Genomic DNA, 275,143 nt, shown 5'->3' with positions numbered 1-275,143 from the left:
CTATCTCTCTCACACTCTGCCTTTCTCTCGATCTGCCTCTCTCTTTCACTGTTTGCCCTCTCTTTCACTCTCTGTCTCTTTCACTCTCTGCCTCCCTTGCTCATATTCGGCCTCTCTCTGTCTCCCTCTCTGCCCTCCCTCTTTCTCTTTCGCTCCCTGCCTCTGTCTTCCACACTCTCTCTTTCCCTTCCTGCCTTCTCTCGGTCTCTTTCAATCTCCACCTTTCCCATTTTCTCTCTGACTTGTCATCCTTTGATACTTCAAAAACATTGCAATGTTTATGAAAGATTTCTGCCTGTTGGAATGATGGAAGGAGATTTACGGCTTTGATCTATACTCATAAATCCTTTTGCAATTGCTTTGATTGCTGCTGTGTGTGTGTGCTTTGGATGATAGCTCCACTGTATAAGACAGACTTTAATTATGGCTCCCATAACACTATTGAGTCAAAATTACAATCTGATGTCATAGTGTTTCTGGGAAAAGAAAGTTATTGATGCTGTCATTCACGTGTTTAAATTCGTCATGAGTTTCCAATCCACTGCTTTTCCCGGTCATCAGTTAGAATAAGAAAGAAATGAACCGTGAGATCCTCAGATTTAAGGCTTTTAACATCCAGTTAGAAAATAGCATCTCTGTCAGTGCTGCACTCTCTTGGCTTTTCATTGAAGTTTCAGCCTAGATTTTGTGCTTAAGTATCAGATATGGGACTTGAACCCATAATCCCCTGGATCAGTGTGAAAAGAAGGACTGAGCTACGATGAGGAAAGAAGGGAACATTAAATAATATAAACAGAATATCACCACTTGGGTTCATCTGAGCTACTCCTTGGCGTGCAGGTTTTTAAGATAGACTCAGCTGACACTGTCTGAGTTTCTGTCTTCAGCTACGTACACAGCACTGTGACTTCCCTTGTGAGTTTACAATATGACTAAGTGATGGAAACGCAGATTGACCTTGTGTTAGCTGTGGAGGTTATATCGTGGCCCTCAGCAATGTATTTCAGAGGGACTTTCTCATGGGGTAGAAGCGGAATTTGTTCCTCATTTTCACAGGACATAAAGAGTGGCCAAATCAATGGAGCTCTGCATTCTGACAGGTACCACCAATCTCTGCTGCAAGTGCAGGTGAACGAGAATCACTGTACAAAAATAAGGACTGTTGTGATGCAGTGGTAGAGTTCCTAGATCAGGGCCAATAAGTTCAAATCCCTCCTGCCCCAGATGTGTGTTATAACATATTTGAACAGATGAATTTAGAAGTATTTATTGAGCAATTCACTGTTGTGGAATTGAGAGACTTATAAAAAAAAGCCTAACATTAAAAGAAAAAATACTGACAGATCAGCAATGCAATGAGAGGTGACATGGAGAAATCGAGGGAGGGAATCGGACAAGCAGAGAGTGAGCAACATACATTAGACCCATAGAGAGGCAACAAGACATAGCCATGGAGGACAGAGAGGTACACACTCAAAATAGCAGAGCTTTGTCAAAAAAGGAAAGGAGAATGTAAAATGGATTCAGTCACTTTGCTGACTATTGCTTGTTATCAAGTTTCACAGAAACCCTACAGTGAAGAAGCAGGCCATTCAGCCCATTGAATCCATACTGATCCTCCAAAGAGCAACCCACCTAGTCCGCCCCACCCCCCACCTACACCAACCCTATCACCCCCATGTTTCCCATGGCTAACCCACCGAGCCTGCAAACCTCTTGTCTCTGTGGGCAATTTAGCATGGCAATCCACCTGACCTGCACATCTTTGGAATGTGGGAGGAAACCGGAGCAGCCGGAGGAAACTCACGCAGACACGGGGGGAGAATGTGCAAACTCCACACAGACAGTTGCCCGAGGCTGGAATCACCCAGTCACTGGCTTAACAAAATGGTCTGCCACTAAAATATTCTGATTTAATCTCCCTCCTGCCACCTACAGGCTGGTGACCAGGGATTAACTGTTTCTAGAAAAAACTCCTGATGAAGGGCTTTTGCCCAAAACGTCCTGCTCCTCGGATGCTGCCTGACATGCTGTACTTTTCCAGCACCACTCTAATCTAGACTCTGTTGCTCGAAAGCAAATCCACAAGATTCTAATGTGACATGAATTTTTCACCAGAACAACATTCCTATACAAGTGAGGCTGAAATAAGAAGGAAATTGATTTTTTTAATGGGAGAGTACTAGAGACTTGTTCTTGAATTCATTTAATGTGGGCAATTTCAACCGTTTGCTTTTGAGACCAAATCCAGATGGCAAATGGCAGCTGCTTTTATCTGGAAGCTATGAACCACTTTTGAAAATCAGTTTTTTTTTGTGGCTAAAATTGTATTTGAGAAATGCCAGGCCCTCTCTAATAGATTAAAATCGGGCAGGCACTGCTGTCAGCAATGGCGTGCTGGAACAGAAAATAAAACAAATCACAAATCCTCTACAACGTTTCAGGGGATTAGTAAACCAATCAAAAATATTAAACTTCCAGCAGATCTATTAAGGGATTTGCTGATACAGTCGTGAAGAACAAGGAGAGGATGTTGTCAGGCAGAAATCGACAGTCAGCATAAAATGTTAACTTGTGTGCAGCAGAGAGACTGAACTGCACGACGGATTTGCCATTACCGAATCTGAATTGGGAGAGTGAACACCCACAGTTAGGAGATATTGTTTGCTCCTGCCCACTAAAGCCTCTGTGTCTGATCACCAGCCAAGGGAAATAGTAGGAGTGGAAGAAATGTACTGAATTCCCTGAACTTCTTGTTAAACCCGTTGATGACGTGTTGACTTTTCATCCATCAGGAAGTATTCAAGGTCTGTGCTTCTGGTAAGTGACCAGCCAACATGTTGTAGTTTGCTCATCCATCGTGACATGTGAAATCTCTGGAAGTTGTGCTCTGTTTCTCTTTATTGCGGTGCCTGGATTACCTTACTGCCAGACCTAACCTCGGAGGACATGCTCTAATTTTATACACGCCATGAATGGTTTGGGCTGGAAGTATTTCTTGGGTTATGGTCATCTCACCAGTGGATTTGAGAGCCTTGAGAATTTGCCTGTACAATATGTTAAAATGGCTTTAATCTTCAAGTGAGCAGTTCATGAGAATGATGTTGTTATACAGTTCTGGTCCAGGTGATCTCTGTACTGGGTGATTGACTAAGCAAGAGTATTGTCCCCAATCTTTAGTAACTCTACTCATTTCATTGATGCTTATCTGATTCAGGAGGACAGAGGATGATTATTTGGATGGACCATAGAAGTGGTCTACAGGAATATGGGATAGAAATGGCATGCAGGGATATGGACAAAAGGCTGGAGATTGGTACTGAGTAATAGAATTGGTGCAGGCATGATGGACTGAATGGCCTCCTTCAGCACTGTAACAATTCCCTGATTCTGGGAAATGAGGAAAGCGGAAGGAGAGAGAGAGAGAGAGAGAGAACCCAACCCTGACCCATAAAGCCCCCTCCCTCGGAGCAGCTGGCCTATCTGCCCAGACTCTGTGACTCCAGGATAAGATTACCGAGTCAGCTGAGGACAAACAAATCGTGAAGCCAGCTCAATGTTTCATCTCACCATTACAGAATCTACATCCATACACCTTACATGGATTAACCAACCATTTGGAATGCTTAGGATCTGAAGACTAATTTAATTTCTCCCATACAAATGATAATCTGCTTTTTTGTTATTGGCTTCATCACCTTTTGTATATGATAGAGTATCACCCTTCCCACTTGTACGGTTTATAAACTTGATTCAAAGTTGACACAATTGGTTCAACGTGGGCACCTTGGTCAAGAACTACACAGTTACTTGCGAAAAATCCTTCAAGTCAAGATGAGACTCTTTGTGACTCCTCTTCTCATGCGGTTTCAGTATGTTTTTTTGTTCTTCTTTAGAATCAGACTTTACACTCCCAACAAGGCATTGACCTTGTTCAGCCTTTAACTCCAGCTTTTAATGTCCAGATTAGTAACAAAAGTCCCAGCCAGCTCAATAACCAAAATGCCCTCCTCTAGATTATATGTTCTCTTTCGCCGTTTTAAATATTGTCTTAAGGCCAGTTCTGAAGGAGGTCACTAAAGCCGAAACATTAACTCTGATTTCTCTCCACAGATCCTGGCAGGCCTGCTGAGATTTTCCAGCAATTTCATTTTTTTGTTTCTGATTTCCAGCACATCCGCCATTATTTTAGGTATTTACTTTGCCTTAAGGTCCCCTGGATCAATCAATGAATTTTGATACTCTCTTCTTGCCAATTCACAAATCATTTCACATTCTTTTCCCACAGAATGCACATTGGTACTTAATGAGAGCAATGGCTTCACCAATCTATTCATAGAATCCCTACAGGGCGGAAAGTGGCCATTCGGCCCATCAGGTCCGCACCTACCTTCTGAAGAGCATCCCACCCAGACCCACCCCCTTACCCTAACCCCACAACCCTTTCCCATTGCTAATCCACCGAACCTGCACACCTCTTGACACTATGAGTCAATTTAGCATGGCCAGTCCACCTAACCTGCACATTCTGAAGCTTTAATTTATATTCCAGCACCCAATTTCTTCCTCAGAATTCCACTGTATCACCATCAATTACAGGGCGAAAGTGGGTACTGCAGCTGCTGGAGGTTAGAGTCAAGTTTAGAGTGGTGCTGGAAAAGCACAGCAGGTCAGGCAGCATCCGAGGAGCAGGAAAATCGACGTTTCGGGCAAAAGCCCTTAATCAGGAATTACAGTCACCATCAATTACAGTCAAACCCTTTTGCTTTAAGGCTCTGTCTTCCTTTGTTTCTCCATCAGTCTGGAGTGTCTGTGCTTTCTTCTGCTTTCACACTTTCTGCTCAGGTTCTGTCAGCAAGCTTAATTTGGACATCTTCAATTAATTCCCAGTTGTTTTTAACTCTTTGTTGCGATTCTGAGGTTTCAGACTTCTAAAATTCTGACTCTTTTTTTGACCTCTCTTGAGTCAAACCATTGCTTTTCACAACAGATTCAGAGAGACAGACTTAGATTTTCTCACCTCCGTGGATGTGGCTGACACACCTTAATCTTTAGTGGAATCTGTGGGAATGCCAGAAAGCAGAGTATAAGCCTCCAACTGGACTGTTTCAGAAAATAAGGGGAACATCACCAATAGGTAATTTTGACAACACTCTCACAATAACAAAACCAGTGACATAAGAACAGCTTCAATTCACTCTGTGCAATGGAAGAGGCAAACACTTGCTCACAATATGCTGTGTCAATATGCCCATACGTGGAAAACATTCTGTGGAGAAATTCACATCTTTTGCTAACTCCAGGGAGTGATCAATTCTGTTATCTCTCTTGGAATCTTTTTGTCCCTTTTATTGTGTTAATTTCACCCTTAGACATAATCTGGTACGTTTCAATTTACACTCACTGAAATACATTAGGTGGTTTTGGTTTATTACTTAATTGTACAGCATTATCTGGAGAAAGACCAGATGCACCAGGAATGCCAGCAGCTTAGATGTTAATGTTTGGCACTCTGCATTTACATGCCCTTTCCATAATCAAGGCGAACCTCTTTCTAATTCAAAATTTCTGGCTGCTCCTTCTCTTTGCAATCAAGAGTTTCTTTTTCAAATTTTTCCTTTTCCCTTTCTCCTCCTGTTTGAAAACGTAAGGCTTTCCTGATCTCTTGCTAGTTGGAATTCTGATTCAAGTTTTTTGCAATTCCTTTTTCACTCAATTTGCTTCACTTGCAGTTGCATCTTGGCTAATTCAATCAGAGTGCTGTCCAGATTAGTCCGTTCTCCATTAAGTTCAGGTGTTGAACCAATACTTCAACAATGTTTGCAATGAAAATCCCCTATTTATAAATCTATCTCCAACTTCTCTGCTCTTACCTTCAAATTAATGTTGATTTACTATAGCAAGGATCTTTCAGATAGGTTCACTCTTCTGAGGAAGACTATAGATATAGTTATTATAATGTTCCAACAAAGGCAGCAAAACCACTGCAAAATCTTACTTGAAGGATATTGTTAAGCTGGAGAAAGTTCAGAAGAGATTGCTGGGACTGGAAGGGTTGAGTTATAAAGAAAGGCTGAACAGGTTGGGACTTCTTTAACTGGAGTGTAGGAGGTTGAGAGATGACCTTATAGAGGTTCATAAAATCGTGAAGGGTATAGATAAGTTTATTGGTAGGTGTCTGTTTGCTAGGATAGGGGATGCCAAGACTATGGTGGTGGGGGCAGGGGGCATACTTTAAAAGTGAGAGGAGAGAGATTTTAAAAAGTTCCGAAGAGCAAATGTTTTACACAGTGGATGGTTCACATGTGGAATAAACTTCCTGACCAAGTGGTGGATGCGGATACAGTCACAACATTTAAAAGACATTTAGATAAATACATGATTGGGAAAGGTTCGCAGGGTTATGGGCCAGGAGCAGGCAGTTGGGACTAGTTTAGTTTGGGATTATGGTCAGCATGGACTGGTTGGACCAAAGAGTCTGTTTCCGTGCTGTACGACCCTATGACTCCGGTTAACTTTAGAAAATCACAGTACTCTGGTCCAGATCGATGGATTTGAAATCCCGAATGAGACCCTAATTTGTTATTATCCCCATGGAGACTGGTTAACTTTTAAAATGAAATTTGAATTTCAAGGGACTGATGGAAAAAAATAACGTGACAGCATTTCATGTATTAAAACTTGAACTGTAACAAATGAATTAAGTGCAACATTCAGTCAACACGCACTTTATACTTTGAACTAGCGAAATTAAATTCTCCATAAAATTAAAAAGTCCCTTCGTATAGTTATACTTAACAGTGTCTTATGAATGCACTTCATTCTCCAGGAACCCATTCAAAGTAATTCTGAGATCTGAAGGACTATTTCCTTTTTTTCTTTTCCAGCCAGGTGACTTTGTCCCTGAACTAACTTTCACAGTGAGGATTACTTTGGAGATTCCTCCCTCTAGCCAAAGTGAAGAAATCTTCCAACTTCCTTGAAATCCTCACAAATTCAGTCCATTCAATCTGAGCACAAGCTTCTACCTGCATTTTGCCTGCTGAACCAATAATCAGTAGCTATCTCTATCTCTTTCTATCTCTCTCTGTCTCTCTCTCTCTCTGTCAATCAGATTCTTACAGACATTCTTACATTCAATCACAGAAACCCACAACCAGAAACTACAACAGACTGCGGACACCCCTCTCAAAGCCCATCTCCATGATAATTTAATCAAATGAGCCATTTATCCAGGTAGAGATTAGTGAGCTATTCTGCAGAATCTCAACTCCATGAAGTTCAGGTGTTGAGCCAATACTTCAACAATGTTTGCAATGAAAAACCCCTATTTATAAATCTATCTCAACACCTGAACTGTATTTAAATAGACAGGTTAATGTATAATGACTTCTAAAGGCTGGAATTCCTATCTCCCCTCTTTGAGACTTGGAAACCAGCGGTCAACTTGGAGTCATTATAGGTGCCCCTGGCATTGTCAACAAGAGTGAACATCTTTTATATTCTTACCAGTAAAATAACCTGGACATCATTGTCCCTGTAGCAACCAATCCACCCAGGTTTGTTGTCAGGCAGGATTCAGAATAGGTCACATTATGCCTGTAATCCTCCACTTTACCCTTCATTAAAGAGAGAGTCCTAAAACATAACAATCCTTCAGACTTCATATTTGCAACAGTCTCATCCAGCATCAAAATATCTTTGTAGGAGCAAATGACTGCAGATGCTGAAATCTGTACTGAAAACAGACACTAGCTTGGTCTGGGGCCATATATGGTGCCTGATCTACTATGATCTCCAGCACTTGTTGTCATCAACATATCGTTGTTGGGTTTTATTTAATCCAAGTGTCACTCTACTGAATTAAAAGGTCCGCACACCCCTCATCCACTTGGATTTCTCATACTGCACCTTGATGTTTATCCATTGGGTACAGGAGTTGGGAGGTCATGTTGCGGCTGTACAGGATATTGATTAGGCCACTTTTGGAATTTTGCGTGCAGTTCTGGTCTGCTTCCTATCGGAAGGATGTTGTGAAACTTAAAAGGGTTCAGGAAAGATTAACAAGGATGTTGCCAGGGTTGGAGGATTTGAGATATCTGCAGGGGCTGAACAGGCTGGGGCTGTTTTCCTTGGAGCGTCAAAGGCTGAGGGGTGACCTCATAGAGATTTATAAAATCATGAGGGCCATGGATAGGATAAATAGGCAAAGTCTTTTCCCCAGGGTGGGGGAGTCCACATTATTTTTGCACATTATTTTTAAAGCATGAATATTGTTGTGATGTGGACGCAGGTTCTCCTCCATGGGAACTCTTAAGCTGCGCATAATTATTTCGTAGCTATGGAGGTGAAACCAATGCACAAATTCCTCACCTGCCATTGACATGACACCCCTCCCATTGTGAGCCAATAGCAACTGATGGAATTGAGGTGAAGTTTGCAGGATGCACCGTTGGTTATTTCAAGGTAAGTTACTATCAACACTCAAGGCTAAAGAGAATCAGTTTTGAGGACAAAATCTACTGGTGAATGCACAGACTGATGCACAGATTGCAAGTTTCAACTTCAAGCTGCCTACAAGCAGGTTAGCAGTTATGTATACAAGCCATCTATTATGAAATCGGGAATTACATTGCGACAGAGTTACGGTGGCGGATAATATCTACCATGAAGTAGAAACCAAAACAAAAATGGGGATACCCAGCAGGTCAGACAGCATCTATGGGGAGAGCAAACATAATTTTTTTTAAGTTTATGATCTTCAGAGCTGCTGTGCATTTCCTGGATTTTCTCTTCTTATTTAAGATTTCCAATACCTGTTTGCAATTTAGAACAAAGCAAATGGAATTTCTTATTTTATAATACATTGGTGCAAGTGATTCTGAATATTTTTGATGCCTTACAAGATAAAACTCTCTCTGTTTTGATAACTATCCACAATAAGAATTTCTGACAGACTTTGTTTCATGCTGTTTGTGAACAATTCTGTTAGTCGTCCTTTGCAGTAATTTCCTTCCTTAAAAGCTTTCTGATGGTGGCAGATATAGCCTCCTGAACCATAATGACATGTTAGTCAATCATTTGCAAGTGTGAACCTCGTTTAAGCAATTTGATTAAAACTGAACGACCTGAACCATTATTCCAACCATCACTCAGCTTTCAGGGCACAATGAGACCTGAAGTGGTTTCATTGTGAAAAAGCTGCAATGTTTGTGGCAATGTTAATGGTCTAGTCTTTGAGTCTGCTAAGTGCTGCAAAGAGGTGTCAAATGATAGGGCGAAATATCAGGTCACTTGTGCATTTTCCCTGTCCGTGACCTGCTTTTCCAATAGGATGAATGTCCGGTGCGGGAAACACACACACACCCCAGAAATAGATGGGAAAGTGTCTAGAAAATTTGACGGACTTCACTCTATGCAGGATAGTTTTGACTCTGGAGTACTCTGTGACAGGACTGCTAACCTGGATCAGAATGTGGAGGTGCCTGTGTTGTACTGGAGTGTACAAAGTTAAAAATCACACAACACCAGGTTATACTCCAACAGGTTTCTTTGGAAGTACTAGCTTTCGAAGCACTGCTCCTTCATCAGGTAGCTATGGATCAGGATCATAAGACACAGAATTTATAGCAAAAGATCGTGGTGTCATACAAATGATGCGATATATTGAACAAACCTAGATTGCTGTTAGGTCTTTCATCTTTTAGAATGGGTTGCAGGTTTTGGTTCATTAATATTGCGGAGCGATTCAGAGAGCACCTCTGGGTCACCCGGACGAACCAACCCAACCACCCTGTAGCACAGCATTTCAACTCCCCCTCCCACTCCACCGAGGATATGCAGGTCATTGGACTCATCCACCGCCAAACCACAACAACGCGACGGTCGGAGGAGGAGCGTCTTATCTTCCGACTGGGAACCCTCCAACCACAGGGGATGAACTTGGACTTCACCAGTTTCTTCATCCCCCCTCCCCCCACCTTGTCTCAGCCGAATCCCTCCAGCCCGGCACCGCCTTCCTGACCTGCAGTCTTCTTCTTGACCTCTCCGCCTCCATCCTACTCCGACCTATCACCCTCACCTTGACCTCTTTCCACCTATCACATTTCCAATGCCCCTCCTCCAAGTCCCTCCTCCCTACCTTTTATCTTCTCCTGCTGAACACTCTCTGCTCATTCCTGAAGAAGGGCCTGTGCCCGAAACGTCGAATCTCCTGTTCCCTGGATGCTGCCTGACCTGCTGTGCTGTTCCAGCAATAAAGTTTCAACTTTGATCTCCAGCATCTGCAGACCTCACTTTCTCCTTGGTTCATTAATATGTAAATCCCAGAATTTTTTTCAAGTCACATTCCCAAGATAACTTAAGGTTTTATAAAAAAAAGTAACAGCTCAGCTCAGACAATGCATAAGATGTGTGAGGTTAGAGTCTGTCTGTATCCCAATCTTGAGTCAGACTCATTCTATTTCCAAAGTATTAATTTATAAAATGTCACATGGATTGACTCCCTGCAAATTGTGTGCTTTTTGAATAGAATAGAATGCAAATACAAATTCACCCCATAGACGTATGTGTGTGTGTGTGTATATGTGAGAGAGGGAGAGAGTGTGAATGTGGGTGCGTGTCTGATAGAGTGTGATGGAGTATATGTCTGTGAGAGGATATGCGCATAGGTAAGTGTGGGGTGTGTGTGTGCCTGAGAGAGACCATGTGTATGAGAGAGGGTCTGCGTGAGTGTGATTGTGAAAGTGTATAGTGTATTAAGATCACCTTTAGTGTGACATGGACCCAAGGTCCAAGCTGAGGCCATGCTCATGGATACCGAACTTGGCTATCAGCCTGTGCTTGGCCATTCTGCGTTGTTGCAAATCTCGAAGTCCGCCTTGGAGGATGGTCACCTGAAGATCCGAGGCCAAATGTCCCTGACCGCTGAAGTGTTCCCCGATTGGGAGGGAACACCCCTGTCTGGGGACTGTTGTCTGGTGTCCTTTCATCCATAGTCACAGCATCTGCTTTGTCTCACCAATGTACCACGCCTCAGGGTATCCTTGCATCTGAGAACCTGAATCAGAGGGTTGTTATGGTACAGAAAAGGCTATTCAGCCCATTGTTTCTGCAGTGGCTCTCTCAACTGAACCCGCCTCCACACTCCCAGGCTGTGCATTCCACACCTTAAATGCTCGCTGGGTGGGAAGGTTTTTCTCAACTTGCGTTTGCCTCATTTGCAAAATACGGCAAACACTTTAATAACCAGCGCCTGTTGGACCTTCAGCAGGCTGGGGGATGGATCAAATATTCCAGATGATCAAGAGGCATGCATAACTGCAGTAAACTGACCAAGCAAGGCTTTGAGACATCAACATCACTATCCTATCGACCTGTGACTCCACTTTCAAGAAACTATGAACCTGTACTCCAAGTATCTATGCTCAGCAACACTCACAAGGACCTTACCATTGAGTGTTAAAGTCCTGACCTGATTTGCCTTTCCAAAATGCAGCACCTCACATTTATCTAAATTAAACTCCATCTGCCACTTCTCAGCCCATTGGCCCATCTGGTTGTACTCTGAGATAACCTCCTTCGCTGTCCATTACACCTTCAGTTTTGGTGTCATCTGCAAACTTACTAACTATACCTTCTATGTTCACACTCAAATCATTTATATAAATGATGAAAAGCACCCAAACCTTGTGGCACTCCACTGGTCACAGGCCTCCAGACTGAAAAGCAACCCTCCACCACCATCCTCTGTCTTCTACCTTCGAGCCAGTTCTGTATCCAAATGCTTAGTTCTCCCTGTATTCCATGCAATCTAAACTTGCTAAGTAGTGCACTGTGCAGAACCTTGTCAAACGCCTCCCTAGATCACGTCCATTGCTCTGCCCTCATTAATCCTCTTTGTTTCTTCTTCAAAAAACTTAAGTTTGTGCGACATGATTTCCCACGCACAAAGCCATGTTGACTATCCCTAATCAGTCTTTGTCTTTCCAAATACATGTACATCCTGTCCCTCACGATCCCCTCCAACAAATTGCCCACCGCTGATTTCAGGGTCACCAGTCTACAGTTCACTGGCTTTTCCTTAATACCTTCCTTATATAGTGGCACCACGTTAGCCAACCTCCAGTCTTCTGGCACCTCACCTGTGACTATCGATGATACAAATATCTCAGCAAGGGGCCCAGCAATCACTTCCCTAGCTTCCCACAGAGTTCTAGGATACACCTGATTAGGTCCTGGGGATTTATCCACCTTTATGCATTTTTTTTTTCAGCACAGTACAGACCATTTGGTCCTACTCTAAGATCAAACTAATCTACATACCCTTCATTTTACTATCATCCATGTGCCTATCCAAGAGTCGCTTAAATGTCCCTAATATCTCTGACTCTACTACACTGCTGGCAGTACATTCCACAAACTCACCACTCTGTGTGTAAAGAACCTGCCTCTGACATCTCCCCTAAACTTTCCTCCAATCACCTTAAAATTATGCCCCCTCATGATAGCCATTTCCGCCCTGGGAAAACTCTCTGGCCATCCACTCTATCTGTGCTTCTTATCATCTTGTACACCTCTGTCAAGTCACCCCTCATCCTTCTTCACTCCAATGAGAAAAGCCCTGGCTCCCTCAACCTTCCTTCATAAGACCTGCCCTCCAGACCAGGTAGCATCCTGGTAAATCTCCTCTGCACCCTCTCTAAAGCTTCCACATCCTTCCTAAAATGAGGCGATTAGAACTGAACACAATATTCCAACTGTGGTCTAACCAGGGCTTTACAGAACTGCAGCATAACCTCGCGGCTCTTAAACTCAATCCCCCTGCTCATGAAAGCCAACACACCATACACCTTCTTAACAGCTCCACCAACTTGATTGATTAATTTTAAAGTGTCCAACACCACCTCCTCTGTAACACGGACATTTTTTAAGATGTCACTATCTATTTCCCCAAATTCTCTAGCTTCTACGCTAAACACTAATGCAAAATACTCACTTAGTATCGTCCCCTTCTCCTGCAGTTCCTCATATGTGTGGCCTTGGTGATCTTTAAGAGTCCTTATTCTCTCCGTAATCACCCTTTTATCCTTACTGTATTCATAAAATCCCTTCGGATTCTCCTTAACCCTATTTGCCAATGCTATCGCATGTCCTCTTTCTGCCCTCCTGATTTCCCTCTTAACTTCTGCTGCCCTTATATTCTTCTCGCAATTCATTCAATCCTTGCTGTCCATACCTAACATATGCTCCCTTCTTAATCTTAACCAAAATCTTAATTTCTCAAGTCATCCAGCATTCCCTACACCTGCCAGCTTTGTCTTTCACCCTAACAGGAATATACTGTCTCTGGACTCTCGTTATCTCATTTCTGATGGCTTCCCATTTTCCAACCATCCCCTCACCTGCGAATATCCACCCCCAATAAACTTTTGAAAGATCTTGCCCAATATCATCAAAATTGGCCTTTCTCCAATTTATAATTTTAATGGATATTCTTTAAAGGATAGATCTGGTCCATCCTTTTCTATCATTGTTTTAAAATGAATAGAATTATGGTCGCTGGCCTCAAAGTGCTCCCCCACTGACACCTCAGTCACCTGCCCTGCCTTATTTCCCAAGAATAGATCAAGCTTTGCACCTTCTCTGGTAGGTACATCCACATACTGAATCAGAAAATTGTCTTGTACACACTTAACAAATTCCTCTCCATCCAAGCTCTTAACATTATGGCAGTCCCAGTCTATATTCGGAAAGTTTAAAAATCCCCTGTCATAACCATCTTATTATTCTCATAGATAACTGAGATGTCCTTACAAATTTGCTTCTCAATTTCTGGCTGATTATTTGGGGGGTGGGAGCGGTCCATCGTGCAATCCCAAGAAGGTGGTAATCCCTTTCTTATTTGTCAGTTCCATCCAATTAGCTTCCTTGGACATACTCCCTGGAATATCCTCCCTAAGTACAGACATAATTTATCCCTATTCAAAAGAGCTATTCCCTCTTCTCTCTTGCCCCTCTTTCTATCCTTCTTATAGCATCTATACCGTGGAATATTAAGCTGCCAGGCCAGTCCATCCCTGAGCTACATCTCTGTAATAGAATATTCTTTATTGTCATGTGTACTCCATTGTAGAATTACAATGAAAAGCTTTAACAATGTCTGCCTCTATGGCACCATCTTAGATACAAGTACCCAGGTCTTAGGGTGTGTTGTGTGTTTCCTTGCGGTAATGCATCGTAGGTTGTGATTGTATCTGTGTGTCATTGTCTCTCTGAAATGTGGATTTGAATGTTGGTACGGTGGAGTGATTGTTTGTGGTGTCTGTGTAGTTTCTGCGTGATTCTGTGTTGGACTTTGTATGCGCAGGCTTTGAATGTTTGTGGCTATTTATCATTGTTTGTGTGGTTCAGATATTCGTGTGGTTTTATGTGTGTGTGTGGTGTTGGGTACATGTGGTTGTTTGTAAAAAGCAACGAAACAAGGTCAATTGCAAGTATCAGTTAAAGTAGATCATGCGAATAGATGTGACACTACTTTCAGGAGCAGCAAATAGGGAGTGATATTTGTAGTTTTATTTTGTAGAGTACATTAATATTCAGTTAGTTTGTTTGGCCTTAGCTGAGAACTCATTCAATGATGGCACAGTGTCTCAGTGATTAGCACTGCTGCCTCACAGTGACCTGGACCCAGGTTCAATTCCACCCTCAGGCGACTGTCTGCTTGGAGTTTGCACGTTCTCCCCGTGTCTGTGTGGGTTTCCTCCGGGTGCTCCGGTTTCCTCCCACACACCAAAGATATGCAGGTCAGGTGGATTGGCCGTGCTAAAGTGTTTATAGTGTCCAGGGATGTGCAGGCTAGCTAGATTAGCCACAGTAATTATAAGGCAGGGAGCTGAGTCTGGGTGGATTGCTCTTCAGAGGATCAGTGTGGACCCAATGGGCCAAATGGCCTCTTTCTGCACTGTAGAGAATCTGTGATCTGTGACACTATAATATCCAATCAACATTTACAGTGATGAATCTGTTGTTGATGGGATGAGTTTGATTTCTGTAATGTTGAATCTATCAATGTCACAGCATAGTGCTTAGAAGATGACTCAAAATGCCTCTTTTTACCCAAAATAGCAGCATTGCCTATGCTACTGGAGAGAGAGAGAGACCAGCTTTGAAACTAATTGATTAATTGCAGGAATCTAACCTTCTGGACCAAGTGATCAGCAGTTGCTCGGTCAGAGCCGACTGAAAATAGCTTTCCATCTGTAACCATTCACACGTGAAAGACCTCAGAAGAGATTAGGAATTCCTGTCTGCCCGGGGGACAAGCGGTAAAGGGCCCCATGACTGCAGAGTAACTGCATTGAAATTCCTGAGAGCTTTGCAATGTTGTGTCGCAAGGAACTGTGCAGTGAACCAAATCCATGGCAATGTCGGCATCACTGGAGTTGCGAAGCTGAGGTGTAAAAATAGCAAAATTGTAAAATGGGGAAAGCGTTGCATGGTCCCTTTAAAAGATGGTGTTCTTTTCGGTGCTTAGAGTTAAAATGGAGATCTGAGCAACGGTTAAAGTACAGTGCACAGATTGAAACATTTTGTGTCGAACAGCCAAGCAGCATTTTACCATAACTGGTCTTTTCAAATTTAGCCAATTAATTTAAACCAAGTACTGAGAGATTGAAAGGCAATTAAATTTAAATCTGATTGTGTTGACAACCTTGGGCCAATCCGGTTGTAAAGAAATTAATATGTCAGCATGGGTGTAAAAACGGGGCAATTGGACATAGGGGAGAGACTATCTGAAGTGACAAGAACTTTCCCGCTCTCTGGGGCAGCACGGTGGCTCAGTAGTTAGCTCTGCTGCCTCACAGTGCTAGGGACCTGGGTTCAATTCCACCCTTGCACATTCTCCCTGTGTCTGTGTGGGTTTCCTCCCACAATCCAAAGATGTGCAGGTTAGGTGGATTGTCCATAGCGTTAGGCTATTCCAGATGGACGGCTTTTGCCCAAAACGTCGATTTTCCTGCTCCTCGGATGCTGCCTGAACTGCTGTGCTTTTCCAGCACCACTCTGGTTTCCAGCATCTGCAGTCCTTGTTTTTACATAGTGTTAGGTGAATTAGTTCGGGGTAAATGTAGGATAGGGGAATGGGTCCAGTATATGTTTAGAAAGTTAAAATCCCCTAACATAACCATCCTATTATTCTTACAGATAACTGAAATCTTCTTATAAATTTATTTCCAATTTCCCTTTGAGTACTGGGGTGGGGGTGGGGGTCTATAATACAATACAATCCACTCTGGTGATAATCCTTTTCTTACTTCTCAGTTCCACCCAAATAACGTCTCTTGACGAATTCCCAGGAATTTCCTCCCTAAGTACAGCTGTAATGTTATCCCTTATCAAAAGGTGCATTAGTCAGGGGAAATGTAAAGTAACAGGGTAGGGGAATGGGTCAGGGTGGGTTACTCTTCAGAGGGTCGGTGTGGACTTGTTGGGCCGAAGGGCCTGTTTCCATACTGTAGGGATTCTAATTCTAAAAAAAAAGCAACATCTGTTCGTAAACATACACGGCATTCTTAGATAATGTTCTTGACACCAGAAAATGACTTAGAAGGCATTTCAGACAGAGGAAGATGACAGAAGAAGTTACAGAAAGTTCAGGAAGACACATTCTGTGTGAACTTTGAGAGATTGTCTTAATTTATTTACTTATTTCTTGGATTCATATAAGTGGGAACAGCGTTATTGGAACAGCATATTATTAGAATGTTGTTTTATCCAGAAATAGGTGGTTAGAGAAGGATTGTTCAGTTTATAAGTAATCCTGCTAATTTGTTCAGTGTTGGAGTTAGATGTATAAATTGTTACTGTTAATTATAAAGTGAGTGAAAGGATTCCATTTCATTTGGAATATTGTGTGCAATTCTGGTCTCCCTCCTATCAGAAATGAAACTTAAAACGGTTCAGAAAAGATTTACAAGGATGTTGCCAGGGTTGGAGGATTTGAGCTATAGGGAGAGGCTGAACAGGCTGGGGCTGTTTTCCCTGGAGCATCGGAGGCTGAGGGGTGACCTTATAGAGGTTTATAAAATCATGAGGGGCATGGATAAGGTAAATACAGATGGTCTTTTCCCTGGGGTTGGGGAGTCCAGAACTAGATGGTAGGGTAAGAGGGGCAAGATTTAAAAGGGACCTAAGGGGCCACTTTATCACACAGAGGGTGGTGCGTGTATGGAATGAGCTGCCAGAGGAAGTGGTGGAGGCTGGTACAATTACACCATTTAAGAGGCACCAGATGGATTCATGAATAGGAAGGGTTTAGAGGGATGTGGGCCAAGTGCTAGCAAATGGGACTAATTAATTTAGGATCCTGGTCGGCAGGGACAAGTTGGACCGAAGGGTCTGTTTCTGTGCTGTAAACCTGTATTTAACTACTCCTTTATTATAGACTGGGGGTAAGAGGAAGATTATACCACTTTTCACACTTCTTTTATCAAATTATGAGGTGAGGTAATCTTTCTCAGGGTGTTTTGGTTTTAATTATCAGAGGGGTGTTGACCTCCCCTTTGTAACACTGGCAAGGCGCGAACATATTGCCCAATTTCATGTGTACCGGACTGCCCTGCTTCAGGAGATAGTGAAAAGCTGCCATATCAATGCAGGATTGAAGTTGCTGAAACGATCAGTTAGATTTGTCTTCATTGTAGATCTGAGTCCTCAGGCTTTCTGGTGCTTACATGTAAGACATTGGACTCATTTCAGTATTAGGCAAGTTGCCTAAATAGCAGTATATGGCCAGACACCAAAAACATCCAGCAGGTTAACTTAAGATTTGACTATTTTTGGGGAGAGAAAATTGTAAAGTTTTCCATCTTGCACTTCTCAGGACAAAATACAACAATAACGGTCCAAAGAGGAACAAAATTTTTATACTATAAAAAGAAGTGAGCTGATTGGTTGACAAGTGAACTCAGAGTGGCAGAGGCATTGAGATGGAGAATGTACCAGTTAGACAGTTAACTGCCAAGCTTTGTTTAAATTTAAACCAGGCAGACTAACTTGGAGTGAAGCAATGCGTGTACATGGGTCTTTCCATCTGCAAAGAACAGGGCTCTAAGTATAATATCGGGATGTAAATGCAAGTATGAGGGGACACAAGTTTAAGGTCTTGGGCAAAAGAAATATGGACATTGTGAGGAAGCACCTTTTGATGTATGATAGTGAAATAGAATCCACTGACCACCAGGGTGATTTCAAAAGGAAATAGGTTTTCATGGCCAATGGGGAGAAAGCAGACTAACTAAATTACTCAACAGAAAGGCAGTGTGGACTTGGTTAGCTGAATGACCTCTGTCTGTGTGTAATGACTGAGTTCATCTCAAAGAAATAAATGTGCTCATTCGCGTGAGGCTGTGGCCTTAGTTTGGTTGGAATGCAGTTGACATTTTGGAGAACAGAAATCACTCAGCAGCACATGGTATATTCCAATTATCAGAGTGCAGAGTAAAGTCTCTCTTTTATGACAACTGGATTGCCCAACGCTTTGTGTAGAAATCTGTCAGCAAAGATGTAACCTGGATCAGAGACCACAAAGGGTCTATTTGTAGGAGAGGCTGGCTGATCTAATGCAAACAAATATTTTACTTGGATAAAGAATGACAACTGTAATCCAAAGTGCCACTGATCCCAAGTGGCAGCACTAACTCTTTAGGATCCATGCCCTGGAAGCGCAGTGATTATGTGACTGAACCTGTAATGAAAACACTCAAATCAATGGCCTACAGACACTAATTTGTTCATGGGGACTGGATTTTGCTGGTGAGGACTGCATCGCTCATTCAGACTTGCCCATGAGAAGGTGACGGTCAGCATTCCAGTCACACAGCACGGAAACAGACCTTTCAGTCCAACCCGTCCATACCGACTCTAATCTCAAACTAAACTAGTGCCATCTTGGCTGTGTTTTGGCCCACATCCCTCCAAATATTTCTTATGGGTCATGGACTTATCCAAATGTCTGTTAAACGTTGTAACTGTACCCGCATCCACCACTTCCTCTGGAAGCTCATTCCACACACGAACCACTCTCTGTGTTTAAGAAAAAAATTGCTCTTCCTCATGTCTTTTTAAAATCTTTCTCCTCTCATCTTACAAATATGCCCCCCCTCATCTTGATATCCCTCACCCTAGGTAAAAGCTACCTGTCATTCACCTTATCTGTACCCCTCATGATTTTATAAACCTCTATAAGATCACCTCTTAACCTCCAGTGAAAGAAGTCCCAGCCTATCCAGCCTCTCCTTATGCTTCAAACCCTCCATTTATGGCAACATCCTAGTTTTTTTTTCTGAACCCTCTCTAGCTTAATAATATCCTTCCTACAACATGGAGTGTTACGTGTGACTAAAATTGCTGCACTCCTTTATTTGCAAGAAATTACACCAGAGGTCATAGGAGTATGGCAAGTTACTGTGTACAAAGGCTTCCGTCCAAGCAATGCCCATGGATTTTTTTTATTTCAAAAATATACTTTATTCATAAAATATTTTGATGATCTGTACAATTGGTCATGCCATACATACGTAAACATTCCATTTCTTTGCATACAGAGACAGAGTAATCATTCATATATACAGGTCTGTACGATTTCTATCCACATATTTAGCTGTGGGATCAGCAGAGCCCAAATGACTGCGTCGGCCCCCTGTGCTTAGGCAGGCAGATGTTACACGGTGGTCTTTCCCCACCGCGCCTTGGGGGCAGCTGCCCCAAGCTTCAGCGCGTCCCTCAACACGTAGTCCTGGACCATGGAATGTGCCAGTCTGCAACACTCAGTCGGGGTCAACTCCTTCAGCTGGAAGATCAACAGGTTTCGGACCACCCAGAGAGCGTCCTTCACCGAGTCGATGATCCTCCAGGCACAGTTGATGTTCGTCTCGGTGTGCGTCCCGGGGAACAGGCCGTAGAGCACGGAGTCCCGCGTCACGGCGCTGCTCAGGACAAACCTCGACAAACACCACTGCATTCCTCTCCAGACTTCCTCTGCATAGGCACATTCCAGAAGGAGGTGTGTGACAGTCTCGTCCCCCCCCCGCAGCGTGCGGTGCGGCTGAGAGTCCGGGCGTGCATAAAGGATCTCACAGGCAGAGCCCTTCTCACCACCAGCCAAGCCATGTCTTGGTGCTTGTTGGAAAGTTCTGGCGATGAGGCATTCTGCCAAATGGCTTTGACAGTCTGCTCAGGGAACCGCTCGATAGGATCCGCCCTCTCCTTTTCCCGAAGGGTCTCAAGGACACTACGTGCTGACCACTTCCTGATGGACTTGTGGTCAAAGGTGTTTCTCCTCGTAAACTTCTCCACGAAGGACAGGTGATACGGAACGGTCCAACTACTCGGAGCGTTCCGCGGCAGCGAGGCCAGGCCCATCCTTCGCAACACCGGGGACAGGTAGAACCTCAGTACGTAGTGACACTTGGTGTTTGCGTACCAGGAATCCACGCAGCCACACACAAAGGTGGCCATCAGGGTGAGGGTGGCATTGGGTGTATTATTTCCCCCGTTGCCCAGATCTTTGTACAGCGAGTCCCTTCGGACCCAGTCCATCTTTGACCTCCATATAAACTGGAAGATGGCCCGGGTGACTGCAGCGGCACAGGTTCTGGGAATAGGCCAGACCTATGCCATGTATAATAGCAATGACAGTGCCTCACACCTGATGACCAGGTTTTTTCCCGCGATGGAGAGCGACCGTAGCGTCCATCTGCCCAGTTTCTGCCTCACTTTGCTGATACGCACCTCCCAAGACTTGGCGCATGCCCCAGCCCCCCCGAACCAAACACCCTTCAGGTGGTCGGTCCTGACGATGAAGGGGATCGAGGATTGGTCGGCCCAGTTCCCGAAGAGCATGGCTTCGCTCTTGCCTCGGTTTACTTTGGCCCCCGAGGCCCTTTCGAACTGGTCACATATGCACAAGAGTCTGCGCACGGACAGCGGATCCGAGCAGAAAACGTTGACGTCATCCATGTACAGGGAGGCCTTAACCTGCAGACCTCTGCTGCCAGGAATAGTCACCCCTCTCAGGCTCGCATCCTTCCTGATGGACTCGGCAAATGGCTCTATGCAGCACACAAACAAGGCAGGAGAGAGGGGGCAGCCCTGCCTGACTCCAGATCTGATTGGGAAGCTATCTGATTCCCACCCATTGATTGAGACTGCACTGACAATGTTGGTGTAGAGCAGTCTGATCCAATTGCAGATTCCCTCCCCAAAGCCCATTTTGGAGGGAACATCTCTCATATACGTGTGTGATATCCTGTCAAAGGCTTTCTTCTGATCCAGGCTGATCAGGCAGGTGTCCAACCCTCTGACCTGCACATAGGCGATCATATCCCTGAGGAGTGCGAGACTGTCAGCGATCTTCCTGCCCGGCACAGCACAGGTTTGATCAGGGTGAATCACTGACCCCAGAGCAGACCTGACCCGGTTGGCGATTACCTTTGACAGAATTTTGTAATCCGCATTCAATAGTGAGATTGGTCTCCAATTTTTGAGTTCTTCCCTCTCCCCCTTCCGCTTGTAGACGAGGGTGATGATGCCTTTCCTCATGGATTCACTCATGGTACCTGCCCGAAGCATACTGACATACACCTCCAGCAGGTCCCGGCCAATCAAGTCCCACAGAGCGGAATAGAGCTCGACCGATCACCTCCGGGAGTTTTATGCTTTTCGAAGGACTCGAGGGCCTTGGTCAGCTCGTCCAGAGATAGCGGCTGGTCCAGCCTCTCCCGTGTTCTGTCGTCTAAGACCTCCGTGATAGAGGACAGGAACGACTGGGAGGCCGCGCTGTCGGTCGGCTTCACGTCATACAGACTGGCATAGAAGGATTTACTGATCCTCATGACATCAGCCTGAGATGACGTTATCGAGCCATCTTCTTCCTTCAGGCTGCTGAGCACGGAGCTCTCTTTGTGCACCTTCTGGAAGAAGAAACGTGAGCACGTCTCGTCCTGCTCCACCGAGCGGACCCTGGACCGGAAGATTATCTTGGAGGCCTCCGAAGCAAAGAGCGAGGCTTGCTGGCCCTTCACCTCCTTGAGGTCCTCCATGACATCCACCCCCATCGTCTGCAGCAGGAGCAGGTTCTGCATACTTTCCTGGAGCTGGGACAGTTTTCCCCGTCTCTCTCTCACCTCCTGAACACCTTTGAGGATGAAGAACCTCTTGATGTTCCCTTTTACTGTTTCCCACCAGTCCGCTGGGGACTCAAAGAGGGGCTTCACGGTTCTCCAACCTGCGTAGTCCCTCTTGAGCTCCTCAATGTTTCCCGGGGTCAACAGCTTTGTGTTCAGCTTCCACGTTCCCTTACCAGCCCGCTGCTCATCCTGTAGGTGACAGTTGGCCAGCAGGAGGCAGTGGTCAGAGAAGAACACCGGCTTGACGTCGGTGGATCTGACCGAGAGCGTTCGGGACACAACAGGTAATGTATCCTTGAGTGGATAGACCCGTCTGCCCGTGACCAGGTGTATCTACGCTGCGCTCCGTCTGCAGGGGTGCTGAAGATGTCGTGCAGCTTGGCGTCTTTGACCGTGTCCATCAGGGCTCTGGACGTGGCGTCCAGTTTACTGTCCCCCCCGCCGGATCGTCCATCTGCATCAATGATACAGTTGAAGTCTCCGGCCAGAATGACCGGCCTGGACGTAGCCAGCAACAGTGGAAGCTGTTGCAGGACGGCCAACCGTTCACTCTTACCCACTGGGGCATACACATTAATCAGTCTCAGGGGACCATTCCTGTACATGATGTCGGTGACGAGGAGGCGCCCACCCACCACCTCCTTAACCTCGGAGATGGTGAAGTTGCCTCCTCGCAACAGGATACCGAGGCCTGAGGAGCGGCTATCGTTGCCCCCCAACCAAACAGACGGCCCATGGGCCCACAAGCTCGACCATCTCCTGTAGCTGCTGAGGTGCGGTATCCCACACTCCTGCAGGAACAGGACATCGGCTTTCACGTTGGCCAGGAAGGCCATCGTAGAAACACATCGCGTAGCTGATTTGATGCTATGCACATTGATGCTGGCAATTCTTATCACCATTTTAACAGTTTACGAGGTTGACACTGTCCATTTGCTGCTGGTCTTGCCCCTCTGGGGTAGCTGTGTGCACCCCCGTGGTGACGGCAAACTGCTGGACCCTCCCAGGGCTGAGGTAGCTGTCCGGCTCCACGCTGGAGCCATTTCCCCGCTCTGGTGTCTTCGGGTCGGGCCCAGGGTCCGCACCGTCCAGTTCTCCATCTGACAGCGGGGCTGTCACAGGACCACTGCTCCCAGTTACCTGGGTGGATGGACTGGATTAGTGTGAAACCCATCTGTTTCACTACTATTCTGTAGTGAAGGAAATCTACTATCCTTTTTCATTCTGAGTGTCACCTCGCATTTATCTAAATTAAACTCCATCTGCCACCCCTCAGCCCATTGGCCCATCTGATCAAAATCCCGTTGGACTCGAGGGTAATTTTCTTCGCTGTCCACTACACCTCCAATTTTGGTGTCATCTGCAAATTTACTAACCATATCTCCTATGTTCACATTCAAATCATTTATGTAAGTAACAAAAAGCAGTGGACCCAGCACCGATCCTTGTGGCTGGTCAAAGGTCTAAGGCCGGAGAAGCAACCCTCCACCACTACCCTGTTTTCTACCTTCAAGCCAATTTTGTATCCAAATGGCTAGTTCTCCATGTATTTCATGTAATCTAACCTTGCTAATGAATCTACCATGAGGAACCTTGTCAAACGCCTCACTGAAGTCCATTTGGGTCATGTCCACTGCTCTGCCCTCAATCAATCCTTGTTTATTAGATTACATTCCCTACAGTGTGGAAACAGGCCCTTTGGCCCAACAAGTCCACACCGACCCTCCGAAGAGCAACCCACCCAGACCCATTCACCTACATTTACCCCTAACTAATGTACCTAACACTACGGGCAATTTAGCACGGCCAATTCATTTGACCTGCACATCTTTGGACTGTGGGGAGGAAACCTGATCACCCAGAGGAAACCCACGCAGACATGGGGAGAATGTGCAAACTCCACACAGACAGTTGCTCGAGGCGGGAATTGAACCCGGCTCCCTGGTGCGGTGAGGTAGCAGTGCTACCCCTGAACCACTGTGCCGCCTGATCCTCTTTGTTACTTCTTCAAAAAACTCAGTCAAGTTAGTGAGACACTATTTCCCATGCACAAAGTGACTGCCATAATGTTAAGGGCCTGGATGGAGAGGAATTCGTTGAGTGTGTACCAGAAAACCTTCTGATTCAGTATGTCGATGTACCTATGAGGGAAGGTGCAAAACTTTCCCTAATCTTGGGAAATAAGGTAGCGTAAGTAACTGAGGTGTCAGTGGGCGACTGTTTGGGGTAAGTGATCATAATTCTATTGGTTTTAAAATAGTGATAGAAAAAGATAGATCAGATATAAAAGTTAAAATTCTAAATTGGAGGAAGACCAATTTTGACAGTATTAGGCAAGAAATTTCAAAAGTTCCGAGGTAAAGGGTGGAATGGTTGGAAAATGGGAAGCCTTCGGAAATGAAATGAGAGTCCAGAAGCAGTATGTTCCTGTTAGAGTGAAGGGCAAGGCTGGTAGGTGTAGGGAATGCTGCATGAGTAGAGAATTCGAATAAGAAGGAAACTTATGACAGGTATGGATAATAGTTGGCTCTTCACAACCAATGTGGAACAAAGGATGTGGAAAGACTCCTCGATGGCATCCAGCTATTTTTTTTTTCTTTTTTGGAAAAGTGCAGCTGAGGATTTAGGAAAAGAAGGACACAGAAAGGAGAGAGATGTTCCACTGTCAGTGGGGTGATATTGATCAGATATAAACCTGTGAAAGAAGGGGCAGAGTTAAAATGGAGGAGTGTAGTATTCAACAGATGAGAGAGACAGAGGCAGTGATTGAGAACGAGTGTAGGGGATAGACAGGAAACCATGAGACAAGCCACTTGAATGCAATTATTGTCCATAAGGGCAACTTTGAACACACATCATGTAGCTGCTAAATTTGAGATGGCTTCTTGTGTGATGGGTTATTCAATGCAGTCAGCAAAATACATTCATCACTATATGTCATAAAAGCTTATCTCACTTCCCTCCAATACACTGTTTACCCTCTGGCACAACAGAAATTATCCATCAAATGTTTCCTTTCATTCCACTGGGCTGTCTCTTAACTTTTGATATAGAACAACTTCGATGGGGAGCTTTCTTTAAAAAAAACATTTACAACAAACTGAAAGAAAGAATGGCCCTTCCTTGTTGTCAAGCCATTTAAAAGTACTTTACACTTGAAATATTTTGGAATTGCTGTCACTGTTCAGTGTAGGGGGACAGCATGATGTCATGCACTGCAACGTGGTAATATCTGGGACAGTTTTTGCCATCATGGCGTTGATTGCCAGCAAGACAGGAAAACCTACTTTTCTCTTCATGGATGAACCCCCACCCCCCCCCACCCCCCACTCCCCCCTCCCCAATCCTGGTTTGACAGATCCATTTCCTGCACAAGTCCTCTCATCCCTTCCCCTAGTCTCCCATAATGCTGCACTCTTTATTCCCATCATACTGAATGGCTCACTCTCCATTATTTCCACCACCAACAACTAAGACATCTTACACTTCCCACCCCATCAGCATTCTGATAGGCCCATTCCTTCTGTGATGCCATCAATAATATCCCCTTCCCCTTCTTCACAGGAAATGCAGCCCTTTTACCTCTTTCTCTTGCACTGTCGAAGGCTTCAAACACTCCCTCTGGGTGAGGAATCAATTGCAATCTACCGTATCCTCCACTTACTTCTGTGGGAACGAGAGAGACTCACGGTTGGTGTGTTGCCTCCCAGGTGCCAGGGTTCGTGATGTCTCAGAATGTGTTTATGGGATCCTTGAGGGGGGGAGGGGGAGCAGCCCCAAGTTGTGGTCCACATTGGCACCAATGACTTAGAGGAAAAGGGGATGGGGATGTAAAGCAGCAATTCAAAGAGCTAGGGTGGAAGCTTAGAGCTAGAACAAACAAAGTTGTTGTCTCTGGTTTGTTACCTGTGCTGTGTCCTAGTGAGGCGAGGGGTAGGGAGAGAGAGAAGTTGAACCCGTGGCTACAGGAATGGCGCAGGAGGGAGGGATTCAGATACCCGGATAATTGAGGCTCATTCTGGGGTAGGTGGAACCTCTACAAATGGGATGGAAGGAATCCTAATGGACAGGATTTACATGCATTTGGAAAGGAAAGGACAGATTAGAGCTGCATTTTGAAAAGACAAATCAGGGCAGGACTTATACACTTAAGTACTTAAGTTTAGATGGGTCAGTTTTTGTCCAATGTGTGCAGAAGGGTTTTCTGACGCAGAAAGTAGACAGGCCAACAAGGGACGAGGCCACATTGGATTCGGTACTGGGTAATGAACCTGGCCTGGTGTTAGATTTGGAGGTAGGTGAGCACTTTGGTGATAGTGACCACAATTTGGTTCTGTTTACTTTAGTGATGGAAAGGGATAGGTATATACCGCAGGGCAAGAGTTATAGCCGGGGAAAGGCAATTGTGATGTGATAAGGCAAGATTTAGGATGCATAGGATGGGGAAGGAAACTGCAGGGGACAGACACAATTCAAATGTGGAGCTTATTCAAGGAACAGCTACTGGGTGTGCTTGCTAAGAATGTACCTGTCAAGCAGACAAGAAGTGGTCGAGCGAGGGAGCCGTGGTTTACTAAAGAAGTTGGATCTCTCGCCAAGAGAAAAAAGAAGGCTTATGTTCAGATGAGATGTAAAGTCTCAGTTAGGGGGCTTGAGTGTTACAAGTTAGCCAGGAAGGACCTAAAGAGAGAGCTAAGAAGAGCCAGGAATGGACTTGAGAAGTCTTCGGCAGGTAGGATAATCCTATAGCTTTCTATAGGTATGTCGAATAAAAGAATGATTAGAGTAACATTAGGACCAGTTAAGGATAGTAGTGGGAAATTATGCGTGGAGTCTGAGGAGATAGGAGAGGTGCTAAATGAATATTTTTCATCAGTATTCACCCTGGAAAAAGACAATATTGTCAAGGAGAATACTGAGATAAAGGCGATTAGACTAGATGGGATTAAGGTTCATAAGCAGAAGATGTTAACAAATCTGGAAAGTGTGAAAATAGATAAGTCCCCTGGGCTAGACGGGATTTAGCCCAGGATTCTCTGGGAAGCTAGAGAGGAGATTGCAGAGCTTTTGGCTTTGATCTTTATGTCATCGTTGTCTACAGGAATAGTGCCAGAAGATTGGGAGGATAGCAAATGTTGTCCCCTTTTCAAGAAGGGGAGTAGAGACAATCCTGGTAATTATAGACCAGTGAGCCTGACTTCATTGTGAGTAATGTGTGAGCAGGGGCTATAAGAGATTGTATTTATAATCATCTAGAAAGGAATAAGTTGACTGGGGATAGTCAACACAGTTTTGTGGAGGGTATGTCGTGCCTCACGAATCTTATTGAGTTCTTTGAGAAGGTGATCGAACAGATGGATGAGGGTAAAGCGGTTGATGTGGTGTATATGGATTTCAGTAAGGTATTCAATAAGGTTCCCCACGGTAGGCTATTGCACAAAATACAGAGGTATGGGATTGAGGGTGATTTAGCAGTTTGGATCAGAAATTGGCTAGCTGAAAGAAGACAGAGGGTGGTGGTTGATGGAAAATGTTCATCCTGGAGTTCAGTTAATAGTGGTGTTACCACAAGGGTCTGTTTTCGGGGCCACTGCTGTTTGCCACTTTTATAAATGATCTGGATGAGGGTGTAGAAGGAGGGGTTTGTAAATTTACAGATGACACGAAAGTTGGTGGAGTTGTAGACAGTGCTGAAGGATGTTGCAGGTTACAGAGGGACAGATTTAAGCTGCAGAGCTGGGCTGAGAGGTGGCAAATGGAGTTTAATGTGGAAAAGTGTGAGGTGATTCACTTTGGAAGGAGTAACAGGAATAAAGAGTACTAGGCTAATGGTAAGATCCTTTGTAGTGTAGATGAGCAGAGACATCTCAGTGTAAATACACAGATCCCTGAAAGTTGTCACCCAGGATTATAGGGTTGTTATGAAGGCGTATGGTGTTTTAACTTTTATTGGTAGAGGGATTAAGTTTCGGAGCCATGAGGTCATGCTGCAGCTGTACAAAACTCTGGTGCGGCTGCACTTGGAGTATTGTGTACAGTTCTGGTCGCCGCATTACAGGAAGTTTGTGGAAGCATTGGAAAGAGGGGCAGAGGAGATTTACCAGGATGTTGCCTGGTCTGGAAGGAAGGTCTTATGAGGAAAGGCTGAGGGACATGAGGCTGTTTTCGTTAGAAAGAAGATGGTTGAGAGGTGACTTAATAGACACATATATGATAATCAGAGGGTTAGATTGGGTGGACAGGGAGAGCCTTTTTCCTTGGATGGTGATAGCTAGCACGAGGGGACATAGTTTTAAATTGAGGGGTGATAGAAATAGGACAGATGGCAGAGGTAGTTTCTTTACTCAGGGAATAGTAAGGGGCCTACCTTCCACTGGAAGTAGACGCGCCAACTTTAAGGGCATTTAAGTAGTCATTGGATAAACATATGGATGAAAATGGAATGGTGTAGGTTGGATGGGCTTCAGATTGGTTTCACAGGTCGGCGCAACATCGAGGGCCGAAGGGCCTGGACTGTGCTGTAATGTTCCATGTTCTATGCAAGCTGAGTGACAGCTTTGTGGAACATCTCTGTTCAGTTGGTAAACGTGACCCCAAGCACCTGGCTGTCATTTTAGTTCTCAGCCCCACTCTGCCTCTGAGCTCTCTGTCCTTGTCCTCCTGCACTATTCCAATGAAGCTCAATGAATAGCACCTCATCTTTCAATGCAGCATCCTTGTGGATGTTCAGCATTCTCTGATCAGAACCACTAAGCCCACTTCTATTCAGTTGCGTTTTGTTCCTCTTGTTGGTGAGAATTTGGCTTTTCACATTTACACCTCCTCTGGACACACCTCTTATTTCCCTATTCATCCTGCTAAGACCCTCTTTTTCCTTAACCATCGCTGCTGCCTTCCATCCGATCACAGGTTGAGCAAGCAGGAACTGGGAATCCAGTTCAATCCCATGTGATCCCAAATGAAACCACTCCCAGTGCGATGCAAATCACAGGCCTACTCTGTCCAAGTCAGGGAGTTAATTGGCTCAGGGACAAGTATGCCATCCAATGAGCTGGCAAGGCCAGTGTGATGGAGGCCTTGCCCATTAAATAGTTGCACCAAAATGGCAACAAGCTGCAGGGAGGGTGCAGTACCTCCAGCTTCCTGTTACGCAGATGAGGCCCCAGCTCGGTCAATGATCTAATGCTCATTAGATACTAAGAGGGTGATTGATCCCTGCTATGACAAAGGTCCTTCCCAGTCCCTTGCCTCAGTGACAATTAGGGGAGTGAGTCCTTTCACCCAATGGATGTCATGACACTTTGGTTTTCTGACTTCCTGGCTTGGTGTAGGCCTGCTCTCTTGGACAGAGAGCTCTAGAACCCTGCCCACCTCCCAGGTTCCAAAGCCCTTGCCTTCCTGCTCACAGAGACCCCAGGAGTGGAGGAGGAGCGTACAGCCACACCTTGGTGCTGCCAGTTTATTTGCTGCCCTTCTGTGACATTGCCATCTCTCCCCAGTTCTGATTCAACCTCATCAAGCTGTACACGAGTCAATACATTGAGTTTAAGATGTTCCCAAAATATACATTTCTACTTCTGAAGTGTTCACATCACAGATTAGTTTCTGAATTCTCATTTCTTAACAAAAAGTTATGAATGTGGTTTGTGAAGAGTGTAAAGACTTTATCTTGTTGTTTTTCAGTATTTTTTTATTGTGGAACTGAAATGGAAAAAAGGGCCGGTTTATAAAAACCGAGGATTGCTGCCCTGTTTAACACGAGGTTAGCAACACTCACTGTAAGTGCCCTTTAAGTTTGTTCAAGCAGTGTGGGAGGTTACTACAAACCAGCTGGAGACAGGGGCTGTGTGCAAATAGAGAATCATCTGGTAACAAGTAGTTGATTGGTCTGTGGAATGGTGACCAATTGTTGACAAAGGTTTTCTGCCTGGCAACAACAATGTTATTGGCTGCCAGGTGGCTGAACAGTTTGTGGATGTGAATGTTAATGTCAGACGCTATCGGGCCACTGGAAATCAAAGGGTTGCATTTCTCCTCTGTTGTATAAAGTATCTGTAGCCTGAAGAAACTCAGTTTATTTCCCCTCGTCAACTGCTGTCAGCTGTGGCTTTTAAACAATAAACCAATGAGTTCATAAGAATGATCTGGTGGCTCTCTACCTCCCGCTAGCATGTGAAAGCACCTGAAGAAGAAACACTGGGAAGTAGTAGGTACTGACAGGTCAAAAAAGATCAACTCAGTGAAATCTGTGACAGGGATCACTGGATTCCCTTCCCAGTCTTTCCCTCCACCCACAACACCCATGCATTTTTTTCCCCTCCATCCCCTGCATATGTGTGTAGAGGGTGAGTTTTATAAGTGGATGTGAGTCCTGAAAAAGGGTTACACCTAAAACGTCGACTTTTCCCCCTCCTGACGCTGCCTGGCTTGCTGTGTCCGCCCAGCCTCCTGCCTGTTTACTTTGGATTCCAGCATCAGCAGTTTTTTTTTTGTCTCTGGGAGTTATTATCAGCAATGGCTTGATAGTTCAATACTGTTTATCTGCAACTAGAATTGATTTAATTGTAGTAGTAATTCTTGTTAATTACATAAACCTGGTCTGTGCATTCTGTCAACCTGGATCGACAAAGCAGGAATATGGGGAACTTTGCATACTTTTAAAAATTTTTTAAAGTTTTCTGACAAACCCAGGAACAGTGGAGCGTGATTTCCAGTGTACAACCTCAGTGAAGCTTAACAATGTTGGTTGTGAATTTGATACTGCCAAAATGGCATGTTCCTCCTTAAGCCTTGGAAGCTCATAGATCCACCTGAACAGGTTTTTCCTCAATTTAGCATCTCATCTGAAACGCAGTGCCGCCAACAGTGATGTACTCCCTCAGTACTGCACTGGAGAGTCAGCCTTGGTGTGTTATGCACACAAGCTGGAGTGGAACTTGAACCTAGGGCCTTATGGATTAGAGGTGGGAGTGTTGCCAAATGAGCGACAACGAGCAGATTCACATCCCACTGAGGTGACACTCCTAGTGGATGGAGTTAAAAAAATCACACCACACCAGGATACAGTCCGACGGGTTTATTTGGAGACACTAGAAGGAGCTGTTGGACTATAACCTGGTGTTGTGTGATTTTTAACTCTTGCATCTCAACAATTTTTCTTTCTTTTCCGCACACCCAGGAGTGCTATCACACACACCACTGAGTGATTTTGACACCACCAAATCACCATGACGATATTTTGTCTTGTTTTACTACCATCACCAGGAATCACTCACGTAATCAATTAACTACTTACAAGCGTTTCAATATTAAATATTTGGGAACTTGAAACATTGTTGTTGGCAGATTCCTCACAACGTTATTTGTGAGATCAAAGTGGTAACCAGTTTGTCCAGACGAAGAGTCTGCCAACAGCAGTGTTTCAAGTTCCCAGGTCAGAAAGCCCAGTCCTAAGGGGTGTGACTGCTGTCTGGAATCAAGTAAAAAAACTGAAATAACTGCAGATGCTGGAAATCCGAAACAAAATCCAAAATTGCTGGAAGAGTTCAGCAAGTCCAGCAGCGTCTGTGGAGAGAAATCAGAGTTCATGTTTAGGGTCTCCAGTGACCCTTTCACAGAACTTGGAATCAAGTGTCCAGGGATTTGCTGACGGGTGGCCTTCCAGCTCAGAAACGCACAGCCAAAACTGTTTGAGTCGCAAACACTTAATGTTGACATGTTTGCCCTGGATCACACCAGCCACGAGGAATTCCTGCATTTTGCAGTGGTGCCATTCTTATTGTGCTGTAAAGACTTTATTTATCATTGTTTTTTTTTAGCTATTTTACTATATATTGCCACCAGCTCTTCTACTATTTTAAACCTTATAAATAGAATTGACCTGAACCACTTTGTTCAAAGTCCCGCTCCATGGCTGGATGCTTAAGGGTTGTAAACCTAGAGTCATACAGCACGGAAACAGACCCTTTGATCCAACACGTTACGTTTTCTCTAAATACCAGAACTTTGATACTTAACATACTTTATCAGCAGTCATAAAGGGTGCTCAAAAAAGATAATACTCACCTGTTCTTATTGTAACTATTTGATATTTTAATAATTACTGTAATTTAGATAAGAGTGAAACAGAAAGTAGCCATTAGCCAGTTACTGACCTGCCTCTCTCTGACGTTACACCTCAATGTTGCTTCCCAATGGCGCACTCTGCTGTAGGAGATTTGGGAATGTCCTGGTGATTCCTGGGCTCTTTTCAAACTAACCTCTCTAACCTTGCTATTCCTGATGAAGGTCTTTTGCCCGAGACGTCGATTTTCCTGCTCCTCGGATACTGTCTGAACTGTTGTGCTTTTCCAGCACCACTCTAATCTAGACTCTGCTTTCCAGCATCTGCACTCCTTGTTTTTTACCTAACCTCTCCAAATGTGCTGTGCTGCTATGTCTCCCCTAGGCCTGTCCACCATCTACAAGGCACAAATCTACAAGGAGTGTGAGGGAATACGCCCCACTTGCCTGGATGGGTGCAGCCCCAAGAACACTCAAGAAGTTTGACATTATCCCAGGACAAAGCAACCTGCTGGTTTGGCACCACATTCACAAGCATCCACTCCCTCCACCACCGACGCTCAGTAGCAGCCGTGTGCACTATCTGCAAGATGCAGTATAGCAACTCACTGACCCCCCCCCCTTTCAAAAGCACCCCCCCAAATCTGTCACTGATGCTGGATTGTACATCTGGAATTCCCTCCGTCCCAGTATTGTGGATGTCCCCACATCACAGAGTGGCACCGCAGCAGATAAGTAGGCAGCTCAACACCACCTTCTCAAGGGCAACTAGGGACGGGCAATAATTGGTGGCCCATCCTCTGAATGAATAAAAGGAAGCTGCTCACAGTGGAACATTACTCGAGAAGACAAAAACGAGTGATTTCTTCATGATGAAGACCACCCTCCCTGCTCAACAGGACCCCACACAAACGGAAGAGTCTGCCCTCATTGGGTGGACAATACTATTTTGGATTTGCAGATGGAGGAGGGTAAGTAGTTAGGCAGAGATGGTGGTGAACCCAACATCTCTACTGATGGGAATGCCTACAGTCAACCTCCCACTCCACCAGCAATTGAGCAGCCAATTCATAACCACTTCAGGGCCTCAGAGCTTCGACCATGCCCTAGTCCACCAGTCCTGGAGGACATATAGGAGGTTTTGTGGGAACGAGAGAGACTCACGGTTGGTGTGTTGCCTTCCAGGTGTCAGAGTTCGTGATGTCTCTGATCGTGTTTTTGGGATCCTTGAGGGGGAGGGAGAGCAGCCCCAAGACATGGTCCACACAGGCACCAACGACATAGGTAGGAAGAAACGTGGGAATTTAAGACAGAAATTCAGAGAGCTAGGATGGAAGCTTAGAGCTCGAACAAACAGAGTTGTTATCTCTGGTTTGTTGTCCGTGCTAAATGCTAGTGAAATGAGGAACAGGGAGGGAGCAGAGCTGAACACGTGGCTGCAGGAATGGTGCAGGAGGGAGAGTTCTTGGATAATTGGTGCTCTTTCTGGCGGAGGTGGGACCTCTACAAGCAGGATGGTCTTCATCTGAACCAGAGGGGTACCAATATCCTGGAGCGGGGGGGGGGGGGGGGGGGGAGTTTGCTATCGCTCTTCGCGGGAGAGTTTAAACTAATGCTGCAGGGGGATGGGAACCTGAATTGTAGTTCCAGTGTACAGGAGGTTGAGGGTAGTGAGGTCAGGGATAGGTTTACAAGGTCGCAAGTGGGTACCAGCAATCAGGGTGTTGGTTTGAAATGTGTGTACTTCAATGCTAGGAGCATCCGGAATAAGGTGGGTGAACTTGTAGCATGGGTTGGTATCTGGGATTTCGATGTTGTGGCCATTTCAGAGATATGGTTAGAGGACTTTGTTGCAGGTTCCGGGATTGAGATGTTTCGGCAAGAACAGAGAAGATGGTAACAGAGGGAGGGGTGTGGCATTGTTAATTAAGGGTAGTATTACAGCAGCTGAGAAAACATGTGAGGACACATCCACTGAGGTAGTTTGGGCTGAGATTAGAAACAGGAAAGGAGAGGTCACCCTGCTTGGAACTTTCTGTAGGCCTCCGAATTGATCCAGGGATATAGAGGAAAGGATGGCAAAGATGATTCTCGATAGGAGTGAGTGTAACACGGTAGTTGTTATGGGGGACTTTGACTTCCCCAATATTGACTGGGAGTACTACAGTTCAAGTAGTTTAGATGGGTCAGTTTTTGTTCAATGTGTGGAGGAGGGTTTCCTGACACAGTATGTAGACAGGCCAACAAGGGGCAATGCCATATTGGCCAGGTGTTAGATTTGGAGGTAGGTGAACATTTTGGCAATAGTGTCCACAATTTGGTTATGTTTACAATAGCATTGGGCAGGGATAGATATATACTGCAGGGAGAGATGTATAACTGGGGGAAAGGCAATTATGATGTGATTAGGCAAGATTTAGGATGCAACAGATGGGGAAGGAAACTGCAGGGGGTGGACACACTTGAAATGTGGAGTTTATTCAAGGAACAGCTACTGTGGGTCCTTGATAAGTATATACTTATCAGGCAGGGAGGTAGTTGTTGAGAGAGGGAGCCATGGTTTTCTAAAGTTGAAGCTCTTGGCAAGAGGAAGAAGGCGGTTTATGTGAGGATGAGGCATGAAGGCTCAGTTAGGGGGCTTGAGAGTTATAGGTTAGCCAGAAAAGATTGAAAGAGAGGGCTAAGACGAGCCAGGAGGGGACATGAGAAGTTGTTGACGGATAGGGTCAAGGAAAACCCTAAGGCCTTCTATAGGTATATCAGGAATAAAGGAATGACGAGAATAAGATTAGAGCCAATCAAAAATAGTAGTGGGAAGTTGTGTGAGGAATCTGAGAACATAGGGGAAGCGCTTAATGAATACTTTTCATCAGTATTCCCATTGCAAAAGGGCAATGTTCGTGAGAATACGGAATTACAGGCTATTGGATTAGACGGGATTGTGATTGACAACGAGATGGTTTTAGCAATGTTGGAAGATCTGAAAACAGATAAGACCCCGGGGCCTGATGGGATTTATCCTTGGATTCTCTGGGAAGTCAGGAGGAGATTGCAGAGCCTTTGTCTGTGATCTTTATGTCATCATTGTCGAAAGGAGTAGTGCCAGAAGACTGGTGGATAGCAAATGTGGTTCCCTTGTTTAAGAAGGGGAGTCGAGACAACTCTGGAATTATAGGCCAGTGAACCTTACTTTGGTTGTAGGTAAGGTGTTGGAAAAGGTTAGAAGAGATAGGACTTATAATCATCTGGAAAGGAGTAATTTGATTAGAGATAGTCAACACGGTTTTGTGAAGGGTAGGTCGTGCCTCACTGATCTTATTGAGCTCTTCGACAAGGTGACAAAAATGGTGGATGAAGGTAAAGTGATTAATATGGTGTATATGGACTTCAGTAAGGCATTTGATAAGGTTCCACACAGTAGGCTATTGCACAAAATACGGAACTTCGGGATTGTAGGTGATTTACCGGTTTGGATCAGAAATTTGAAAGAAGACAGAGGGTGGTAGTTAATGGGGAGTGTTCATTCTGGAGCTCAGTTACCAGTGGTATGCCGCAAGGATCTGTTTTGGGGCCATTGCTGTTTGCCATTTTTATAAATGATCTGAATATGGGCGTAGAAGGATGGGTTAGTAAATTTGCTAATGACACTAAGGGAGGCAGAGTTGTAGGTAGTGCCAAAGGATGTTGTGGATTACAAAGGGGCATTGTTACAGAGCTGGGCTGAGAAGTGGCAAATGGAGGTTAATGCGAAAAAGTGTGATGTAGTTCACTTCTGAAGAAGTAACAGGAATGCAGAGCACTGGGCTAATGGGAAAATTCTTGGCAGTGTATATAAACAGAGAGATCTCAATGTCCAGGTGTACAAATCCCACAAGGTTGCCACCCAGGTTGGTAGGGTTGTTAAGGAGGCATGTGGTGTGTTGGTGTTTATTGGTAGGGGGATTGAATTTTGGAGCCACGAGGTCATGCTTCAGCTGTCCAAGACACTGGTAAGGCTTCACCTGGAGTATTGTGTACAGTTCTGGTCATCGCATCATAGGAAGGTTGTGGAAGGATTGGAAAGGGTTCAGAGGAGATTCACTAGGATGTTGCCTGGTATGGAGGGAAGGTCTTATGAGGGAACCAAAGCTGTTTTCATTGGAGAGAAGCATGTTGAGAGGTCATAAAGTCATGGAGTCATAGAGGTGTACAGCACAGGAACAGACCCTTCGGTCCAACATGTTCATGCCGACCAGATATCCCAACCCAATCTAGTCCCACCTGCCAGTGCCCGGCCCATATCCCTCCAAACCCTTCCTATTCACATACCCATCCAGATGCCTTTTAAATGTTGTAATTGTACCAGCCTCCACCACTTCCTCTGGCAGCCCATTCCACACACGCACCAACTTCTGTGTGAAAAGGTTGCCCCTTAGGTCTCTTTTATATCTTTCCCCTCTCACCCTAAACTATGCCCTCTAGTTCTGGACTCCCCCACCCCAGGAAAAAGACTTTGTCTAATTATCCTATCCATGCCCCTCCATGATTTTATAAACCTCTATCAGGTCACCCCTCAGCCTCCAACACTCATGGGAAAACAGCCCCAGCCTATTCAGCCTCTTCCTGTAGCTCAAATCCTCCAACCCTGGCAACATCCTTGTAATTCTTTTCTGAACCCTTTCAAGTTTCACAACGTCTTTCCGGAAATTTTATCAAGACATATAAGATAATAAGAGGGTTAGATAGGGTGGACAGTTCGAGCCTTTTTCTTCAGATGGTGAAGACTAACACGAGGGAACATAGCTTTAAATTGAAGGGTGACAGATATTGGGGTAGTTTCTTTACTCAGAGGGTAGTAGGGGCGTGGAATGGCCTGCCTGCAACAGTATAGACTCGCTGACGTTAAGGGCATTTAAATGGGCATTGGACATACACATGGATAATAATGGAATGGTGTAGGTTAGATAGCATCAGATTAATTTCGCGGGTCAGCACAACATTGAGGGCCGAAGGGCCTGCACTGCGCTGTAACATTCTATTTTCAACTTGCCACGTGGTGTGCAGGACAGCTGAAACCACTTCAGGGGGAAGGGTATTGGCAAAGGGTGGAATATCTTTCCCAAAAAGAGACAACTCAGATCTCTGGGTGACAGGACAGACCCAGCTTTGCCAGATAGGAGTGAATTGATCATGCCCTAGTCCACTCGTCATGGGGCAATAAACATCCCTCTTTTGGACTCTTTCAATTTATTAATTTATCTGGCTGGGGTTCTGATCTGCAGCAAAAGAATAAAATAATATTGAATCAGAGAATCCCTGCGCTGTAGTCTACACTGACCCTCCGGGAAAGCGTCCCACCCAGACCCTTCCCCTATCCCTGCAACTTTGCCTTTCCCATGGCCAATCCACCCAGCCTGCACACCTTGGGATTGTAGGAGGACACTAGAGCACTGGGAGGAGACCCCATGCAGACACGGGGAGAATGTGCACAGAACACATCAAGTCTGACTGAGGTCCAAAGCAATGAAAGTAGGAAAGTTGTGCAATGGACGTCTGAATACACAGTCCAAAGATGTGCTGCCAGGTAAATTGGCCATGCTAAATTGCCCATCGTGTTAGGTGCATTAGTCAGAGGGAAATGGGTCTGGGTGGCTTACTCTTCGGAGGGTCGGTGTGGACTGGTTGGGCTGAAGGGCCTGTTTCCACACTGTAGGGAATCTAATCTAATCTAATCTGGAATCAAAATCTATTGCATTTGCTGTGGTCACCAGTGCTGGGGATCCTTGCCACATCACCACCTCTTGTTCACTACCTCAGATTTGTGGGCATTGTTCATCTGCTCCTCCTTCCCCCTCTCTCTCCCCTTATTCTGCACTGAATCAAGTTGCAATCACCAGCTGTATCTTCCTCTAACAGTCCAAACCTAAAGCATTACCTCACAGGTCAAATATCTCTGCCGGGGATTGATCTTGTTTCAGACTTTCACCTCAGGACGTCACAAAGTGTCTTACATTTTAGAGTGATGAGTTGCTGTCGTACAGTCATGTTGTGTAGGAAATCAGAGCAGCCAAGTCTTGCACAGCAAGATCCCAGAAACAGAAATGAGACATATAACGAGATCAAAATAGTGAATCTACAGACTTCTGTATGACACAAGGGTAGAATCTTTGTTAATAATTTAGAATAGAATTTCATGACAGTTTTTTTTAATAGTGTACAAACAGGAGATGCAACTCAGTCAAGGACCAACAGTGCCCCACACAGAGCAACATAGGTATGGCAGTACTGCCATACAATTCATTTGAATCATGATTTGGCAATACCAGTATCAGACTGAGGTGGTCAAGAATGGAATCACGAAACACCAAGGTTATAGTCCAACAGGTTCATTTAAAATCACAAGCTTTCGGAGCATTTCACCGGACGAAGGAGCAGTGCTCTGAAAGTTAAATAAACCTGTTAGACTATGACATTTGCACCATAGAACCCCTACAGTGAGGAAAGAGGCCATTCAGCCCATCAAACATGCACTGACCACCTTGAAGAGCATCCCAGCCAGACCCCTCCCTAACTCTGGCTAATCCATCTAGCCTGCATATCCCTGGACACTATGGCCAATTTGGTATAGCTGATCCACCGAACCTGCACATCTTTATGATGTGGAGGTGCCGGTGTTAGACTGGGGTGGACAAAGTTAAAAAATCACACAATACCAGGTTGTATCCACTAGCCTTGAGTGCCTCCAAATAAACCTGTCGGGCTATAACGTGGGTGTTGTGCGATTTTTAACTCTGCACACCTTTGCGAGACAAAACCCACACAGACACGGGGGAATGTGCAAACTCCACACAGTCAGTCACCCGAGGCTGGAATGAAACCTAGGTCCCTAACGCTGTGAGGCAGAGTGCTAACCAACTGAGCCATCGTGCCACCTTCAACATTTCTTCAACATTTAAGATGCGAGCATTATGTGGCAAGGCCACAGCATTCACTATGCATCACGAGGTGCCCTTGAGGTGGTGTTACTGGGTCTGCTTGAACCCAGTAAAGGGGATTTATAGGCCCTTTCAAAGGCTAGTTACCTTGTTGCTGGTGGAAGCAGTCGCCATCAGGGTCAGAAGAGGATGGCAAATTCCCTTACCCCTAAAAAACTCTCATTGTTTTCTTTTGAAACAATGACCTGATGGTTTCCCTGTCAACAGATTTCACCTGCTAGTGTAGAGTCATAGAGTCATAGAGATATACAGCACGGAAACAGACCCTTCGGTCCAACCTGTCCATGCCGACCAGATATCCCAACCCAATCTAGTCCCACCTACCATGCCCATATCCCTCCACACCCTTCCTATTCATATACCCATCCAGATGCCTTTTAAATGTTGCAATTGTACCAGCCTCCACCATTTCCTCTGGCAGCTCATTCCATATACGTACCATCCTCTGTGTGAAAACTTTGCTCCTTTGGTCTCTTTTAATTGAATTAAAGTTCATAAACAGGCAATGCTGGGTTTTAGAGTCATAGAGTCATAGAGATGTACAGCATGGAAACAGATCCTTCGGTCCAACCCATCCATGCCGACCAGATATCCCAACCCAATTTAGCCCCACCTGCCAGCACCCGGCCCATATCCCTCCACACCCTTCCTATTCATATACCCATCCAGATGCCTTTTAAAAGTTGTAATTGTACCAGACTCCCCCACTTCCTCTGGCAGCTCAATCCATACACGCACCACTCTCTGCGTGAAAAAGTTGCCCTTTAGGTCTCTTTTATATCTTTCCCCTCTCACCCTAAACCTATGCCCTCTAGTTCTGGACTCCCCCACCCCAAGGAAAAGACTTTGTCTATTTATCCTATTCATGCCCCTCATGATTTTATGAACCTCTATCAGGTCACCCTTCAGCCTCCAACGCTCCAGGGAAAACAGCCCTAGCCTATTCGACCTCTCCCTGCAGCTCAAATCCTCCAACCCTGGCAACATCCTTGTAAATCTTTTCTGAACCCTTTCAAGTTTCACATCATCTTTCCGATAGGAAGGAGACCAGAATTGGAACTCAGATTGGCTGGATTACTGGTTGAAGGACATAACTACATTGTCATTCCTTGCTAGTGATGATAATTTCAGTAAACCACAGAGACAGTAATGTCTCTTGATTCAGCTGTTTACATTAGATAAACATCCAAGATAATAAACCTGGCCTTGCCTTGGTATTCAGGGTCACTAGCTGCAGCTCAGGGAGACAAGCAGCGTCGATGGAGTCTTCTGATTTTCCTTATTTCCCTCTCTCTCTCTCTGTCCCCAAGTTAGCTCCTATTTGCTGAAGAGGAGGGAGAGGAGGGACCAAAGTGTGCCGTTCACCTGCCTTCAGATCTCTGCAAATGTTTCTTATCACATTTAGTAATTGCACAAGGGCAGTTCCTAGAAAAGGCAATCTGCCCCCTTTTTGGACATCTCGTTGAGGTGATGTGGTGAAGACTATGACTCTCTGTGTGGGCCATTTTTTGGCACATTGTTTGCTGGCTACATCCAGAGGTTTTAAGACAGATTTATCAAAGAGAAGATAAGGTCAAGAACTGTCTTCAAGCTTGGCTTCTTTCTAATATTCTTTATTACATCTTAAAACTAAATATTACAACACATGGTATTCAGAGATATAACAGATTCGGACCTTACACTTAAATTGTTGAGAGGTTATTTCATGAGCTATGCCTCCCAATGCTTGTCAGTCTGCTTCACATATTTCTCTTTATCCCTCTCTTAACCCCACCCACAATGTACTATTTACACTCAGTGAGAAGCAGCTCCATAATGTCATTGCAAGGTTGTTGCAAGGTCCCAAGGCCCTTACTTCGCAGGAACCTGTGTAGGAATCTTAACAGCTCAGTATATTAGTGCTTGTTCAGAATTGCTTGCAAAGCGGGCTATTAATATTATCATCATCATCATCATTGTCAAGGCAGCATAACATTCTCAGAGGAACTTAATACAGCAGCAAAGGAGTTGATATGATTGTATGTCTTCCTGAAATTCCCTTCTCCCCTTACCGATCAACTGTTATCTAATGGTGGAGCCACCATACTGACAGACTAGCCAAGCCTGAAAGCAGAGCACACACCCACACATCGGTCATGGAAGCTCATTGGCAGTTAACTGTCAATCATTATTAATTGCTGCTTCCCCCATGGAAACAGATCTACCAATCAGAGTCCAGTTGCCAACCCATCAGTATTCTTCCCTCATGCAGTATAAATTTTAGGTTGCCCCTTGAATTGGTCTTCATGTAAACTGTCCTGACTGCAAATTGAGTCCAAGATGTATAGCTTTGACAAAATGTGTCTTTCTTCAACAATATTCAAGTTCTATATCACTAAACGATTATATTATTTAAATTATACACACTGATAAACACGTGTGACCCACCTTTTATCTTATCTAGCGGCCTCCTGTATGGCACCTTGTTGAAGATCTTCTGGAAATCCAAATAGATTACATCTAGTGGCTCTGTTTTGTTTAACATGTTCATTACCTCCCCAAAAGAATTTGAACAGATTTGTCAGGCTAGTAATGGTGTACAGCTAATGTTACTGGGTGAATAACCCAGAGGCCCAGGCTAATGCTCTAGAGATGTGGGTTCAAATCCCACCATAACAGCCGGTAGAATTTAAATTCCATCAGTAAAATCTGGAATTATGCAGCTCCATTTTGATTAAGCTCCCTTCCTCTCTCTAACTTTTGATGCATTGCACCTAATGGGCTTTGCATGCATATTAATCAATAGGAGAACAAAGGTAATGTTAATAGATGAAAAAGAAATACCACAGATAATTCAGTAATAGAAAACAACATTGTTCAACTGTGTGTAAGAGCACTTTTGGATATTGTTAAAAAAAAACTTAAATTAAAAGCTAGTCTCAGTAAATGTAACCATGACACCACTATCATGGTGGTCTGCTTCATTAACATCCTTTAGGGAAGGAAATCTGTTGTCCTTACCTTGTCTGGCCCACAACATTGTGTTTATAGGAAGGATGTTGTTAAGCTGGAGAGGCTTCAGAAAAGGTTTACTAGGATGTTTAGATTAGATTCCCCTACACTGTGCAAACAGGTCCTTCAGCCCAACAAGTCCACACTGGCCCTCTGAAGAGGAGCTCACCCATTCCCCTCTGACTAATGCACCTAACACTATGGGCAATTTAGCACGGCCAATTCACCTAGCCTGCACGAGGAAACTGGAGCACCCGGAGGAAACTCATGCAGACACGGGGAGAATGTGCAAACTCCACACAGGCAGTGGCCTGAGGCTTGGAATTGAACCTGGGTCCAAGATGCTGTGAGGCAGCAGTGCTAACCACTGAGCCACCGTGCCACCCTGGATGTTGCTAGGAATGGAGAGGTTTGAGTTGTAAGGAGAAGCTGGGTTTTTTTTTACTGCAGCATCGGAGGTTGAACGGTGACCTTATAGGGGTTTATAAAATCATGAGGGGTATAGGTAAGGTGAATGGCAAGTGTCTTATCCCTATGTGGGGAATTTTGGAACTAGAGGACATATTGTTAAGGTGAGAGGAGAAAGATTTTACAAAGACCTGAGGGGCAACTTTTTACACAGAGAGTGCCTGTACCTTTTTTTCGTTTTTGCAGCTGTTTACCCATTATTTACTTATCTATGCAACTTAACTCTGTGATCTGCCTGTATTGCTCGCAAGACAAAGCTTTTCACTGTGCCTCAGGACACGTGACAATAAATTCAATTCAAATTAATTTAATTCAATGTGTGAAATGAACTTCCAGAGGAAGTGGTGGATGCAGGTATAGTTAAAATATTTAAAAGACATTTGGATAAGTATGTGAATAAGGAAAGTTTGGCAGAGTATGGGCAGATGAGACTAGTTTAGTTTATGTTCAGCAAGGACTGGTTGGAGTGGTGGGCCTGTTTCTGTGCTATATGACCCTATAACTGTCCCCTAAAATGGCAGAGAGAGCTCTGCGTGCAATAGCTGTTCAGACAATATTCATTGGAGTTTAGAAAAATGGGGGGGGTGGGGAATCTCACAGAAACCTATAAAATTCTAACAGGACTAGACAACGTAAACACAGGAAGGCTGTTCCTAATGACTGAGGAGTCTGGAACCAGGGGTCGCAGTCTAAGGCCATATGGGTGTTTCAGGACTGAGATGAGGAGAAAGAGGCTTCACCCAGAGAGTGGGGAGTCTGTGGAGTTCTTTGCCGCAGAGACAGTCAAAGCTTGAATGTTTTCAAGAAGGAGTTAGATATAGATCTTGTGGCTAAAGGGATCAAAGGGAGAGGGAGCTTCTGAGGTTATGACCTTATAGACGTTTGTAAAATCATGAGGGGCATGGATCGGATAAATAGACAAAGTCTTTTCCCTGGAGTGTGGGAGTCCAGAACTAGAGGGCATAGGTTTAGGGTGAGAGGGGAAAGATATAAAAGAGACCTATCGGGCAGTTTTTTCACTCAGAGGGTGGTACGGGTATGGAATGAGCTGCCAGGGGAAGTGGTGGAGGCTGGTACAATTGCAACATTGAAAAGGGCATCTGAATGGGTATATGAATAGGAAGGGTTTGGAGGGATATGAGCCAGGTGCTGGCAGGTGGGACTAGATTAGGTTGGGATATCTAGTTGGCATGGATGAGTTGGACTGAAAGGTCTGTTTCTGTGCTATACATCTCGGTGGATGATGGTGTTGAATGGTGAGATAGGCTCGTTGGGCTGAATGGCCTACTCGAGCTCTTAGTTTTGATGTATCTACGTTAATTAAGAATGGGCAACAAATGCTGGAGCATCCAGGAAAGAAGAAATAAATGGTATTTCTAAAGATGAACTATTTTCTACTGTTTTTTTTGGAAGAGATATGTATTGACAAGAAGCCTACTGGGGAATTTCAAAACAGAAACACTTCCCCATTCTCCACGTCCCAACGTGTTTTCCTCCTGTGTCTTTTTTTTTTGCTCTTGCCTACAGCAGTGTCTGGGAGATTAATTTTGGGGCTGCAGATTAATCCTGGGGTTGCATTAACAGGGGAGGATTGCAATGATGGAAAGGGAGTGGAGGTTTAACAGACCCTCAAACTCCAAAAGCCGGCGAGGCCAAGCAATGCTGGGGCTGGGGCTGGGCTTGCAGGATTTGCCAAAGTGGGAGGGAAGGAGGGAGCCCTGATTTCTGGAGGTCCTCAACCAGTTAGGGAGCTGAGCTTCAGGCGCGGTTTAGAATTACAAGCCCAGCTCCTGAAACTGCCACTAAGTTTGAGCAGCAACTTCAGGCTGAACTCTGGTCTGCCGCCAGCTGTCTGCTCCACTCCGTTTTGCCCGTCGTCATAGAGACCAGTTAGATTTACACACTTTTTTTTTTGCCTTTTATAGTGTTTTTGTTCCCTTTGGGTATTAGTTGGGTGCACTGGAATGCAGTTTAAACTGACACAGCCACTCTCTCTCTCTCTCCAGCAGTCGTGCACAGACACACACACACACACACACACAGGCGCTGGAAGGAGAGTTGTTTTTCTTTGTTTTTTTTTAAAAAAAGGGACGTCGGCTAAATATTCGGTGATGGTGATTGAAAGAGGCCCGCTAACAGAAGCTGGAGGTGGGACAGCATTTTACTGTGCTCCCTGGAGGAGGAAACTGGCAGAGACAATCCGGGGGGCCTCAGACTGAGGGAGGCGATCCCACTATTAGAGTCTGTTAGTGAGACCTGACACTCGCTAACGAGTCTCACCCCATCATCAGGGTGCTCAGGTAATAAAACACTGCTCTGAGTTGTTTTGTTTTATATAAACAAAAGTACAGTCAGACCTGGCATATCTCTGATTATGGCAATATCTTTAGGACTGTTTATGTAATCCCTCTCTAACATAGGAGCATCTGCAGGGGTTGATAAAAGTTCGACTTAGGTCTTACTGACTTGCAAAGAGAGGGGGCTGTGGGGAGTCCTGAAAGGATCAGAGGGATTTGGGACTGAGTTCAGGCTGGGCACAAGGTAACTAGCCATAATTATAAGATGGAAAGGTTTGAGGTTCTGCTATACAGTCACAGAAATAGAGAACGGCATAGACCATGCTGGGGAGGATTGGTGAAGGAGTGGCAAATCAAAATATCTGAGTTGTAAATGTGGAGGGCGACGGTTTGTTGTCAAGTCGAAGCTAGGGCCTGGTTGTGTGTATTGTGTTGGGTGGAGATGTTAAAATCCTCTCGCGTGTGTAAATGTGCAGCCTAACTCCTGATCACTGGCCTGCTCCAATATCACAGGAGCTGGGCCTGCTCGGCTTGGCATTGGCAAATGGTCGCACCATCAGAAACCCTGTGTAAATCTCATCTGTGGAGCCTGGAGGGTCGTTACCATGGCCCTAACACCCTGAGAGAGGCAGGTAGCCAGAGGACGATAGAAGAGGAGTCAAGTCAAGCTTGTGTCCTTCATTTTACTGAGGCCTGAAGCTCAAATGTCAGGCCTACTGGTAAACGTAGGCCATTGTACACAGGTCTGCAGTGCTACAATGGCTAGTCTACCCAGTACACCCACTGTTGTGGTGACCTTTGACCTGCAATGCAGAAAGCAAGATTTGTAATTTCTATGAAATGTCCAAAATTTTCTTTGCAAAGTATTTGTGTAGAAGTAACAACTACAAAAAAGTGATCATTTCTTCACTTGGAGGAGGGACATTCAGTAAACCTACAGAATGGTAAAGAGCCGTCAAACCGCTCATGTACAACGCTGATATTTCAATTCCCCACTCCTTCATCAACCCTCCGCAGCTCTGGTGCAGAGTCAGCTAGAATCGAAACGTTAGCTTGCTCTCTCTCCATGGATGCTGCCTGACCCCAGAGGCTGAATAGCCTGGGTCTGTTTTCCCTGGAGCGTGAGAAGGCTGAGGGGTGACCTTATAGAGGTTTATAAAATCATAAGCATCATGGATAAGGGCGAACAGCCAAGGGAAGTTCAAAACTCAAGGGCATAGATTTAAGATGAGAGGGGAAAGGCACTTAGCATCTCTTCTGTAAGTGTGTTCCAGACACCTACCATCTCTCCTGTGATCTCCAGCATTTGTAGTTTTCAGTACAGATTCCAGCATCTGCAGTACTTTGCTCCTATATTCGATAAGTCTAGTTATTTTGGTTTAGTTTATTTTAGTTCTGAGGAAGGGTCACTCTACCCGAAACGTTAACCTGGGTTTCTCTCCGCAGATGCTGCCAGACCTGCTAAGCTTTTCAAGCAATTTCTTAGTTATTTTAGCTTATAGATTCCCTGTGGAGGCTGAACGCTGGGGGAAACCATCTCCTGTGTAACACTTTAATCGTTTACACTCGTGGAGTAAAGCACTGGAGCAAATTACAATTTCAAGACTTTGGGAGATTTTAACAGGAATGATTGTGAAGCAGTCAAATTGTTTTCAGAGATGCAAAAAATTAGATTGCAGGAGGAAAAATGGAAAGAATGGCCAGAAACGAGATCGAAACTTTCGCAGTAAATTTACAGATTCCGAAGTCCAGGTGATTTGTGTGCGCAGCATGATTTTTCTGGGGTGGTGTTCAATGAGTTTCGGACGCAGAGAGAGATTCCACAGAATCCAGCTCATTTTGAGTGCAGTGCGACAACACAAATGTCACTAGCACTGGCACGGTGGCTCAGTGGTTAGAACTGCTGCCTCATAGCGCCCGAGACCTGGGATCAATTCCCGCCTCAGGCAACATTCTGTGTGGAGTTTGCACATTCTCCCCGTGTCTGTGTGGGTTTCCTCTGGGTTTCCTCCGGTTTCCTCCCACAGTCCAAAAATGTGCAGGTCAGGTGAATTGGCCATGATAGATTGCCCGTAGTGTTAGGTGAAGAGGTAAAGATAGGGGAATGGGTCTGGGTGGGTTGCTCTTCGGAAGTTCGGTATGGACTTGTTGGGCCTAAGGGCCTGTTTCCACACTGTACGTAATCTAATCTAATCTCTCCTGTCCTCATGTTCTAGACACCTACCATCTCTCCTGTACGCGTGTTCTAGACACCTACCATCTCTCCTGTCAGTGTGTTCTAGACGCCTACCATCTCTCCTGTCAGCATGTTCTAGACACCTACCATCTCTCCTGTCAGCGTGTTCTAGACACCTACCATCTCTCCTGTCAGCGTGTTCCAGACACCTACCATCGCTCCTGTCAGCGTGTTCTAGTCACCTCCCATCTCTCCTGCAAGCGTGTCCCAGGCACCTCCCATCTCTCCTGTCAGTGTGTTCCAGACACCTCCCATCTCTCCTGCCAGCGTGTTCCAGGCACCTCCCATCTCTCCTGCCAACATGTTCCAGACACTCCCAACTCTCCTGCAAGTGTGTTCCAGACACCTACCATTTCTCCTGTAATCGTGTTCTAGACACATACCATCTCTACTGTAAGCGTGTTCCAGACACCTACCAGCTCTCCAGTAAGCGTGTTCCAGACACCCAGCATCTTTCCGGTACCCGTGTTCCAGACAACTACCATCTCTCCTGTCAGCGTGTTCCAGACACCTACCATCTCTCCTGCCAGCATGTTCCAGACACCTACCATCTCACTTGCCAGCATGTTCCAGACAGCCCCATCTCTCCTGTAAGCCTGTTCTAGACACCTCCCACCTCTCTTGTAAGCGTGTTCTAGACACATAACATCTCTCCTGCCAGTGTATTCCAGACACCTACCATCTCTCCTGTAAGTGTCTTCCGGTCCCCCCATCTCTCTTGTAAGCGTGTTCCAGACACCTACCATCTCTCCTGTAAGTGTGTTCAGGCCCCCCCATCTCTCTTGTAAGCGTGTTCCAGACACCTACCATCTTTCTTGTAAGTGTGTTCTATACATCTATCATCTCTCCTGTAAGCGAGTTCCCGACACCCCTCATCACTGCTGTTAGCGTGTTCCAGACAACTACCATCTCTCCTGTAAGCAGGTTGCAGACGCCTAACATCTCTCCCGCCAGCGTATTCCAGACACTTACCATCTCTCCTGCCAGCGTGTTCCAGACACCTACCATCTCTCTTGTAAGCGAGTTCCCGACACCCCCCATCACTGCTGTTAGCATGTTCCAGACAACTACCATCTCTCCTGCCAGCGTATTCCAGACACCTACCATCTCTGCTGTTAGCATGTTCCAGACAACTACCATCTCTCCTGCCAGCGTATTCCAGACACCTACCATCTCTGCTGTTAGCATGTTCCAGACACCTACCATCTCTCCTGCCAGCATGGTTCAGACACCTACCATCTTTCCTGTAAGTGTGTTCCAGACACCTACCATCTTTCCTGTAATCGTGTTCCAGGCACCTACCATCTCTCATGTCAGCGTATTCCAGACACCCCCATCTCTCCTGTAAGCCTGTTCTAGACACCTCCCACCTCTGTTGTAAGCGTATTCCAGACACCTACCATCTCTCCTGCCAGTGTATTCCAGACACCGACCATCTCTCCTGTAAGTGTCTTCCGGTCCCCCCATCTCTCCTGTCAGCATGTTCTAGACACCTACCATCTCTCTTGTAAGTGTGTTCTAGATACCTATCATCTCTCCTGCCAGCGTGTTCCTGATACCTACCATCTCTCCTGCCAGTGTATTCCAGACACCTACCATTTCTCCTGTAAGTGTGTTCCGGTCCCTCCATCTTTCCTGTCAGCATGTTCTAGACACCCACCATCTCTCCTGTAAGCATATTCCAGACACCTAACATCTCTCCTGCCAGCATGGTTCAGACACCTACCATCTCTCCTGTAAGCGTGTTCCAGACACCTACCATCTCTCCTGTAAGCGTGTTCCAGACACCTACCATCTCTCCTGTAAGCGTGTTCCAGACATCTACCATCTCTCCTGTAAACGTGTTCCAGACATCTACCATCTCTCCTGTAAACGTGTTCCAGACATCTACCACCTCTCCTGTCAGTGTGTTTGAGAGACCTAACATCTCTCCTTCCATCGTGTTCTACACACCTACCATCTGTCCTGTCAGTGTGTTTGAGAGACCTAACATCTCTCCTTCTATCGTGTTCTAGACACCTACCATCTCTCCAGCCAGCGTATTCCAGACACCTACCATCTCCCTTGTAAGCGTGTTCCAGACAACCCCATCACTCCTGTAAGCGTGTTCCAGACACCTACCATCTCTCCTGCCAGCGTGTTCCTGACACCTTCCATCTTTCCGGTAAGTGTGTTCTGGACACGTCCCATCTCTCCTGTCAGCGTATTCAAGACACCTACCATCTCTCCTGTAAGTGTGTTCCAGACACCTACCATCTCTCCTGTCAGCGTATTCAAGACACCTACCATCTCTCCTGTAAGTGTGTTCCAGACACCTACCATCTCTCCTGCCAGCGTGTTCCAGACAACCCCATCCCGCCTTTAAGTGTGTTCTAGACACCTCCCACCTCTCCTGTAAGCGTGTTCCAGGGACCTACCATCTCTCCTGCCAGCGTGTTCCTGATACCTACCATCTCTCCGGTAAGTGTGTTCTGGACACCTCCCGTCTCTCCTGTCAGCATATTCTAGACACCTCCCACCTCTCCTGTAAACCTGTTCCAAAGAACTACCATCTCTCCTGTAAGCGTGTTCTAGACACCTACCATCTCTCCAGCCAGCGTATTCCAAACACCTAACGTCTCTCCTGTCAACGTGTTCCAGACACCTACCATCTCTCCTGTAAGCGAGTTCCTGACACCCCCCATCACTGCTGTTAGCATGTTCCAGATACCTACCATCTCTCCTGTAAGTGTGTTCCAGACACCTACCATCTCTCCTGTAAGTGTGTTCCAGACACCTACCATCTCTCCTGCCAGCGTGTTCCAGACAACCCCATCCCGCCTTTAAGTGTGTTCTAGACACCTCCCACCTCTCCTGTAAGCGTGTTCCAGGGACCTACCATCTCTCCTGCCAGCGTGTTCCTGATACCTACCATCTCTCCGGTAAGTGTGTTCTGGACACCTCCCGTCTCTCCTGTCAGCATATTCTAGACACCTCCCACCTCTCCTGTAAACCTGTTCCAAAGAACTACCATCTCTCCTGTAAGCGTGTTCTAGACACCTACCATCTCTCCAGCCAGCGTATTCCAAACACCTAACGTCTCTCCTGTCAACGTGTTCCAGACACCTACCATCTCTCCTGTAAGCGAGTTCCTGACACCCCCCATCACTGCTGTTAGCATGTTCCAGATACCTACCATCTCTCCTATAAGCGTGTTCCAGACATCTACCATCTCTCTTGTAAGCATGTTCCAGACAACCCCATCCCTCCTGTAAGTGTGTTCGAGACACCTCCCCACCTCTCCTGTAAGCGTGTTCCAGAGACCTACCATCTCTCCTGTAAGCGTGTTCCAGACACCTACCATCCCTCCTGTATGTGTGTTCCAGACACCTACCATCTCTCCTGCCAGTGTGTTTGAGAGACCGATCATCTCTCCTTCCAGCATGTTCTAGACACATACCATCTCCTGTAAGCATGTTCTAGACACCTCCCACCTCTCCTGTAAGCGTATTCCAAACATCTACCATCTCTCCAGCCAGCGTATTCCAGACACCTACCATTTCTCCTATAAACGTGTTCCAGACACCTACCATCTCTCTTGTAAGCGTATTCCAGACATCTACCATCTCTCCTGTAAACGTGTTCCAGACATCAACCATCTCTCCTGTCAGTGTGTTTGAGAGACCAAACATCTCTCCTTCCATCGTGTTCTAGACACATACCATCACTCCTGCCAGTGTATTCTAGACACCTGCCATCTCTCCTGTAAGTGTGTTCAGGCCTCCCATCTCTCCTGTCAGCATGTTCTAGACACCCACCATCTCTCCTGTAAGCATGTTCCAGACACCCACCATCTCTCCTGTAAGCGTGTTCCAGACACCTACCATCTCTCTTGTAAGTGTGTTCCAGAGACGTACCATCTCTCCTGCCGGCGTGTTCCAGACAACTACCATCTCTCCTGTAAGCAGGTTGCAGACGCCTAACATCTCTCCCGCCAGCATATTCCAGACACTTACCATCTCTCTTGTAAGTGTGTTCTAGACACTTAACATTTCTCCTGGCAACATGTTCCAGACACCTACCATCTCTCCTGTAAGCGAGTTCCTGACACCCCCCATCACTGCTGTTAGCATGTTCCAGACAACTACCATCTCTCCTGCCAGCGTATTCCAGACACTTACCATCTCTCCTGCTAGTGTGGTTCAGACACCTACCATCTCTCTTGTAAGTGTGTTCCAGACAACCCCATCCGTCCTGTAAGTGCGTTCGAGACACCTCCCCACCTCTCCTGTAAGCGTGTTCCAGAGATGTACCATCTCCCCTGCCAGCGTGTTCCAGACAACTACCATCCCTCCTTTAAGTGTGTTCTAGACAACTACCATCTCTCCTGTCAGTGTGTTTGAGAGACCTCACATCTCTCCTTCCAGCGTGTTCTAGACACCTAGCATCTCTCCTGTCAGTGTATTCTAGACACCTGCCATCTCCCTTGTAAGCGTGTTCTAGACACCCCCACTTCTCCTGTAAGTGTGTTCTAGACACCTCCCACCTCTCCTGTAAGCGTGTTCCAGACATCTACCATCTCTCCAGCCAGCGTATTCCAGACATCTACCATCTCTCCAACCAGCGTATTCCCGACACCTACCATCTCTCCTATAAACGTGTTCCAGACACCTATCATCTCCCTTGTAAGCGTGTTCCAGGCACTTACCATCTCCCCTGCCAGCGTGTTCCAGACATCTACCATCTCTCCTGCCAGTGTATTCAAGACACCTCCCATCTCTCCTGTAAGCGTGTTCCAGACACCCCCATCTCTCCTGTAAGCGTGCTCCAGACACCTACATCTCTCTTGTAAGCATCATGTTCCACACACCTACCATCTCTCCTGTAAGCGTGTTCTAGTCACCCCCATCTCTGCTGTTAGCATGTTCTAGACACCTACCATCTCTCCTGTATGTCTGTTCCAGACAACCCCCATCTCTGCTGTTAGCATGTTCCAGACACCCCCCATCTCTCCTGTAAGCGTGCACCAGACACCCGCCATCTCTGCTGTTAGCATGTTTCAGACACCTACCATCTCTCCTGTATGTCTGTTCCAGATACTCACCATCTCTGCTGTTAGCATGTTCCAGACACCTACCATCTCTCCTGTACGCGTGTTCCAGATACCCACCATCTCTGCTGTTAGCATGTTCCACACACCTACCATCTCTGCTGTTAGCATGTTCCAGACACCTAACATCTCTCCTGCCAGCGTGTTCCAGACACCTAACATCTCTCCTGCCAGCGTGTTCCAGGCACCTACCATCTCTCCTGTAAGCGTGTTCCAGATACCCCCCATCTCTGCTATGAGTATGTTCCAGACACCTACCATCTCTCCTGTAAGCATGTTCTAACATCCCCCATCTCTGCTGTTAGCATGTTCCTGACACCTACCATCTCTCCTGTAAGCGTGTTCTAGACACCCCCCATCTCTGCTGTTAGCATGTTCCTGACACCCACCTTCTCTCCTGTAAGTGTGTTCCAGGCACCTACTTTCTCTCCTGTAAGCGTGTTCCAGACACCTACCATCTCTCCTGTAAACATGTTCCAGACACCTACCATCTCTCTTGTAAGCGTGTTCCAGACACCTACCATCTCTCCTGCCAGCATGTTCCAGACACCTACCATCTCTCCTGCCAGCATGTTCCAGGCACCTACCATCTCACCTGTAAGCATGTTTTAGACACCTACCATCTCTCCTGTAAACATGTTCCAGACACCTACCATCTCTCTTGTAAGCGTGTTCCAGACACCTACCATCTCTCCTGTCAGCATGTTTTAGACACCTACCATCTCTCCTGCCAGCATGTTCCAGGCACCTACCATCTCTCCTGCCAGCATGTTCCAGGCACCTACCATCTCTGCTGTAAGCATGTTTTAGACACCTACCATCCTCTGCCCAAAAAAAGCTTTCTTCACACATCTCCTTTCAACATTTCCCTTCTCACTTGAAACCTGTGCCCTCTGGTATTTGATATTTCTGCTCTGGAAATGAAAATGCTTCAACTATCCACCCTAGGAATCTTCTCCAATAATTTCCCAATAACTAACATAAAATTCATCAGCCTCTAATTTCCTGGATTATCCTGATTGTCCTCCTTAAACAAAGGAACAACATTTGCTATTCCCCAGTTTTGTGGGCCTTGCGTGTGGCTAAAGAGGATATAAAGATCTCCCAGCAATCTCCTCCCTGCCTCCTTCAGTATCCTGGGATAGATTCCCATCTGGCCCTGGGGTTTTAACTACCTTAATGATCTTCAATACATCCAACACCATCACCTCCTCAATATCGATATGAGAACTCCAAGTGAGTAGTTCAATCGGAAGAAAATAAGCCTGCATTTATATTGCACCTTTCCTATGTGATTTATAGACAATTAGTTTGAAGCACAGATGTTATTGTAACATGTCTCAAAGTCCTGCCTAAATGAGCAGCTAATCTGTTTTAGTGATGCAGCCTGGAGTCACTATGACACTGAGCCACTGAATTGACACTAGCTCACAATTGTACACTGCAGTCTGACTCGATCCCCACCCAATGCCCATAGGCTTGCAGGCTATCTCCCACAGATCCCCATCCACTATCCTTAGGACATCATTGAGTTTCTCTGCTTCCACCTCCCTCATAGACATCCTGTACCAGATCAGTAATACTCACTGTGGAAAAAAGGTCTTTCCTAGGACATGTCCTGACCAAAGCCATACAGCTGTGTCCCCTCGTCTCTGTAACTTCACCAAGTGGATCAGTTCTTGCTTGTGTACTGTTGCCCCTCTTGAGTGTATTGTGCTGGAAATCAAGACCCACTATTTTTGGATTTGTTATGAAAGATAAAGGATTTATGATGTTCCCTAATTCAGACCCATGTTGATAAACAATATGGACTGGGTTTCTATACTGAATAAGAATCACTGTTTGTTAGAAGTAACTTGACTCTAGCTAAACAATTATGAATAGTTGGAAATAACACTAAAACTCTAATCTCCCTAAAAACTCTCCTTATATGCATACCCACCCACGTGCACGCACACACATTCTCTCTCACTCACACATATATTCTCACTTTTTCTCAGACACACTCATACTCACTCTCACACACATCCACACTCTCATTCTCTCACACACACAACACCACACTCTCACTCTCTCGGACACAACTCCACTCTCAAACACATACACCTCCTCTCACTCTCTCTCTCTCTCTCTGTCTCTCTCGCACACACACCCACACTCTCAGACGCGCACACCTTCACACTCTCATTCTCTCAGACACAACCCTCCCAACACTCCCAGACACTCACTCACAGACCACCCCACACTTACACACACACACACACACACACTTACACACACACACACACACACAACCCCCACAGTGGCCACAAATCCTTTGCTAATGCAAAGGTTCCTTCCTGGCATCCCTTTTCAGAACGCTTCCACTGATTCTCAAACATCACAGGGTGACTACTTCTCATGAATGTCACAGCTTGTAGCAACCGCTGATGGAAAGATTAATTGGTTTTTCTTAATGTTTAAAGTCAGTCTTGATGACAAGTGAAAGAGAGACGGCTGCTGGGATGGGGGTGTGGGGGGAGGAACGTCAGAGCCCTCCCTCTAACATGTCCCCAGCTCCAAGTTGTTCACTTACCTGACAACCGACCGCACTGCTGTTGGCCAGCAAAAGACAATCGCTATCAACAACTGTTCACTCGTCCATAGACCAATCAACTTTTTTGCCATCAGCCAGCTGTATGCACTACCTTCTCCAAACCAATGTGCCTCTGTCAAACCTCCCCTTGATCTCAGCTTCAGGAAGAAACTTCCCTGACATAACGGGCGGCACGGTGGCACAGTGGTCAGCACTGCTGCCTCACAGCGCCAGGGACCCAGGTTCAATTCCTGCCTCAGGTGATTCTCTGTGTGGAGTTTGCACATTCTCCCCGTGCCTGCGTGGGTTTCCTCTGGGTGCTCCGGTTTCCTCCCACAGTCCAAAGATGTGCAGGTCAGGTGAATTGGCCATGCTAAATTGCCTGTAGTGTTAAGTGAAGGGGTAAATGTAGGGGAATGGGTCTGGGTGGGTTGCAGGTCGGTGTGGACTTGTTGGGCCGAAGGGCCTGTTTCCACACTGTAAGTAATCTAATAACCTTGTGGGTAAATCTCCCCTGTTCTATATTTATTTCATAAACAGCATTATAAAGTTAAATTAGACTCACTAAGGGACCTTATAATGTGCAAGTGACAATAGAGTCTACATATGATTTGATTTATTATTGTCATGTCCCTAGGTACAGTGAAAAGTTTGTTTTTTTTTGCATGCAGCACAGATCCTACCGTACAAAGTGCATTAGGGTAATAGAACAGAGCAAGGAATGCAATGTTACAGCTGCAGAAAACAGTGAGACTTCAGCAGTACTTGAATGTAAGGTGCTTTGGGACCCTCTGCAATTCTGGAAGGCACTCCCTGATTTTTAACCAGTGAGTCCAATTTCTAAACCTTCGGATAAGACAAAACATCTTCTTCATATCTGCCCTGTCAAATCCCATCAGGATCTTATGTGGTTCAACCAAGTTACCTTTTATCATAGTTTCTGTCAAGCAGCGGCAATTAGTGCACGGTGGCTCAGTGGTTAGCTCAGTGTCTCACAACACCAGGGACCTGGGTTCAATTCCAGCCTCGGGCGACTGTCTGTGTGGAGCTTGCACATTCTCCCCGTGTCTGCGTGGGTTTTCTCCAGGTGCTCTGGTTTCCTCCCACAGTCCAAAGATGTGCAGGTTCGGTGAATTGGCCCATAGTGTTAGGTGCATTAGTCAGAGGGAAATGGGTCTGTGTGGGTTACTCTTCGGAGGGTCGGTGTGGACTGGTTGGGCCGAAGGGTCTGTTTCCACACTCTAGGGGAATCTAATGTAAAAATCTAGTGATTTTGAAGGGACATTTAAAGGAAATAAACCTGGAGGGCTAAGGGGACAGAGCAGGGAAATGGCTCTGACTGGATTCCTTGATCCAACAGTTTTGATGGGCTGTGTTGGAAATAGGCAGACGTGGGTACTGTAGATGCTGGAGATTAGAGTCAAGATTAGAGTGGTGCTGGAAAAGCACAGCAGGTCAGGCAGCATCTGAGGAGCAGGAAAAAATGACTTTTTGGGCAAAAGCCCTTAATCAGGAATCTGTGTTGGAAATAGTCTCTGACTCTCTATCTGTCCTTTAAACCAATGCATGGGATGTTTCCAGCTGAAAGCAGAAAGGGTCTTAGTTTCAATTACTATTGATACCTCTGACACTGTTGCACTCCTTCAACGCTGCGATGTCAACTTTCGGTTGCATGAACGGAGCAGAAGTTAGACTCATCACTTTGGGATTCTGAGCGCTAACCATTGAGGTACAATGATTGGAGTAAAGGAAATTCTTCCCCAGTGTTCCATATCTGACAGACCCCCAAATATGTGTGGTCAAGTTGGGGATTATGATACGCAGTAGAGAATATGGCAAAAATCTCCATTTGATTTTTTTTTAGATTAGATTCTTTACAGTGTGGAAATAGGCCCTTCGGCCCAACAAGTCCATACTGACCCTCCACAGAGTCACCTACCCAGACCCATTTCCCTCTGACTAATGCACCTAACACTGTGGGCAATTTAGCACGGCCAATTCACCCGATTGGACTGCGGGGAGGAAACCGGAGCACCTGGAGGAAACCCACGCGGACACGAGGAGAATGTGCAAACTCCACACAGACAGTCGCCTGAGGCTGGAATCGAACCTGGGACCCTGGTGCTGTGAGGCAGCAGCGCTAACCACTGTGCCACCCAAATTCAAGAGGTGGCCTGCTGATACCAATAATATGCATTCTGTCAGCATAACAATGATGATACAATTAGAAACCCCACTCTTTACTGCTTACATAACAGTAGAAGACCAACCTTTATCTAGCTCATCCATTGCAACAATAATGGAGCCATTTATTGATCAGTTTGGCAATCCCGTGACCACAGCTAAATGTCCCTTCGCATAACTCACTAGATACCCGCCCAGTGTCAAATCACACCACATCCAAAATATTCATTGAGGACTGAGGTTTACCCTGAGGGAGGAAAGGTTGAGAGATTTTCTAGACATGGTTAGAATGAGGAGAGTCTGAGCAGAGTGGACAGGGAGAAACTGGTCCTATTGGGGGAGGGATTGAGAATGAGAGGGAGACCGGTTTAGACAAATTGACACAGGGGGGCATTGGCAACGTGTCGAGAAACCATTTTCCGAGGGAGTGGTCAGGGTCTGTAATGTACTGTCTGACAGTGTAGGGGAGGCAAATTCACTCCAGTGGTTAATGTCTGGAAGGTACTGTCTGACAGTGTGGGGGGAGCAGGTTCACTCGAGTGGTTAGGGTCGAGAATGTATTTTCTGAGAGTGTAGGTGAGGCAGGTCTTTGAGGCTTTCTAAAGGGAATTGGATAATGATCTGGTAGGTAAGAACATGCAGGATTCCAGGGAGATTGCAGGGAACAGCACTGAATGAACTGCTCCTTCAGAGGGCCAGTACAGACATCAACAGGCTGAATGGACTCCTGTTCTGGAAGCAGTTTATTATCATGTGGGATGTCTCAGATTGATTTTTTGATTTTTGAAAACAACCTGATCAGATGTCTATTGAGCTCATTCTGGGGGGGCTGCAAGTTGACCTTGGGTCACTACCGCTGCACTATAGAGTCCGTACAAGTTGGCATTTAAGGTATTGTTGGCCAACCTGTTCAGAAATGTTATGACGCATCTCTGGAGTATGCAGGACCTGAACCCAGGCCTCCTGGCCTAGAGGTGGGACACTCCCACTGTGCCACAAAAGCCCTCTGTAAGTTGGTATTTGAGTGAATCATTGCTAACTGCCTCCGCTTGGGGTCTGTGTTACCTGGTCACAGAAGTAACGCTTCCACACGCAAAAGCAGCATTCTGGAAATGCCGAAAATGTTAAATACAGAGAGAAAATTCTGGAAATATTCAGCATTGCTTGTGGAGAATAAGATACTGAGGATTAATGGCCTTTCATGAGAAATGTTCTGATGAATGGTTACTGAATTGAATACTCTCTGTCTATCTTTATGTCTCTCTCTCTCTGTCTCTCCCTCGCTCTCTCTCTCTCTCTCCTTCTATGTCCTTCAAAGTTACTCCCTGACTATTACCAAAATTCCTTCATTTTCTGATTGTTTCTGCTGATTGGTATTGAATTTGCCTCTCTTTATTACAGAGAGCGTACTCTGGCTCTGCTTTTCTGAGTGTTTAATAAATACAGGAATATATCTGCAGACTAGATGAGCTGAATGGTCTTGCTTTGCACTGAGCTGAGTCTCTCTGACTCGATAATAAGTTAGGATTCATGAAATTGGGTAGGGAATACCTTCCTTATTGGCTGTCTGACGTTCCCTCTCTCCCTTCTTTGCAGGTTGGTTGTAGACATTACAAATTGCCCTTGTGTCAGAGACCCTGGGGTATATCAAGATGGCAGAGAGTGAAGTGGTGCCTGGCGGGCAGAGACCACGGTTACGTGAGCGAAGGGATACCACAGGCCCCAGTGCAGCTCGCAAAGGGAGGAGGGGCACAGGCTCAGCCAGTCTGTGGGAGGACAGTGCCAACTGGGCCTCCCCCAAAAACCGCCCTCATCCTGGCGCCCCAGCCCTCCCGACCAATCAGCAGCTCCGGACAGGTGTGAGGTCATCAGGCAGAGCTGCTATCCCACAGGTGGAGGGCCGAGACTGCCCAGACCTGGGGGAAGGCCGGGAACGTGGACGGTCCCAGAAGGACAGAGAGCCGAGACGCACCTACTTAACGGAGAGCGTCCTGGCCTGCCAAGAGCCTTCGGTTGTCGGAGAGGGGGAGGCCCTCAGCCAGGGCACCGATCCAGGCCTGGCGAGGAGGGAATGGCCTGGAACAGGCAGCCGGGGAGATCCGCCTAGGCCAACCGGGGATATTCCTCCTCCGAAACCTGCCGCTAAGAACTGGAGGCCTCCGAGGGGGTTCTGGAAAGTCCTCGGAAGGGAAAACGCGCCGCCAGGCGACAGGCCGGGGGCTCCTCATGACGTGATTGCCCGGGAGGAGACCGAGAACACCAGCTCCTCGGAGCAGGCGAGCAGCCATCCTGGTGGCGGCCCGAGGGCTGTGTCGGAGGGGGCCGACATTTCAGGGCGCTCCGCCATCAGGCCGGAGAAATGGAGCGCACGCAGACTCGGCCAGCTGGAGGCTCTGTGGAGGACGGACAGCTGGGAGAGCATGGGCTGTAACGCCAGCCTGGTGTCCCTGAGCGAACGGGTGGAGATGAACCGCTCCTTCCTCAAGAGGATGCTGAGGCCGCCTCCCTGGCAGCCGGGGCCTGGGCTCGAAGATCAGCTGCAGGAGGTCCCCGCAGCCCATGTCTGCCATCGCCAACCCTGGCTGCCGGGAGACCATACCCTCCCTGGAAACAAACGCGTCAAGCAAGGTAAACCCTTCCCTATAAGTGTCTCAGTTGTTGAATCTCAACTCAAAGGTCAATATGGAACCTTTTAGCCTTACACCTGTTTCCCCTTGTTGTGGTCATGCATTTGAGTCAGAGTTGGCCGGGATTCTTCCCCTGATATCCGTCCCCACAAGGTTCGGCCTACTACTTCTGCCTTGGACCTTGGGACCTTAACAAAAATACCACAGCATCCGCGGTGGCAATTGCAATCATTCAGTTTCGACACAAACAATGGTGTCTTTTAAAAAATTCATTTACGGGAGATAGGCGTCTCTGGTTAGGCCAGTGTTTATTGCCCATCCCTAATTGCCCAGGGGGTAAGTTAAGGGCCCAGAGGGCAGTTAAAAGTCAGATACATTGCTGTGGGGTCTGGAGTCACATGGAGGCCAGACCAGGTAAGGACGGTTGTTTTCTGCCCTGAAGGACATTAGTTGAGCCAGTGTCCAGTGGGCAGTGTTGCTTGAATGCAGGGTGAAAATCTAGAGTCGAGCTTTGCCCCAAAATCTCCGTGAGTCCCTCATCTCTCCAAAGGTTTAAAGGGAAGGTTTGCATTTACGTAGCACTTTTCACCCCCCCACCCGCCCTCCTCACCTCCCAACCCCCACCGACTCTCCTGCTTCTCGGATGCTGCCTGACCTGCTGTGCTTTTTCCAGCGCCCACACTCTTGACCCTAATCTCCAGCATCTGCTGTCCTCACTTTCTTCTAGTTGATGGTAACTTGAGAGGTAAGACTAGGCCTCAGTTTAACAGCTTAGCTGAAAGGTGACACTTGGACCATGTAACACTCCCTCTTCAGTACTCATGCAGTGTCATATAACATGGAAGCAGACCATTCAGTCCAACCAGTCCATGCTGACCATCATCCCAAACGAAACGAGTCCCACCTGCCTGCGCTTGGCCCATATCCTTCCAAACATTTCTTATTCATATACTTATCTAAATATCTTTCAAATGTAACTATATCCCCAAGCATCGTTTCCTCTGGAAGTTCACTCCATGCACAGACCACTCTGCACATAAAAAAGTGCCTCTTATGTCTTTTAAAAATCTTTCTCCTCAGACCTTAAACATATGCCCCCTCGCCTTGAAGTCCCCCACCCTAGGCAAAAGTCCCTTTCCACTCACCTTATCTATACCCCTCATGAGTTTATAAATCTCTATAAGGCAGGGTGAAAATCTAAACTTCTTTGTCAAATCTAGAGTCGAGCTTTGCTCCGAAATCTCTCAACCTCAACCCTCCAGTGAAAAAAAAGTCGCAGCCTTCCTTTATAACTCAAACCCTCCATTCCCGGCAACATCCTGGAAAATCTCTTCTGAACCCTTTTCCAGTTTAATAATATCCTTCTTATAACAGCGAGACCAGACCTGCACACGGTGCTCCAGAAGAGGCCTCACCAATATCTTGTACAATCTAAATATGATGTCCCCACTCCTACACTCTGAGCAATGAAGGGTCAGCCAGGATTGTGGGGACCTGAGCCCATTGACCATCCGTCCAGAGGCAGGAACACTACCCCAGAGTCACTGATGTCACACTCTGGGTTATTCGCCATTGCACAGCTCTCCCACCTGCTGTCAAGGCTCACTTGAGCAAGCATTGTATCCTTTTGTGATTCCTGTTTGTGGGGAAATTGTGGGTGACTCTCTTTATAGATCGAAGTGTGAAACTGCATCTGTGGGATAAACAGGAAATGTAAAAAGCAAGGTGTAATGTAGTTTGATAAACAACGAGGTGTAGTGTAATTGGGTAGAGTCAGAGACCTGGGCAGGTCTAAAGGATTAAAGTGAATATGTAAATATTTAGTCCCAGCAGATTGGTGGTTGGGAAATGTAACCCCACTGTTTAAAAAGGGGTGCTGGAAGAAACAGGGAGATTACAGACCAGCTAGCCTAACATCAGCAGTAGGGAAAATGCTGGAATTATAAAGGATATGATTATGAGCCACACACAAAGTCAACATGGATTTATGAAAGGGAAACCATGTTTGACAAACCCAGTAGAGTTTTTTTGAGGATATAACTAGTGGAATAGATCAGGGAGAACCAGTGGATATGGCACATGTAGAGTTTCAGAAAGTTTCTGATAAAATCCCATGTAGGAGGTTAGTGTGCAAAACTAAAACACAAGGGCCTGACATTAATGTATTAGCATGGATCAAAAATGATTAGCAGACAGGAAACAGTAGGAATAAGTGGAGTGGAGAGTGGAATTAACACAGCATGGGTCAGTGTCAAATTGTCCACTCTGGTGGGAAAACAAAACAGTGTTGTTTAAATGGTAACATGCAAAAAGGGACATGTCAGTTTTTGTTCATGGTCTGCAGGTGCAGAAAGCTGTTAGGAAGGTGTCTAGGATGTTGGCTTTCATTGCAAGAGGGTTTGAATATAGGAGCAAGGAGGTCTTAGTAGAATGCGCAAGGCCCTGCTGAGACTACACCTGGAGTCTTGCGTGCAGTTTTGGTCTCTTTACCTAAGACACACTAAATTTGCCAAAGAGAGAGTGTGGCAAAGATTCACCAGACTGATTCCTGGTCTGACAAACCTGTCAACTGGCTCTATATTCATTGGAGTTTAGAAGCATTAGTGGAGATCTTATTGAAATGTGTACATTTCCTGTCAGAGCTGGGCAGACTGGATACAGGAATGCGATGTCTCTTGGTCAGGGGGATTACAGAGCAAACGATTACAGTCTTATGATATATAATTTTAAACTGAGATTGTTGAAGCTGTACAAGACCCAGTGAGATCACATGTTGGAGTACTGTGTGCAGTTCTGGTCACCCTACTATAGGAAGATTATCATTAAACTAAAGAGCTTGCAGAAAAGATCAACTGAGGTGCTATCTGGACTTGGAAGGTTTGAGTTATAAGGGGAGGCTGGGACTTTTTCCCTGAAGTATGGGGGACTTAGGGGTGACCTTATTAAGGTGTATCAAATCATGAGAGGCATAGATAAGATCGATAGTCAACAGCTTTTCCCCACAGTAGGGGAGTCTAAAAGTAGAGGGCATAGGTTTAAGGTGAGAGAGGAGAGATACATAAAGGTCTCGGGGGCAATTTCTTCACACGGAGGGTGGTGAGTGTCAGAGGTCGTGGTGGAGGTGAGTACAATTTGTCATTGAAGAAACATTTGGACAGGTACATGGGTGGGACAGGTATGGAGGAATATGGACTAAATGGGCCTAGTTTAATTGTGAAAACTGGACAGCATGGACAAGTTGGGCTGAAGGGTCTGTTTCCTTGCTGTAAACCCCTATGACACTATGAGGGGATTTTTCTTCATGCAGCGGTTGGTGAACATGTGGAATTCTCTATCACAGAACAAATAGCAGAGTCTTCTGGGTGAGACATTTAGTTAAAACCTTGCAAATTCTTCCCCCTCAATATTGAATCTTCTGCCCCCATCCTTCCCAGCACTACTCGTGGATCGTGGCACCATGCTACGTAAAATGAAAGCCCACATTCCCTTTGAGCCCCTTCTGGCAAAGAGTGAACCTCCTCCACTGTCTGACCCTCTTAATTAGTCTATCAAAGCACTGCTATTGAATCTCCTCTTAGCTTTCTCTACCATAATGAGAACAGTCCCATTTCTCCAGTCACTCCACATTGACAGATGTTCTGCCCCCCAGGTGCAGTTTGTTAAGGCCTTGAGAGCTTTCTTAGCATGCAGTGCTCAGAAGTGGATGTGGTACTGTTGTGGTTCTGTTCACCGAGCTGGGAATTTGTGTTGCAGACATTTCGTCCCCTGTCTAGGTGACATCCTCAGTGCTTGGGAGCCTCTTGTGAAGCGCTTCTGAGATGTTTCCTCCGGCATTTGTAGTGGTTTGAATCTGCCACTTCCGGTTGTCAGTTCCAGCTGTCCCCTGCAGTCATCAGTATATTGGGTCCAGGTCGATGTGCTTATTGATTGAATCTGTGGATGAGTGCCATGCCTCTAGGAATTCTCTGGCTGTTCTCTGTTTGGCTTGCCCTATAATAGTAGTGTTGTCCCAGTCGAATTCATGTTGCTTGTCATCTGCGTGTGTAGCTACGAAGGTTAGCTGGTCGTGTCGTTTCGTGGCTAGTTGGTGTTCATGGATGCGGATCATTAGCTGTCTTCCTGTTTGTCCTATGTAATGTTTTGTGCAGTCCTTGCATGGGATTTTGTACAATACATTGGTTTTGCTCATGCTGGGTATTGGGTCCTTCGTTCTGGTGAGTTGTTGTCTGAGAGTGGCTGTTGGTTTATGTGCTGTTATGAGTCCTAGTGGTCGCAGTAGTCTGGCTGTCAGTTCGGAAATGCTCCTGATGTACGGTAGTGTGGCTAGTCCTTTGGGTTGCGGCATGTCCTCATTCCGTTGTCTTTCCCTTAGGCATCTGTTGATGAAATTGAGCGGGTATCCGTTTTTGGCGAATACATTGTATAGGTGTTCTTCTTCCTCTTTTTGCAGTTCTGGTGTACTGCAGTGTGTTGTGGCCCTTTTGAACAGTGTCTTGATGCAACCTCTTGTGTGTGTGTTGGGGTGGTTGCTTTCGTAGTTCAGGACTTGGCCTGTCCGTGTGGCTTTCCTGTGTACCTTTGTGGTGAATTCTCCGTTCGGTGTTCCCTGTACCATCACGTCTAGGAATGGGAGTTGGTTGGCCTTTTCTTCCTCTCTAGTAAATCGGATTCCTGTGAGTGTGGCGTTAATGATCCAGTGTGTGTTCTCTATTTCTGTGTTTTTAATGATTACAAAGGTGTCATCCACATATCTGACCCAGAGTTTGGGGTGAATTTGCGGTAAGACTGTTTGTTCTAATCTTTGCATTACCGCTTCTGCTACGAGTCCAGAGATGGGTGAGCCCATGGGTGTGCCGTTGATTTGTTCATATATTTGGTTGTTGAATGTGAAGTATGTTGTGAGGCACAGGTCCAGTAGTTTGAGTATGCCGTCTTTGTTGATAGGTTCAACGTCCTGTTGTCTGTTCTGTATGTCCAGCAGGTTGGCTATTGTTTCTCTGGCTAGGGTTTTGTCGATAGAGGTGAACAGTGCCGTTACATCGAATGAGACCATGGTTTCTTCCTTGTCTATGTGTATATTTCTGATGATGTCCAAGAATTCCTGTGTTGACTGTATAGAGTGTCGGGATCCGCTGATCAGGTGTTTCAGTTTCTGCTGTAGTTCTTTGGCCAGTTTGTGTGATGGTGTCCCTGGTAGTGATATTATGGGTCTGAGTGGGATGTCTGGTTTGTGCACTTTATAAACGAACTGTCAACCTATAATAAAGGAAGAATGGTGGATGTTGAAGGTCTGAAAGAAGGTCAGCTCTGAAGAAAAGTTGGAATGTTAACTCATGGAGTCACAGAGGTGGACAGCACAGAAACGGATTCTTCAGTCCAATTCCTCCAGATCCTGATCTAGTCCCATTTGCCAGACTTGGCCCATATCCCTCCAAACCCTTCCTATTCATATACCCATCCAGATGCCTTTTGAATGTTGTAATTGTACCAGCCTCCACCACTTCCTCTGGCAGCTCATTCCACACGCGCACCACCCTCTGTGTGAAAAAGTTGTCCCTTTAGGTCCCTTTCCTCTCTCACCCTAAACCTATGCCCTCTAAGTTCTGGACTCCCCCAACCCAGGGAAAAGACCTTGTCCATTCACCCTATCCATGCCCCTCATGACAGAAACTCGGTTTCCCTTTCCACAGATGTTGCCCAGACCTGCTGAGTTTCTCCAGCAATTTCTGTTTCTGTGTCGACCTATAGTGTGTTTGTTATGGGGAGGGACAATAGCTGTATGATTTTGATACCAAATCTTTTTAAGAGTTTATTTCATGGCTTATGTGATGAAGGGATGGCGCATTTATCTTTAGACGAAATTTAGCTGAAAAGTTTTGAAGTCTTTCCTCTCTGAGATTTAGGTGTTGCTGGCAACTTGTCCCCATCCCTAATTGGCCTTCAACTTACAGCTTTGCAGAGAAGATTTACGAGGATGTTGCCTGATATGGAAGGTGCTAGCTATGAAGAGAGGTTGAGTAGGTTAGGATTGTTTTCATTAGAAAAATGAGGGGGGACCTGATTGAGGGGGGACCTGATTGAGGTTTACAAAATCATGAAGGATATAGACAGGGTGGATAGAGATAAGCTTTTCCCAGGGGTGAAGGATTCAATAACCAGAGGTCATGTGTTCAAGGTGAGAGGTGAAAAGTTTAAGGGGGATATACATGGCAAGTACTTTACACAGAGGATGGTGGGCGTCTGGAATGTGTTGCCAGCAGAGCTAGTGGAGGCAGACACGGTAGATTCATTTAAGGTGCATCTGGACAGAAGCACGAGTAGGTGGGGAGCAGAGGGATACAGATGTTTCGGAATTAGGCGATAGGTTTAGACAGCGGATTTGGATCGGCTCAGGCTTGGAGGGCCGAAGGGCCTGTTCCTGGGCTGTAAATTTTCTTTGCTCCACTCTTTGCTCAACCATTTCAGAGCTTATTTAAGGGTCAGCAGATTGCTGTGGGTCTGGACTCGCCTGTAGGTCAGACCACGTAAGGACAGCAGATTTCCTTCCCAGACTGGGGCTTTCTCCGTTGTTTAATGGTCCCCATCGCTGAGACCAGCTTTACTAATTGCATCGAATTTCCACCAGCCGCCAAGGTGGGGTTTAAATCCGCAATGTGAACCGAGGTTTACTGGTCTAGAGATATCACCACTGTCACCATCTGCTGGACAGGGGAGGACTGACTTGGAACTGCAACCTCCCCAGGATGGGGACAGAGAGAGGAGGTGGTTCAGGAAGGGTATTCTAGAATTCTGGGCCGAGGTGGGTGCACACATAGAACGGGACCACGAAACGTCCAGCCTGACAGATTCAGCCTGTGTTGCCCTTTCCTGCGTGTCCCTCCACTGACTCACACACCTACTTCCAAACCCTCGATATCCCTCTCAAACTATGTGACTTTGCACTTTTCCTCGTCTGTATGTGGTCAGCGTGTTGCTGAACATGTTCGGCTAGGTTGGTAATATTTTGAGAGGTATCTGGAATGAACGTACAGCACTCCTGACCCACAACAGCACATGTTCCCCCTTGCGAGGCCATCCATAGCCACTGCCACCAGATTGCCCGCTCTCTGCCCAGCTGCCCTCCAGAGGTTTCTCACTGTCCCGTCCGCTCTGCTTTCTGGAGCTATTTGCCTGCCTCTGGAGTGGCAGTGGTTTGTGCCATCCTGTGCCCTGGAGCTGAGTCATTGATTTTGAACGCTGTTTCTCGGTTTGCCCTTCCTCAGGCTGCGGGACGGTGCAGAGTGACAGCGACTGGGACTCCGGCATTTCTCTGCAGGAATCTGACCCTGGCCTGAGGTAAGGAGCCTATCCACGTAACGTACGGGGACTGGGGGGCAGGAATAGAAGCCGAAATATGCTGAACTGGATTTTAATTAGCAGGGATGTGTCGGAGCAAACTCAAAACGTTAGACAAAGATTCAGAAACAACCTTGAACTGAAAAATGTTCAGCCTTTATTATAGGAAGCACCACATACATTTATTGATTGGCTAAAAAACATATGTTACGACACAGGGTAAACTCTCCTGCTTAATTTAAAACCAGCAACACAGAAAACATTTATCCTGTGCAGACATCTGTAAAACTTCAAGTGGCCAAGGACTATTTGAAGTAAAATTAGCAACTTTATTTCTTAAAGTGTAACAGAGAATAATTAACTAACCATTATTTTCAATTTCTTTCTCTAACCTATCTTCTACCTTCCCTTCTATAATACTGGTCCAATAAAACTCCCTATTAAGATTTACAAAACAATATTTCTGATCTCAAAACCAGGCAGCTGTAGATTCTTGTCTTGGGATCTTCCAGTGTCTTCTTTTCTCCTTGTTAGGAATTTCTGTGTCGCAGGGTACTGATCAAAAAGGTACTTTTAAGAGAGATGTTTTTTCAAGCAGGAGAAAGTGAGGGCTGCAGATGCTGGAGATCAGAGCTGAAAAATGTGTTGCTGGAAAAGCGCAGCAGGTCAGGCAGCATCCAAGGAACTGGAGAATCGACGTTTCGGGCATAAGTCCTTCTTCAGGAAACGTCGATTCTCCTGCTCCTTGGATGCTGCCTGACCTGCTGTGCTTTTCCAGCAACACATTTTCAGCTCTGTTTTTCCAAGCAGTCTGGTACATGTTAGGCTTGGCAGCTCTCTTCTCAACTGTTCAACTTTCTGCCGGTCTTATACCCCAGAGCATCGGATTGTGTCATTGCCTTTTAAGATTGTCAATATACTCAATTCAAACTTGACTGGAAATTGTATTTTTATCGGGGTATAATTTAAACTGATTGGCGGAATTCAAATTTTTTTTTTTGTTTCCAGGCAATGAACTACTCGCGTTGTTCAACCCAGTGTTACATACATTGTTGAGTTATTGAGAACACTTGGTGCTGTGTCTGGTAGTTCTGCTGCTTTTAACTCTCTTAAAGGTACACCCACATCTTGCAGGGATCTGTGGGAGCAAACTCAAAACTTTAGACAAAGATTCCAAAGCAATCTTGAACTGAAAAATACTCAGCCTTTATTAAAAGAAGCACCACATGCAGTATTTTGTTTTTGGCTGAAGAGGGTAAGAGAAGGAGAAACCAAAGGATCCCAGCACTCTCCAAACTTTTCGCGCATTTCCAAAGAAACCAGTAACATTATATACTTGAGAATATGCTGAGAAATTACAGATTGTCATGAAATGTACGTCATCTGTAGTACTGAGCCTTGGCCTTATTGGTTTTGAAAACATTAATTATTTGCATCATTCCATAACTCTATTTCTGTTGTACGGATGTTTTGTTAAAGGTAAAATCTGCAGTTTAAAACATACAAGGAGCCGTTAAGAAGATTACTGAAGTCTTATCAAGCTTGTAGAATTTGTTCGCATTCAGCCTGGTTCTGGATGCCGTTTCTGATCCTTTGCCACAGTCCTGTTTAACTTGCTGACCTACAATTCGAGAGTTGGCCAATTTTTCCCACCACGCAATGTTAAATTGTCCCCGCAATACCACACTTGCCCCTTTCGTCATATCATAGCAATCGGTTATGTAGGCACATTGAAAATCCAGTTGAAAATGCATTGGCACAAGCAGACAAGTAACCCCATTCCTACTAGCAATAGTACTATGAGCAAAAAGGCTTGAGAGGTCCAATCAAACATTCCCTGACCCAACCAACTGTAATCATGGAGTTCATTGTGGACATCTTGTATGTGGTCAGCATGTTGCTTAATATGTTCAGCTCGATTGGTAATATTTTCAGAGGTATCTGGAAAGTAAGTACAGCACTCCTGCCCCACAGCAGCACATGATTCCCCTTGCGAGGCTAGCAGTTAATCCAAAGTCAGTCGATTCTGCAGTGCCACTGTCTGGACAGCCACTAGCTCAGCTGAGACCTCAGTCAGTGCTTGTCCAGTTGCCTTGGCTTCTAAAGCTGTCTCATTGGCCAGGTGTTCCAGTGCTGGGGCTGTGTGGACCAATTTGATAGATACTCAGCCCATTCTGCATAACAGAAAGGACACACGAGGAACTGGTCTAGCCCAGTAATGGTTTTCGCAGTTCGTGGATGGTAGTGCTTAAGGGAGGTCAGGTGATGTACGTAGGGTACAACATAACCCAGATAGCAGGACCCTGCCCAGTTGGCAGGAACCAATAGATACGCTTTGTTGCCGCATATAAAGTACGTGCCATTATAAGCAGTAACATCATCAGCCAATGTCATCCAAGGCTGCATGGTGGAATAGGCCCATGGACTTTCAGACGTAATATTCCATATCCTGGACCAATCACAGTTAAACACCTCATTTCTCGAAATATTGACTATTGGGCCTTGCCAGTCAAATATGAGATTACATTTGCTTTGCCCCATTAGCATTTTTTGTTCTAATTTTCTAAATCACAGGGACCCTGTAGTGTTATTCGAATGGACTGTAAGGGAAGGAGGAACTGAGCTGTGATTATATGTGGGCTGATACCACGTTGAAAATGTAGTCATTTCATAACCTGCTGATTCCCATATTCTCACTTCCCCATTAAGCCCCTGTGTGATTCCGTTGTAACATCCACTCAACTATTTCTGATGTAGAGAAAGGGAGGGGTTGGAAAGGTATTCCTTCCTTTGAATGGATGGGGATATGGGTACAAACCCAACACTTACTTCGATTCATTTTCTCAGCAGACAGATGTGACACCTGTAAATAGGTGTTTGCATGCAGTTCCCGAGTAGGCTGGTTGGTTAATGTGAAACGTTCACCCACGTCAAAGGATTCGAAAAGTCCAAAGGGTGCCAAAACAATGGTCATGCTGGGTCACCAACTGGTTGAGGAGTAATCTTCTCACAATCAGATCGACGGACCCAACTGGAATCTCCTTCAACTTTGACCAAGGTTGGTGCTGCTAGGGGCCACTCCAGCAGTGTCCGAATGTGTTTCTTTCCCAACACGTGATCCCCTGTGGATGTTGGGAGGCGATCACGTGTTCCTCAGCTGGGCAATGCGATTGCCTGACCCGTGAGTGGAGACACTTCAGAGGAAGAGTTAACTGCTTCGAGTAGTTCTGCGTTTGCTCACCCATAACACGGAGATCCGCGCCCTTCAGGGGTTCAGTACGGGCGTATCACTGAGTCCTCATTGGCCGAACATAAACTATCTCTGCAGCTGATAGTCCAGTCCACGAATGCGGAGCCACTCACGTGTGAAATAATGCTAAGGTCAACACTTCTAGCCAATTTAACCCCGTTTCTTTGACCAATTTGGCTAATTTTTCTTTTAAGGTGCTGTTGGGCTGTACCACAATCCCCGCTGCGTGCGGGCGATACACATAGTGCAGTTGCTGTTTAATTAAAAGTGATTCATAGAATTCAGTATTGATTCGGACCCCAAAATGTGGTCCATTGTCTGATGTTATCATTTTAGGTAACCCTTCAGGCAAGGATATTTTCACCATCCAATGTGCAGTACAATTAGAGGTGGGGAAGGCTTCAATCCATTTGCTAAATCCATCGACCATCACTAAACAGTATTTATAACATTCTACTTTTAGATAATTCAATAAAATCAAGCTGTATGCAAGCAAAAGCCCATCATGCAGTGGGGTTGTCCCGGAATGGCATTTCATACCTTTACCTTTGTTACTCTTCATGGAAATAAGGCATCGATCTAGTCGCATTTGAGCGGCTTTATTCAAATCCGGGTGCCACCAGGTTTTTAAAAGTACGTGTACCATTCCTTCCCCTTGCCAAGATGGGTGCAAGTAAACAAGGGCCTGTGCCCGAAACGTCGATTCTCCTGCTCCTTGGATGCTGCCTGACCTGCTGCGCTTTTCCAGCAACACATTTTCAGCTCTGATCTCCAGCATCTGCAGCCCTCACTTTCTCCTCGATGGTTTAATCCAGGCCTGGGTGTTCAGTGTGCACAGTCTAATCCAAATCTGGGTGTTCAGTGTGCACGATCTAATCCAGGTCTGGGTGTTCAGTGTACATAGTCTAATCCAGGTCTGGGTGTTCAGTGTACATAGTCTAATCCAGGTCTGGGTGTTCAGTGTACATAGTCTAATCCAGGTCTGGGTGTTCAGTGTACATAGTCTAATCCAGGTCTGGGTGTTCGGCGAGCACGATCGAATCCAGGTATCAGTGTTCAGTGTGCACGATCTAATCCAGGTCGGAGTGTTCTGTCTGCACACTCTAATTCAAGTCTGGGTGCTCAGAGTGCACGGTCTAATCCAGGTCTGGGTGTTCAGTGTGCACGGTCGAATCCAGTTCTGAGTATCCTGCGTGCATGGTCTAATCCAGGACTGGGTGTTCAGTGTGCACAGTCTAATCCAGGACTGGGTGTTCAGTGTGCACGGTCTAATCCAGGTCTGGGTGTACAGTGTGCACGCTCTAATCCAGGTCTGGCTGTACAGTGTACACGGTCTAATCCAGGTCTGGGCTTTCTGTGTGCATGGTCCAATCCAGGTCTGGGTGTTCCCTGTGCACGGTCTAATCCAGGTCTGGGTGTTCAGTGTGCACAGTCTAATCCAGGACTGGGTGTTCAGTGTACACGGTTTAATCCAGGTCTGGGTGTTCAGTGCGCACGGTCTAATCCTGGTCTGGGTGTTCAGTGCGCACAGTCTAATCCAGGTCTGGTGTTCAGTGCGCACGGTTTAATCCAGGTCTGGGAGTTCCCTGTGCACGGTCTAATCCAGGTCTGGGTGTTCTGTGTGCACAGTCTAATCCAGGTCTGGGAGTTTCCTGTGCACGGTCTAATCCACGTCTGGGTGTTCCATGTGCACGGTCTAATCCAGGTCTGGGTGTTCAGTGTGCACAGTCTAATCCAGGTCTGGGAGTTTCCTGTGCACGGTCTAATCCAGGACTGGGTGTTCAGTGTGCACGGTCTAATCCAGGTCTGGGTGTTCAGTGTGCACGGTCTAATCCAGGTCTGGGTGATCAGTGTGCACGGTCCAATCCAGCACTGGGTGTTCCGTGTGCACGGTCTAATCCAGGTCTGGGTGTTCCTTGTGCATGGTCTAATCCAGGTCTGGGTGTTCATTGTGCACAGTCGAATCCAGGTCTGGTTGTTCAGTGTGTACGGTCTAATCCAGGATTGGGTGTTCAGTGTGTACGGTCTAATCCAGGATTGGGTGTTCAGTGTGCACGGTCTAATCCAGGTCTGGGTGTTCCCTGTGCATGGACTAATCCAGACCTGGGTGTTCCATGTGCACGGCCTAATCCAGGTCTGTGAGTTCAGTGTGCACGGCCAAATCCAGGTGAGGGTGTTCAGTGTGCACGGTCTAATCCAGGTCTGGGTGTTCAGTGTGCACATTTAATCCAGGTCTGGGTGTTCAGTGTGCACAGTCTAATCCAGGACTGGGTGTTCAGTGTACACGGTTTAATCCAGGTCTGGGTGTTCAGTGTGCACGGTCTAATCCTGGTCTGGGTGTTCAGTGCGCACAGTCTAATCCAGGTCTGGTGTTCAGTGCGCACGGTTTAATCCAGGTCTGGGTGTTCAGTGTGCACAGTCTAATCCAGGTCTGGGTGTTCAGTGTGCACAGTCTAATCCAGGTCTGGGTGTTCAGTGTGCACAGTCTTATCCATGTCTGGGTGTTCAGTGTGCACAGTCTAATCCAGGTCTGGGTGTGCAGCGTGCATGGTCTATTCCAGGTCTGGGTGTTTCGTGTGCACGGTCTAATCCAGGTCTGGGTGTTCAGTGTGCACAGTCGAATCCAGATCTGGATGTTCAGTGTGTACGGTCTAATCCAGGTCTGGGTGTTCAGTGTGCACAGTCTAATCCCGGTCTGGGTGTTCAGTGTACCCGGTCTAATCCAGGTCTGGGTGTTCAGTGTGCACGGTCTAATCCAGGACTGGGAGTTCAGTGTGCCCAGTCTAACCCATGTCTGGGTGTTTCGTGTGCACGGTCTAATCCAGGTCTGGGTGTTCAGTGTGCACGGTCTAATCCTGGTCTGGGTGTTTAGTGTGCACAGTCTAATCCAGGTCTGGGTGTTCAGTGTGCCCAGTCTAATCCAGGTATAGGTGTTTAGTGTGCACAGTCTAATCCAGGTCTGGGTGTTCAGTGTGCCCAGTTTAACCCATGTCTGGGTGTTTCGTGTGCACGGTCTAATCCAGGTCTGGGTGTTCAGTGTGCACGGTCTAATCCAGGTCTGGGTGTTCAGTGTGCCCAGTTTAACCCATGTCTGGGTGTTTCGTGTGCACGGTTTTATCCCGGACTGGGTGTTCAGTGCGCACGGTCTAATCCAGGTCTGGGTGTTCAGTGTGCACGGTCTAATCCAGGTCTGGGTGTTCAGTGTGCACGGTCTAATCCAAGTCTGGGTGTTCAGTGTGCATGGTCTAATCCTGGTCTGGATGTTCAGTGTGCACGGTCCAATCCAGGTCTGGGTGTGCAGTGTGCACGGTCTAATCCAGATCTGGGTGTTCCCTGTGCACGGCCAAATCCAGGACAGGGAGTTCAGTGTGCACAGTCTATTCCAGGTCTGGGTGTTCGGTGTGCACGGTCTAATCCAGGTCTGGGAGTTCAGTATGCACATTCCAATCCAGGTATGGGTGTTCAGTGTGCACAATCTAATCCAGGACTGGGTGTTCAGTGTGCACGGTCTAATCCTGGTCTGGGTGTTCAGTGTGCACGGTCTAATCCAGGTCTGGGTGTACAGTGTGCACGGTCTAATCCAGGACTGGGTGTTCAGTGTGTACGGTCTAATCCAGGACTGGGTGTTCAGTGTGTACGGTCTAATCCAGATCTGGGTGTTCCCTGTGCACGGACTAATCCAGACCTGGGTGTTCCATGTGTACGGCCAAATCCAGGTCAGGGAGTTCAGTGTGCACAGTCTATTCCAGGTCTGGGTGTTCGGTGTGCACGGTCTAATCCAGGTCTGGGAGTTCAGTGTGCACAATCTAATCCAGGACTTGGTGTTCAGTGTGCATGGCCTAATCCTGGTCTGGGTGTTCAGTGTGCATGGTCTAATCCTGGTCTGGGTGTTCAGTATGCACGGTCTAATCCAGGTCTGGGTGTTCAGTATGCACATTCCAATCCAGGTATGGGTGTTCAGTGTGCACAATCTAATCCAGGACTGGGTGTTCAGTGTGCACGGTCTAATCCTGGTCTGGGTGTTCAGTGTGCACGGTCTAATCCAGGTCTGGGTGTACAGTGTGCACGGTCTAATCCAGGACTGGGTGTTCAGTGTGTACGGTCTAATCCAGGTCGGGGTGTTCAGCAAGCACGATCTAATCCAACTCTGGGTGTACAGTGTGCACGGTCTAATCCAGGACTGGGTGTTCAGTGTGTACGGTCTAATCCAGGTCGGGGTGTTCAGCAAGCACGATCTAATCCAACTCTGGGAGTTCAGTGTGCACGATCTTTTCCAGGTCTGGGTGTTCAGTGTGCACCGTCTAATCCAGGTCTTGGAGTTCAGTGTGCACAGTCTCATCCAGGTCTGGGTGTTCAGTGTGCATGGTCTAATCCAGGTCTGGGTGTTCAGTGTGCATGGTCTAATCCAGGTCTGGGTGTTCGGTGTGCACAGTCCAATCCAGGTCTGGGTGTTCCCTGTGCACGGTCCAATCCAGGTCTGGGTGTGCAGTGTGCACGGTCTAATCCAGGTCTGGGTGTTCTGTGTGCACGGTCCAATCCAGGTCTGGGTGTGCAGTGTGCACGGTCTAATCCAGGTCTGGGTATTCTGTGTGCACGGACTAATCCAGGTCTGGGTGTTCCCTGTGCACGGACTAATCCAGACCTGGGAGTTCCATGTGCACGGTCTAATCCAGGTCTGGGAGTTCAGTGTGCATGGTCAAATCCAGGTCTGGGTGTTCAGTGTGCACAGTCTAATCCAGGACTGGGTGTTCAGTGTGCACAGTCTAATCCAGGTCCTGGTGTTCAGTGTGCATGGCCTAATCCTGGTCTGGGTGTTCATTGTGCATGGTCTAATCCAGGTCCTGGTGTTCAGTATGCATGGTCTATTCCAGGTCTGGGTGTTCAGTGTGCACGGACTAATCCAGGTCTGGGTGGTCTGTGTACACGTTTTAATCCAGGTCTGGGTGTTCAGTGTCCACAATCTCATCCAGGTCTGGGAGTTCAGTGTGCACAGTCTAAACCAGGTCTGGGAGTTCAGTGTGCACAGTCTAATCCAGGACTGGGTGTTCAATGTGCACGGTCTAATCCAGGTCTGGGTGTGCAGCGTGCATGGTCTATTCCAGGTCTGGGTGTTTCGTGTGCACAGTCGAATCCAGATCTGGATGTTCAGTGTGTACGGTCTAATCCAGGTCTGGGTGTTCAGTGTGCACAGTCTAATCCCGGTCTGGGTGTTCAGTATGCACATTCCAATCCAGGTATGGGTGTTCAGTGTGCACAATCTAATCCAGGACTGGGTGTTCAGTGTGCACGGTCTAATCCTGGTCTGGGTGTTCAGTGTGCACGGTCTAATCCAGGACTGGGTGTTCAGTGTGCACGGTCTAATCCAGGACTGGGTGTTCAGTGTGTACGGTCTAATCCAGGACTGGGTGTTCAGTGTGTACGGTCTAATCCAGGTCGGGGTGTTCAGCAAGCACGATCTAATCCAACTCTGGGTGTACAGTGTGCACGGTCTAATCCAGGACTGGGTGTTCAGTGTGTACGGTCTAATCCAGGTCGGGGTGTTCAGCAAGCACGATCTAATCCAACTCTGGGAGTTCAGTGTGCACGATCTTTTCCAGGTCTGGGTGTTCAGTGTGCACCGTCTAATCCAGGTCTGGGTGTTCAGTGTGCACAGTCTCATCCAGGTCTGGGTGTTCAGTGTGCATGGTCTAATCCAGGTCTGGGTGTTCAGTGTGCATGGTCTAATCCAGGTCTGGGTGTTCGGTGTGCACAGTCCAATCCAGGTCTGGGTGTTCCCTGTGCACGGTCCAATCCAGGTCTGGGTGTGCAGTGTGCACGGTCTAATCCAGGTCTGGGTGTTCTGTGTGCACGGTCTAATCCAGGTCTGGGTGTTCCCTGTGCACGGTCCAATCCAGGTCTGGGTGTGCAGTGTGCACAGTCTAATCCAGGTCTGGCTATTCTGTGTGCACGGACTAATCCAGGTCTGGGTGTTCCCTGTGCACGGACTAATCCAGACCTGGGTGTTCAGTGTGCACAGTCTAATCCAGGACTGGGTGTTCAGTGTGCACAGTCGAATCCAGGTCCTGGTGTTCAGTGTGCATGGCCTAATCCTGGTCTGGGTGTTCATTGTGCATGGTCTAATCCAGGTCCTGGTGTTCAGTGTGCATGGTCTATTCCAGGTCTGGGTGTTCAGTGTGCACGGACTAATCCAGGTCTGGGTGGTCTGTGTACACGTTTTAATCCAGGTCTGGGTGTTCAGTGTCCACAATCTCATCCAGGTCTGGGAGTTCAGTGTGCACAGTCTAAACCAGGTCTGGGGGTTCAGTGTGCACAGTCTAATCCAGGACTGGGTGTTCAATGTGCACGGTCTAATCCAGGTCTGGGTGTGCAGCGTGCATGGTCTATTCCAGGTCTGGGTGTTTCGTGTGCACAGTCTAATCCAGGTCTGGGTGTTCAGTGTGCACAGTCGAATCCAGATCTGGATGTTCAGTGTGTACGGTCTAATCCAGGTCTGGGTGTTCAGTGTGCACAGTCTAATCCCGGTCTGGGTGTTCAGTGTGCCCAGTCTAATCCAGGTATAGGTGTTTAGTGTGCACAGTCTAATCCAGGACTGGGAGTTCAGTGTGCCCAGTCTAACCCATGTCTGGGTGTTTCGTGTGCACGGTCTAATCCAGGTCTGGGTGTTCAGTGTGCCCAGTCTAATCCAGGTCTGGGTGTTCGGTGTGCACGGTTTTATCCCGGACTGGGTGTTCAGTGCGCACGGTCTAATCCAGTTCTGGGTGTTCAGTGTGCACAGTCAAATCCTGGTCTGGGTGTTCAGTGTGTACGGTCCAATCCAGGTCTGGGTGTGCAGTGTGCACGGTCTAATCCAGGTCTGGGTGTTCAGTGTGCACGGTCTAATCCAGGTCGGGGTGTTCAGCAAGCACGATCTAATCCAACTCTGGGTGTACAGTGTGCACGGTCTAATCCAGGACTGGGTGTTCAGTGTGTACGGTCTAATCCAGGTCTGGGTGTTCAGCAAGCACGATCAAATCCAACTCTGGGAGTTCAGTGTGCACGATCTTTTCCAGGTCTGGGTGTTCAGTGTGCACCGTCTAATCCAGGTCTTGGAGTTCAGTGTGCACAGTCTCATCCAGGTCTGGGTGTTCAGTGTGCATGGTCTAATCCAGGTCTGGGTGTTCAGTGTGCATGGTCTAATCCAGGTCTGGGTGTTCGGTGTGCACAGTCCAATCCAGGTCTGGGTGTTCCCTGTGCACGGTCCAATCCAGGTCTGGGTGTGCAGTGTGCACGGTCTAATCTAGGTCTGGGTGTTCTGTGTGCACGGTCTAATCCAGGTCTGGGTGTTCCCTGTGCACGGTCCAATCCAGGTCTGGGTGTGCAGTGTGCACGGTCTAATCCAGGTCTGGGTATTGTGTGTGCACGGACTAATCCAGGTCTGGGTGTTCCCTGTGCACGGACTAATCCAGACCTGGGAGTTCCATGTGCACGGTCTAATCCAGGTCTGGGAGTTCAGTGTGCACGGTCTAATCCAGGTCTGCGTGATCCCTGTGCATGGACTAATCCAGACCTGGGTGTTCCATGTGCACGGTCTAATCTAGGTCTGGGAGTTCAGTGTGCATGGTCAAATCCAGGTCTGGGTGTTCAGTGTGCAGAGTCTAATCCAGGACTGGGTGTTCAGTGTGCACAGTCTAATCCAGGTCCTGGTGTTCAGTGTGCATGGCCTAATCCTGGTCTGGGTGTTCATTGTGCATGGTCTAATCCAGGTCCTGGTGTTCAGTGTGCATGGTCTATTCCAGGTCTGGGTGTTCAGTGTACACGTTTTAATCCAGGTCTGGGTGTTCAGTGTCCACAATCTCATCCAGGTCTGGGAGTTCAGTGTGCACAGTCTAAACCAGGTCTGGGAGTTCAGTGTGCACAGTCTAATCCAGGACTGGGTGTTCAATGTGCACGGTCTAATCCAGGTCTGGGTGTGCAGCGTGCATGGTCTATTCCAGGTCTGGGTGTTTCGTGTGCACAGTCTAATCCAGGTCTGGGTGTTCAGTGTGCACAGTCGAATCCAGATCTGGATGTTCAGTGTGTACAGTCTAATCCAGGTCTGGGTGTTCAGTGTGCACAGTCTAATCCCGGTCTGGGTGTTCAGTGTACCCGGTCTAATCCAGATCTGGGTGTTCAGTGTGCATGGTCTAATCCAGGACTGGGAGTTCAGTGTGCCCAGTCTAACCCATGTCTGGGTGTTTCGTGTGCACGGTCTAATCCAGGTCTGGGTGTTCAGTGTGCACGGTCTAATCCTGGTCTGGGTGTTTAGTGTGCACAGTCTAATCCAGGTCTGGGTGTTCAGTGTGCCCAGTCTAATCCAGGTATAGGTGTTTAGTGTGCACAGTCTAATCCAGGACTGGGAGTTCAGTGTGCCCAGTCTAACCCATGTCTGGGTGTTTCGTGTGCACGGTCTAATCCAGGTCTGGGTGTTCAGTGTGCACGGTCTAATCCAGGTCTGGGTGTTCAGTGTGCCCAGTCTAATCCAGGTCTGGGTGTTCGGTGTGCACGGTTTTATCCCGGACTGGGTGTTCAGTGCGCACGGTCTAATCCAGTTCTGGGTGTTCAGTGTGCACAGTCAAATCCTGGTCTGGGTGTTCAGTGTGTACGGTCCAATCCAGGTCTGGGTGTGCAGTGTGCACGGTCTAATCCAGATCTGGGTGTTCCCTGTGCACGGACTAATCCAGACCTGGGTGTTCCATGTGCACGGCCAAATCCAGGTCAGGGAGTTCAGTGTGCACGGTCTATTCCAGGTCTGGGTGTTCGGTGTGCACGGTCTCATCCAGGTCTGGGTGTTCCATCTGGACGGTCTAATCCAGGTCTGGGAGTTCAGTGTGCACAGTCTAATCCAGGACTGGGTGTTCAGTGTGCACAATCTAATCCAGGACTTGGTGTTCAGTGTGCATGGCCTAATCCTGGTCTGGTTGTTCAGTGTGTACGGTCTAATCCAGGTATGGGTGTTCAGTGTGCACGGTCTAATCCAGGTCTGGGTGTTCGGTGTGCACAGTCCAATCCAGGTCTGGGTGTTCCCTGTGCACGGTCCAATCCAGGTCTGGGTGTGCAGTGTGCACGGTCTAATCTAGGTCTGGGTGTTCTGTGTGCACGGTCTAATCCAGGTCTGGGTGTTCCCTGTGCACGGTCCAATCCAGGTCTGGGTGTGCAGTGTGCACGGTCTAATCCAGGTCTGGGTATTGTGTGTGCACGGACTAATCCAGGTCTGGGTGTTCCCTGTGCACGGACTAATCCAGACCTGGGAGTTCCATGTGCACGGTCTAATCCAGGTCTGGGAGTTCAGTGTGCACGGTCTAATCCAGGTCTGCGTGATCCCTGTGCATGGACTAATCCAGACCTGGGTGTTCCATGTGCACGGTCTAATCTAGGTCTGGGAGTTCAGTGTGCATGGTCAAATCCAGGTCTGGGTGTTCAGTGTGCAGAGTCTAATCCAGGACTGGGTGTTCAGTGTGCACAGTCTAATCCAGGTCCTGGTGTTCAGTGTGCATGGCCTAATCCTGGTCTGGGTGTTCATTGTGCATGGTCTAATCCAGGTCCTGGTGTTCAGTGTGCATGGTCTATTCCAGGTCTGGGTGTTCAGTGTACACGTTTTAATCCAGGTCTGGGTGTTCAGTGTCCACAATCTCATCCAGGTCTGGGAGTTCAGTGTGCACAGTCTAAACCAGGTCTGGGAGTTCAGTGTGCACAGTCTAATCCAGGACTGGGTGTTCAATGTGCACGGTCTAATCCAGGTCTGGGTGTGCAGCGTGCATGGTCTATTCCAGGTCTGGGTGTTTCGTGTGCACAGTCTAATCCAGGTCTGGGTGTTCAGTGTGCACAGTCGAATCCAGATCTGGATGTTCAGTGTGTACAGTCTAATCCAGGTCTGGGTGTTCAGTGTGCACAGTCTAATCCCGGTCTGGGTGTTCAGTGTACCCGGTCTAATCCAGATCTGGGTGTTCAGTGTGCATGGTCTAATCCAGGACTGGGAGTTCAGTGTGCCCAGTCTAACCCATGTCTGGGTGTTTCGTGTGCACGGTCTAATCCAGGTCTGGGTGTTCAGTGTGCACGGTCTAATCCTGGTCTGGGTGTTTAGTGTGCACAGTCTAATCCAGGTCTGGGTGTTCAGTGTGCCCAGTCTAATCCAGGTATAGGTGTTTAGTGTGCACAGTCTAATCCAGGACTGGGAGTTCAGTGTGCCCAGTCTAACCCATGTCTGGGTGTTTCGTGTGCACGGTCTAATCCAGGTCTGGGTGTTCAGTGTGCACGGTCTAATCCAGGTCTGGGTGTTCAGTGTGCCCAGTCTAATCCAGGTCTGGGTGTTCGGTGTGCACGGTTTTATCCCGGACTGGGTGTTCAGTGCGCACGGTCTAATCCAGTTCTGGGTGTTCAGTGTGCACAGTCAAATCCTGGTCTGGGTGTTCAGTGTGTACGGTCCAATCCAGGTCTGGGTGTGCAGTGTGCACGGTCTAATCCAGATCTGGGTGTTCCCTGTGCACGGACTAATCCAGACCTGGGTGTTCCATGTGCACGGCCAAATCCAGGTCAGGGAGTTCAGTGTGCACGGTCTATTCCAGGTCTGGGTGTTCGGTGTGCACGGTCTCATCCAGGTCTGGGTGTTCCATCTGGACGGTCTAATCCAGGTCTGGGAGTTCAGTGTGCACAGTCTAATCCAGGACTGGGTGTTCAGTGTGCACAATCTAATCCAGGACTTGGTGTTCAGTGTGCATGGCCTAATCCTGGTCTGGTTGTTCAGTGTGTACGGTCTAATCCAGGTATGGGTGTTCAGTGTGCACGGTCTAATCCAGGTCTGGGTGTTCAGTGTGCACCGTCTAATCCAGGACTGGGTGTTCAGTGTACACGGTTTAATCCAGGTCTGGGTGTTCAGTTTGCACAATCTAATCCAGGACTGGGTGTTCAGTGTGCACGGTCTAATCCAGGTTTAGATTAGATTAGATTACTTTACAGTGTGGAAACAGGCCCTTCGGCCCAACAAGTCCACACCGACCCGCCGAAGCGTAACCCACCCATACCCCTACATTTACCCCTTACCTAACACTACAGGCAATTTAGTATGGCCAATTCACCTGACCTGCACATCTTTGGACTGTGGGAGGAAACCGGAGCACCCGGAGGAAACCCACGCAGACACGGGGAGAATGTGCAAACTCCACACAGTCAGTCGCCTGAGGCGGGAATTGAACCCGGGTCTCTGGTGCTGTGAGGCAGCAGTGCTAACCACTGTGCCACCGTGCCCGTGCCGTCCAGGTCTGGGTGTTCAGTGTGCACGGTCTAATCCAGGTCTAGGTGTACAGTGTGCATGGTCTAATCCAGGACTGGGTGTTCAGTGTGCACGGTCTAATCCAGGTTTGGGTGTTCAGCGAGCACGATCTAATCCAACTCTGGGAGTTCAGTGTGCACGATCTTTTCCAGGTCTGGGTGTTCAGTGTGCACCGTCTAATCCAGGTCTTGGAGTTCAGTGTGCACAGTCTAATCTAGGTCTGGGTGTTCAGTGTGCATGGTCTAATCCAGGTCTGGGTGTTCAGTGTGCATGGTCTAATCCAGGTCTGGGCTTTCTGTGTGCACGGTCCAATCCAGGTCTGGGTGTTCCCTGTGCACGGTCCAATCAAGGTCTGGGTGTGCAGTGTGCACGGTCTAATCCAGGTCTGGGTGTTCTGTGTGCACGGTCTAATCCAGGTCTGGGTGTTCCCTGTGCACGGTCCAATCCAGGTCTGGGTGTGCAGTATGCACGGTCTAATCCAGGTCTGGGTATTCTGTGTGCACGGACTAATCCAGGTCTGGGAGTTCCATGTGCACGGTCTAATCCAAGTCTGGGAGTTCAGTGTGCACGGTCTAATCCAGGTCTGGGTGATCCCTGTGCACGGACTAATCCAGACCTGGGTGTTCCATGTGCACGGTCTAATCTAGGTCTGGGAGTTCAGTGTGCACAGTCTAATCCAGGTCCTGGTGTTCAGTGTGCATGGCCTAATCCTGGTCTGGGTGTTCATTGTGCATGGTCTAATCCAGGTCCTGGTGTTCAGTGTGCATGGTCTATTCCAGGTCTGGGTGTTCAGTGTGCACGGACTAATCCAGGTCTGGGTGGTCTGTGTACACGTTTTAATCCAGGTCTGGGTGTTCAGTGTCCACAATCTCATCCAGGTCTGGGAGTTCAGTGTGCACAGTCTAAACCAGGTCTGGGAGTTCAGTGTGCACAGTCTAATCCAGGACTGGGTGTTCAATGTGCACGGTCTAATCCAGGTCAGGGTGTTCTGTGTGCACGGTCTAATCCAGGTCTGGGTGTTCCCTGTGCACGGTCCAATCCAGGTCTGGGTGTGCACTGTGCACGGTCTAATCCAGGTCTGGGTGTTCTGTGTGCACGGACTAATCCAGGTCTGGGTGTTCCCTGTGCACGGACTAATCCAGACCTCGGTGTTCCATGTGCACGGTCTAATCCAGGTCTGGGAGTTCAGTGTGCACGGTCTGATCCAGGTCTGGGTGATCCCTGTGCACGGACTAATCCAGACCTGGGTATTCCATGTGCACGGTCTAATCTAGGTCTGGGAGTTCAGTGTGCACGGTCTAATCCAGGTCTGGGTGTTCAGTGTGCACAGTCTAATCCAGGACTGGGTGTTCAGTGTGCACAGTCTAATCCAGGTCCTGGTGTTCAGTGTGCATGGCCTAATCCTGGTCTGGGTGTTCAGTGTGCATGGTCTAATCCAGGTCCTGGCGTTCAGTGTGCATGGTCTATTCCAGGTCTGGGTGTTCAGTGTGCACGGACTAATCCAGGTCTGGGTGGTCTGTGTACACGTTTTAATCCAGGTCTGGGTGTTCAGTTTCCACAGTCTCATCCAGGTCTGGGAGTTCAGTGTGCACAGTCTAAACCAGGTCTGGGAGGTCAGTGTGCACAGTCTAATCCAGGACTGGGTGTTCAATGTGCAAAGTCTAATCCAGGACTGGGTGTTCAGTGCGCACGGTCTAATCCAGGTCTGGGTGTTCAGTGTGCACAGTCTAATCCAGGACTGGGTGTTCAGTGTGCACAGTCTAATCCAGGTCCTGGTGTTCATTGTGCATGGTCTAATCCTGGTCTGGGTGTTCAGTATGATGGTCTATTCCAGGTCTGGGTGTTCAGTGTGCACGATCTAATCCAGGTCTGGGTGGTCTGTGTACACGGATTAATTCAGGTCTGGGTGTTCAGTGTGCACATTCCAATCCAGGTCTGGGTGTTCAGTGTGCACAGTCTAAACCAGAACTGGGTGTTCAGTGTGCACAGTCTAATCCAGGACTGGGTGTTCAGTGCGCACGGTCTAATCCAGGTCTGGGTGTTCAGTGTGCACAGTCTAATCCAGGTCTGGGTGTACAGTGTGCACGGTCTATTCCAGGACTGGGTGTTCAGTTTGCACGGTCTAATCCAGGTCTGGGTGTTCAGCGAGCACGATCTAATCCAACTCTGGGAGTTCAGTATGCACGATCGTTTCCAGGTCTGGGTGTTCAGTGTGCACCGTCTCATCCAGGTCTTGGAGTTCAGTGTGCACGATCTAATCCAGTACTGGGTGTTCAGTGTCCACGGTTTAATCCAGGACTGGGTGTTCAGTGTGCAATGTCTCATCCAGGACTGGGTGTTCAGTGTGCACAGTCTAATCCAGGTCTGTGTGTACAGCGTGCATGGTCTATTCCAGGTCTAGGTGTTCGGTGTGCATGGTCTATTCCAGGTCTGGGTGTTCAGTGTGTATAGACTAATCCAGGTCTGGGCGTTCAATGTGCATGGTCTAATCCAGGTCTGGGCTTTCTGTGTGCACGGTCCAATCCAGGTCTGGGTATTCCCTGTGCACGGTCCAATCCAGGTCTGGGTGTGCAGTGTGCACGGTCTAATCCAGGTCTGGGTGTTCTGTGTGCACGGTCTAATCCAGGTCTGGGTGTACCCTGTGCACGGTCCAATCCAGGTCTGGGTGTTCCCTGTGCACAGACTAATCCAGATCTGGGTGTTCCATGTACACGGTCTAATCCAGGTCTGGGAGTTCAGTGTGCACGGTCTAATCCAGGTCTGGGTGTTCCCTGTGCACGGACTAATCCAGACCTGGGTGTTCCATGTGCACGGTCTAATCCAGGTCTGGGAGTTCAGTGTGCACGGTCTAATCCAGGTCTGGGTGTTCAGTGTGCACAGTCTAATCCAGGACTGGGTGTGCAGTGTGCACAGTCTAATCCAGATCCTGGTGTTCAGTGTGCACGATCTAATTCAGGTCTGGGTGTTCTGTGTACACGTTTTAATCCAGGTCTGGGTGTTCAGTGTCCACAGTCTCATCCAGGTCTGGGAGTTCAGTGTGCACGGTCTAATCCAGGTCTGGGAGTTCAGTGTGCACAGTCTAATCCAGGACTGGGTGTTCAATGTGCACGGTCTAATCCAGGTCTGGGTGTTCAGTGTGCACAGTCTAATCCAAGTCTGGGAGTTCAGTGTGCACAGTCTAATCCAGGACTGGGTGTTCAATGTGCACGGTCTAATCCAGGTCTGGGTGTTCAGTGTGCACAGTCTAATCCAGGACTGGGTGTTCAATGTGTACGGTCTAATCCAGGATTGGGTGTTCAGTGTGCATCGTCTATCCCAGGTCTGGGTGTGCAGTGTGCACGGTCTAATCCAGGTCAGGGTGTTCTGTGTGCACGGTCTAATCCAGGTCTGGGTGTTCCCTGTGCACGGTCCAATCCAGGTCTGGGTGTGCACTGTGCACGGTCTAATCCAGGTCTGGGTGTTCTGTGTGCACGGACTAATTCAGGTCTGGGTGTTCCCTGTGCACGGACTAATCCAGACCTGGGTGTTCCATGTGCACGGTCTGATCCAGGTCTGGGTGATCCCTGTGCACGGACTAATCCAGACCTGGGTGTTCCATGTGCACGGTCTAATCTAGGTCTGGGAGTTCAGTGTGCACGGTCTAATCCAGGTCTGGGTGTTCAGTGTGCACAGTCTAATCCAGGACTGGGTGTTCAGTGTGCACAGTCTAATCCAGGTCCTGGTGTTCAGTGTGCATGGCCTAATCCTGGTCTGGGTGTTCAGTGTACATGGTCTAATCCAGGTCCTGGCGTTCAGTGTGCATGGTCTATTCCAGGTCTGGGTGTTCAGTGTGCACGGACTAATCCAGGTCTGGGTGGTCTGTGTACACGTTTTAATCCAGGTCTGGGTGTTCAGTTTCCACAGTCTCATCCAGGTCTGGGAGTTTAGTGTGCACAGTCTAAACCAGGTCTGGGAGTTCAGTGTGCACAGTCTAATCCAGGACTGGGTGTTTCGCTGGCACAGTGGTTAGCACTGCTGCCTCACAGCGCCTGAGACCCGGGTTCAATTCCCGCCTCAGGCGACTGACTGTGTGGAGTTTGCACGTTCTCCCCGTGTCTGCGTGGGTTTTCTCCGGGTGCTCCGGTTTCCTCCCACAGTCCAAAAGATGTGCAGGGTCAGGTGAATTGGCTATGCTAAATTGCCCGTAGTGTTCGGTAAGGGGTAAATGTAGGGGTATGGGTGGGTTTCGCATCGGCGGGTCGGTGTGGACTTGTTGGGCCGAAGGGCCTGTTTCCACACTGTAATGCAATCTAATCTAATCTAATCCAGGTCTGGGTGTTCAGTGTGCACAGTCTAATCAAGGTCTGGGTGTTCAGTGTACACAGTCTAATCCTGGTCTGGGTGTTCAGTATGATGGTCTATTCCAGGTCTGGGTGTTCAGTGTGCACGATCTAATCCAGGTCTGGGTGGTCTGTGTACACGGTTTAATTCAGGTCTGGGTGTTCAGTGTGCACATTCCAATCCAGGTCTGGGTGTTCAGTGTGCACAGTCTAAACCAGGACTGGGTGTTCAGTGTGCACAGTCTAATCCAGGACTGGGTGTTCAGTGCGCACGGTCTAATCCAGGTCTGGGTGTTCAGTGTGCACAGTCTAATCCAGGTCTGGGTGTACAGTGTGCACGGTCTATTCCAGGACTGGGTGTTCAGTTTGCACGGTCTAATCCAGGTCTGGGTGTTCAGCGAGCACGATCTAATCCAACTCTGGGAGTTCAGTATGCACGATCGTTTCCAGGTCTGGGTGTTCAGTGTGCACCGTCTCATCCAGGTCTTGGAGTTCAGTGTGCACGATCTAATCCAGTACTGGGTGTTCAGTGTCCACGGTTTAATCCAGGACTGGGTGTTCAGTGTGCAATGTCTCATCCAGGACTGGGTGTTCAGTGTGCACAGTCTAATCCAGGTCTGTGTGTACAGCGTGCATGGTCTATTCCAGGTCTAGGTGTTCGGTGTGCATGGTCTATTCCAGGTCTGGGTGTTCAGTGTGTATAGACTAATCCAGGTCTGGGCGTTCAATGTGCATGGTCTAATCCAGGTCTGGGCTTTCTGTGTGCACGGTCCAATCCAGGTCTGGGTATTCCCTGTGCACGGTCCAATCCAGGTCTGGGTGTGCAGTGTGCACGGTCTAATCCAGGTCTGGGTGTTCTGTGTGCACGGTCTAATCCAGGTCTGGGTGTACCCTGTGCACGGTCTAATCCAGGACTGGGTGTTCAGTTTGCACGGTCTAATCCAGGTCTGGGTGTTCAGCGAGCACGATCTAATCCAACTCTGGGAGTTCAGTATGCACGATCGTTTCCAGGTCTGGGTGTTCAGTGTGCACCGTCTCATCCAGGTCTTGGAGTTCAGTGTGCACGATCTAATCCAGTACTGGGTGTTCAGTGTCCACGGTTTAATCCAGGACTGGGTGTTCAGTGTGCAATGTCTCATCCAGGACTGGGTGTTCAGTGTGCACAGTCTAATCCAGGTCTGTGTGTACAGCGTGCATGGTCTATTCCAGGTCTAGGTGTTCGGTGTGCATGGTCTAATCCAGGTCTGGGCTTTCTGTGTGCACGGTCCAATCCAGGTCTGGGTATTCCCTGTGCACAGACTAATCCAGATCTGGGTGTTCCATGTACACGGTCTAATCCAGGTCTGGGAGTTCAGTGTGCACGGTCTAATCCAGGTCTGGGTGTTCCCTGTGCACGGACTAATCCAGACCTGGGTGTTCCATGTGCACGGTCTAATCCAGGTCTGGGAGTTCAGTGTGCACGGTCTAATCCAGGTCTGGGTGTTCAGTGTGCACAGTCTAATCCAGGACTGGGTGTGCAGTGTGCACAGTCTAATCCAGATCCTGGTGTTCAGTGTGCACGATCTAATTCAGGTCTGGGTGTTCTGTGTACACGTTTTAATCCAGGTCTGGGTGTTCAGTGTCCACAGTCTCATCCAGGTCTGGGAGTTCAGTGTGCACGGTCTAATCCAGGTCTGGGAGTTCAGTGTGCACAGTCTAATCCAGGACTGGGTGTTCAATATGCAAGGTCTAATCCAGGTCTGGGTGTTCAGTGTGCACAGTCTAATCCAGGTCTGGGAGTTCAGTGTGCACAGTCTAATCCAGGACTGGGTGTTCAATGTGCACGGTCTAATCCAGGTCTGGGTGTTCAGTGTGCACAGTCTAATCCAGGACTGAGTGTTCAGTGTGTACGGTCTAATCCAGGACTGGGTGTTCAGTGTGCACGGTCTAATCCAGGATTGGGTGTTCAGTGTGCACGGTCTAATCCAGGACTGGGTGTTTAGTGTGCATGGCCTAATCCTGGTCTGGGTGTTCAGTGTGCATGGTCTAATCCTGGTCTGGGTGTTCAGTGTGCACAGTCTAATCCAGGACTGGGTGTTTAGTGTGCATGGCCTAATCCTGGTCTGGGTGTTCAGTGTGCATGGTCTAATCCTGGTCTGGGTGTTCAGTATGCACGGTCTAATCCAGGTCTGGGTGGTCTGTGTACACGGTTTAATCCAGGTCTGGGTGTTCAGTGTGCACAGTCTAATCCAGGACTGGGTGTTCAGTGTGCATGGCCTAATCCAGGTCTGGGTGTTCAGCGAGCACAGTCGAATCAAGGACTGGGTGTACAGTGTGCACGGCCTAATCCAGGACTGGGTGTTCAGTGTGCACGGTCTAATCCAGGTCTGGGTGTTCAGCGAGCACGATCTAATCCAACTCTGGGAGTTCAGTATGCACGATCGTTTCCAGGTCTGGGTGTTCAGTGTGCACTGTCTAATCCAGGTCTTGGAGTTCAGTGTGCACGATCTAATCCAGTACTGGGTGTTCAGTGTCCACGGTTTAATCCAGGACTGGGTGTTCAGTGTGCACAGTCTAATCCAGGTCTGTGTGTACAGCGTGCATGGTCTATTCCTGGTCTAGGTGTTCGGTGTGCATGGTCTATTCCAGGTCTGGGTGTTCAGTGTGTATAGACTAATCCAGGTCTGGGCGTTCAATGTGCATGGTCTAATCCAGGTCTGGGCTTTCTGTGTGCACGGTCCAATCCAGGTCTGGGTATTCCCTGTGCACGGTCCAATCCAGGTCTGGGTGTGCAGTGTGCATTGTCTAATCCAGGTCTGGGTGTACCCTGTGCACGGTCCAATCCAGGTCTGGGTGTTCCCTGTGCACAGACTAATCCAGACCTGGGTGTTCCATGTGCACGGTCTAATCCAGGTCTGGGAGATCAGTGTGCACGGTCTAATCCAGGTCTGGGTGTTCCCTGTGCACGGACTAATCCAGACCTGGGTGTTCCATGTGCACGGTCTAATCTAGGTCTGGGAGTTCAGTGTGCACGGTCTAATCCAGGTCTGGGTGTTCCCTGTGCACGGACTTATCCAGACTTGGGTGTTCCATGTGCACGGTCCAATCCAGGTCTGGGTGTGCAGTGTGCATTGTCTAATCCAGGTCTGGGTGTTCCCTGTGCACGGACTAATCCAGACCTGGGTGTTCCATGTGCACGGTCTAATCTAGGTCTGGGAGTTCAGTGTGCACGGTCTAATCCAGGTCTGGGTGTTCCCTGTGCACGGACTTATCCAGACTTGGGTGTTCCATGTGCACGGTCCAATCCAGGACTGGGTGTTCTGTGTGCACGGTCTAATCCAGGTCTGGGTGTTCCCTGTGCACAGACTAATCCAGACTTGGGTGTTCCATGTGCACGGTCTAATCCAGGTCTGGGAGTTCAGTGTGCACGGTCTAATCCAGGTCTGGGTGTTCAGTGTGCACAGTCTAATCCAGGACTGGGTGTTCAGTGTGCACAGTCTAATCCAGGTCCAGGTGTTCAGTGTGCACGATCTAATTCAGGTCTGGGTGTTCTGTGTACACAGTCTCATCCAGGTCTGGGAGTTCAGTGTGCACGGTCTAATCCAGGTCAGGGTGTTCAGTGTGCACGGTCAAATCCTGGTCTGGGTGTTCCATCTGGACGGGCTCATCCAGGTCTGGGTGTTCAGTGTGCACTGTCTAATCCAGGACTGGGTGTTCCCTGTGCACGGTGTAATCCAGGTCAGGGTGTTCAGTGTGCACAGTCTAATCCAGGACTGGGTGTTCAGTGTGCATGGCCTAATCCTGGTCTGGGTGTTCAGTGTGCACAGTCTAATCCAGGACTGGGTGTTCAGTGTGCACAGTCTAATCCAGGTCAGGGTGTTCAGTGTGCACAGTCTAATCCAGGACTGGGTGTTCAGTGTGCATGGCCTAATCCTGGTCTGGGTGTTCAGTGTGCACAGTCTAATCCAGGACTGGGTGTTCAGTGTGCACAGTCTAATCCAGGTCTGGGTGTTTAGTGTGCATGGCCTAATCCAGGTCTGGGTGTTCAGTGTGCACGGTGTAATCCAGGTCAGGGTGTTCAGTGTGCACGGTCTAATCCAGGTCAGGGTGTTCAGTGTGCACGGTCTAATCCAGGTCAGGGTGTTCAGTGTGCACGGTCAAATCCTGGTCTGGGTGTTCCATCTGGACGGGCTCATCCAGGTCTGGGTGTTCAGTGTGCACTGTCTAATCCAGGACTGGGTGTTCAGTGTGCACGGTCTCATCCAGGACAGGGTGTTCAGTGTGCACAGTCTAATCCAGGACTGGGTGTTCAGTGTGCATGGCCTAATCCTGGTCTGGGTGTTCAGTGTGCACAGTCTAATCCAGGACTGGGTGTTCAGTGTGCACAGTCTAATCCAGGTCTGGGTGTTTAGTGTGCATGGCCTAATCCTGGTCTGGGTGTTCAGTGTGCATGGTCTAATCCGGGTCTGGGTGTTCAGTGTGCACGGACTAATCCAGGTCTGGGTGTTCAGTGTGTACGGACTAATCCAGGTCTGGGTGGTCTGTGTACACAGTTCGATCCAGGTCTGTGTGTTCAGTGTGCACAGTCTAATCCAGGACTGGGTGTTCAGTGTGCACGGTCTAATCCAGGTCTGGGTGTTCAGTGTGTCCGCTCTAATCCAGGTCTGGGTATACAGTGTGCACGCTCTAATCCAGGTCTGGGAGTTCCTTGTGCACGGTCTAATCCAGGTCTGGGTGTTCAGTGTGCACAGTCTAATCCAGCACTGGGTGTTCAGTGTGTACGCTCTAATCCAGCACTGGGTGTTCAGTGTGCACAGTCTAATCCAGGTCTGGGAGTTCAGTGTGCACGATCTAATCCAGGTCTGGGTGTTCAGCGTGCACGGTTTAATCCAGGACTGGGTGTTCAGTGTGCACGGTCTAATCCAGGTCTGGGTTTTCAGTGTGCACAGTCTAATCCAGGTCTGGGTCTTTAGTGTGCACGGTCTAATCCATGACAGGGTGTTCAGTGTGCACGGTCTAATCCAGATCTGGGTGTTCGGTGTGCACAGACCCATCCTGGTCTGGGTGTTCAGTGTGCACGGTCTAATCCAGGTCTGGGTCTTTAGTGTGCACGGTCTAATCCAGGACTGGGTGTTCAGTGTGCACGGTCTAATCCAGGTCTGGGTGTTCAGTGTCCACGGTTTAATCCATGTCTGGGTGTTTCGTGTGCACGGTCAAATCCAGGTCTGGGTGTTCAGTGTGCACGGTCTAATCCAGGTCTGGGAGTTCCCTGGGAGTCTAATCGAGGTCTGGGTGTTCAGTGCACACAGTCTAATCCAGGACTGGGTGTTCAGTGTGCACGGTCTAATCCTGCACTGGTTGTTCAGTGTGCACAGTCTAAGCCAGGTCCTGGTCTTCAGTGTACACAGTTTAATCCAGAACTGGGTGTTCAGTGTGCACAGTCTAATCCAGGTGAGGGTGTTCACTGTGCACGGTCTAATCCAGGACTGGGTGTTTAGTGTGCACGGTCTAATCCAGGTCTGGGTGTTCAGTGTCCACGGTTTAATCCATGTCTGGGTGTTTCGTGTGCACGGTCAAATCCAGGTCTGGGTGTTCAGTGTGCACGGTCTAATCCAGGTCTGGGAGTTCCCTGGGAGTCTAATCGAGGTCTGGGTGTTCAGTGCACACAGTCTAATCCAGGACTGGGTGTTCAGTGTGCACGGTCTAATCCAGGTCTGGGTGTTCAGTGTCCACGGTTTAATCCATGTCTGGGTGTTTCGTGTGCACGGTCAAATCCAGGTCTGGGTGTTCAGTGTGCACGGTCTAATCCAGGTCTGGGAGTTCCCTGGGAGTCTAATCGAGGTCTGGGTGTTCAGTGCACACAGTCTAATCCAGGACTGGGTGTTCAGTGTGCACGGTCTAATCCTGCACTGGGTGTTCAGTGTGCACAGTCTAATCCAGGTGAGGGTGTTCACTGTGCACGGTCTAATCCAGGACTGGGTGTTTAGTGTGCACGGTCTAATCCAGGACTGGGTGTTCAGTGTGCATGGTCTGATCCAGGTCTGGGTGTTCAGTGTGCAGAGTCTAATCCAGTACTGGGTATTCAGTGTGCAGAGTCGAATCCAGATCTGGTTGTTCAGTGTGTACGGTCTAATCCAGGTCTGGGTGTTCAGTGTGCACAGTCTAATCAAGGTCTGGGTGTTCAGTGTTCACGGTCTAATCCAGGACTGGGTGTTCAGTGTGCATGGCCTAATCCTGGTCTGGGTGTTCAGTGTGCATGGTCTAATCCTGGTCTGGGTGTTCAGTATGATGGTCTATTCCAGGTCTGGGTGTTCAGTGTGCACGATCTAATCCAGGTCTGGGTGGTCTGTGTACACGGTTTAATTACGGTCTGGGTGTTCAGTGTGCACATTCCAATCCAGGTCTGGGTGTTCAGTGTGCACAGTCTAAACCAGGACTGGGTGTTCAGTGTGCACAGTCTAATCCAGGACTGGGTGTTCAGTGTGCACGATCGTTTCCAGGTCTGGGTGGTCAGTGTGCACCGTCTAATCCAGGTCTTGGAGTTCAGTGTGCAATGTCTCATCCAGGACTGGGTGTTCAGTGTGCACAGTCTAATCCAGGTCTGTGTGTACAGCGTGCATGGTCTATTCCAGGTCTAGGTGTTCGGTGTGCATGGTCTATTCCAGGTCTGGGTGTTCAGTGTGTATAGACTAATCCAGGTCTGGGTGTTCAATGTGCATGGTCTAATCCAGGTCTGGGCTTTCTGTGTGCACGGTCCAATCCAGGTCTGGGTATTCCCTGTGCACGGTCCAATCCAGGTCTGGGTGTGCAGTGTGCACGGTCTAATCCAGGTCTGGGTGTTCTGTGTGCACGGTCTAATCCAGGTCTGGGTGTACCCTGTGCACGGTCCAATCCAGGTCTGGGTGTTCCCTGTGCACAGACTAATCCAGATCTGGGTGTTCCATGTACACGGTCTAATCCAGGTCTGGGAGTTCAGTGTGCACGGTCTAATCCAGGTCTGGGTGTTCCCTGTGCACGGACTAATCCAGACCTGGGTGTTCCATGTGCACGGTCTAATCCAGGTCTGGGTGTTCAGTGTGCACAGTCTAATCCAGGACTGGGTGTGCAGTGTGCACAGTCTAATCCAGATCCTGGTGTTCAGTGTGCACGATCTAATTCAGGTCTCGGTGTTCTGTGTACACGTTTTAATCCAGGTCTGGGTGTTCAGTGTCCACAGTCTCATCCAGGTCTGGGAGTTCAGTGTGCACAGTCTAATCCAGGTCTGGGAGTTCAGTGTGCACAGTCTAATCCAGGACTGGGTGTTCAATGTGCACGGTCTAATCCAGGTCTGGGTGTTCAGTGTGCACAGTCTAATCCAGGTCTGGGAGTTCAGTGTGCACAGTCTAATCCAGGACTGGGTGTTCAATGTGCACGGTCTAATCCAGGTCTGGGTGTTCAGTGTGCACCGTCTAATCCAGGACTGAGTGTTCAGTGTGTACGGTATAATCCAGGACTGGGTGTTCAGTGTGCACGGTCTAATCCAGGACTGGGTGTTTAGTGTGCATGGCCTAATCCTGGTTTGGGTGTTCAGTGTGCATGGTCTAATCCTGGTCTGGGTGTTCAGTATGCATGGCCTATTCCAGGTCTTGGTGTTCAGTATGCATGGTCTATTCCAGGTCTGGGTGTTCAGTGTGCACGGTCTAATCCAGGTCTGGGTGGTCTGTGTACACGGTTTAATCCAGGTCTGGGTGTTCAGTGTGCACAGTCTAATCCAGGACTGGGTGTTCAGTGTGCATGGCCTAATCCAGGTCTGGGTGTTCAGTGTGCACAGTCGAATCCAGGACTGGGTGTTCAGTGCGCACGGTCTAATCCTGGTCTGGGTGTTCAGTATGCACGGTCTAATCCAGTTCTGGGTGTACAGTGTGCACGGTCTAATCCAGGACTGGGTGTTCAGTGTGCACGGTCTAATCCAGGTCTGGGTGTTCAGCGAGCACGATCTAATCCAACTCTGGGAGTTCAGTATGCACGATCGTTTCCAGGTCTGGGTGTTCAGTGTGCACCGTCTAATCCAGGTCTTGGAGTTCAGTGTGCACGATCTAATCCAGTACTGGGTGTTCAGTGTCCACGGTTTAATCCAGGACTGGGTGTTCAGTGTGCAATGTCTCATCCAGGACTGGGTGTTCAGTGTGCACAGTCTAATCCAGGTCTGTGTGTACAGCGTGCATGGTCTATTCCAGGTCTAGGTGTTCGGTGTGCATGGTCTATTCCAGGTCTGGGTGTTCAGTGTGTATAGACTAATCCAGGTCTGGGCGTTCAATGTGCATGGTCTAATCCAGGTCTGGGCTTTCTGTGTGCACGGTCCAATCCAGGTCTGGGTATTCCCTGTGCACGGTCCAATCCAGGTCTGGGTGTGCAGTGTGCACGGTCTAATCCAGGTCTGGGTGTTCTGTGTGCACGGTCTAATCCAGGTCTGGGTGTACCCTGTGCACGGTCCAATCCAGGTCTGGGTGTTCCCTGTGCACAGACTAATCCAGATCTGGGTGTTCCATGTACACGGTCTAATCCAGGTCTGGGAGTTCAGTGTGCACGGTCTAATCCAGGTCTGGATGTTCCCTGTGCACGGACTAATCCAGACCTGGGTGTTCCATGTGCACGGTCTAATCCAGGTCTGGGTGTTCAGTGTGCACAGTCTAATCCAGGACTGGGTGTGCAGTGTGCACAGTCTAATCCAGATCCTGGTGTTCAGTGTGCACGATCTAATTCAGGTCTCGGTGTTCTGTGTACACGTTTTAATCCAGGTCTGGGTGTTCAGTGTCCACAGTCTCATCCAGGTCTGGGAGTTCAGTGTGCACAGTCTAATCCAGGTCTGGGAGTTCAGTGTGCACAGTCTAATCCAGGACTGGGTGTTCAATGTGCACGGTCTAATCCAGGTCTGGGTGTTCAGTGTGCACAGTCTAATCCAGGTCTGGGAGTTCAGTGTGCACAGTCTAATCCAGGACTGGGTGTTCAATGTGCACGGTCTAATCCAGGTCTGGGTGTTCAGTGTGCACAGTCTAATCCAGGACTGAGTGTTCAGTGTGTACGGTCTAATCCAGGACTGGGTGTTCAGTGTGCACGGTCTAATCCAGGACTGGGTGTTTAGTGTGCATGGCCTAATCCTGGTTTGGGTGTTCAGTGTGCATGGTCTAATCCTGGTCTGGGTGTTCAGTATGCATGGTCTATTCCAGGTCTTGGTGTTCAGTATGCATGGTCTATTCCAGGTCTGGGTGTTCAGTGTGCACGGTCTAATCCAGGTCTGGGTGGTCTGTGTACACGGTTTAATCCAGGTCTGGGTGTTCAGTGTGCATGGTCTAATCCAGGACTGGGTGTTCAGTGTGCATGGCCTAATCCAGGTCTGGGTGTTCAGTGTGCACAGTCGAATCCAGGACTGGGTGTTCAGTGTGCACGGTCTAATCCAGTTCTGGGTGTACAGTGTGCACGGTCTAATCCAGGACTGGGTGTTCAGTGTGCACGGTCTAATCCAGGTCTGGGTGTTCAGCGAGCACGATCTAATCCAACTCTGGGAGTTCAGTATGCACGATCGTTTCCAGGTCTGGGTGTTCAGTGTGCACCGTCTAATCCAGGTCTTGGAGTTCAGTGTGCACGATCTAATCCAGTACTGGGTGTTCAGTGTCCACGGTTTAATCCAGGACTGGGTGTTCAGTGTGCACAGTCTAATCCAGGTCTGTGTTTACAGCGTGCATGGTCTATTCCAGGTCTAGGTGTTCGGTGTGCATGGTCTATTCCAGGTCTGGGTGTTCAGTGTGTATAGACTAATCCAGGTCTGGGTGTTCAGTGTGCACGGTCTAATCCAGGTCTGGGTGGTCTGTGTACACGGTTTAATCCAGGTCTGGGTGTTCAGTGTGCACAGTCTAATCCAGGACTGGGTGTTCAGTGTGCATGGCCTAATCCAGGTCTGGGTGTTCAGTGTGCACAGTCTAATCCAGGACTGGGTGTTCAGTGTGCATGGCCTAATCCAGGACTGGGTGTTCAGTGTGCATGGCCTAATCCAGGTCTGGGTGTTCAGTGTGCACAGTCGAATCCAGGTCTGGTGTTCAGTGTGCACGGTCTAATCCAGTTCTGGGTGTACAGTGTGCACGGTCTAATCCAGGACTGGGTGTTCAGTGTGCACGGTCTAATCCAGGTCTGGGTGTTCAGTGTGCACGATCTAATCCAGGTCTGGGTGTTCAGTGTGCACGGTCTAATCCAGGTCTGGGTGTTCAGTGTGCACGATCTAATCCAGGACTGGGTGTTCAGTGTGCACGGTCTAATCCAGGACTGGGTGTTCAGTGTGCACGGTCTAATCCAGGTCTGAGTGTTCAGTGTGCACGGTCTAATCCAGGACTGGGTGTTCAGTGTGCACGGTCTAATCCAGGTCTGGGTGTTCAGTGTGCACGATCTAATCCAACTCTGGGAGTTCAGTATGCACGATCGTTTCCAGGTCTGGGTGTTCAGTGTGCACCGTCTAATCCAGGTCTTGGAGTTCAGTGTGCACGATCTAATCCAGTACTGGGTGTTCAGTGTCCACGGTTTAATCCAGGACTGGGTGTTCAGTGTGCACAGTCTAATCCAGGTCTGTGTGTACAGCGTGCATGGTCTATTCCAGGTCTAGGTGTTCGGTGTGCATGGTCTATTCCAGGTCTGGGTGTTCAGTGTGTATAGACTAATCCAGGTCTGGGCGTTCAATGTGCATGGTCTAATCCAGGTCTGGGCTTTCTGTGTGCACGGTCCAATCCAGGTCTGGGTATTCCCTGTGCACGGTCCAATCCAGGTCTGGGTGTGCAGTGTGCACGGTCTAATCCAGGTCTGGGTGTTCTGTGTGCACGGTCTAATCCAGGTCTGGGTGTACCCTGTGCACGGTCCAATCCAGGTCTGGGTGTTCCCTGTGCACAGACTAATCCAGATCTGGGTGTTCCATGTACACGGTCTAATCCAGGTCTGGGAGTTCAGTGTGCACGGTCTAATCCAGGTCTGGGTGTTCCCTGTGCACGGACTAATCCAGACCTGGGTGTTCCATGTGCACGGTCTAATCCAGGTCTGGGAGTTCAGTGTGCACGGTCTAATCCAGGTCTGGGTGTTCAGTGTGCACAGTCTAATCCAGGACTGGGTGTGCAGTGTGCACAGTCTAATCCAGATCCTGGTGTTCAGTGTGCACGATCTAATTCAGGTCTGGGTGTTCTGTGTACACGTTTTAATCCAGGTCTGGGTGTTCAGTGTCCACAGTCTCATCCAGGTCTGGGAGTTCAGTGTGCACGGTCTAATCCAGGTCTGGGAGTTCAGTGTGCACAGTCTAATCCAGGACTGGGTGTTCAATGTGCACGGTCTAATCCAGGTCTGGGTGTTCAGTGTGCACAGTCTAATCCAAGTCTGGGAGTTCAGTGTGCACAGTCTAATCCAGGACTGGGTGTTCAATGTGCACGGTCTAATCCAGGTCTGGGTGTTCAGTGTGCACAGTCTAATCCAGGACTGGGTGTTCAATGTGTACGGTCTAATCCAGGATTGGGTGTTCAGTGTGCATCGTCTATCCCAGGTCTGGGTGTGCAGTGTGCACGGTCTAATCCAGGTCAGGGTGTTCTGTGTGCACGGTCTAATCCAGGTCTGGGTGTTCCCTGTGCACGGTCCAATCCAGGTCTGGGTGTGCACTGTGCACGGTCTAATCCAGGTCTGGGTGTTCTGTGTGCACGGACTAATTCAGGTCTGGGTGTTCCCTGTGCACGGACTAATCCAGACCTGGGTGTTCCATGTGCACGGTCTGATCCAGGTCTGGGTGATCCCTGTGCACGGACTAATCCAGACCTGGGTGTTCCATGTGCACGGTCTAATCTAGGTCTGGGAGTTCAGTGTGCACGGTCTAATCCAGGTCTGGGTGTTCAGTGTGCACAGTCTAATCCAGGACTGGGTGTTCAGTGTGCACAGTCTAATCCAGGTCCTGGTGTTCAGTGTGCATGGCCTAATCCTGGTCTGGGTGTTCAGTGTACATGGTCTAATCCAGGTCCTGGCGTTCAGTGTGCATGGTCTATTCCAGGTCTGGGTGTTCAGTGTGCACGGACTAATCCAGGTCTGGGTGGTCTGTGTACACGTTTTAATCCAGGTCTGGGTGTTCAGTTTCCACAGTCTCATCCAGGTCTGGGAGTTTAGTGTGCACAGTCTAAACCAGGTCTGGGAGTTCAGTGTGCACAGTCTAATCCAGGACTGGGTGTTTCGCTGGCACAGTGGTTAGCACTGCTGCCTCACAGCGCCTGAGACCCGGGTTCAATTCCCGCCTCAGGCGACTGACTGTGTGGAGTTTGCACGTTCTCCCCGTGTCTGCGTGGGTTTTCTCCGGGTGCTCCGGTTTCCTCCCACAGTCCAAAAGATGTGCAGGGTCAGGTGAATTGGCTATGCTAAATTGCCCGTAGTGTTCGGTAAGGGGTAAATGTAGGGGTATGGGTGGGTTTCGCATCGGCGGGTCGGTGTGGACTTGTTGGGCCGAAGGGCCTGTTTCCACACTGTAATGCAATCTAATCTAATCTAATCCAGGTCTGGGTGTTCAGTGTGCACAGTCTAATCAAGGTCTGGGTGTTCAGTGTACACAGTCTAATCCTGGTCTGGGTGTTCAGTATGATGGTCTATTCCAGGTCTGGGTGTTCAGTGTGCACGATCTAATCCAGGTCTGGGTGGTCTGTGTACACGGTTTAATTCAGGTCTGGGTGTTCAGTGTGCACATTCCAATCCAGGTCTGGGTGTTCAGTGTGCACAGTCTAAACCAGGACTGGGTGTTCAGTGTGCACAGTCTAATCCAGGACTGGGTGTTCAGTGCGCACGGTCTAATCCAGGTCTGGGTGTTCAGTGTGCACAGTCTAATCCAGGTCTGGGTGTACAGTGTGCACGGTCTATTCCAGGACTGGGTGTTCAGTTTGCACGGTCTAATCCAGGTCTGGGTGTTCAGCGAGCACGATCTAATCCAACTCTGGGAGTTCAGTATGCATGATCGTTTCCAGGTCTGGGTGTTCAGTGTGCACCGTCTCATCCAGGTCTTGGAGTTCAGTGTGCACGATCTAATCCAGTACTGGGTGTTCAGTGTCCACGGTTTAATCCAGGACTGGGTGTTCAGTGTGCAATGTCTCATCCAGGACTGGGTGTTCAGTGTGCACAGTCTAATCCAGGTCTGTGTGTACAGCGTGCATGGTCTATTCCAGGTCTAGGTGTTCGGTGTGCATGGTCTATTCCAGGTCTGGGTGTTCAGTGTGTATAGACTAATCCAGGACTGGGTGTTCAGTGTGCACGGTCTAATCCAGGTCTGAGTGTTCAGTGTGCACGGTCTAATCCAGGACTGGGTGTTCAGTGTGCACGGTCTAATCCAGGTCTGGGTGTTCAGTGTGCACGATCTAATCCAACTCTGGGAGTTCAGTATGCACGATCGTTTCCAGGTCTGGGTGTTCAGTGTGCACCGTCTAATCCAGGTCTTGGAGTTCAGTGTGCACGATCTAATCCAGTACTGGGTGTTCAGTGTCCACGGTTTAATCCAGGACTGGGTGTTCAGTGTGCACAGTCTAATCCAGGTCTGTGTGTACAGCGTGCATGGTCTATTCCAGGTCTAGGTGTTCGGTGTGCATGGTCTATTCCAGGTCTGGGTGTTCAGTGTGTATAGACTAATCCAGGTCTGGGCGTTCAATGTGCATGGTCTAATCCAGGTCTGGGCTTTCTGTGTGCACGGTCCAATCCAGGTCTGGGTATTCCCTGTGCACGGTCCAATCCAGGTCTGGGTGTGCAGTGTGCACGGTCTAATCCAGGTCTGGGTGTTCTGTGTGCACGGTCTAATCCAGGTCTGGGTGTACCCTGTGCACGGTCCAATCCAGGTCTGGGTGTTCCCTGTGCACAGACTAATCCAGATCTGGGTGTTCCATGTACACGGTCTAATCCAGGTCTGGGAGTTCAGTGTGCACGGTCTAATCCAGGTCTGGGTGTTCCCTGTGCACGGACTAATCCAGACCTGGGTGTTCCATGTGCACGGTCTAATCCAGGTCTGGGAGTTCAGTGTGCACGGTCTAATCCAGGTCTGGGTGTTCAGTGTGCACAGTCTAATCCAGGACTGGGTGTGCAGTGTGCACAGTCTAATCCAGATCCTGGTGTTCAGTGTGCACGATCTAATTCAGGTCTGGGTGTTCTGTGTACACGTTTTAATCCAGGTCTGGGTGTTCAGTGTCCACAGTCTCATCCAGGTCTGGGAGTTCAGTGTGCACGGTCTAATCCAGGTCTGGGAGTTCAGTGTGCACAGTCTAATCCAGGACTGGGTGTTCAATGTGCACGGTCTAATCCAGGTCTGGGTGTTCAGTGTGCACAGTCTAATCCAAGTCTGGGAGTTCAGTGTGCACAGTCTAATCCAGGACTGGGTGTTCAATGTGCACGGTCTAATCCAGGTCTGGGTGTTCAGTGTGCACAGTCTAATCCAGGACTGGGTGTTCAATGTGTACGGTCTAATCCAGGATTGGGTGTTCAGTGTGCATCGTCTATCCCAGGTCTGGGTGTGCAGTGTGCACGGTCTAATCCAGGTCAGGGTGTTCTGTGTGCACGGTCTAATCCAGGTCTGGGTGTTCCCTGTGCACGGTCCAATCCAGGTCTGGGTGTGCACTGTGCACGGTCTAATCCAGGTCTGGGTGTTCTGTGTGCACGGACTAATTCAGGTCTGGGTGTTCCCTGTGCACGGACTAATCCAGACCTGGGTGTTCCATGTGCACGGTCTGATCCAGGTCTGGGTGATCCCTGTGCACGGACTAATCCAGACCTGGGTGTTCCATGTGCACGGTCTAATCTAGGTCTGGGAGTTCAGTGTGCACGGTCTAATCCAGGTCTGGGTGTTCAGTGTGCACAGTCTAATCCAGGACTGGGTGTTCAGTGTGCACAGTCTAATCCAGGTCCTGGTGTTCAGTGTGCATGGCCTAATCCTGGTCTGGGTGTTCAGTGTACATGGTCTAATCCAGGTCCTGGCGTTCAGTGTGCATGGTCTATTCCAGGTCTGGGTGTTCAGTGTGCACGGACTAATCCAGGTCTGGGTGGTCTGTGTACACGTTTTAATCCAGGTCTGGGTGTTCAGTTTCCACAGTCTCATCCAGGTCTGGGAGTTTAGTGTGCACAGTCTAAACCAGGTCTGGGAGTTCAGTGTGCACAGTCTAATCCAGGACTGGGTGTTTCGCTGGCACAGTGGTTAGCACTGCTGCCTCACAGCGCCTGAGACCCGGGTTCAATTCCCGCCTCAGGCGACTGACTGTGTGGAGTTTGCACGTTCTCCCCGTGTCTGCGTGGGTTTTCTCCGGGTGCTCCGGTTTCCTCCCACAGTCCAAAAGATGTGCAGGGTCAGGTGAATTGGCTATGCTAAATTGCCCGTAGTGTTCGGTAAGGGGTAAATGTAGGGGTATGGGTGGGTTTCGCATCGGCGGGTCGGTGTGGACTTGTTGGGCCGAAGGGCCTGTTTCCACACTGTAATGCAATCTAATCTAATCTAATCCAGGTCTGGGTGTTCAGTGTGCACAGTCTAATCAAGGTCTGGGTGTTCAGTGTACACAGTCTAATCCTGGTCTGGGTGTTCAGTATGATGGTCTATTCCAGGTCTGGGTGTTCAGTGTGCACGATCTAATCCAGGTCTGGGTGGTCTGTGTACACGGTTTAATTCAGGTCTGGGTGTTCAGTGTGCACATTCCAATCCAGGTCTGGGTGTTCAGTGTGCACAGTCTAAACCAGGACTGGGTGTTCAGTGTGCACAGTCTAATCCAGGACTGGGTGTTCAGTGCGCACGGTCTAATCCAGGTCTGGGTGTTCAGTGTGCACAGTCTAATCCAGGTCTGGGTGTACAGTGTGCACGGTCTATTCCAGGACTGGGTGTTCAGTTTGCACGGTCTAATCCAGGTCTGGGTGTTCAGCGAGCACGATCTAATCCAACTCTGGGAGTTCAGTATGCACGATCGTTTCCAGGTCTGGGTGTTCAGTGTGCACCGTCTCATCCAGGTCTTGGAGTTCAGTGTGCACGATCTAATCCAGTACTGGGTGTTCAGTGTCCACGGTTTAATCCAGGACTGGGTGTTCAGTGTGCAATGTCTCATCCAGGACTGGGTGTTCAGTGTGCACAGTCTAATCCAGGTCTGTGTGTACAGCGTGCATGGTCTATTCCAGGTCTAGGTGTTCGGTGTGCATGGTCTATTCCAGGTCTGGGTGTTCAGTGTGTATAGACTAATCCAGGTCTGGGCGTTCAATGTGCATGGTCTAATCCAGGTCTGGGCTTTCTGTGTGCACGGTCCAATCCAGGTCTGGGTATTCCCTGTGCACGGTCCAATCCAGGTCTGGGTGTGCAGTGTGCACGGTCAAATCCAGGTCTGGGTGTTCTGTGTGCACGGTCTAATCCAGGTCTGGGTGTACCCTGTGCACGGTCTAATCCAGGACTGGGTGTTCAGTTTGCACGGTCTAATCCAGGTCTGGGTGTTCAGCGAGCACGATCTAATCCAACTCTGGGAGTTCAGTATGCACGATCGTTTCCAGGTCTGGGTGTTCAGTGTGCACCGTCTCATCCAGGTCTTGGAGTTCAGTGTGCACGATCTAATCCAGTACTGGGTGTTCAGTGTCCACGGTTTAATCCAGGACTGGGTGTTCAGTGTGCAATGTCTCATCCAGGACTGGGTGTTCAGTGTGCACAGTCTAATCCAGGTCTGTGTGTACAGCGTGCATGGTCTATTCCAGGTCTAGGTGTTCGGTGTGCATGGTCTAATCCAGGTCTGGGCTTTCTGTGTGCACGGTCCAATCCAGGTCTGGGTATTCCCTGTGCACAGACTAATCCAGATCTGGGTGTTCCATGTACACGGTCTAATCCAGGTCTGGGAGTTCAGTGTGCACGGTCTAATCCAGGTCTGGGTGTTCCCTGTGCACGGACTAATCCAGACCTGGGTGTTCCATGTGCACGGTCTAATCCAGGTCTGGGAGTTCAGTGTGCACGGTCTAATCCAGGTCTGGGTGTTCAGTGTGCACAGTCTAATCCAGGACTGGGTGTGCAGTGTGCACAGTCTAATCCAGATCCTGGTGTTCAGTGTGCACGATCTAATTCAGGTCTGGGTGTTCTGTGTACACGTTTTAATCCAGGTCTGGGTGTTCAGTGTCCACAGTCTCATCCAGGTCTGGGAGTTCAGTGTGCACGGTCTAATCCAGGTCTGGGAGTTCAGTGTGCACAGTCTAATCCAGGACTGGGTGTTCAATATGCAAGGTCTAATCCAGGTCTGGGTGTTCAGTGTGCACAGTCTAATCCAGGTCTGGGAGTTCAGTGTGCACAGTCTAATCCAGGACTGGGTGTTCAATGTGCACGGTCTAATCCAGGTCTGGGTGTTCAGTGTGCACAGTCTAATCCAGGACTGAGTGTTCAGTGTGTACGGTCTAATCCAGGACTGGGTGTTCAGTGTGCACGGTCTAATCCAGGACTGGGTGTTTAGTGTGCATGGCCTAATCCTGGTCTGGGTGTTCAGTGTGCATGGTCTAATCCTGGTCTGGGTGTTCAGTATGCACGGTCTAATCCAGGTCTGGGTGGTCTGTGTACACGGTTTAATCCAGGTCTGGGTGTTCAGTGTGCACAGTCTAATCCAGGACTGGGTGTTCAGTGTGCATGGCCTAATCCAGGTCTGGGTGTTCAGTGTGCACAGTCGAATCAAGGACTGGGTGTTCAGTGCGCACGGTCTAATCCTGGTCTGGGTGTTCAGTATGCACGGTCTAATCCAGTTCTGGGTGTACAGTGTGCACGGCCTAATCCAGGACTGGGTGTTCAGTGTGCACGGTCTAATCCAGGTCTGGGTGTTCAGCGAGCACGATCTAATCCAACTCTGGGAGTTCAGTATGCACGATCGTTTCCAGGTCTGGGTGTTCAGTGTGCACTGTCTAATCCAGGTCTTGGAGTTCAGTGTGCACGATCTAATCCAGTACTGGGTGTTCAGTGTCCACGGTTTAATCCAGGACTGGGTGTTCAGTGTGCACAGTCTAATCCAGGTCTGTGTGTACAGCGTGCATGGTCTATTCCTGGTCTAGGTGTTCGGTGTGCATGGTCTATTCCAGGTCTGGGTGTTCAGTGTGTATAGACTAATCCAGGTCTGGGCGTTCAATGTGCATGGTCTAATCCAGGTCTGGGCTTTCTGTGTGCACGGTCCAATCCAGGTCTGGGTATTCCCTGTGCACGGTCCAATCCAGGTCTGGGTGTGCAGTGTGCATTGTCTAATCCAGGTCTGGGTGTACCCTGTGCACGGTCCAATCCAGGTCTGGGTGTTCCCTGTGCACAGACTAATCCAGACCTGGGTGTTCCATGTGCACGGTCTAATCCAGGTCTGGGAGATCAGTGTGCACGGTCTAATCCAGGTCTGGGTGTTCCCTGTGCACGGACTAATCCAGACCTGGGTGTTCCATGTGCACGGTCTAATCTAGGTCTGGGAGTTCAGTGTGCACGGTCTAATCCAGGTCTGGGTGTTCCCTGTGCACGGACTTATCCAGACTTGGGTGTTCCATGTGCACGGTCCAATCCAGGTCTGGGTGTGCAGTGTGCATTGTCTAATCCAGGTCTGGGTGTTCCCTGTGCACGGACTAATCCAGACCTGGGTGTTCCATGTGCACGGTCTAATCTAGGTCTGGGAGTTCAGTGTGCACGGTCTAATCCAGGTCTGGGTGTTCCCTGTGCACGGACTTATCCAGACTTGGGTGTTCCATGTGCACGGTCCAATCCAGGACTGGGTGTTCTGTGTGCACGGTCTAATCCAGGTCTGGGTGTTCCCTGTGCACAGACTAATCCAGACTTGGGTGTTCCATGTGCACGGTCTAATCCAGGTCTGGGAGTTCAGTGTGCACGGTCTAATCCAGGTCTGGGTGTTCAGTGTGCACAGTCTAATCCAGGACTGGGTGTTCAGTGTGCACAGTCTAATCCAGGTCCAGGTGTTCAGTGTGCACGATCTAATTCAGGTCTGGGTGTTCTGTGTACACGTTTTAATCCAGGTCTGGGTGTTCAGTGTCCACAGTCTCATCCAGGTCTGGGAGTTCAGTGTGCACGGTCTAATCCAGGTCAGGGTGTTCAGTGTGCACGGTCAAATCCTGGTCTGGGTGTTCCATCTGGACGGGCTCATCCAGGTCTGGGTGTTCAGTGTGCACTGTCTAATCCAGGACTGGGTGTTCCCTGTGCACGGTGTAATCCAGGTCAGGGTGTTCAGTGTGCACAGTCTAATCCAGGACTGGGTGTTCAGTGTGCATGGCCTAATCCTGGTCTGGGTGTTCAGTGTGCACAGTCTAATCCAGGACTGGGTGTTCAGTGTGCACAGTCTAATCCAGGTCAGGGTGTTCAGTGTGCACAGTCTAATCCAGGACTGGGTGTTCAGTGTGCATGGCCTAATCCTGGTCTGGGTGTTCAGTGTGCACAGTCTAATCCAGGACTGGGTGTTCAGTGTGCACAGTCTAATCCAGGTCTGGGTGTTTAGTGTGCATGGCCTAATCCAGGTCTGGGTGTTCAGTGTGCACGGTGTAATCCAGGTCAGGGTGTTCAGTGTGCACGGTCTAATCCAGGTCAGGGTGTTCAGTGTGCACGGTCTAATCCAGGTCAGGGTGTTCAGTGTGCACGGTCAAATCCTGGTCTGGGTGTTCCATCTGGACGGGCTCATCCAGGTCTGGGTGTTCAGTGTGCACTGTCTAATCCAGGACTGGGTGTTCAGTGTGCACGGTCTCATCCAGGACAGGGTGTTCAGTGTGCACAGTCTAATCCAGGACTGGGTGTTCAGTGTGCATGGCCTAATCCTGGTCTGGGTGTTCAGTGTGCACAGTCTAATCCAGGACTGGGTGTTCAGTGTGCACAGTCTAATCCAGGTCTGGGTGTTTAGTGTGCATGGCCTAATCCTGGTCTGGGTGTTCAGTGTGCATGGTCTAATCCGGGTCTGGGTGTTCAGTGTGCACGGACTAATCCAGGTCTGGGTGTTCAGTGTGTACGGACTAATCCAGGTCTGGGTGGTCTGTGTACACAGTTCGATCCAGGTCTGTGTGTTCAGTGTGCACAGTCTAATCCAGGACTGGGTGTTCAGTGTGCACGGTCTAATCCAGGTCTGGGTGTTCAGTGTGTCCGCTCTAATCCAGGTCTGGGTATACAGTGTGCACGCTCTAATCCAGGTCTGGGAGTTCCTTGTGCACGGTCTAATCCAGCACTGGGTGTTCAGTGTGCACAGTCTAATCCAGCACTGGGTGTTCAGTGTGTACGCTCTAATCCAGCACTGGGTGTTCAGTGTGCACAGTCTAATCCAGGTCTGGGAGTTCAGTGTGCACGATCTAATCCAGGTCTGGGTGTTCAGCGTGCACGGTTTAATCCAGGACTGGGTGTTCAGTGTGCACGGTCTAATCCAGGTCTGGGTTTTCAGTGTGCACAGTCTAATCCAGGTCTGGGTCTTTAGTGTGCACGGTCTAATCCATGACAGGGTGTTCAGTGTGCACGGTCTAATCCAGATCTGGGTGTTCGGTGTGCACAGACCCATCCTGGTCTGGGTGTTCAGTGTGCACGGTCTAATCCAGGTCTGGGTCTTTAGTGTGCACGGTCTAATCCAGGACTGGGTGTTCAGTGTGCACGGTCTAATCCAGGTCTGGGTGTTCAGTGTCCACGGTTTAATCCATGTCTGGGTGTTTCGTGTGCACGGTCAAATCCAGGTCTGGGTGTTCAGTGTGCACGGTCTAATCCAGGTCTGGGAGTTCCCTGGGAGTCTAATCGAGGTCTGGGTGTTCAGTGCACACAGTCTAATCCAGGACTGGGTGTTCAGTGTGCACGGTCTAATCCTGCACTGGGTGTTCAGTGTGCACAGTCTAATCCAGGTGAGGGTGTTCACTGTGCACGGTCTAATCCAGGACTGGGTGTTTAGTGTGCACGGTCTAATCCAGGACTGGGTGTTCAGTGTGCATGGTCTGATCCAGGTCTGGGTGTTCAGTGTGCAGAGTCTAATCCAGTACTGGGTATTCAGTGTGCAGAGTCGAATCCAGATCTGGTTGTTCAGTGTGTACGGTCTAATCCAGGTCTGGGTGTTCAGTGTGCACAGTCTAATCAAGGTCTGGGTGTTCAGTGTTCACGGTCTAATCCAGGACTGGGTGTTCAGTGTGCATGGCCTAATCCTGGTCTGGGTGTTCAGTGTGCATGGTCTAATCCTGGTCTGGGTGTTCAGTATGATGGTCTATTCCAGGTCTGGGTGTTCAGTGTGCACGATCTAATCCAGGTCTGGGTGGTCTGTGTACACGGTTTAATTACGGTCTGGGTGTTCAGTGTGCACATTCCAATCCAGGTCTGGGTGTTCAGTGTGCACAGTCTAAACCAGGACTGGGTGTTCAGTGTGCACAGTCTAATCCAGGACTGGGTGTTCAGTGTGCACGATCGTTTCCAGGTCTGGGTGGTCAGTGTGCACCGTCTAATCCAGGTCTTGGAGTTCAGTGTGCAATGTCTCATCCAGGACTGGGTGTTCAGTGTGCACAGTCTAATCCAGGTCTGTGTGTACAGCGTGCATGGTCTATTCCAGGTCTAGGTGTTCGGTGTGCATGGTCTATTCCAGGTCTGGGTGTTCAGTGTGTATAGACTAATCCAGGTCTGGGTGTTCAATGTGCATGGTCTAATCCAGGTCTGGGCTTTCTGTGTGCACGGTCCAATCCAGGTCTGGGTATTCCCTGTGCACGGTCCAATCCAGGTCTGGGTGTGCAGTGTGCACGGTCTAATCCAGGTCTGGGTGTTCTGTGTGCACGGTCTAATCCAGGTCTGGGTGTACCCTGTGCACGGTCCAATCCAGGTCTGGGTGTTCCCTGTGCACAGACTAATCCAGATCTGGGTGTTCCATGTACACGGTCTAATCCAGGTCTGGGAGTTCAGTGTGCACGGTCTAATCCAGGTCTGGGTGTTCCCTGTGCACGGACTAATCCAGACCTGGGTGTTCCATGTGCACGGTCTAATCCAGGTCTGGGTGTTCAGTGTGCACAGTCTAATCCAGGACTGGGTGTGCAGTGTGCACAGTCTAATCCAGATCCTGGTGTTCAGTGTGCACGATCTAATTCAGGTCTCGGTGTTCTGTGTACACGTTTTAATCCAGGTCTGGGTGTTCAGTGTCCACAGTCTCATCCAGGTCTGGGAGTTCAGTGTGCACAGTCTAATCCAGGTCTGGGAGTTCAGTGTGCACAGTCTAATCCAGGACTGGGTGTTCAATGTGCACGGTCTAATCCAGGTCTGGGTGTTCAGTGTGCACAGTCTAATCCAGGTCTGGGAGTTCAGTGTGCACAGTCTAATCCAGGACTGGGTGTTCAATGTGCACGGTCTAATCCAGGTCTGGGTGTTCAGTGTGCACCGTCTAATCCAGGACTGAGTGTTCAGTGTGTACGGTATAATCCAGGACTGGGTGTTCAGTGTGCACGGTCTAATCCAGGACTGGGTGTTTAGTGTGCATGGCCTAATCCTGGTCTGGATGTTCAGTGTTCACAGTCTAATCCAGGACTGGGTGGTCAGTGTGCACAGTCTATTCCAGGTCTGGGTGTTCACTGTGCACAGTCTGATCCAGGTCTGGGTGTTAAGTGTGCATGGTCTCATCCAGGACTGGGTGTTCCCTGTGCACGGACTAATCCAGACCTGTGTGTTCAGTGTGCACAGTCTAATCCAGGACTGGGTGTGCAGTGTGCACAGTCTAATCCAGGTCCTGGTGTTCAGTGTGCACGATCTAATTCAGGTCTGGGTGTTCTGTGTATACGTTTTAATCCAGGTCTGTGTGTTCAGTGTCCACAGTCTCATCCAGGTCTGGGAGTTCAGTGTGCACAGTCTAATCCAGGTCTGGGAGTTCAGTGTGCACAGTCTAATCCAGGACTGGGTGTTCAATGTGCACGGTCTAATCCAGGTCTGGGTGTTCAGTGTGCACAGTCTAATCCAGGACTGAGTGTTCAGTGTGTATGGTCTAATCCAGGATTGGGTGTTCAGTGTGCATAGTCTAATCCAGGTCTGTGTGTTCAGTGTGCACGGGCTATTCCTGGTCTGGGCGTTCAGTGTGCATGGTCTATTCCAGGTCTGGGTGTTCAGTGTGCACTGTCTAATCCAGGACTGGGTGTTCAGTGTGCGCAGTCTAATCCAGGTCTGGGTGTTCAGTGTGCACAGTCTAATCCTGGTCTGGGTGTTCATTGTGGACAGTCTAATCCAGGTCTGGGTGTTCAGTGTGCACGGTCTCATCCAGGACTGGGTGTTCAGTGTGCACAGTCTATTCCAGGTCTGGGTGTTCACTGTGCACAGTCTGATCCAGGTCTGGGTGTTAAGTGTGCACGGTCTCATCCAGGACTGGGTGTTCCCTGTGCACGGTCTAATCCAGGTCAGGGTGTTCAGTGTGCACGGTCTAATCCAGGTCTGGGTGTTCAGTGTGCACATTCTGATCCAGGTCTGGGTGTTCAGTGTGCACGGTCTCATCCAGGACTGGGTGTTCAGTGTGCACAGTCTAATCCAGGACTGGGTGTTCAGTGTGCATGGCCTAATCCTGGTCTGGGTGTTCAGTGTGCACAGTCTAATCCAGGACTGGGTGTTCAGTGTGCATGGCCTAATCCTGGTCTGGGAGTTCAGTGTGCAAAGTCTAATCCAGGACTGGGTGTTCAGTGTGCACGGTCTAATCCAGGTCTGGGTGTTCAGTGTGCATGGTCTAATCCAGGTCTGCGTGTTAAGTGTGCACAGTCTAATCCAAGTCTGGGAGTTCAGTGTGCAAAGTCTAATCCAGGACTGGGTGTTCAGTGTGCACAGTCTAATCCAGGACTGGGTGTTCAGTGTGCATGGCCTAATCCTGGTCTGGGTGTTCAGTGTGCACAGTCTAATCCAGGACTGGGTGTTCAGTGTGCATGGCCTAATTCCGGTCTGGGAGTTCAGTGTGCACAGTCTAATCCAGGACTGGGTGTTCAGTGTGCACGGTCTAATCCAGGTCTGGGTGTTCAGTGTGCATGGTCTAATCCAGGTCTGGGGGTTAAGTGTGCACGGTCTCATCCAGGACTGGGTGTTCCCTGTGCACGGTCTAATCCAGGTCAGGGTGTTCAGTGTGCACGGTCTAATCCAGGTCTGGGTGTTCCATCTAGACAGTCTCATCCAGGTCTGGGTGTTCAGTGTGCACTGTCTAATCCATGACTGGGTGTTCAGTGTGCACGGTCTCATCCAGGACTGGGTGTTCCCTGTGCACGGTCTAATCCAGGTCAGGGTGTTCAGTGTGCATGGTCTAATCCAGGTCTGGGTGTTCCATCTGGACAGTCTCATCCATGTCTGGGTGTTCAGTGTGCACTGTCTAATCCATGACTGGGTGTTCAGTGTGCACAATCTAATCCAGGACTGCGTGCTCAGTGTGCATGGCCTAATCCTGGTCTGGGTGTTCAGTGTGCACAGTCTAATCCAGGACTGGGTGTACAGTGTGCATGGCCTAATCCTGGTCTGGATGTTCAGTGTTCACAGTCTAATCCAGGACTGGGTGGTCAGTGTGCACGGTCTAATCCAGGACTGGGTGTTCCGTGTGCACGGTCTAATCCAGGTCTGTGTATTCAGTGTGCATGGTCTCATCCAGGACTGCGTGTTCAGTGTGCACAGTGTAATCCAGGTCTTGGTGTTCAGTGTGCACAGTCTAATCCAGGACTGGGTGTTCAGTGTGCACAGTCTAATCCAGGACTGGGTGTTCAGTGCGCACGGTCTAATCCAGGTCTGGGTGTTCAGTGTGCACAGTCTAATCCAGGACTGGGTGTTCAGTGCGCACGGTCTAATCCAGGTCTGGGTGTTCAGTGTGCACGGTCTAATCCAGGTCTGGGTGTACAGTGTGCACGGTCTAATCCAGGACTGGGTGTTCAGTTTGCACGGTCTAATCCAGGTCTGGGTGTTCAGCGAGCACGATCTAATCCAACTCTGGGAGTTCAGTATGCACGATCGTTTCCAGGTCTGTGTGTTCAGTGTGCACAGTCTAATCCAGGTCTGGGTGTTCAGTGTGCACAGTCTAATCCAGGACTGGGTGTTCAGTGTGCACGGTCTAATCCTGGACTGGGTGTTCAGTGTGCATGGTCAAATCCAGGTCTGGGTGTTTCGTGTGCACGGTCTAATCCAGGTCTGGGTGTTCCGTGTGCACGGCCTAATCCAGGTCTGGGTGTTCAGTGTGCACAGTCTAATCCTGGACTGGGTGTTCAGTGTGCATGGTCTATTCCAGGTCTGGGTGTGCAGTGTGCACGGTCTAATTCAGGTCTGGGTGTTCTGTGTACATGGTTTAATCCAGGTCTGGGTGTTCAGTGTGCACAGTCAATCCAGGTCTGTGTGTACAGCGTGCATGGTCTATTCCAGGTCTAGGTGTTCAGTGTGCACTGTGTAATCCACGTCTGGGAGTTCAGTGTGCACAGTCTAATTCAGGTCTGGGAGTTCAGTGTGCACAGTCTAATCCAGGACTGGGTGTTCAATGTGCACGGTCTAATCCAGGTCTGGGTGTTCACTGTGCACAGTCTAATCCAGGTCTGGGTGTTCAGTGTGCATGGTCTAATCCAGGTCTGGGCTTTCTGTGTGCACGGTCCAATCCAGGTCTGGGTGTTCAGTGTGCACGGTCTCATCCAGGTCTGGGTGTTCCCTGTGCACGGTCTCATCCAGGTCTGGGTGTTCAGTGTGCACTGTCTAATTCAGGTCTGGGTGTTCTGTGTGCACAGTCTGATCCAGGTCTCGGTGTTCAGTGTGCATGGTCTAATCCAGGTGGGTGTTCAGTGTGCACTGTCTAATTCAGGTCTGGGTGTTCTGTGTACTCGTTTTAATCCAGGACAGGGTGTTCAGTGTGCACTGTCTAATCCAGGTCTGGGTGTTCAGTGTGCATGGTCTAATCCAGGTCTGGGTGTTCAGTGTGCATGGTCTAATCCAGGTCTGGGTGCTCAGTGTGCACTGTCTAATTCAGGTCTGGGTGTTCAGTGTGCATGGTCTAATCCAGGTCTGGGTGTTCAGTGTGCACTGTCTAATTCAGGTCTGGGCTTTCTGTGTGCACGGTCCAATCCAGGTCTGGGTGTTCAGTGTGCACGGTCTCATCCAGGTCTGGGTGTTCCCTGTGCACGGTCTCATCCAGGTCTGGGTGTTCAGTGTGCACAGTCTAATCCAGGTCTGTGTGTACAGCGTGCACGTTTTAATCCAGGTCTGGGTGTTCAGTGTGCACAGTCTCATCCAGCTCTGGGTGTTCAGTGTGCACAGTCTAATCCAGATCTGTGTGTTCAGTGTGCACGGTCTCATCCTGGTGTGCGTGTTCAGTGTGCATGGTCTATTCCAGGTCTGGGTGTTCAGTGTGCACAGTCTAATCCAGGACTGGGTGTTCAGTGTGCATGGTCTATTCCTGGTCTGGGTGTTCAGTGTGCACAGTCTAATCCGGGTCTGGGTGTTCAGTGTGCATGGTCTATTCCAGGTCTGGGTGTTCAGTGTGCACGGTCTAATCCAGGTCTGGGTGGTCTGTGTACACGGTTTAATCCAGGTCTGGGTGTTCAGTGTGCACATTCCAATCCAGGACTGGGTGTTCAGGGTGCACAGTCTAATCCAGGACTGGGTGTTCAGTGTGCACGGTCTAATCCAGGTGTGGGTGTTCAGGGTCCACGGTCTTATCCAGGTCTGGGTGTTCAGTGTGCATGGTCTAATCCAGGTCTGGGTGTTCAGTGTGCACGGTCTAATCCAGGACTGGGTGTTCAGTGTGCACGGTCTAATCCAGGTCTGGGTGTTCAGCGAGCACGATCTAATCCAACTCTGGGAGTTCCATCTGCACGATCTTTTCCAGGTCTGGGTGTTCAGTGTGCACAGTCTAATCCAGGTATTGGAGTTCAGTGTGCACAGTCTAATCCAGGTCTGTGTGTACAGCGTGCACGGTCTAATCCTGGTGTGCGTGTTCAGTGTGCATGGTCTATTCCAGGTGTGGGTGTTCAGTGTGCACAGTCTAATCCAGATCTGTGTGTTCAGTGTGCACGGTCTCATCCTGGTGTGCGTGTTCAGTGTGCATGGTCTATTCCAGGTCTGGGTGTTCAGTGTGCACAGTCTAATCCAGGACTGGGTGTTCAGTGTGCATGGTCTATTCCTGGTCTGGGTGTTCAGTGTGCACAGTCTAATCCGGGTCTGGGTGTTCAGTGTGCATGGTCTATTCCAGGTCTGGGTGTTCAGTGTGCACGGTCTCATCCAGGTCTGGGTGTTCCCTGTGCACGGTCTCATCCAGGTCTGGGTGTTCAGTGTGCACTGTCTAATTCAGGTCTGGGTGTTCTGTGTGCACAGTCTGATCCAGGTCTCGGTGTTCAGTGTGCATGGTCTAATCCAGGTGGGTGTTCAGTGTGCACTGTCTAATTCAGGTCTGGGTGTTCTGTGTACTCGTTTTAATCCAGGACAGGGTGTTCAGTGTGCACTGTCTAATCCAGGTCTGGGTGTTCAGTGTGCATGGTCTAATCCAGGTCTGGGTGTTCAGTGTGCATGGTCTAATCCAGGTCTGGGTGTTCAGTGTGCATGGTCTAATCCAGGTCTGGGTGCTCAGTGTGCACTGTCTAATTCAGGTCTGGGTGTTCAGTGTGCATGGTCTAATCCAGGTCTGGGTGTTCCCTGTGCACTGTCTAATTCAGGTCTGGGCTTTCTGTGTGCACGGTCCAATCCAGGTCTGGGTGTTCAGTGTGCACGGTCTCATCCAGGTCTGGGTGTTCCCTGTGCACGGTCTCATCCAGGTCTGGGTGTTCAGTGTGCACAGTCTAATCCAGGTCTGTGTGTACAGCGTGCACGTTTTAATCCAGGTCTGGGTGTTCAGTGTGCACAGTCTCATCCAGCTCTGGGTGTTCAGTGTGCACAGTCTAATCCAGATCTGTGTGTTCAGTGTGCACGGTCTCATCCTGGTGTGCGTGTTCAGTGTGCATGGTCTATTCCAGGTCTGGGTGTTCAGTGTGCACAGTCTAATCCAGGACTGGGTGTTCAGTGTGCATGGTCTATTCCTGGTCTGGGTGTTCAGTGTGCACAGTCTAATCCGGGTCTGGGTGTTCAGTGTGCATGGTCTATTCCAGGTCTGGGTGTTCAGTGTGCACGGTCTAATCCAGGTCTGGGTGGTCTGTGTACACGGTTTAATCCAGGTCTGGGTGTTCAGTGTGCACATTCCAATCCAGGACTGGGTGTTCAGGGTGCACAGTCTCATCCAGGACTGGGTGTTCAGTGTGCACGGTCTAATCCAGGTGTGGGTGTTCAGGGTCCACGGTCTTATCCAGGTCTGGGTGTTCAGTGTGCATGGTCTAATCCAGGTCTGGGTGTTCAGTGTGCACGGTCTAATCCAGGACTGGGTGTTCAGTGTGCACGGTCTAATCCAGGTCTGGGTGTTCAGCGAGCACGATCTAATCCAACTCTGGGAGTTCCATCTGCACGGTCTTTTCCAGGTCTGGGTGTTCAGTGTGCACAGTCTAATCCAGGTATTGGAGTTCAGTGTGCACGATCTAATCCAGGTCTGTGTGTTCAGTGTGCACGGTCTCACCCAGGTCTGGGTGTTCAGTGTCCACAGTCTAATCCAGGTCTGGGTGTTCAGTGTGCACGATCTAATCCAGTACTGAGTGTTCAGTGTCCACGGTTTAATCCAGGACTGGGTGTTCAGTGTGCACGGTCTCATCCAGGTCTGGGTGTTCATTGTGCACTGTCTAATCCAGGACTGGGTGTTCAGTGTGCACGGTCTAATCCAGGTCTGGGTGTTCAGTGTGCACGGTCTAATCCAGGTCTGGGTGTTCATTGTGCATGGTCTAATCCTGGTCTGGGCTTTCTGTGTGCAGGGTCCAATCCAGGTCTGGGTGTTCAGTGTGCATGGTCTAATCCAGGTCTGGGGGTTAAGTGTGCACGGTCTCATCCAGGACTGGGTGTTCCCTGTGCACGGTCTAATCCAGGTCAGGGTATTCAGTGTGCACGGTCTAATCCAGGTCTGGGTGTTCCATCTGGACAGTCTCATCCAGGTCTGGGTGTTCAGTGTGCACTGTCTAATCCATGACTGGGTGTTCAGTGTGCACGGTCTCATCCAGGACTGGGTGTTCCCTGTGCACGGTCTAATCCAGGTCAGGGTGTTCAGTGTGCATGGTCTAATCCAGGTCTGGGTGTTCCATCTGGACAGTCTCATCCATGTCTGGGTGTTCAGTGTGCACTGTCTAATCCATGACTGGGTGTTCAGTGTGCACAATCTAATCCAGGACTGCGTGCTCAGTGTGCATGGCCTAATCCTGGTCTGGGTGTTCAGTGTGCACAGTCTAATCCAGGACTGGGTGTACAGTGTGCATGGCCTAATCCTGGTCTGGATGTTCAGTGTTCACAGTCTAATCCAGGACTGGGTGGTCAGTGTGCACGGTCTAATCCAGGACTGGGTGTTCCGTGTGCACGGTCTAATCCAGGTCTGTGTATTCAGTGTGCATGGTCTCATCCAGGACTGCGTGTTCAGTGTGCACAGTGTAATCCAGGTCTTGGTGTTCAGTGTGCACTGTCTAATCCAGGTCTGGGTGTTCAGTGTGCACAGTCTAATCCAGGACTGGGTGTTCAGTGCGCACGGTCTAATCCAGGTCTGGGTGTTCAGTGTGCACGGTCTAATCCAGGTCTGGGTGTACAGTGTGCACGGTCTAATCCAGGACTGGGTGTTCAGTTTGCACGGTCTAATCCAGGTCTGGGTGTTCAGCGAGCACGATCTAATCCAACTCTGGGAGTTCAGTATGCACGATCGTTTCCAGGTCTGTGTGTTCAGTGTGCACAGTCTAATCCAGGTCTGTGTGTTCAGTGTGCACAGTCTAATCCAGTCTGGGTGTTCAGTGTGCACGGTCTAATCCAGGACTGGGTGTTCAGTGTGCATGGTCAAATCCAGGTCTGGGTGTTTCGTGTGCACGGTCTAATCCAGGTCTGGGTGTTCCGTGTGCACGGCCTAATCCAGGTCTGGGTGTTCAGTGTGCACAGTCTAATCCTGGACTGGGTGTTCAGTGTGCATGGTCTATTCCAGGTCTGGGTGCTCAGTGTGCACTGTCTAATTCAGGTCTGGGTGTTCAGTGTGCATGGTCTAATCCAGGTCTGGGTGTTCAGTGTGCACTGTCTAATTCAGGTCTGGGCTTTCTGTGTGCACGGTCCAATCCAGGTCTGGGTGTTCAGTGTGCACGGTCTCATCCAGGTCTGGGTGTTCCCTGTGCACGGTCTCATCCAGGTCTGGGTGTTCAGTGTGCATGGTGTAATCCAGGTCTGTGTGTACAGCGTGCACGGTCTAATCCTGGTGTGCGTGTTCAGTGTGCATGGTCTATTCCAGGTGTGGGTGTTCAGTGTGCACAGTCTAATCCAGATCTGTGTGTTCAGTGTGCACGGTCTCATCCTGGTGTGCGTGTTCAGTGTGCATGGTCTATTCCAGGTCTGGGTGTTCAGTGTGCACAGTCTAATCCAGGACTGGGTGTTCAGTGTGCATGGTCTATTCCTGGTCTGGGTGTTCAGTGTGCACAGTCTAATCCGGGTCTGGGTGTTCAGTGTGCATGGTCTATTCCAGGTCTGGGTGTTCAGTGTGCACGGTCTAATCCAGGTCTGGGTGGTCTGTGTACACGGTTTAATCCAGGTCTGGGTGTTCAGTGTGCACATTCCAATCCAGGACTGGGTGTTCAGGGTGCACAGTCTCATCCAGGACTGGGTGTTCAGTGTGCACGGTCTAATCCAGGTGTGGGTGTTCAGGGTCCACGGTCTTATCCAGGTCTGGGTGTTCAGTGTGCATGGTCTAATCCAGGTCTGGGTGTTCAGTGTGCACGGTCTAATCCAGGTCTGGGTGGTCTGTGTACACGGTTTAATCCAGGTCTGGGTGTTCAGTGTGCACATTCCAATCCAGGACTGGGTGTTCAGGGTGCACAGTCTCATCCAGGACTGGGTGTTCAGTGTGCACGGTCTAATCCAGGTGTGGGTGTTCAGGGTCCACGGTCTTATCCAGGTCTGGGTGTTCAGTGTCCACAGTCTAATCCAGGTCTGGGTGTTCAGTGTGCACGATCTAATCCAGTACTGAGTGTTCAGTGTCCACGGTTTAATCCAGGACTGGGTGTTCAGTGTGCACGGTCTCATCCAGGTCTGGGTGTTCATTGTGCACTGTCTAATCCAGGACTGGGTGTTCAGTGTGCACGGTCTAATCCAGGTCTGGGTGTTCAGTGTGCACGGTCTAATCCAGGTCTGGGTGTTCATTGTGCATGGTCTAATCCTGGTCTGGGCTTTCTGTGTGCAGGGTCCAATCCAGGTCTGGGTGTTCAGTGTGCACAGTCTAATCCAGGTCTGTGTGTACAGCGTGCATGGTCTATTCCAGATCTCGGTGTTCAGTGTGCACGGTCTCATCCAGGTCTGGGTGTTCCCTGTGCACGGTCAAATCGAGGTCTGGGTGTTCCCTGTGCACGGACTAATTGAGACCTGGGTGTTTCACGGTCTAATCCAGGTCTGGGAGTTCAGTGTGCACGGTCTAATCCTGGTCTGGGTGTTCCATCTGGACGGTCTCATCCAGGTCTGGATGTTCAGTGTGCACAGTCTAATCCAGGTCAGGGTGTTCAGTGTGCACGGTCTAATCCTGGTCTGGGTGTTCCATCTGGACGGTCACATCCAGGTCTGGGTGTTCAGTGTGCACGGTCTAATCCAGGACTGGGTGTTCAGTGTGCACAGTCTAATCCAGGTCTGGGAGTTCAGTGTGCACAGTCTAATCCAGGAATGGGTGTTCAGTGTGCACAGTCTAATCCAGGTCTGGGAGTTCAGTGTGCACAGTCTAATCCAGGACTGGGTGTTCAATGTGCACGGTCTAATCCAGGACTGGGTGTTCAATGTGCACGGTCTAATCCATGTCTGGGTGTTTCATGTGCACAGTCTAATCCAGGTCTGTGTGTTCAGTGTGCACGTTTTAATCCAGGTCTGGGTGTTCAGTGTGCACAGTCTCATCCAGCTCTGGGTGTTCAGTTTGCACGGTCTAATTCAGGTCTGGGTGTTCTGTGTACATGGTTTAATCCAGGTCAGGGTGTTCAGTGTGCACAGTCTAATCCAGGTCTGTGTGTACAGCGTGCATGGTCTATTCCAGGTCTAGGTGTTCGGTCTGCATGGTCTATTCCAGGTCTGGGTGTTCAGTGTGCATTGTCTAATCCAGGTCTGGGTGTTCAGGGTGCACAGTCTAATCCAGATCTGGGAGTTCAGTGTGCACAGTCTAATCCAGGAATGGGTGTTCAGTGTGCACAGTCTAATCCAGGTCTGGGAGTTCAGTGTGCACAGTCTCATCCAGGTCTGGGTGTTCAGTGTGCACGGTCTCATCCAGGTCTGGGTGTTCCCTGTGCACGGTCTCATCCAGGTCTGGGTGTTCAGTGTGCACGGTCTATTCCAGGTCTGGGTGTTCAGTGTGCACGGTCTCATCCAGGTCTGGGTGTTCCCTGTGCACGGTCTCATCCAGGTCTGGGTGTTCCCTGTGCACGGTCTCATCCAGGTCTGGGTGTTCCCTGTGCACGGTCTCGTCCAGGTCTGGGTGTTCAGTGTGCATGGTCTAGTCCTGGTCTGGGTGTTCAGTGTGCATGGTCTATTCCAGGTCTGGGTGTTCAGTGTGCACAGTCTAATCCAGGTCTGTGTGTTCAGTGTGCACGGTCTATTCCTGGTGTGCGTGTTCAGTGTGCACAGTCTAATCCAGGAGTGGGTGTTCAGTGTGCACAGTCTAATCCAGGAGTGGGTGTTCAGTGTGCACAGTCTAATCCCGGTCTGGGTTATCAGTGTGCACAGTCTAATCCTGGTCTGGGTGTTCAGTGTGCATGGTCTCATCCAGGTCTGGGTGTGCAGTGTGCACAGTCTAATCCTGGTCTGGGTGTTCAGTGTGCATGGTCTATTCCAGGTCTGGGTGTGCAGTGTGCACGGTCTAATTCAGGTCTGGGTGTTCTGTGTACATGGTTTAATCCAGGTGTGGGTGTTCAGTGTGCACAGTCTAATCTAGGTCTGGGTGTTCAGTGTGCACAGTCTCATCCAGGTCTGGTGTTCAGTGTGCACGGTATCATCCAGGTCTGGGTGTTCAGTGTGCACAGTCTAATCTAGGTCTGGGTGTTCAGTGTGCACAGTCTCATCCAGGTCTGGTGTTCAGTGTGCACGGTATCATCCAGGTCTGGGTGTTCAGTGTGCACAGTCTCATCCAGGTCTGGTGTTCAGTGTGCACGGTCTAATCCAGGTCTGGGTGTTCAGTGTGCACGGTCTAATCCAGGACTGGGTGTTCAGTGTGCACGGTCTAATCCTGGTGTGCGTGTTCAGTGTGCATGGTCTATTCCAGGTCTGGGTGTTCAGTGTGCACAGTCTCATCCAGGTCTGGGTGTTCAGTGTGCACGGTCTCATCCAGGTCTGGGTGTTCCCTGTGCATGGTCTCATCCAGGTCTGGGTGTTCAGTGTGCACGGTCTAATCCAGGTCTGGGTGTTCAGTGTGCACGGTCTCATCCAGATCTGGGTGTTCCCTGTGCACGGTCTCATCCAGGTCTGTGTGTACAGCGTGCATGGTCTAGTCCTGGTCTGGGTGTTCAGTGTGCATTGTCTATTCCAGGTGTGGGTGTTCAGTGTGCACAGTCTAATCCAGGTCTGGGTGTTCAGTGTGCACGGTCTAATCCTGGTGTGCGTGTTCAGTGTGCATGGTCTATTCCAGGTCTGGGTGTTCAGTGTGCACAATCTAATCCAGGAGTGGGTGTTCAGTGTGCACAGTCTAATCCAGGACTGGGTATTCAGTGTGTACAGTCTAATCCAGGACTGGGTGTTCAGTGTGCACGGTCTTATCCAGGTCTGGCTGTTCAGTGTGCACAGTCTAATCCAGGACTGGGTGTTCAGTGTGCATGGTCTAATCCAGGACTGCGTGTTCAGTGTGCATGGTCTAATCCAGGTCTGGGTGTTCAGTGTGCACGGTCTAATCCAGGACTGGGTGTTCAGTGTGCACGGTCTAATCCAGGTCTGGGTGTTTAGCGAGCACGATCTAATCCAGGTCTGGGTGCTCGGTGTGCACGGTCTAATCCAGGACTGGGTGTTCAATGTGCACGATCTTTTCCAGGTCTGGGTGTTCAGTGTCCACAGTCTAATCCAGGTCTTGGCATTCAGTGTGCACGATCTAATCCAGGTCTGGGTGTTCAGTGTCCACGGTTTAATCCAGGACTGGGTGTTCAGTGTGCACGGTCTAATCCAGGTCTGGGTGTTCAGTGTGCACGGTCTAATCCAGGTCTGGGTGTTCAGTGTGCACAGTCTAATCCAGGTCTGTGTGTACAGCGTGCATGGTGTATTCCAGGTCTCGGTGTTCAGTGTGCACGGTCTCATCCAGGTCTGGGTGTCCCCGGTGCACGGTCAAATCCAGGTCTGGGTGTTCATTGTGCACGGACTAATCGAGACCTGGGTGTTCCATGTGCACGGTCTAATCCAGGTCAGAGTGTTCAGTGTGCACGGTCTAATCCTGGTCTGGGTGTTCCATCTGGACGGTCTCATCCAGGTCTGGGTGTTCAGTGTGCACAGTCTAATCCAGGTCTGGGAGTTCAGTGTGCACAGTCTAATCCAGGAATGGGTGTGCAGTGTGCACGTTTTAATCCAGGTCTGGGTGTTCAGTGTGCACAGTCTCATCCAGCTCTGGGTGTTCAGTTTGCACGGTCTAATTCAGGTCTGGGTGTTCTGTGTACATGGTTTAATCCAGGTCAGGGTGTTCAGTGTGCACAGTCTAATCCAGGTCTGTGTGTACAGCGTGCATGGTCTATTCCAGGTCTAGGTGTTCGGTGTGCATGGTCTATTCCAGGTCTGGGTGTTCAGTGTGCATTGTCTAATCCAGGTCTGGGTGTTCAGGGTGCACAGTCTAATCCAGGTCTGGGAGTTCAGTGTGCACAGTCTCATCCAGGTCTGGGTGTTCAGTGTGCACGGTCTCATCCAGGTCTGGGTGTTCCCTGTGCACGGTCTCATCCAGGTCTGGGTGTTCAGTGTGCACGGTCTATTCCAGGTCTGGGTGTTCAGTGTGCACGGTCTCATCCAGGTCTGGGTGTTCCCTGTGCACGGTCTCATCCAGGTCTGGGTGTTCCCTGTGCACGGTCTCATCCAGGTCTGGGTGTTCCCTGTGCACGGTCTCATCCAGGTCTGGGTGTTCAGTGTGCATGGTCTAGTCCTGGTCTGGGTGTTCAGTGTGCATGGTCTATTCCAGGTCTGGGTGTTCAGTGTGCACAGTCTAATCCAGGTCTGTGTGTTCAGTGTGCACGGTCTATTCCTGGTGTGCGTGTTCAGTGTGCACAGTCTAATCCAGGAGTGGGTGTTCAGTGTGCACAGTCTAATCCAGGAGTGGGTGTTCAGTGTGCACAGTCTAATCCCGGTCTGGGTTATCAGTGTGCACAGTCTAATCCTGGTCTGGGTGTTCAGTGTGCATGGTCTCATCCAGGTCTGGGTGTGCAGTGTGCACAGTCTAATCCTGGTCTGGGTGTTCAGTGTGCATGGTCTATTCCAGGTCTGGGTGTGCAGTGTGCACGGTCTAATTCAGGTCTGGGTGTTCTGTGTACATGGTTTAATCCAGGTGTGGGTGTTCAGTGTGCACAGTCTAATCCAGGTCTGGGTGTTCAGTGTGCACAGTCTCATCCAGGTCTGGTGTTCAGTGTGCACGGTCTAATCCAGGTCTGGGTGTTCAGTGTGCACGGTCTAATCCAGGACTGGGTGTTCAGTGTGCACGGTCTCATCCAGGTCTGGGGGTTCCCTGTGCACGGTCTAATCCAGGTCTGGGTGTTCAGTGTGCACAGTCTAATCCAGGTCTTGGTGTTCAGTGTGCACAGTCTCATCCAGGTCTGGGTGTTCAGTGTGCACGGTCTCATCCAGGTCTGGGTGTTCCCTGTGCATGGTCTCATCCAGGTCTGGGTGTTCAGTGTGCACGGTCTAATCCAGGTCTGGGTGTTCAGTGTGCACGGTCTCATCCAGATCTGGGTGTTCCCTGTGCACGGTCTCATCCAGGTCTGTGTGTACAGCGTGCATGGTCTAGTCCTGGTCTGGGTGTTCAGTGTGCATTGTCTATTCCAGGTGTGGGTGTTCAGTGTGCACAGTCTAATCCAGGTCTGGGTGTTCAGTGTGCACGGTCTAATCCTGGTGTGCGTGTTCAGTGTGCATGGTCTATTCCAGGTCTGGGTGTTCAGTGTGCACAATCTAATCCAGGAGTGGGTGTTCAGTGTGCACAGTCTAATCCAGGTCTGGGTATTCAGTGTGTACAGTCTAATCCAGGACTGGGTGTTCAGTGTGCACGGTCTTATCCAGGTCTGGCTGTTCAGTGTGCACAGTCTAATCCAGGACTGGGTGTTCAGTGTGCATGGTCTAATCCAGGACTGCGTGTTCAGTGTGCATGGTCTAATCCAGGTCTGGGTGTTCAGTGTGCACGGTCTAATCCAGGACTGGGTGTTCAGTGTGCACGGTCTAATCCAGGTCTGGGTGTTTAGCGAGCACGATCTAATCCAGGTCTGGGTGTTCGGTGTGCACGGTCTAATCCAGGACTGGGTGTTCAGTGTGCACGGTCTAATCCAGGTCTGGGTGTTCAATGTGCACGATCTTTTCCAGGTCTGGGTGTTCAGTGTCCACAGTCTAATCCAGGTCTTGGCATTCAGTGTGCACGATCTAATCCAGTACTGGATGTTCAGTGTCCACGGTTTAATCCAGGACTGGGTGTTCAGTGTGCACGGTCTAATCCAGGTCTGGGTGTTCAGTGTGCACGGTCTAATCCAGGTCTGGGTGTTCAGTGTGCACAGTCTAATCCAGGTCTGTGTGTACAGCGTGCATGGTGTATTCCAGGTCTCGGTGTTCAGTGTGCACGGTCTCATCCAGGTCTGGGTGTCCCCGGTGCACGGTCAAATCCAGGTCTGGGTGTTCAGTGTGCACGGACTAATCGAGACCTGGGTGTTCCATGTGCACGGTCTAATCCAGGTCAGAGTGTTCAGTGTGCACGGTCTAATCCTGGTCTGGGTGTTCCATCTGGACGGTCTCATCCAGGTCTGGGTGTTCAGTGTGCACAGTCTAATCCAGGTCTGGGAGTTCAGTGTGCACAGTCTAATCCAGGAATGGGTGTTCAGTGTGCACAGTCTAATCCAGGTCTGGGAGTTCAGTGTGCACAGTCTAATCCAGGACTGGGTGTTCAATGTGCACGGTCTAATCCAGGTCTGGGTGTTCAGTGTGCACAGTCTAATCCAGGACTGGGTGTTCAATGTGCACGGTCTAATCCAGGTCTGGGTGTTCAGTGTGCACAGTCTCATCCCGGATTGGGTATTCAGTGTACACGTTTTAATCCAGCTCTGGGAGTTCAGTGTGCACAGTCTAATCCAGGTCTGGGAGTTCAGTGTGCACAGTCTCATCCAGCTCTGGGAGTTCAGTGTGCACAGTCTAATCCAGGTCTGGGAGTTCAGTGTGCACAGTCTCATCCAGGTCTGGGTGTTCAGTGTGCACGGTCTAATCCAGGTCTGGGTGTTCAGTGTGCACAGTCTAATCCAGGTCTGGGTGTTCAGTGTGCACAGTCTCATCCAGGTCTGGGTGTTCAGTGTGCACGGTCTCATCCAGGTCTGGGTGTTCCCTGTGCATGGTCTCATCCAGGTCTGAGTGTTCAGTGTGCACGGTCTAATCCAGGTCTGGGTGTTCAGTGTGCCCAGTCTAATCCAGGTCTGGGTGTTCAGTGTGCACAGTCTCATCCAGGTCTGGGTGTTCAGTGTGCACGGTCTAATCCAGGTCTGGGTGTTCAGTGTGCACAGTCTAATCCAGGTCTGGGTGTTCAGTGTGCACAGTCTCATCCAGGTCTGGGTGTTCAGTGTGCACGGTCTCATCCAGGTCTGGGTGTTCCCTGTGCACGGTCTCATCCAGGTCTGTGTGTACAGCGTGCATGGTCTAGTCCTGGTCTGGGTGTTCAGTGTGCATTGTCTATTCCAGGTGTGGGTGTTCAGTGTGCACAGTCTAATCCAGGTCTGTGTGTTCAGTGTGCACGGTCTAATCCTGGTGTGCGTGTTCAGTGTGCATGGTCTATTCCAGGTCTGGGTGTTCAGTGTGCACAGTCTAATCCAGGAGTGGGTGTTCAGTATGCACAGTCTAATCCCGGTCTGGGTTATCAGTGTGCACAGTCTAATCCTGGTCTGGGTGTTCAGTGTGTACATGTCTAATCCTGGTCTGGGTGTTCAGTGTGCATGGTCTATTCCAGGTCTGGGTGTTCAGTGTGCACAGTCTAATCCAGGTCTGGGTGTTCAGTGTGCACGGTCTAATCCAGGACTGGGTGTTCAGTGTGCACAGTCTCATCCAGGTCTGGTGTTCAGTGTGCACGGTCTAATCCAGGTCTGGGTGTTCATTGTGGACAGTCTAATCCAGGTCTGGGTATTCAGTGTGCACGGTCTAATCCAGGTCTGCGTGTTCAGTGTGCACGGTCTCATCAAGAATTGGGTGTTCAGTGTGCACAGTCTGATCCAGGTGTGGGTGTTCAGTTTGCACTGTCTAATCCGGGTCTGGGTGTTCAGTGTGCACAGTCTGATCCAGGGCTGGGTGTTCAGTGTGCACGGTCTAATCCAGGTCTGGGTGTTCAGTGTGCACGGTCTCATCCAGGACTCGGTGTTCACTGTGCACGGTCTAATCCTGGTCTGGGTGTTCAGTGTGCACAGTCTAATCCAGGTCTGGGTGTTCAGTGTGCACAGTCTGATCCAGGTCTCGGTGTTCAGTGTGTACAGTCTAATCCAGGACTGGTGTTCAGTGTGTACAGTCTAATCCAGGTCTGGGTGTTCAGTGTGCATGGTCTAATCCAGGTCTGGGTGTTCTGTGTGCACTGTCTAATTCAGGTCTGGGTGTTCTGTGTACACGTTTTAATCCAGGTCTGGGTGTTCAGTGTGCACAGTCTAATCCAGGTCTGGGTGTTCAGTTTGCATGGTCTAATCCAGGTCTGGGTGTTCAGTGTGCATGGTCTAATCCAGGTCTGGGTGTTCAGTGTGCATGGTCTAATCCAGGTCTGGGTGTTCAGTGTGCACGGTCTAATTCAGGTCTGGGTGTTCAGTGTGCACAGTCTAATCCAGGTCTGGGTGTTCAGTGTGCACAGTCTGATCCAGGTCTCGGTGTTCAGTGTGTACAGTCTAATCCAGGACTGGTGTTCAGTGTGTACAGTCTAATCCAGGTCTGGGTGTTCAGTGTGCATGGTCTAATCCAGGTCTGGGTGTTCTGTGTGCACTGTCTAATTCAGGTCTGGGTGTTCTGTGTACACGTTTTAATCCAGGTCTGGGTGTTCAGTGTGCACTGTCTAATCCAGGTCTGGGTGTTCAGTGTGCATGGTCTAATCCAGGTCTGGGTGTTCAGTGTGCACTGTCTAATCCAGGTCTGGGTGTTCAGTGTGCACGGTCTAATTCAGGTCTGGGTGTTCTGTGTACACGTTTTAATCCAGGACAGGGTGTTCAGTGTGCACAGTCTAATCCAGGACTGGGTGTTCAGTGTGCACTGTCTAATCCAGGACAGGGTGTTCAGTGTGCATGGTCTAATCCAGAACCGGGTGTTTTGTTGGTCTTGACTACCTGGCTGTCTGTGTTGATTTAATATTGCCGTCAGTGTGCTGTCAGTGTACCAGCCTACTCTATTGTGGATGTGCTGGGTTCAGGATCCACCGTGATGTTCCTCCAGGCTCCACTTGTAATTGCAGCCCATTGTATCTTATGGAGAAACCAGCAGGGGCTTCTTGGGTCTGAGTGAATGCGGAAGTGGGGGCGAGCCTTGTTACCAGGCTGGCCAATAGAAAGCACCCAGTTTGAAGGAGCGGCGTTGATCATTGAGTGTTGTTTTGCCTCGCAACTTGTTTGATTGACCTGCCAGCTGCTTTATTCAAAGAAATAATCATTGTTCCCAGCTAAACTGCCCTATTTCTTCAAACGTGTGTGTCTGCATATACGTACGTGTGTATCTCTATATATGTGTATGTGTATCTATCTCTGTGTATCTGTGTGTTTGTGCATGCATGTCTGTGTCTGTATTATATGTGTTGTGCATCTGTGTGTGTGCCTGTATGTGTGTGTATATATGCGTGTGTCTGTATGTATGTTTATGTGCCTCTGTGTGTGTGTGTATGTATCTGTGTATGTGTATGTATATATGTGTATGTATTTGTGTGTGTCTGTGTATGTGTGTGTGGTGTATTTGTGTGTGTCTGTATATGTGTGTGTGGTGTGTGTGTGTGTATCTGTGTATGTATGTGTATATATGTGTGTATTTGTGTGTGTCTGTATATGTGTGTGTATCTGTGTATGTATGTGTATATATGTGTGTGTATTTGTGTGTGTCTGTATATGTCTTTGTGGTGTGTGTATCTGTGTATGTATGTGTATATATGTGTGTGTATTTGTGTGTGTCTGTATATGTCTTTGTGGTGTGTGTATCTGTGTATGTATGTGTATATATGTGTGTGTGTATTTGTGTGTGTCTGTGTATGTGTGTGTGGTGTATTTGTGTGTGTCTGTATATGTGTGTGTGGTGTGTGTGTGTATCTGTGTATGTATGTGTATATATGTGTGTGTATTTGTGTGTGTCTGTATATGTGTGTGTGGTGTATTTGTGTGTGTCTGTATATGTGTGTGTGGTGTGTGTGTGTGTATCTGTGTATGTATGTGTATATATGTGTGTGTATTTGTGTGTGTCTGTATATGTATGTGTGTGTATTTGTGTGTGTCTGTATATGTGTGTGTGGTGTATTTGTGTGTGTCTGTTTGTGTGTGTGTGTGTGTATCTGTGTATGTATGTGTATATATGTGTGTGTATTTGTGTGTGTCTGTATATGTGTGTGTGGTGTGTGCGTCTCTCTGTGTGCTGCCCAGTTTAACCTCAGTACTAATCCCTGAGTGTTCCTAATCTCCTTGCCAGAGTCTTTGTTTCGCCCAGCCCGCTGCCCCTGAGTCGCAGACACGAGCAGGCCAAGCAGCTACTGGAGAGAGCTCGAATGAAGGCCCGAACCAGCCCTCTCAAAGCTGACCACAGCATTCTGCCCATCGAGAGGAGTCCTCGGTAAGTGGTTCAGACTCTTGGGTTTTCTCGTCAACCTCGATAATGGGTTGACTGTGGGAGAAACATATCTCCACCCTTTTAACGGGGAAAAGCAGGAGGCAAACAAATATAGGACTCCTGGGAGGCAGAGGGGTGATTTTATAGAAGTTTATAAAATCATGAGGGCTATAGGTAAGGTAGATGTCTTTTCCCTAGGGTGGGGGATTTCAAGACCGGGGGTATCTTTAACATGGTAAACATCCCAGTGCCACCTTCAGGAGCTCTATTGAACAAAACCTGGCACCAAGTCATGTGCTGAAATATCAGTATAGGTGTCAAGGGTCAAAGGGATTGGGGTACATGGGTCCATGTACCCCACTGTGGGATCTCTCCCCCCATATTGAGGGTTAGCACCTTCAGGAGGTCTGTAGCTCTCCTTCAGCAATGCAAATGGGGAGATATGGACATTGAGGAAACCCACGACGCTATGAATTTATTTTGATTTCCCCAGCTATGAATCAAATGTCTCCCGTTAAACCGAGAGATGTGCCGGAAAAGTTTGGGGGACGGAGTCACTGAAGCAGCATTCATTTTGTCCGCGATGGTATGTTCCTGAGCTGGACAGGAAAGGTTGGCAATACCTGTATAACTGGATTGAAACTGTGGGGTTAACTGAAAAAAAAAACATGTGACTGTATGTGGCCCTGTCAGGGGTATCCCTCCTGTGACCCAATCACCTTCCATAACGCAGTGTCAGCATTGTTCCCTCAGACAGTGTGTCAGCCTCCCTTCATTGATGTGTTACCTTCTCCAGAGAGTGTAGGCCCATGCTTCTTGACTTCTGAGCAGTGCTTTTGACAGAGACAGCGGCTTGACTGCAAATTCTGTCCTCTTCAATCACATGAGCAGGCCATTCAGCCCCTTGAGTTTGCTCTGGTGTCTGAGAAGATTAGAGTGGATGCAATTATGTCATTAACCTCAGGTTCCTGCAAATGCCTCCTCCCAACCCTCGGTACCCCTCGACTCCCTTGTTGGTTAAGAAGTTTGTCTGCTCGGTTTTCAATATCCAGTGAAAAAGCCCCCACTGGTGGGTGGGGGAGAGAATTGGACACATCACTGAAAAGAAAGTCATTTCCTCATCCCCATCTTACACATTTTTCATCTCCATCCTTTGTTTTAAACTCTCCCACCGGGTCAAATATACTGAGTTCCGTCTGGGTATATTACGGTTCCCCTCCAAGGCCCTCACCATCCTGACTTGGAAATATATCGCTATTCCTTCACTGTTGCTGGGTCGAAATCCTGGAATGCCCTCCTTGAGGGCACAGTGCGTCAACTTACAGCACGGACACTGCAGCAATTCAAGAAGCAACTCTCCACCAGCTCCAGGGGCAACTTCGGGGCAGGCGATAAATGTTGGCCCAGCCAGGGACGCCCACATCCTGCGAACCAAAATATATATATATATTTTTTTAAAATCACCTATTAGTCTTCTAAACTCCAATGATATATGCCCAATTTTTTGAAACTTTCCTCACAAAGCGACCCGTCCATGCCAGGAATCAATCAAGTGATTGGTTGAAACGGTGTTTCAGGATTTTGTATCCACCTGAGGGAATCGGACCCTGGTTTAATGTCCAATCAGAAGGGTTGCGTCTCTGACAGTGTGGCACTCCCTCAGCACTGTGGTGGGAATTTCAGCCTGGTTACTGGAGCGGGGACTGACGTATTGTGACTCGGGAGGCGGGGGGGAGCAGAGGCATGGCCGTCTTGAACAATAACATCCAGGCTCCACATTCCCTTGACATTGAGGGCCACACTGAGTCTCAGTTGATCTGTGCTGCACAAGAGAAGCACTTAAATGGTCATTTTAAGAGATTATTTTGTCCTTTTTTTTTTGATGAGAGATTGTAAGGCAGCGGTATCGAGCTGTCTCCAAGTAAACAATTTGTGAGGCTTTGCGTTTTGTTTTTAACGTTAGAACACTGGAAGCAACCGCGGTATGGCCACCTCTCACAGACCAAGCTCTCTAGGTTTTTTTTCTCAGTTCTCCAGGTTTAGTTTTGAGCAGGAGCTTTTGCCGTCTCAAAAGGGTCGAAAGCTTCAGTGAATTATCTCCGAGCTGCTCCTTCCGATTTTTTCTTCCTGTTTCCTGGATTGCAGAACTGCTTGTGAGACTTTGCCTTTTGCCGAGCGTTGTGTTTATGGGATGTGACTATATTGGAAACGGGAGGCTGGGAGAACACAGCAAGCCAGGCAGCGTCAGGAGGTGGAGAAGTCAACGCTTTGGGTATGAACCCTTCTTCAGGTCCTGAAGCCTTGACTTTTGCACCTTCTGACGCTGCCTGGCTTGCTGTGTTCTTCCAGTCTCCTGCCTGTCTACTTTAGCATCTGCAGGCCTTTTGTCTCTAACCTCTATTGGAACAGCTACCGAGTAATGGGGGTTGTATCTATTATTCAGTCAAGTTATTCTAAATTCCTCTTCCTTCTGTTTCTATTTTAACTGCAGTGTTCAAATAAATTGTGTTTTGTTTAATGTCGAGTAATTTGACCAGTTGCATTGCATCTGGCATACTGTACCTGTCTTTAAAATAAGAAAAGATTTGGGTGTTGACTACCTTCGTAAAATATTTTAAGAGGGTCTGATCTATAACACTAGCCGTGAGAAGTGGTGTCGAGATTAGAGTGGTGCTGGAAAAGCGCAGCAGGTCAGGCAGCATCCGAGGAGCAGGAGAATCGACGTTTCAGGCAAAAGCCCTCTATCAGGAAAGTCGATTCTCCTGCTCCTCAGATGCTGCCTGACCTGCTGCGCTTTTCCAGCACCACTCTAACCTTGACTCTGATCTCCAGCATCTGCAGTACCAAGTCCTCCATGGGAAGGGATGTGGAGATAGATGCACAGTGTGTTGGTAAATGCCCATACAATGCCCCCTCATCTGCCTTGGTACTTCAGCGGGTTGGGCTCCTCGTCGAAGAGTGTGGTGCTGGAAAAGCACGGCCGGTCAGGCAGCATCCGAGGAGCGGGAGAGTCGGGTATACGCTCTTCATCAGGAAACGTCGATTCTCCTGTCCCTCGGATGCTGGCTGACCGGCCCTGCTTTCCCAGCACCACACTCTTCGGCTCTGATCTCTGGCATCTGCGGTCCTCACTTGCTCCCGGTTTGGGCTCTTGGGTTGGGTGCAGCCCAGCAAAGTAACCGGTTTGTTTCTGTCCACCACGTAGGGACGCCTGGACGGATGGCAGCTCGTCGCCAAAGAGGGGGCCTCCCTCCAGGGAGCGGCTCTGTCCAAACAGCGACTCCTCCAGTGGTGACTCCCACTGCAGGCCGCGGAAGAAACGGGGCCAGTCGCCGAGCCGGGTGAGGTTTGAGGACGAGTCCACCCAGGAGGCCGAGGTCCGACACCAGCTGCGGAGGAGGGGCGGTGCTGAGCCCTCGGGGCACCTGGCAACTGGGGGCTTGGTGCCCGACCCCAGGTTTCCGGCCTACCAGCTGGCCAGGAAGGAGCGCTCGCCGAAGGCCTGCTCTGGGGAGGCCGGGAAACCTCGCGGCGCGAATCCCCAGCCGCGGGCCACGTGGAGGGGCCTGGCTACTCCGCGCGCCAACGGTGAGGTGCCAGGTGGCGGGGCAACCGCGCCTCGCGCCAACACTGCCTTCTGCATCGACGGTAAGTGCAGCTCTTGCGGCTGCTACATCATTTCAGAGCCTGCGGTGTGCGAGCCCCCTTCCTATGAATTTCCGGATGTTAGGGTCAGAGCCCAGGATGAGGAGGCCTACCAGCTCCATCAGCTGGAAGTTCCCCGGGATCCTGCAAGGAGCCTGAGTGCAGGGGCCAGAGATGCTGTTTGCTCATTGTCCCCCAGACCCATACCCTGCAGCGTTCTTACGTCAGGGCCTAGGATCACAATCGAACCCATTAAGGAAACGTACATTGGTGACGTGACTTCCATCGATGACATTCCTGTGACTGGCATACCCGCTGGCAGCCCAGGCCATGCTGAAAGGAAGGATTGTAATGACAGGAAGGTCTTGCCATGCTACTACGCCGTAGTGTCAGGCAGCGACGGAGGAAGAGCGGGCAACGTCGGAGTTCCTGCCCGTGAGGCGGACTTGCCCAGGAGGGGTCTCGGGGAGAACGGTGCCACCTCTGACCTTGGGAGTGCTCCGTCTGACGGTAGATCAAAGCCCAGCGGGGAAACCGGGGAGAGAGGGGGGGTCAGTGGCCAACGGTGCCGAAGCGTCGATAGGGCTGACAAACCTGGACGCTGTGCCATGTCCAAACAGGTAGCCAGGGTTTGTGGGCCAGGGGACAGTCCCAAAGCAGGCCCAAGCTCAGAGCAGTTGCCAGGAAAGCCCTCCCTTTGCAAGCCCCTTCCTCTGCCACTGGTGAGGTCCGGTCGCAGCTCCGACCAGACCCAGGCGGTCTCCAGCTTGCCGTGCCCTCCTCTCTCTCTGCAAGATGGCACAGGGGGTCCTGGCAACGGGCAGCTCGTGAAGGTCCGAGGTGGACCTCAGGAACCCGGCACGACAGATCCATCACTTCCCTCGAACTTTCCGGGTCAGACCCGCGGCCGGCAGCCATTGCTGAAGAGGCCCAGCAAAGGCAAGTCAGGCCTGTGCCAGCAGGGCAGAGAGGCACTCGTCCGCACAGACAGTCCCGTCGCACACCTCGGCACCTGCCCACCTCTTCAATCCCGGCTCCTTCCACAGGGTGGTGCGGGAAGACTGCCGGAGTCCCCAGCTCTTCCAGAAGCTTCTTCTCTTCAGCCTGGGCGACAAGTGCCTTGGGACCACACTCTGGCCGTGTGCTCCTCAGGGCCTGCAGCTCACCCGCAGCCTGGTTCGGACCCTACCCCGCTGAGGGAGACCCTAAACGCCGGCCCCGGGCAGAGCTCAATCGACTGGACCCCTGACGTGGGGAGACCCTCCACCGTGACCCATCAGCCCATCGATCCTAATGGTGGGCTCCTAGCCTCTGAGCACCGGGGGGGCCACCTGGAAGCCAGCCGGATTGGGAATAGTTGGAGCGTTCCTGGTTCTGAGCGTACGTCCACATCGGAAGAGGCTGCTGAGAAACGCCAGAACAAACCAGGTGAGTGGACAACGCAGATTATACCTGAGAGTTTACACCCGCAGGAAGGTCAATGGCATAACTGCGTAGGGCGTACGGGGTCTATCAGTGAGATTGGGTATTGTTTAAGAACGGCCTCCTGTCTCAAATGGTGGTTTCAAGGTCTGCCCGAAATCACATTGAGCAGGAACAGAACAAGAAGTGTCAGTCCGCAGGTTGGGAAACAGATCTTTGCACTGATACTTGGTTAATACCCACTCTGTGATGCTGGGGCACCCTGAGGAAGGCAAGGCCAACGGTGACCCCGAAACTGGGGAATCCAAGAAACCCAGAGCTCTCCCCCGTGACCCCAGGCAGAAAGTTCCCCTTCTAACTAGTCACTGAGGGGGCCAGAGCACAGTCCTCCCCGAGGGACAGTACTGGGACACAGAGCTCCCCGGGGGGGGGACAGTACCGGGACACAGAGCTCCCCGGGGGGGGGGACAGTACCGGGACACAGAGCTTCTCGGGGGGACAGTACCGGGACACAGAGCTCCCCGGGGGGGGGGACAGTACCAGGACAAAGTGCTCCCCGGGGGACAGTACCAGGACACAGTGCTCCCCGGGGGGACAGTACCAGGACACAGTGCTCCCCGGGGGGACAGTACCAGGACACAATGCTCCCCTGGGGGACAGTACCAGGACACAGTGCTCCCCGGGGGGACAGTACCAGGACACAGTGCTCCCCGGGGGGACAGTACCGGGACACAGTGCTCCCTGGGGGGACAGTACCAGGACACAGTGCTCCCCGGGGGACAGTACCGGGACACAGTGCTCCCCAGGGGACAGTACCAGGACACAGTGCTCCCCTGGGGGACAGTACCAGGACACAGTGCTCCCCGGGGGGACAGTACCAGGACACAGTGCTCCCCGGGGGACAGTACCGGGACACAGTGCTCCCCAGGGGACAGTACCAGGACACAGTGCTCCCCTGGGGGACAGTACCAGGACAAAGTGCTCCCCGGGGGGACAGTACCGGGACACAGTGCTCCCTGGGGGGACAGTACCGGGACACAGTGCTCCCCAGGGGACAGTACCGGGACACAGTGCTGCCTGGGGGGACAGTACCGGGACACAGTGCTCCCCAGGGGACAGTACCGGGACACAGTGCTCCCCAGGGGACAGTACCCGGACACAGTGCTCCCTGGGGGGACAGTACCGGGACACAGTGCTCCCTGGGGGGACAGTACCGGGACACAGTGCTCCCCAGGGGACAGTACCGGGACACAGTGCTCCCCTGGGGGACAGTACCCGGACACAGTGCTCCCTGGGGGGACAGTACCGGGACACAGTGCTCCCTGGGGGGACAGTACCGGGACACAGTGCTCCCCGGGGAGACAGTACCGGGACACAGTGCTCCCCGGGGGGACTGTACCGGGACACAGTGCTCCCTGGGGGGACAGTACCGGGACACAGTGCACCCCGGGGGGACAGTACCGGGACACAGTGCCCCCCGGGGGGACAGTACCGGGACACAGTGCCCCCCGGGGGGACAGTACCAGGACACAGTGCACCCCGGGGGGACAGTACCGGGACACAGTGCCCCCTGGGGGGACAGTACCGGGACACAGTGCCCCCCGGGGGGACAGTACAGGGACACAGTGCTCCCCGGGGGACAGTACCAGGACACAGTGCTCCCCCGGGGGACAGTACCGGGACACAGTGCTCCCCGGGGGACAGTACAGGGACACAGTGCTCCCCAGGGGACAGTACAGGGACACAGTGCTCCCCGGGGGGGACAGTACAGGGACACAGTGCTCCCCCGGGGGGACAGTACCAGGACACAGTGCTCCCCGGGAGACAGTACAGGGACACAGTGCCCCCCGGGGGACAGTACAGGGACACAGTGCTCCCCAGGGGGGATAGTAACGGGACACAGAGCTCCCCAGGGGGACAGTACCGGGACACAGTGCCCCCCAGGGGGGATAGTAACGGGACACAGAGCTCCCCAGGGGGGATAGTAACGGGACACAGTGCCCCCCAGGGGGGATAGTAACGGGACACAGTGCCCCCCAGGGGGGATAGTAACGGGACACAGAGCTCCCCTGGGGGACAGTACCAGGACACAGTGCTCCCCGGGAGACAGTACAGGGACACAGTGCCCCCCAGGGGGAATAGTAACTGGACACAGAGCTCCCCGGGGGGACAGTACCGGGACACAGTGCCCCCCAGGGGGGATAGTAACGGGACACAGTGCTCCCCAGGGGGGATAGTAACGGGACACAGTGCCCCCCAGGGGGGATAGTAACGGGACACAGAGCTCCCCGGGGGGACAGTACCGGGACACAGTGCTCCCCGGGGGGTCAGTACCTGGACACAGTGCTCCCCAGGGGGACAGTACCAGGACACAGTGCTCCCCGGGGGGACAGTACCGGGACACAGTGCTCCCTGGGGGGACAGTACCAGGACACAGTGCTCCCCGGGGGGACAGTACCGGGACACAGTGCTCCCCGGGGGGACAGTACCAGGACACAATGATCCCCTGGTGGACAGTACCAGGACACAGTGCTCCCCGGGGGACAGTACCGGGACACAGTGCTCCCCGGGGGGTCAGTACCTGGACACAGTGCTCCCCAGGGGGACAGTACCAGGACACAGTGCTCCCCGGGGGGACAGTACCGGGACACAGTGCTCCCTGGGGGGACAGTACCAGGACACAGTGCTCCCCGGGGGGACAGTACCGGGACACAGTGCTCCCCGGGGGGACAGTACCAGGACACAATGATCCCCTGGGGGACAGTACCAGGACACAGTGCTCCCCGGGGGACAGTACAGGGACACAGTGCTCCCCGGGGGGGACAGTACCAGGACACAGTGCTCCCCGGGGGGACAGTACCAGGACACAATGATCCCCCGGGGGACAGTACAGGGACACAGTGCTTCCCGGGGGGACAGTACGAGACACAGTGCTCCCCTGGGGGGATAGTACCAGGACACAGTGCTCTCCGGGGGGGGAATAGTACCAGGACACAGAGCTCCCCGGGGGGGTCAGTACAGGGACACAGTGCTCCCCGGGGGGACAGTACCTGGACACAGTGCTCCCCGGGGGGTCAGTACCTGGACACAGTGCTCCCCAGGGGGACAGCACCAGGACACAGTGCACCCCTGGGGGACAGTACCGGGACACAGTGCTCCCCGGGGGGACAGTACCAGGACACAATGATCCCCTGGGGGACAGTACCAGGACACAGTGCTCCCCCGGGGGGACAGTACCGGGACACTGTGCTCCCCGGGGGACAGTACCGGGACACAGTGCTCCCCAGGGGACAGTACCCGGACACAGTGCTCCCTGGGGGGACAGTACCGGGACACAGTGCTCCCTGGGGGGACAGTACCGGGACACAGTGCTCCCCAGGGGACAGTACCGGGACACAGTGCTCCCCTGGGGGACAGTACCCGGACACAGTGCTCCCTGGGGGGACAGTACCGGGACACAATGATCCCCTGGGGGACAGTACCAGGACACAGTGCTCCCCCGGGGGGACAGTACCGGGACACAGTGCTCCCCAGGGGACAGTACCGGGACACAGTGCTCCCCAGGGGACAGTACCCGGACACAGTGCTCCCTGGGGGGACAGTACCGGGACACAGTGCTCCCTGGGGGGACAGTACCGGGACACAGTGCTCCCCAGGGGACAGTACCGGGACACAGTGCTCCCCTGGGGGACAGTACCCGGACACAGTGCTCCCTGGGGGGACAGTACCGGGACACAGTGCTCCCTGGGGGGACAGTACCGGGACACAGTGCTCCCCGGGGAGACAGTACCGGGACACAGTGCTCCCCGGGGGGACTGTACCGGGACACAGTGCTCCCTGGGGGGACAGTACCGGGACACAGTGCACCCCGGGGGGACAGTACCGGGACACAGTGCCCCCCGGGGGGACAGTACCGGGACACAGTGCCCCCCGGGGGGACAGTACCAGGACACAGTGCACCCCGGGGGGACAGTACCGGGACACAGTGCCCCCTGGGGGGACAGTACCGGGACACAGTGCCCCCCGGGGGGACAGTACAGGGACACAGTGCTCCCCGGGGGACAGTACCAGGACACAGTGCTCCCCCGGGGGACAGTACCGGGACACAGTGCTCCCCGGGGGACAGTACAGGGACACAGTGCTCCCCAGGGGACAGTACAGGGACACAGTGCTCCCCGGGGGGGACAGTACAGGGACACAGTGCTCCCCCGGGGGGACAGTACCAGGACACAGTGCTCCCCGGGAGACAGTACAGGGACACAGTGCCCCCCGGGGGACAGTACAGGGACACAGTGCTCCCCAGGGGGGATAGTAACGGGACACAGAGCTCCCCAGGGGGACAGTACCGGGACACAGTGCCCCCCAGGGGGGATAGTAACGGGACACAGAGCTCCCCAGGGGGGATAGTAACGGGACACAGTGCCCCCCAGGGGGGATAGTAACGGGACACAGTGCCCCCCAGGGGGGATAGTAACGGGACACAGAGCTCCCCTGGGGGACAGTACCAGGACACAGTGCTCCCCGGGAGACAGTACAGGGACACAGTGCCCCCCAGGGGGAATAGTAACGGGACACAGAGCTCCCCGGGGGGACAGTACCGGGACACAGTGCCCCCCAGGGGGGATAGTAACGGGACACAGTGCTCCCCAGGGGGGATAGTAACGGGACACAGTGCCCCCCAGGGGGGATAGTAACGGGACACAGAGCTCCCCGGGGGGACAGTACCGGGACACAGTGCTCCCCGGGGGGTCAGTACCTGGACACAGTGCTCCCCAGGGGGACAGTACCAGGACACAGTGCTCCCCGGGGGGACAGTACCGGGACACAGTGCTCCCTGGGGGGACAGTACCAGGACACAGTGCTCCCCGGGGGGACAGTACCGGGACACAGTGCTCCCCGGGGGGACAGTACCAGGACACAATGATCCCCTGGGGGACAGTACCAGGACACAGTGCTCCCCGGGGGACAGTACCGGGACACAGTGCTCCCCGGGGGGTCAGTACCTGGACACAGTGCTCCCCAGGGGGACAGTACCAGGACACAGTGCTCCCCGGGGGGACAGTACCGGGACACAGTGCTCCCTGGGGGGACAGTACCAGGACACAGTGCTCCCCGGGGGGACAGTACCGGGACACAGTGCTCCCCGGGGGGACAGTACCAGGACACAATGATCCCCTGGGGGACAGTACCAGGACACAGTGCTCCCCGGGGGACAGTACAGGGACACAGTGCTCCCCGGGGGGGACAGTACCAGGACACAGTGCTCCCCGGGGGGACAGTACCAGGACACAATGATCCCCCGGGGGACAGTACAGGGACACAGTGCTTCCCGGGGGGACAGTACGAGACACAGTGCTCCCCTGGGGGAATAGTACCAGGACACAGTGCTCTCCGGGGGGGGAATAGTACCAGGACACAGAGCTCCCCGGGGGGGTCAGTACAGGGACACAGTGCTCCCCGGGGGGACAGTACCTGGACACAGTGCTCCCCGGGGGGTCAGTACCTGGACACAGTGCTCCCCAGGGGGACAGCACCAGGACACAGTGCACCCCTGGGGGACAGTACCGGGACACAGTGCTCCCCGGGGGGACAGTACCAGGACACAATGATCCCCTGGGGGACAGTACCAGGACACAGTGCTCCCCCGGGGGGACAGTACCGGGACACTGTGCTCCCCGGGGGACAGTACCGGGACTCTGTGCTCTCCCGGGGGGACAGTACCGGGACACAGTGCCCCCCAGGGGGGACAGTACCGGGACACAGTGCTCCCCGGGGGGACAGTACCGGGACACAGTGCTCCCCGGGGGGAGAGTACCAGGACACAGTGCTCCCCGGGGGGACCGTACCTGGACACAGTGCTCCCCGGGGGTCAGGACCTGGACACAGTGCCCCCCGGGGGGACAGTACCTGGACACGGTGCTCCCCGGGGGTCAGTACCTGGACACAGTTCTCCCCGGGGGACAGTACCAGGATACAGTGCTCCCCCAGGGGGACAGTACCAGGACACAGTGCTCCCCAGGGGGGACAGTACCGGGACACAGTGCTCCCCGGGGGGACAGTACCGGGACACAGTGCTCCGCGGGGGGACAGTACCTGGACACAGTGCTCCCCGGGGGTCAGGACCTGGACACAGTGCCCCCCGGGAGGACAGTACCTGGACACAGTGCTCCCCGGGGGTCAGGACCTGGACACAGTGCTCCCCGGGGGTCAGTACCTGGACACAGTTCTCCCCGGGGGACAGTACCAGGATACAGTGCTCCCCGGGGGGACAGTACCAGGACACAATGTTCCCCTGGGGGACAGTACCAGGACACAGCGCTCCCCGGGGGACAGTACCGGGACACTGTGCTCCCCCGGGGGGACAGTACCTGGACACAGTGCTCCCCGGGGGGACAGTACCAGGACACAGTGCTCCCCGGGGAGACAGTACCTGGACACAGTGCTCCCCGGGGTCAGTACCTGGACACAGTGCTCCCCGGGGAGACAGTACCGGGACACAGTGCTCCCCGGGGAGACAGTACCTGGACACAGTGCTCCCCAGGGTGACAGTACCAGGACACAGTGCTCCCCGGGGGACAGCACCGGGACACAGTGCTCCCCGGGGGGGACAGTACCTGGACACAGTGCTCCCCGGGGGGGACAGTACCAGGACACAGTGCTCCCTGGGGAACAGCACCGGTACACAGTGCTCCCCGGGGAGACAGTACCTGGACACAGTGCTCCCCAGGGTGACAGTACCAGGACACAGTGCTCCCTGGAGGGGGACAGTACCTGGACACAGTGCTCCCCGGGGGGGCAGTACCGGGACGCAGTGCACCCCTGTGGGACAGTACCGGGACACAGTGCTCCCCGGGGGACAGTACCTGGACACAGTGCTCCCTGGGGGACAGCACCGGTACACAGTGCTCCCCGGAGGGGGACAGTACCGGGACACAGTGCACCCCTGGGGGACAGTACCGGGACACAGTGCTCCCTGGGGGGACAGTACCGGGACACAGTGCTCCCCGGGGGGGACAGTATCTGGACACAGTACTCCCTGGGGGACAGCACCGGTACACAGTGCTCCCCGGAGGGGGACAGTACCGGGACACAGTGCACCCCTGGGGGACAGTACCGGGACACAGTGCTCCCTGGGGGGACAGTACCGGGACACAGTCCTCCCCGGGGGGGACAGTATCTGGACACAGTGCTCCCCGGGGGGACAGTACAAGGACACAATGCTCCCCGGGAGACAGTACCGGGACACTGTGCTCCCCGGGGGGACAATACCAGGACACAGTGCACCCCGGGGAGACATTACCGGGACACAGTGCTCCCCTGGGGGACAGTACCGAGACACAATGCTCCCCGGGGGTCAGTACAAGGACACAGTGCTCCCCCAGGGGACAGTACGAGACACAGTGCTCCCCGGGGGGACAGTACCAGGACATAGTGCTCCCGGGGGTCAGTACCGGGACACAGTGCTCCCCAGGGGGACAGTACCGGGACATAGTGCCCCCCGGGGGGACAGTACAGGACACAGTGCCCCCCGGGGGGACAGTACAGGACACAGTGCTCCCCGGGGGGACAGTACCGGGACACAGTGCTCCCTGGGGGGACAGTACCGGGACACAGTGCTCCCCGGGGGTCAGTACCGGGACACAGTGCTCCCCGGGGGTCAGTACCGGGACACAGTGCTCCCCGGGGGGACACTACCGGGACATAGTGCTCCCCAGGGGGACAGTACCAGGACACAGTGCTCCCTGGGGGACAGTACAGGGACACAGTGCTCCCAGGGGGGACACTACCGGGACATAGTGCTCCCCGGGGGGTCAGTACCTGGACACAGTGCTCCCCGGGGGTCAGTACCTGGACACAGTGCTCCCGGGGGGACAGTACCTGGACACAGTGCTCCCCGGGGGTCAGCACCAGGACACAGTGCTCCCCGGGGGTCAGCACCAGGACACAGTGCTCCCCTGGGGGACAGTACCGGGACACAGTGCTCCCCGGGGAGACAGTACCTGGACACAGTGCTCCCCAGGGTGACAGTACCAGGACACAGTGCTCCCTGGAGGGGGACAGTACCTGGACACAGTGCTCCCCGGGGGGGCAGTACCGGGACGCAGTGCACCCCTGTGGGACAGTACCGGGACACAGTGCTCCCCGGGGGACAGTACCTGGACACAGTGCTCCCTGGGGGACAGCACCGGTACACAGTGCTCCCCGGAGGGGGACAGTACCGGGACACAGTGCACCCCTGGGGGACAGTACCGGGACACAGTGCTCCCTGGGGGGACAGTACCGGGACACAGTGCTCCCCGGGGGGGACAGTATCTGGACACAGTACTCCCTGGGGGACAGCACCGGTACACAGTGCTCCCCGGAGGGGGACAGTACCGGGACACAGTGCACCCCTGGGGGACAGTACCGGGACACAGTGCTCCCTGGGGGGACAGTACCGGGACACAGTCCTCCCCGGGGGGGACAGTATCTGGACACAGTGCTCCCCGGGGGGACAGTACAAGGACACAATGCTCCCCGGGAGACAGTACCGGGACACTGTGCTCCCCGGGGGGACAATACCAGGACACAGTGCACCCCGGGGAGACATTACCGGGACACAGTGCTCCCCTGGGGGACAGTACCGAGACACAATGCTCCCCGGGGGTCAGTACAAGGACACAGTGCTCCCCCAGGGGACAGTACGAGACACAGTGCTCCCCGGGGGGACAGTACCAGGACATAGTGCTCCCGGGGGTCAGTACCGGGACACAGTGCTCCCCAGGGGGACAGTACCGGGACATAGTGCCCCCCGGGGGGACAGTACAGGACACAGTGCCCCCCGGGGGGACAGTACAGGACACAGTGCTCCCCGGGGGGACAGTACCGGGACACAGTGCTCCCTGGGGGGACAGTACCGGGACACAGTGCTCCCCGGGGGTCAGTACCGGGACACAGTGCTCCCCGGGGGTCAGTACCGGGACACAGTGCTCCCCGGGGGGACACTACCGGGACATAGTGCTCCCCAGGGGGACAGTACCAGGACACAGTGCTCCCTGGGGGACAGTACAGGGACACAGTGCTCCCAGGGGGGACACTACCGGGACATAGTGCTCCCCGGGGGGTCAGTACCTGGACACAGTGCTCCCCGGGGGTCAGTACCTGGACACAGTGCTCCCGGGGGGACAGTACCTGGACACAGTGCTCCCCGGGGGTCAGCACCAGGACACAGTGCTCCCCTGGGGGACAGTACCGGGACACAGTGCTCCCCGGGGGGACAGAACCAGGACACAGTGCTCCCCGGGGGGACAGTACCGGGACACTGTGCTCCCCCTTGGGGACAGTACCTGGACACAGTGCTCCCCGGGGGGACAGCACCAGGACACAGTGCTCCCCTGGGGGACAGTACCGCGACACAGTGCTCCCCGGGGGGACAGTACCAGGACACAATGCTCCCCTGGGGGACAGTACCAGGACACAGTGCTCCCCGGGGGACAGTACCGGGACACAGTGCTCCCCGGGGGGGACAGTACCAGGACATAGTGCTCCCCGGGGGGACAGTACAAGGACACAATGCTCCCGGGGGACAGTAACGGGACACAGTGCTCCCCGGGGGGGACAGTACCTGGACATAGTGCTCCCCGGGGGGACAGTACAAGGACACAATGCTCCCGGGGGACAGTAACGGGACACAGTGCTCCCCGGGGGGACAGTACCAGGACACAATGCTCCCCCGGGGGACAATACCAGGACACAGTGCGCCCCTGGGGGACAGTACTCGGACACAGTGCTCCCCGGGGGTCAGTACCGGGACACAGTGCTCCCCGGGGGGGACAGTACCGGGACACAGTGCTCCCCGAGGGGGACAGTACCAGGACACAATGCTCCCCTGGGGGACAGTACCGGGACACAGTGCTCCCCCAGGGGACAGTACGGGACACAGTGCTCCCCGGGAGGACAGTACCAGGACACAGTGCTCCCCGGGGGTCAGTACCAGGACACAGTGCTCCCCTGGGGGACAATACCGGGACACAGTGCTCCCCAGGGAGGACAGTACCAGGACACAATGCTCCCCTGGGGGACAGTACCGGGGCACAGTGCTCCCCCAGGGGACAGTACCGGGACACTGTGCTCCCCAGGGTGACAGTACCAGGACACAATGCTCCCCTGGGGGAAAGTACCGGGGCACAGTACTCACCTGGGGTGACAGTACCGGGACATAATGCTCACCAGGGGGGTCAGTACCAGGACACAGTGCCCCCTGGGGGAACAGTACCGGGACACAGTGCTCCCCGGGGGGATAGTACCAGGACACAGTGATCCCTGGGGGGACAGTACCGGGACACAGTGCTCCCCGGGGGGACAGTACTGGGACGCAGAGCTCCCTGGGGGCACAGTCCCGGGACACAGTGCTCCCCGGGGGACAGTACCGGGACACAGTATCAGGACACAGTCCTCCCCGGGGGACAGTTCCAGGACACAATGCTCCCCCGGGGGACAGTTCCAGGACACAGTGCTCCCCGGGGGGACAGTACCGAGACACAGTGCCCCCCAGGGGACAGTACCGGGACACAGTGCTCCCCGGGGGGACAGTACCGAGACACAGTGCCCCCCGGGGGACAGTACCAGGACACAGTGCTCCCCGGGGGGACAGTACCGGGACACAGTGCTCCCCAGGGGAGATAGTACCGGGACACAGTGCTCCCCGGGGGGAAAGTACCGAGACACAGTGCTCCCCGGAGGACAGTACCAGGACGCAGTGCCCCCCGGGGGACAGTACCGGGACACAGTGCTCCCCGGGGGGACAGTACCGGGACACACTGCTCCCCAGGGGGGATAGTACCGGGACACAGTGCTCCCCGGGGGGACAGTACCGGGACACAGTGCTCCCCAGGGGGGACAGTACCGAGACACAATGCTCTCCAGGGGGACAGTACCGGGACACAGTGCTCCCCGGGGGAACAGTACAGGGACACAGTGCTCCCAGGTGGGACAGTACCGGGACACAGTGCTCCCCGGGGGAACAGTACAGGGACACAGTGCTCCCTGGGGGGACAGTACCAGGACACAGTGCTCCCGGGGGGACAGTACTGGGACACAGTGCTCCCCAAGGGAACAGTACCGGGACACAGTGCTCCCCGGGGGTCAGTACCTGGACACAGTTCTCCCCAGGGGGGACAGTACCGAGACACAGTGCTCCCAGGTGGGACAGTACCGGGACATAGTGCTCCCCGGGGGGACAGTACCGGGACACAGTGCTCCCAGGTGGGACAGTACCGGGACACAGTGCTCCCCGGGGGAACACTACAGGGACATAGTGCTCCCTGGGGGGACAGTACCACGACACAGTGCTCCCGGGGGGACAGTACCTGGACACAATGCTCCCCGGGGGACAGTAACGGGACACAGTGCTCCCCGGGGGGACAGTACCGGGACACTGCGCTCTCTGGGGGGACATTACCGGGACACAGTGCTCCCCGGGGGACAGTACAGGGACACAGTGCTTACCGGGGGGGACAGTACCGAGACACAATGCTCTCCAGGGGGACAGTACCGGGACACAGTGCTCCCCGGGGGGACAGTACCGGGACTCTGTGCTCTCCCGGGGGGACAGTACCTGGACACAATGCTCCCCGGGGGACAGTAACGGGACACAGTGCTCCCCGGGGGGACAGTACCGGGACACTGCGCTCTCTGGGGGGACATTACCGGGACACAGTGCTCCCCGGGGGACAGTACAGGGACACAGTGCTTACCGGGGGGGACAGTACCGAGACACAATGCTCTCCAAGGGGACAGTACCGGGACACAGTGCTCACCTGGGGGGTCAGTACCGAGACACAATGCTCTCCAGGGGGACAGTACCGGGACATAGTGCTCCCCAGGTGGACAGTACCGGGACACAGTGCTCCCCCGGGGCGACAGTACCAGGACACAATGCTTCCCGGGGGACAGTACCAGGACACAGTGCTCCCCGGGGGACAGTACCGGACACAGTGCTCCCCGGGGGACAGTACCAGGACACAGTGCTCCCCCGGGGGACAATACCGGGACACAGTGCCCCCCGGGGGACAGTACCAGTACACAATGCTCCCCGGGGGGACAGTACCGAGACGCAGTGCCCCCGGGGGGACAGTACCGAGACACAGTGCTCCCCGTAGGACAGTACCAGGACGCAGTGCCCCCCGGGGGACAGTACCGGGACACAGTGCACCCCGGGAGGGCAGTACCGGGACACAGTGCACCCCTGGGGGACAGTACCGGGACACAGTGCACCCCGAGGGGGGACAGTACCGGGACACAGTGCTCCCCGGGGGGACAGTACAAGGACACAATGCTCCCCGGGGGGACAGTACCGGGACACTGCGCTCTCTGGGGGGGACAGTACCGAGACACAATGCTCTCCAGGGGGACAGTACCGGGACACAGTGCTCCCCTGGGGGGTCAGTACCGAGACACAATGCTCTCCAGGGGGACAGTACCGGGACACAGTGCTCCCCCGGGGGGACAGTACCAGGACACAATGCTCCCCGGGGGACAGTACCAGGACACAGTGCTCCCCAGGGGGGGTAGTACCAGGACACAGTGCTCCCCAGGGGGGAGAGTACCAGGACACAGTGCTCCCCAGGGGGGACAGTACCAGGACACAGTGCTCCCCAGGGGGGGTAGTACCGGGAAACAGTGCTCCCCAGGGGGGATAGTACCGGGACACAATGCTCCCCAGGGGGACAGTACCAGGACACAGGGCTCCCCAGGGAGGATAGTACCAGGACACAGGGCTCCCCAGGGGGGATAGTACCGGGTCACAGTGCTCCCCAGGGGGACAGTACCAGGACACAGTGCTCCCCGGGGAGACTGTACAAGGACAAAGTGCCCCCCGGGGCGACAGTACAGGACACTTTCCTCTCCAGGGGGGATAGTACCGGGACACAGTGCTGCCTGGGGGGTCAGTACCGGGACACAGTGCTCTCTGGGGGGTCAGTACCAGGACACAATGCTCCCCCGGGGGACAATACCGGGACACAGTGCGCCCCTGGGGGACAGTACACAGACACAGTGCTCCCCGGGGGTCAGTACCGGGACACAGTGCTCCCCTGGGGGACAGTACTGGGACACAGTGCTCCCCGGGGGGACAGTACCGGGACACAGTGCATCCTGGGGGGGACAGTACCAGGACACAATGCTCCCCTGGGGGTCAGTACTCCCCCAGGGGACAGTACGGGACACAGTGCTCCCCGGGGGGACAATACCAGGACACCGTGCTCCCCGGGGGTCAGTACCGGGACACAGTGCTCCCCGGGGGGGAAAGTACCGGGACATAGTGCTCCCCGGGGAGGACAGTACCAGGACACAGTGCTCCCCTGGGGTACAGTACCAGGACACAGTGCTCCCCGGGGGGACAGTACCGGGACACAGTGCTCCACGGGGGGACAGTACCAGGACACAGTGCTCCCCGGGGGGACAGTACCAGGACACAATGCTCCCCTGGGGGACAGTACCAGGACACAGTGCTCCCCGGGGGGACAGTACCGGGACACAATGCTCCCCTGGGGGACAGTACCAGGACACAGTGCTCCCCAAGGGAACAGTACCGGGACACAGTGCTCCCCGGGGGTCAGTACCTGGACACAGTTCTCCCCAGGGGGGACAGTACCGAGACACAGTGCTCCCAGGTGGGACAGTACCGGGACATAGTGCTCCCCGGGGGGACAGTACCGGGACACAGTGCTCCCAGGTGGGACAGTACCGGGACACAGTGCTCCCCGGGGGAACACTACAGGGACATAGTGCTCCCTGGGGGGACAGTACCACGACACAGTGCTCCCGGGGGGACAGTACCTGGACACAATGCTCCCCGGGGGACAGTAACGGGACACAGTGCTCCCCGGGGGGACAGTACCGGGACACTGCGCTCTCTGGGGGGACATTACCGGGACACAGTGCTCCCCGGGGGACAGTACAGGGACACAGTGCTTACCGGGGGGGACAGTACCGAGACACAATGCTCTCCAGGGGGACAGTACCGGGACACAGTGCTCACCTGGGGGGTCAGTACCGAGACACAATGCTCTCCAGGGGGACAGTACCGGGACATAGTGCTCCCCAGGTGGACAGTACCGGGACACAGTGCTCCCCCGGGGCGACAGTACCAGGACACAGTGCTCCCCGGGGGACAGTACCGGACACAGTGCTCCCCGGGGGACAGTACCAGGACACAATGCTCCCCGGGGGACAGTACCAGGACACAGTGCTCCCCGGGGGACAGTAACGGGACACAGTGCTCCCCGGGGGACAGTAACGGGACACAGTGCTCCCCGGGGGGACAGTACCGGGACACTGCGCTCTCTGGGGGGACATTACCGGGACACAGTGCTCCCCGGGGGGACAGTACCGGGACACAATGCTCCCCTGGGGGACAGTACCAGGACACAGTGCTCCCCGGGGGACAGTACCGGGACACTGTGCTCGCCCGGGGGGACAGTACCGGGACACAGTGCTCCTCAGGGGGGACAGTACCGGGACACAGTGCTCCCCGGGGGGACAGTAGCAGGACACAGTGCTCCCCGGGGGGACAGTACCAGGACACAGCGCTCCCCGGGGGTTAGGACCTGGACACAGTGCTCCCCGGGGGGACAGTACCAGGACACAGTGCTCCCCGGGGGGACAGTACCGGGACACAGTGCTCCCCGGGGGGACAGTACCGGGACACAGTGCTCCCCGGGGGGACAGTACCAGGACACAGTGCTCCCCGGGGGGACAGTACCGGGACACAGTGCTCCCCGGGGGGACAGTACCGGGACACAGTGCTCCCCGGGGGGACAGTACCTGGACACAGTGCTCCCCGGGGGTCAGTACCTGGACACAGTTCTCGCCGGGGGACAGTACCTGGACACAGTGCTCCCCGGGGGACAGTCCCAGGACACAGTGCTCCCTGGGGGGACAGTACCGGGACACAGTGCTCGCGGGGGACAGTACCTGGACACAGTGCTCCCCAGGGGGACAGTACCAGGACACAGTGCTCCCCGGGGAACAGCACCAGGACACAGTGCACCCCGGGGGGGACAGCACCGGGACACAGTGCTCCCCGGGGGGGCAGTACCGGGACACAGTGCACCCTGGGGGACAGTACCGGGACACAGTGCTCCCCGGGGGGGACAGTACCTGGACACAGTGCTCCCCGGGGGGATAGTACTAGGACACAATGCTCCCCGGGGGACAGTACCAGGACACAATACTCCCCTGGGGGAAAGTACCGGGGCACAGTACTCACCTGGGGTGACAGTACCGGGACGTAGTGCTCCCTGGGGGGACAGTACTGGGACACAGTGCTCCCTGGGGGGACAGTACCGGGACACAGTGCTCCCCGGGGGGACAGTACTGGGACACAGTGCTTCTCGGGGGGACAGTACCGGGAGACAGTGCTCCCCCGGGGGGACAGTACCGGGACACAGTGCTCCCTGGGGGGACAGTACTGGGACACAGTGCTTCTCGGGGGGACAGTACTGGGACACAGAGCTCCCTGGGGGGACAGTACCGGGACACAGTGCTCCCCGGGGGGACAGTACCAGGACACAGTGCTCCCCGGGGGGACTGTCCCGGGACACAGTGCTCCCCGGGGGACAGTACCAGGACACAATGCTCCCCTGGGGGACAGTACCGGGACACAGTGCTCCCCAAGGGGTTAGTACCGGGACACAGTGCTCCCCGGAGGACAGTACCAGGACGCAGTGCCCCCCGGGGGACAGTACCGGGACACAGTGCTCCCCGGAGGACAGTACCAGGACGCAGTGCCCCCCGTGGGACAGTACCGGGACACAGTGCTCCCCGGGGGGACAGTACCGGGACACAGAGCTCCCCAGGGGGGAGAGTACCGGGACACAGCGCTCCCCCAGGGGGACAGTACCAGGACACAGTGCTCCCCAGGGGGATTGTACCGGGACACAGTGCTCCCCGGGGGGACAGTACCAGGACACAGTGCTCCCCAGGGAGGATAGTACCGGGACGCAGTGCTCCCCAGGGGGGATAGTACTAGGTCACACTGCTCCCCCGGGGGGACAGTACCGAGACACAATGCTCTCCAGGGGGACAGTACCGGGACATAGTGCTCCCCAGGTGGACAGTACCGGGACACATTGCTCCCCGGGGGGACAGTACCGGGACACAGTGATCACCGGGGGACAGTACCGGGGGACAGTGCTCCCCAGGGGGATAGTACCAGGACACAGTGCTCCCCGGGGCACAGTACCAGCGGACAGTGCTCCCCAGGGGGGATAGTATCGGGACACTGTGCTCCCCTGGGGGACAGTACAAGGACACAGTGCTCCCCGGGGGACAGTACCGGGGGACAGTGCTCCCCAGGGGGGATAGTACCGGGACACAGTGCTCCCCCGGGGGGACAGTACCAGGACACAATGGTCCCCCGGGGGTCAGTACCAGGACACAATGGTCCCCTGGGGGACAGTACAAGGACACAGTGCTCCCCGTGGGACAGTACCGGGACGCAGTGCTCCCCGGGGGGACAGTACTGGGACACAGTGCTTCTCGGGGGGACAGTACCGGGAGACAGTGCTCCCCCGGGGGGACAGTACCGGGACACAGTGCTCCCTGGGGGGACAGTACTGGGACACAGTGCTTCTCGGGGGGACAGTACTGGGACACAGAGCTCCCTGGGGGGACAGTACCGGGACACAGTGCTCCCCGGGGGGATAGTACTAGGACACAATGCTCCCCGGGGGACAGTACCAGGACACAATACTCCCCTGGGGGAAAGTACCGGGGCACAGTACTCACCTGGGGTGACAGTACCGGGACGTAGTGCTCCCTGGGGGGACAGTACTGGGACACAGTGCTCCCTGGGGGGACAGTACCGGGACACAGTGCTCCCCGGGGGGACAGTACTGGGACACAGTGCTTCTCGGGGGGACAGTACCGGGAGACAGTGCTCCCCCGGGGGGACAGTACCGGGACACAGTGCTCCCTGGGGGGACAGTACTGGGACACAGTGCTTCTCGGGGGGACAGTACTGGGACACAGAGCTCCCTGGGGGGACAGTACCGGGACACAGTGCTCCCCGGGGGGACAGTACCAGGACACAGTGCTCCCCGGGGGGACTGTCCCGGGACACAGTGCTCCCCGGGGGACAGTACCAGGACACAATGCTCCCCTGGGGGACAGTACCGGGACACAGTGCTCCCCAAGGGGTTAGTACCGGGACACAGTGCTCCCCGGAGGACAGTACCAGGACGCAGTGCCCCCCGGGGGACAGTACCGGGACACAGTGCTCCCCGGAGGACAGTACCAGGACGCAGTGCCCCCCGGGGGACAGTACCGGGACACAGTGCTCCCCGGGGGGACAGTACCGGGACACAGAGCTCCCCAGGGGGGAGAGTACCGGGACACAGCGCTCCCCCAGGGGGACAGTACCAGGACACAGTGCTCCCCAGGGGGATTGTACCGGGACACAGTGCTCCCCGGGGGGACAGTACCAGGACACAGTGCTCCCCAGGGAGGATAGTACCGGGACGCAGTGCTCCCCAGGGGGGATAGTACTAGGTCACACTGCTCCCCCGGGGGGACAGTACCGAGACACAATGCTCTCCAGGGGGACAGTACCGGGACATAGTGCTCCCCAGGTGGACAGTACCGGGACACATTGCTCCCCGGGGGGACAGTACCGGGACACAGTGATCACCGGGGGACAGTACCGGGGGACAGTGCTCCCCAGGGGGATAGTACCAGGACACAGTGCTCCCCGGGGCACAGTACCAGCGGACAGTGCTCCCCAGGGGGGATAGTATCGGGACACTGTGCTCCCCTGGGGGACAGTACAAGGACACAGTGCTCCCCGGGGGACAGTACCGGGGGACAGTGCTCCCCAGGGGGGATAGTACCGGGACACAGTGCTCCCCCGGGGGGACAGTACCAGGACACAATGGTCCCCCGGGGGTCAGTACCAGGACACAATGGTCCCCTGGGGGACAGTACAAGGACACAGTGCTCCCCGTGGGACAGTACCGGGACGCAGTGCTCCCCGGGGGGACAGTACCGGGACACAGTGCTCCCCGGGGGGATAGTACCGGGACACAGTGCTCCCCTGGGGGGACAGTACCAGGACACAATGCTCCCCTGGGGGACAGTACCAGGACACTGTGCTCCCAGGGGGACAGTACCGGGACACAGTGTTCCCCGGGGGGATAGTACCCGGACACAGTGCTCCCCGGGGGACAGTACCAAGACACAGTGCTTCCCGGGGGACAGTACCGGGACACAGTGCTCCCCGGGGGGACATTACCGGGACACAGTACTCCCCGGGGGGACAGTACTAGGGCACAGTGCTCCCCGGGGGGGCAGTACCGCGACACAGTGCTCCCCGGGGGACAGCACCGGGACACAGTGCTCCCCGAGGGGACAGTACCGGGACACAGTGCACCCCTGGGGAACAGTACCCGGACAGAGTGCTCCCTGGGGGAACAGTACCGGGACAAAGTGCTCCCCGGGGGGAAGGTACCGGGACGCAGTGCCCCCCGGGGGGACATTACCGGGACACAGTGCACCCTGGGGGACAGTACAGGGACACAGTGCTCCCCGGGGGGGACAGGACAGAGACACAATGCTCTCCAGGGGGACAGTACCGGGACACAGTGCTGCCCGGGGGTCAGTATCGGGACACAGTGCTCCCTGGGGGGTCAGTACCGAGACACAATTCTCCCCCGGGGGACAATACAGGGACACAGTGCGCCTCTGGGGGACAGTACCCGGACACAGTGGTCCCCGGGGGTCAGTACGGGGACACGGTGATCCCCTGGGGAACCGCACCAGGACACAGTGCTCCCCAGGAGGGATAGTACCGGGGCACGGTGCTCCCCTGGGGGGTCAGTACCGGGACACAGTGCCCCCCGGGGGGACAGTACCGGGACACAGTGCTCCCCGGGGGGACAGTACCGGGACACAGTGCCCGCCGGGGGGACAGTACCGGGACACAGTGCTCCCCGGTGGAACAGTACCGGGACACAGTGCTCCCTGGGGGTCAGTACCTGGACACAGTGCTCCCCAGGGGGACAGTACCAGGACACAGTGCTCCCCGGGGGGATAGTACCGGGACACAGTGCTCCCCCGGGGGGACAGTACCAGGACACAATGCTCCCCTGGGGGACAGTACCAGGACACAGTGCTCCCCCGGGGGGACAGTACCGGGACACAGTGCTCCCCCGAGGGGACAGCACCAGGACACAATGCTCTCCTGGGGGACAGTACCTGGACGTAGTGCTCCCCGGGGGACAGTACCGGGACACAGTGCTCCCCCGGGGGACAGTACCAGGACACAATGCTCCCCTGGGCGACAGTACCAGGACACAGTGCTCCCCGGGGGACAGTACCGGGACACAGTGCTCCCCTGGAGGTCAGTACCAAGACACAGTGCTCCCTGGGGGACAGTACCGGGACACAGTGCTCCCCGGGGGAACAGTACCGAGACACAGTGCTCCTGGGGGGGACAGTACCGTGGGACAGTGCTCCCCAGGGGGGAGAGTACCGGGACACAGTGCTCCCCTGGGGGACAGTACCAGGACACAGTGCTCCCCGGGGGGTCAGTACCGGGACACAGTGCTCCCCGGGGGGTCAGTACCGGGACACAGTGCTCCCCGGGGGGACAATACCTGGACACAGTGCTCCCCAGGGGGACAGTACCTGGACACAGTGCTCCCCGGGGGAACAGTACCGGGACACAGTGCTCCCCGGGGGGACAGTACCGGGACACTGTGCTCCCCAGGGGGACCGTACCAGGACACAGTGCTCCCCGGGGGAACAGTACCGGGACACAGTGCTCCCCGGGGGACAGCACCGGGACACAGTGCTCCCCGGGGGGGACAGTACCTGGACACAGTGCTCCCCGGGGGACAGTACCAGGATACAATGCTCGCCTGGGGGACATATCAGGACACAGTGCTCCCCGGGGGACAGCACCGGGAGACAGTGCCCCCGGGGGGGACAGTACCTGGACACAGTGCTCCCCGGGGGGACAGCACCAGGACACAGTGCTCCCCGGGGGACAGTACCGGGACACAGTGTTCCCCGGGGGGATAGTACCCGGACACAGTGCTCCCCGGGGGACAGTACCAAGACACAGTGCTTCCCGGGGGACAGTACCGGGACACAGTGCTCCCCGGGGGGACATTACCGGGACACAGTACTCCCCGGGGGGACAGTACTAGGGCACAGTGCTCCCCGGGGGGGCAGTACCGCGACACAGTGCTCCCCGGGGGACAGCACCGGGACACAGTGCTCCCCGAGGGGACAGTACCGGGACACAGTGCACCCCTGGGGAACAGTACCCGGACAGAGTGCTCCCTGGGGGAACAGTACCGGGACAAAGTGCTCCCCGGGGGGAAGGTACCGGGACGCAGTGCCCCCCGGGGGGACATTACCGGGACACAGTGCACCCTGGGGGACAGTACAGGGACACAGTGCTCCCCGGGGGGGACAGGACAGAGACACAATGCTCTCCAGGGGGACAGTACCGGGACACAGTGCTGCCCGGGGGTCAGTATCGGGACACAGTGCTCCCTGGGGGGTCAGTACCGAGACACAATTCTCCCCCGGGGGACAATACAGGGACACAGTGCGCCTCTGGGGGACAGTACCCGGACACAGTGGTCCCCGGGGGTCAGTACGGGGACACGGTGATCCCCTGGGGAACCGCACCAGGACACAGTGCTCCCCAGGAGGGATAGTACCGGGGCACGGTGCTCCCCTGGGGGGTCAGTACCGGGACACAGTGCCCCCCGGGGGGACAGTACCGGGACACAGTGCTCCCCGGGGGGACAGTACCGGGACACAGTGCTCCCCGGGGGGACAGTACCGGGACACAGTGCTCCCCGGTGGAACAGTACCGGGACACAGTGCTCCCTGGGGGTCAGTACCTGGACACAGTGCTCCCCAGGGGGACAGTACCAGGACACAGTGCTCCCCGGGGGGATAGTACCGGGACACAGTGCTCCCCCGGGGGGACAGTACCAGGACACAATGCTCCCCTGGGGGACAGTACCAGGACACAGTGCTCCCCCGGGGGGACAGTACCGGGACACAGTGCTCCCCCGAGGGGACAGCACCAGGACACAATGCTCTCCTGGGGGACAGTACCTGGACGTAGTGCTCCCCGGGGGACAGTACCGGGACACAGTGCTCCCCCGGGGGACAGTACCAGGACACAATGCTCCCCTGGGCGACAGTACCAGGACACAGTGCTTCCCGGGGGACAGTACTGGGACACAGTGCTCCCCGGGGGGACAGTCCCGGGACACAGTGCTCCCCGGGGGTACAGGACCAGGACACAGTGCTTCCCGGGGGACAGTACCGGGACACAGTGCTCCCCGAGTGGACAGTACCGGGACACAGTGCTCCCCGGGGGCGACAGTACCGGGACATAGTGCTCCCCCGGGGGAGAGAACCAGGACACAATGCTCCCCTGGGGTCAGTACCAGGACACAGTGCTCCCCGGGGGACAGTACCGAGACACAGTGCTCCCCTGGGGGACAGTACCAGGACACAGTGCTTCCCGGGGGACAGTACTGGGACACAGTGCTTCCCGGGGGGACAGTCCCGGGACACAGTGCTCCCCGGGGGGACAGTACCAGGACACAGTGCTCCCCGGGGGGACATTACCGGGACACAGTACTCCCCGGGGGAACAGTACCGAGACACAGTGCTCCCCGGGGGAACAGTACCGGGACACAGTGCTCCCCGGGGGAACAGTACCGAGACACAGTGCTCCTGGGGGGGACAGTACCGGGACACAGTGCTGCCCATGGGGGACAGTACCAGGACACAGTGCTCCCCGGGGGGTCAGTACCTGGACACAGTGCTCCCCGGGGGGGACAGTACCGAGACACATTGCTCCTGGGGGGGACAGTACCGGGACACAGTGCTCCCCATGGGGGACAGTACCAGGACACAGTGCTCCCCATGGGGGAGAGTACCGGGACACAGTGCTCCCCTGCGGGGACAGTACCAGGACACAGTGCTCCCCATGGGGGACAGTACCAGGACACAGTGCTCCCCATGGGGGACAGTACCAGGACACAGTGCTCCCCATGGGGGACAGTACCGGGACACAGTGCTCCCCTGGGGGGACAGTACCGGGACACAGTGCTCCCCGGGGGAACAGTACCGGGACACAGTGCTCCCCGGGGGAACAGTACCGAGACACAGTGCTCCTGGGGGGGACAGTACCGGGACACAGTGCTCCCCGGGGGGACAGTACCAGGACACAGTGCTCCCCATGGGGGAGAGTACCGGGACACAGTGCTCCCCTGGGGGGACAGTAGCAGGACACAGTGCTCCCCGGGGGGACAGTACCAGGACACAGTGCTCCCCGGGGGGTCAGTACCTGGACACAGTGCTCCACGGGGGGACAGTACCAGCACACAGTGCTCCCCGGGGGGTCAGTACCTGGACACAGTGCTCCCCGGGGGTCAGTACCTGGACAGAGTGCTCCCCAGGGGGACAGTACCTGGACACAGTGCTCCCCAGGGGACCGTACCAGGACACATTGCTCCCCTGGGGGAACAGTACCAGGACACAGTGCTCCCCGGGGGACTTACCAGGACACAGTGCTCCCCGGGGGACAGCACCGGGACACAGTGCTCCCCGGGGGGGACAGTACCTGGACACAGTGCTCCCCGGGGGACAGTACCAGGATACAATGCTCGCCTGGGGGACATATCAGGACACAGTGCTCCCCGGGGGACAGCACCGGGAGACAGTCCTCCCCGGGGGGGACAGTACCTGGACACAGTGCTCCCCGGGGGGGCAGTACCGCGACACAGTGCTCCCCGGGGGACAGCACCGGGACACAGTGCTCCCCGAGGGGACAGTACCGGGACACAGTGCACCCCTGGGGAACAGTACCCGGACAGAGTGCTCCCTGGGGGAACAGTACCGGGACAAAGTGCTCCCCGGGGGGAAGGTACCGGGACGCAGTGCCCCCCCGGGGGACATTACCGGGACACAGTGCACCCTGGGGGACAGTACAGGGACACAGTGCTCCCCGGGGGGGACAGGACAGAGACACAGTGCTCTCCAGGGGGACAGTACCGGGACACAGTGCTGCCCGGGGGTCAGTACCGGGACACAGTGCTCCCTGGGGGGTCAGTACCGAGACACAATTCTCCCCCGGGGGACAATACAGGGACACAGTGCGCCTCTGGGGGACAGTACCCGGACACAGTGGTCCCCGGGGGTCAGTACGGGGACACGGTGATCCCCTGGGGAACAGGACCAGGACACAGTGCTCCCCAGGAGGGATAGTACCGGGGCACGGTGCTCCCCTGGGGGGTCAGTACCGGGACACAGTGCCCCACGGGGGGACAGTACCAGGACACAGTGCTCCCCGGGGGGATAGTACCGGGAAACAGTGCTCCCCGGGGGGACAGCACCAGGACACAATGCTCCCCTGGGGGACAGTACCTGGACGCAGTGCTCCCCGGGGGACAGTACCAAGACACAGTTCTCCCCGGGGGGATAGTACCGGGACACAGTGCTCCCCTGGGTGGACAGTACCAGGACACAATGCTCCCCTGGGGGACAGTACCAGGACACAGTGCTTCCCGGGGGACAGTACTGGGACACAGTGCTCCCCGGGGGGACAGTCCCGGGACACAGTGCTCCCCGGGGGTACAGTACCAGGACACAGTGATCCCCGGGGGGACATTACCGGGACACAGTGCTCCCCGGGGGGACAGTACCAGGACACAGTGCTCCCCGGGGGGTCAGTACCTGGTCACAGTGCTCCACGGGGGGACAGTACCAGGACACAGTGCTCCCCGGGGGGACAGTATCGGGACACAGTGCTCCCCGGGGGTCAGTACCTGGACAGAGTGCTCCCCAGGGGGACAGTACCAGGACACAGTGCTCCCCGGGGGTCAGTACCTGGACAGAGTGCTCCCCAGGGGGACAGTACCAGGACACAGTGCTCCACGGGGGGGACAGTACCAGGACACAGTGCTCCCAGGGGGACAGCACCGGGACACAGTGCTCCCCAGGGGGGATAGTACCGGGACACAGTGCTCCCCGGGGGGACAGTACCTGGACACAGTGCTCCCCGGGGGGGCAGTACCGCGACACAGTGCTCCCCGGGGGACATCACCGGGACACAGTGCACCCCTGGGGAACAGTACCCGGACAGAGTGCTCCCTGGGGGAACAGTACCGGGACAAAGTGCTCCCCGGGGGGAAGGTACCGGGACGCAGTGCCCCCCGGTGGGACATTACCGGGACACAGTGCACCCTGGGGGACAGTACAGGGACACAGTGCTACCCGGGGGGGACAGGACCGAGACACAATGCTCTCCAGGGGGACAGTACCGGGACACAGTGCTGCCCGGGGGTCAGTACCGGGACACAGTGCTCCCTGGGGGGTCAGTACCGAGACACAATTCTCCCCCGGGGGCCAATACAGGGACACAGTGCGCCTCGGGGGACAGTACCCGGACACAGTGGTCCCGGGGGTCAGTACGGGGACACGGTGATCCCCTGGGGGACAGTACCGGGACACAGCTCTCCCCCGGGGGGACAGTACCGGGACACAGTGATCCCCTGGGGGACAGTACCGGGACACAGCTCTCCCCCGGGGGGACAGTACCGGGACACAGTGATCCCCTGGGGGACAGTACCGGGACACAATGCTCCCCTGGGGGACAGTACCAGGACACAATGCTCCCCTGGGGGACAGTACCGGGGCACAGTGCTCCCCCAGGGGACAGTACCGGGACACAGTGCTCCCCAGGGAGGACAGTACCAGGACACAATGCTCCCCTGGGGGACAGTACCAGGACACAATGCTCCCCTGGGGGACAGTACCGGGGCACAGTGCTCCCCCAGGGGACAGTACCGGGACACAGTGCTCCCCAGGGAGGACAGTACCAGGACACAATGCTCCCCTGGGGGACAGTACCGGGGCACGGTGCTCCCCCAGGGGACAGTACCGGGACACAGTTCTCCCCGGGGGGGATTGTACCAAGACACAATGCTCCCCTGGGGGACAGTACCGGGGCACAGTGCTCCCCAGGGGACAGTACCGGGACACAGTGCTCCCCGGGGGGACAGTACCAGGACACAGTGCTCCCCGGGGGTCAGGACCTGGACACAGTGCTCCCCAGGGGACAGTACGGGACACAGTGCTCCCCGGGGGGACAGTACCTGGACACAGTGCTCCCCGGGGGGGACAGTACCAGGACACAATGCTCCCCTGGGGGACAGTACCGGGACACAGTGCTCCCCCAGGGGACAGTACGGGACACAGTGCTCCCCGGGGAGGACAGTACCAGGACACAATGCTCCCCTGGGGGACAGTACCGGGGCACAGTGCTCCCCCAGGGGACAGTACCGGGACACAGTGCTCCCCAGGGAGGACAGTACCAGGACACAATGCTCCCCTGGGGGACAGTACCGGGGCACGGTGCTCCCCCAGGGGACAGTACCGGGACACAGTGCTCCCCAGGGAGGACTGTACCAGGACACAATGCTCCCCTGGGGGACAGCACCGGGACACAGTGCTCCCCCAGGGGACAGTACGGGACACAGTGCTCCCCGGGGAGGACAGTACCAGGACACAATGCTCCCCTGGGGGACAGTACCGGGGCACAGTGCTCCCCCAGGGGACAGTACCGGGACACAGTGCTCCCCAGGGAGGACAGTACCAGGACACAATGCTCCCCTGGGGGACAGTACCGGGACACAGTGCTCCCCCAGGGGACAGTACGGGACACAGTGCTCCCCGGGGAGGACAGTACCAGGACACAATGCTCCCCTGGGGGACAGTACCGGGGCACAGTGCTCCCCCAGGGGACAGTACCGGGACACTGTGCTCCCCAGGGGGACAGTACCAGGACACAATGCTCCCCTGGGGGAAAGTACCGGGGCACAGTACTCACCTGGGGTGACAGTACCGGGACATAATGCTCACCAGGGGGGACAGTACCAGGACACAATGCTCCCCTGGGGGAACAGTACCGGGACGCAGTGCTTCTCGGGGGGCACAGTCCCGGGACACAGTGCTCCCCGGGGGCACAGTATCAGGACACAGTGCTCCCCGGGGGACAGTTCCAGGACACAATGCTCCCCCCGGGGACAATACCGGGACACAGTGCCCCCCGGGGGACAGTACCGGGACACAGTGCTCCCCGGGGGGACAGTACCGGGACACAGTGCTCCCCAGGGGGGATAGTACCGGGACACAGTGCTCCCCGGGGGGACAGTACCGGGACACAGTGCTCCCCAGGGGGGATAGTACCGGGACACAGTGCTCCCCGGGGGGACAGTACCGGGACACAGTTCTCCCCAGGGGGGACAGTACCAGGACACAGTGCTCCCCAGGGGGACAGTACCGGGACACAGTGCTCCCCAGGGGGGATAGTACCGGGACACAGTGCTCCCCGGCGGGACAGTACCGGGACACAGTGCTCCCCAGGGGGAATAGTACCGGGACACAGTGCTCCCCGGGGGGACAGTACCGAGACACAATGCTCTCCAGGGGGACAGTACCGGGACATACTGCTCCCCGGGGGGACAGTACCGGGACACAGTGCTCCCCGGGGGAACAGTACAGGGACACAGTGCTCCCAGGTGTACACTACAGGGACATAGTGCTCCCCGGGGGGACAGTACCAGGACACAGTGCTCCCTGGGGGACAGTACAGTGACACAGTGCTCCCCGGGGGGTCAGTACCTGGACACAGTGCTCCCGGGGGGACAGTACTGGGACACAGTGCTCCCCAAGGGGGGACAGTACCGGGACACAGTGCTCCCCGGGGGACAGTACCGGGACACAGTGCTCCTCAGGGGGGACAGTACCGGGACACAGTGCTCCCCGGGGGGACAGTACCAGGACATAGTGCTCCCCGGGGGGACAGTACCAGGACACAGCGCTCCCCGGGGGTCAGGACCTGGACACAGTGTTCCCCGGGGGGACAGTACCTGGACACAGTGCTCCCCGGGAGGGCAGTACCGGGACACAGTGCACCCCTGGGGGACAGTACCGGGACACAGTGCACCCTGGGGGACAGTACCGGGACACAGTGCTCCCCGGGGGGGACAGTACCTGGACACAGTGCTCCCCGGGGGGACAGTACAAGGACACAATGCTCCCCGGGGGACAGTAACGGGACACAGTGCTCCCCGGGGGGACAGTACCGGGACACTGCGCTCTCTGGGGGGACAGTACCAGGACACAGCGCTCCCCGGGGGTCAGGACCTGGACACAGTGCTCCCCGGGGGGACAGTACCTGGACACAGTGCTCCCCGGGGGTCACTACCTGGATACAGTTCTCCCCGGGGGACAGTACCAGGACACAGTGCTCCCCGGGGGGACAGTACCTGGACACAATGCTCCCTGGGGGACAGTCCCAGGACACAGTGCTCCCCGGGGGGACAGTACCTGGACACAATGCTCCCAGGGGGACAGTACCAGGACACAGTGCTCCCCGGGGGACAGCACCGGGACACAGTGGTCCCCGGGGGGGACAGTACCTGGACACAGTGCTCCCCGGGAGGGCAGTACCGGGACACAGTGCACCCCTGGGGGACAGTACCGGGACACAGTGCACCCTGGGGGGACAGTACTGGGACACAGTGCTCCCCGGGGGGGACAGTACCTGGATACAGTGCTCCCCGGGGGGACAGTACAAGGACACAATGCTCCCCGGGGGACAGTAACGGGACACAGTGCTCCCCGGGGGGACAGTACCGGGACACTGCGCTCTCTGGGGGGACATTACCGGGACACAGTGCTCCCCGGGGGACAGTACAGGGACACAGTGCTCACCGGGGGGGACAGTACCGAGACACAATGCTCTCCAGGGGCACAGTACCGGGACACAGTGCTCCCCTGGGGGGACAGGACCGAGACACAATGCTCTCCAGGGGGACAGTACCGGGACATAGTGCTCCCCAGGTGGACAATACCGGGACACAGTGCTCCCCCGGGGGGACAGTACCAGGACTCAATGCTCCCCGGGGGACAGTACCAGGACACAGTGCTCCCCGGGAGGACAGTACCGGGACACAGTGCTCCCCAGAGGGGATAGTACCGGGACACAGTGCTTCCCCGGGGGACAGTACCGGACACAGTGCTCCCCGGGGGGACAGTACCGGGACACAGTGCTCCCCGGGAGGACAGTACCAGGACACAGTGCTCCCCGGGGGGACAGTACCGGGACACAGTGCTCCCCCACTGGGACAGTACCAGGACACAGTGCTCCCCAGGGGGGATAGTACCGGGACACAGGGCTCCCCAGGGAGGATAGTACCGGGACACAGTGCTCTCCAGGGGGACAGTACCGGGACATAGTGCTCCCCGGGGAGACAGTACCAGGACAAAGTGCCCCCCGGGGGGACAGTACAGGACACTTTCCTCTCCAGGGGGGATAGTACCGGGACACAGTGCTGCCTGGGGGGTCAGTACCAGGACACAATGCTCCCTGGGGGGTCAGTACCAGGACACAATGCTCCCCCGGGGGACAATACCGGGACACAGTGCGCCCCTGGGGGACAGTACACAGACACAGTGGTCCCCGGGGGTCAGTACCGGGACACAGTGCTCCCTGGGGTGGACAGTACCGGGACACAGTGCATCCTGGGGGGGACAGTACCAGAACACAATGCTCCCCTGGGGGTCAGTACTCCCCCAGGGGACAGTACGGGACACAGTGCTCCCCGGGGGGACAATACCAGGACACCGTGCTCCCCGGGGGTCAGTACCGGGACACAGTGCTCCCCGGGGGGGAAAGTACCGGGACATAGTGCTCCCCGGGGAGGACAGTACCAGGACACAGTGCTCCCCTGGGGGACAGTACCAGGACACAGTGCTCCCCGGGGGGACAGTACCGGGACACAGTGCTCCACGGGGGGACAGTACCAGGACACAATGCTCCCCTGGGGGACAGTACCAGGACACAGTGCTCCCCGGGGGACAGTACCGGGACACTGTGCTCCCCCGGGGGACAGTACCGGGACACAGTGCTCCCCGGGGGGACAGTACCAGGACACGGCGCTCCCCGGGGGTCAGGACCTGGACACAGTGCTCCCCGGGGGTCAGTACCTGGAAACAGTGCTCCCCAGGGGGACAGTACCAGGACACAGTGCTCCCCGGGGGGACAGTACCGGGACACAGTGCTCGCGGGGGACAGTACCTGGACACAGTGCTCCCCAGGGGGACAGTACCAGGACACAGTGCTCCCCGGGGGGACAGTACCGGGACACAGTGCTCGCGGGGGACAGTACCTGGACACAGTGCTCCCCAGGGGGACAGTACCAGGACACAGTGCTCCCCGGGGAACAGCACCAGGACACAGTGCTCCCCGGGGGGTCAGTACCTGGACACAGTTCTCGCCGGGGGACAGTACCAGGACACAGTGCTCCCCGGGGGGACAGTACCGGGACACAGTGCTCGCGGGGGACAGTACCTGGACACAGTGCTCCCCAGGGGGACAGTACCAGGACACAGTGCTCCCCGGGGGGGACAGTACCTGGACACAGTGCTCCCCGGGGGGATAGTACCTGGACACAGTGCTCCCCGGGGGTCAGGACCTGGATACAGTGCTCCCCGGGGGGACAGTACCGGGACACAGTGCTCCCCGGGGGGACAGTACCGGGACACAGTGCTCCCTGGGGGTCAGTACCTGGACACAGTGCTCCCCAGGGGGACAGTACCAGGACACAGTGCTCCCCGGGGAACAGCACCAGGACACAGTGCTCCCCGGGGGGGACAGTACCTGGACACAGTGCTCCCCGGGGGGATAGTACCTGGACACAGTGCTCCCCGGGGGTCAGGACCTGGATACAGTGCTCCCCGGGGGGGGCAGTACCGGGACACAGTGCACCCTGGGGGGGACAGTACCGGGACACAGTGCTCCCCGGGGGGACAGTACCGGGACACAGTGCTTCCCGGGGGGGACAGTACCTGGACACAGTGCTCCCCGGGGGGACAGTAAAGGGACACAGTGCTCCCCGGGGGACAGTACCCGGACACAGTGCTCCCCGGGGGGACATTACCGGGGCACAGTGCTCCCCGGGGGACAGTACAGGGACACAGTGCTCACCGGGGGGGACAGTACCGAGACACAATGATCTCCAGGGGGACAGTACCGGGACACAGTGATGCCTGGGGGTCAGAACCGGGACACAGTGCTCTCTGGGGGGTCAGTACCAGGACACAATGCTCCCCCGGGGGACAATACCGGGACACAGTGCGCCCCTGGGGGTCAGTACCCTGACACAGTGCTCCCCGGGGGTCAGTACCGGAACACAGTGCATCCCGGGGGCGACAGTACCAGGACACAATGCTCTCCTGGGGGACAGTACCGGGACACAGTGCTCCCCCAGGGGACAGTACGGGACACAGTGCTCCCCGGGGGGACTGTACTAGGACACAATGCTCCCCTGGGGGACAGTACCAGGACACAATACTCCCCTGGGGGAAAGTACCGGGGCGCAGTACTCACCTGGGGTGACAGTACCGGGACGTAGTGCTCCCTGGGGGGACAGTACCTGGACATAATGCTCACCAGGGGGGACAATACCAGGACACAGTGCCCCCTGGGGGGACAGTAACGGGACACAGTGCTCCCCGGGGGGACAGTACCGGGACACAGTGCTCCTTGGGGGGACAGTACCGGGACACAGTGCTCCCCGGAGGGACAGTACCGGGATACAGTGCTCCCCGGGGGACAGTATCAGGACACAGTGCTCCCCGGGGGGACTGTCCCAGGACACAGTGCTCCCCGGGGGACAGTACCGGGACACAGTGCTCCCCGGGGGGGACAGTACCGGGACACAGTACCAGGACACAGTCCTCCCCGGGGGTCAGTACCAGGACACAATGCTCCCCTGGGGGACAGTACCGGGATACAGTACCAGGACACAGTCCTCCCCGGGGGACAGTACCAGGACACAGTGCTCCCCAGGGAGGATAGTACCGGGACGCAGTGCTCCCCAGGGGGGATAGTACCGGGTCACACTGCTCCCCCGGGGGGACAATACCGAGACACAATGCTCTCCAGGGGGACAGTACCGGGACACAGTGCTCCCCAGGTGGACAGTACCGGGACACAGTGCTCCCCGGGGGGACAGTACCGGGACACAGTGATCACCGGGGGACAGTACCGTGGGACAGTGCTCCCCAGGGGGATAGTACCGGGACACAGTGCTCCCCGGGGCACAGTACCAGCGGACAGTGCTCCCCAGGGGGGATAGTACCGGGACACTGTGCTCCCCTGGGGGACAGTACAAGGACACAGTGCTCCCCGGGGGACAGTACCGGGGGACAGTGCTCCCCAGGGGGGATAGTACCGGGACACAGTGCTCCCCCGGGGGGACAGTACCAGGACACAATAGTCCCCTGGGGGGACAGTACCGGGGCACGGTGCTCCCCCAGGGGACAGTACCGGGACACAGTGCTCCCCAGGGAGGACTGTACCAGGACACAATGCTCCCCTGGGGGACAGCACCGGGACACAGTGCTCCCCCAGGGGACAGTACGGGACACAGTGCTCCCCGGGGAGGACAGTACCAGGACACAATGCTCCCCTGGGGGACAGTACCGGGGCACAGTGCTCCCCCAGGGGACAGTACCGGGACACAGTGCTCCCCAGGGAGGACAGTACCAGGACACAATGCTCCCCTGGGGGACAGTACCGGGACACAGTGCTCCCCCAGGGGACAGTACGGGACACAGTGCTCCCCGGGGAGGACAGTACCAGGACACAATGCTCCCCTGGGGGACAGTACCGGGGCACAGTGCTCCCCCAGGGGACAGTACCGGGACACTGTGCTCCCCAGGGGGACAGTACCAGGACACAATGCTCCCCTGGGGGAAAGTACCGGGGCACAGTACTCACCTGGGGTGACAGTACCGGGACATAATGCTCACCAGGGGGGACAGTACCAGGACACAATGCTCCCCTGGGGGAACAGTACCGGGACGCAGTGCTTCTCGGGGGGCACAGTCCCGGGACACAGTGCTCCCCGGGGGCACAGTATCAGGACACAGTGCTCCCCGGGGGACAGTTCCAGGACACAATGCTCCCCCCGGGGACAATACCGGGACACAGTGCCCCCCGGGGGACAGTACCGGGACACAGTGCTCCCCGGGGGGACAGTACCGGGACACAGTGCTCCCCAGGGGGGATAGTACCGGGACACAGTGCTCCCCGGGGGGACAGTACCGGGACACAGTGCTCCCCAGGGGGGATAGTACCGGGACACAGTGCTCCCCGGGGGGACAGTACCGGGACACAGTTCTCCCCAGGGGGGACAGTACCAGGACACAGTGCTCCCCAGGGGGACAGTACCGGGACACAGTGCTCCCCAGGGGGGATAGTACCGGGACACAGTGCTCCCCGGCGGGACAGTACCGGGACACAGTGCTCCCCAGGGGGAATAGTACCGGGACACAGTGCTCCCCGGGGGGACAGTACCGAGACACAATGCTCTCCAGGGGGACAGTACCGGGACATACTGCTCCCCGGGGGGACAGTACCGGGACACAGTGCTCCCCGGGGGAACAGTACAGGGACACAGTGCTCCCAGGTGTACACTACAGGGACATAGTGCTCCCCGGGGGGACAGTACCAGGACACAGTGCTCCCTGGGGGACAGTACAGTGACACAGTGCTCCCCGGGGGGTCAGTACCTGGACACAGTGCTCCCGGGGGGACAGTACTGGGACACAGTGCTCCCCAAGGGGGGACAGTACCGGGACACAGTGCTCCCCGGGGGACAGTACCGGGACACAGTGCTCCTCAGGGGGGACAGTACCGGGACACAGTGCTCCCCGGGGGGACAGTACCCGGACATAGTGCTCCCCGGGGGGACAGTACCAGGACACAGCGCTCCCCGGGGGTCAGGACCTGGACACAGTGTTCCCCGGGGGGACAGTACCTGGACACAGTGCTCCCCGGGAGGGCAGTACCGGGACACAGTGCACCCCTGGGGGACAGTACCGGGACACAGTGCACCCTGGGGGACAGTACCGGGACACAGTGCTCCCCGGGGGGGACAGTACCTGGACACAGTGCTCCCCGGGGGGACAGTACAAGGACACAATGCTCCCCGGGGGACAGTAACGGGACACAGTGCTCCCCGGGGGGACAGTACCGGGACACTGCGCTCTCTGGGGGGACAGTACCAGGACACAGCGCTCCCCGGGGGTCAGGACCTGGACACAGTGCTCCCCGGGGGGACAGTACCTGGACACAGTGCTCCCCGGGGGTCACTACCTGGATACAGTTCTCCCCGGGGGACAGTACCAGGACACAGTGCTCCCCGGGGGGACAGTACCTGGACACAATGCTCCCTGGGGGACAGTCCCAGGACACAGTGCTCCCCGGGGGGACAGTACCTGGACACAATGCTCCCAGGGGGACAGTACCAGGACACAGTGCTCCCCGGGGGACAGCACCGGGACACAGTGGTCCCCGGGGGGGACAGTACCTGGACACAGTGCTCCCCGGGAGGGCAGTACCGGGACACAGTGCACCCCTGGGGGACAGTACCGGGACACAGTGCACCCTGGGGGGACAGTACTGGGACACAGTGCTCCCCGGGGGGGACAGTACCTGGATACAGTGCTCCCCGGGGGGACAGTACAAGGACACAATGCTCCCCGGGGGACAGTAACGGGACACAGTGCTCCCCGGGGGGACAGTACCGGGACACTGCGCTCTCTGGGGGGACATTACCGGGACACAGTGCTCCCCGGGGGACAGTACAGGGACACAGTGCTCACCGGGGGGGACAGTACCGAGACACAATGCTCTCCAGGGGCACAGTACCGGGACACAGTGCTCCCCTGGGGGGACAGGACCGAGACACAATGCTCTCCAGGGGGACAGTACCGGGACATAGTGCTCCCCAGGTGGACAATACCGGGACACAGTGCTCCCCCGGGGGGACAGTACCAGGACTCAATGCTCCCCGGGGGACAGTACCAGGACACAGTGCTCCCCGGGAGGACAGTACCGGGACACAGTGCTCCCCAGAGGGGATAGTACCGGGACACAGTGCTCCCCGGGGGACAGTACCGGACACAGTGCTCCCCGGGGGGACAGTACCGGGACACAGTGCTCCCCGGGAGGACAGTACCAGGACACAGTGCTCCCCGGGGGGACAGTACCGGGACACAGTGCTCCCCCACTGGGACAGTACCAGGACACAGTGCTCCCCAGGGGGGATAGTACCGGGACACAGGGCTCCCCAGGGAGGATAGTACCGGGACACAGTGCTCTCCAGGGGGACAGTACCGGGACATAGTGCTCCCCGGGGAGACAGTACCAGGACAAAGTGCCCCCCGGGGGGACAGTACAGGACACTTTCCTCTCCAGGGGGGATAGTACCGGGACACAGTGCTGCCTGGGGGGTCAGTACCAGGACACAATGCTCCCTGGGGGGTCAGTACCAGGACACAATGCTCCCCCGGGGGACAATACCGGGACACAGTGCGCCCCTGGGGGACAGTACACAGACACAGTGGTCCCCGGGGGTCAGTACCGGGACACAGTGCTCCCTGGGGTGGACAGTACCGGGACACAGTGCATCCTGGGGGGGACAGTACCAGAACACAATGCTCCCCTGGGGGTCAGTACTCCCCCAGGGGACAGTACGGGACACAGTGCTCCCCGGGGGGACAATACCAGGACACCGTGCTCCCCGGGGGTCAGTACCGGGACACAGTGCTCCCCGGGGGGGAAAGTACCGGGACATAGTGCTCCCCGGGGAGGACAGTACCAGGACACAGTGCTCCCCTGGGGGACAGTACCAGGACACAGTGCTCCCCGGGGGGACAGTACCGGGACACAGTGCTCCACGGGGGGACAGTACCAGGACACAATGCTCCCCTGGGGGACAGTACCAGGACACAGTGCTCCCCGGGGGACAGTACCGGGACACTGTGCTCCCCCGGGGGACAGTACCGGGACACAGTGCTCCCCGGGGGGACAGTACCAGGACACGGCGCTCCCCGGGGGTCAGGACCTGGACACAGTGCTCCCCGGGGGTCAGTACCTGGAAACAGTGCTCCCCAGGGGGACAGTACCAGGACACAGTGCTCCCCGGGGGGACAGTACCGGGACACAGTGCTCGCGGGGGACAGTACCTGGACACAGTGCTCCCCAGGGGGACAGTACCAGGACACAGTGCTCCCCGGGGGGACAGTACCGGGACACAGTGCTCGCGGGGGACAGTACCTGGACACAGTGCTCCCCAGGGGGACAGTACCAGGACACAGTGCTCCCCGGGGAACAGCACCAGGACACAGTGCTCCCCGGGGGGTCAGTACCTGGACACAGTTCTCGCCGGGGGACAGTACCAGGACACAGTGCTCCCCGGGGGGACAGTACCGGGACACAGTGCTCGCGGGGGACAGTACCTGGACACAGTGCTCCCCAGGGGGACAGTACCAGGACACAGTGCTCCCCGGGGGGGACAGTACCTGGACACAGTGCTCCCCGGGGGGATAGTACCTGGACACAGTGCTCCCCGGGGGTCAGGACCTGGATACAGTGCTCCCCGGGGGGACAGTACCGGGACACAGTGCTCCCCGGGGGGACAGTACCGGGACACAGTGCTCCCTGGGGGTCAGTACCTGGACACAGTGCTCCCCAGGGGGACAGTACCAGGACACAGTGCTCCCCGGGGAACAGCACCAGGACACAGTGCTCCCCGGGGGGGACAGTACCTGGACACAGTGCTCCCCGGGGGGATAGTACCTGGACACAGTGCTCCCCGGGGGTCAGGACCTGGATACAGTGCTCCCCGGGGGGGGCAGTACCGGGACACAGTGCACCCTGGGGGGGACAGTACCGGGACACAGTGCTCCCCGGGGGGACAGTACCGGGACACAGTGCTTCCCGGGGGGGACAGTACCTGGACACAGTGCTCCCCGGGGGGACAGTAAAGGGACACAGTGCTCCCCGGGGGACAGTACCCGGACACAGTGCTCCCCGGGGGGACATTACCGGGGCACAGTGCTCCCCGGGGGACAGTACAGGGACACAGTGCTCACCGGGGGGGACAGTACCGAGACACAATGATCTCCAGGGGGACAGTACCGGGACACAGTGATGCCTGGGGGTCAGAACCGGGACACAGTGCTCTCTGGGGGGTCAGTACCAGGACACAATGCTCCCCCGGGGGACAATACCGGGACACAGTGCGCCCCTGGGGGTCAGTACCCTGACACAGTGCTCCCCGGGGGTCAGTACCGGAACACAGTGCATCCCGGGGGCGACAGTACCAGGACACAATGCTCTCCTGGGGGACAGTACCGGGACACAGTGCTCCCCCAGGGGACAGTACGGGACACAGTGCTCCCCGGGGGGACTGTACTAGGACACAATGCTCCCCTGGGGGACAGTACCAGGACACAATACTCCCCTGGGGGAAAGTACCGGGGCGCAGTACTCACCTGGGGTGACAGTACCGGGACGTAGTGCTCCCTGGGGGGACAGTACCTGGACATAATGCTCACCAGGGGGGACAATACCAGGACACAGTGCCCCCTGGGGGGACAGTAACGGGACACAGTGCTCCCCGGGGGGACAGTACCGGGACACAGTGCTCCTTGGGGGGACAGTACCGGGACACAGTGCTCCCCGGAGGGACAGTACCGGGATACAGTGCTCCCCGGGGGACAGTATCAGGACACAGTGCTCCCCGGGGGGACTGTCCCAGGACACAGTGCTCCCCGGGGGACAGTACCGGGACACAGTGCTCCCCGGGGGGGACAGTACCGGGACACAGTACCAGGACACAGTCCTCCCCGGGGGTCAGTACCAGGACACAATGCTCCCCTGGGGGACAGTACCGGGATACAGTACCAGGACACAGTCCTCCCCGGGGGACAGTACCAGGACACAGTGCTCCCCAGGGAGGATAGTACCGGGACGCAGTGCTCCCCAGGGGGGATAGTACCGGGTCACACTGCTCCCCCGGGGGGACAATACCGAGACACAATGCTCTCCAGGGGGACAGTACCGGGACACAGTGCTCCCCAGGTGGACAGTACCGGGACACAGTGCTCCCCGGGGGGACAGTACCGGGACACAGTGATCACCGGGGGACAGTACCGTGGGACAGTGCTCCCCAGGGGGATAGTACCGGGACACAGTGCTCCCCGGGGCACAGTACCAGCGGACAGTGCTCCCCAGGGGGGATAGTACCGGGACACTGTGCTCCCCTGGGGGACAGTACAAGGACACAGTGCTCCCCGGGGGACAGTACCGGGGGACAGTGCTCCCCAGGGGGGATAGTACCGGGACACAGTGCTCCCCCGGGGGGACAGTACCAGGACACAATAGTCCCCTGGGGGGACAGTACCAGGACACAGTGATCCCCGGGGGACAGTTCCGGGACACAGTGCTCCCCGGGGGGACAGTACCAGGACACAATGCTCCCCTGGGCGACAGTACCAGGACACAGTGCTCCCCGGGGGACAGTACCGGGACACAGTGCTCCCCGGGGGTTAGTACCGGGACACAGTGCACCCCGGGGGGACAGTCCCGGGACACAGTGCACCCCGGGGGGACAGTACCAGGACACAGTGCTCCCCCGGGGGGACAGTACCAGGACACAGTGCTCCCCCGGGGGGACAGTACCGGGACACAGTGCTCCCCCGGGGGGACAGTACCAGGACACAGTGCTCCCCCGGGGGGACAGTACCAGGACACAGTGCTCCCCCGGGGGGACAGTACCGGCACACAGTGCTCCCCAGGGGGAACAATACCAGGACACTGTGCTTCCCAGGGGGGATAGTAACGGGACACAGTGCTCCCCAGGGGGGATAGTACCGGGACACAGTGCTCCCCAGGGGGACAGTACCAGGACACAGGGCTCCCCAGGGGGGATAGTACCGGGACACAGTGCTCCCCAGGGGGGATAGTACCGGGACACAGTGCTCCCCGGGGAACAGCACCAGGACACAGTGCTCCCCGGGGGGGACAGCACCGGGACACAGTGCTCCCCGGGGGGGACAGTACCGGGACACAGTGCCCCCCGGGGGGACACTACCGGGACACAGTGCTCCCTGAGGGTCAGTACCTGGACACAGTGCTCCCCGGGGGGATAGTACCGGGACACAGTGCTCCCCCGGGGGGACAGTACCAGGACACAGTGCTCCCCGGGGGACAGTACCGGGACACAGTGCACCCCGGGGGGGAGAGTACCGGGACACAGTGCTCCCCAGGGCGGATAGTACCGGGACACATTGCTCCCCAGGGGGGAGAGTACCGGGACACAGTGCTCCCCGGGGGGACAGTACGAGGACACAGTGCTCCCCGGGGGGATAGTACCGCGACACAGTGCACCCCGAGGGGACAGTACCGGGACACAGTGTTCCCCGGGGGGGACAGTACCGGGACACAGTGCACCCCGGGGGGATAGTACCGGGACACATTGCTCCCCAGGGCGGATAGTACCGGGACACAGTGCTCCCCGGGAGACAGTACCGGGACACAGTGCTCCCTGGGGGACAGTACCGGGACGCAGAGCTCCCCGGGGGGATAGTACCAGGACACAGTGCACCCCCGGGGGACAGTACCAGGACACAATGCTCCCCTGGGGGACAGTACCAGGACACAGTGCTCCCCGGGGGACAGTACCGGGACACAGTGCTCCCCGGGGGGATAGTACCGGGACACAGTGCTCCCCGGGGGGACAGTACCAGGACAGAGTGCTCCCCGGGGGACAGTACCAGGAGAGTGCTCCCCTGGGGGACAGTACCAGGACACAGTGCTCCCCGGGGGACAGTACCGGGACACAGTGCTCCCCGGGGGGATAGTACCAGGACACAGTGCTCCCCCGGGGGGACAGTACCAGGACACAATGCTCCCCTGGGAGACAGTACCAGTACACAGTGCTTCCCGGGGGACAGTACCGGGACACAGTGCTCCCCGAGTGGACAGTACCGGGACACAGTGCACCCCTGGGGAACAGTACCCGGACAGAGTGCTCCCTGGGGGAACAGTACCGGGACAAAGTGCTCCCCGGGGGGAAGGTACCGGGACGCAGTGCCCCCCCGGGGGACATTACCGGGACCCAGTGCATCCTGGGGGACAGTACAGGGACACAGTGCTACCCGGGGGGGACAGGACAGAGACACAATGCTCTCCAGGGGGACAGTACCGGGACACAGTGCTGCCCGTGGGTCAGTACCGGGACACAGTGCTCCCTGGGGGGTCAGTACCGAGACACAATTCTCCCCCGGGGGACAATACAGGGACACAGTGCGACTCGGGGGACAGTACCCGGACACAGTGGTCCCAGGGGGTCAGTACGGGGACACGGTGATCCCCTGGGGGACAGTACCGGGACACAGTTCTCCCCGGGGGAGACAGTACCGGGACACAGTGCTCCCCTGGGGGATAGTACCGGGACACAGTTCTCCCCGGGGGGGACTGTACCAGGACACAATGCTCCCCTGGGGGACAGTACCGGGACACAGTGCTCCCCCAGGGGACAGTACGGGACACAGTGCTCCCCGGGGGGACAGTACCAGGACTCAGTGCTCCCCTGGGGGACAGTACCGGGACACAGTGCTCCCCCAGGGGACAGTACGGGACACAGTGCTCCCCGGGGGGACAGTACCAGGACACAGTGCTCCCCGGGGGGGACAGTACCAGGACACAATGCTCCCCTAGGGGACAGTTCCAGGACACTGTGCTACCCGGGGGACAGTACCGGGACACAGTGCTACCCCAGGGGTCAGTACAGGGACACAGTGCTCCCCCGGGGGGGACAGTACCAGGACACAGTGCTCCCCGGGGGGGACAGTGCCAGGACACAGTGCTCCCCGGGGGTCAGGACCTGGACACAGTGCTCCCCGGGGGGACAGTACCGGGACACAGTGCTCCCCGGGGGGATAGTACCGGGATACAGTGCTCCCCGGGGGGATAGTACCGGGACACGGTGCTCCCCGGGGGGATAGTACCGCGACACAGTGCACCCCGAGGGGACAGTACCGGGACACAGTGTTCCCCGGGGGGGATAGTACCGGGACACAGTGCTCCCCGGGGGGACAGTACCGGGACACAGTGCTCCCCGGGAGGACACTACCGGGATACAGTGCTCCCCGGGGGGATAGTTCCGGGACACGGTGCTCCCCGGGGGGACAGTACCGGGACACAGTACATCCTGGGGGACAGTACAGGGACACAGTGCTCCCCGGGGGGTCAGTACCGAGACACAATGCTCTCCAGGGGGACAGTACCGGGACACAGTGCTCCCCCGGGGGGACAGTACCAGGACACAGTACTCCCCCGGGGGGACAGTACCAGGACACAATGCTCCCCTGGGCGACAGTACCAGGACACAGTGCTCCCCGGGGGACAGTACCGGGACACAGTGCTCCCCGGGGGGGCAGTACCGGGACACAGTGCTCCCCGGGGGGGACAGTACCGCGACACAGTGCACCCCGAGGGGACATTACCGGGACACAGTACATCCTGGGGGACAGTACAGGGACACAGTGCTCCCCGGGGGGTCAGTACCGAGACACAATGCTCTCCAGGGGGACAGTACCGGGACACAGTGCTCCCCCAGGGGGACAGTACCAGGACACAGTGCTCCCCCGGGGGGACAGTACCAGGACACAATGCTCCCCTGGGCGACAGTACCAGGACACAGTGCTCCCCGGGGGACAGTACCGGGACACAGTGCTCCCCGGGGGGACAGTACCAGGACACAATGCTCCCCTGGGCGACAGTACCAGGACTCAGTGCTCCCCGGGGGACAGTACCGGGACACAGTGCTCCCCGGGGGGGCAGTACCGGGACACAGTGCTCCCCGGGGGAACAGTACCGGGACACAGTGCTCCCCGGGGGAACAGTACCGAGACACAGTGCTCCCCAGGGGAACAGTACCGAGACACAGTGCTCCCCGGGGGAACAGTACCAGGATGCAGTGCTCCCCAGAGGATAGTACCGGGACACAGTGCTCCCCGGGGGGTCAGTACCGGGACACAGTGCTCCCCGGGGGGTCAGTACCGGGACACAGTGCTCCCCGGGGGGTCAGTACCGGGACACAGTGCTCCCCGGGGGGATAGTATCGGGACACAGTGCTCCCCGGGGGGACAGTACCGGGACACAGTGCTCCCCTGGGGGACAGTACCAGGACACAGTGCTTCCCGGGGGGACAGTACCGGGACACAGTGCTCCCTGGGGGGATAGTACCGGGACACAGTGCTCCCCGGGGGGTCAGTACCGGGACACAGTGCTCCCCGGGGGGATAGTATCGGGACACAGTGCTCCCCGGGGGGACAGTACCGGGACACAGTGCTCCCCTGGGGGACAGTGCCAGGACACAGTGCTCCCCGGGGGGACAGTACCGGGACACAGTGCTCCCCGGGGGGACAGTACCGGGACACAGTGCTCCCCGGGGGACAGTACCGGGACACAGTGCTCCCCGGGGGACAGTACCAGGACACAGTGCTCCCCGGGGGGACAGTACCACGACACAGTGCTCCCCACGGGGGACAGTACCAGGACACAGTGCTCCCCGGGGGACAGTACCGGGACAAAGTGCTCCCCAGGGGGACAGTACCGGGACACAGTGCTGCCCGTGGGTCAGTACCGGGACACAGTGCTGCCCGTGGGTCAGTACCAGGACACAATTCTCCCCCGGGGGACAATACAGGGACACAGTGCGCCCCTGGGGGACAGTACCGGGACACAGTGCTCCCCGGGGGGGACAGTACCAGGACACAATGCTCCCCAGGGGGACAGCACCGGGACACAGTGCTCCCCCGGGGGACCGTACCAGGACACAGTGCTCCCAGGGGGACAGCACCGGGACACAGTGCTCCCAGGGGGACAGTACCAGGACAAAGTGCTCCCCTGGGGGACAGTACCAGGCCACAGTGCTCCCTGGGGGTGACAGTACCAGGACACAATGCTCCCCTGGGGGACAGTACCGGGACGCAGAGCTCCCCGGGGGGACAGTACCAGGACACAATGCTCCCCTGGGGGACAGTACCGGGACGCAGAGCTCCCCGGGGGAATAGTACCAGGACACAGTTCTCCCCGGGGGACAGTACCGGGACACAGTGCTCCCCGGGGGGATAGTACCGGGACACAGTGCTCCCCAGGGGGACAGTACCAGGACACAGCGCTCCCCCGAGGGACAGTACCGGGACACAGTGCTCCCCGGGGGGATTATACCGGCACACAGTGCTCCCCGGGGGCACAGTACCAGGACACACTGCTCCCCTGGGGGACTGTACCAGGACACAGTGCTCCCCGGGGGACAGTACCGGGACACAGTGCTCCCCGGGGGACAGTACCGGGACACAGTGCTCCCTGGGGGGATAGTACCAGGTCACAATGCTCCCCTGGGAGACAGTACCAGGACACAGTGCTTCCCGGGGGATAGTACCGGGACACAGTGCTCCCCGGGGGGACAGTACCAGGACACAGTGCTTCCCGGGGGATAGTACCGGGACACAGTGCTCCCCGGGGGGTCAGTACCGGGACACACAGCCCCCCCGGGGGGACAGTACCGTGACACAGTGCTGCCCGGGGGGTCAGTACCTGGACATAGTGCTCCACGGGGGGACAGTACCAGGACACAGTGCTCCCCAGGGGGACAGTATCGGGACACAGTGCTCCCCTGCGTAACAGTACCGGGACACAGTGCTCCCTGGGGGTCAGTACCTGGACACAATGCTCCCCAGGGGGACAGTACCAGGACACAGTGCTCCCCTGGGGGAACAGTACCAGGACACAGTGCTCCCCGGGGGACAGCACCGGGACACAGTGCTCCCCGGGGGGAAAGTACCGGGACGCATTGCCTCCCGGGGGGACATTACCGGGACACAGTGCTACCCGGGGGACTGTACCGGGACACAGTGCTCCCCGGGGGGATAGTACCAGGACACAGTGCTCCCCGGGGGACAGTGCCAGGACACAATGCTCCCCTGGGGGACAGTATCAGGACACAGTGCTCTCCGGGGGACAGCACCGGGAGACAGTGCTCCCCGGGGTGGACAGTACCGGGACACAGTGCTCCCCGGGGGGAAAGTACCGGGACGCATTGCCTCCCGGGGGGACATTACCGGGACACAGTGCACCCCGGGGGGGACAGTACCGAGACACAATGCTCTCCAGGGGGACAGTACCGGGACACAGTGCTCCCTGGAGGGTCAGTTCCGAGACACAATGCTCCCCCGGAGGACAATACAGGGACACAGTGCGCCCCTGGGGGACAGTACCCGGACTCAGTGCTCCCCGGGGGTCAGTAAGGGGACACAGTGATCCCCTGGGGACAGTACCGGGACACAGTTCTCCCCGGGGGGGACTGTACCAGGACACAATGCTCCCCTGGGGGACAGTACCGGGACACAGTGCTCTCCCAGGGGACAGTACGGGACACAGTGCTCCCCGGGGGGACAGTACCGGGACACAATGCTCCCCTGGGGGACAGTTCCAGCACACAGTGCTACCCGGGGTACAGTACCGGGACACAGTGCTCCCCCGGGGGGACAGTACCAGGACAGAATGGTCCCCTGGGGGACAGTACCGGGACACAGTGCTCCCCGGGGGGACAGTACCAAGACACAGTGCTCCCCGGGGGACAGTACCGAGACACAGTGCTCCCCTGGGGGACAGTACCAAGACACAGTGCACCCCTGGGGTCAGTACCGGGACACAGTGCTCCCCAGGGGGCCAGTACCGGGACACAGTGCTCCCCGGGCGGATTGTACCGGGACACAGTGCTCCTCAGGGGGACAGTACCGGGACACAGTGCTCCCCGGGCGGATTATACCGGGACACAGTGCTCCCCGGGGGGATAGTACCGGGACACGGTGCTCCTCAGGGGGACAGTACTGGGACACAGTGCTCCTCGGGGTGTTAGTACCGGGACACAGTGCTCCCCGGGGGGATAGTACCGGAACACAGTACTCCCCTGGGTGGACAGTACCAGGACACAGTGCTCCCCGGGGGGGGACAGTACCAGGACACAGTGTTCCCCCGGGGGGGACAGTACCGGGACACAGTGCTCCCCGGGGGGACAGTACCGGGACACAGTGCTCCCCGGGGGGACAGTACCGGGACACAGTGCTCCCCAGGTGTTCAATACCGGGACACAGTGCTCCCCGGGGGACAGTACCAGGACACAGTGCTCCCCGGGGGGACAGTACCGGGACACAGTGCTCCCCAGGTGTTCAATACCGGGACACAGTGCTCCACAGGGGACAGTACCCGGACACAGTGCTCCCCGGGGGGACAGTACCGGGACACAGTGCTCCCCGGGCGGATTGTACCAGGACACAGTGTTCCCTGGGGGGACAGTACCGGGACACAGTGCTCCTCAGGGGGACAGTACCGGGACACAGTGCTCACCAGAGGGGTTAGTAGGGGGACACAGTGCTCCCCGGGGTGTTAGTACCGGGACACAGTGCTCCCCGGGGGGATTGTACCGGGACACAGTGCTCCTCAGGGGGACAGTACTGGGACACAGTGCTCACCAGAGGGGTTAGTAGGGGGACACAGTGCTCCCCGGGGGGATTGTACCGGGACACAGTGCTCCTCAGGGGGACAGTACTGGGACACAGTGCTCACCAGAGGGGTTAGTAGGGGGACACAGTGCTCCCCGGGGGGATAGTACCGGGACACAGTGCTCCCTGGGGTTGGTGCTGGAGCACACTGCCCGGGACACCGTACTTGCCCTCATCCTTGATAACCTGTTGGCTGCAGATGTATCTCCAGGTTGGGAAGAGTAACCGCAGCAAAGTGGTTGTGGAGCGGAAATCCCACCTTCACATTGAAAATTCCCTCCGTCGTGTCATGTGGTACTGTCCCCGTGCTAAATGGGACAGACTTCAAACAGATCTCGCAACTCCCGACTGGGCTTCCATGTGCCGCTGTGGGCCATTAACAGCAGCAGAATTCTACTCCAGCACAATCCACAACCTGATAACAAGAGGCGATGGGAAACTGAGAGGAACGAGAAACTCAGTTAATGTTTGGGGTCTGATATGCCTCCTTTTCGGAACTGAAAGTAGTTGGAGAGCTTTTAATTCTGTTTGCGGAGTGAGTAAGTGGAACAAATGATGAGGATCTTACAACCAAAAGACAGCTGGAGTGATAATGGTGGGAGCAGAAGGAAGCCATTCAGCCCATCTAGTCTGCTTCACCATCCAATGAGGTCAAGGCTGATGTGATAATCCTCAACTCCACTCTTCCGCCTTTTCCCCTCCTCATTTCAAAAGATAAGTCTCTCTACCTCAGCCTTGAATGCACATAATGACTCAGCCTCGTCAGCCGTCTTCGGGAAAGAATTCCGCACATTCGCTGCCATCTCAGAGAACGAGTCCCTCATCATCTCGCTCAGAAGTGGGTGCCCCCTTGTTCTGAGATGGTGCCGCCTGGTCCTTGACTTTCCCACAAGGGGAAATGGCCCCTCTCTCACGTTCCCTAAGAATCGCGTATGTTTCAATAAGGTCTCTTCTTATTCTTCCGAACCCCACTGAGCATATGTCCAACCTACTCAACCTTGTCTCACAAGGCAGTCCCTCCATTCCCAGGAACAGCCGAGTGACTCCCTTCTGGACTGCCTCCAAGCCAGTGTATCTTTGTATCCCGGCTGTGGTTTAATTGCATAGTTTTAGCAAAGCCTCCATATTTTGTATTCCATTCCCATTGAAATAAAGAACGGCATTCCATTTGGTTTCCCTATTATCTGCTGAACTTGGATGCGAGCTTTTCGAGATCTATGCGCAATCGCTCCCAAATCCCCCTCTGCTGCAGTTCCTTGCAGTCTTTCTCCATTTAAATAGTAGTCAGCTCCTCTATTCTTCCTGCCAAAGGGTACAGCCTTACACTCGCCCCACAGTATGTTATGGCAGAGCTAACTCAGTAGGGCTGGCTGAACCACTACTTCTCCTTCATGTTACGATCTTAAAATGTTTGACACCATTCCAGGACAAAGCAGCCCGCTTGATTGGCACCACATCCACTCCCCCCCCCCCCCCCAGTAGCAGCGGTGTGTACCATCTACAAGGCGCACTGCAGAAATTCACCAAAGATCCTCAGACAGCACCTTCCAAACCCACGACCACTTCCATCGAGAAGGGCAGAGAACACTGTCCCCTGCAAGTCCTCAGCTGAGCCATTCATCATTCCTGACTTGGAAACACATCGCCGTTCCTTCAGTTTCACCAGTGGGAGGTCTACCTGCCCCAAGTGCATTTCAATGGTTTAGCTCAGAACCACTTTCTCAAGGGCGAGTGGGAGGGAAATAAATGGGCGTCCAGCCGGTGACACTCACATCCCATGACAGAGCAGAACATCTCGCACACTGATCTGAAACATGGTTTTATTTGGTTGTTATGGCTTGGATTCCTTCTTTTCTATTACATGGGTGTTGAGGACTGTACTTAGTGGATACTGGGTGAATAGCTATCTGCAATCAGTAAGGTATGTCGAGCAGAGTAGGAGTATGTAGGGACACAGGCTGGATTCATGAACGTGTAGGGACAGGGGTTGTCTGAGGGGACATGATGGTGCATAGGGGGTTTGGATGGGACATGGGTTGGCATGGGGAAACGTGGGGATCATTGGTGGAACAGTGTCTCGGAGTGGACATGAAGGAGGCGTGAGGGTCAGAGGGGACATGGGGTAGATGAGAGGGCATGGGGAGGAGGGGAGGGTGTGAGAACATTGTGTGGCGTGGGGCTGCCCCCTCCCCCACCCCAAACTGAGGCGGGTTCATCTCCGCAGGCCCCACTCACTGCCTTGGGTTTGTCAAGGATGCTGCCTGGATTGAATTTACCCAACTCTCCTGCACATTCACCAAACCCCTGACCGTTCTCCCCTGCTCTACAGCAAATCTCGAGTAAATGCCAGTCGGAGGTGGGTCTTGAGCGAGGGGTTATTTTGTGCATTGAGTTTTATTCAAAACCTTCTGCATTAGTCCCCAAATGTGTTAAAACCATGCGTTCCCAGTAACATGCCGGTACAGCCTCTCTCACACTCACTCTCTCTCTCTCACTCTCACTCTCTCACTCCCTCTCATTCTCACTCCCTCTTCCCCTCTCTCTCTCTCACACACACACTCTCTCTCACTCCCTCTCTCTCTCTCAGACTTTTTCTCACTCGCACTCTCACACCCTCTCTCTCACTCTCACTCCTTCTCCCTCTCCATCTCCCTCTCTCTCTCAATCTGACTCTCTGTCTCTCACTCCCTCTCTCTCAACTCTCTCTTATTCCCTCTCTCTCACTGACTCACTCCCTCTCACTCTCTCCATTTTAGCAGGCAGGGAGCTGACAACAGTGAAGATATGGCCCCACGCCAACACTGACAGATCGGAGGTGCCAACTCCAGTCGGAACATCAGATCTGGGTGAGTGCCAGAGGTTGGCACAGCCTCCTGAGACAGGCCCCATTGCCGCTGAGTCCAGCACCAGGCCAGGCGTCAGCAGAGAGAGTCCTATCCACCACTCGAACAGCCTGCCTTCAGAGGACAACCAGGTACCAGGGTGAGTCTGTGTTTCATTTTCTCTTTGTGGGGACCAAGTGGCTTCTCTGTGCCCCACCTCCCAAGTAGGCCTCAGGCTCCAGACCTCAAGGCCCAGAAGCAGTTGACAAGCTTCAGTGGGTCCTGCGTTTGCCACAGTAACGGGTCAGTACCAGAGAGTGTTCATTGTGTAAGGACACAAGTATCAATGAAAGGCAGCACCTCCATCAGCCGGGCCTCAATAGGGAGCACTCTCCCCTTGGCCTCACAATGTCGTTCCATTCCTTGGACATTAACCCATCATCCAGGCTGAGAATGCAGTGTGGTACTGAGAGGGTGCAGCACTGTCAGAGGGTCAGTACTGAGGGAGGGCTGCACTGTCAGAGGGTCAGTGCTGAGGGAGTGCTGCACTGTCAGAGGGTCAGTACTGAGGGAGGGCCGCACTGTCAGAGGGTCAGTACTGAGGGAGTGCTGCACTGTCAGAGGGTCAGTACTGAGGGAGGGATGCACTGTCAAAGGGTCAGTACTGAGGGAGGGCTGCACTGTCAGAGGGTCAGTACTGAGGGAGGGCTGCACTGTCAGAGGGTCAGTACTGAGGGAGTGCAGCACTGTCAGAGGGTCAGTACTGAGGGAGGGCTGCACTGTTGGAGGGTCAGTACTGATGGAGTGGTGCACTGTTGGAGGGTCAGTACTGAGGGACTGGTGCACTGCTGCAGGGTCAGTACTAAGGGAGCGCCGCACTGTCAGAGGGTCAGTACTGATGGAGTGATGCACTGTTGGAGGGTCAGTACTAAGGGAAGGCTGCACTGTCGGAGGGTCAGTACGGAGGGTGTGCCGCACTGTCGGAGGTTCAGTGCTGAGGAATTGCCGCACTGTCAGAGGGTCAGTACTGAGGGAAGGCTGTACTGTCGGAGGGTCAGTGCTGAGGGAGTGCCGCACTGTCAGAGGGACAGTACTGAGGGAGTGCCGCACTGTCGGAGGGTCAGTACTGAGGGAGTGCCGCACTGTCAGAGGGTCAGTACTGAGGGAGTGTCACACTGTCGGAGGGTCAGTACTGAGGGAGGGCCGCACTGTCGGAGGGCCAGTACTGAGGGAAGGCTGCACTATCACAGGATCAGTACAGAGGGACGGCCGCACTGTCAGAGGGTCAATACTGAGGGAGGGCAGCACTGTCACAGGGTCAGTACTCAGGGAGGGCCGCACTGTCACAGGGTCAGTACTGAGGGAGTGCTGCACTGTCAGAGGGTCAGTACTGAGGGAAGGCCGCACTGTCACAGGGTCAGTACTGAGGGAGTGCCGCACTGTCAGAGGTTCAGTACTGAGGGAGGGCTGCACTGTCAGAGGGTCAGTGCTGAGGGAGTGCTGCACTGTCAGAGGGTCAGTACTGAGGGAGGGCTGCACTGTTGGAATTACTGTCTTTCACCATTACACTGAAATCTTGCCTTCCTTGTCAGCACCACTTTAAAGATCCCAGAATACTTTGGGAGAAGAAGTTGGCAGTTAATTAAAGAGGAATTCATGGCTGTGAAGCACTTTGGGATGTCCCTCCATCTGATCATTGCCAAAACAGGTTAATTTGTTTCAAGTTCAGGGCAATGCTGACAGTAACAGTCTCCTGAAGACGGGTTTCTACCAAGTCGAGAGACTAATTACAGAAGCTGTGGTTCGCCTTACACAGACTGAAACTTAAAAGAGAATGTAGTTCATTCACCCCCTGGCTCCCCAAAGCCTGTCCACCATCACCAAGGCACCAGTCAGGAGTGTGATGGAATACTCCCCACCTGCCTGGATGGGGGGCAGCTCCAACAACACTCAAGAAGCTCAACACCATCCAGGACAAAGCAGCCCGCTTGATTGACACCACATCCACAAACACCCACTCCCTCCACCACTGACACTCATGAGTAATTGTACTAACTATCTAAGATGCACTGCAGAAATTCACCAAAGATCCTCAGGCAGCATCTTCCAATCCCACGACCACTTCCATCTAGAAGGACAAGGGCAGCAGATACATGGAAACACTATCACCTGAAGGTTCCCTCCAATCCTTGGTTTCTTGATGCCACACTCGGTTAAATGCAGCCTTGGTGTCAGGGGGCTGTCTCTCTCACCCTACCTCTGGAATTCAGCTCTTTTGTCCATGTTTGGACCAAGGCCGTAATGAGGTCAGGAGCTGAGTGACCCTGGTGGAACCCAAACTGGGCCTCACTGAGCAGGTTATGGCTGAGCAGGTGCTGATTGATAGCGGTGTTGATGACACCTTCCATTGCTTTCCGGATGATGGAGAGTAAGACTGATGGGGTGGTAATTGGCCGGGTTGGATTTGTCCTGATTTTTGCGTACAGGACGTACCCGGGCAATTTTCCACATTGTCGAGTAGATACCGGTGTAGTAACTGTGCTGGAACAGCTTGGCTAGGGGGAGCGGCAGGTTCTGGAGCCCAAGTCTTCAGTATTGTTGCCGGAATGTTGTCAGGGCCCATAGCCTTGATAGTATCCATTCCCTCCAACCGTTTCTTGGTAACACGTGGCATGAATCGAATTTGGCTGAAGACTGGTGTCTGTGATACAAGCAGGAGTAGGCCGATTTAGCCCCTCAAACCTGCACCACCATTTAAGATGATCTTGGCTGATCTCATCTCAGCCTTAACTCCACTTTCCTGCCTGCTGTCCGTCACCCTTCCAACCCATTCTTAATTAAAAGTCCGTCTATCTCCTCCTTAAATTTACCCAGTGTCCTGGCATCGGTCGCACTGGTGCACAGCAAGATCCCACAAAGCAGCAGTGAGATAACAGCAGATTACAGATATTATACCCTGTGTGACTGACCCTCCCGGAGTGAGCATCCCCCTCCCCCTCCCCCACCTGTTCCTAGTCTACAGTAGGAGCTATCTGTGACTGACCCTCTGTTTTGTTGTGCAGAGACCCCAGCAACAGCCCCCGATGTCTGTGCATTACCGAGAGCCAGCAGAGACCGCGCTCTGCCCTGAGAGCCTTCCTCTCTTCCATTGGACACAACACTGTCAGGAAGCTCAGCAAGCTCCGCTCAGCCAGCATGGAGCAGCTTAGCCCCCGGTCGGCAGACCCTCGGCCTACAGCCCTGAGGAGCGAGGAGGTCAAAGCAAGGCTGAGGAAGAGTCCTTCTCTCCAGTCTCTCCAGCTGGTGGGTACTGCGGCCCTCACTGAGATCCAGCGTCAAATTGCACAGCCCTCGCCGTTCAGTCGTTCCCGATCGTACTTACCCTGCACCTCCTCCATCTTTTACACAGGACGTAGAAACTCTGCAAAAAAAAAAAAAATTCAAAGGGACAATAGACAGTAAACAATTAGCGGGAAAGATTGAAGGCTGGGAAGACCAAAAGGTGACCTCACCGAGGTGTTTGAAAATTACAGGCGAGTCTGCTTGTTGTGGAGATGGTGTTGGCAGTCCAGACCGAGGGGCTATAAACATGTACAGGAGCACAGGCCATTCAGCCCCTCAAGCCTTGAATTAGGTTATGGATGGCCTGTCACCTGCCCCCTCAGCCAACCTTCAGATAATCAGGGATGAATCCATAGGGAGTTCAGGGAAAACAAACAAAACTGACAGGGTGGTGAGTTTGCAGGTCTCACTATTGCCTGCTGCCAAGTGGGATTAGATTAGATTCTCTACAGTGTGGAAACAGGCCCTTCGACCCAACACGCCCACCCCGACCCTCCAAAGAGAAACCCACCCAGACGCATTCCCCTACCCTATATTTACCCCTGACTAATGCACCTAAAACTGTGGGCAATTTAGCATGGCCAATTCACCTGAGCTGCACACCTTTGGTCTGTGGGAGGAAACCGGAGCACCCGGAGGAAACCCACACAGACACGGGGAGAACGTGCAAACTCCACACAGACGGGTGGGAATCGAACCCAGGACCCTGGTGCTGTGAGGCAGCAGTGCTAACCGCTGAGCCACCATGTGCACCGATGGAGACGACGTAGGGTCAGATTGATCTGCCGTGATCCTACCGTGTGCTACAGTAAGCTCAAAAGGCTGAATGGCCCACTCCTGCTCGTGGTTTCTGTGTACACAGCCTATTTCTGTGCTGCTCATTTGGTCTTCCCGAGCCTGGAGTTCTGGCAGCACGTGAGCTCCACCTGCTGGGCTTTCCAAGAATGGTTATCATGCAGCCAGCCCACGCTCAGACTGATGTGGAGGTGCCAGTGTTGAACTGGAGCTTACAAAGTTAAAAAAAAATCACACAACACCAGGTTGTAGTCCAACAGCTTTATTTGGAAGCACTAGCTTTCCGAGCGCTGCTCCTTCATCAGGTGGTTGTGGAGTGTAAGATCATAAGACACAGAATTTATAGCAAACGTTTTCAGTGTGATGCAACAAAATGACATATTGAAAAACAGTCCAGTTCAATATATCATTTCAGTTGCATCGCACTGGAAATACATCCAGGGAAGTTATTTGGGTGGAACTGAGAGATAAGAAAGGGATGGTCACCTTATTGGGATTGTATTATACACCCCCTAATAGTCAGAGGGAAATTGAGAAACAAATTTGTAAGGAGATCTCTGTTATCTCTAAGAATAATAGGGTGGTTATGGTAGGGGATTTTAACTTTCCAAATACAGACTGGGACTGCCATATTGTTAAAGGTTTAGATGGAGAGGAATTTGTTAAATGTGTACAAGAAAACTTTCTGATTCAGTATGTCATTGTACCTACTAGAGAAGGTGCAAAACCTGACCTACTCTTGGGAAATAAGGCAGGGCAGGTGACTGAGGTGTCAGTGGGGGAGCACTTTTAGGGCCAGTGACCATAATTAGATTAGATTACATTACATTACATTACAGTGTGGAAACAGGCCCTTCGGCCCAACAAGTCCACACCGATCCGCCGAAGCGTAACCCACCCATACCCCTACATTTACCCCTTACCTAACACTACGGGCAATTTAGCATGGCCAATTCACCTGACCTGCACATCTTTGGACTGTGGGAGGAAACCGGAGCACCCGGAGGAAACCCACGCAGACACGGGGAGAACGTGCAAACTCCACACAGTCAGTCGCCTGAGTCGGGAATTGAACCCGGGTCTCTAATTCTATTAGTTTTAAAATAGTGATGGAAAAGGATAGACCAGATCTAAAAGTTGAAGTTCTAAATTGGAGGAAGGCCAATTTTGATGGAACTTTCAAAAGCTGATTGGAGGCAGATGTTTGCAGGTAAAGGGACGGCTGGAAAATGGGACACCTTCAAAAATGCAATAACGAGAGTCCAGAGAAAGTATATTCCTGTCAGGGTGAAAGGAAAGGCTGGTTGGTGTAGGGAATGCTGGATGACTAGAGAAATTGAGGGTATGATTAAGAAAAAGAAGGAAGCATATGTCAGGTAGACTAGATTACTTACAGTGTGGAAACAGGCCCTTCGGCCCAACAAGTCCACGCCAACCCTCCGAAGAGCAACCCACCCAGACCCATTCCCCTACATTTACCCTTTCACCTTACACTACGGGCAATTTAGCACGACCAATTCACCTAACCTGCACGTTTTGGACTGTGGGAGGAAATCCACACAGAGAGAATGTGCAAACTCCACACAGACAATTGCCTGAGGCAGGAGTTGAACCTGGGTCTCTGGCACTGTGAAGCAGCAGTGCTAACCACTGTGCCACCATATAGACAGGATGGATCGAGTGAATCCTATGAAGTGTATAAAGGCAGTAGGAGTATACCTAAGAGAGAACTCAGGAGGGCAAAATGGGAAATGAGATAGCTTTGGCAACTAGAGTTAAGGAGAATCCAAAGGGTTTCTACAAATACATTAAGGACAAAAGGGTAACTAGGGAGAGAATAGGGCCCCTCAAAGATCAGCAAGGCGGCCTTTGTGTGGAGCTTTAGGAGATGGGGAAGATACTAAGTGAGTATTTTGCATCAGTGTTTACTATGGGGAAGGACATGGAAGATGTAGACTGTCGGGAAATAGATGGTGACATCTTGAAGAATGTCCATATTACAGAGGAGGAGGTGCAGGATGTCTTGAAACGCATAAAAGTCGATAAATCCAAAGGGCCTTTTTCTGTGCTGTACATCTCTATAACCTCCTCCCATCTCATTTCCTGCATCCGTTGCACTTGGTGTGCTCTCCGCTACATTGGGGGGGGGGGGCCAAGCGCCAATTCGTGGACCATTTAAGGGACCCAAATACCCCTGCTGCCCTGTGGCCGACCACTTCAACTCCCCCTCACTCCCCCAAGGGCATGAAAGTCCTGGGCCGCCCCCCCACTGCCAAATCATCCTCCACTTCGGAACCCGACAACCACATGGTATCAACATAGACTTCACTAGTTTCTTAATCTCCCCAAACCCCCACCTCATTCCAGATCCAACCTTCCAACTCGACACCACCCCCTGACCTGTCCTACATGTCCATCTTCCTTCCAACCTATCAGCTCCAGCCTTTCCACCAACCTATCACAATCACCCCACCACCTACCTCCACCTATCGCCTTCTCACCTACCTTCTCCCCCCGCCCCACCCCCACACCCCTATTTATATCTCAACCCCCCCACCAAAACCCCCACCCCACATTCCTGATAAAAGGTTTAGGCTGGAACTGTCAACTCTCCTGATCCTTGGATGCTACCTGACCTGCTGTGCTTTTCCAGCGCCACACTTTTCGACTCTGACTCTCCAGCATCTGCCATCCCTAACTTTCTCCTAACCCTGTCCAAGACCGGTTACACCCGAAACGTCGACGTCTCCACCTCCTGATGCCGCCTGGCTTGCTGAGTTCTTCCAACCTCCTGCCTGTCTTGCATTGCTTAGGCCAGGACATTGTTTTATCCACACTGATATAAGGTGGACACTTGTACTCTCTGTTACAAAATCACTGATGGGGGAGCAGAAACTTATTAGTCTCAAAACTGACAGGCTATAATCCTCAGGAAAGGTTGAACCAGGATTGGGTGGAGGGCTTTTTTTTAAATCTTGAGATATGGTTCAGGCAGAGGGACTGTAAACATGACTGGGAGATACAGGGGTTGAGGTGGGGTTTTGATTTGATTGATTTATTGTTGTCACATGTACCTAAGTACAGTGAAAAGTTTTGTTTTGTTTTGCATCCAGTGCAGACAGATCATACATACAAAGATCATCGGTGATTGAACAGAGTGAAAAATACAAAGTTACAGCTGCAAAGAAGGTGCACAAAAAGCAAGATCAATGTTAGATTTGAAATTTAAGAGGTTTCAGAAGTTTAATAACAGTGGGGAAGAAGCTGGTCTTGAACCTGTTGGTACATGTGTTTTAAGATTTTGTATCTCCTGCCTGATGGCAGAGGTTGGATGAGATTATAACTGCGGTGGGAGGGGTCTTTTATGATGCTAGCTGCTTTCCCGAGGTAGCGGGAAGTATAGATGGAGTCAATGGATGGAGGTTTGGCTTGTGTGCTGGTCTGGGATGTGTTCACTACTCTCTGTAGTTTCTTGCAGTCCTGGGCAGTGCGGTTGCCATAACAAGATGCATCCAAATAGAATGCTTTCTGTGGCGCATCGATGAAAGTTGGTGAGAGTCTTTATGGACGTACCAAATTCCCAAGGAAGAAGAGACTTCGTGACTGTTGCATCAATTTAGGACGGATTACTGTGTAAGAGCAAGTCAATGGGTCTGATTGGAAACCTCAGCCAAAGGGGACATCGTCAGCACAATGGGCCAAATGGTCCCTTTCTGTGTTGTACGGTTCAAATTGAATTGGACGCTGAGGAAATGTAAGTTTGCAGATGACAGTAGGATAGATGGAGGGACAGGTAATGTGGAAGACGCAGGGAGTCTGCAGAAAGACTTGGACAGGTCAGGAGAGTGGGTATAGAAGTGGCAGACGGAGTGCAATGTGGGAAAGAGTGAGGTTGTGCACTTTGGTAGGAAGAGTAGAGGTGTAGGCTATTTTCTAAATGGGGAAAGGCTTTAGAAGTTGAAGCACAAAAGGACATAGGCGTCCTCGTTCAGGACTGTCTTAAGGTTAACATGCAGTTGGCATTTATTTCAAGAGGGCTAGAATACAAGAGCAGAGATGTGGTGCTGAGGCTGTTTAAGGCTCTGGCCAGACTGCATTTGGAATATCTGAAGGACGTGCTGGCCTTGGAGGAGGTCCACAGCAGGTTTACAAGAATGATTCCAGGGATGAAGGGCTTGTCATATGAGGAGATGTTGTGGACTTTGGGTCTGGACTCGCTGGAATTTAAAAGGATGAGGGGGTGATCTGATTGAAACTTACAGAATACCAAGAGGCCTGGATTGAGTGGACATAGAGGAGATGTTTCCCGTTTAGAAGAGATGAGGACGTGAGGGCACAGTGTCAGAGTGAAGGGACGACCCTTTAGAACTGAGCTGAGGAGGAATTCCTTCAGCCACAGGATGGTTAGTCTATGGAATTTCTTGCCACAGAGGGGTGTGGAGGCCACATCATTGGGTGCATTTAAGGCAGAGATTTATAAGGGAATCAATGATAACCAGGAGAAGGCAGGAGAATGGGGTTGAAGTACATATCAGTCATAATGGAATGGTGGATGAGACTCATTGGGGTCTTCTAACCTATGGTCTAAATCCAAGAGTAACTGAAAGTGTTTAACTGAGAAGGGGTTAGAGGGAGACGAGTGGAGAAAATTTGGTTTGGATTTTAGAACGGTGCTCGATACCCATAAAAACTCATGGAGGCACCCCAGGATTCTGACGGGAATGGGAGCGATGTTCATTCACCAAGTGGCTGTGTTGTGTAGTGGAGAACCGAAGCCTCCTGGTTGCTTGGTGCTTGGTGATGGTGTCAGGGAGTTGGCTCTGACCATTGAACCTGTTTTTTTGCGTTGAAAGACTAATAATCCCGTGGGACCCGAGGATAAGGGGTGGTGGAGATTTCACTGACAATCCATTAGATCTTATTAATGAGACTGTTCCTCTCTGTCTGTGTGCTTGTAACCAGAGGTAAAAGTTTTAATGCCAACATGACACGTGCATGGAATGGGTTCAGTGCAGTTCTGTCATCTTCTACTAGGTATCCCCATTGGCTTACCTGAGGAAAGCTGTGTCCTTCCAATCTCTTCACCCTCAGGTGAGAAGAAATCATTCCAGTTCCTACCTGGTGGAAGAGGTGCCGCCTGGATTGGGAAGCAGGTAGGGTTGATTCTGAGGAACACTGACTGTGGGTCAGGCCAGGATGAAGGATAAGCCTTTGAGGATTTCATCCTTGCTGTCAAATCCCTCTGTACCTTTTTTCCCCACCCGCCTCCCCTCTGCCATCTCCAAAAGCCCACAACCAGCCCCTGCCAGGATCTCTGAACTCTGTCGATCCTGCCCTCTGACACTTCCACAGGTTGAATGACAAATTCTGCCCCTTTGCTTTGGACTTTCCCACGAGTGGAAATCGTTTCTGTCCTGTCAGATCGATGAATCAATTTAAATACCTCAAAGACATCAACCTTTCAAATCTTCTAAACTCAAGGCAATGCAAGCCTCGTCTATACCACAGAAGTTCAGCTTTGGGACTCGGGTGGTTCAGTGGTAGTGTTCCTACCTTTTGACAAGGGAGCCTGCGTTCAAATTCCACCTGCTTCAGAGCTGTGTGATAACATCTCCGAACAGGGTGATGAGAAAATCTCGAGAATTTGCAGTTTAGCTCCCCCAGAAGAGATTTACCAGATGTTGCCGAATATGCAAGATTTGAGTTATGAAGAAACGCTGGATAAATAGGCTGGGACTTTTTTCATTGGAGCATAGGAGGTTGAGGTGAAAGTGAGGACTGCGGATGCTGGAGATCAGAGTCAAAAGGTGTGGTGCTGGAAAAGCGCAACAGGTCAGGCAGCATCCGAGGAGCAGGAAAATCGACGTTTCGGGCAATTTGCCCTTCATCAGGAATGACCTTCATCAGGAACCACCCGAAAGCCATTCCTGATGAAGGGCTTTTGCCCAAAACGTCGATTTCCCTGCTCCTCGGATGCTGCCTGACCTGCCGTGCTTTTCCAGCACCAGACATTGGAAGTTGAGGGGTGACCTTATCGAGGTTTATAAAATCATGAGGGGCATGGATAGGGTGAATGGTAGGTGTTTTTTTACTTTCCCTCGGGTGGCGCATTTCAAGACTAGGGAGTGTATTTTTCAGCTGAGAGCGATTTTAAAAAGACATGAGGGGCAACATGTGTGGAAAGAATGGCCTGAGGAAGTGATGGATGTGGGTACGGTTACACTCTTTGTAAGACACTTCAGTATGTACATGAACAGGAAAGGTTTGGGAGGGATATGGGCCAGGAGCAGGCAGGTGGGAGTAATTCAGTTTGGGATTATGGTTGGCACGGACTGTTTGGAAGGAAGGGTCTGTTCCTGTGCTGTATGACTCTACGTGCTGTGACCTCCATTACAGGGAGGCAGGTTTGACCAACCCTTGCTGGCCTTAAAACCCACGAGAGGGTAGTGGAGAGCAATATGCCCACCTGTTTGGATCGCAATGACTGAAGATGTTTCCCCCATCGCCCACAGCCAGACAAGAGGTTGAATTTGGCACCTTCTAGCCTTGTTTACCCAGCTTTAATTTACCCAGCCAGACATTTCATTTACCGTCATCCCTCCGGCCATCTGTCCTCTGCACCACCTACCGGTATATTGCCATCCCTCGGCAGCTCTTTTCAGTCGCAATTATGGGTACTAGTATTACCCGGTCCCCCTGCAGCTTTGAGGGTAGAAGGTGAGTTTGCAGGTTATCAAAAGAGGGAGAATTGATTTTCAGCTTAAAACTGAGGTGTATTTAGTTATCCAGACGGTAAAACTGGTTTAAAATAAGCCCCATAATACTTGGAAATGAGTATTCTGGTGGGACTGGAGCTCAATTTAAGAACACAAGGTAAGTTAAAGGGGATGTTTTGCCCTGGTATTTTGGGGGTCAGGAGTTTCTGGGTTAAGATCTCACTCTGCAGATTTGGGTGTTAAATCCAGGCGGAAGCTGCATTGTTGGAGAAGCAGGGATTTTAGCTCTAAGTGGGTATTAAAAAGTGTAAAAGATATTTTCTAAATTAATTGTTCAGAGATAATGCGCCACACCTCTGGAGCAGGTGGAACTTGACACTACCACCATATCATAAAAGCGCTATGAGTCAAGGTTGTGGGTGAAGAGTGCTCATGGAAAGCACCTCGGACTCCGAGAGTAGTTCTGGGGGGTGCTAATTATCAACAGAGCTCCTACACACAATGAAACAGCAAGCCCCAACACCACCTTCTGTATGGGATTGGGGACATTCAGTAAACAACAGTAATCTCCAGAAGAGCTACAGATTTAGAACAGGTTATAGAGACCAGAAGACATAGGAGTGGAAGTAAGGCCACTCAGCCCATCGAGCCATGGCTGACCTTCTGACAGTGCTGCACTCCCTCAGTACTGACCCTCCGACAGTGCTGCACTCCCTCCGTACTGACCCTCTGACAGTGCTGCACTACCTCAGTACTGACCCTCTGACAGTGCTGCACTACCTCAGTACTGACCGTCTGACTCTCTGACAGTGCTGCACTGCCTCAGTACTGACCCTCTGACAGTGCTGCACTCCCTCAGTACTGACCCTCTGACAGTGCTGCACTCCCTCAGTACTGACCCTCTGACAGCACAGCCATCCCTCAGTACTGACCCTCCGACAGTGCGGCCCTCCCTCAGTACTGACCCTCTGACAGTGCTGCACTCCCTCAGTACTGACCCTCTGACAGCACAGCCTTCCCTCAGTACTGACCCTCCGACAGTGCGGCCCTCCCTCAGTACTGACCCTCTGACAGCGCAGCACTCCCTCAGTACTGACCCTCTGACAGTGCGGCACTCCCTCAGTACTGACCCTCTGACAGTGCTGCACTCCCTCAGTACTGACCCTCTGACAGCACAGCCTTCCCTCAGTACTGACCCTCCGACAGTGCGGCCCTCCCTCAGTACTGACCCTCTGACAGCGCAGCACTCCCTCAGTACTGACCCTCTGACAGTGCGGCACTCCCTCAGTACTGACCCTCTGACAGCACAGCCTTCCATCAGTATTGACCATCTGACAGTGCTGCACTCCCTCAGTACTGACCCTCTGACAGTGCGGCACTCCCTCAGTACTGACCCTCTGACAGCACAGCCTTCCATCAGTATTGACCTTCTGACAGTGCTGCACTCCCTCAGTACTGACACTCTGACAGCACAGCCTTCCCTCAGTACTGACCCTCTGACAGTGCTGCACTCCCTCAGTACTGACCCTCTGACAGTGCTGCACTCCCTCAGGACTGACCCTCTGTCAGTGCTGCACTCCCTCAGTACTGACCCTCTGACAGCACAGCCTTCCCTCAGTACTGACCGTCTGACAGTGCTGCACTCCCTCAGTACTGACCCTCTGACAGTGCTGCACTCCCTCAGGACTGACCCTCTGTCAGTGCTGCACTCCCTCAGTACTGACCCTCTGACAGCACAGCCTTCCCTCAGTACTAACGTCTGACAGTGCTGCACTCCCTCAGTACTGACCCTCTGACAGCACAGCTTTCCCTCAGTACTGACCGTCTGACAGTGCTGCACTCCCTCAGTACTGACCGTCTGACAGCACAGCCTTCCCTCAGTACTGACCGTCTGACAGTGCTGCACTCCCTCAGTACTGACCCTCTGACAGTGCTGCACTCCCTGAGTACTGACCCTCTGACAGCACAGCCGTCCCTCAGTACTGACCGTCTGACAGTGCTGCACTCCCTCAGTACTGACCCTCTGACAGTGCGGCACTCCCTCAGTACTGACCTTTTGACAGTGCGGCACTCCCTCAGTACTGACCCTCTGACAGCACAGCCTTCCCTCAGTACTGACCGTCTGACAGTGCGGCACTCCCTCAGTACTGACCCTCTGACAGTGCTGCACTCCCTCAGTACTGACCCTCTGACAGTGCTGCACTCCCTCGGTACTGACCCTCTGACAGCACAGCCTTCCCTCAGTACTGACCCTCCGACAGTGCGGCCCTCCCTCAGTACTGACCCTCTGACAGCGCAGCACTCCCTCAGTACTGACCCTCTGACAGTGCGGCACTCCCTCAGTACTGACCCTCTGACAGCACAGCCTTCCATCAGTATTGACCATCTGACAGTGCTGCACTCCCTCAGTACTGACCCTCTGACAGTGCGGCACTCCCTCAGTACTGACCCTCTGACAGCACAGCCTTCCATCAGTATTGACCTTCTGACAGTGCTGCACTCCCTCAGTACTGACACTCTGACAGCACAGCCTTCCCTCAGTACTGACCCTCTGACAGTGCTGCACTCCCTCAGTACTGACCCTCTGACAGTGCTGCACTCCCTCAGGACTGACCCTCTGTCAGTGCTGCACTCCCTCAGTACTGACCCTCTGACAGCACAGCCTTCCCTCAGTACTGACCGTCTGACAGTGCTGCACTCCCTCAGTACTGACCCTCTGACAGTGCTGCACTCCCTCAGGACTGACCCTCTGTCAGTGCTGCACTCCCTCAGTACTGACCCTCTGACAGCACAGCCTTCCCTCAGTACTGACCGTCTGACAGTGCTGCACTCCCTCAGTACTGACCCTCTGACAGCACAGCTTTCCCTCAGTACTGACCGTCTGACAGTGCTGCACTCCCTCAGTACTGACCGTCTGACAGCACAGCCTTCCCTCAGTACTGACCCTCTGACAGTGCTGCACTCCCTCAGTACTGACCCTCTGACAGTGCTGCACTCCCTCAGTACTGACCCTCTGACAGCACAGCCTTCCCTCAGTACTGACCGCCTGACAGTGCTGCACTCCCTCAGTACTGACCCTCTGACAGTGCGGCACTCCCTCAGTACTGACCTTCTGACAGTGCGGCACTCCCTCAGTACTGACCCTCTGACAGCACAGCCTTCCCTCAGTACTGACCGTCTGACAGTGCTGCACTCCCTCAGTACTGACCCTCTGACAGTGCGGCACTCCCTCAGTACTGACCTTCTGACAGTGCGGCACTCCCTCAGTACTGACCCTCTGACAGTGCTGCACTCCCTCAGTACTGACCCTCTGACAGTGCTGCACTCCCTCAGTACTGACCCACTGACAGTGCTGCACTCCCTCAGTACTGACCCTCTGACAGCACAGCATTCCCTCAGTACTGACCCTCCGACAGTGCGGCCCTCCCACAGTACTGACCCTCTGACAGCGCAGCACTCCCTCAGTACTGACCCTCTGACAGTGCGGCACTCCCTCAGTACTGACCCTCTGACAGCACAGCCTTCCATCAGTATTGACCATCTGACAGTGCTGCACTCCCTCAGTACTGACCCTCTGACAGTGCGGCACTCCCTCAGTACTGACCCTCTGACAGCACAGCCTTCCATCAGTATTGACCTTCTGACAGTGCTGCACTCCCTCAGTACTGACACTCTGACAGCACAGCCTTCCCTCAGTACTGACCCTCTGACAGTGCTGCACTCCCTCAGTACTGACCCTCTGACAGTGCTGCACTCCCTCAGGACTGACCCTCTGTCAGTGCTGCACTCCCTCAGTACTGACCCTCTGACAGCACAGCCTTCCCTCAGTACTGACCGTCTGACAGTGCTGCACTCCCTCAGTACTGACCCTCTGACAGTGCTGCACTCCCTCAGGACTGACCCTCTGTCAGTGCTGCCCTCCCTCAGTACTGACCCTCTGACAGCACAGCCTTCCCTCAGTACTGACCGTCTGACAGTGCTGCACTCCCTCAGTACTGACCCTCTGACAGCACAGCTTTCCCTCAGTACTGACCGTCTGACAGTGCTGCACTCCCTCAGTACTGACCGTCTGACAGCACAGCCTTCCCTCAGTACTGACCGTCTGACAGTGCTGCACTCCCTCAGTACTGACCCTCTGACAGTGCTGCACTCCCTCAGTACTGACCCTCTGACAGCACAGCCTTCCCTCAGTACTGACCGTCTGACAGTGCTGCACTCCCTCAGTACTGACCCTCTGACAGTGCGGCACTCCCTCAGTACTGACCTTCTGACAGTGCGGCACTCCCTCAGTACTGACCCTCTGACAGCACAGCCTTCCCTCAGTACTGACCGTCTGACACTGCGGCACTCCCTCAGTACTGACCCTCTGACAGTGCGGCACTCCCTCAGTACTGACCCTCTGACAGTGCTGCACTCCCTCAGTACTGACCCTCTGACAGTGCTGCACTCCCTCAGTACTGACCCTCTGACAGTGCTGCACTCCCTCAGTACTGACCCTCTGACAGTGCTGCACTCCCTCAGTACTGACCCTCTGACAGCACAGCCTTCCCTCAGTACTGACCCTCTGACAGTGCAGCACTCCCTCAGTACTGACCCTCTGACAGTGCTGCACTCCCTGAGTACTGACCCTCTGACAGTGCGGCCCTCCCTCAGTACTGACCCTCTGATCGTGCTGCACTCCCTCAGTACTGACCCTCTGACAGTGCTGCACTCCCTCAGTACTGACCCTCTGACAGTGCGGCCCTCCCTCAGTACTGACCCTCTGATCGTGCTGCACTCCCTCAGTACTGAACCTCTGACAGTGCAGCCTCCCTCAGTACTGGCCCTGTGACAGTGTGGCACTCCCTGAGTACTGAACCTCTGAAGTGCAGCCCTCCCTCAGTACTGACTCTGTGACAGTGCGGCCCTCCCTCAGTGCTGACCCTCTGACTGTGCTGTACTCCATCAGTACTGACCCTCTGATAGTGCTGCACTCCCTCAGTATTGACCCTCTGACAGTGTGGTTCTTCTTGAGTCCTGACCCTACGACAGTGCGGCACTCCCTCAGTACTGACCCTCTGACAGTGAAGCATTCCCTCTGCACTAACCCAATGACAGTGCAGCACTCCCTCAGTACTGACCCTCTGACAGTGTGGTTCTTCTTGAGTCCTGACCCTACGACATTGCGGCACTCCCTCAGTACTGACCCTCTGACAATGCGGCATTCCCTCTGTACTGACCCTCTGACAGTGCTGCACTCCCTCGTACTGACCCTCTTACAGTCCAGCACTCCCTCAGTTCTGACCCTCTGACAGTGCAGCACACCCTCAGTACTGACCCTCCGACAGTGCTCACTCCCTCAGTACTGACCCTCCGACAGTGCTCACTCCCTCAGTACTGACCCTCCGACAGTGCTGCACTCCCTCGTACTGACCCTCTGACAGCACAGCATTCCCTCAGTACTGACCCTCCGACAGTGCGGCCCTCCCTCAGTACTGACCCTCTGACAGCGCAGCACTCCCTCAGTACTGACCCTCTGACAGTGCGGCACTCCCTCAGTACTGACCCTCTGACAGCACAGCCTTCCATCAGTATTGACCATCTGACAGTGCTGCACTCCCTCAGTACTGACCCTCTGACAGTGCGGCACTCCCTCAGTACTGACCCTCTGACAGCACAGCCTTCCATCAGTATTGACCTTCTGACAGTGCTGCACTCCCTCAGTACTGACACTCTGACAGCACAGCCTTCCCTCAGTACTGACCCTCTGACAGTGCTGCACTCCCTCAGTACTGACCCTCTGACAGTGCTGCACTCCCTCAGGACTGACCCTCTGTCAGTGCTGCACTCCCTCAGTACTGACCCTCTGACAGCACAGCCTTCCCTCAGTACTGACCGTCTGACAGTGCTGCACTCCCTCAGTACTGACCCTCTGACAGTGAAGCATTCCCTCTGCACTAACCCAATGACAGTGCAGCACTCCCTCAGTACTGACCCTCTGACAGTGTGGTTCTTCTTGAGTCCTGACCCTACGACATTGCGGCACTCCCTCAGTACTGACCCTCTGACAATGCGGCATTCCCTCTGTACTGACCCTCTGACAGTGCTGCACTCCCTCGTACTGACCCTCTTACAGTCCAGCACTCCCTCAGTTCTGACCCTCTGACAGTGCAGCACACCCTCAGTACTGACCCTCCGACAGTGCTCACTCCCTCAGTACTGACCCTCCGACAGTGCTCACTCCCTCAGTACTGACCCTCCGACAGTGCTGCACTCCCTCAGTACTGACCTTCTGACAGTGCTGCACTCCCTCAGTACTGACCTTCTGACAGTGCGGCACTCCCTGAGTACTGACCCTCTGACAGTGCTGTACTCCCTCAGTACTGACCCTCTGACAGTGCGGCACTCCCTCAGTACTGACCTTCTGACAGTGCGGCACTCCCTCAGTACTGACCCTCTGACAGCACAGCCTTCCCTCAGTACTGACCGTCTGACAGTGCTGCACTCCCTCAGTACTGACCCTCTGACAGCACAGCCTTCCCTCAGTACTGACACTCTGACAGTGCTGCACTCCCTCAGTACTGACCCTCTGACAGCACAGCCTTCCCTCAGTACTGACACTCTGACAGTGCTGCACTCCCTCAGTACTGACCCTCTGACAGCACAGCCTTGCCTCAGTACTGACCGTCTGACAGTGCTGCACTCCCTCAGTACTGACCCTCTGACAGCACAGCCTTCCCTCAGTACTGACCGTCTGACAGTGCAGCACTCCCTCAGTACTGACCCTCTGACAGTGCTGCACTCCCTGAGTACTGACCCTCTGACAGTGCGGCCCTCCCTCAGTACTGACCCTCTGATCGTGCTGCACTCCCTCAGTACTGACCCTCTGACAGTGCGGCCCTCCCTCAGTACTGACCCTCTGATCGTGCTGCACTCCCTCAGTACTGAACCTCTGACAGTGCAGCCTCCCTCAGTACTGGCCCTGTGACAGTGTGGCACTCCCTGAGTACTGAACCTCTGAAGTGCAGCCCTCCCTCAGTACTGACCCTGTGACAGTGCAGCACTCCCTCAGTACTGACTCTGTGACAGTGCGGCCCTCCCTCAGTACTGACCCTCTGACTGTGCTGTACTCCATCAGTACTGACCCTCTGATAGTGCTGCACTCCCTCAGTATTGACCCTCTGACAGTGTGGTTCTTCTTGAGTCCTGACCGTCCGACAGTGTGGCACTCCCTCAGTACTGACCCTCTGACAGTGAAGCATTCCCTCAGTACTAACCCAATGACAGTCCGGCACTCCCTCAGTACTGACCCTCTGACAGTGCTGCACTCCCTCAGTACTAACCCAATGACAGTGCTGCACTCCCTCAGTACTGACCCTCTGACAGTGCGGTTCTTCTTGAGTACTGACCTTACGACATTGCGGCACTCCCTCGTACTGACCCTCTTACAGTGCAGCACTCCCTCAGTTCTGACCCTCTGACAGTGCAGCACACCCTCAGTACTGACCCTCCGACAGTGCTCACTCCCTCAGTACTGACCCGCTGACAGTGCTGCACTCCCTCAGTACTGACCTTCTGACAGTGCGGCACTCCCTGAGTACTGACCCTCTGACAGTGCGGCACTCCCTCAGTACTGACCCTCCGACAGTGCTCACTCCCTCAGTACTGACCCTCTGACAGTGCGGCACTCCCTGAGTACTGACCCTCTGACTGTGCTGTACTCCCTCAGTACTGACCCTCCGACAGTGCTCACTCCCTCAGTACTGACCTTCTGACAGCGCGGCACTCCCTCAGTACTGACCCTCTGACAGTGCGGCACTCCCTCAGTACTGACCCTCTGACAGTGCTGAACCCCCTCAGTACTGACCCTCTGACAGTGCTGCACTCCCTCCGTACTGACCCTCTGACAGCACGGCCTTCCCTCAGTAATGACCCTCTGACAGTGCGGCACTCCCTCAGTACTGACCCGCCGACAGTGCGGCCCTCCCTCAGTACTGACCCTCTGACAGTGCGGCACTCCCTCAGTACTGACCCTCTGACAGTGCTGCACTCCCTCAGTACTGACCCTCTGACAGTGCGGCACTCCCTCAGTACTGACCCTCTGACAGTGCGGCACTCCCTCAGTACTGACCCTCTGACAGTGCTGCACTCCCTCAGTACTGACCCTCTGACAGTGCGGCACTCCCTCAGTACTGACCCTCTGACAGTGCGGCACTCCCTCAGTACTGACCCTCTGACAGTGCTGCACTCCCTCAGTACTGACCCTCTGACACTGCTGCACTCCCTCAGTACTGACCCTCTGACAGTGCTGCACTCCCTCAGTACTGACCTTCTGAAAGTGCTGCACTCCCTCGGTACTGACCCTCTGACAGTGCTGCACTCCGTCACTACTGACCCTCTGACAGCACAGCCTTCCCTCAGTACTGACCGTCTGACAGTGCTGCACTCCCTCAGTACTGACCCTCTGACAGTGAAGCATTCCCTCAGTACTAACCCAATGACAGTGCTGCACTCCCTCAGTACTGACCCTCTGACAGTGCGGTTCTTCTTGAGTACTGACCGTCCGACAGTGCTGCACTCCCTCAGTACTGACCCTCTGACAGTGAAGCATTCCCTCAGTACTAACCCAATGACAGTGCTGCACTCCCTCAGTACTGACCCTACGACATTGCGGCACTCCCTCAGTACTGACCCTCTGACAGCGTGTCACTCCCTCGTACTGACCCTCTGACAGTGCAGCACTCCCTCAGTACTGACCCTCCGACAGTGCTGCACTCCCTCAGTACTGACCCCCTGACAGTGCTGCACTCCCTCCGTACTGACCTTCTGATAGTGCTGCACTCTCCCAATACTGACCCTCTGACAGTGCGGCACTCCGTCAGTACTGACCCTCTGACAGCACAGCCTTCCCTCAGTAATGACTGTCTGACAGTGCTGCACTCCCTCAGTAGTGACCCTCTGACAGCACAGCCTTCCCTCAGTCCTGACCGTCTGACAGTGCTGCACTCCCTCAGAACTGACCCTCTGACGGCACAGCCTTCCCTCAGTACTGACCCTCTGACAGTGCTGCACTCCCTCAGTACTGACGTTGTGACAGTGCGGCCCTCCCTCAGTACTGACCCTCTGACTGTGCTGCACTCCCTCAGTACTGACCCTCTGACAGTGTGGTACTCCCTACTGACCCTCTGACAGTGCTGCACTCCATCAGTACTGACCCTCTGACAGCACAGCCTTCCCTCAGTACTGACCATCTGACAGTGCTGCACTCCCTCAGTACTGACCCTCTGATAGTGCAGCAGTCCCTCAGTACTGACCCTCTGACAGTGCGGTTCTTCTTGAGTACTGACCCTACGACAGTGCGGCACTCCCTCAGTACTGACCCTCTGACAATGCGGCATTCCCTCTGTACTGATCCTCTGACAGTGTGTCACTCCCTCGTACTGACCCTCTGACAGTGCAGCACTCCCTCAGTACTGACCCTCTGACAGTGCAGCACTCCCTCAGTACTGACCCTCTGACAATGCGGTTCTTCTTGAGTACTGACCCTACGACAGTGCGGCATTCCCTCTGTACTGATCCTCTGACAGTGTGTCACTCCCTCGTACTGACCCTCTGACAGTGCAGCACTCCCTCAGTACTGACCCTCTGACAGTGCAGCACTCCCTCAGTACTGACCCTCCGACAGTGCTGCACTCCCACATTACTGACCCTCTGACAGTGCGGCCCTCCCTCAGTACTGACCCTCTGATAGTTCTGCACTCCCTCAGTACTGACCCTCTGACAGTGCAGCCTCCCACAGTACTGACCCTGTGACAGTGTGGCACTCCCTGAGTACTGAACCTCTGACAGTGCAGCCCTCCCTCAGTACTGACCCTGTGACAGTGCTGCACTCCCTCAGTACTGACGCTGTGACAGTGCAGCCCTCCCTGAGTACTGACTCTGTGGCAGTGCGGCCCTCCCTCAGTACTGACCCTCTGACTGTGCTGTACTCCATCAGTACTGACCCTCTGATAGTGCTGCACTCCCTCAGTACTGACCCTCTGACAGTGCGGTTCTTCTTGAGCACTGACCCGACGACTGTGCGGCACTCCCTCAGTACTGACCCTCTGACAGTGAAGCATGCCCTCAGTACTGACCCGACGACTGTGCGGCACTCCCTCAGTACTGACCCTCTGACAGTGAAGCACTCCCTCAGTTCTTGCCCTCTGACAGTGCAGCACACCCTCAGTTCTGACCCTCTGACAGTGCAGCACTCCCACCGTACTGACCCTCTGACAGCACGGCCTTCCCTCAGTACTGACCTTCTGACAGTGCTGCACTCCATCATTACTGACCCTCTGACAGTACGGCCCTCCCTCAGTACTGACCCTCTGACAGTGCGGCACTCCCTCAGTACTGACCCTCTGACAGTGCTGCATTCCCTGAGTACTGACCCTCTGACAGTGTGGCACTCCCTCAGTACTGACCCACTAACAGTGCGGCACTCCCTCAGTACTGACCCTCTGACAGTGCTGCACTCCCTCAGTACTGACCTTCTGACAGTGCTGCACTCCCTCAGTACTGACCATCTGACAGTGCTGCACTCCCTCAGTACTGACCCTCTGACAGTGCAGCACTCCGTCAGTACTGACGCTCTGACTGCACAGCCTTCCCTCAGTACTGACCGTCTGACAGTGCTGCACTCCCTCAGTACTGACCCTCTGACAGTGTGGTTCTTCTTGAGTACTGACCCTACGACTGTGCGGCACTCCCTCAGTACTGACCCTCTGACAGTGAAGCATTCCCTCAGTACTGACCCTCTGACAGTGCGGTTCTTCTTGAGTACTGACCCTACGACATTGCGGCACTCCCTCAGTACTGACCCTCTGACAATGCGGCATTCCCTCTGTACTGACCCTCTGACAGTGCTGCACTCCCTGAGTACTGACCCTCTGACAGTGCGGCACTCCCTCAGTACTGACCCTCTGATAGTGCTGCACTCCCTCAGTACTGACGTTCTGACAGTGCTGCACTCCCTCAGAACTGACCCTCTGACAGCACAGCCTTCCCTCAGTACTGACCCTCTGACAGTGCTGCACTCCCTCAGTACTGATTCTGTGACTGTGCAGCACTCCCTCAGTAGTGACGCTGTGACAGAGCGGCCCTCCCTCAGTACTGACCCTCTGACTGTGCTGCACTCCCTCAGTCCTGACCCTCTGACAGTGTGGTACTCCCTCAGGACTGACCCCCCACCAGTGCTGCACTCGGTCAGTACTGACCCTCTGACAGCACAGCCTTCCCTCAGTACTAACCCAATGACAGTGCAGCAGTCCCTCAGTACTGACCCTCTGACAGTGCTGCACTCCCTCAATACTGACCCTCTGACAGTGCGGCCCTCCCTCAGTACTGACCCTCTGATAGTGCTGCACTCCCTCAGTACTGACCCTCTGACAGTGCTGCACTCGCTCAGTACTAACCCAATGACACTGCAGCACTCCCTCAGTACTGACCCTCTGACAGTGCTGCACTCCCTCAATACTGACCCTCTGACAGTGCAGCATTCCCTCAGTACTAACCCAATGACAGTGCAGCAGTCCCTCAGTACTGACCCTCTGACAGTGCTGCACTCCCTCAATACTGACCCTCTGACAGTGCGGCCCTCCCTCAGTACTGACCCTCTGATAGTGCTGCACTCACTCAGTACTGACCCTCTGACAGTGTGGCACTCCCTGAGTACTGAACCTCTGACAGTGCAGCCCTCCGTCAGTACTGACCATGTGAGAGTGCAGCACTCCCTCAGTACTGACGCTGTGACAGTGCAGCCTCCCTCAGTACTGGCCCTGTGACAGTGCAGCACTCCCTCAGTACTGACGCTGTGAAAGTGCAGCCCTCCCTCAGTACTGACTCTGTGACAGTGCGGCCCTCCCTCAGTATTGACCCTCTGACTGTGCTGTACTCCATCAGTACTGACCCTCTGACAGTGCGGTTCTTCTTGAGCACTGACCCTACGACAGTGCGGCACTCCCTCAGTACTGACCCTCTGACAGTGCGGTTCTTCTTGAGTACTGACCCAACGACATTGCGGCACTCCCTCAGTACTGACCCTCTGACAATGCGGCATTCCCTCTGTACTGACCCTCTTACAGTGCAGCACTCCCTCAGTACTGACCCTCCGACAGCGCAGCACTCCCTCAGTACTGTCCCGCTGACAGTGCTGCACTCCCTGAGTACTGACCTTCTGACAGTGCTGCACTCTCTTAATACTGACCCTCTGACAGTGCTGCACTCCCTGAGTACTGACCCTCTGACAGTGCTGCACTCCCTCCATACTGACCCTCTGACAGTGCTGCACTCCCTCCGTACTGACCCTCTGACAGTGCTGCAATCCTTCAGTACTGACCCTCTGACAGCACAGCCTTCCCTCAGTACTGACCGTCTGACAGTGCTGCACTCCCTCAGTACTGACCGTCTGACAGCACGGCCTTCCCTCAGTACTGACCGTCTGACAGTGCTGCACTCCCTCAGTACTGACCCTCTGACAGCACGGCCTTCCCTCAGTACTGACCGTCTGACAGTGCTGCACTCCCTCAGTACTGACCGTCTGACAGTGCTGCACTCTCTCAGTACTGACCGTCCGACAGCACGGCCTTCCCTCAGTACTGACCGTCTGACAGTGCTGCACTCCCTCAGTACTGACCGTCTGACAGCACGGCCTTCCCTCAGTACTGACCCTCTGACAGTGCGGCACTCCCTCAGTACTGACCTTCTGACAGTGCGGCACTCCCTCAGTACTGACCCTCTGACAGCACAGCCTTCCCTCAGTACTGACCGTCTGACAGTGCTGCACTCCCTCAGTACTGACCCTCTGACAGTGCTGCACTCCGTCCGTACTGACCCTCTGACAGTGCTGCACTCCGTCAGTACTGACCCTCTGACAGCACAGCCTTCCCTCAGTACTGACCGTCTGACAGTGCTGCACTCCCTCAGTACTGACCTTCTGACAGTGCAGCACTCCGTCAGTACTGACCCTCTGACAGCACGGACTTCCCTCAGTACTGACCGTCTGACAGTGCTGCACTCCCTCACTACTGACCCTCTGACAGCACAGCCTTCCCTCAGTACTGACAGTCTGACAGTGCTGCACACCCTCAGTACTGACCCTCTGACAGTGCTGCACACCCTCAGTACTGACCCTCTGACAGTGCAGCACTCCCTCAGTACTGACCCTCTGACAGTGCTGCACTCTCTCAATACTGACCCTCTGACAGTGCTGCACTCCCTCAGTACTGACCTTCTGACAGTGCTGCACTCCCTCAGTACTGACCATCTGACAGTGCTGCACTCCCTCCGTACTGACCATCTGACAGTGCTGAACTCCGTCAGTACTGACCCTCTGACAGCACAGCCTTCCCTCAGTACTGACCGTCTGACAGTGCTGCACTCCCTCAGTACTGACCTTCTGACAGTGCAGCACTCCGTCAGTACTGACCCTCTGACAGCACGGCCTTCCCTCAGTACTGACCGTCTGACAGTGCTGCACTCCCTCAGTACTGACCGTCTGACAGTGCTGCACTCTCTCAGTACTGACCCTCCGACAATGCTGCACTCCCTCAGTACTGACCCGCTGACAGTGCTGCACTCCCTCAATACTGACCGTCTGACAGTGCTGCACTCTCTCAGTACTGACCCTCCGACAATGCTGCACTCCCTCAGTACTGACCGTCTGACAGTGCTGCACTCTCTCAGTACTGACCCTCCGACAATGCTGCACTCCCTCAGTACTGACCCTCTGACAGTGCTGCACTCCCTCAACACTGACCGTCTGACAGTGCTGCACTCTCTCAGTACTGACCCTCCGACAATGCTGCACTCCCTCAGTACTGACCCGCTGACAGTGCTGCACTCCCTGAGTACTGACCTTCTGACAGTGCAGCACTCCCTCAGTACTGACGCTGTGACAGTGCGGCCCTCCCTCAGTACTGACCCTCTGACAGTGCTGCACTCCCTCAGTACTGACTGTCTGACAGTGCTGCACTCCCTCAGTCCTGACCCTCTGACAGCACTGCCTTCCCTCAGTACTGACAGTCTGACAGTGCTGCACTCCCTCAGTACTGACCCTCTGACAGTGCTGCACTCCCTCAGTACTGACCCTCTGGCAGTGCTGCACTCCCTCAGTACTGACCCTCTGACAGTGCGGCACTCCCTCAGTCCTGACCCTCTGACAGCACAGCCTGCCCTCAGTACTGAACGTCTGACAGTGCTGCACTCCCTGAGTACTGACCCTCAGACAGTGCGGCACTCCCTCAGTACTGACCCTCTGACAGCATGGCCTTCCCTCGGTATTGACCCTCTGACAGTGCGGCCCTCACTCAGTACTGACCCTCTGACAGTGCGGCACTCCCTCAGTACTGACCCTCCGACAGTGCGGCCCTCCCTCAGTACTGACCCTCTGACAGTGCGGCACTCCCTCAGTACTGACCCTCCGACAGTGCGGCCCTCCCTCAGTACTGACCCTCTGACAGTGCGGCCCTCCCTCAGTACTGACCCTCTGATAGTGCTTCACTCCCACCGTACTGACACTCTGACAGCACGGCCTTCCCTCAGTACTGACCCTCTTACAGTGCAGCACTCCCTCAGTTCTGACCATCTGACAGTGCAGCACTCCCTCGTACTGACCCTCTTCCAGTGCAGCACTCCCTCGTACTGACCCTCTTACAGTGCAGCACTCCCTCAGTACTGACACTCTGACAGTGCAGCACTCCCTCAGTACTGACCCTCTGACAGTGCAGCACACCCTCAGTACTGACCCTCCGACAGTGCTCACTCCGTCAGTACTGACCCACTGACAGTGCTGCACTCCCTCAGTACTGACCTTCTGACAGTGCTGTACTCCCTCAATACTGACCTTCTGACAGCGCGGCACTCCCTCAGTACTGACTCTCCGACAGTGCGGCACTCCCTCAGTACTGACCCTCTGACAGCACGGCCTTCCCTCAGTAATGACCCTCTGACAGTGCTGCACTCCCTCAGTACTGACCCTCTGACAGTGCGGCCCTCCCTCAGTAATGACCCTCTGACAGTGCTGCACTCCCTCAGTACTGACCCTCTGACAGCACGGCCTTCCCTCAGTAATGACCCTCTGACAGTGCTGCACTCCCTCAGTACTGACCCTCTGACAGTGCGGCCCTCCCTCAGTACTGACCCTCTGATAGTGCGGCACTCCCTCAGTACTGACCCTCTGACAGTGCAGCACTCCCACAGTACTGACCCTCTGACAGTGCTGCATTCCCTCCGTACTGGCTCTCTGACAGCACGGCCTTCCCTCAGTACTGACCCTCTGACAGTGCTGCACTCCCTCAGTACTGACCCTCTGACAGTGCTGCACTCCCTGAGTACTGACCCTCTGACAGTGCGGCACTCCCTCAGTACTGACCCTCTGACAGTGCTGCACTCCCTCAGTACTGACCCTCTGACAGTGCGGCACTCCCTCAGTACTGACCTTCTGACAGTGCGGCACACCCTCAGTACTGACCCTCTGACAGCACAGCCTTCCCTCAGTACTGACCGTCTGACAGTGCTGCACTCCCTCAGTACTGACCCTCTGACAGTGCTGCACTCCCTCAGTACTGACCCTCTGACAGTGCTGCACTCCGTCAGTACTGACCCTCTGACAGCACAGCCTTCCCTCAGTACTGACCGTCTGACAGTGCTGCACTCCCTCAGTACTGACCTTCTGACAGTGCAGCACTCCGTCAGTACTGACCCTCTGACAGCACGGCCTTCCCTCAGTACTGACCGTCTGACAGTGCTGCACTCCCTCACTACTGACCCTCTGACAGCACAGCCTTCCCTCAGTACTGACCGTCTGACAGTGCTGCACACCCTCAGTACTGACCCTCTGACAGTGCTGCACACCCTCAGTACTGACCCTCTGACAGTGCAGCACTCCCTCAGTACTGACCCTCTGACAGCACTGCCTTCCCTCAGTACTGACTGTCTGACAGTGCTGTACTCCCTCAGTACTGACCTTCTGACAATGCGGCATTCCCTCTGTACTGATCCTCTGACAGTGTGTCACTCCCTCGTACTGACCCTCTGACAGTGCAGCACTCACTCAGTACTGACGCTGTGACAGTGCTGCACTCCCTCAGTACTGACCCTCTGACAGTGCTGCACTCCCTCAGTACTGACCCTCTGGCAGTGCTGCACTCCCTCAGTACTGACCATCTGACAGTGCGGCACTCCCTCAGTCCTGACCCTCTGACAGTGCTGCACTCCCTCAGTACTGACCCTCTGACAGCACAGCCTGCCCTCAGTACTGAACGTCTGACAGTGCTGCACTCCCTGAGTACTGACCCTCAGACAGTGCGGCACTCCCTCAGTACTGACCCTCTGACAGCACGGCCTTCCCTCGGTAATGACCCTCTGACAGTGCGGCCCTCCCTCAGTTCTGACCCTCTGACAGTGCGGCACTCCCTCAGTACTGACCCTCCGACAGTGCGGCCCTCCCTCAGTACTGACCCTCTGACAGTGCGGCACTCCCTCAGTACTGACCCTCCGACAGTGCGGCCCTCCCTCAGTACTGACCCTCTGACAGTGCGGCCCTCCCTCAGTACTGACCCTCTGACAGTGCTTCACTCCCACCGTACTGACACTCTGACAGCACGGCCTTCCCTCAGTACTGACCCTCTTACAGTGCAGCACTCCCTCAGTTCTGACCATCTGACAGTGCAGCACTCCCTCGTACTGACCCTCTTCCAGTGCAGCACTCCCTCGTACTGACCCTCTTACAGTGCAGCACTCCCTCAGTACTGACACTCTGACAGTGCAGCACTCCCTCAGTACTGACCTTCTGACAGTGCAGCACACCCTCAGTACTGACCCTCCGACAGTGCTCACTCCGTCAGTACTGACCCACTGACAGTGCTGCACTCCCTCAGTACTGACCCTCTGACAGTGCAGCACTCCCTCAGTACTGACCTTCTGACAGTGCTGTACTCCCTCAGTACTGACCTTCTGACAGCGCGGCACTCCCTCAGTACTGACTCTCCGACAGTGCTGCACTCCCTCAGTCCTGACCCTCTGACAGCACGGCCTTCCCTCAGTAATGACCCTCTGACAGTGCTGCACTCCCTCAGTACTGACCCTCTGACAGTGCGGCCCTCCCTCAGTACTGACCCTCTGATAGTGCGGCACTCCCTCAGTACTGACCCTCTGACAGTGCAGCACTCCCACAGTACTGACCCTCTGACAGTGCTGCATTTCCTCCGTACTGGCTCTCTGACAGCACGGCCTTCCCTCAGTACTGACCCTCTGACAGTGCTGCACTCCCTCAGTACTGACCCTCTGACAGTGCTGCACTCCCTGAGTACTGACCCTCTGACAGTGCGGCACTCCCTCAGTACTGACCCTCTGACAGTGCTGCACTCCCTCAGTACTGACCCTCTGACAGTGCTGCACTCCCTCAGTACTGACCCTCTGACAGTGCTGCACTCCCTCAGTACCGACCCTCTGACAGTGCGGCACTCCCTCAGTACTGACCTTCTGACAGTGCGGCACACCCTCAGTACTGACCCTCTGACAGCACAGCCTTCCCTCAGTACTGACCGTCTGACAGTGCTGCACTCCCTCAGTACTGACCCTCTGACAGTGCTGCACTCCCTCCGTACTGACCCTCTGACAGTGCTGCACTCCGTCAGTACTGACCCACTGACAGCACAGCCTTCCCTCAGTACTGACCGTCTGACAGTGCTGCACTCCCTCAGTACTGACCTTCTGACAGTGCAGCACTCCGTCAGTACTGACCCTCTGACAGCACGGCCTTCCCTCAGTACTGACCGTCTGACAGTGCTGCACTCCCTCACTACTGACCCTCTGACAGCACAGCCTTCCCTCAGTACTGACCGTCTGACAGTGCTGCACACCCTCAGTACTGACCCTCTGACAGTGCTGCACACCCTCAGTACTGACCCTCTGACAGTGCAGCACTCCCTCAGTACTGACCCTCTGACAGCACTGCCTTCCCTCATTACTGACTGTCTGACAGTGCTGTACTCCCTCAGTACTGACCCTCTGACAGTGCGGCCCTCCCTCAGTACTGACCCTCTGATAGTGCGGCACTCCCTCAGTACTGACCCTCTGACAGTGCTGCACTCCCTCAGTACTGACCCTCTGACAGTGCTGCACTCCCTGAGTACTGACCCTCTGACAGTGCGGCACTCCCTCAGTACTGACCCTCTGACAGTGCTGCACTCCCTCAGTACTGACCCTCTGACAGTGCGGCACTCCCTCAGTACTGACCTTCTGACAGTGCGGCACTCCCTCAGTACTGACCCTCTGACAGCACAGCCTTCCCTCAGTACTGACCGTCTGACAGTGCTGCACTCCCTCAGTACTGACCCTCTGACAGTGCTGCACTCCCTCCGTACTGACCCTCTGACAGTGCTGCACTCCGTCAGTACTGACCCTCTGACAGCACAGCCTTCCCTCAGTACTGACCGTCTGACAGTGCTGCACTCCCTCAGTACTGACCTTCTGACAGTGCAGCACTCCGTCAGTACTGACCCTCTGACAGCACGGCCTTCCCTCAGTACTGACCGTCTGACAGTGCTGCACTCCCTCACTACTGACCCTCTGACAGCACAGCCTTCCCTCAGTACTAACCGTCTGACAGTGCTGCACACCCTCAGTACTGACCCTCTGACAGTGCAGCACTCCCTCAGTACTGACCCTCTGACAGTGCTGCACTCTCTCAATACTGACCCTCTGACAGTGCTGCACTCCCTCAGTACTGACCTTCTGACAGTGCTGCACTCCCTCAGTACTGATCATCTGACAGTGCTGCACTCCCTCCGTACTGACCCTCTGACAGTGCTGCACTCCGTCAGTACTGACCCTCTGACAGCACAGCCTTCCCTCAGTACTGACCGTCTGACAGTGCTGCACTCCCTCAGTACTGACCTTCTGACAGTGCAGCACTCCGTCAGTACTGACCCTCTGACAGCACGGCCTTCCCTCAGTACTGACCGTCTGACAGTGCTGCACTCCCTCAGTACTGACCCTCTGACAGCACAGCCTTCCCTCAGTACTGACCATCTGATAGTGCTGCACACCCTCAGTAGTGACCCTCTGACAGTGCTGCACACCCTCAGTCCTGACCCTCTGACAGTGCAGCACTCCCTCAGTACTGACCCTCTGACAGTGCTGCACTCCCTCAGTACTGACCCTCTGACAGCACAGCCTTCCCTCAGTAATGACTGTCTGACAGTGCTGCACTCCCTCAGTACTGACATTCTGACAGCACAGCCTTCCGTCAGTCCTGACAGTCTGACAGTGCTGCACTCCCTGAGTACTGACCGTCTGACAGTGCTGCACTCCCTCAGAACTGACCCTCTGACAGCACAGCCTTCCCTCAGTACTGACCCTCTGACAGTGCTGCACTCCCTCAGTACTGATTCTGTGACAGTGCAACACTCCCTCAGCACTGACGCTGTGACAGTGCGGCCCTCCCTCAGTACGGACCCTCTGACTGTGCTGCACTCCCTCAGTACTGACCCTCTGACAGTGTGGTACTCCCTCAGGACTGACCCTCTGACAGTGCTGCACTCCCTCACTACTGACCCTCTGACAGCACAGCCCTCCCTCAGTACTGACCGTCTGACAGTGCTGCACTCCCTCAGTACTGACCTTCTGACAGTGCTGCACTCCCTCAGTACTGACCATCTGACAGTGCTGCACTCCCTCCGTACTGACCCTCTGACAGTGCTGCACTCCGTCAGTACTGACCCTCTGACAGCACAGCCTTCCCTCAGTACTGACCGTCTGACAGTGCTGCACTCCCTCAGTACTGACCTTCTGACAGTGCAGCACTCCGTCGGTACTGACCCTCTGACAGCACGGCCTTCCCTCAGTACTGACCCTCTGACAGTGCGGCCCTCCCTCAGTACTGACCCTCTGATAGTGCGGCACTCCCTCAGTACTGACCCTCTGACAGTGCAGCACTCCCTCAGTACTGACTCTCCGACAGTGCTGCACTCCCTCAGTACTGACCCTCTGACAGCACGGCCTTCCCTCAGTAATGACCCTCTGACAGTGCTGCACTCCCTCAGTACTGACCCTCTGACAGTGCGGCCCTCCCTCAGTACTGACCCTCTGATAGTGCGGCACTCCCTCAGTACTGACCCTCTGACAGTGCTGCACTCCCTCAGTACTGACCCTCTGACAGTGCTGCACTCCCTGAGTACTGACCCTCTGACAGTGCGGCACTCCCTCAGTACTGACTCTCTGACAGTGCTGCACTCCCTCAGTACTGACCCTCTGACAGTGCGGCACTCCCTCAGTACTGACCTTCTGACAGTGCGGCACTCCCTCAGTACTGACCCTCTGACAGCACAGCCTTCCCTCAGTACTGACCGTCTGACAGTGCTGCACTCCCTCAGTACTGACCCTCTGACAGTGCTGCACTCCCTCCGTACTGACCCTCTGACAGTGCTGCACTCCGTCAGTACTGACCCTCTGACAGCACAGCCTTCCCTCAGTACTGACCGTCTGACAGTGCTGCACTCCCTCAGTACTGACCTTCTGACAGTGCAGCACTCCGTCAGTACTGACCCTCTGACAGCACGGCCTTCCCTCAGTACTGACCGTCTGACAGTGCTGCACTCCCTCACTACTGACCCTCTGACAGCACAGCCTTCCCTCAGTACTGACCCTCTGACAGTGCTGCACACCCTCAGTACTGACCCTCTGACAGTGCAGCACTCCCTCAGTACTGACCCTCTGACAGTGCTGCACTCTCTCAATACTGACCCTCTGACAGTGCTGCACTCCCTCAGTACTGACCTTCTGACAGTGCTGCACTCCCTCAGTACTGACCATCTGACAGTGCTGCACTCCCTCCGTACTGACCCTCTGACTGTGCTGCACTCCGTCAGTACTGACCCTCTGACAGCACAGCCTTCCCTCAGTACTGACCGTCTGACAGTGCTGCACTCCCTCAGTACTGACCTTCTGACAGTGCAGCACTCCGTCAGTACTGACCCTCTGACAGCACGGCCTTCCCTCAGTACTGACCGACTGACAGTGCTGCACTCCCTCACTACTGACCCTCTGACAGCACAGCCTTTCCTCAGTACTGACCGTCTGACAGTGCTGCACACCCTCAGTACTGACCCTCTGACAGTGCTGCACACCCTCAGTACTGACCCTCTGACAGTGCAGCACTCCCTCAGTACTGACCCTCTGACAGTGCTGCACTCTCTCAATACTGACCCTCTGACAGTGCTGCACTCCCTCAGTACTGACCTTCTGACAGTGCTGCACTCCCTCAGTACTGACCATCTGACAGTGCTGCACTCCCTCCGTACTGACCCTCTGACAGTGCTGCACTCCGTCAGTACTGACCCTCTGACAGCACAGCCTTCCCTCAGTACTGACCGTCTGACAGTGCTGCACTCCCTCAGTACTGACCTTCTGACAGTGCAGCACTCCGTCAGTACTGACCCTCTGACAGCACGGCCTTCCCTCAGTACTGACCGTCTGACAGTGCTGCACTCCCTCAGTACTGACCGTCTGACAGTGCTGCACTCTCTCAGTACTGACCCTCCGACAATGCTGCACTCCCTCAGTACTGACCCGCTGACAGTGCTGCACTCCCTCAATACTGACCGTCTGACAGTGCTGCACTCTCTCAGTACTGACCCTCCGACAATGCTGCACTCCCTCAGTACTGACCGTCTGACAGTGCTGCACTCTCTCAGTACTGACCCTCCGACAATGCTGCACTCCCTCAGTACTGACCCTCTGACAGTGCTGCACTCCCTCAACACTGACCGTCTGACAGTGCTGCACTCTCTCAGTACTGACCCTCCGACAATGCTGCACTCCCTCAGTACTGACCCGCTGACAGTGCTGCACTCCCTGAGTACTGACCTTCTGACAGTGCAGCACTCCCTCAGTACTGACGCTGTGACAGTGCGGCCCTCCCTCAGTACTGACCCTCTGACAGTGCTGCACTCCCTCAGTACTGACTGTCTGACAGTGCTGCACTCCCTCAGTCCTGACCCTCTGACAGCACTGCCTTCCCTCAGTACTGACAGTCTGACAGTGCTGTACTCCCTCAGTACTGACCTTCTGACAATGCGGCATTCCCTCTGTACTGATCCTCTGACAGTGTGTCACTCCCTCGTACTGACCCTCTGACAGTGCAGCACTCCCTCAGTACTGACGCTGTGACAGTGCTGCACTCCCTCAGTACTGACCCTCTGACAGTGCTGCACTCCCTCAGTACTGACCCTCTGGCAGTGCTGCACTCCCTCAGTACTGACACTCTGACAGTGCGGCACTCCCTCAGTCCTGACCCTCTGACAGTGCTGCACTCCCTCAGTGCTGACCCTCTGACAGCACAGCCTGCCCTCATGTACTGAACGTCTGACAGTGCTGCACTCCCTGAGTACTGACCCTCAGACAGTGCGGCACTCCCTCATTACTGACCCTCTGACAGCACGGCCTTCCCTCGGTATTGACCCTCCGACAGTGCGGCCCTCCCTCAGTACTGACCCTCTGACAGTGCGGCACTCCCTCAGTACTGACCCTCTGATAGTGCTTCACTCCCATCGTACTGACACTCTGACAGCACGGCCTTCCCTCAGTACTGACCCTCTTACAGTGCAGCACTCCCTCAGTTCTGACCATCTGACAGTGCAGCACTCCCTCGTACTGACCCTCTTCCAGTGCAGCACTCCCTCGTACTGACCCTCTTACAGTGCAGCACTCCCTCAGTACTGACACTCTGACAGTGCAGCACTCCCTCAGTACTGACCCTCCGACAGTGCTGTACTCCCCCAGTACTGACCTTCTGACAGCGCGGCACTCCCTCAGTACTGACCCTCTGACAGTGCAGCACTCCCTCAGTACTGACCCTCTGACAGCACGGCCTTCCCTCAGTAATGACCCTCTGACAGTGCTGCACTCCCTCAGTACTGACCCTCTGACAGTGCGGCCCTCCCTCAGTACTGACCCTCTGATAGTGCGGCACTCCCTCAGTACTGACCCTCTGACAGTGCAGCTCTCCCACAGTACTGACCCTCTGACAGTGCTGCATTCCCTCCGTACTGGCTCTCTGACAGCACGGCCTTCCCTCAGTACTGACCCTCTGACAGTGCTGCACTCCCTCAGTACTGACCCTCTGACAGTGCTGCACTCCCTGAGTACTGACCCTCTGACAGTGCGGCACTCCCTCAGTACTGACCCTCTGACAGTGCTGCACTCCCTCAGTACTGACCCTCTGACAGTGCGGCACTCCCTCAGTACTGACCTTCTGACAGTGCGGCACACCCTCAGTACTGACCCTCTGACAGCACAGCCTTCCCTCAGTACTGACCGTCTGACAGTGCTGCACTCCCTCAGTACTGACCCTCTGACAGTGCTGCACTCCCTCCGTACTGACCCTCTGACAGTGCTGCACTCCGTCAGTACTGACCCTCTGACAGCACAGCCTTCCCTCAGTACTGACCGTCTGACAGTGCTGCACTCCCTCAGTACTGACCTTCTGACAGTGCAGCACTCCGTCAGTACTGACCCTCTGACAGCACGGCCTTCCCTCAGTACTGACCGTCTGACAGTGCTGCACTCCCTCACTACTGACCCTCTGACAGCACAGCCTTCCCTCAGTACTGACCGTCTGACAGTGCTGCACACCCTCAGTACTGACCCTCTGACAGTGCTGCACACCCTCAGTACTGACCCTCTGACAGTGCAGCACTCCCTCAGTCCTGACCCTCTGACAGCACGGCCTTCCCTCAGTAATGACCCTCTGACAGTGCTGCACTCCCTCAGTACTGACCCTCTGACAGTGCGGCCCTCCCTCAGTACTGACCCTCTGATAGTGCGGCACTCCCTCAGTACTGACCCTCTGACAGTGCAGCACTCCCACAGTACTGACCCTCTGACAGTGCTGCATTTCCTCCGTACTGGCTCTCTGACAGCACGGCCTTCCCTCAGTACTGACCCTCTGACAGTGCTGCACTCCCTCAGTACTGACCCTCTGACAGTGCTGCACTCCCTGAGTCCTGACCCTCTGACAGTGCGGCACTCCCTCAGTACTGACCCTCTGACAGTGCTGCACTCCCTCAGTACTGACCCTCTGACAGTGCGGCACTCCCTCAGGACTGACCCTCTGACAGTGCTGCACTCCCTCAGTACCGACCCTCTGACAGTGCGGCACTCCCTCAGTACTGACCTTCTGACAGTGCGGCACACCCTCAGTACTGACCCTCTGACAGCACAGCCTTCCCTCAGTACTGACCGTCTGACAGTGCTGCACTCCCTCAGTACTGACCCTCTGACAGTGCTGCACTCCCTCCGTACTGACCCTCTGACAGTGCTGCACTCCGTCAGTACTGACCCTCTGACAGCACAGCCTTCCCTCAGTACTGACCGTCTGACAGTGCTGCACTCCCTCAGTACTGACCTTCTGACAGTGCAGCACTCCGTCAGTACTGACCCTCTGACAGCACGGCCTTCCCTCAGTACTGACCGTCTGACAGTACTGCACTCCCTCACTACTGACCCTCTGACAGCACAGCCTTCCCTCAGTACTGACCGTCTGACAGTGCTGCACACCCTCTGTACTGACCCTCTGACAGTGCTGCACACCCTCAGTACTGACCCTCTGACAGTGCAGCACTCCCTCAGTACTGACCCTCTGACAGCACTGCCTTCCCTTATTACTGACTGTCTGACAGTGCTGTACTCCCTCAGTACTGACCCTCTGACAATGCGGCCCTCCCTCAGTACTGACCCTCTGATAGTGCGGCACTCCCTCAGTACTGACCCTCTGACAGTGCTGCACTCCCTCAGTACTGACCCTCTGAGAGTGCTGCACTCCCTGAGTACTGACCCTCTGACAGTGCGGCACTCCCTCAGTACTGACCCTCTGACAGTGCTGCACTCCCTCAGTACTGACCCTCTGACAGTGCGGCACTCCCTCAGTACTGACCTTCTGACAGTGCGGCACTCCCTCAGTACTGACCCTCTGACAGCACAGCCTTCCCTCAGTACTGACCGTCTGACAGTGCTGCACTCCCTCAGTACTGACCCTCTGACAGTGCTGCACTCCCTCCGTACTGACCCTCTGACAGTGCTGCACTCCGTCAGTACTGACCCTCTGACAGCACAGCCTTCCCTCAGTACTGACCGTCTGACAGTGCTGCACTCCCTCAGTACTGACCTTCTGACAGTGCAGCACTCCGTCAGTACTGACCCTCTGACAGCACGGCCTTCCCTCAGTACTGACCGTCTGACAGTGCTGCACTCCCTCACTACTGACCCTCTGACAGCACAGCCTTCCCTCAGTACTGACCGTCTGACAGTGCTGCACACCCTCAGTACTGACCCTCTGACAGTGCAGCACTCCCTCAGTACTGACCCTCTGACAGTGCTGCACTCTCTCAATACTGACCCTCTGACAGTGCTGCACTCCCTCAGTACTGACCTTCTGACAGTGCTGCACTCCCTCCGTACTGACCCTCTGACAGTGCTGCACTCCGTCAGTACTGACCCTCTGACAGCACAGCCTTCCCTCAGTACTGACCGTCTGACAGTGCTGCACTCCCTCAGTACTGACCTTCTGACAGTGCAGCACTCCGTCAGTACTGACCCTCTGACAGCACGGCCTTCCCTCAGTACTGACCGTCTGACAGTGCTGCACTCCCTCAGTACTGACCCTCTGACAGCACAGCCTTCCCTCAGTACTGACCATCTGATAGTGCTGCACACCCTCAGTAGTGACCCTCTGACAGTGCTGCACACCCTCAGTCCTGACCCTCTGACAGTGCAGCACTCCCTCAGTACTGACCCTCTGACAGTGCTGCACTCCCTCAGTACTGACCCTCTGACAGCACAGCCTTCCCTCAGTAATGACTGTCTGACAGTGCTGCACTCCCTCAGTACTGACATTCTGACAGCACAGCCTTCCGTCAGTCCTGACAGTCTGACAGTGCTGCACTCCCTGAGTACTGACCGTCTGACAGTGCTGCACTCCCTCAGAACTGACCCTCTGACAGCACAGCCTTCCCTCAGTACTGACCCTCTGACAGTGCTGCACTCCCTCAGTACTGATTCTGTGACAGTGCAACACTCCCTCAGTACTGACGCTGTGACAGTGCGGCCCTCCCTCAGTACGGACCCTCTGACTGTGCTGCACTCCCTCAGTACTGACCCTCTGACAGTGTGGTACTCCCTCAGGACTGACCCTCTGACAGTGCTGCACTCCCTCACTACTGACCCTCTGACAGCACAGCCCTCCCTCAGTACTGACCGTCTGACAGTGCTGCACTCCCTCAGTACTGACCTTCTGACAGTGCTGCACTCCCTCAGTACTGACCATCTGACAGTGCTGCACTCCCTCCGTACTGACCCTCTGACAGTGCTGCACTCCGTCAGTACTGACCCTCTGACAGCACAGCCTTCCCTCAGTACTGACCGTCTGACAGTGCTGCACTCCCTCAGTACTGACCTTCTGACAGTGCAGCACTCCGTCGGTACTGACCCTCTGACAGCACGGCCTTCCCTCAGTACTGACCCTCTGACAGTGCGGCCCTCCCTCAGTACTGACCCTCTGATAGTGCGGCACTCCCTCAGTACTGACCCTCTGACAGTGCAGCACTCCCTCAGTACTGACTCTCCGACAGTGCTGCACTCCCTCAGTACTGACCCTCTGACAGCACGGCCTTCCCTCAGTAATGACCCTCTGACAGTGCTGCACTCCCTCAGTACTGACCCTCTGACAGTGCGGCCCTCCCTCAGTACTGACCCTCTGATAGTGCGGCACTCCCTCAGTACTGACCCTCTGACAGTGCTGCACTCCCTCAGTACTGACCCTCTGACAGTGCTGCACTCCCTGAGTACTGACCCTCTGACAGTGCGGCACTCCCTCAGTACTGACCCTCTGACAGTGCTGCACTCCCTCAGTACTGACCCTCTGACAGTGCGGCACTCCCTCAGTACTGACCTTCTGACAGTGCGGCACTCCCTCAGTACTGACCCTCTGACAGCACAGCCTTCCCTCAGTACTGACCGTCTGACAGTGCTGCACTCCCTCAGTACTGACCCTCTGACAGTGCTGCACTCCCTCCGTACTGACCCTCTGACAGTGCTGCACTCCGTCAGTACTGACCCTCTGACGGCACAGCCTTCCCTCAGTACTGACCGTCTGACAGTGCTGCACTCCCTCAGTACTGACCTTCTGACAGTGCAGCACTCCGTCAGTACTGACCCTCTGACAGCACGGCCTTCCCTCAGTACTGACCGTCTGACAGTGCTGCACTCCCTCACTACTGACCCTCTGACAGCACAGCCTTCCCTCAGTACTGACCGTCTGACAGTGCTGCACACCCTCAGTACTGACCCTCTGACAGTGCAGCACTCCCTCAGTACTGACCCTCTGACAGTGCTGCACTCTCTCAATACTGACCCTCTGACAGTGCTGCACTCCCTCAGTACTGACCTTCTGACAGTGCTGCACTCCCTCAGTACTGACCATCTGACAGTGCTGCACTCCCTCCGTACTGACCCTCTGACAGTGCTGCACTCCGTCAGTACTGACCCTCTGACAGCACAGCCTTCCCTCAGTACTGACCGTCTGACAGTGCTGCACTCCCTCAGTACTGACCTTCTGACAGTGCAGCACTCCGTCAGTACTGACCCTCTGACAGCACGGCCTTCCCTCAGTACTGACCGTCTGACAGTGCTGCACTCCCTCAGTACTGACCGTCTGACAGTGCTGCACTCCCTCACTACTGACCCTCTGACAGCACAGCCTTTCCTCAGTACTGACCGTCTGACAGTGCTGCACACCCTCAGTACTGACCCTCTGACAGTGCTGCACACCCTCAGTACTGACCCTCTGACAGTGCAGCACTCCCTCAGTACTGACCCTCTGACAGTGCTGCACTCTCTCAATACTGACCCTCTGACAGTGCTGCACTCCCTCAGTACTGACCTTCTGACAGTGCTGCACTCCCTCAGTACTGACCATCTGACAGTGCTGCACTCCCTCCGTACTGACCCTCTGACAGTGCTGCACTCCGTCAGTACTGACCCTCTGACAGCACAGCCTTCCCTCAGTACTGACCGTCTGACAGTGCTGCACTCCCTCAGTACTGACCTTCTGACAGTGCAGCACTCCGTCAGTACTGACCCTCTGACAGCACGGCCTTCCCTCAGTACTGACCGTCTGACAGTGCTGCACTCCCTCAGTACTGACCGTCTGACAGTGCTGCACTCTCTCAGTACTGACCCTCCGACAATGCTGCACTCCCTCAGTACTGACCCGCTGACAGTGCTGCACTCCCTCAATACTGACCGTCTGACAGTGCTGCACTCTCTCAGTACTGACCCTCCGACAATGCTGCACTCCCTCAGTACTGACCGTCTGACAGTGCTGCACTCTCTCAGTACTGACCCTCCGACAATGCTGCACTCCCTCAGTACTGACCCTCTGACAGTGCTGCACTCCCTCAACACTGACCGTCTGACAGTGCTGCACTCTCTCAGTACTGACCCTCCGACAATGCTGCACTCCCTCAGTACTGACCCGCTGACAGTGCTGCACTCCCTGAGTACTGACCTTCTGACAGTGCAGCACTCCCTCACTACTGACGCTGTGACAGTGCTGCACACCCTCAGTACTGACCCTCTGACAGTGCAGCACTCCCTCAGTACTGACCCTCTGACAGCACTGCCTTCCCTCAGTACTGACTGTCTGACAGTGCTGTACTCCCTCAGTTCTGACCTTCTGACAATGCGGCATTCCCTCTGTACTGATCCTCTGACAGTGTGTCACTCCCTCGTACTGACCCTCTGACAGTGCAGCACTCCCTCAGTACTGACGCTGTGACAGTGCTGCACTCCCTCAGTACTGACCCTCTGACAGTGCTGCACTCCCTCAGTACTGACCCTCTGGCAGTGCTGCACTCCCTCAGTACTGACACTCTGACAGTGCGGCACTCCCTCAGTCCTGACCCTCTGACAGTGCTGCACTCCCTCAGTACTGACCCTCTGACAGCACAGCCTGCCCTCATGTACTGAACGTCTGACAGTGCTGCACTCCCTGAGTACTGACCCTCAGACAGTGCGGCACTCCCTCAGTACTGACCCTCTGACAGCACGGCCTTCCCTCGGTATTGACCCTCCGACAGTGCGGCCCTCCCTCAGTACTGACCCTCTGACAGTGCGGCACTCCCTCAGTACTGACCCTCTGATAGTGCTTCACTCCCATCGTACTGACACTCTGACAGCACGGCCTTCCCTCAGTACTGACCCTCTTACAGTGCAGCACTCCCTCAGTTCTGACCATCTGACAGTGCAGCACTCCCTCGTACTGACCCTCTTCCAGTGCAGCACTCCCTCGTACTGACCCTCTTACAGTGCAGCACTCCCTCAGTACTGACACTCTGACAGTGCAGCACTCCCTCAGTACTGACCCTCCGACAGTGCTGTACTCCCCCAGTACTGACCTTCTGACAGCGCGGCACTCCCTCAGTACTGACCCTCTGACAGTGCAGCACTCCCTCAGTACTGACCCTCTGACAGCACAGCCTTCCCTCAGTAATGACCCTCTGACAGTGCTGCACTCCCTCAGTACTGACCCTCTGACAGTGCGGCCCTCCCTCAGTACTGACCCTCTGATAGTGCGGCACTCCCTCAGTACTGACCCTCTGACAGTGCAGCTCTCCCACAGTACTGACCCTCTGACAGTGCTGCATTCCCTCCGTACTGGCTCTCTGACAGCACGGCCTTCCCTCAGTACTGACCCTCTGACAGTGCTGCACTCCCTCAGTACTGACCCTCTGACAGTGCTGCACTCCCTGAGTACTGACCCTCTGACAGTGCGGCACTCCCTCAGTACTGACCCTCTGACAGTGCTGCACTCCCTCAGTACTGACCCTCTGACAGTGCGGCACTCCCTCAGTACTGACCTTCTGACAGTGCGGCACACCCTCAGTACTGACCCTCTGACAGCACAGCCTTCCCTCAGTACTGACCGTCTGACAGTGCTGCACTCCCTCAGTACTGACCCTCTGACAGTGCTGCACTCCCTCCGTACTGACCCTCTGACAGTGCTGCACTCCGTCAGTACTGACCCTCTGACAGCACAGCCTTCCCTCAGTACTGACCGTCTGACAGTGCTGCACTCCCTCAGTACTGACCTTCTGACAGTGCAGCACTCCGTCAGTACTGACCCTCTGACAGCACGGCCTTCCCTCAGTACTGACCGTCTGACAGTGCTGCACTCCCTCACTACTGACCCTCTGACAGCACAGCCTTCCCTCAGTACTGACCGTCTGACAGTGCTGCACACCCTCAGTACTGACCCTCTGACAGTGCTGCACACCCTCAGTACTGACCCTCTGACAGTGCAGCACTCCCTCAGTACTGACCCTCTGACAGCACTGCCTTCCCTCAGTACTGACTGTCTGACAGTGCTGTACTCCCTCAGTACTGACCTTCTGACAATGCGGCATTCCCTCTGTACTGATCCTCTGACAGTGTGTCACTCCCTCGTACTGACCCTCTGACAGTGCAGCACTCACTCAGTACTGACGCTGTGACAGTGCTGCACTCCCTCAGTACTCACCCTCTGACAGTGCTGCACTCCCTCAGTACTGACCCTCTGGCAGTGCTGCACTCCCTCAGTACTGACCATCTGACAGTGCGGCACTCCCTCAGTCCTGACCCTCTGACAGTGCTGCACTCTCTCAGTACTGACCCTCTGACAGCACAGCCTGCCCTCAGTACTGAACGTCTGACAGTGCTGCACTCCCTGAGTACTGAACGTCTGACAGTGCTGCACTCCCTGAGTACTGACCCTCTGGCAGTGCTGCACTCCCTCCGTACTGACCCTCTGACAGTGCTGCACTCCCTCCGTACTGACCCTCTGACAGTGCTGCACTCCGTCAGTACTGACCCTCTGACAGCACAGCCTTCCCTCAGTACTGACCGTCTGACAGTGCTGCACTCCCTCAGTACTGACCTTCTGACAGTGCAGCACTCCGTCAGTACTGACCCTCTGACAGCACGGCCTTCCCTCAGTACTGACCGTCTGACAGTGCTGCACTCCCTCAGTACTGACCGTCTGACAGTGCTGCACTCTCTCAGTACTGACCCTCCGACAATGCTGCACTCCCTCAGTACTGACCCGCTGACAGTGCTGCACTCCCTCAATACTGACCGTCTGACAGTGCTGCACTCTCTCAGTACTGACCCTCCGACAATGCTGCACTCCCTCAGTACTGACCGTCTGACAGTGCTGCACTCTCTCAGTACTGACCCTCCGACAATGCTGCACTCCCTCAGTACTGACCCTCCGACAATGCTGCACTCCCTCAGTACTGACCCGCTGACAGTGCTGCACTCCCTGAGTACTGACCTTCTGACAGTGCAGCACTCCCTCAGTACTGACGCTGTGACAGTGCGGCCCTCCCTCAGTACTGACCCTCTGACAGTGCTGCACTCCCTCAGTACTGACTGTCTGACAGTGCTGCACTCCCTCAGTCCTGACCCTCTGACAGCACTGCCTTCCCTCAGTACTGACAGTCTGACAGTGCTGTACTCCCTCAGTACTGACCTTCTGACAATGCGGCATTCCCTCTGTACTGATCCTCTGACAGTGTGTCACTCCCTCGTACTGACCCTCTGACAGTGCAGCACTCCCTCAGTACTGACGCTGTGACAGTGCTGCACTCCCTCAGTACTGACCCTCTGACAGTGCTGCACTCCCTCAGTACTGACCCTCTGGCAGTGCTGCACTCCCTCAGTACTGACCCTCTGACAGTGCGGCACTCCCTCAGTCCTGACCCTCTGACAGTGCTGCACTCCCTCAGTACTGACCCTCTGACAGCACAGCCTGCCCTCATGTACTGAACGTCTGACAGCGCTGCACTCCCTGAGTACTGACCCTCAGACAGTGCGGCACTCCCTCAGTACTGACCCTCTGACAGCACGGCCTTCCCTCGGTATTGACCCTCTGACAGTGCGGCCCTCCCTCAGTACTGACCCTCTGACAGTGCGGCACTCCCTCAGTACTGACCCTCCGACAGTGCGGCCCTCCCTCAGTACTGACCCTCTGACAGTGCGGCACTCCCTCAGTACTGACCCTCTGATAGTGCTTCACTCCCACCGTACTGACACTCTGACAGCACGGCCTTCCCTCAGTACTGACCCTCTTACAGTGCAGCACTCCCTCAGTTCTGACCATCTGACAGTGCAGCACTCCCTCGTACTGACCCTCTTCCAGTGCAGCACTCCCTCGTACTGACCCTCTTACAGTGCAGCACTCCCTCAGTACTGACACTCTGACAGTGCAGCACTCCCTCAGTACTGACCCTCCGACAGTGCTCACTCCGTCAGTACTGGCCCACTGACAGTGCTGCACTCCCTCAGTACTGACCCTCTGACAGTGCAGCACTCCCTCAGTACTGACCTTCTGACAGTGCTGTACTCCCTCAGTACTGACCTTCTGACAGCGCGGCACTCCCTCAGTACTGACCCTCTGACAGTGCGGCACTCCCTCAGTACTGACTCTCCGACAGTGCTGCACTCCCTCAGTACTGACCCTCTGACAGCACAGCCTTCCCTCAGTAATGACCCTCTGACAGTGCTGCACTCCCTCAGTACTGACCCTCTGACACTGCGGCCCTCCCTCAGTACTGACCCTCTGATAGTGCGGCACTCCCTCAGTACTGACCCTCTGACAGTGCAGCTCTCCCACAGTACTGACCCTCTGACAGTGCTGCATTCCCTCCGTACTGGCTCTCTGACAGCACGGCCTTCCCTCAGTACTGACCCTCTGACAGTGCTGCACTCCCTCAGTACTGACCCTCTGACAGTGCTGCACTCCCTGAGTACTGACCCTCTGACAGTGCGGCACTCCCTCAGTACTGACCCTCTGACAGTGCTGCACTCCCTCAGTACTGACCCTCTGACAGTGCGGCACTCCCTCAGTACTGACCTTCTGACAGTGCGGCACACCCTCAGTACTGACCCTCTGACAGCACAGCCTTCCCTCAGTACTGACCGTCTGACAGTGCTGCACTCCCTCAGTACTGACCCTCTGACAGTGCTGCACTCCCTCCGTACTGACCCTCTGACAGTGCTGCACTCCGTCAGTACTGACCCTCTGACAGCACAGCCTTCCCTCAGTACTGACCGTCTGACAGTGCTGCACTCCCTCAGTACTGACCTTCTGACAGTGCAGCGCTCCGTCAGTACTGACCCTCTGACAGCACGGCCTTCCCTCAGTACTGACCGTCTGACAGTGCTGCACTCCCTCACTACTGACCCTCTGACAGCACAGCCTTCCCTCAGTACTGACCGTCTGACAGTGCTGCACACCCTCAGTACTGACCCTCTGACAGTGCTGCACACCCTCAGTACTGACCCTCTGACAGTGCAGCACTCCCTCAGTACTGACCCTCTGACAGCACTGCCTTCCCTCAGTACTGACTGTCTGACAGTGCTGTACTCCCTCAGTTCTGACCTTCTGACAATGCGGCATTCCCTCTGTACTGATCCTCTGACAGTGTGTCACTCCCTCGTACTGACCCTCTGACAGTGCAGCACTCACTCAGTACTGACGCTGTGACAGTGCTGCACTCCCTCAGTACTCACCCTCTGACAGTGCTGCACTCCCTCAGTACTGACCCTCTGGCAGTGCTGCACTCCCTCAGTACTGACCATCTGACAGTGCGGCACTCCCTCAGTCCTGACCCTCTGACAGTGCTGCACTCCCTCAGTACTGACCCTCTGACAGCACAGCCTGCCCTCAGTACTGAACGTCTGACAGTGCTGCACTCCCTGAGTACTGACCCTCTGACAGTGCGGCACTCCCTCAGTACTGACCCTCCGACAGTGCGGCCCTCCCTCAGTACTGACCCTCTGACAGTGCGGCACTCCCTCAGTACTGACCCTCCGACAGTGCGGCCCTCCCTCAGTACTGACCCTCTGACAGTGCGGCCCTCCCTCAGTACTGACCCTCTGACAGTGCTTCACTCCCACCGTACTGACACTCTGACAGCACGGCCTTCCCTCAGGACTGACCCTCTTACAGTGCAGCACTCCCTCAGTTCTAACCATCTGACAGTGCAGCACTCCCTCGTACTGACCCTCTTCCAGTGCAGCACTCCCTCGTACTGACCCTCTTACAGTGCAGCACTCCCTCAGTACTGACCCTCCGACAGTGCTCACTCCGTCAGTACTGACCCACTGACAGTGCTGCACTCCCTCAGTACTGACCCTCCTACAGTGCTCACTCCGTCAGTACTGACCCACTGACAGTGCTGCACTCCCTCAGTACTGACCCTCTGACAGTGCAGCACACCCTCAGTACTGACCCTCCGACAGTGCTCACTCCGTCAGTACTGACCCACTGACAGTGCTGCACTCCCTCAGTACTGACCCTCTGACAGTGCAGCACTCCCTCAGTACTGACCCTCTGACAGTGCTGTACTCCCTCAGTACTGACCTTCTGACAGCGCGGCACTCCCTCAGTACTGACCCTCTGACAGTGCGGCACTCCCTCAGTACTGACTCTCCGACAGTGCTGCACTCCCTCAGTACTGACCCTCTGACAGCACGGCCTTCCCTCAGTAATGACCCTCTGACAGTGCTGCACTCCCTCAGTACTGACCCTCTGACAGTGCGGCACTCCCTCAGTACTGACCCTCTGATAGTGCGGCACTCCCTCAGTACTGACCCTCTGACAGTGCAGCACTCCCACAGTACTGACCCTCTGACAGTGCTGCACTCCCTCAGTACTGACCATCTGACAGTGCTGCACTCCCTCCGTACTGACCCTCTGACAGTGCTGCACTCCGTCAGTACTGACCCTCTGACAGCACAGCCTTCCCTCAGTACTGACCGTCTGACAGTGCTGCACTCCCTCAGTACTGACCTTCTGACAGTGCAGCACTCCGTCAGTACTGACCCTCTGACAGCACGGCCTTCCCTCAGTACTGACCGTCTGACAGTGCTGCACACCCTCAGTACTGACCCTCTGACAGTGCTGCACACCCTCAGTACTGACCCTCTGACAGTGCAGCACTCCCTCAGTACTGACCCTCTGACAGCACTGCCTTCCCTCAGTACTGACTGTCTGACAGTGCTGTACTCCCTCAGTACTGACCTTCTGGCAATGCGGCATTCCCTCTGTCCTGATCCTCTGACAGTGTGTCACTCCCTCGTACTGACCCTCTGACAGTGCAGCACTCACTCAGTACTGACGCTGTGACAGTGCTGCACTCCCTCAGTACTGACCCTCTGACAGTGCTGCACTCCCTCAGTACTGACCCTCTGGCAGTGCTGCACTCCCTCAGTACTGACCATCTGACAGTGCGGCACTCCCTCAGTAATGACCCTCTGACAGTGCTGCACTCCCTCAGTACTGACATTCTGACAGCACAGCCTTCCCTCAGTCCTGACCGTCAAACAGTGCTGCACTCCCTGAGTACTGACCCTCAGACAGTGCGGCACTCCCTCAGTACTGACCCTCTGACAGCACGGCCTTCCCTCAGTAATGACCCTCTGACAGTGCTGCACTCCCTCAGTACTGACCCTCTGACAGTGCGGCCCTCCCTCAGTACTGACCCTCTGATAGTGCGGCACTCCCTCAGTACTGACCCTCTGACAGTGCAGCACTCCCACAGTACTGACCCTCTGACAGTGCTGCATTCCGTCCGTACTGACCCTCTGACAGTGCAGCACTCCCTGAGTACTGACCCTCTGACAGTGCTGCACTCCCTCAGTACTGACCCTCTGACAGTGCGGCACTCCCTCAGTACTGACCCTCTGACAGTGCTGCACTCCCTGAGTACTGACCCTCTGACAGTGCTGCACTCCCTGAGTACTGACCCTCTGACAGTGCGGCACTCCCTCAGTACTGACCCTCTGACAGTGCTGCACTCCCTGAGTACTGACCCTCTGACAGTGCGGCACTCCCTCAGTACTGACCCTCTGACAGTGCTGCACTCCCTCAGTACTGACCCTCTGACAGTGCGGCACTCCCTCAGTACTGACCTTCTGACAGTGCGGCACACCCTCAGTACTGACCCTCTGACAGCACAGCCTTCCCTCAGTACTGACCGTCTGACAGTGCTGCACTCCCTCAGTACTGACCCTCTGACAGTGCTGCACTCCCTCCGTACTGACCCTCTGACAGTGCTGCACTCCGTCAGTACTGACCCTCTGACAGCACAGCCTTCCCTCAGTACTGACCGTCTGACAGTGCTGCACTTCCTCAGTACTGACCTTCTGACAGTGCAGCACTCCGTCAGTACTGACCCTCTGACAGCACGGCCTTCCCTCAGTACTGACCGTCTGACAGTGCTGCACACCCTCAGTACTGACCCTCTGACAGTGCTGCACACCCTCAGTACTGACCCTCTGACAGTGCAGCACTCCCTCAGTACTGACCCTCTGACAGCACTGCCTTCCCTCAGTACTGACTGTCTGACAGTGCTGTACTCCCTCAGTACTGACCTTCTGGCAATGCGGCATTCCCTCTGTCCTGATCCTCTGACAGTGTGTCACTCCCTCGTACTGACCCTCTGACAGTGCAGCACTCACTCAGTACTGACGCTGTGACAGTGCTGCACTCCCTCAGTACTGACCCTCTGACAGTGCTGCACTCCCTCAGTACTGACCCTCTGGCAGTGCTGCACTCCCTCAGTACTGACCATCTGACAGTGCGGCACTCCCTCAGTCCTGACCCTCTGACAGTGCTGCACTCCCTCAGTACTGACCCTCTGACAGCACAGCCTGCCCTCAGTACTGAACGTCAAACAGTGCTGCACTCCCTGAGTACTGACCCTCAGACAGTGCGGCACTCCCTCAGTACTGACCCTCTGACAGCACGGCCTTCCCTCGGTAATGACCCTCTGACAGTGCGGCCCTCCCTCAGTACTGACCCTCTGACAGTGCGGCACTCCCTCAGTACTGACCCTCCGACAGTGCGGCCCTCCCTCAGTACTGACCCTCTGACAGTGCGGCACTCCCTCAGTACTGACCCTCCGACAGTGCGGCCCTCCCTCAGTACTGACCCTCTGACAGTGCGGCCCTCCCTCAGTACTGACCCTCCTCCAGTGCTTCACTCCCACCGTACTGACACTCTGACAGCACGGCCTTCCCTCAGTACTGACCCTCTTACAGTGCAGCACTCCCTCAGTTCTGACCATCTGACAGTGCAGCACTCCCTCGTACTGACCCTCTTCCAGTGCAGCACTCCCTCGTACTGACCCTCTTACAGTGCAGCACTCCCTCAGTACTGACACTCTGACAGTGCAGCACTCCCTCAGTACTGACCCTCTGACAGTGCAGCACACCCTCAGTACTGACCCTCCGACAGTGCTCACTCCGTCAGTACTGACCCACTGACAGTGCTGCACTCCCTCAGTACTGGCCCTCTGACAGTGCAGCACTCCCTCAGTACTGACCTTCTGACAGCGCGGCACTCCCTCGGTACTGACCCTCTGACAGTGCGGCACTCCCTCAGTACTGACTCTCCGACAGTGCTGCACTCCCACAGTACTGACCCTCTGACAGCACGGCCTTCCCTCAGTAATGACCCTCTGACAGTGCTGCACTCCCTCAGTACTGACCCTCTGACAGTGCGGCCCTCCCTCAGTACTGACCCTCTGATAGTGCGGCACTCCCTCAGTACTGACCCTCTGACAGTGCAGCACTCCCACAGTACTGACCCTCTGACAGTGCTGCATTCCCTCCGTACTGGCTCTCTGACAGCACGGCCTTCCCTCAGTACTGACCCTCTGACAGTGCTGCACTCCCTCAGTACTGACCCTCTGACAGTGCTGCACTCCCTGAGTACTGACCCTCTGACAGTGCGGCACTCCCTCAGTACTGACCCTCTGACAGTGCTGCACTCCCTCAGTACTGACCCTCTGACAGTGCGGCACTCCCTCAGTACTGACCTTCTGACAGTGCGGCACTCCCTCAGTACTGACCCTCTGACAGCACAGCCTTCCCTCAGTACTGACCGTCTGACAGTGCTGCACTCCCTCAGTACTGACCCTCTGAGAGTGCTGCACTCCCTCCGTACTGACCCTCTGACAGTGCTGCACTCCGTCAGTACTGACCCTCTGTCAGCACAGCCTTCCCTCAGTACTGACCGTCTGACAGTGCTGCACTCCCTCAGTACTGACCTTCTGACAGTGCAGCACTCCGTCAGTACTGACCCTCTGACAGCACGGCCTTCCCTCAGTACTGACCGTCTGACAGTGCTGCACTCCCTCACTACTGACCCTCTGACAGCACAGCCTTCCCTCAGTACTGACCCTCTGACAGTGCTGCATACCCTCAGTACTGACCCTCTGACAGTGCAGCACTCCCTCAGTACTGACCCTCTGACAGTGCTGCACTCTCTCAATACTGACCCTCTGACAGTGCTGCACTCCCTCAGTACTGACCTTCTGACAGTGCTGCACTCCCTCAGTACTGACCCTCTGACAGTGCTGCACTCCGTCAGTACTGACCCTCTGACAGCACAGCCTTCCCTCAGTACTGACCGTCTGACAGTGCTGCACTCCCTCAGTACTGACCTTCTGACAGTGCAGGACTCCGTCAGTACTGACCCTCTGACAGCACGGCCTTCCCTCAGTACTGACCGTCTGACAGTGCTGCACTCCCTCAGTACTGACCCTCTGACAGCACAGCCTTCCCTCAGTACTGACCATCTGATAGTGCTGCACACCCTCAGTACTGACCCTCTGACCGTGCTGCACACCCTCAGTCCTGACCCTCTGACAGTGCAGCACTCCCTCAGTACTGACTCTCCGACAGTGCTGCACTCCCTCAGTACTGACCCTCTGACAGCACGGCCTTCCCTCAGTAATGACCCTCTGACAGTGCTGCACTCCCTCAGTACTGACCCTCTGACAGTGCGGCACTCCCTCAGTACTGACCCTCTGACAGTGCAGCACTCCCACAGTACTGACCCTCTGACAGTGCTGCATTCCCTCCGTACTGGCTCTCTGACAGCACGGCCTTCCCTCAGTACTGACCCTCTGACAGTGCTGCACTCCCTCAGTACTGACCCTCTGACAGTGCTGCACTCCCTGAGTACTGACCCTCTGACAGTGCGGCACTCCCTCAGTACTGACCCTCTGACAGTGCTGCACTCCCTCAGTACTGACCCTCTGACAGTGCGGCACTCCCTCAGTACTGACCTTCTGACAGTGCGGCACTCCCTCAGTACTGACCCTCTGACAGCACAGCCTTCCCTCAGTACTGACCGTCTGACAGTGCTGCACTCCCTCAGTACTGACCCTCTGAGAGTGCTGCACTCCCTCCGTACTGACCCTCTGACAGTGCTGCACTCCGTCAGTACTGACCCTCTGTCAGCACAGCCTTCCCTCAGTACTGACCGTCTGACAGTGCTGCACTCCCTCAGTACTGACCTTCTGACAGTGCAGCACTCCGTCAGTACTGACCCTCTGACAGCACGGCCTTCCCTCAGTACTGACCCTCTGACAGTGCTGCACACCCTCAGTACTGACCCTCTGACAGTGCAGCACTCCCTCAGTACTGACCCTCTGACAGTGCTGCACTCTCTCAATACTGACCCTCTGACAGTGCTGCACTCCCTCAGTACTGACCTTCTGACAGTGCTGCACTCCCTCAGTACTGACCATCTGACAGTGCTGCACTCCCTCCGTACTGACCCTCTGACAGTGCTGCACTCCGTCAGTACTGACCCTCTGACAGCACAGCCTTCCCTCAGTACTGACCGTCTGACAGTGCTGCACTCCCTCAGTACTGACCTTCTGACAGTGCAGCACTCCGTCAGTACTGACCCTCTGACAGTGCAGCACTCCCTCAGTACTGACTCTCCGACAGTGCTGCACTCCCTCAGTACTGACCCTCTGACAGCACGGCCTTCCCTCAGTAATGACCCTCTGACAGTGCTGCACTCCCTGAGTACTGACCCTTAGACAGTGCGGCCCTCCCTCAGTACTGACCCTCTGATCGTGCTGCACTCCCTGAGTACTGACCCTCAGACAGTGCTGCACTCCCTCAGTACTGACCCTCTGACAGTGCGGCACTCCCTCAGTACTGACCCTCCGACAGTGCGGCCCTCCCTCAGTACTGACCCTCTGACAGTGCGGCCCTCCCTCAGTACTGACCCTCTGACAGTGCTTCACTCCCACCGTACTGACACTCTGACAGCACGGCCTTCCCTCAGTACTGTCCCTCCAACAGTGCTGCACTCCCACAGTACTGACCCTCTGACAGTGCTGCACTCCCTCAGTCCTGACCGTCTGACAGTGCTGCACTCCCTCAGTCCTGACCGTCTGACAGTGCTGCACTTCCTCAGTACTGACCTTCTGACAGCACAGCCTTCCCTCAGTGCTGACCCTCTGTCAGTGCTGCACTCCCTCAGTACTGACCCTCTGACAGTGCTGCACTCCCTCAGTACTGACCCTCAGACAGTGCGACACTCCCTCAGTACTGACCCTCTGACAGTGCGGCACTCCCTCAGTACTGACCCTCCGACAGTGCGGCCCTCCCTCAGTACTGACCCTCTGACAGTGCTGCACTCCCTCCGTACTGACCCTCTGACAGCACGGCCTTCCTTCAGTACTGACCCCTTGATAGTGCTGCACTCACTGAGTACTGACCCTCTGACAGTGCGGCACTCCCTCAGTACTGACCTGCTGACAGTGCTGCACTCCCTGAGTACTGACCCTCTGACAGCACAGCCTTCCCTCAGTACTGACCGTCTGACAGTACTGCACTCCCTCAGTACTGACCCTCTGACAGTGCTGCACTCCCTCAGTACTGACCCTCTGACAGCACAGCCTTCCCTCAGTACTGACCGTCTGACAGTGCTGCACTCCCTCAGTATTGACCCTCCGACAGTGCGGCCCTCCCTCAGTACTGATGCTGTGACAGTGCGTCCCTCCCTCAGTACTGACTCACTGACAGTGCGGCTCTCCCCGAGTACTGACCCTCTGACAGTATGGTCCTCCCTGAGTACTGACCCTCTGACAGTACAGCCCTCCCTCAGTACGGACCCTCCGACAGTGCGGCTCTCCCTGAGTACTGACCCTCTGACAGCACAGCTTTCCCTCAGTACTGACCGTCTGACAGTGCTGCACTCCCTCAGTACTGACCTTCTGACAGTGCTGCACTCCCTCAGTACTGACCCTCTGACAGCACAGCCTTCCCTCAGTACTGACCGTCTGACAGTGCTGCACTCCCTGAGTACTGACCCTCCGACAGTGCTGCACTCCCTCAGTACTGACCCTCTGACAGTGCTGCACTCCCTCAGTACTGACCCTCTGACAGTGCTGCACTCCGTCAGTACTGACCCTCTGACAGCACAGCCTTCCCTCAGTACTGACCGTCTGACAGAGCTGCACTCCCTCAGAACTGACCCTCTGACAGTGCAGCACTCCGTCAGTACTGACCCTCTGACAGCACAGCCTTCCCTCAGTACTGACGCTGTGACAGTGCAGCCCTCCCTCAGTACTGACCCTCTGACTGTGCTGCACTCCATCAGTACTGACCCTCTGATAGTGCTGCACTCCATCAGTACTGACCCTCTGATAGTGCTGCACTCCCTCAGTACTGACCCTCTGACAGTGCAGCCCTCCCTCAGTACTAACCCTCTGACAGTGCAGCCCTCCCTCAGTCCTGACCCTCTGACGGTGTGGTACTCCCTCAGTACTGACACTCTGACAGTGCGGTTCTTCTTGAGTACTGACACTCTGACAATGTTTCACTCCCTCGTACTGACCCTCTGACAGTGCAGCACTCCCTCAGTACTGACCCTCTGACAGTGCTGCACTCCCTCAGTACTGACCCTCTGACAGCACAGCCTTCCCTCAGTAATGACCCTCTGACAGTGCTGCACTCCCTCAGTACTGACATTCTGACAGCACAGCCTTCCCTCAGTCCTGAACGTCTGACAGTGCTGCATTCCCTCAGTACTGACCCTCTGACAGCACAGCCTTCCCTCAGTACTGACCCTCTGACAGCACAGCCTTCCCTCAGTACTGACCCTCTGACAGTGCTGCACTCCCTCAGTACTGATTCTGTGACAGTGCAGCACTCCCTCAGTACTGACGCTGTGACAGTGCGGCCCTCCCTCAGTACTGACCCTCTGACTGTGCTGCACTCCCTCAGTACTGACCCTCTGACAGTGTGGTACTCCCTCAGGACTGACCCTCTGACAGTGCAGCACTCCGTCAGTACTGACCCTCTGACAGCACAGCTTTCCCTCAGTACTGACCCTCTGACAGTGCTGCACTCCCTCAGTACTGACCCTCTGACAGCACAGCTTTCCCTCAGTACTGACCCTCTGACAGTGCGGTTCTTCTTGAGTACTGACCCTACGACAGTGCGGCACTCCCTCAGTACTGACCCTCGGACAATGCGGCATTCCCTCTGTACTGATCCTCTGACAGTGTGTCACTCCCTCGTACTGACCCTCTGACAGTGCAGCACTCCCTCAGTACTGACCCTCTGACAGTGCAGCACTCCCTCAGTACTGACCCTCCGACAGTGCTGCACTCCCTCAGTACTGACCCTCTGACAGTGCTGCACTCCCTGAGTACTGACCCTCTGACAGTGCGGCCCTCCCTCAGTACTGACCCTCTGATAGTGCTGCACTTCCTCAGTACTGACCCTCTGACAGTGTGGCACTCCCTGAGTACTGAACCTCTGACAGTGCACCCCTCCCTGAGTACTGACTCTGTGACAGTGCGGCCCTCCCTCAGTACTGACCCTCTGACTGTGCTGTACTCCATCAGTATTGACCCTCTGATCGTGCTGCACTCCCTCAGTACTGACCCTCTGACAGTGCGGTTCTTCTTGAGCACTGACCCTACGACAGTGCGGCCCTCCCTCAGAACTGACCCTCTGACTGTGCTGTACTCCATCAGTACTGACCCTCTGATCGTGCTGCACACCCTCAGTACTGACCCTCTGACAGTGCGGTTCTTCTTGAGCACTGACCCTACGACAGTGCGGCACTCCCTCAATACTGACCCTCTGACAGTGCGGCACTCCCTCAATACTGACCCTCTGACAGTGAAGCATTCCCTCAGTACTAACCCAATAACAGTGCTACACTCCCTCAGTACTGACCCTCTGACAGTGCGGCACTCCCTCAGTACTGACCCTCTGACAGTGCGGCACTCCCTCAGTACTGACCCTCTGACAATGCGGCATTCCCTCTGTACTGACCCTCTGACAGTGTGTCACTCCCTCGTACTGACCCTCTTACAGTGCAGCACTCCCTCAGTACTGACCCGCTGACAGTGCTGCACTCCCTCAGTACTGACCGTCTGACAGTGCTGCACTCCCTCAGTACTGACCCTCCGACAGTGCAGCACTCCCTCAGTACTGACCCGCTGACAGTGCTGCACTCCCTCAGTACTGACCCTCTGATCGTGCTGCACTCCCTCCGTACTGACCCTCTGACAGTGCGGTTCTTCTTGAGCACTGACCCTACGACAGTGCGGCACTCCCTCAGTACTGACCCTCTGACAGTGCGGCACTCCCTCAGTACTGACCCTCTGACAGTGCGGCACTCCCTCAGTACTGACCCTCTGACAATGCGGCATTCCCTCTGTACTGACCCTCTGACAGTGTGTCACTCCCTCGTACTGACCCTCTTACAGTGCAGCACTCCCTCAGTACTGACCCTCCGACAGTGCAGCACCCCCTCAGTACTGACCCGCTGATAGTGCTGCACTCCCTCAGTACTGACCGTCTGACAGTGCTGCACTCCCTCAGTACTGACCCTCCGACAGTGCAGCACTCCCTCAGTACTGACCCGCTGACAGTGCTGTACTCTCTCAATACTGACCCTCTGACAGTGCGGCACTGGCTGAGTACTGACCTTCGGACAGCGCGGCACTCCCTCAGTACTGACCCTCTGACAGTGCTGCACTCCCTCCGTACTGACCCTCTGACAGTGCTGCACTCCCTCAGTACTGACCCTCCGACAGTGCTGCACTCCCTCAGTACTGACCCTCCGACAGTGCTGCACACCCTCAGTACTGACCTTCTGACAGTGCTGCACTCCCTCAGTACTGACCCTCTGACAGTGCTGCACTCCCTCCGTACTGACCCTCTGACAGTGCTGCACTCCCTCAGTACTGACCCTCTGACAGTGCTGCACTCCCTCAGTACTGACCCTCTGACAGTGCTGCAATCCCTCAGTACTGACCCTCTGACAGTGCTGCACTCCCTCAGTACTGACCCTCTGACAGTGCTGCACTCCCTCAGTACTGACCCTCTGATAGTGCTGCAATCCCTCAGTCCTGAACTTCTGACAGTGCTGCACTCCCTCAGTCCTGACCCTCTGATAGTGCTGCAATCCCTCAGTACTGACCCTCTGACAGTGCTGCACTCCCTCAGTACTGACCCTCCGACAGTGCTGCACTCCCTCAGTACTGACCCTCTGACAGTGCTGCACTCCCTCAGTACTGACCCTCTGATAGTGCTGCACTCCCTGAGTACTGAACCTCTGATAGTGCAGCCCTCCCTCAGTACTGACCCTGTGACAGTGCAGCCCTCCCTCAGTACTGACCCTCTGACAGTGCAGCACTCCCTCAGTACTGTCCCTCCAACAGTGCTGCACTCCCACAGTACTGACCCTCTGACAGTGCTGCACTCCCTCAGTCCTGACCGTCTGACAGTGCTGCACTCCCTCAGTCCTGACCGTCTGACAGTGCTGCACTTCCTCAGTACTGACCTTCTGACAGCACAGCCTTCCCTCAGTGCTGACCCTCTGTCAGTGCTGCACTCCCTCAGTACTGACCCTCTGACAGTGCTGCACTCCCTGAGTACTGACCCTCAGACAGTGCGACACTCCCTCAGTACTGACCCTCTGACAGTGCGGCACTCCCTCAGTACTGACCCTCCGACAGTGCTGCACTCCCTCCGTACTGACCCTCTGACAGCACGGCCTTCCTTCAGTACTGACCCCTTGATAGTGCTGCACTCACTGAGTACTGACCCTCTGAGAGTGCAGCCCTCCCTCAGTACTGACCCTGTGACAGTGCAGCCCTCCCTCAGTACTGACCCTCTGACAGTGCAGCACTCCCTCAGTACTGTCCCTCCAACAGTGCTGCACTCCCACAGTACTGACCCTCTGACAGTGCTGCACTCCCTCAGTCCTGACCGTCTGACAGTGCTGCACTCCCTCAGTCCTGACCGTCTGACAGTGCTGCACTTCCTCAGTACTGACCTTCTGACAGCACAGCCTTCCCTCAGTGCTGACCCTCTGTCAGTGCTGCACTCCCTCAGTACTGACCCTCTGACAGTGCTGCACTCCCTGAGTACTGACCCTCAGACAGTGCGACACTCCCTCAGTACTGACCCTCTGACAGTGCGGCACTCCCTCAGTACTGACCCTCCGACAGTGCTGCACTCCCTCCGTACTGACCCTCTGACAGCACGGCCTTCCTTCAGTACTGACCCCTTGATAGTGCTGCACTCACTGAGTACTGACCCTCTGAGAGTGCGGCACTCCCTCAATACTGACCCGCCGACAGTGCGGCCCTCCCTTAGTACTGTCCCACTGACAGTGCGGCACTCCCTCACTATGTCCCTCTGACAGTGCGGCACTCCCTCAGTACTGACCCTCTGACAGTGCTGCACTCCCTCCGTACTGACCCTCTGACAGCACGGCCTACCCTCAGTACTGACCCTCTGATAGTGCGGCACGCTCTCAGTACTGACCCTCTGAAAGTGCGGCACTCCCTCAGTACTGACCTCCTGACAGCACGGCCTTCCCTCAGTACTGACCGTCAGACAGTGCTGCACTCCCTCAGTACTGACCTTCTGTCAGTGCAGCACTCCTTCAGTACTGACCCTCTGACAGTGCAGCAGTCCCTCAGTACTGACCTTCTGACAGTCCTGCACTCCGTCAGTACTGACCCTCTGACAGCACAGCCTTCCCTCAGTACTGACCGTCTGACAGTACTGCACTCTCTCAGTACTGACCCTCTGACAGTGCTGCACTCCCTCAGTACTGACCGTCTGACAGCACAGCCTTCCCTCAGTACTGACCGTCTGACAGTGCTGCACTCCCTGAGTACTGACCCTCTGACAGTGCAGCACTCCCTCAGTACTGACCTGCTGACAGTGCAGCACTCCCTCAGTACTGACCTTGTGACAGTGCTGCACTCCCTGAGTACTGACCTTCTGACAGTGCGGCACTCCCTCAGTACTGACCCTCTGACAGTGCGGCACTCCCTCAGTACTGACCCACCGACAGTGTGGCCCTCCCTCAGTACTGACCCTCTGACAGTGCGGCACTCCCTCACTACTGTCCCTCTGACAGTGCGGCACTCCCTCAGTACTGACCCTCTGACAGTGCTGCACTCCCTCCGTACTGACCCTCTGACAGCACGGCCTACCCTCAGTACTGACCCTCTGACAGTGCTGCACTCCCTGAGTACTGACCCTCTGAAAGTGCGGCACTCCCTCAGTACTGTCCCTCTGACAGTGCGGCACTCCCTGAGTACTGACCCTCTGACAGCACAGCCTTCCCTCCGTACTGACCCTCTGACTGTGCTGCACTCCCTCAGTACTGACCCTCTGACAGCACAGCCTTCCCTCAGTACTGACCGTCTGACAGTGCTGCACTCCCTCAGTATTGACCCTCCGACAGTGCGGCCCTCCCTCAGTACTGATGCTGTGACAGTGCGTCCCTCCCTCAGTACTGACTCACTGACAGTGCGGCTCTCCCTGAGTACTGACCCTCTGACAGTATGGTCCTCCCTGAGTACTGACCCTCTGACAGCACAGCCTTCCCTCAGTACTGACCGTCTGACAGTGCTGCACTCCCTCAGTACTGACCTTCTGACAGTGCTGCACTCCCTCAGTACTGACCCTCTGACAGCACAGCCTTCCCTCAGTACTGACCGTCTGACAGTGCTGCACTCCCTGAGTACTGACCCTCCGACAGTGCTGCACTCCCTCAGTACTGACCCTCTGACAGTGCTGCACTCCCTCAGTACTGACCCTCTGACAGTGCTGCACTCCGTCAGTACTGACCCTCTGACAGCACAGCCTTCCCTCAGTACTGACCGTCTGACAGAGCTGCACTCCCTCAGAACTGACCCTCTGACAGTGCAGCACTCCGTCAGTACTGACCCTCTGACAGCACAGCCTTCCCTCAGTACTGACGCTGTGACAGTGCAGCCCTCCCTCAGTACTGACCCTCTGACTGTGCTGCACTCCATCAGTACTGACCCTCTGATAGTGCTGCACTCCATCAGTACTGACCCTCTGACAGTGCAGCCCTCCCTCAGTACTGACCCTCTGACAGTGCAGCCCTCCCTCAGTCCTGACCCTCTGACGGTGTGGTACTCCCTCAGTACTGACACTCTGACAGTGCGGTTCTTCTTGAGTACTGACCCTCTGACAATGTGTCACTCCCTCGTACTGACCCTCTGACAGTGCAGCACTCCCTCAGTACTGACCCGATGACAGTGCGGCACTCCCTCAGTACTGACCCGATGACAGTGCAGCACTCCCTCAGTACTGACCCGATGACAGTGCAGCCCTCCCTCAGTCCTGACCCTCTGACGGTGTGGTACTCCCTCAGTACTGACACTCTGACAGTGCGGTTCTTCTTGAGTACTGACCCTCTGACAATGTGTCACTCCCTCGTACTGACCCTCTGACAGTGCAGCCCTCCCTCAGTCCTGACCCTCTGACGGTGTGGTACTCCCTCAGTACTGACACTCTGACAGTGCGGTTCTTCTTGAGTACTGACCCTCTGACAATGCAGCACTCCCTCAGTACTGACCCGATGACAGTGCAGCACTCCCTGAGTACTGACCCTCTGACAGTGCAGCCCTCCCTCAGTACTGACCCTCTGACAGTGCAGCCCTCCCTCAGTCCTGACCCTCTGACGGTGTGGTACTCCCTCAGTACTGACACTCTGACAGTGCGGTTCTTCTTGAGTACTGACCCTCTGACAATGTGTCACTCCCTCGTACTGACCCTCTGACAGTGCAGCACTCCCTCAGTACTGACCCGATGACAGTGCAGCACTCCCTGAGTACTGACCCTCTGAGAGTGTGGCACTCCCTCAGTACTGACCCTCTAACAGTGCGGCACTCCCTCAGTACTGACCCTCTGACAGTGCAGCACTCCTTCAGTACTGACCCTCTGACAGTGCAGCACTCCCTCAGTACTGACCCTCTGACAGTGCGGCACTCCCTCCGTACTGACCCTCTGACAGTGCAGCACTCCCTCAGTACTGACCCTCTGACAGTGCAGCACTCCCTCAGTACTGACCCTCTGACAGTGCGGCACTGCCTCAGTACTGACCCTCTGACAGTGTGGCACTCCCTCAGTACTGACCCTCTGACAGTGCAGCACTCCTTCAGTACTGACCCTCTGACAGTGCGGCACTGCCTCAGTACTGACCCTCTGACAGTGTGGCACTCCCTCAGTACTGACCCTCTGACAGTGAGGCACTCCCTCAGTACTGACCCTCTGACAGTGCAGCACTCCTTCAGTACTGACCCTCTGACAGTGTGGCACTCCCTCAGTACTGACCCTCTGACAGTGCAGCACTCCTTCAGTCCTGACCCTCTGACAGTGAGGCACTCCCTCAGTACTGACCCTCTGACAGTGAGGCACTCCCTCAGTACTGACCCTCTGACAGTGAGGCACTCCCTCAGTACTGACCCTCTGACAGTGCGGCACTCCCTCAGTACTGACCCTCTGAGCATTGCAGTGTACTCTCAGCCTGGATGATGTGCTCTGGAGCACTGACTCATCAAAGACCAAGCCATATCAGCTCACAACTGGGCTTACATGCTCTACCATCTCTGCTGATTGATTTGACCAGTTGTTCGAGTAAGCCTCACTGGGGCATGGGAGCAATTGATCATCTCTCAGACCTTCCACGTGTTCCCTTGAGATCCCCAGGAGAGAGCTCAGGTCATAGAATCGTACAGCATGAAACAGATATTTCAGTCCACGCCAACTAGATAGCCTTTGTTAATCGAGTCCCATTTGCTAGTATTTGGCCCATAGCCCTCTAAACCCTTCCTATTCATATACTCATCCAGAAGCCTTTTAAATGCTGTAAATGTACCAGCCTCCACCACTTCCTCTGGCAGCTCATTCCACACACGCGCCCCCCTCTGTGTGAAAAACGTTGCCCCTCAAATCCCTTTTAAATATTCCCCCTCTGACCTTAAACCTATGCCCTCTCGTTTTGGTCTCCCATAGCCTGGGGAAAACACCTTGTCTATTTACCCTATCCATGTTCCTTGGGATTTTATAAACTCCTATAAGGTCAATCCTCAGCCTCCTATGCTCCAGGGAAAATAGCCCCAGTCTATTCGGCCTCTTCCTGTAGCTCAAAATCTCCAGTTCCAGCAACATCCTTGTAACTCTTTTCCTTTCAAGTTTCACAACATCCTTACTATAGAAGGGAGACCAGAATTGTTCACACTATTGTAAAAGAAGCGTGACCAATGTTTTTTCCAGCCACAACATGACGTCCCAACTCCTAAACTCAGTGCACTGACCAGTGAAGGCAAATCCCTACTCCACTATCCTGGAAAGCATACCAAACGTCTTCTTCACTTCCCTATCTACCTGCAACTCCACTTTCAAGGAACTATGAACCTGCACTCCAAGGTCTCTTTGTTCAGCAACACTCCCCAGGACCCTACCATTAAGTCCTGCCCTGGTTTGCCTTACCAAAATGCAACATCCCACATTTATCTCAATTAAACTGCATCTGCCACTCCACGGCCCATCTGATCATGGTCCTGTTGTACACTGAGATAACCTTCTTCACTGTCCAGTGTGACTGGGCGTGCCACAGATGTGCTGCTGTGGGTCCCAGTGCTGTAGAATTGGCACCGTTGGGTGGGTCTGTCTGACAACAGGCTGTTGCAGTGTTGGGTGGGGGGGGGAGGTGTATCTCCCCCCCCACCGGGACATTGAGGTGGTGACGGACTGTGTGTGTGCTTTGTTCAGAAGTCTTCCATTTCCTGTTGACAGTGAGGCCCAGACTCGCTGCAGCCCAGGGACGGCTCTCCGTGGAGGAGATCTTGCCCCACCCAGACGCCCAAGGCTGATTGGCCAAGTGACGCAGACATTTGCTGATGCCAGCTTCGTGCTTGAACTCTCCAAACCAGCGGGGGCGCTGTTTGGGTTTCACATCTCCAGATTGAGTGGCCGTGAGTACTGCAGTTCCATCCCTCCTGACTGTCTGAGGACTCCCTGGTTATAGGAGCTGTGAATGGCTTGGTATTTGTCTGTGTGTGTGTGTGTGTGTGTGTTGGGGGGTGGTGGTGTAGGGTTGGGGGATGGAGAGGAGGCTTTGGAGGGGGTGGGGGTGGAATTGGATCCCATTCCATCGCTGTAACCTCACTGGGAAATCATGCGCACCTTTGAACAGAGAGACAGGGAAAGAAATAGTGAGGTCTGCAGATGCTGGAGATCAGAGTCGAGGGTGTGTTGCTGGAAAAGCACAGCAGGTCAGGTAGCATCCGAGGAGCAGGAGAATCGACATTTCGGGCCTGAGCCCTTCATCAGGAAAGAGGGATAGGGAAGGTCACTCAGCCCCTCTAGTCCATTCGGGACATACACACTCGAGGTTGTGAGGGAGAACACTCTGAGGAGATTTGGGACTGAGGGCCCCAGTCCCTCAGACTCCCTAGTTATGCTGGTGGCACACACACATCATTCCCACCCTCCAGTGTCTATCAGTCCCTGGATACATGGTCTGATTTCTGCCATCTCCTACACCCCCACATTCAGTGGGTAGGGCCCCTTTGGTCTGATCTCCCTGAGTGTAGGAGTCTGAGGGGCGACCTTGTAGAGGTCTATAAAATCATGAGAGGCATAGGTAAGGAGATAGCCAACAGCTCTTCTCCATGGTAGAGGAGGCTAAAACTAGAGGTTTAAGGTGCGAGGGGAGAGATACAAAAGGATCCAGAGGGGCACTTGTTTCACACACAGGGTGGTGGGAGTCCGCAACGGGCTGCCAGAGGTAGTGGTGGAGGCAAGTACAATTTTGTCGTTTAAGAAACATTTGGACAGGTACATGGATGGGCTAGGTATGGAGGGATGTGGACCAACTGCAGGCAAATGGGACTAGGTTAATTGTGAAAACTGGGCTGCATGGACAGGTTGGGCCAAAAGGGCTGCACCCATGCTGTAGACCTCTGTGACTTCAGTATGAGCAATCTATCCTTCTCCTTGTCGATCTGTCCTTATTTCCAGGGTTAGGTCACCAGATTGATCCACCCTGAAGGATTTGTCACTGCCTCCTGCAGGTCAGCTGACCTGGAGACTCTCTCACTCTTACTGCCTGCCTCCGGGGGGGTATTGGGGCTACTTAGTCACCCTGTTCCAGGGGTTACATTACAAACAACCGGTCCTAAGCTGAAGCACGAACCCCTGGTTTCTGGCCTAGAGGTAGGGATGTGCCACAAGATCTTTTCGCGTACCCTTGCAACCCTGTTTCCATTTAGATTTGTTCTTCCCCACCAGGCTCTCATTACATTGTTATACCCATTATCACTGTCCATTTCAAGCACATCTACCAAACAGCACCCACTCCAAGCGATGCAGATTAGTAAATAAACTTTGGCCTGATTTTTGCCAGCAAGGCTGGTAAGCTCACGATGGGAAAGCTCCTGACTAACCACACGAGAAACTCACCCAAATGGCAAGGTCCTCTCTCTGGGAGAGGAAGTGGGTTATAGGATGGAGTCAGGCAGAAGGGTATGGGGGTGTTTGTCGGGGATGGAGTGGTGATTAAAAGGCCCGACTTGGTACATGTCAGACTTTGTTGAAAGTATTTTGTTCAATATCAGGTCTTCTGGCCCTTATTCATAGAGTCATAGAGCCACACAGCACGGAAACAGACCCTTCAATCCAACTTCTCCATGCTGACCAGGAATGCTAAACTGAACTAGTCCCATTTACTTGCATTTGGCCCATATACCCCTCTAAACCTTTCCTGTTCATGTACCTGTCCTAATATCTTTTTAGTGTAACTTTACCCACCTCTATCAATTCCTCTGGCAGGTCATTCCATACACGCACTGCCCTTTGCATGAAACGGTTATCCCTCAGATGCCTCACCCTGTCATGCCCTCACTTACTCACCATGCCCCATCCATGCCAATTAATGCAAAACTTGTGTGTGTATCCACCCACCACTCTTTGCCTTATACTCTCCATGCCAGCTCACCCAATGTCCACCATGGACAGACTTTAGGAACCATGTTGAATTGAACATGGTGGCATGGTGGCTCAGTGGTTAGCACTGTTGCCTCATAGCACCAGGGACCCAGGTTCGATCCCAGCCTTGGGCGACTGTTTGGAGTTTGTACATTCTCCCCGTGTCTGTGTTGGTCTCCTCCCACAGTCCAAAAATGTGCAGGTCAGGTGAATTGGCCATGCTAAATTGCCAATAGTGCTAGGTGCATTAGTCAGACGGAAATGGGGCTGGGTGGGTTACTTGTCGGTGTGGACTGGTTGGGCCGAAGGGCCTGTTTCCACACTTTAGGGAATCTAAAATGAAATTCTGAATGTGCATTACAGCCTTTATCCTATTAAATACAATTATCCTATTCTTGAAAGCCCAATTCAGATATTGAAACCCCCTCAAAAATTATTCCTTTCTGAAAAAAAGAACAGGTCAGTATTCATAATCACACATCAAAGATAGCCAATCCTTTCATAACCACTTTGAGCCACAAATCGATGTAGGACCCCTGCTGAGATGATGATAAGCTGTAGCAAGCAGTCAAGCAGCAGCTGTAGTTGGAACGGTTTCATCATTGAAACTGCCATCATACTTCCCAATAACATTGTAACTTCGGGAGCAGATTTCTTTTTCAACCCACGCTGGCACAGGCAGCCTTTTTGGTTGATTTTTAAGGGGCTGATTTAACAGACCTTATCTATGTTGTGGCTCTGTTCGCCGAGCTGGAAGTTTTTGTTGCAAACGTTTCGTCCCCTGGCTAGGCGACATCATCAGTGCTTGGGGACGAAACGTTTGCAACGAAAACTTCCAGCTCGGCGAACAGAGCCACAACAACGAGCACCCGAGCTACAAATCTTCGCACAAACTTTGAAGACCATATCTACCCTGCAAAAGCATTTTCAATGACTCTCAATACTTGGAACTCTCTCACGCTGCACTGTGGTCCTTGCTGCAGTGAAATTACACCGAGATGAAATTGCACTGAGTTCAGCTGGGGTCTGCTGAGTTTGGATTTCCCTCATAGAGTCTCAGAGATGTACATGTGGGAGTCATACTTTTTCCTCCCAAAACAAATGGAATGTTTGAAATGCGGGCGGCATTTCAGGATCCGTGTCCCATCCACTTTTTCTGAATAGTGCTGGAACCTCCGTGATCCTGTGAAAATCCAGGCCTTTGATCTGCCCGGTTTTTACCATGTTGATTTGTGTGCTTTTCTTTCCTCCTTCCTCTAGGTATAATCATTCACCAGATGGCAGACCGGAATGCGGAGAAACTGTACGCCGGATTGCTGGAAGTGGGCGATGAGATTCTGGAGGTGAATGGAGAAAGTGTTGAAGATCTGAGCTTCAGTGAGGTGAACAGCCTGATGCTAAGGCACAGCACAGTCTCCATTTGGGTCAGAAGGCGCCGTGGGACCAGACAGCCTCAGGAACAGTAATGGCCATTGGCCTGGATTCACAAACACTCGAGCTGTCCGTTCAAAGCACTTTCAGGATTTACACACACTCCAACACTTACCATCCTGAGTCCTTGTGCTCAGAACATGGGCATGGGACTGTAACAAGCTGCCATGTGGGTGCCCTATCAAAGACTGGGGCCCCTGTATGTTTACACACAATGTTACTGGGAAGGATGAGGCAGCTTCAACATCGAAACCATTCCAACTGTATCTGCTGCTTTCCACAACCTATTGTTGTCTCAGTGGGGATCCTACATTCAGATTGATGTTAAGCATCCTTGTCACACATAGCTTTGCCCTGTGTGGCATGTTGAATTTCCTCACTGAGATATTTACTTTTCCCAAATTCTTATGGGCTGGAACCTTCCTCAATATCTGATTGGCTGGATAGACCCGCTGGCCCTCAGTATTGATCTACACCTTCACATTCTGCAGGAATTAGGCTTTATTTTTAAATTCATTTGGACCGATTCTTTGACCTCCCAACCAAGCTATTTATTCCCTGGTGTCGGGGGGGGGGGTTTAATGAGCCAGCTTTATACTTGCTCGTAAACTACACAAAGGTGGACATGAATGATAAAATAAACTAGGGATGTGCGACTGGACCAAGGCAATATGGTCTCGCCCTGTCAGAATGTGACATCCAGATACTAGCAAACCATCAGTGGGTCAGCCTTTTTAAACTAAAAAGAACTCTTCAGTTTTATTTCTTGACCCAACAGCAGCGACAGTTTCAGTGGCTTCATCATGGGAACTGCCTTATCCTTGCCAGTAATAATTTTTAAATATTCAACACAGGAACAAAACTTGTGAAATAAATTTGCTATTTATTTAACAGCAGCGGCCACAGACTCATGTTGTTTGATAGGGAAGACCGAAATGCACGTGTACAACAGTAAAATGCTGCAGATGTTGAAAATCTGGACTATGTACAGAACAAAGTGAACGTGCCTGTCAGGTTGTGGCAACATCTGTTGAGTGAGAAACAGAATTAACTCTGTTGTGCTGAAGGCTCGTCATCCTGAAGCATTGATTCTGTTTCCCCACCCTCCACAGATGCTACCTGAACCTTTCCAACATTTCCTGCTTAAATTGCATTTGTATAGCTACTTTCAGAGTTTCACGTCCCCCATTCCTCACCGAAAGGGATAACTCAGGATTGTGTCAAGTTTTAAAATCGACATAAAACCTACTTCTGCGCTCTTTTATCCTCCATTCCATTCCCCGCTGTTGACTGGTGCAGGGGAATTCCGTGGGCGAATTTGACATTGTTTAACTGGACCCTGAAGGTTTCAAACTATAACTGTGTGGAAAGCAGTCTCGGTACACAGAGTCATTGAGCATGGAAACAGGCCCTTCGGTCTAATCAGTCCATGCCCACCATAATCCCAAACCGAACTAGTCCCACCTGGCCAATATCCCTTCAAACATTTCCTAGTCATATACTTATCTGAATGTCTTTTAAACATTGTAACTGTACTCACAGCAGCCACTTCCTCTGGAAGTTCATTCCAAACACAAACCACTCTATAAAAAAAAATTGCACCTCGTGTCCTTTTTTAGATCTTTCCTCTCACCTTAAAAATATGCTCCTTAGTCGTGAAATCCCCCCCCCCAGCCAATCACCTTATCTATGCCCGTTATGATTTTATAAACCTCTATAAGGTCACCCCTGAAGCCCCTAAGCTCCAGTGGAGAAACACCCCAGCTTATCCAGCCTCTCCTTATAACTCAAATCTTCCATCCCCAGCAACATCCCAGTAAAATCCCTTCCCGACCCTCTCCAGTTTAACAATACCCTTCCTATAACCGGGAGACCAGAGCAGCACACAGCACCCCAGAAGAGGCCTCACCAATTTCCTGTCCAACCTCAACATGATGTCCCACCTGCAGGTCTGAGCAATGAAGGCAAGCATGCTAAACACTTTGTTAACCAACCGGTCTACATGTGACGTCAAACTTCAAAGAAATTTGGAGGGTTGAGACTCAAGAGTGCGAGGTGCTGGGAAGAAGCTGTCCATTTTGTTTAGAAAGAGGGTGGGCGCGAGAGCTGTCCTTAGCAACCATCCCCCGTCGCCACCAAGAAAACCTGCCTCATCTCTGGCCAATCGACTCACTAAGAGCTGGCAGGCTCAACATTGGCAACTTTTACAGCGAATCACAGCCCTTCGTACAGGCACCCCAGAAGCTGACAGCCAATCAGAAGATGGCAGCTTCTGGGTCCTCGAGTTCTCCAACTGGGGGCCTACTCCAGGGGGTGGGAGCTGCGTGGCTGTTGGAAGCAAGGGCAGTGGGTTAGCTTTCAGTGGCCACACCTAAAAATGAGGAATCGCCCAGGAATGAGGAAACACATTTTCTCTCAGGGGGTTGTTAGTCTTTGGAATTCCCTTCCTCAAAAAGCAGTACGTGCAGAACGTTTTAAATATAGCTGGATACTTGAATACCGAGGAGAAAAATTTATTGGGATGTTTAGGAATGTGGAGTTGAGGTTACAATCAGCCATCATCTTATAGAATGGCTAAGCAGGCTGACTACCCTACTGTTGTTCCTTGTTTGTCTGCTCACCTCCATTCATGCCTCTGCCCCCACATTGAGGCACTTAGGGGGCTCTCTCTCTCAACCCAGCAGGTAGATTGCCCTGGTTTTCTAGCCCAGAAACTAGTCATCTTTCCCAACCACCAAGGACATCTGTGGATGGGGAAGTGGCAAGTCTTATGTCCTTACTGGCCATTAATTATCCAGTTGAATGATTGTGGGTCATAATGATCCCATGGACCTTCTTACTCACAACATAAACAATGATTTCAAAGAGGTATGCTGTTTTGAAAAATGTAGGGGTTCTGATGGATTCTCAGGGGAACGTAGCACAAACAGCCAAGTTTCTGGTATTGAGACTGGCTCAAATGCAACGAGGGGTACGTCGGCTTCCAAAAGATCGATTGTGTTAGTCCGAAGTACGGACAGACATTTCTGTGGCTAGCAGAGAAAAAGCAGAATGGTGTGTTGCTTCCCTGGTGCCAGGATCAAGGATGTCTCAGAGAGGGTGCAGAATGTTCTCACGGGGGAGAGGGGCCAGCAGGAGGTCATTGTCCACATTGGAACCAACGACATAGGAAGGGAAAAGGTTAAGAGTCTGAAGGGAGATTAGAGAGTTAGGCAGAAATTTAAAAAGGAGGTCCTCGAGAGTAGTAATATCTGGATTACTCCTGGTGCTACGAGCTAGTGAGGGCAGGACTAGGAGGATAGAGCAGATGAATGCATGGCTGAGGAGCTGGTGTATAGGAGGAGGATTCACATTTTTGCATCATTGGAAGCTGTTTTGGGGTAGAAGTGACCTGTACAAGAAGGATGGATTGTACCTAAATTGGAAGGGGATTAATATACTGGCAGGGAGATTTGCGAGAGCTGCTCGGGAGGATTTAAACTAGTAAGGTTTGGGGAGGGGGGGGGAAGGATGCGGGGGGTGCGGGTGTGGTTGGGATCCAGGGAGATAGTGAAGAAAGACATCAATCTGAGACTAGTACAGTTGAGAACAAAGGCAACTCAAATCATCAGGGCAGGCAGAGACAAAACAGAGAACAAGGTAGGACTGATCAATTAAACTGCATTTATTTCAATGTAAGGGGCCTAACAGGGAAGGCAGATGAACTCAGGGCATGGTTAGGAACATGGGACTGGGATATCACAGCAATTGCAGAAACATGGCTCAGTGATGGACAGGACTGGCAGCTTAATGTTCCAGGATACAAATGCTACAGGAAGGATAGAAAGGGAGGCAAGAGAGGAAGTGGAGTGGCATTTTTGATAAGGGATAGCATTACAGCTGTGCTGAGGGAGGATATTCCTGGAAATACATCCAGGAAAGTTATTTGGGTGGAACTGAGAAATAAGAAAGGGATGATTACCTTATTGGGATTGTATTATAGACCCCCTAATAGTCAGAGGGAAATTGAAAAACAAATTTGTAAGGAGATCGCAGTTATCTGTAAGAATAATAGGGTGGTTATCATAGGGGATTTTAACTTTCCAAACATAGACTGGGACTGCCATAGTGTTAAAGGTTTAGATGGAGAGGAATTTGTTAAGTGTGTACAAGAAAACTTTCTGATTCAGTATGTGGATGTACCTACTAGAGAAGGTGCAAAACTTGATCTACTCTTGGGAAATAAGGCAGGGCAGGTGACTGAGGTGTCAGTGGGGGAGCACTTTGGGGCCAGTGACCATAATTCTATTAGTTTTAAAATAGTGATGGAAAAGGATAGACCAGATCTAAAAGTTGAAGTTCTAAATTGGAGAAAGGCAATTTTGACAGTATTAGGCGAGAACTTTCAAAAGCTGATTGGTGCAGGTAAAGGGACGGCTGGAAAATGGGAAGCCTTCAGAAATGAGATAACGAGAGTCTAGAGAAAGTATATTCCTGTTAGGGTGAAAGGAAAGGCTGGTAGCTATAGGGAATGCTGGATGATGAGAGAAATTGAGGGTGTGGTTAAGAAAAAGGAGGAAGCATAGACAGGATAGATCGAGTGAATCCTTAGAAGAGTATAAAGGCAGTAGGAGTATACTTAAGAGCGAAATCAGGAGGGCAAAAAGAGGACATGAGATAGCTTTGGCAAATAGAGTTAAGGAGAATCCAAAGGGTTTTTACAAATACATTAAGGACAATAGGGTAACTGGGGAGAGAATAGGGCCCCTCAAAGATCAGCACAGTGGCCTTTGTGTGGAGACACAGGAGATGAGGGAGATACTAAACGAGTATTTTGCATCAGTATTTACTGTGGAAAAGGACATGGAAGATATAGCATGTGAGGAAAGAGGTACTGACACCTTGAAGAATGTCCATATTACAGAGGAGGAAGCGCTGGATGTCTTGAAACCCATAAAAGTGGATAAATCCCCAGGACTGATAAGTTGTACCTGAGAACTCTGTGGAAGCTAGAGAAGTGATTGCTGGGTCCCTTGCTGAGATATTTGTATCATCGATAGTCACAGGTGAGATGCCGGCAGACTAGAGGTTGGCTAACATAGAACATAGAACATAGAACATAGAAGAATACAGCGCAGTACAGGCCCTTCGGCCCTCGATGTTGCGCCGATCCAAGCCCACCTAATCTACACTAGCCCACTATCCTCCATATGCCTATCCAATGCCCACTTAAATGCCCATAATGAGGGAGAGTCCACCACTGCTACTGGCAGGGCATTCCATGAACTCACGACTCGCTGAGTAAAGAACCTACCCCTAACATCTGTCCTATACCTACCCCCGCTTAATTTAAAGCTATGCCCCCTTGTAATAGCTGACTCCATACGTGGAAAAAGATTCTCACTTTCAACCCGATCTAAACCCCTAATCATCTTGTACACTTCTATCAAGTCACCCCTAAACCTTCTTTTCTCCAATGAAAACAACCCCAAGTGCCTCAGCCTTTCCTCATACGATCTTCCTACCATACCAGGCAACATCCTGGTAAACCTCCTCTGCACCCGTTCCAGTGCCTCCACATCCTTCCTATAGTATGGCGACCAAAACTGCACACAATACTCCAGATGCAGCTGGACCAGAGTCTTAAACAACTGCAACATGACCTCAGTACTCTGGAGCTCAATTCCTCTACCAATAAAAGCCAGTACACCATATGCCTTCTTCACCGCACTATTTACCTGGGTGGCAACTTTCAAAGATTTGTGTACATGGACACCAAGATCCCTCTGCTCATCCACACTACCAAGTATCCGACCATTAGCCCAGTACCCCATCTTTTTGTTACTCTTACCAAAGTGAATCACCTCACACTTAGCTACATTGAACTCCATTTGCCACCTTTCTGCCCAGTTCTGCAGCTTATCTATATCCTGCTGTAACCTGCCACATCCTTCCTCACTGTCTACAACTCCTCCGACTTTCGTATCATCCGCAAACTTGCTCACCCAACCTTCTAACCCCTCCTCCAGGTCATTTATAAAAATGACAAACAGCAATGGTCCCAAAACAGATCCTTGCGGAACACCGCTAGTGACGGCACTCCAAGATGAACCTTTGCCATCAACTACTACCCTCTGTCTTCTTCCAGCCAGCCAACTCCTAATCCAAACCTCCAACTCACCCTCAATGCCATACCTCCGTATTTTTTGCAGTAGTCTACCATGGGGAACCTTATCAAACGCCTTACTAAAATCCATATACACCACATCTACCGCTTTCCCCTTGTCCACCTCCTTAGTCACCTTCTCAAAGAATTCAATAAGGTTTGTGAGGCATGACCTGCCCTTCACAAAACCATGCTGACTATCCTTGATCACATTATTCCTATCCAGATGTTCATAAATCCTATCCCTTACAATTCTCTCTAAGACTTTGCCCACAATAGAAGTGAGACTCACCGGCCTATAGTTACTAGGGTTATCCCTACGCCCCTTCTTGAACAAGGGAACCACATTTGCTAGCCTCCAATCTTCTAGCACTACTCCTGTAGACAACGAGGGCATAAAAATCAAGGCCAATGGCTCTGCAATCTCCTCCCTTGCTTCCCAGAGAATCCTAGGATAAATGCCATCAGGCCCAGGGGACTTATCTATTTTCACCCTTTCCAGAATTTCCAACACCTCTTCCCTACATACCTCAAAGCCATCCATTCTACTTAATTGTGACTCAGTATTCACATCGACAACAATGTCCTGTTCCTGAGTGAATACTGACGAAAAGTATTCATTCAGTGTCTCCCCAATCTCTTCAGCCTCCACACGCAACTTCCCACTACTATCCTTGACTGGACCTATTCCTGCCCTAGTCATTCTTTTATTCCTGACATACCTATAGAAAGCCTTAGGGTTTTCCCTAATCCTACCAACTAAGGACCTTTCATGTCCCCTCCTTGCTGCTCTTAGCTCTCTCTTCAGATCCTTCCTGGCTACCTTATAACTCTCAATCGCCCCAATTGAACCTTCACGCCTCATCTTTACATAGGCCGCCCTCTTCCATTTAACAAGGGATTCCAATTCCTTATTAAACCATGGCTCCCTCACATGACCCTTTCCTCCCTGCCTGACGGGTACATACTTATCAAGGACACTCAATAGTTGCTCCTTGAACAAGCTCCACATATCAATTACGCCCTTGCCTTGAAGCTTACTTTTCCAAGCCACACATCCTAAGTCATGCCTCACCGCAAAATAATTTCCCAGCCCCCAGCTATAACTCTTGCCCTGCAGTGCACACTTATCCCTCTCCATCACAAGAGTAAAAGTCACCGAATTGTGGTCACTGTCCCCAAAGTGCTCACCTACCTCTAATTCTGACACCTGGCCTGGTTCGTTACCCAGAACCAAATCCAGTATGGCCTCACCTCTTGTTGGCCTGTCTACATATTGTGTCAGGAAACCCTCCTGCACACATTGGACAAACACTAACCCATCTAACGAACTTGAGCTATAGCTTTCCCAATCAATATCAGGAAAGTTAAAGTCCCCCATAACAACCACCCTATTACTTTCACTCTTCTCCTGAATCATCCTCGCAATCCTTTCTTCTACGTCTCTAGGACTATTAGGAGGCCTGTAAAAAACTCCTCACAGGGTGATCTCACCTTTCCTATTCCTAACCTCAGCCCAAACTACCTCAGATGGCGAGTCTTCATCCATCGTCCTTTCCACAGCTGTAATACTATCTTTGACAAGCAATGCCACACCTCCCCCTCTTTTACCCCCACCTCTGACCCTACTAAAACATTTAAACCCTGGGACCTGCAACAGCCAATCCTGTCCCTGTTCTAGCCATGTCTCCACAATAGCCACAACATCGAAGTCCCAGGTACCAACCCACGCTGCAAGTTCACCTCCCTTATTTCGTATACTTCTTGCATTGACGTATACACACTTCAAGCCACTTTCCTGTTTACAGGCACCCTCCTTTGAAATTGATGCCATGTTCCTAACCTCCCTACACTCCAGGTCCTGCACCCTAAAGCTACAGTCTGGGTTCCCATGCCCCTGCAGAGTTAGTTTAAACCCCCCCAAGAGCACTAGCAAACCTCCCACCAAGGATACTGGTGCCCCTCAGGTTCAGGTGCAGACCATCCTGTTTATAGAGGTCCCACCTTCCCCAGAAAGAAACCCAGTTATCCAAATACCGGAATCCCTCCCTCCTGCACCATCCCTGTAGCCACGCATTTAACTGTTCTCTCTCCCTATTCCTCGACTCTCTATCACGTGGCACGGTTAACAAACCAGAGACAACAACTCTGTTCATTCTAACTCTGAGCTTCCAACCTAGCTCCCTGAAAGCCTGTCTAACATCCTCAGCGCTCCTCCTACCTATGTCATTGGTGCTAATGTGGACCACGACTTCGGGCTGCTCCCTCTCCCCCTTAAGGACCCGGAAAACACGATCAGAGACATCACGTACCCTTGCACCTGGGAGGCAACATACCAAACGTGAGTCTCTCTCGTTCCCACAAAACCGCCTATCTGTGCCCCGAACTATCGAGTCCCCAATTACTATTGCTCTGCTCTTCTCCACCCTTCCCTTCTGAGTAACGGGGACAGGCTCCGTGCCAGAGGCCTGAGCCCCGTTACTTGCCCCTGGTAAGTCGTCCCCCCTACAAGTATCCAAAACGGTATACTTGTTCTTGAGGGGAACGGCCGCAGGGGGTCCCTGCACTGGCTGCTTCCTCCCAGTCCCCCTCACTGTCACCCATCTATCTGCCATCTTTGGAGTTACTACTTCCCTAAAGCTCCGATCTATGACCCCCTCTGCCTCCCGAATGATTCTAAGTTCATCCAACTCCAGCTCCAGTTCCCTAACACGGTCTTGGAGGAGCTGGAGATGGGTGCACTTCCTGCAAGTGTAACGTGGTGCCACTGTTGAAGAAAGGGGGTAAGTATAAGCCAAGGAACTATAGACCAGTGAGTCTGATGTCAGTGGTGGGCAAGTTGTTGGAGGGAATCCTGAGGGATGGGATGTACCTGTATTTGGAAAGGCAAGGACTGATTAGGGATAGTCAACATGGTTTTGTGCATGGGAAATCATGTCTCACAAACTTGAGTTTTTTGGAGAAGTAACAAAGAGGAATGATGAGGGCAGAGCAGTAGATGTGATCTATATGGACTTCAGTAAGGCGTTTGACAAGGTTCCCCATGGGAGACTGGTTAGCAAGGTTAGATCTCATGGAATACAGGGAGAACTAGCCATTTGGATAAAGAACTGGCTCAAAGGTAGAAGACAGAGGGTAGTGGTGGAGGGTTGTTTTTCAGACTGGAGGCCTGTGACCAGTGGAGTGCCACAAAGATCTGTACTGGGTCCACTGCATTTCATCATTTACATAAATGATTTGGATGTGAGCAGATGACACCAAAATTGGAGGTGTAATGGTTGGAAAGAAAATTACCTTAGATTACAATGGGATCTTGATCAGATGGGCCAATGGGCTGAGAAGTGGCAGATGGAGCTTAATTTAGATAAATGTGAGGTGCTGTATTTTGGGAAAGCAAACCTTAGCAGGACTTATACACTTAATAGTAAGGTCCTAGGGAGTGTTGCTGAACAAAGAGACCTTGGAGTGCAGATTCATAGCTCCTTGAAAGTGGGGTCGCAGGTAGATAGGATAGTGAAGAAGGCATTTGGTATGCTTTCCTTTATTGGTCAGAGTATTGAGTACAGGAGTTGGGAGCTGAAAATGTGTTGTTGGAAAAGCGCACCAGGTCAGGCAGCATCCAAGGAGCAGGGGAATCGACGTTTCGGGCATGAGCCCTTCTTCAGGAATCCTGAAGAAGGGCTCATGCCCAAAACGTCGATTCCCCTGCTCCTTGGATGCTGCCTGACCTGTTGTGCTTTTCCAGCAACATATTTTCAGCTCTGATCTCCAGCATTCTGCAGTCTTCACTTTCTCCTACAGGAATTGGGAGGTCATGTTGCGGCTATGCAGTACATTGGTTAGGCCACTGTTGGAATATTGTGTGCAATTCTGGTCTCCTTCCTATCAGAACTATGTTGTGAACCTTGAAAGGGTTCAGAAAAGATTTATAAGAACGTTGCCAGGGTTAGAGGATTTGAGCTAAAAGGAGAGGCTGAACAGGCTGGGGCTGTTTTCCCTGGAGCATCGGAGGCTGAAGGGTGACCTTATGGAAGTTTATAAAATCATGAGGGTCATAGATAGGATAAATAGACATAGTCTTATCCCTGGTGTGGGGGAGTCCAAAACTAGAGGACATAGGTTTAGGGTGAGAGGGGAAAGATATAAAAGAAACCTAAGGGCAATGTTTTCACGCAGAGGGTGGTACATGTATGGAATGAGCTGCCAGAGGAAGTGGTGGAAGCTGGTACGATTGCAACATGTAAAAGGCATCTGGATGGGTATATGAATAGGAAGGGTTTGGAGCGATAGGGGCCAGCTGCTGGCAGGTGGGACTAGATTGGTTTGGGATATCTGGTCGGTATGGACGGGTTGGACCGAAGCGTCTGTATCTGTGCTGTATATCTCTCTGACTCGATGACACTGTGTTGTGAAGGAGTTGTGTCTTTTGCCAGGACAAACCTGCCCTATTATTTTGACTTTTTGCCACCTCCAGGGAGAATCATATCCATGATATCCAAATTTATCAACCAAACAAAAGTAGGAGACTTGGGGGGGGGCAGAGTCTGCACGTGCAAAGAAATGGTAAGGAGGACCTGAAGTATCTTTAGAGGAAGATAGGGACTGGGCAGACAAGTGGCAAATGCCGTTTAACATGAAGAAGCATAAGGCAATGCATTCTGGGAAGAGAAAGCCAGAAATGGGAAGTTAGTAGGTGACTCCTGTTGCTGCCAACACTCAGGCTATTGGCAGTTTGAGTGCATATTTATGAAGACTTTGCAAAAGTGAAAGTGGTCTGCTGAGGGATCCGGTATTGGCGGTGATGCAGATTCGGGAAAGAGAAACTATAAGAAAATGCTACAATGCCTGATTTTCATGTTTTATTGAAGCCAGCAGAAAACAAAATGGGTCAGGGTACAAAGGTCAGGTTGATTTCACCCCCACTAATGGTGGCTGAATCAGGAGTAGAGTATGGATCCGTTTTTGCCGATTCAGTATAGGAAGGATGTTTAAGACATGGATAACATACAACATAAAATCACCGGTGTTGGGCTGGGAATGTGAAACGCCAGTCAAGAGAAAGATCTAAAATACTAGGGCTGTTTGCGATACAGAGGGGCCATTAAGGATTTAACAATTCATCATGTGCATTACAAGGACGGTAGTGAAGGCTAATCACTGGGGTGAGTGTAGGGAAAGAGCAGTGATGAAATCTCTTGGCGTACAATACAGTCCATTGGATAGTGTCGCTATCTCTGTACCTCAGGACATAATTGCCACAGAAACTGGCTCATAACACGGTCAAATGAGCTGATTATCAATGTGTAAATCCTTTTGACAGGCCAGTAAGAGTGGGAGAGTTTTCTGGTCAGCTGGAACTATGTGTTAACACAGCTCAACAGCCTTCCCCATCTTGCCCTGATGGGCCTTGTTCTGAGACACGCACAAAGTCGATGTGGAGGGGATGTTCCCTCCTGTGGGGGAGTTCAGAACGAAAGCTTGAGGATAAAGAGTGGCAGAATGTACACAGAGCTGAGGACAAATTACTTCTCCCAAAGAGTTGTGAATCTATGGAATTCACTGTCTCAGAGTGTGGAGGATGTCTGGACTCTGAGGTTCTGGATCAGTATGGAGGTGGGAGGGTAGGAATGATTCAGAGTGTTCGTTGGGGAGTTGAACACTCCAACTCTGCCCTTTCCTTCATTTAGCCAAGTACTTTGGGTAAAATAACCTTTTGTAGCCTGCCGCAGTCCCTTATAGGGTGCAACAAACTTACAAACACAGAAAATGGGAATCAGATGGGCTTTTATAACAACAACCCAGTTACCATTAGGTTAGCTCTTCCTTTCTGGTTTTTATTGAACTCAAATCTGACCATGTGCTGTGGTGGGCTTCAAACTCCTCAACACATTACCCTGAGGTTCTGGATTACTGGGCTGGTGACAAGGCAGTACCTCCCCCAGATCACCATATCAATCCTCCTCCTCCTCCTGACTATCCTAGCGACATTCCTGATGTTCTCTCAAATCACTCACTCGATCCTGACTTGCCCCCAGGCCCCCATCTCAAATAACCCCCTGTCCTGCAAGAATTGTGTTAGGGTTTCACTGTTCACTAGACTTTATTGATGTTGGGATTGAGAGCCACTGGCACAAAGATACACTGCATTTTGTTCAAAGTAAATAGAAGCATAAAATTAGAAAGATATTAATAGATTAAGTGGGAGGACAAATGAGTTTCTATAAAGGCACACATGACTACATTTGGAGCAGGATACTTTTAGAACAGGATACTTCCAAAATACAGCAAAGCCATAAACAGTGTACATAGATTTTCAAAATGACATCAACATGCCACAGGAAATAATTAAAGAAGATAGTGGAACGTTAGAATAGTCCCGAACGAACTAGAATACAAGAGGCTTGAAACTACTCCAGCTATACAAAGCCCTGGTCAGGTCACAGGCACCGTATTAGGAAAGATATTTTGGCCTCGGCAGATTTTACAAGAATGTTATCAGGACTTCAAAGTTGAAATTACGAGGAACGACTACACAACTTGAGTGCAGTCAAAGTTTTCAAGGAATGGTGAGGTAGGTAGAGGGATTGGAGTAGACTCTGCAGATTGGAGCCAGGCTTCCCAGGGTTCAAAGGAAGTCTCATATTTATATGGCACTTTTGATGACCACTGGGTGTTGCAGAGTGTTACAAAGCCAATGAAATACACTCAAAAGTGTAGGTACCATTTTCATGCAGAAAACAAGAAAGATGAGTGAACTTAGGAAACATTTAAGATACAGACAGCGCAGGAAAGGTTTTCAACTCGTTTTTACATGTGGTCCTGCGTGCTGGCTCAGTTATTGATTTCCAATCTGAGATTGTTAATGAAAGTTATTCAAGGATATGGGGCAAAGGCTATAGGGAATTTGGATCACAGATTCACCCCGCCAGAATTGATATTGACATACACATTCTCTGATTTGTCTCCACAAACTGTGATCTCCGATTCTGTAGATGGGGGTGGTGTCAAATTTGAAAGAATGAATAAAGCTGAGAAGGGGTTGGATCTCATCGGAATTGTGAAGTTCAACACAGTGAGCATTGACAGGGTGTTTCCATTTGAGGTGAGCTGAAAACCAGCAGCAGTCGATCTAAAAGGGAGACGATAAATCCAGTCAGGAGTTCAGGCAAAATGCTTTTACTCATAGAGTGGTGAGAGTGTGGAACTCAGGCCAATGTATTAAAAGGGAAACTAGGTACATACGCGAGGGAGAATAAGACAGAAGGATACGAGACGAATTCTCAATAAGAATAGAGTGGTGTGTGTGGCCCAGTGCGAGACTGTTCACTCTGTTATTCTGTAATTAAAGATCCCCATAAGGTGGCACCCCACAGAGAGGGGAGGAAGTTGATGACAGATGTGTGGGAGCCCCAGGTGCTGGGAGTGAAGAGACACAGACAGCCTCCCAGGGTCAGAGGCTTGATTGTCTGTGCACGGTCTCTCAGCTCCTCACAGGCAGTGCAGCCTCAGCTTCTCCCTCAGGCTGCATTACAATGGTAATGAATCCAGCTGGACTGACAGCTTGTCCTGGGGAGATCGGGCTGGGGGGGGTGAGGAGGTTAGCTGTGGGCTGGAGGATGGAGGTTAGTGGGGGTTTGCCTGGGCCCCAGCTGCTGACTGTCGATGTCGCCTAGAGGGGGTTGGGGGGGGGGGGGGGGGGGGGGGGAGGGGAGCAGTGGGAATCTGTCCTGATGCTCTGCAAATCCACCCTCACCTGCTGTCAGAGGAGCTCTCTATTCAGCCACTGATGTCATTGGCAGAGGCTGTGGTGACTGCTTTTATGATTAACTCTTCACTTGCCTCTACTCCAAACTCCCTGCAGCGTTTCAAACTTGGCAGAAACAGAGAAATGTAGAAACTAGGAGCAGGAGGAGGCCATTCAGCCTTTCGAGTCAGCTCCCACATTCAATATGATGGCGGCTGATCATCCAATTCAGGCCCTGTTCCTGCTCTCCCCCCATAACCTTTGATCCCTTTAGGCCGAAGAATGAAATCTATCTCCTTCTTGAAAACATTCAGTGTTTTGACCTCAATCGTTTTCTGTTCCAGAGAGTTCCACGGGCTCACAGCTCTGTGGGTGATGACGTTTCTCCTCATCATGGTGGTAAATGGCCTATCCTGTCTCCTTAGCAACAAAATCGGGAATTGCTTGAAAACCCACCAGGTCTGGCAGTATCAGTGGAGAAAAAGCAGGGGTAATGTTTCAGATCCAGTGACCCTTGTTCAGAACTGTGTCCTTCTTCAGGAACACATATTCTGCATCTCCCCTGTTAGAATTTTATAGGTTTCTACAGGATTCCCCCTCATTCTTCTAAGCTTCAGTGAATATCATCCTAATCGATCCAGTCCTGTCACCCCAGGAATCAGTCTGGTAAACCTCCATTGCACTCGCTCTGTAGCCAGAACATCCTTTCTCAGGTAAGAAGACCAAGACTGCACAGAGTATTCCAGGATCTGGTCTCACCAAGGCTCTGTACAATTGCAGCAAGACATCCCTGCTCCTGTACTTGAATAATATTTATGACAAATGGTCAGGTTGACCGTGTAAATACTGGATGTTTACACTTAGTCAAAGGGTTGTTGCCACTGAGATGACAGGAGTGCCTTGCCTCTCTAGTGTCACAACTCTACGGATGATGACATGAATGTAATTGTTTTATCCAGTTCCCAATAAGGTTAATTACATGCTTTCTCCATAACATACTTAGATCCAACAACCAGGTTTCCTTAATATACACAGAATGATTAATTTATTATAAAACAAAACTGGTTAATGCAGACCAACATTGACCAAGCTGCACGGACTTGGTGTGAGTTAGAAATTAGGCAGCAGGATAGAAGCTGGTGACTTCAGGAGAGCTGGGTTATTGGTGATCAGAATTGGTTAACACACATGTAGAATGTAAATATATGAATATATTTACATATTCATGTAAATTTACGATTCATATAAACATAGGAGTAAGCCTTTTGGTCCACTGAACATGCCCTGCCCTCAATAAGTCTATAGCTGATCTTCTGTCACAGAGCCATCCTTTTGCACAATCCCCCATATTCCTTGATGCAATAATATCTAAACACTTGCCAATCTCTGACATGAACCTGCTGAGCAATCGAGCTTCCAGTATCTTCTCGGGTAGAGAATTACCCCTCAATCTCACTTTATCCAGGGCCAGCGAGTGAAATCATGGGCCCTGGGACATCTCCTAATTTTGGGTTTCTCCTATGCACCTTGTCTCCAATTTTAATCCTTAATTGCTGCTGTTGAGACCCTTCTCAATGTGCGTTGGGTCCTACAGGAGAGAGGAGAGCAGCACTCCATTATTAAGTGATGTTAGCTTTTATTCTTTTCTCGGATGTAGCATTGTTGGCAAGGCTTGCATTTGTTTTCCATGCCTAATTATCCTTTGACTGAGTGGCTTAGTGGACCATTTCAGAGGTCAGTTAAGACTGAACCACATTGACGTGGGTCTGGAGTCACATTTAAGCGAGGATTTCAGATTTCACTCCCGAAAGGACGTCAGAAATCAATAGTGACACTTCTACACTTGAGTTGACCAACATTTAGAATTAGGAGGTTTTTTTTATTCATTCACAGGATGAGGGCATCTCTGACATTTATTGCACGTCCCTAATTGCCCAGAGGTCAGTTAAGAGTCAACCAGATTGCGGTGGGTCTGGAATCACATGTAGGCCAGAGTCTAGGTAAGGATGGCTATTTCCTTCCCTAAAGGGTATCAGATGTTTTTTTTCCCCTGATAATTGTCCTTAATTCCAGATTTTTTAAATGATATCAAATGCCACCATCTGCCCTAGTGGGATTCAAACCCAGGTCCTCAGAACATGAGCAGAGTTTCTAGATTAACAGTCTGGCGATAACACCACTAGGCCATTGCCTCATAGAGTCATAGAGATGTACAGCGTGGAAACAGACCCTTCGGTCCAACCCGTCCATGCCGCCCAGATATCCCAACCCAATCTAATCCCACCTGCCAGCATCCGGCCCATATCCCTCCAAACCCTTCCTATTCATATACCCATCCAAATGTCTATTAAATTGTTGCAATTGTACCAGCCTCAACCACACCCTCTGGCAGCTCATTCCATACACGTACCACCCTCTGCGTGAAAAGGTCGCCCCAGCCTGTTCAGCCTCTCCCTGTAGCTCAGATCCTCCAACCCTGGCCACATCCTTGTAAATCTTTTCTGAACCCTTTCAAGTTCCTCAGACAATTCAACAATATCTTCTAATTTTGAAATCTCAATTAAATCTAAACACACCACATTCAAGAAATACATTAATTTCCTAGTTTAAAAAAAAATCACAGAACACCAGGTTATAGTCCAACAGGTTTATCTGGAAGTACTAGCTTTGAAATTAGCTAGGTAACTGATGAAGGAGCAGCGCTCCGAAAGATAGTGCTTCCAAACAAACCTGTTGGACTATAATCTGGTGTTGTGTGATTTTTAGACTTTGTCCGCCCAGTTCATCATTAATTTCCTAGACAATGCAATATTTTAATTGTCACAGGACAATTTTTTTTCAGATACGTTTTGGAAGTTTTAACTAGCATAGAAGAGGAGGGAAAAGTAGTCAATATTATGTATTTATATTATGATTGTTAATTTACAGACGGTATTTGAACAATTGGTGCACAAGATATCATTACTCAAGCCTGGGGATCTCAGAGTTGGGGATATGATGAACTGAGAATTGGTTAATAGACTGAAATCAGAGTGTACAAAGAAATCCTTGAATATATTTTCAGATTAGTAAGACATGGTGAGGCTCAACACTAGGATCTCAGGAGGTTATTAGAGTCTACTTCCCTGACAGTTGTGAACACTATGTTACCAAGAGCAGGTTGGGTGATGGGGCCCATTGTATTGTATTGGAGTGACAGCAGGGGTCAGTCTCCAAGGTGACACCTCCAGGACTGATCGTTGACTCAGGATGTTGGACGTAAGTAAACAGGGCTAGGACGCTGTGGGGGCCCAGAACTACCCCTTCAAAACATCAAGTCTTCGTTGGCCAGCTCTCTCCAGCCGCTGAGTTGACCTTCCTGGACACGACTGCTGGGCCTGGCTCTTTGTCCAGGGGCCCCAGCATCAGCTGGCTCAGCCTCCTAGCCCCAGGCGGGGAGGGCTGGCCAGTAGGCTGAGCATGCGATGGAGGGAGAAGGTCGACCTTCCTTTGCCCACGCAGAAACCCCCACCTCCTGGTGCGAGCCCTCACCCCGATGCTGTCCCTGCTCTTGGTGCAGGTCTCACCCTTTATATGCAATAAGTGTACACAAAAAAGGGACCCTTTCACATGAAGTAAATGTGAATGAATGACCCTGCCATGTGCAGTAATTGTGAGTGGGCATACCCTGTCACATGGAGTAATTGTGAATGAGGGGCTCCATCATACACAGTAATTAGGATAGAAAGTGTAACACTCCTTCCAAAATTAACTATTGCCATAGAATACACCCTGAGTGAGGCCTTTTCATAATTCCTACTTTGCCGAAATCACACCTCACGCAGCGCTAGTGCAAGTGCATTTATTCGGCGTTCTGACACGCCTGCAAAGTGGTGGCTTTCATGCTCTGGAAACCTAAACCTAGATACTCTTAGGGCTATACTGTGGTAGGTGTATCACACAGCACCTTATCACCACAGCCCCTCATTCTCTTGAGCTTTCTTCCCAATTGAACATTCAAGAGTCAAAGCAGTGGGGATAACTATACATCATTTATTTACACATCAGATTGCAAGACAGAGATCAGAAGACACAAAGTTACCTTGCAATTTATCTCAAGAACATCCTAAAGCATTTTAACAGCCAATTAAGTACTTCTGAAGAGTAGTCATTTTTGCAATGTAGGAAACAGTTTGTGCACAGCAAGATCACGCAGCCAACAAGGTGATAATGAGCCTATAACTTTAAAAAATATACATTGATGTAGGATGAAGGATAAACATTGTCCAGGTCAGTCTTGCTCTTCAAAATGATGATGAGATGTTTTATGCTCTCTGGAGAAACCAGAGAGGACCTCAATCAATCAGAAGACAGCATATTGACAGTGCAGCACCCTCTCAGCACAGCACTGGGAGCGTGAACCTAAATTACATGCACAATTACAATTATGAACCCACGAATTTCAGACTCAGGAGAGACTGCTTACCTACAGTGCCACACTTGGCATCTACAGAGTGTCCATGGCCATGACCCTCTACCACCCTATTAGACACCTTGGGAGAATGGTGACAGGGATTGGTCACTGTTCCTTTACTGCTCCTCTGGCAAAGTCCAGGGAGCAAGGGTTACTCTCAATGCTTAGTTGTATGAAGGTGTCACCAGCAAGCTTCTTCTCAAGTGCTTTCCAACAGATTTCTCAAAGATGGTAACATCACATCCAACATGGGTTTTGGACCACATTAAAGTACTTTTGGATGATTTAACTTTTACAATGATCACAACAGCCCTAACAACAATTTTGTTTTTTAAAATTACACCTAAATGTCAGCTAATACTGTATTAGAAAAATTAAACATTCATTGTTTTTTTAAAAAAAAAAAAATTTGTCCATTAAACCAATTCCAATTTTAAATGTTGGCTGAGCAAAAAGGTTTTCGCAAACCATCCTCCTGACGACTTTAATCATTTCAAGCCCCTCGATTAGATCATTCTTTAAATGCTTTGAAGCTAATCATCACTGCAACAAATTCATGTCCCAACATCACCCCAATTCTCCCCAAAAGGCTTCCATCACCACTATCCTTGTCTGAGTATGGTTCCAGACACCTAAACCATATCTATTTACCCAGAGTGTCAGAAAGCATTCATATGAGCAGTGTTGCAATCCAAGGCTCGCCCCACTCGCTTCCAAAATCCAGACAGACACAGTGAACCAGGTCACTTGCCAGTCAACAAGAGCTGGAAATCTGGTTGACATCCTGTCCCCTTCCTCCAAAATCAAGCAGTACACTACTGCTACACAGAGATAAGCACCGAGTGGGGACTGAACCTGGGAATATCCACACCCTGCAGGATTCAGGTTGTTGGAGCAAGGCTGGCAGTCAAGAGTTTCTGCAAGCAACAGAATGGGCAAGTAGAAGGTCTATAGGCACAAACTGGCCCCGATTAAGGAACGCAAGGGTTTTTTCAGTGGTGTGCACTGGTAGTCTAATTACTTTAGCTGTTATTTCTCCAGAGAGGAACAAAAGATAGCAGAAAAGTAGTGTCTCATTACAGTCAGTGCAAAAATATAGATACAAAATGCAGGTGACACACGCACAAAGTTCAGTGCAATCTAATCACAAGGACATTTTAATTATGCCAACTGTATTGTGAAGTAGTGTACACATTGCAAAGGTTTACTCTTGGAAATGTTCTTGCCTGGAAAGAAACTGATTTTAAAGGCAAACACCAGGTAGTATTTGCAGATTAGAGGAAATCTGGGCGCAGTGGGAGGATGAAGATAATGAACATTGAGACTGGTGAGCAGTTGGCATGTGCATCTAAAACTCTGTCCAAGTTATTGCTTGAAATTCTTGAGCACAATATTTTAGATGCACTCCCACCTTTGCAAACAAGGCCACTTGGCCCATACACCTTGCCCCAATGTTTTTTTCCAAAAAGTGAACTGTGCTAATCAGAACAATGCTGACATCTAACTGGGAAAGGGTAATTCTTAATCTTTTCATTCATGTCAGTGTGACTGGCAAGGCCAACATTTGGTACTCACCCTAAATTGCCCTTGAACTTGCCCAGCCATTTCAGAGGGCTGGTAAGGGTCAACCACATTACTGTCACATGTCAGGCCAGACCAAGTAAGGATGGCAGATATCCTTCCCTCAATTCTCGAATGTTTCTTTTCTTACATCAACAATGGTTCTCGTGGTCACCATTACTTAGACTAGATTTATTAATTGAAGTTAAATTACACATGATGTCAGGGTGGGATTTGAACTGATGCCCTCAGAACATTAGCCTGGTCTTCTATATTAGTGACATCAGCACCAGACCGCAGACTCCCTCAACTGGTAGGATAGTGGGTAATACACGTGTATTTGACCAAGATCATTTTGTGTTAATATCGCCAAAATAAATTGCCCTCTGAATGTGACAGGAGCTCAGGATCAGAGTGTGAGGGACTCCTAAATGTCAGTCATGAGGGGGACTGGAATTGATTTGCGCAGTTTTCTCCCAAGGCCAGCTCAATACCCAATCCTCATGAGAACAATGGGTCAGTCAAGGACAAAAGTGTAAAATGGTTGCTAGCTTATCAGCTGTGCAGTCAGAAACAGGCAAACGCTCACCTCTGATTACATCTAGTCGACCATGAATACGTGCATCACAGGAGTCAAATACACCAGTGAGCTAAAATGGCAAACTGCCTATATCATTTGCTTAAGGCACTAAGATGTTGACCAAAACATATGTTTTTTTTAAAAAAAAGGAATATTTGTAAAGCAGTGATTTGGGGAAATACCCGACAATAGGTCTCCTTCCCTCAGAGTTGCATGTTAGAGTTTGGTGGGGGGAGAAGAGAGAGGAGGTTGAGGAGGGGGGAGGGAGAGACCTGTTTTTTCATTTCAGCAATTTTTGCAAATGAATGACTGGAATAAAACAATAATTCTGCAGTTAGTAATGTCGATGGTCGGGTTAGTAGGACATGTTTGCTGGAGAAACACCTCACAACCAGGCCGACCCATGGAAAGCATGCACCACAGAGTACAGGGCTGTTCTCTTGTTTAGCCTTTTGCGCCTGCTCTTCCATTCTCCCTCTCCAACACAAACAGTTCAGGCTTAGATAGTGAACAATAATATCAGCACCACGACCAAGATGATAAGTAGAATGACAATTCCACACCACTGACGCCGATCTGAGGAAGAAAATAAGACACCATTGTTAAAAAGTCATTAATTTCCTTAAATATCATTTTACACATGTCTTCAAACTAAAGGCAGCTGGAGCAGGTTTTGACTGGGTCAATTCATCATTCGTTGAATATAGTCTTAAAACTTGGTTCATAACAGCTCCTGAACTGGTTTCAAGCAGCAGAGGGTAAGATTTCAGAGCATGCTTTGGCCCTCATACTTCAATAAAACTTTGTCGGAGATTACACAAATTGGAAGGAGAAGCACGTTTACTTGTGATGCCTTAGCCATGGTGGTGGATGTAAAAGACATTTAGCACTATTTTCAAGCAAAGCAGGACAGTCTTCCTTCATGTCTGGGACACAAGTTACCTCTTAACCATTATCTATAGTGATATGGTTATTATCACCCTTCTGCTTGTGGAATCTTGCTATGTATAAATATGGTACCATATTTACCATCATAACCAAAGCAACTGGAGGTGGTGAAAGAAATTTCATAAAGTCCCTCTCATTTTGACACCCCATTCCCTCCCCCTTCCCTCGCATCTATCTGACCCTACTTCTTCATGTGATCCCCATCACACCTACAACATTCACACTGCAAGTACAAAACACAGATTTGAGCTTCGCTATCGCGTTCACACTACAAGTACGAACACAAACTTGAGCCTCCCTGCAGTGTTTATAGTGAGCAAAGTTAAAAACCACACAGCACCAGGTTATAGTCCAACAGGTTCATTTGGAAGCACTAGCTTTTGGAGCAGCGCTCCGAACGCTGGTGCTTCCAAATAAACCTGTTGGACTATAACCTGGCGTTGTGTGATTTTTAACTTTGTACACCCCAGTCCAACACCGGCATCTCCAAATTGTGCACAAAGACACGACCCTCACTATAGCATTTCTACAGGGAGTACAAATACAGACTAGAACCCTGACTCCCCTATGTTGAAATATAAAAAGAGACTGGATTGCATTGCTACTACATGTACAAACACAGACTAGATAATGTTGTGAAGGTTTCTGTAAATATTCTTTTGAGCACTGGAGTTTTGAGGGATCATGAAAAAAGCAGATTAATTTCAGATCTGTGGAGACCTGGATTGTGTCTTGAGAAATAAATAAATGGGAACTTTTGACTCGGGAATGTTTTGTTTTAAATATGGCATTTCTTGGAAGCCACAGTGTTTCAGTTAATTGCTGGTCTTGTTTGCTGGAGGTCACCGGCCTGAGTTTTACGACTGCTGGAGAGCTACTTGCTGTTTGAACAACAGTGTTTTTGGAGGCTGTTCGGAGCGCCCAGTGACATCAACTGTTTTCTTTTCACAGGCACTGCCAGACTTGCTGAGTGTCTCCAGCAATTTGTGATTTTGCCTGTTACAGAACTCCAGCATCTACAGTTGTTTAAGTTTTGCATTAATGCGTTCAGCTCCTTGATTTAGTAATTATGGAATATATTAGTGTCCTTTACAATGAAGACTGATCCAAACTATTTATTCAACTCCTCAGCAGTTTCCTGGTTCCCCATTATTATTTTCCAAGCCATATGGGACCTATGTTCTCTTTGGCCTTGCTATTTTTGATATATTTAAAAATGAATTTTAAAAGAACTGGGTAAAATATTTATGTTGTGAACTGTTGCATACTGGGACTAGAGGGACACAGAGCAGTTTTTCCATCTCAATTATAACATTAAAGAGTGGCTCATCCTTAACATTCCACACCTTGTCCTTTTTGCCTTCAAGAACAATTATTGGCAAGAAAAAGTGATTTTATTTTTCCTAAATAGAATTACTGCAGAGAAATCCTTTACCTAGTGTGTGTGCGTGTGCGTGTTCTTTAGAAAGGAACAAAGATATACTTTCATATTCTAAACTGTGTACTAATTAGCTTCACAACTTGGCCATGTGAGTCTTATTTTCAGTCATTTTGTTGACTAAAGAAATCTGATAGATAGGTTTGGAATTTAAAAAAAACTAAAAAAGGTGTGCACACAACTAGGTAAAATATTTAACATTAACCTTGTGGCTTTTGGAATAGACAGCTTGAGATTACAAAGTGATGCTAGGTATTTCCTATAATGTTGGTCTATTTTCCCCAAATTGTATTCACTTCCATGGGAGGGGGTGGATTCAGTTTTGGGGAATGAACGTCAGTGGTGCTTTTCTGCCCTCTCCGTTCCCAGAGGTGAGAACTTCTGAAGGGTTAAGAGTCCCACAAATGCCAGGGACTCATACATAGAGTCATAGAGAAACAGACCCTTCGGTCCAACCTGTTCATGCCGACCAGATATCCCAACCCAATCTAGTCCCACCTGCCAGCACTCAGCCCATATTCCTCCAAACCCTTCCTATTCATATACCCATCCAAATGCCTCTTAAATGTTGCAATTGTACCAGCCTCCACCACTTCCTCTGACAGCTCATTCCATACAAGTACCACCCTCTGCGTGAAAAAGTTGCCCCTTAGGTCTCTTTTATATCTTTCCCCTCACCCTAAACCTATGCCCTCTAGTTCTGGACTCCCCGACCCCAGGGAAAAGACTTTGTCAATTTATCCTATCCACGCCCTCATAATTTTGTAAACCTCTATAAGGTCACCCCTCAGCCTCCGATGCTCCAGGGAAAACAGCCCCAGCCTGTTCAGCCTCTCCCTGTAGCTCAGACCCTTCAACTCTGGCAGCATCTTTGTAAATCTTTTCTGAACCCTTTCAAGTTTCACAACATCTTTCCGATAGGAAGGAGACCAGAATTGCACGCAATATTCCAACAGTGGCCTAACCAATGTCCTGTACAGCCGCAACATGACATCCCAACTCCTGTACTCAATACTCTGACCAATAAAGGAAAGCATACCAAACGCCTTCCTCACTATCCTATCTTCCTGCGACTCCACTTTCAAGGAGCTATGAACCTGCACTCCAAGGTCTCTTTGCTCAGCAACACTCCCTAGGACCTTACCATTAAGTGTATAAGTCCTGCTAAGATTTGCTTTCCCAAAATGCAGCACCCCACATTTATCTGAATTAAACTCCATCAGCCACTTCTCAGCCCATTGACCCATCTGGTCCAGATCCTGTTGTAATCTGAAGTAACCCTCTTCGCTGTCCACTGCACCTCCAATTTTGGTGTCATCTGAAAACTTACTAACTGTACCTCTTACGCTCGCATCCAAATCATTTATGCAAATGACAAAATGTAGAGGGCCCAGCACCCATCCTTGTGGCACTCCACTGGTCACAGGCCTCCAATCTGAAAAGCAACCCTCTACCACCACCCTCTGTCTTCTACCTTTGAGCCAGTTCTGTATCCAAATGGCTAGTTCTCCCTGTATTCCATGAGATCTAACCTTGCTAATCAGTCTCCCATGGGGAACCTTGTCGAACAAAATCACTATTTTTCCACACAGGTCCCCTACCATTTGCTGACAGCAGACAATGTGATTATGGTAGTTGTGCAGGCAGAGCAACACTTGTATGATGCAAAGTTAGAGCTTTCCAGCAGACCTCTCCAATGATCAGGAATAGAAACTCAAGCCACAAACAACCAACCACGCAATATTACCATACACTTCTTTTATAAACCACTTTTCAAGCAAAAAAAATCCCCAAATGAAAGAAGAGTTCAACAACCTAAACTTTGATCATTTTTTAGCATAGTCTTAGAGTATGTGTTTATATTTTTAGTTGAATATTTTGCAGTTACACCACTGCTTGGTACAGGTTTCTCAGACAGACTTAACTATGAGTCATAGAGCCGTCTGAACCCAAACCACATACGCCTGGTGTCACTTCCTGGAAAAGTTTCCCCTTCACATTTCCTGTCCCATTCCACAGCTTCCTGCCGGCTGTGGTTCAGTTCTCTGAATCAAAACCACTACCATATTAGGGGATTTCCAACCAGCTGCCTACGTAATCCTGGTGTCCGAGTAGACACCGTGTAGCAGCTCTGTGCTAGCAACAGACTGAGCCAGATGTGATGAAAACAAAAACCACATTAATGTGAAACATTTGACAATCAGATTCTCACAGCAAATAAGCAAACCAGTTTCCTTTTTTTTCCCCATTCAAACTGAACACAACTGTTTGTTGGCATAAATGGATAACAAATCCTGCATAGATTACTGGTCTAAGCAGTAGTTTTAATTGGAGGGCTCTGCAATTTCTTTTCTGGTAATAACCAACTGGATTTCATTTTTTACTACTCCATTTCATTTCCTTCCACTCCTGAGGGCCTCAAGACCATGAGGCCAGCAGTCCTCTGTTATCGTACTGAACATATAATAGCAGAAACAGGCCATTCAGCCCCTCGAGCCTGCTCCATCATTCAACAAGTATATTACCAGTTTGACTTCTACTCTCCCATCTACCCTGATAAATCTAGATTCCCTTGCCTAACAAGAATCTATTTACATCTGCTTTAAAAAGACTCATTATCCTAACAAGGGCTTTTATTTAATTGAGATTACGAACCTGGCTGGTCCGGGGCCCCTTGGGAGAGGAATCCCGCACGAATATGGGTTTTGTTACATTTGATGTTAATACATTCCGAGCATGTATCTCACTACCCAATTTCTGTGTTATCCGCTGTTTTTTTTCCTCTTTCTCTTATTTGAATAATGTAGACTTCAATATACACTCTGGTTAGTTGTAGGTTAGATTAGTAGTTAGTTGAGTTTTGCTTTTTTTTTCTTTCTTGGTATTTTTCTTTTGTTAAATTTTGGCTATTATATATTTAAGATTTAATTGTATATCAATGTTTGTACTTGAGAGTTTTGTTTATTTTTGTAAACTTGTAAAAATGTTAAATTTTTAATAAAAATATATAAAAAAAAGACTCATGACTGCAAGGTGCCTCCACCTGAGGTAGACAGCTCCAAAGTCTTCCAACACAAAAAAAAATGTCTCTGTATCTCTCTCCTAAAAGGGGCAACCTCAGTTGTAAAAACATCACCTTAGTATTGGACTCAGCCAGAGGGAACATTATTTCTAAGTCTACTTGCTCAAGAGCATACAGAATTTTATACACTTCAATCAAGTCGTCCTTCACTCAAAACTCTTGTAAAAACAAGCCCAGCCTGTCCAATCTCTCCTCATAAGATAACCAACTCCTTTCCAGGTATCAATTTCATTTTGAAGCACAACTTCTTCATTTTTATATTCAATTACTCTCACAAGAAAGGATAGGATCCCATAAGCCTTCTTGATAATGCGCTGTACCTGCATCCTCACTTTGTGACTCATGAACAAGAGCATCTAGATCACTCTGCACATCAGGATCATGCAGTTGCTCCCTGGTTAAATAATACTCTGAAGTCAGAGAGGTCATACAGCACGCAAATAGATTCTTCAGTCCAACTTGCCCATGTCCTAAACTGATCTAGTCCTATTTACCAGCAATTGGCCCATATCCCTCTAAGCCCTTTCTATTCATGTACCCATCCTGGTGCCTTTTAAATGGGGTGATTCGAATAGCCTCCACCACTTTCTCTGGCAGTTCATTCCACACACCCACTGCCCTGTGTGAAAAAGTTGCCTTGTAGGTCCCTTTTAAATCTTTCCCCAGTTGCCTTAAAACCTATGGCCTCTAGTTTAGGACTCCCCTATCCCAGGGAAAAGACTGTGGCTATTCACCCTATTTTGATAGTATCGCATCATATCATAACCACTATTCCCACTTCTTCCAATAGCTGGTCTGGTGGTAATGGTTTTGCTGTTGCCATTTATATTTCCATAGACCCATCCTTGTTTTACTTGTCTTATTGCCACTTTCACACACTTTACAAGATCATTGCTTTTGCCGTTTAATTACTCCTTCCACCAACCCCATTTTAGAAGTTCCTTTTTGCCCTCCCCCTTCTTTTCAAGCAATTTGTTCACCTACAAAAGCTGCTAAATACTTCTTGTATTTCTGATATAAGGGCCTCCACCCGAAATGATTCTTTCTCCACAGATGCTAATTAAACTGCGCAGCTTATCCAAATTTCTCTATTTTGATTTCAATACAGTTCTGGTCTACTTCAAGCAAGGTTCTGAATGTTTTTCTTAGGACAGGGCCACAGAAAATCCTTTCATCACGTGACTCAGCACACAGTCTCCAGTTGGCATCATTGTGCCTCTTGTTGAATTGTATCAACAGCAAAATTGGAAACCGTACTTACAGTCTCTTTGTCCAAATCATTATTATAGATTGTAAATAGCTGAGGCCTCAGCATTGATCCTTACATCATTTCACGAATCAGAATCTATCCATTTGAAATGGTCCAGCTTCTCCTTACTCCTTCCAATAAGCAATTCTTTACGCTAATAAACTGTGCCGCACTTTATTAGTCCATATCTTGCATGAAAACTTTTATGACCTATCGCAAATTCAAATATACTACATCTACTGGCTCCCCTTTATCCACCCGACTGGTTACATCCTCAAAAAAAAATTACCACAAATTTTGCACTTGTAAAACAATGTTGACTTTGTATGATCATACATTTCCAATAACGCTGCCTTTTGGTCCTGTGAAATGGATTCTAGTCCCTCAACTTTCTCTGCTGATATTAATTTAGTTCCTCATTGTCAGCTGTGGCTTAGTTGGTAACACGCTCACCTCTAAGTTACGAGGTTCCAGATTTAAGATCTAAGAGTGAAACACAAAAATTAAAGCTGACACTCTAGTGTAGTATTGAAGGAATGTGGCACTGTTGGAGACGCTGATGTTCGAATGAGATATTAAACCAAGTCTCTCTCTACCTGCTCACATGAATGCAATAGATCCTTTGCACTCTACTGAAGACAAGTAAACATTGGTTCTGACTAATATTTATTCCTCAAATCAATACCACAAAAGCCGATTATCTGGGCACTGTCAGTGTGTAAATTTGCTGTCTGCATGTTTCCTATACTGCAAAATGACTATACTTTTAGCTCCTTGGTTACCCTTTCTCCAGTATGTAACTTGTATCCTCTAACGGAAAGGCACAATATCATTTTAATGTTTCTGCCATTTCCACAGTCCCCATAATAATTGCTCCCACTTCTTTAAAAAGGAAGAATGTGTGCTTTAGTTGCTCTTCTTGATTTTTACCCTCTTGTAAAAATTTCTTGCAATCTGTACTTAGATTCCTGGCCAGATTACTCATTTTTCCCCCCCTTATAGCTTTGAGGCTGACAACATTATAAGTCTCCTCTTTTAGTCTATTACTTTCCTTAACGTATCAAGTAGACCATAGATTGATCTTTCTTACTGAGTTTTCATTTTTTAATGAATATACTTTTGTTGAAAATTTGGGCTAATTTAATGTTGCACACTATACACCACTATCAATCTGAACCAACTTAACCAAATCAACTCTGGCCAGCTCTGCTTCATAACTACAAAAGTGGCTTTATGATTCTTATTCTGGACTGGAGTAGGTCAATCTCAAACTTAACATCGAATCCAATGAACTCAACTGTAGCATAATCATATTTTCTTTGGAGGACCTTTGACAATGAGTTCAGAAACCAAACTTGCCTCGTCACAAAATATTAAGATTTAAAAATCTTTGCTCCTAACTGTTCCAGGAAACTGGCACAGCAGCATTCTGCGAACCCAGCTTTCAGATTATCTTTGCCAATTTAATTTGTCTAATCTGTATTAAAAATAGAAGACCCTCGTGATTATTACATTGCTTTTCTTAAAGGTTCAATTTTAATATTCTGTCCAAAGATATAACTGCCAGCACGGAGCCTAATGCCTCTGTGTGATGAATTTTGTACAATTTTCAGCTTGAGGATCCACAAACCACTCCCTCCAAGATTCTGGACACCTATTCCTAACCTTCACCCATTTTCATTTTACTTCCTGATTTTCTGAACCACTATCCATCCTCCTCACTATTTGAGATCGAGATTCTGCTTACTATTGTGGACCACAGCTCCTCAAACCCCATCTGTTGAACCATATTCATATTCAGTACTGTCATTCCATACGTTCACGAACCAAAGCAATTGGATACTCCCCTTCCCATTCAGGATATTCACACTCATGATGTAATATTCCAATCCCCAACGCAGGGCTGGCAACACAGTCTTTTGAACTTCCAGAGTATAGCGCCTATTCCAGATTATACTTGTCACATTTGTTTCTTCAACCTCACCCCAATGAATGGCTGCTGGCAACGTAGTGCCATTATCGGTCTGCCATTCATCTTACAGACCTTGCTCTCAGCCACACAGGGAGCAAAAAGCTTGGTACTTTCTAGATTCACGCAAGGGCATCACAGACATGAGATCACATCTCCTGCCCTGACCATCAAAAAAAAAGCCTAAAGCTTTATTTTAAAAAAAAAAATGGGTGTGACAGTCTCCCAAAAAAAAACATCCAGGCAGCTGTCACCCTCCCTGATACCCTGTCTTCAGCCCAGGCTCAAGTCAGCTTTGCAGGATTGAAGGAGGCTCTTCAGCCCATCATGGCCATGCCAGTCATCAAGCATGTATCTACTCTAATTCCATTTTCTAGCACTTGGCCTGAGGTCTTGTACGTTATGGTGCTTCGAATGCTCATCTGAATAGTTCTTAAATGTAATGCCTTCCACCTCTACCACTCTTTCAGGTAGTGAGTTCTGGATTCTCTCAACCCTCTGGGTGAAAACATTACTCCATAAATCCAGTCTAAACCACTGGCTTGTCTTAAATCTTAGCTCTTTGGTAATTGACTCCTGTAAAGGAGGGATGTTTATGCCTACCCCAGTGTCAATGCCTCTCCGTTTCATACAGTTGACCTCTACCCCTTAGCCTTCTCTGCTTGAAGGGAAACAACCCCAGCTCCCCCTAGTTTGTCTTCATGGCTGAATCACTCACCAGAATGCTGCCTAGGTTGGAATCTCCTTTGTACCATGTCGCCTCCAGTGCAGTGACCAGAACTGCACACTCCAGCTGGGAATTCACTAACATTACAGGCAGCTCCATCATAAACTCCCTGCTCTTGTACTCAATGCTTTAACCAATAAAGCCAAATATCCTATATGCCTTAACACCTTACCTACTTGTCCTGCTGCCTTGAGGGATGTGTGGTAGACAGGCAAGAGGGTAGAAGAACACATCAAGCCAGGAAGCATCAGGAGGTGGAGAAGTCAACATTTTGGGTGTAACCCATCTTCAGGACTGAGGATGGGTGTAAGGGGAACTGCACATAAAAGGAGAGGCGGGGGCAGGGTAGTGAAGTGGGTATAGGTGAAAACAGGTAGAGGATATGATCTGGTTGGTCAATGGGAGGAACGAACTTGGTTGGTGACAGGGAGCAGTGGAAAGGAGGGGAGGTTACTTGAAATTGGAGAATTCAGTGTTGAGTCCTCTGGGCTGTAGGTTGCCCAGGCGGAAGATGAAGTGTTGTTCTTCCAATTTGCGGTTTGGTTCATTGTGGCAGTGGAGGAGGCCGAGGATGGTCATGTCGGAAAGGGAAATTAAAGCAGGCGGTGACTGCATTGGGAGCACATGATGCAGTAAACTAGGTTGGAGGAGAGGCTGGTGAACCCTCTTTCACCAAGGAGGACTCTTAGGGGCCCTCGATGGAGGTGAAAGGGGTGGTGTACTGGCAGGTTTTGCATCTTTTCCATTTGCAGGGGAAGGTACCAGGGGGTTCGGGGGGGTTGGTGGGAGAGTGGCCCAAACCAAGGACGGGTGAAGGGAACGATCCTTGCGGATGACAGAGAGGGGTGGGATGGGGAAGATGTCCTTGGTTGTGGGGTCTAGTTGGAGTTGGCAGAAGTGCTTAAGGATGATGCATTGGATGCAGAGACTGGTGATATGGTAGGTGAGGACAAGGGGGACTCTGTCTTTAGTGCGGTTGAGGGGGGCATTTAAAGCAATGGATTGGGGAATGGAGGTCAAGGAGTGGAGGGCTGTCTGGAGGACAGAGGGAGGAAAAGCATATTGCTCGAAATAGGTGGACATCTGGGATGCTTGGGAGTGGAATGTCTCCTCGCCCGAGCAGATGCAGAGGAATTGGGAGAACGGGATGGAGTTCTTGCAGGATACTGGGAGGAGAAACTGTAGCTCAGGTAGTTGTGAGAGCCTGGGGATTTCTAGTAACCGCCTGCCTGGGGACCGTTGCTGGAGATGGAAATGAGAGGTCCAGGAAGGGAAGGGAGGTGTCCGAGATGGACCAAGTGAATTTGAGGGCAGGGTGGAAGATGTGGGCAAAGTTGATGAACTGCTCTAGTTCAGCCTGGGTGCAGGACACTGAACCAATGCAGTCATCGATGTAACGGTGGAAGAGTTGGGACACAATGCTGGTGTAGGTACTGAAAAGGGACTGTTCACAGCCGACAAAGAGGCAGACGTAGCTGGGGCCCAGCTTGGTGTTCATGGCCACCCCCTGG

At 52.7% G+C, this 275,143-nt stretch overlaps 2 protein-coding genes across 3 annotated transcripts in view; one reads left to right on the top strand and one right to left on the bottom strand.

Moving 5' to 3' along the window:
• The first annotated feature begins 44,574 nt into the window (after positions 1-44,574).
• LOC122548037 (uncharacterized protein KIAA1614-like) lies at positions 44,575-244,621 on the top strand. 2 transcript variants are annotated; one of them, XM_087990289.1, is made up of 11 exons: positions 44,575-44,985; positions 49,234-49,382; positions 58,663-59,694; positions 66,956-67,028; positions 126,698-126,838; positions 130,041-131,908; positions 179,173-179,398; positions 182,301-182,541; positions 188,410-188,528; positions 240,114-240,292; positions 243,567-244,621. In XM_087990289.1, exons 3-11 carry the CDS (start codon positions 58,719-58,721, stop codon positions 243,770-243,772), a joined length of 4,029 nt encoding a protein of 1,342 aa, XP_087846415.1. In that variant the 5' UTR covers positions 44,575-44,985; positions 49,234-49,382; positions 58,663-58,718; the 3' UTR covers positions 243,773-244,621. The 2 variants fall into 2 exon arrangements, with proteins under 2 accessions (XP_087846415.1, XP_087846416.1); XM_087990290.1 differs by lacking the exon at positions 49,234-49,382.
• A 19,954-nt stretch (positions 244,622-264,575) lies between these two features.
• The window catches only part of stx6 (syntaxin 6), a gene marked incomplete at its 5' end in the record, with an annotated part of 22,779 nt that continues 12,211 nt past the window's right edge, over positions 264,576-275,143 (bottom strand). The window contains one exon of the mRNA XM_043699933.2: positions 264,576-264,795. Coding sequence (XP_043555868.2) covers positions 264,719-264,795 — 77 coding nt within the window. The remainder of the gene's footprint in view (positions 264,796-275,143) is intronic.

The sequence above is a fragment of the Chiloscyllium plagiosum genome, unplaced genomic scaffold (genome assembly GCF_037043375.1).
Source record: "Chiloscyllium plagiosum isolate Xiang-an unplaced genomic scaffold, Cpla_swu_hap1 HiC_scaffold_9, whole genome shotgun sequence".
In the NCBI taxonomy this organism is placed as follows: domain Eukaryota; kingdom Metazoa; phylum Chordata; class Chondrichthyes; order Orectolobiformes; family Hemiscylliidae; genus Chiloscyllium; species Chiloscyllium plagiosum.
This window is presented reverse-complemented; position numbering and strand designations above follow the sequence as displayed.

What these genes read in the sequence shown, in the direction of transcription:
- LOC122548037 (XM_087990290.1), top strand. Translation starts at nt 58,719, where the DNA reads ATGGCAGAGAGTGAAGTGGTGCCTGGCGGGCAGAGACCACGGTTACGT. An exon ending in CCCATCGAGAGGAGTCCTCG is followed by an intron (nt 126,839 to 130,040) that starts GTAAGTGGTTCA and finishes TCCACCACGTAG; the next exon opens with GGACGCCTGGACGGATGGCA. An exon ending in CCGCCTGGATTGGGAAGCAG is followed by an intron (nt 188,529 to 240,113) that starts GTAGGGTTGATT and finishes TCCTGTTGACAG; the next exon opens with TGAGGCCCAGACTCGCTGCA.